Here is a 284,809-nt window from a genome sequence, read left to right on the forward strand (position 1 = left end):
AGGACCATGCCACCCTCCAGTGGATGGCCCTTAACAGGGTCTCGAATCCTTATGTTACCAGGTGGTTTTTGGACCTGCAGCCGTATAAGTTCACCGTCACTTACCGTTGAAGTAATCTCCAGGCCAACCCTGATGCGCTCTTGCGGGTTCACGACTTCTCGGTTCGGGCCACCCGACCCGATGGGTCTGGGCTGAAGGGGGGGTCAACACGCACGAGCGCATGGGGAGCAGCTTAAGGATCCGAGACGCACCACGACAAGTCGTGCCAGGGGATAACGGCAGCGTACTAACTTTTCTCTTCTTATTTTCTTAGCAAGAACGAGGAGTCGCCTGTAATACCGCCCTGGATGATCCAAACAGCCGCAACACTTCCGGGTTCCTTTCTTCCCTCTGGTCCCTGTATGATGACATCAACCACCCATCCAGCACCACGATTTACCCAGCATCCCACTGTTTAATGTCTGGTCCATCCACATAAATTGTCCATCCTCCCATTCTTCTATGTCTTTTTGAGTTTGTAAAAACTAATTGACCTGAGCCTTTTGTTACAGTATACGGGGCTAAAAACCCCAAACCTTCATGCTGTATTTGTCTTACTTCACAATAGATATAATGTAAAAAGGCGATATCCCTCCCATAGTGATACGGCGGTAAGAAATCACATAAGAGAAAATAACTTAGCTTTCTTTAATGATGATTTATGTGGCATTACAGATGAAGGAAGCCAATATGAGAGTCTGCCATTTTCGTCGCTGCACTGGAAGGGTTTTCACATTCGGATGAAGTAATCTTCCATCCGTCCGTCGGCTTCAAGGGTGTGCTGGGCAAAGATCCAAGGCTTTATACCCTTTCTCCATGTGCAGACCCCTACTTAAATAAATCATGCCATTCCAAACAAGGCAAACAGAGGATTCAATTTCATGCACACAGAAACAGTACAATGCCCATTTTCGTAGTTGTCCCTTTCTCTCTTCAAATACTTGCCTAGCAGTTGTAAATGCTGAGCCCCTCTGTGCTAAATTTAGCCTGTACATGTGAGTGGATTTATAACATTTTTTTGTACAGAGCACAGTGACATTAAACTTACAGTCATATGAAAAGGTTTGGGAACCCCTCTCAGCCTGCATAATAATTTACTCTCCTTTCAACCATAAACAGTGGTATGTCTTTCATTTTCTACAAACATCGGAGTACTGGGGTGTTTTCTGAGCAAAGATTTTTAGTGACGCAGTATTTAGTTGTATGAAATTAAATCAAATGTGAAAAACTGGCTGTGCAAAAATATTGGTCCTCTTGTACTTTTGCTGATTTGAATGCCTGTCACTGCTCAATGCTGATTACTTGCAACGCCAAATTGGTTGGATGAGCTCATTAAACCTTAAACTTCATAGACGGGTGTGTCCAATCATGAGAAAAGGCATTTAAGGTGGTCAATTGCAAGTTGTGCTTCCCTTTGACTCTCCTCTGAAGAGTGACAGACAGCATGGGATAAGATTGTTCAGTCTCATGGTTTAGGGCAGGGGTGGGCAATGTCAGTCCTGAAGAGCTGCAGTAGCTGCAGGTTTTTGTTCTAACCTAGTTTCTTAATAAATTAATGAAGCAGTAAGCACTTTGAGCTACATTTTTTTTTTGTATGACAATGTGCTATATAAATAAATGTTGATCGATTGATTGAAGCACTTATTGCTTAGGTGACACTTTGATGCTTCATTTTAGTGTGCTCACTTTCTCATGTTCCCCACCCTTAATTGCTTATTTCAATCCTAAACAGCTGCCTTCACTATTTTAATGGCTACCTATTAGCAATAAGATGTAAATGACAAAGCAGTCAGCAGTTCACCATCTAGCTTGTTTCGATTTACATCTCTGTGTGTTCATCATGTACTTTTTGATTTATTAAAACACTTAATAGAAAATGCGACAGACTGAAAATTATGCATTTTAGGCTTCAAATCATTTCGATGACATCCTTGGAAAGGAAAAAAAAATCTACTATTTAAGAACCTTACATTGAAGACTAACAAGCCATAAAATTAAATAAGGTCTGAGATTGGAAAGGATTGGTTTATAATTAAGCAATTAGGTTAGAATGAAAACCTGTAGCCACTGTGGCTCTCCAGGACCGACATTGCCCACCCCTGGTGTAGGGGAAGGCTACAGAAAGCTATCTCAGAAGTTTAAACTGTCAGTTTCAACTGTAAGGAATGGAATCAGGAAATGGAAGGCCACAGGCACAGTTGCTGTTAAACCCAGCAGGTCTGGCAGGCCACGAAAAATACAGGAGCGGCATATGCACAGGATTGTGACAATGGTAACAGACAACCCAGCAGGTCTGGCAGGCCACGAAAAATACAGGAGCGGCATATGCACAGGATTGTGACAATGGTAACAGACAACCCACAGATCACCTCCAAAGACCTGTGAGAACATCTCACTGCAAATGGTGTATCTGTACATCGTTCTACAATTCAGCGCAATTTGCACAAATAACATCTGTATAGCAGGGTGAGGAGAAAGAAGCCCTTTCTGCACTCACGTCACAAAGAGTCGCTTGTTGTATGCCAATGCTTATTTAGACAAACCAGATTCATTTTGGAACAAAGTGCTTTGGACTGATGAGACAAAAATGGAGTTATTTGGTCATAACAAAAAAGTGGTTTGCATGGCGGAAGAAGAACACCGCAGTCTGCACACCTGCTACCTCCTGTCAAATTTGGTGGCGGTTCCATCATGCTGTGGGGCTGTGTGGTTCGTTCAGGGACTGGGGCCCATGTTAAAGTCGAGGGTCTCATGAATTCAACCCAATATCAACAAATTCTTCAGGATAATGTTCAAGCATCAGTCACAAAGTTGAAGTTACGCAGGGGTTGGACATTCCAACAAGACGATGACCCAAAACACAGTTTGAATTCTACAAAAGCGTTTGTGCAGAGGAAGAAGTACAATGTTCTGGAATGGCCGTCACAGTCCCCTGACTTGAATATCATCGGAAATCTATGGGATGATTTGAAGCAGGCTGTCCATACTCGACAGCCATCAGATTTAACTGAACTGGAGAGATTTGGTATGGAAGAATGGACAGAAATACCTCCATCCAGAGTCCAGACACTCATCAAAGGCTATATAGGAGGACAGCGTCTAGACGCTCTTATATTTGAAAAGGAGGCTCAACTAAGTATTGACGTCATATCTCTGTTGGTGCCCACATTTATGGACCTGTCTAATTTTGTTATGATGCATATTGCATATTTTCTGTTAATCCAATAAACTTAATGTCACTGCTGAAATCCTACTGTCTCCATAAGGAAGGAAGTTGCTACTTTGAAAGCTCAGCCAATGAGAAACAAAAATCCAAAGAATTAAGAGGGGTTACCAAAGTTTTTCATATGACTGTATATTCTTATTACAATCCATAATGGCTAACATGGTACAACACCCTACTACCGTACGAGAGCAAAAAATCCCAGAAGATTGTCTGTAAAAAGACGACATGTCAGAGATAATTATAAGAGAGCGAAAAACAGCAGGAGATTGTTGTTCAAAAACTACGTGTCCAAGGATTATTGTGAGAGAGTGAAAAAGACCAAGAGGTGATCAGTCCAAAAAACAATGTGTCTATGGATTATTATAAGAGAGTGAAAACAACCAAGAGATGGTAGGCCAAAAAATTAAAAAAAAAATGGATCAGGGGATTATTGTGAGAGAACGAAAAAGACGATGACGTCGCTGGTCAAAAAATTAAAAGTGACACCGTCAGATGGTTGGTCAAAAAATCTAAATGTGGTCAGGTGAGCATGGAGTCAAAACCGTGAAATCAGAAAAAGTCAAAAGGGCAAGATATCATTTGGAAGTCAGGAGCAAAACAGAGTTGAAATTAGAAGAAACAAACATGGCTCCAGTGGAACATGGAACATCGCCTCACCTCCATTACATTATATTATGGTGCCTCCAAATAGTGTTGTGTAAATTAAAAATAGGCTTTGGAGAATTACGTTAAAAATTAAAAAATAGCCTACAGAACTGACATTCTCTGTAAAAAAACAAAAAATGCATACAAATATATGTATAGTGTATACTGAGAGTGTCACAGGAAATGCCAGGGCACTGCCACAAGACATCACTCTCCTTTTTATTAGGCTTGACTTCACCTCCTAACTGGTGTCACCCACAATACTCAGCCTCAGGCCCAGCTGATGAATAACATCCTGTAGCTTATGAGTCAGAGTGATGAAGGCTGGCTGAGCAGAAGCAAAATAATAAGCAAAAAAAAAAAAAGTCGACTGAAAAGCCAAAAACAAGGAGAGGAGCCCCAGTCAAATCATGAAAGCTAGTAATTCAAGGAACAAAAAGGCCATCCGAGTCATCACTCAGGGGTGACAAGTTTAGACTGAAATGTATTCACAAAAAAATATGGTGCATTCTAAAGTCAGCCACTGGATGGCAGCACAACACCATAAAAGAAGCCACTGAGATTCAAATGTATCTTTCAGTTTGTGGCAGCCATAAGCTTCAATGGTGAGGCGTAGCATCCAAACTATTTAGAATTAGACAAGAGTGGAGAATGTGAACTGATGGGAGAAGAAGAATATCAGCTTTGGTTTTGGCAATCCCAGTAATTAATTAAATACTCACACTTTATTTTTCTTCCCTTTCTCTGTCAGGAGGGGTTTTCAGCAGTCAGATGTATATCAAGGTAACTGAAGCAACTTGTTTTAAGAAAGAGAATAATAGTTTACTGATGAACACAATAAAATGATAGAAATCTGATAACTACATATACATCGACAAAGAAGACAGAACACAAGAAAGACAAACATTTAACACAAAAGAGGTTGGTTGTTAACTGGCTATTTAGAGTGCTAATTTGTCAAGGCACAGATAAATAGTATAATAATAATAATAATAATAATAATAGGGTGGCACAGTGGTAGCGCTACTGCCTCACAGTAAGGAGACCTGGGTTCGCTTCCCGGGAACCTCCCTATGTGAAGTTTGCAAGTTCTCCCTGTGTCTGCGTGGGTTTCCACCCACAGTCCAAAGACATGCAGGTTTGGTGCATTGGCGATCCTAAATTGTCCCGTGGGGGTGTGTGCCCTGTGGTGGGCTGGTGTCCTGCCTAGGGTTTGTTTCCTGCCTTGTGCCCTGGGATTGGCTCCAGCAGACCCCCGTGACCCTGTAGTTAAGATATAGCAGGTTGGTTGATGGATGGATGGATGTATAATAATAATAGGCTTGAATGATAATGTCCACTGCTGTGTGGAGAAGCGTATCATCCCTTTAAATTCAAGTGGAGGGCTCTTCTTGCATTTGTGTGCACATGTGGTTTTTGTAAAGACAATGGGACATAAATGGTCTCACTGTTACTACTGTAAGCTCCTCTTCTTTATAGCTTTCCCTTCCTGTCATCACTGTAAAATACGTCTGCAGCTTATTCAAAACAGAAAATATTAAAATCGCTGCAGGCCTGGACCTTATTTCCTCTTCCACACTCTAGCACTGCTCAGACTATCCATCTACAGTATTTGCAGACATTTTCAGCCAATTTGTGGCTCTGTGCACTGTTCCTGCCTTTTTGAGACCGCCACTGTCACTAAAAGAGCAGAAATATCAAAGGTCACAAACCTAAATGACTGCTGACCAGGAACTTTAACCTCTGTGGCAATGAAGACCTTTGAATGCCTTACTCAGAATTACCATATATGCTCATGGATAAGTTCTCCCGAGGGGCTTGATTTTATCGTATAATTTCTGGTATTTTATAATGTCGGTCGTATAAGTAGAATGTGGAAAACTCACGCTATTGGTACAAGAGATTACGATATGCTAATGCCCACCTGAGAGGGTAACCACAGAGCACACTGCCTTTTTTTTCTATGTGGGTGCGGCAATGCGCTGTATCAGCGTGCGCTCCTAACCTCTCCCTCTATCTCTCTATTGTGCCTACGTGACCACACTGTAATACCTGAACTATTCCGAAGTGATGTTTGCACTGCTTTTTGTTTTTGGTATCTCACACCCTCATACACCTTCATTGTAAGAGCATCCTTTATCTACGATGGAGCGTTCGATCAGAAGAAAATATGAAGCTGGTTTTAAATTAAAAGTGGCGAAAGAAATTGGTAACTGCGCTGCTACAACAAAATTCAATGTGTCTGAGAAACTGATGCGAGATTGGAGGAGGCAAGAAGATGTAAAAAACGAAAAATTTAAACTGTCGGATTTTTGAACGGGTGTATAAGTCGGGGTCTGATTTTATGATCGATTTTCTGGGTTTCAAGACCTGACTTATACGCGAGTATATATGGTACATCAAGAAAGCTACAGAAGACTTCCTGGACCCATTTCAGTTTACAAACAGAGACAACTGGTCTGTGGATTATGCAGTGAATTTAGGTGTGAGCTTCACTCACCAACACCTTGACAAGCCAGGGTAAAAGTATGTATGGGACTGTCTTGTTTGGAGACTTTAGCTCTGCTTTCAATACAATCATCCCAGAGTGAAACAATGTGAATTTCCCCTTGGGATTAATAAAGTATCTATCTATCTATCTATTATAGAGTGTCTTTAACATCTATCTATCTATTATATAGTGCCTTTAACATCTATCTATCTATCTATCTATCTATCTATCTATCTATCTATCTATCTATCTATCTATCTATCTATCTATCTATCATATAGTGCCTTTCATATCTATCTATCTATCTATCTATCTATCTATCTATCTATCTATCTATCTATCATATAGTGCCTTTCATATCTATCTATCTATCTATCTATCTATCTATCTATCTATCTATCTATCTATCTATCTATCTATCTATCCTATAGTGCCTTTCATATCTATCTATCTATCTATCTATCTATCTATCTATCTATCTATCTGCAAAACTCTGCCAGTTCAACCTGCAATTGGATCACAGACTTTCTTACAGATAGGAAACAGCAGGTCTAACCTAATAAGCCTTAGTACTGGTGCACTGCACGGCTGTGTCTTGTCCGCACTGCTCTTCTCACTTTATACAAATGACTGTACCTCTGGTGATTTGTCTGTCAAACATCTTAACTTTTTGAAGGATGAAAATGTTTTTCCAAACAAACACAGTTTTCTCAAAAGCACACAAAGCAATGGTTTCACACATAAATCGTCATCAAAACATCTGTTGCTGCATGCTGTGGCCACCAGTTTGCTGTCTCTTGTGGCTTGTGCCAGTCTGGCAGCTGGCAGGCTGTCTTCAGGTGGCAGTGGTGGTCATGGTCGCAGTGTAGTGCAGTCTGGTTTGTCCCTCCTGTCATCGTAAGTGGTGGTCCCCTAAGGCAAGTACTGCTGAAGATGCTTCAGCTACATAAGCACATCCAGCACCACAATCAGCTGGAAAGCGATCAGCTGGTGCTGGTACCTCATTTGCTTTTTCAATCTCGACTTACAGATCACGTACATCAAAATCGGAGTCCGACATGTCAGATTCCAATTCAGAGATACTATGCAAAAAATGCCGCCCACAAAGTATTTTGCCTGGGCATTTCCATCGATCTCTCGTCAGATGTCGATGCCATTTTTGAAGTTGTTTGCTCATCACTACTCACACACAAGCGCAGAGAATCTCGGTCAAACCAACAAGGCTAACTTCCCTTTTAGCAAAGTGAGCCAAATTAAACGGTAATGGTAGGTTTTGTCACCATTTACAGTTCATTATCACCCTCATCCCCTCCTGTTGACAAAAGTCAACATCCGCCCTGAAAGAGTTAAATATGCAGATGACATGGAACTGATAGGCCTCATTTCGAGAAGTGATGTGTCCATTGTGGTCCATGGCCGGCTTTGTATCCCAGCCAATACCCCCAGGCCGCCAGAGGGAGCCCTCACAGCGGCATGGAAGGTCTCCGAATTCCATTGTAGTTTTTATGGACAGCCCTGCTGGATACCATGGGGGCCACCAGGAGCCGCTATAGGGAGGCTTGGGGAGTGTTATTTGCTCTATGCCCCGGAAGTACTTCCAAGTCATATGAACGGAAGGAATGATGTACTTCCGGGGTGAGAAAAAAGGACTTTTTTTTCAGGAACTATAAAAGGACCATGGGAACTCCCGGACAATGAGCTGAGCTGGGTGGTAGGAGGGCAACGCGTCTTGGAGTGGAGGATTGATTTATTGTGATTATTGTGATTTATGAATAGTGTGGAGTGAAGGGTGCTTAGTGCACATTATTATAATAAAAGTAATTATTGTAGCACTATTACCTGGTGTTTGGCGTGGTACCTGAGGGTTCAAGGGAGCGATAGTGCCCCCTACTGCTACACCATATACAGACAAGAGGTGAAAAATCTGACTTTGTGGTGTAGCCATAATAATTTGGTGTTTGACATTCAAAAAACCCAGGAGGTGATCAAAGATTTCAGTAAGCAGGCACCTGCTCACCTATCACTTGCTGTAAATGGCTCAGCCATTGAGATGACAGAATCAGTGAAGTTTCTGGACACTGTGGTGTCACAAAACCTCAAGTGGGACAATAACATCACATGAATTATTCGTAAAGCCCATCAGAGAATGTTTTCTTTTTGTGTCTCTTTCAAGCTGGTCCAGTTCTACGCAGTCATCACCGAGTCCATTCTGACCTTCTCTATGATGGTGTGACTTGGTGCTGCCTCTGTTCAGGCTAAGGCCAATCTGCAGCGCATCATCAAAACCTGTGAAAAGATCATAGGGTTTAACTTACTGCACGTTGAGGTCCTATATGAGTGAAGGGGTAAGGAAGAGGACCACAAAGATCATTGTTGATCTGACTCACCCAGGGCATCACTTGTTTCAAAAACTTCCATTCAGTAAACGTCTTTGCACAATGAACACCAAAACAACACGTCACCTAAACAGTGCAGCTATCCTGACTAATCAGATCCGGGCTTCTACTCAGTTTCTATGTACAACTGCACATTTAACTACCTGGACATTTTAAACCTACTATTTTTATATATAACTAGGTGGCTTCGCCTCCACACAACCCTAACCCTAACCCCTCAATCTCCACCAGCACTACGTGCAGTTGTGAAGAAGGGAGGTGAACGCACCCCTAGGAGACGCAGCCGCTCCTCCGAAACTCCTCTTAAATGGATATACAATGGGAAACAAATTGTTTTTTTAACCTCCTCTTTCCTCAATCAGCTGCTGGCTTGCTGCTGCTGCCGTGTCGCGTGATCTGGATCTCGCGCGGCGCTTCGAACGTTTAAAAGCCTGTACAGCAGCTGTCCTTTTGTCTCTATTCTCCGCCAGACATCCTCAAACACTGTTTGATCTCATTTCTCTGTTCCGTTATATCACAGAGTAATATTTTCCATTTGTTCTCGCTAATGCAATCTTTACTATCGGTTTTTGGAGACTTTCGAATTTCCCTACTTCCATTATCTCTAACCTGCTCTGCATGTGTATCGCGCCAATGTTTTTGAATTCTTTATGTTCTGATTTGTCTTTTAAATCTTAAACCTTTGTCTGGTTAAATGTCTTGGCACAAAGTCTAGCCTCGATGATGTGTGTCTGCCTTAAGCATTCCAACAACTGAGAGGTTAGATGGTCTTGTTTGAAAATGGTTGTAAGTAGGGCATGACTTGCAAAAGTCATTGTCTCACGGGACTTGCTTGTAAGTATGACGTGACTTGACCGTCTCACGGGATGTGAAAGTCTCTCTCTGACTCTCTTCAAAAGATCATGTCTCATCGCAGGAAAAAAAGTCGCAACATTTTTTTTAATTATAGAGAGATACGCTACCGTGGTTGTCCGTTTGTCTGTCCAGGATTTTAAATCACCTGTAGCTCGCAAACCGTTTGAACAATTGACCTGAAATTTGGTCCACATATACTACGTGACGTCTACTATCCACCTTTGTGGGTGATGTTTGACCTCCAAGGTAATTCCTCTTTTTGTTATTTTATTTTATTTTATTGTAGAGTCAACTCTCAGCAGCACCCAGCTGGGCTGTCTTACAGCGCATGTGTACGGGCGCCATTCTCATTCCCTACCACCTTCGCCATCACTTCCCCTACCTCTTTATATCTTAAATCATTTTTGAGGCAGATTGAAGACTTAAGTGCCAGCTTAAGTGAAATATTAAGGAAACACAAACACTGACTAAATCAGTTTTAATGTGAAAAGATGTCGATGAAAGAAGAGAAGAAGCAGGCCCTTAGGGTGGAGAGAAGAAGAGCGCATGCACATCAACCTCTGAGCAAACGAATGCTAAATGTACAGAGAAAGAATATCAAGTCAAGTGTTCCTGGTTTCTTTATATTTTTGAATTGTATATTGTATCATATTTTATCTTTTTATATTTATCTTTTGTATTCGGTGTTGTTCTTGTATGTTGCACCAGAACTATCAGACACACTCCTAGTAGACCTTAGTGCTCCTGCCCAATAAAGTGACTTCTAAACTCCTTTGTCCGTGGTGTAGTTTGATGTTGCCTTCCACAGTTTGCTGTGCTCGCTTCAAATTCATAGGGAATTCTTTCTGGGACAAGTGTGGAGTTCCCTTCTTGAAGTCTTCTCAGGCAGCACTCAGTCACTGGCTCAGAGCTTGGCTAGTGTCAAGACCCCATGGAGAGGAACTTTCAGGCCAAACAAAGTCTGTCATCTTTTTGCTTCCCAGAGAGACTGAGTAGCTTCTCACCCAAGCAAGAGTGAATCATCCAGTGAGTGGATCAAGGTCTTCCGAGTTGCAGATCCTGTGCCTGCTTTTAGGTGTGCTATGTACTCCATCACATCCAGACAGAGTTCAGTTTGCTCATAGGAGCCTTAAAGTGAATGTCAGTTTGGATGCCTTTATTTATATCTGAAGGAGTCTTTATAAAGTTGTCAACTCAACTCTGATTTACTCCATTGTTATTAGATGAAGGATGAAGCTGACCAAAGGGTTGGTAGAGCTGCAGTTCAGCTGGAGGTGCTTCTCCATCATTACAACATTAAACTCATCTCAGCGAGAGACAACACAGTGGTACAAACTGAAAGCTTGCTGTTTTCTCTGTAAAAGGCTGATTATTTGAGTGGAGTGGAGCATTCATTCCTAAAAGTGGGAATATTGTCATTTTAGCAGGGTTCCAAAAGCACACCCTGACTGTGACTATCTAGTAACAGCGATAATGTGAATCCTATTGGGGGCCCAGGATCAGCAGCAATGTAGAGGTCCCCATTAAGGATCAGCTGGCTTTCTGCATCCTTGTTAAATCTGCTGTTGTATCAGACCTTGTCTCTCACCAAACTCTAGTAAAATGGGCAATGCCCACTTGGTCCTACAACTAGAATGAATGTATCAAATCACAGCTGAGGTCCTCAAACTCAGCCTTGATCAAAATCCTACTGCTACTTAAAGGGACGATTCAACCGAGGCTTACATGTCAAGGTAAGGTAGGAGTACTCAGTGATCATGGCATCAGAGAGTGGCATCAGGTTGTATGTTGATAAGGACACGAAAGTAAGAATTTCACTGTACTCTGGACATGTGACAATACTGAAGATATCTACTCTCTATATACAGTATATAAAATCCTAAGCCTAAAAGTGCAACGATTTTATGTGACTTTTCATGTGACGTTATTTGTCACGCTTTAAATTGAGCTTATTTTAAAACCTACATATATATGTTTAGTATCGTTCTCTTCACAATTTATGATGTTGTTAGATTTTCAGATTCTTACTCCGTTTTTAAATTATAGACTGAAAAATATCAAGAACTCGCATCCCATGAGACGAGACATAACCAAGAGTGCCAAGAGATTTAATGATGCCCGGGGCTGGAAATAAAAGACGAAGAGTAGGAGAGCTACTGTACAGGCTTTTAAATGTTCGAAGTGCCATGTGAGATGCAAATCACATGGCACGGCAGCAGCCAGCAGCTGATCAAGCAAAGAGGAGGTAAAAAAAATAACTGTATTTGTTTCTGATTGTATCACCGTTTAAGAGGGGGTTTTGGAGGGCCGACCATGTCTCCTTGGGGTGTGTTCAGTCCCCCTCTTCACAACGCGAGCGGCAGACCTGCTGCAACTGGGGGTTGGGCAGCCAAAGGCACCAGGAGGACTTGCCCCCCTAGTTCTAATATATAAAGCTCAATGTAGGGTTACCATACGTCCAGGTTACCCCAGATATTATGTCTGTTTTTTAGGCACCTGCCCAAGACACCCGGGACCGAGAGATTTTTATAAAAACTGTCAGGGTGTCCAGGTTTTTTCAGCCTGTGGCCCATCGTGCCCCACCTAGTTGACTTTTTCAATTTTTTTTTTTTTTTTAAGGTCCTACCTACCGTATAACTCTTAACAAACATCAGGTGAACCTGCAAAGGTGACGCCTTAGATCAGTGGTTCTCAAAAAGTGTGAAATGGCACATTAAAGAAGTCAGTAAGTAAATACCGACACCCAGGCATCCAATAGCCCACCCAAACAACGTCCCTAAACTTACAGAGGGAAACTCCAATATATATATGGAGAAAGTCTTTTTGAGGTGCGTTTGCATATAACGTGAAGAGCACCTATTGCGATAGCTTATGTCTGTCTGTCTGTCTGTCTGTCTGTCTGTCTGCATGCAACAATTCGACTCTTCATGGACAACTTTTGTTGGGATGTGGTATACTTATTCTTCAAAGAAATTTATCATAACAGTTCAATATTTATTTGTTTCCAAATTTCACAACTTCCCTTTGAAAAGCTTTGACAAATCTACATACATGTCCATCCTAAAATGGAGAAAAGCTCTGTTTGACTTAAACAACAAATGTTTGCTGTTCCAATTAGACCCTGAGAGCAGGTGGTCTGAACTGTTTGTATATTTTGTATTTTTGTCCTCTTTTACTCATCTGACAGGCATTCGGATTCATAATGCAAGTCATTTTAACAGCGGGCAGAGCGCGGGCACCCACACAGCTCACACAGCAGTGCCCATCTCCTGCTGCTTTAGGTTAGGTTAACTAATAAGAGTGCAAAAAAATGGAAAGGGAAAGCAATTATGTAAGCATGTATAAGACTGAATTGATTGAAAAATGTTATCTGTAGATTATTAGTGTAAAGAGCCAATATTATCGACCTACAACTAAATGATGATTAAAGTAATTAATAACATAGGAAAGGCATGGCTGCCCTAACCTGATATAAATACAGGACAGGTTGAGAAATGGACAGTGGCCTCAGGAGGTAGGAGGCTGCATTGGCTTAAACCCCTGATCTCTGACGCCAAGCCCCTGTTCTTTCAGTCCCAGATACACACGAGGCCCTGTTGTGTTTGATTTGTATTCCTGTTATACTGTACAATAAATCACTTACTTCCCAGGTTCTTACTTATTTATATAATTTTAATAAATGAACACCTAGATCACAAACTTATTTCAGTTTTAATGGACTCTAAGGGGCAGGTCTGGTGTAGTTTAACCATTGGCTAAGAAATCATATCCCAAATTTTCATCTCTAATATTATGAATAGCCAGTTGGTGTTCAAATAAGGTGAACTCATCAGCCTCCATACCATCAAATACACATGTCAGAAGATAGATAGATAGATAGATAGATAGATAGATAGATAGATAGATAGATAGATAGATGTGAAAGGCACTGATAGATAGATATTTAGATAGATAGTCTGGAAGATAGATGGCGCTATAACGCGCTAACCTGACACCAACAGATGCTAGAGGCAAAAGTCCAAAAAGCACATGTGAATTTTATTTACAGTGTCCCAACAGCCCAAACACACACCTTCCTTACTCTTTATCTTTCCCCTCCACTCCTCCTCAACAAGCTGCTTCAACCTCATCCTCCTCCTCCTCATCATCTTCCTCATCCTCCTCCTCATCATCGTACTCCTCCTCCTCATCATCATCATCCTCATCATCCTACTCCTCCTCCTCCTCATCATCATCCTCCTTCTCCTTCTCCTCCTTTTGGAATACTGCTTGCTGGCCCCTTATATCGTCACCCAGAAGTGCTCCAGGAGCTCGTTGACCATCTTCTGGCAGCACTTTTGGCTGTGGTGGGAGAGCTGCTCTCCAGGGCTCAGCACCACCTGTCTCAGCTGCAGCACTTCCTGGCGGCACCCATGGATCCCAACAGGGCAGCACCAAACTCCCATTCCTATGAAGCCCTGCGGGAGTCCGAGGTGCTACTGCAACCAAGTGGGGCTGCAATCTAGCGTGTCGGGGGAGTTAACATTCTGGCCATGCTTGCTCCCCCAGTCCTTCCAGCATGGAGGTTTCCCAGTCAGGCAAGGGCCCTGGCTGTCCTCCACAAAAGATAGATAGATAAATAGATAGATAGATAGATGAGGTGGTCTACTCTGGATCTCAGGCAGTTTGTTTTTGTCTCTACACTTTGCTCTTGCCGTCACTCTGATGAGGTTCATCTTTGTCTCATCTGTCCACAAGACCTTTACCCAGAACTCTGCAGGCTCTTTTAAGTCCTTTATACCAAACTGTAATCTGGCCATCCTGTGTTTGTAGTTTGCATCTTGCAGTGTGTCGTCTGTGTTTCTGTTCATGAAGTCTTCTGCTGATAGTCGTCTCTGACACACACACACACACACACACATCAGCCCCCTGAGGACTGTCTCTGATCTGTCAGACAGGCGTTTAGTGCTATACATTAATGTATCCACTCAGTTGTACACCAGCTTCAATACTGAATAAGTGTGTATTTCCATCTTCGGTGTTTGGTTTAGTACTTTCACACCTCTGGTCATTTCTAAGGGATCCCACTTGTGTCTGTTGACAGAGTCAACTGCATTTTTTAAATCTACATGGCGGGTATCTGGTACTCCAGGTCTTCTTCAACTATTCTGCAAATGGTTAGGTTCTGAGCCAACTGCAACTAAATAACAGCTATAATTAACAACAGTTTAAGAAACACGTGGTCGGCACATGGAGTGAGGCAACAAGCCCACATCCATCCAGCCATTCATTATCCAACCCACTATATCCTAACACAGGGTCACAGGGGTCTGCTGGAGCCAATGCCAGCCAGAACAGGGCACAAGGCAGGAACAAATCCCAGACAGGGTGCCAGCCCACTGCAGGGCACGCACACCAAGCACACACAGCCCAAATTAGATATAGATATAAATATATATTGTTTAGTTGTGTAAATATAACAAATATCATCCCCCTAAATACATACACAAGAACTTGGCTACCAATAAGAGGCTGTTAATATCCAATAACAGGCTTGTAGGTGGGAGAAAGATGGAAGACAGCCTCCATTATGAAATCGGTGCCAAATCCAAACAAATGGGGGGTGTTGGTGTCATGAAAGGCACCCGGCCATAAAAACACGCCTATAAAACATCTACTGCACATAGCAGTGGAAGAAGAAGAAGAAGAAGAAGAAGAAGAAGGTGAGATTAAGATGGATTAGACTGTGGCGAGATGTGCCCAATTGTGCCACAGCTTTATTTGAAGGTTTTGGACCCGGCAGGTCAGTTTTGAGACCAGCGGCATTGCATACTGTAAAGGCCACCATAATCCTGCTGTCCTGAATAATAACCTACTGTGGCGGACAGATGGGACCCTTACCCAGCCAGGAAGGATTGGGGGTGGGAGCTTTTTCAGAACCAGTAGAGAGCAGCCCCGTTGACTTGCAGCAGGGCCATGGATTTGGAGTATGGAAGCTCAATCCTGCTGGGGCCCGTGACCACCACCAGGGGGCACTTGAACCTTTACTGAGCCCTGTTTGGCAGCAAGCATTTTGCCATACCCTGAAGTGCTGCCAGAAGAAGGTTGCTGGATACCCGTAGTCCTATAAAAGGGGCCAACTGCCACTACTCAAGAGCCAGATTCGGGAGGAAGAAGGGCGAAGCTGTGAGGAGGAGTGGAGGTGAAAGGATTGGCAGGAGGAAGGAAAGAAAGTGTCTATTATGGTGCTCTGTTGTGCTGTGTAGTGGGGAGCAAATGAGAAAGCGCTCCCCCACTTAAAATAAACATGTAATGTGTGGCAAGACTGGGCTCTGTGTCTGGTGTGTCCGGGTTTGGGGAGCTGTACGCCCCCCTGGTGGTCCAGACTACACATTGCTGTTAAACTACACCACTCTCTAAATCTTGCAGTCTGCTGCCATCAAGTCATATTCCCAAAAGGCCCCTACACCTCTCTGTTGCCATAACCCAGAATACTGGCCTTCACTCCATTAGACTACGCACATAATATACCATTACACTGTCAGGTTACACTGCTGGTTTTAGCTGCAAGTCAGTTTTGTTTTGTTTTTTTCTTGTAGGATTCAAGAAGAAAACAGAAAGGATTTTGGTGGGACTTTAGCATGGGAGCTCCTCAAAACAATAGCTGCATTGTGCGAGCAGTGAAGTACAAGCAGACAAAGAGCGCTTTTGACCTTCTGCTCCATCGGCCTCCCTGAAGCTCGCCTCAGGTTATCTGTGTTACAGTGCGACGGGGCTACCACTCCAGTCAAACTCTGTCTCTGCGGCGAGATGAACCGCACCCAAGGGACTTTAGGCACGTGACACTTGAGGTGAGAACCCAGCTAGAAAGGGGAGACGCAAAGCCGATTGATCAGAATTTGGCAAAAATTGCATGAAGTGATTTTGGCACTAAATGGATGGCACTATTATTGTCACACAAATCGGTGGGGCCGCCACTACTGTTGCTTAATTTTTGTATTTTTAAATTATTAGACTGACCTACCCCAACCACAAATACTAACCTTAAAATTAGTGGGGGATGAAGCATAGTTGCCTATCGGTCCCTAATTTTAACATACCCTTTGGGTGCCTGATCTTAAAAAACAAAAATCCGATTTGCGTCATGATAATAGAAAAGGGTACTAGCCGTCCGTGCCGTACACAAGTACCATGATTTTTTTTTTTTTTTGCGGATTGCTTTGTTCTGAAGTGTGCCATTCTAAGGGGCGGTCCGTACAATGGATGGTACAAAATGATGAAAACTGCAAGATTGAAAGTGATACGGCTGGCTCTACAGCGTCAATCTGTTGTTATCACATTGTGGCTCATCATCATATAATAAAATTGTTACTGTTAGAAATTCTAATTTTTGGCTTTCAAAATAGTTCCAAATTGCTGAAGAGGCTACAGTTACCGTGTCAAAGCACTGGAGAGGGCAGGCTTCACAGGGTTAACATTGAAATGGCGCCGATTCAGCTTGCTGTGTCCACAAATGGAACATGACGCATACAGTTTGTCACCATTCCTTCCAGTGTCATGTGGTTTAGGTCACCACATTATTATAACTGCAGGTTCATCAGAGTGTCGGTGACTGAATTAACCCTTTCTACTTCCAAGTTTTCGAATAATAAACATTAATTAACAGATGATGTAATGTCACCCTAAGCCTAACCCTAACAGTCTGGTCAGGAAGAATATCTCACCTGTGAGTCTGCTGAGGAATTGCTCAGGCTTTGGACGGATGTTGTGTTCCAGCATATTTAGAGATACTGTATATATTTTATCGTTTTTTAGTGGATTCATTATTGTCCTTCCCCTCCCCGTATCCCTAACCTTAAGGTCATTGGGGTAGGGCCCTGAAGTTAATAATCACCTCGGGGGTGCAAGATTTAACCCCCTATGGGGACAATTAGAGTACATAGATGGTCCTACCCCTTTTCATACCCCTAACCCTGATTTAAAAGTTTGTTTCCCTGGTGCCAAATATTATTTATCTCTCATATAACAGCCAAACTGTGGCAACCGTTTTGATTGAGAATACCAGAAAAAGAGCCCCAGACCATCACACTTCCCCCTCCATGTTTGACAGATGGTGTCACATACTGAGGAACAAGCCTTTCACCAACTCGACGGCCCGATAAACTGAAGATTTTAAATTTGGATTCATCTCCCCATTAGACTTTCTTCCAGTCTGCGGTAGTCCACTGCCGGTATTTCCAGGCCTACTTTGTCCTTTTCGCCCTGTCAAACCTGCAGCATAAAGTCTCCTCGTCACAGTAGATACCAAGATGTGTTTTCTTACGACCTGCACTGTTAAGCTGTGCCTAAAGCTGTTGTGCTGTGAAGCGTCCGTCATGCAAGCTGGTGACCCTCAGAATCTTGTCTTCTGATTGGGTTGTGACGTTGGGTCTGCCGGATCTCTTCCTATCAGAGTTTCTTCCACTTTCCAATCGCCTTTGGATCGTGTCGGACACTACTGGACTCACTGACAATTTGATTTATTTTTTTTTGCAGTTTCCATAAATGAAAGGCCTACACTTCTAAGGGTAATAGCGATCTGTTTGATTTCGTTTGTTAGTTGCCGTTTCCTTGCTATTATCACTTGAATTTACAAGTTCCTACAGTGTAATATTGTCCAACTCTGCTTTAAGACAGACAGACAGACAAGAGGGTTTTGAAGTAATCAGCAGAAGTCAGGACACCGCAGTTCACTTCCCAGGTCCTCCCTACATGGAGTTTGCATGTTCTCCCCGTGTCTGTGTGGGTTTCCTCCCACAGTCCTAAGACATGCTGGTTAGGTGCATTGGCGATCCTAAATTGTGCTTTGTGTGTGCCCTGCAGTGGGCTGGCACCCTGCCCGGGGTTTATTTCCTGCCTTGTGCCCTGTGTTGGCTGGGATTGGCTCCAGCAGACCCCTGTGACCATGTAGTTTGGATATAGCGGGTTGCATAATTCGGCAATTACAAGGCTCAATTTAGATTTAATTGCTGAAAGTCAGTAGCTTGTAACCTTTTAGTCGCTCCCTGATGAAGGCCCACTTGTAATATTCTTAAATTTTCAGCGTTTGCTGGCGCAAACTTTAAATTTAAATCTCTGGCAGTTTCCTGCTTACTTTTTCTCATTTTAGGTCATTCATAACATTTCAACTGATTAAATTTACTTAACAAAGTACATCAACATCAACTCTCAAACTCAAAAATCAAAATCAGAAAGTAAAATGAAATTTATCTTCTCCCGTCTTTCTTCTTCTTTTCTTTATCTTCGGTGGTTTATTCTTGTTTTTGTTTTGTTTTTTCTTTCTATTTCCATGTTTCTTTTGTTTTCCTTGAATCCAATTAGTGTATCAGATATGTTTTCATTTGTTTCATTGAGTAGTATGTCGGTGTATCGCTCTGAATAGAAACACAGGACTTAACAGGCACATAGAGCCGTACAGAGTAAACTGATCAGCCAGCACTTTCCATAACAGATGCTCGTTGACTCCCTAATTACCATTTTTCAAAATTTTCCAGCCAGTCACTCGAGAGTTAAAAAATATCCGGCGACTGCGCACAATGTGGAACACATTATTAAGGATCGTGAGACACATTATTCCAGTTTTCAATTTATTCCAATGTATTGGGCCATTCCCGGTTGTTCAGTCGTATATTTGCTATAACAATAACTTAATACATGAATGAATGGCTCGTATTCATTTATGAATGAATTTATCTCAGCCGGGAGTAAAACCCCGAGGTGGCGATTCTCACCTTATGTCGCCTTGTCGTTACTGGGAGGGGCTCTTATTTTGAAGCGCCTCTTAGACACTTGCGAACAGGAAGCCCCGTCTTTTATTGTTTTAATAAATATAACTGCCTTCGCACGCCGCCTGCAGCCTGCGGGGCCATCGGGATTCAAGAAGGAGGGAGGGAGCATCACAAAAGCGCGTGGATTCTCCTCCGCAGAGACAATGGCACTGGAGGTTTCTTTGAGGCGGGACGGGAGCCCGTTGTGACTGATCATTGGATGCACGGACATCGCGCACCTGTATGAAGGTGAGAATGCCATTATAACTGATGTAAATCTCGTGATGAATTTGGCAGCTGGATGTGCCAGTAATAAAGGTGCTGATCTGTATATGTACCCTGCGCTATGTGCAGTTAGGCACTGAGGAGACACGATCCGGGTGTCTTTTTGTGTCGAGCTCGCCTCTCTGACTCTCGTGCCGGTTCGCCCCACACATCACAATGATAACGCACTTTGGGAAGTGAGGCATAATAACCTGAGACCCGCCATGCAGTTCGCGATCGATCGAACACTGGACGCCTTGATGCCGGTGTCGCATGCTGTCCAGCATCCCAGTGGCAGGGCAGCGCCGCACCTGCTCTTCCAGACGGGGATGCTGTGCGGCTTATTGTCTGGGGCGATGCCGCTATTTAGAGAGCACCTCATGCTTGTGAGTAGATGATGCATTAATGATCACAATTTTAAAAATGTGTGCTAATGCTTAATAAGACGAACAGTCGCTGGGTCACTTCCGGCAACGGCAACTGTGACAGCTATAGAGGGAGACAGAAAGAGATTAACCTAAGATTAACGGCCGTCCTCGTGTTTTTACTGAAAACTGGGCCATATGGAGTTGCTTTTTTCCGCTATATGCCAATTAGCATTTGCTTATAATTCATGCATGTAAAAAATAATTCAGGAATGTTCTCCAGGATTTGTTTAGCTTAATTATGGGCACAGTTCTGGTAAGAGGCGGAGTTGGATTGAAAAAGAGGAACTGGGCAGGTTAGATGAGGAAAGCCGCAGAAAAGCCAAACACGTGCACTGCTTTGATCTTTTATGCATCGGCTGAAATCGTCAGCGCAGTTGGATTAATTGATACAATCAAGCGCTGAAGCCAAAATTATTTTTTTCAATGAGAGGAGGGTGACATGCAGTCAAGTGTCTCTTAAAAGTGGCGCTGTGAGTACTCTTTCTATTTATGAGATTGTGTGGAGACTGAGTCAAATATCACTACTATGCATATTTCATTATTTTCTGTGTTGCCGTTGGTTATCATTCGTTTACTATCCTCCATATTTATTTCACTTTGAGAGCTAAATGCAAGTAAGAATCCCAGTGTATTCATTGTATAACAGCATCAGAGGCCTCTGGGCAAAGTAGTGCTCTGGGGCCCCCGTTTTGATAGCAAAACAGAAACATACATAGGCATCAGAAACATCGTGGGCCCCTATGCTCCTGAGGTCCCCCTGGTCAGTGTCCATTGCCCAATTCTGTATAAAAACACTTGCACTTGTGTCTCAGTCCTAATGCTTTCGCCTCCTCAATAGATATTCCAACTTCCTGGGGCATGGCTGGTGGGCACAAATGGTCTGCTCCTGGGCCACCACCAGGCAATGGTCAATGCCCATTGTGCACTCACGTTAAGACAGCTCTGAAGTCTGTATACAAAGACTTGAACTTGTGTTTCAGTCCCTAGACTTTTATCTTCTCAACATATATACCAACTTCTGGCACATGGCTGGGCACAAACGGTCTGCTCCCTCAACCTATGCTCCTGGGGCCCCCCTGGTCAGTGCTCGTTGTGTCCCCATGTTAAGACGGCTCTAAAGTCTGTATAAAAAGACTCAAACTTGTGTTTCAGTCCTAAGGCTTTCATCTCCTCAACAAATATGCCAACTTTCTGGGACATGGCTGGGCACAAACTGTCTGCTCCTGGGGCCCCCCTGGTCAGTGCCTATTGTGCCCGCACATTAAGATGGGTCTGAAATCTGTATGAAAAGATATGAACTTGTGTTTCAGTCCTTAGGCCTTCATCTCCTCAACAGATATGCCAACTTCCTGGGACATGGCTGGTGGGCACAAATGGTCTGCTCCTGGGGCCCCCCCCTGGTCAGTGCCCATTGTGTACTCACGTTAAGATGGCTCTGAAGTCTGTATAAAAAGTCTTAAACTTGTGTTTCATGTTAAGGCTTTCATCTCCTCAACAGATATGCCAACATCATGGGACATGGCGTGGCACAAACTGTCTGCTCCTGGGCCCCCCACCTGGTCAGTGCCCATTGTGCCCTCACATTAAGACAGGTCTGAAATCTGTATAAAAAAACATGAACTTGTGTTGTAGTCCTTAGGCTTTCATCTCCTCAGCAGATATGCCAACTTCCTGGCACATGGCCTGGCATGAACAGTCTGCTCCCTCACCCTATACTCCTGGGCCCTCCCTGGTCAGTACATATTGTGCCCCCACGTTAAGACAGCTGTGAAGTCTGTTAAAAGAGACTTGAACTTGTGTTTCAGTCCTATGGCTTTCATCTCCTCAGCAGATGTGCCAACTTCCTGGCACATGGCTGGGCACGGACAGTCTGCTCACTCTTAACTGTGTATGTGGGGCTAACCTCACTTTAACTAACCGACCCTCAGTATGAATATAAAAACCCCTTCACGATACCACAATAAACACCCACCACCAAAGCTGTCTAGAAATCAGTCATTCACATCTGGCAGTCTGATGTCTTTGGGACTTTTTCAAATAACAGTTAATTATTTTTTTCCCCACATTAGTTAAAGGCAATGAAATGATGCCACATGCTGCACATAATGAGGATCAAGGGCTCTTTGGGCCACATTTTCTCATTAGAACATAACACATTTAACAAGCGACAGAAGATCATTCAGTCCAGTGAGCTCTCTCTTGGTTGTTAAGGACAGAATCGTGGCCTTCCTGATGGTACCCCTCTTAGGCTTTGGGCACACGGCTACATTTTTGTTTAAAATGCAGACATTAGTTTCCATTTACACCTTGTTAATCCCTGAAAAGTGAGACTTTTGAAAATGCTCTCCAGCGCCATCTACTGCTGAAAATGCAGAGTCACATAACATAGACTTTTAAAACTACAGACTCGAATCACGTGCTTATTATTACGTGGCCCTTCTCGTATTGGATCTTGCAATGCTTTATCCTCTGATTGCCCCCCCTTTCACAGATAGAAGAATACCATATTTGCCCACGGAGCGGACACGGAGGAGTTTCTTTCCATGGCGCTTGTTGTGTTGCTTACCTGTATGCGTCGAAATTGTCTCTTTTACAGTTTCAATGCCGCATATGTTTCACAAAAGGCAAAAGTTTTTGGATTACGGTAAATCATGTGGCTTGGCAACTTTACCATCCTTTCGAAGATCTTTCCGCCGATGTGCGTGTGCCCAGTGTAGGTGAACGGCTATGGTGTAAGCATTTTCGGTTGTGTCGTGTGGAACGAGATATTTTTGTTAAGAAATGTGAAAACTCCAATGTGGACGGAGGTTGTTTTCATTTGTTAAAGCCCTAGAGACAAAAGCAAGGACCTGGGGACACCCCTCTGTTCATCAGCAGGTGGCAGCTCCCACTTTGAGGAGAAACTCTCGACCACTAAAGCATTAAAACTAAATGATCACTAAAACTCCGATTAGACCGTCCCCCTCACTTTTGAATTCAAATCCCCTTGTGTTTATGTCCTCTGTGGGTGTTCAGTTCATGCTGTTCATCCACAATGAACTTAGCAGGACCTTAAGGTGGTTCACGTCCTCCGCGTAACTTAAAGTAATGCTCAACTCAAAAATGATATTTGTTTTATATCTTACTTGCTGTATTAAGTATATATGTTTAATATGTCAGTGTGCTCTGTACAAATCTTTTAATATATAAAGCAGAGTCGATGTATGTGTGTATGTATGTTTGTTTGTCCTCCATACAAATCTGCACCGATTGTCCGATCGCCACCAAACTGGGCATGGGGCTCCTTTGTGACCAGGAGAAGGTCATAGGGTATGTTTGGTTTGGAAAAATGTTCCTGGTGAACCGCAGGGCACCTTTTCACCGACACAACGTTCAGCACACGTTCCCGTACTTAAGATGGCCGCACGTTGCAACAGAACTTCAGCGCGGCACTGTCTAGTGGCAGCTTTGGTCCCTGTGCGTCACTCTTTACCCATGTTTCTTTAAATTGCCAAGAGCACGTTTGAACAGAGACTCACCTTAGAGAGACAGCATCCTTCCCCCACCATTTTCCACACACACAGCAGCGGTCGTACGTCACTTCTCTCTGTAGTTACCATCGTCAACGTCCGTTAGATAGCAGCACAGTTCAACACAGACGCTCCTTACTGTGTAATACCACTCGCCTTTGTGTCAAGACTCTCTATCCAAATATTATTGAAGCAACTATCATGACATGTTGCGCAAGACGTTAAGATGTTTTCATACCAAGAATTACCACTCTATCACTAAGGGAGGAGTATCGCCTTTTTATATTATCTCTCTATTATAAAAAAAAATCTTGGAAGGCTTGGAAGGAGACGAGACGTGATTTTCTCGGAGATACTTCAGCGTCCCGTGAGGCGCCCCTGGGGGGAATAACTCATTCACTACAGCTTTATTACTGGCAAATATCAAGAAATAAAAAAAATGAATGAAATGAAAATAACAATCTCTTTAAATTGTATATCCTGTTAACCAAACCCGGGGGGTGGGTGAGCGAAGCGAGCAGGGGGCGGAGCCCCCTAGTATCTATTTAGATTTGGGTTATGTAACATACCGCAATTACAAAAGAACTCATTCCAACAAGGGAGCCAGCACCCCCTGCTGGATACACTTACCCTGTGTGGTATGTAGTGATTGTAAAACAACAGACAGTGTCTGACAGAATAAGAGGCTTTGGTGACCAACAGCAAAACAAAATATCAAAAACGTCCATGAAAAAAAAATCAGCTTACAACATGTCGAGTCATCCAGTTGCGTACTTATAACGTTCAAAAACTCGTGCAGTTTTTATAGCTAAAGTACTGGATATTGTCAAGTGAAAGTAGTCCACAAACAGGAGGTCCCTTCTCATGAGATGACGCTTTTACAACTGTCGATCCGCCTCTACCGTTCATTCATTGGTCGTATTTTCAATTCGAAAGCTTGTTCTCGATTTAACACACTTCACTAAAAAGCAGGTGGTGTAAGTAACATAAATATCATTTTTAGGTGGAGTATTCCTGCCACATCCTCGGTGTTAATCCCAAGTCTGACTTGGACTCGGAGTTCTAGATGTTTACCGTTAAGACTGATTGATAACTCGGGGTGATGTGTGATGATCCCCTTTTACAGTGTTAAGCCCAGATAACACTTGGGACAGTATGCTACTGCCATCTAGTGGATAAATAACCTGGTGCTAAAAAATAATCAGAACTTTCTATGCATTATGCCACTCTTGACTCATCAGTATTCATGAGTAGGGCAGAGTTCTGCCACTCTTTAAGGTAACTTGTCAATATTCATGAGTGGGGAAGAGCCTTTAAAGCACAATGGCATGTAAATGAAAAGATGTAAAGCCATTTACAGAATGAACTGAAACTGAACCATTAGTCTAACCAAGAGACAGTGACGACAGAGTGAGTTGGTCATCAGATGTTGATGTGGATAGTGAAACTGACGCATACGGCACTGCATGACTAAAATACTCGATGATAGGCCAAATGAATTCAGTCAACTGAAGGTTCACCGTGGAAGTAGGTGCATGACAAAAAGATTGCGATCAAGTTGTGACACGTGAGTCACTGTCTTGCACCCCAAAACATGAGGCTGAGTCTCAGTACTTTAGCAAAACTTGAAACAGGAACAGCAGGGTTATTTATTGCAACCGGAGCTACCACTCTCCTATACAGGGACACAGCAAACGGGCAGGGTCGGGCCAGGTTGGTGGCCAAGTTATGCTGTACCCTGCATTTATAATGTTCCGTACATCACCCATTGGTGACAAGCACTTATAGTGCAACCGCAATTGGCTCGTAGTTGTTTCTGCAGTGCTATGCTGCTGTGCTTCGAACCTGCAGTTGCCTCGGCGACAGACAAGCAGACCTCTACAGAAGTGGCAATCGTTCTTTGGGGTGGGGGACCCAAAAGAGTTCAGAAACCTCACCATATAAAAGGACGAGAAAGACATTAAACCCCTAGCACAGTTCTAAATGCAGTAACTGTCATCCGTGTCAGGGGAAATGTGGAAGTCACTGAGTCTTGCTTATGGTAGTCTTCAGTAGCATAAGAGTGGCACCCATCATGCTGATCAAGTGCTGGCATTTTACCATCTCATGTGCAGGAAACACAGAAAAATATCAGAGAAGCGTGCAAAGAAACACGCTTCTGCTGTTCAGATTGCTGTGCATTGGTGACGGTCTCAAGACACCAAGGACGAGGACTAAATCTGCCTTAGTACAAAAAAGCAGATGGACACTCAACTCACCTTTATTACTGTATTTATGCTAATTTTTTGATGTTAACTAGGGGGCTCTGCCCCCTGCTCGCTTCGCTCCCACCCCCGGGTTTGGTTTACCGGATATACAATTTATATAGAGAGTTATTTTCATGTGAATTGTTACATATGCATTATTTTCACTTTTACTTTAAAATGTTTGTAAAAACAATACTTGTCCTTTATTTCCTGCCCCGGGCGTGGTTACATGTCTTTCTCGCGGGACATATAACGCTGCTCGCATTGTGAAAGGGGGCTGAACACACACTAAGGAGATGCGGTCACATCAGCTGCTCTCTTTCTGCTGCTGCTGGCGAACTGCGTGTTCTGCTTGTCTCGTTTTGTGTCGATCATTTAAAAGCCTGTACAGCAGCTGTCCTTTTGCCATATCGCGTCCCTGCCGCTCACAGTGTGGGTTCTGAACGTAAGCTAAGGAGATGTGGATGGATCAGCTGCTGCTACCGAGGCGTGTCGATCATTTAAAAGCTTGCGAAATTAGTCAGCCCCCTGTATTGGTGCCAGTTAACACTTTATTCCTATGTTTGGAAAGACCATGAAGTTGGATTGGTATGAACAAATGCAGCAATCAAAATATGAGAAAGATTTTGAGGGGTTTCACGTTGTGTGATGTCATATAAAACAAATAGATGAGTGCGATAGTTGAGGTCATGTCACATTTTCAATGGCAGACGTCATTTATGTAATCTGTGGGAGTTTGATGGCAGTTGGCAGCACACTTCTATGACCTTCAGTCGCGTAGTCTGACGTACCCACTGACTCAATCCGACTAGTTTGCGACTAGTTTAGACAGGTTTGATTTTTGTCTTTAGTTTTAGAGGTGGGCCCTGTGAGTGTAAGAGCTGACAACCAATGAATATGCATCAAGAACTACAATGCCTGTAATGCAGCGGTGAAGAATAAGGAAACGCGGGTGTTTAGGACCACACAAAGAGAAGAGAAACCCATGAGCTTGATGTCTCATATTGTACGTACCTCGACACAAAAGAGCTGAAGTCGCAGTGCATGTTAACCCTTTGTACAGCATGGGCTCTGTCATGCAACCTGCTTTTGCTTGTCAGAAAAAAGGGGCGAGCAACTGTGCTTCAAAGCTGTCCCACAATCGTTAAATTGGACATTTCCAGCAATTTTCGACCATTTAAACTGACAGATCAGCACCTCACTCTGCAAGTCTGATGTACCCTATGAGTAGCATCGTGAAATGTGACATTGGGTTTAGCGAGCAGACAACAAAGAGTCCCATCATCTATTCAAGTGGTGCTCAGAAGTGTGCTTACCGTCAATTGCGCTATGCAGTGCATCCGGAAAGTATTCACAGCGCATCACTTTTTCCACATTTTGTTATGTTACAGCCTTATTCCAAAATGGATTAAATTCATTTTTTCCTCAGAATTCTACACACAACACCCCATAATGACAATGCAAAAAAAGTTTACTTGAGGTTTTTGCAAATTTATTTAAAATAACAAAACTGAGAAATCACATGTACATAAGTATTCACAGCCTTTGCTCAATACTTTGTCGATGCACCTTTGGCAGCAATTACAGCCTCAAGTCTTTTTGAATATGATGCCACAAGCTTGGCACACCTATCCTTGGCCAGTTTCGCCCATTCCTCTTTGCAGCACCTCTCAAGCTCCATCAGGTTGGATGGGAAGCGTCGGTGCACAGCCATTTTAAGATCTCTCCAGAGATGTTCAATCAGATTCAAGTCTTGGCTTTGGCTGGGCCACTCAAGGACATTCACAGAGTTGTCCTGAAGCCACTCCTTTGATATCTTGGCTGTGTGCTTAGGGTCGTTGTCCTGCTGAAAGATGAACCGTCGCCCCAGTCTGAGGTCAGGAGCACTCTGGAGCAGGTTTTCATCCACGATGTCTCTGTATATTGCTGCAGTCATCTTTCCCTTTATCCTGACTAGTCTCCCAGTTCCTGCCACTGAAAAACATCCCACAGCATGATGCTGCCACCACCATGCTTCACTGTAGGGATGGTATTGGCCTGGTGATGAGCAGTGCCTGGTTTCCTCCAAACGTGACGCCTGGCATTCACACCAAAGAGTTCAATCTTTGTCTCATCAGACCAGAGAATTTTGTTTCTCATGGTCTGAGAGTCCTTCAGGTGCCTTTTGGCAAACTCCAGGCGGGCTGCCATGTGCCTTTTACTAAGGAGTGGCTTCCGTCTGGTCACTCTACCATACAGGCCTGATTGGTGGATTGCTGCAGAGATGGTTGTCCTTCTGGAAGGTTCTCCTCTCTCCACAGAGGACCTCTGAAGGTCTAACAGAGTGACCATCGGGTTCTTGGTCACCTCCCTGACTAAGGCCCTTCTCCCCAGATCGCTCAGTTTAGATGGCCAGCCAGCTCTAGGAAGTGTCCTGGTGGTTTTGAACTTCTTCCACTTACGGATGACGGAGGCTACTGTGCTCATTGGGACCTCCAAAGCAGCAGAATTTTTTTGTAACCTTCCCCAGATTTGTGCCTAGAGACAATCCTGTCTCAGAGGTCTACAGACAATTCCTTTGACTTCATGCTTGGTTTGTGCTCTGACATGAACTGTCAACTGTGGACCTTCTATAGACAGGTGTGTGCCTTTCCAAATCATGTCCAGTCAACTGAATTTAACACAGGTGGACTCCAATGAAGCTGCAGAAACATCTCAAGGATGATCAGGGGAAACAGGATGCACCTGAGCTCAATTTGGAGCTTCATGGCAAAGACTGTGAATACTTATGTACATGTGCTTTCTTCGTTTTTTTATTTTTAATAAATTTGCAAAAACCTCAAGTAAACTTTTTTCACGTTGTCATTATGGGGTGTTGTGTGTAGAATTCTGAGATGAATAAAAAATTAATTTAATCCATTTTGGAATAAGGCTGTAACATAACAAAATGTGGAAAAAGTGATGCGCTGTGAATACTTTCCAGATACACTGTATGACATTGGCAAACTGTAAGAGATAACAACATCTCTGTTTAAATTATCTGTGGTGAAACGCTACTAGATTACGCCAGGCGGTGAACTTGATGGCAAAGAATTCTTCTCCCTACCCACCTCTTCCCATTGTGGATGACCGTGAGCCTGTCAATAAGAATGTGCCGAGTGGCCTGTGAGCCTCAGATCCAGGTAGAAATGATAATATTTAGTATTTAAGTATCCATCCATTGACCAAACCTGCTATATCCTGAGAAGAGTTGCGGCCAGTCAACAGAAATGTCAATAAGAAAACTGGAGTCTCAGAGTATTTGATTATTATTATAACATAAACCTAGAGGCACACACCCAGTCATAGTTAAGCCCAAAAACTGGTGTGTTTATTTAACAATGAGAAATCATCCGTCCATACCTCGGCAAGTCTGACATCCTTAACTCCAATTTCATGCTGCTGACTGCCACAGGAAACACCTTTCAAAATAAGAAACACAAACTCTTCTTAACGGCCCACATCACTCAATGCATCAGCTTAAGAAGTTGTCAAAATTGTGGTGAGTCCCACCACTGCTGAGAACTAGTTCTAATTCTGTATAAACAGTTTGTCCAATCTCATCCCACAGGATTGAAATGAAGTCCTTATCCATTAAGCTTAATTCACTCACAGGTTCCTGGGACCATTCCAGGTTTGTGGTATGTATGGAGCAACATCTTCCCAAAGAACAAACACGAAGAAGACATCTGATCAGCAGCGGTGTTCAGATAGCCTGTGGTTTTACTCATACTTGGAGTATGAGGTGTGTGACACAGACTGCACCACATACCACCCATCATCCAGGATCCATTGACTCACCAACTTTTTGATACACCCTGGCCCTCCCATCAGTGTGAATCAGCAGAACATGTTTTTCTAGTCTTCCATTATGCAGTATTTGTGTTAATTAGCCTACTGTAACTGTTTTATTTTTAGCTGATAGAAGTGGAACTCATTTGGGTTTTTGGGTGTGACCAACTGCCACAACATGCACTCTATTGCCAAAAGTATTGGCACGCCTGCCTTTACACACACATGAATTTTAATGACGTCCCATTCTTAATACATAGGCTTTAATATGGAGTTGGCCCACCCTTTGCAGCTCTAACAGCTTCAACTCTTCTTGGAAGGCTTTCCACGAGGTGTTGGGAGTGTGTTGATGGGAATTTGTAACCAGGAGGACATTTGTGAGGTCGGGTACTGATGTTGGATGAGAAGACCTGGCTTGCTCGCTGTCTCCACTCTAATTCATCCCAAAAGTGTTCTGTTGGGTTGAGGTCAGGCTCTGTTCAGGCCAGTCAAGTTCCTCCACACCAAACTCGCTCATCCATTTCTTTAAAGACCTTGCTTTGTGCACTGGTGTGTGCGCACTCATGTTGCCATCCCAAACTGTTCCCACAAAGTTGGGAGCATGAAATTGTCCAAAATGGCTTTGTATGCTGAAGCATTAAGAGTTCCTTTCACTGGAACTAAGGGGCCAAGCCCAACCCCACACCATAATCCCCCCTCCACCACTTGGCACAATGCATTCAGGTGAGTACCACAAAACCCAGACTCGTCCTTTGGATTGCGTGATTTGTCACTCCAGTGGACACGTCTGCACTGCTCTAGAGTCTGGTGGCGGTGGGCTTTACACCACTGCATCCAACGCTTTGCATTACACTTGGTGATATGTCGGGCTTAGTTGCAGCTGCTCAGCCATGGAGACCCATTCATTCCATGAAACTCTCTCTACGCTGCACTGTTCTTGAGCTTTTGGAGGTCTGTAGCTATTGACTCTGCAGAAACTTGGAGACTTCTGCACACCTCAGCATGCACTGTCCCCCGCTCTGTGATTTTTCGGGGCCTACCACTTCATGCCTGAGTTGCTGTTGTTCCCAATTACTTCCACTTTGTTATAACACCACTGACAGTGGACCGTGGAATATTTAGTAGCGAGGACATTTCACGAATGGACCTATTGCACAGGTGGCATTCTATCACCGTACCTCACTTGAATTCACTTAGCTCCTGAGAGCGACCCGTTCTGTCACAAATGTCTGTAGAAGCTGTCTGCAGGCCTAGGGGCCTTAGAAGTGATTGGAACACCTGAATTCAATGGTTTAGATGGGTGTCCTGATACTTTTGGCAATATAGTGTAGATGGATGGATGGATGGATAATGTGAAGGCCAAGGTGCGTACAGTCACCCTTACCCGACACAGAGAGGCAGGGCGCATGTTTCACCACACATTTATTTTCAGTCAGAGAAGCGTTTCTTCTTCATTTCCCCAAAGTGTAGCACAGTACATACAGCACTACAGTCCCTTCTCTTCGCTTGTCCTCCCGCCTCTGCACCTCGTCATGAGCTTTGTTCACTTCCTCCCAACTCAGGCCATTCAGTGGTGGTGATGGCTCCTTTAATAGGTCCTTGGAGTGTTCTAAGTCGCTCATTAAGATTACCTGGAATCACTCCCAGTTGTGGTAGAAGTTCATTATAGGGCTCTGCAGCTCTCTCTGGCAGCCCCCACGGAACCCAGCAGGGCTTTACCAAACTCCAGCTCCCAGAGTGTCATCAGGGAATCTGTGGTGCCACAGCTGCCCGGAAAGACTGCTTTGTAGCGTCCCAGGGGTGATACTGTCTCATTGATTTTCTTTTCCCCAGTCCTTTCATTCTGTTGGTGTCTCGGGCCAGGTAATGACCCTGGCCGCCCGTCACAGTAGATAGATAGATAGATAGATGGATGGATGGATGTGAAATGCACTAAGATGGATGGATGGATGGATGGATGTGAAAGGCACTATATAACAGAGATAGATAGATAGATAGATAGATAGATAGATAGATAGATAGATAGATAGATAGATAGAAATTTATTGGTACTCCACAAAAAAAGAGCTCACAATTGTCTCTGAAATAACTTGGAACTGACATAAGTTATTGGCACCCATCATTGTTTATCCTGCACTTAACAAAAATCAGACTTGCTTTTGAGTTTTGATTCAACAGAATATTTCAATACAAATGACAATGGCAGGGGTCAAAATGTTGGGACCCTACTACCTTTAGAGGCAAATCACTGCCAACAAGTGATTCCTGCTGCTGTTCACAGGTAGTTTGTCCCACTCGTCCTGAGAAAACTGCTCCAGCTGTGTCAGATTTGAAGGGGTCTTCTCCAGATTGCAAGTTTCCAGTTCTTTCTATAGACGTTTGATGGGATTCAAATCAGGGCTCATAGAAGGTCACTTCCGAATAGTCCAGTGTTTTGTTCTTAATCATTCTTGGGTGCTTTTAGTTGTGTGTTTGGCTCCTTATTCTGTGACCTGTGACTGAGACAGAGCTTTCTGACACTGAGGGCCCAAGCAGCGGGACCAGGCTAAGGGGTTGCCCACATAACACCTGGCTGCAGCAGATAGAGGGTAATTTCTGGAGGGGGGTTGCCAACCGGGATATTGAGTTGTTTCGTCGTGTAGTGGGTGTGACAACGCACTGTACCAGTTCATGCTCCCCAACTTGACTTGACTTAACTTCTTCACCTGTGGGCAACGTCTTCCCCATTTCCCACAGGCACAACACAGTCCCAATAATCACAATGACTACACACAATACTTTCTCTTCTTTCTTCTCCTCCACTCCTCCCAACTCTGGCTCCCCAAGTAGTCTCGGCTGACCCCTTATACAAGTCACCCGGAAGTGCCCCAGAAGAACCGCACACATGGGCTCAGGAACAGTGGCAGAGCCCCCCTGGCGGCACCTTCTGGATCCCAACAGGGCTGTATCCAACTCCAACTCCCATGAAGCCCTGCAGGAGTTCAAGGAACCGCTGCCACCCAGGGGAGCTGCCATCTAACCTTCCGGAGGAGGTAATACTCTGTCCATGCTTGTTTCCCCAGATTATTACAAGGAAGAGACATCCTGGTTGGGCAAGGACCCCGGCCATCCACTACAATAGATAGACAACACGAAACTGAGATTCCGTAAAAGTCATGTTGCCCTCCATTGGAGTTGGTTTTTTACAGAAACTTCATTGTCTGGAGTTGTTCTGACAGACTGTCCTTTTTGAAATGCCTATGTCATCTGTGGGCTCCCACTATCAAACTGGGTTCAGAGTCATTTAGATCTTTGGCTTTACCCCCTTAATTTTGCCTACACGCTTTTAAAATCAGTGCCTTCACATTTTGAGGCTGCAGTTAATTGATTAGTTCAAGTGCATACAAAGGATAGTTGGACCTAATAAACTGACCAGTCATTGTATACTGTGGGTGGCCAAATGGGGGGATACATCCAGCCAGCTGACAGGGGCGACACATGGCACCATCATCCAGCCAGCTGACAGGGGGGACACATGGCCCTGGGAGACAGTTACCCTCTTTCAGTCACTCTGTTATACCTGACTACGAAAGGGAACAGCAACCTTCTTAGCTGGGATGCCCATCCATTAAAGCAGTCCATCCAGCTAGGAAAATGAACACCGGCCACCTCAGGTGGTCACCCCACTGGATGGGATGCCAGAACACCTGCACCACCTGTCACAACAGTTATCTGTGGGTTGGCATTAACCTGTTAGTTTTAGCCTCACTTTGACCTTTTTTGGAGGAAGTCGTTATAAGACATCTACTACCAACGCTATGGGGGGAGTTTTTTGCCAGCTTTGATGCAACCTGAGGCAATGTCAGACAGCTAACGCTGATGAAGCCGTTGCAGTCTGATGGTGGCCACTCTTCCTACGCAACGACAGAGATGGGCCTCCTCCTTCAAGTAACGAAACAAAAAACACTTGTTCAGAAATTGAACTGCACACTCCTGTGGAGAGGATATTGTCACAGAGTTCATCTGTGGTTTACGTGACTAAAGAGAGGCCCTAACGAGCTTAGTGACTCAAAATAAATAGCAGGCTTGCATGTGGCAGAGTTCTTTGCGCTCGTTGCTGACTCTGTGGGTTACACCTCGACAGTTGTGCTATTTAAAAAAAATATATGAAATAAAAAAGAAGACATTTGGTAAAAGTAGACAAAAAATCATTTTCAATGTATATACTAAATGCAGCAATTAAAAAGGAGCGAAAAAAATGTACGGTGCCCACCATAATGTGTGGGACAAAGACACACATTATTCCTTGTTTTTCTCCCTCTGCACCACAGTTTAAATTTACAGATCAGACAATTCAGACATCATGATGAAAGTGCACATTGCAGACTTTCATTTCAGGGGATCTGCACACTTTTTAGTCACTGCATGTAGAGATGGCAGCAACTTCTCTACACGGCTCCATAATGTTTGAACACAGCAATGGCAGGTATGTTAAAGCCATCGTATTTAAGACTCTTGTCGCTTATCCCTCACATGCAATGACTGCTTGAAGTCTACGATTCATAGACATCACCAGGGGCCTCATGTGTAAATGGTGCATACACACAAAAAGGTTTGCGTAAGCCTGTTTCCACGTTCAAATCGTGATTTATAAAACCTAAACTTGGCATAAAGCCACACACATTTCCACGGTAGCTCATATCCTGGCATACACAAATTCTGCACTCGGTTTTGCAGACTGGAGGCACCCAGCGTCAAAGCAGTGCTACTGTTCCAGTGTGGTTACCCTTTCTGTTTTAGATCCACATCCCTGACGCGGCTTTATAAATTCACCGAAATTAACCGCATACTGTTTATTAGTTTAAAGCATCTGATTGTCATTAACCTGTAACAATATAATGGTCCACAGAATGGTCAAACTATTCTAAATACCATAGCTGCTTTAGCGTTGTTACTCTCACTGCACCTTCTTCTTCTTCTCTCAGCTGCTCCTGTAGCAAAGGACCACTTTATCTTTAGTATGTTCAGGACTTACACTCACCTAAAGGATTATTAGGAACACCATACTAATATGGTGTTTGACCCCCTTTCGCCTTCAGAACTGCCTTAATTCTACGTGGCATTGATTCAACAAGGTGCTGAAAGCATTCTTTAGAAATGTTGGCCCATATTGATAGGATAGCATCTTGCAGTTGATGGAGATTTGTGGGATGCACATCCAGGGCACGAAGCTCCCGTTCCACCACATCCCAAAGATGCTGTATTGGGTTGAGATCTGGTGACTGTGGGGGCCATTTTAGTACAGTGAACTCATTGTCATGTTCAAGAAACCAATTTGAAATGATTCGAGCTTTGTGACATGGTGCATTATCCTGCTGGAAGTAGCCATCAGAGGATGGGTACATGGTGGTCATGAAGGGATGGACAGGTAGCCCATGGCTTTTAAATGATGCCCAATTGGCACTAAGGGGCCTAAAGTGTGCCAAGAAAACATCCCCCACACCATTACACCACCACCACCACCAGCCTGCACAGTGGTAACAAGACATGATGGATCCATGTTCTCATTCTGTTTACGCCAAATTCTGACTCTACCATTTGAATGTCTCAGCAGAAATCGAGACTCATCAGACCAGGCAACATTTTTTCAGTCTTCAACTGTCCAATTTTGGTGAGCTTGTGCAAATTGTAGCCTCTTTTTCCTATTTGTAGAGGAGATGAGTGGTACCCGGTGGGGTCTTCTGCTGTTGTAGCCCATCCGCCTCAAGGTTGTGCGTGTTGTGGCTTCACAAATGCTTTGCTGCATACCTCGGTTGTAACGAGTGGTTATTTCAGTCAAAGTTGCTCTTCTATCAGCTTGAATCAGTCGGCCCATTCTCCTCTGACCTCTAGCATCAACAAGGCATTTTCGCCCACAGGACTGCCGCATACTGGATGTTTTTCCCTTTTCACACCATTCTTTGTAAACCCTAGAAATGGTTGTGCGTGAAAATCCCAGTAACTGAGCAGATTGTGAAATACTCAGACCGGCCTGTCTGGCACCAACAACCATGCCACGCTCAAAATTGCTTCAATCACCTTTCTTTCCCATTCTGACATTCAGTTTGGAGTTCAGGAGATTGTCTTGACCAGGACCACACCTAAATGCATTGAAGCAACTGCCATGTGATTGGTTGATTAGATAATTGCATTAATGAGAAATTGAACAGGTGTTCCTAATAATCCTTTAGGTGAGTGTATAGTGTTCACTCCGGAGTGTCGATCAGGACACTGGCAAATGATGCAGAGAATTCCACACAGCAGCTTAGATTGAAATTGAACTCATTTATTTGAAGATATACACCTGTATTCGAATAGGTATAGGTGTATTTGTATGTGTGGTCTACAATAAAAAAGAATACACAAAAACTTATTGATAAAGTACCCAAAGTCCACTAGATGGCATTATTACCGATCTTAAGCACTAGCTTAACGGCAGTATAGAATCTAAATCAATAACGTAATCAGTACATTTAAACGACTTTACATCTTAACATATAAAAACATAAAATACAAGTAAAATGCAAACGAACCCACCTCTGGTCATCAACGCACACTTATCTTAACTCGGTACACTGCTGATTCTTACTTATAACAAACAAATGCTTCTCTATGCGGAATTGACTATTGCGGCACTCGTGCACCTTCTTCGCTTTTTTAACATCCCATTATAGACACTCTCGTGCATGCTGGGATGTGCACCTTTAAATGTGATCCGTGTCTCTTTATAATTGATATCTCTCTAACAGCTCCCGTTAGGGGTTGCCACAGCGGATCATCTTTTTCCATATTAATCTCACTGCACCACTCGGAGGAGCTGATCGGAAAGAGAATTATCAGTATACAGCATCAAGCTTACGCTGCCTCAGCCATGCTGTCTATTGAACTGCTCTCACATGGCTCTGTACGGACCTCGCGGTTCAGAAACAGTTTCATCCCAAGAACTATAAATGCACTCAATCAGTCAATCAAGTGCTCATTGTAGAACTGTTTGTATTTATTTATTAGTACAGTTACCTCACTGTAAACTTGCACTAGTTATAATATTGCACAACCTGAGCCACTTTATAAAGCGCATATTTACATATGATGACGATATCATCATATCGCGCTGTGTGCTTGCTGGGACTGGCATGACACTGGAAGGATAGAATAATTAAACATGTACTACGAAGATATTTCAGTGTTCCTTAAAAGTTTTGAAGAATCATCGTTCTAAGCTTATAGATGACTTAACGTCTATTACAGAGCTGATTGTGTGGCGATTGGATATTTGGAGAAAGAAAAGTAAGGACTGGAATTGGGAGTTAATACATTTGAAAGAGACACAGTACTGCTGCAATAAAGTATTTCATCGAAGGTTGCGCACAAATCACTGTGCCACCGTGTTCTCATGTTTAATAACATGCTTTAACTCCTATCATCATGAAAATGATATAAAGCATACATCTCAGTATTTTTGTTATTCAGAGAGCTGTAATATCACGAATGTAATGGATTCTGTGTTCTGTCGGAGGAAGAGAGCCGGTTTAAGAAGCAAGTAGTGATTCACACACACAGAGCACATAGAAGATCAAATACAAAACAAAGCATTTAACGTGCTACTTTAATTACGATGTGATTTGAGAAACTAGTAAATTAAACGATTTTAAGATGAAGTTTATGATGTTCTACTTTAATGACAAAATAAACTACGTGATTAAAGTGGAAATTTCGAGATTTAAGTCTACATTTCGTGCTTTTTTTCCCACTGTGTGCCTATTTTTTTCTCTGTACCCTGATAAGCTTTCATATGACACTCAGACGGTGGGCTACGACTCGCCTTTTCACGACAACTTTGATATCTGACAACTTATTTTTAATTTCGGCCGCTGTGTCACTATGTAAATTTGAGCTTTCAAGTTTCTCCGACACTCTGTCACTCGATCAGCTTCCTTTTGTTGATTATATCACTGTTTAAACCAACAAATAGTATGTTTTTCCTTGCCTCCACTTGGTATTCGATGTCCCCCACATGTGCTTTTGTCATTGTTTTTTCACAGAACGCCGAGTTTAAGGGCTATTTATATTGATTTGCATATTCAAAAAGGTGTAATTATGGGAGGAGACAGGGCGGGACAGCAGGCACATGCGTTACTTTCCACGCTGACCGGGATTTATGTATTGGAAGAACGTGGAAGTGGGCGAATGCACAGATTTATGCTTCTAGATTTTTTTGTGCATAAACACATTTCCGCTTTTGTGCTTATGCCATGTTATAGTGTGAGTTCAATGCATGCCGTTATGCATGAGGCCCCTGGTGCTGAGGGTCTTCTCTGGCGATGAAGCCTCTAATGCAGCCATCTTCAGCTCCTGCTTGTTTTGGTGGTCTTGTCCCCTTAAGTTTTCTCTTCAGCATATGGGAGGCCTGCCCAGTTGGATTTAAATAGGGTGATTGACTTGACCATTCAAGAATTTTTCATTTTTACTTTTTCATATGGGCAGCACAGTGGCACAGTGGTAGCGCTGCTGCCTCGCAGTGAGGAGTCCTGGGTTTGCTTCCCGGGTCCTCCCTGTTTCCTCCGGGTACTCCAGTTTCCTCCCACAGTCCAAAAACACGCAGATTATGTGCATTGGTGATCCTGAATTGTCCCTAGTATGTGCTTGGTGCGTTTGTGTGTGTGTGCCCTGCGGTGGGCTGGCGCCCTGCCCGGGATTTGTTTCTGCCTTGTACCCTGTGCTGGCTGGGATTGGCTTCAGCAGACCAGTGTTAAGATATGGCAGGTTGGAGAATGACTGACTGACTTTTTCATGTACGAAGTATTGTAATCTTCCAAAAATTCAATGTCAAGATTTTGATGAATCTCAACGTTTTAGACCTCCCTTACTCCGAAAATACTATTTTTGGAATTATGTCTGTGTGTGTGTATGTGTATGTAAACACGATAACTTGAGTATGTTTGCACTTAGTAAATTTTGCATACAAGTTACAGGTACAAAACGTATATTTCTATCAACTTTTGAGCTATTTCCACTAACCAGAAGTGATACTTTACCTGAAATGTTTCCCCAAAAATATTAAAAATCTGATAATTTCACATCATTTTATGGTAAAGCACCACATTCTAAGGATTTTTGTCTGCATATTTTCAGAAAATGACCGATTTTTGAAATAATCGCAATTTTCTCTTTGACTTTCAAATGGTAATACATACATATTTGAAAACGTTTTTACTTTATATAAATAGTTTTTTTTTTGTACAAGTATTACATTACACACATTACTAAAGTTTTGACCCACTTCCGCTTACTGTACTGGAAGTGGCAATTTACCTAAATTGTTTACCAAAATAAAATTATCATGGCAAATTTTCAATGTAGGTATTATGGTAAAGCAAATCATCTTGGGCATTTTTTTAACTCGTTACATTTTTTCAGAAAGCATACAGTTTTCTAGATAATTTCAATTTTCAATATTAAAACGTGCATACGAGCAGTGAAACATGTTGCGTACTGCCCGTTAAAAAATACTACATTTGCATAAATAGCAGGTGTTTACTGTAGTAATAAAGTATCTATCTATCTATCTATCTATCTATCTATCTATCTATCTATCTATCTATCTATCTATCTATCTATCTATCTATCTATCTATCTATCTATCTATCTATCATATAGTGCCTTTTCTATCTATCTATCTATCTATCTATCTATCTATCTATCTATCTATCAAGTAGGTCCTACTACAGTGAATAGGTATGGCAAATTGATGCCATTAGAAAGGTGCTTCAGTTAATGTTGATAATAAGGAATTTATACAAAATTTATTTGCATCCATTTCCAATCTGAACACTCATAAAGTTATAATGGCTGGGGACTTTAATTGTGTTCTAAATCCACTTTTAGATAGGACTTCTTCCACAGGGGGAACGGCATCTAACACCGCAAAGATAATTACAAAGTTTATAACTGATCACAACTTATCAGACCCCTGGAGGTTTTTAAACCCAAATTCAAGAACATATTCTTTCTACTCACCAGTACATCATTGCTACTCAAGGATTGATTACTTCTTTATAGACAATAACTTCTTGCCTATGATTAAATCTTGTAAATACGATGCTATTGTTATTTCTGACCATGCACCTATGATCTTGGAGCTAAAATTACTAAGCCCCATACACTCACCCCAGATGGCACCTCAACCCGCTTCTATTAGCTAACGAGAATTGTACGGAATTTATATCCAAACAAATCAAATTCTTTCTAGAGACAAATACATCAACCGAGATCTCTGCAGGAATACTCTGGGAAACTCTTAAGGCCTTCTTAAGAGGACAGATTATCTCATATCTTTCCCACAGAAATAAATCCGAAGCCAAGAAAGCAGCAGAGATAAAAAGCAAAATTACTAAAATAGATGAAGAACACGCCAGACTACCAAGCGAGACTCTACATAGGAGGAGGCATCTACATTCAGAATTAAACCTCTTGACAACTAAAGAAACTGAACAACTAATCTACAAATCCAGACATTATTATTATGAACATGGAGAGAAAGCTAATAAGTTTTTAGCTCAACAAATTCACAAGCAGGAAGTGCGCAATGCAATCTCGGTAATCACTAACACAAACGGAGATAAAATCGTCGAACACAAAAATATAATGCACACTTTCAGAGACTATTATAAATCCCTATATACTACGGAGTTTAAAGAAGACAATACACAATCTAATGCATTTCTGGATACATTACAGATACCACAAATAGACGCTTTTAGTGCGGAGGAACTTGATAAACCTCTGCCGTTATCAGAATTGCTAGATGCTATAAAGTCACTCCAAGGCGGGAAAGCAGCAGGCCCTGATGGCTACCCTGCAGAATTTTACAAGAAATTCTCTGCTCAGCTAGCTCCCCTGTTATTAGCAACATTTACAGAAGCCAGAGATAACCAATTTCTTCCACAAACCTTTCGCCAAGCACTACTTACTGTCTTTCCAAAACAAAATAAGGACTTATTACAATGTGCATCATACAGACCAATTTCACTTCTGAATAACGACGTTAAAATACTCTATAAAATCATAGCCAGAAGGATGGAGTAAGTGCTCCCCTCGGTAATATCATAAGACCAAACTGGATTTATTAGGGTCCGACACTTATCTTCAAATCTTCGACACCTGTTTAATGTAATATACTCACCAACTAAATCAAACACCCCAGAAATATTATTATCATCCTTTTCAACAAAAACAAGAAAGGTACTTCAGATAGATAGATAGAACATTTACATTTTAAATATTATGCTAACAAAGAACCCTTCAAAATAATAACGTAAATAATAATATGACCTTTTTTTCAGTTTACCCATATGAATGACTCATCTCTATTTCTGAGTATACGAGAAAGTCGAGGGGAGGCCACTCACGATTTTTTAGCTTTGAAAAAATTCTGTGTGACCTTAGCAATATGTTTGTGGTCATTATCGTCTTCTCTGGTGATGCTCTGGTGGTGTCTGTCAGCGTAGAGAGTGTCAACCGCGTCAAGAGGTTTACTTACCTCAGCAGTGACATTCATGTCTCAGGTGACTCATCCTATGAAGTCCATAGACGAATTAAGAGAGTATTGGGGGGTCATGAGGTCGCTGAAAAAGGGTGTGTGGCGCTCCAGATATCTCTGTAAAAGGACAAAGGTTCAAGTCTTTAGAGTCAGATATCTCTGCAAAAGTATGAAGGGCCAAATCTTTAGAGTCCTGGTGCTTCCTGTCTTGCTATATGGTTGCGAGACATGGACACTATCCAGTAACCTGAGACGAAGACTGGACTCCTTTGGTACTTTGTCTCCTTGGAGAATCCTTGGGTACCACTGGTTTGAATTTGTGTGGAATGAGCGGTTGCTCGAGGAGTCCCGAATGAGGCACGTTTCCTGCATTGTGAGGGAGCATCAGTTTCGTCACTACGGTCACGTGGGTACAATTCCCTGAGGGTGATCTAGCTCACAGTATCCTCATTTTTGAGGACCCAAGTGGCTGGACCGGGCCAAGGAGACACCCACGTAACATCTGGCTGCAGCAGATAGATGTTCATTTTCTGGGTGGTGGGACTGGACCGCCTGTCTGCCAGTCGGGATCCCGAGCTATTTCATGGTGTGGTGGTTGCGGCAGTGTGTTGTACCAGTGAATTCTCCCCGACCTGACCTGACCTGATTAGCTAATACAAAGCTATCAAACTGTGCCTTAGATGATGCAATGGCCACAGGAAGTGACACATACAAACCTTTTCATCCTGTTCCCCAATGGTTCCTGTCCTCCCCACCATTCTTTAGTTCAAGTAACCCTCCTCTCCCCATTTACCTGCTTTCTCCAATGTTCAGATATCTTCTTCTGATCTTTCTAAATTGTTTGCATTTAAAAGTAGTTTACACGCCCACCAGGTTATTTCATATTATAAGAAACCTTCACGTCAAGTATGCTCCTCATCCAGTTGCAGAGAAATGTTAAAATAGAAGGCAAACATTTTTAGCGTTATGACCACAAACCAATTAGCACTTTCAGTATGACACTATGAATGGATGTAGAGAAGTACCTAGACAATATGTGGAGGTCAAAAAAGATGTCGTTGTGGTCATGTTCCGAGTTCAGCAGCAGCAGTAAAAGAGGACTTCTGACTGTAATTGAAGCTGACCGGTATTCACAATGACTGAATGTGAAATGGGCTTCATCTGGCAAAGCAGGAAGTGATGATTGTGATCTGACAAAGCTGAAGAGTAACTAAGAGCATTCAGGCAACATTTTCAGCCACAAACACCTCCAGTAATTAGTCAAGGATTGTTGCTTGTAAAGTCTGAAAAGATGAATATCTTGTGTATCACCAGGCCCCAATTCAGCTTTAAGAGCGGATGTGTGAGGTTTCCAAAATTACAACATTAGAAGAACTGAACAGTTTTGAGGAGAACTAAACATTCATCTCAACAAGCTTGCCAATGCAATTGATGTAATTTCTCCAAAATATCAAGTCTAGTTTTGAAAATCCCTAAACTCACTTTGTAACTTACACCATGGCTATGTGTATCGCTCTCTGTGTGGAAAAGAAAAAAAAATCTAATTTTTGTGAAATCTGCTTATAGCAAATCTCCATCTGACATTTGTGCCCCTCATTTTCTCTCGTAGTCATCCTGGTTGGTTGCACACTTTAAGTGTGAATTACTGCAATGAATAACCGAATAATCCCTAATTAATTGATGCTACCCAGTTTAAGTACAAAATGAAGAATTTGACTGCACTTAGCACTTTTTAAAAAGCTTTAATTAGTTTTAACAAAATTTGTTTTATTGGTTGAAAAATCGACTATTAAGTTGATAGCATTCACTTTGTACCTGAAACACTAAACTGAAAAATAACCATCCGTCCAACCAGCTATATCCTAACTACAGGGTCACAGGGGTCTGCTGGAGCCATTTCCAGCTAACAGCCAATTCCAGCTAACACAGGGCACAAGGCAGGAAACAAACCACTGCAGGGCACACACACCAAGCACACACCAGGGACAATTTAGAATCGCCAATGCACCTAATCTGCATGTCTTTGGACTGTGGGAGGAAACTGGAGTACCCCCACCCAGACACGGGGAGAACATGCAAAATCCACGCAGGAAAGCGAACCTGGGTCTCCTAACTGCAAGGCAACAGCGCTACCCACTGCGCCACCATGCCACCTGAAAAATAACCTGCACAGGGGATCTTTGGAAATGCCTTCAATAATACTATGATACAATGGTTTGGTATTATCAGAAAATCAAAAATGAATCAAAAGCATGTACTTCAATTTGTGAATGTCTGCGTTTACTGTTTTATGAAATGAAATACACTAAGATTGAATTGTTGACAAATTGAAAATTGATGGCTTGACCTTTAATAATTAGATTAGATAAACCTTGTTAATCCCATGTGGAAATGCAGATGCATACAGCAGCAGAAAAATAAAAAAAAAAAAACAAGAAAACAGACTCACAGGACAGGTGATACAGCCAATCAATCAATCAATCAATCAATCACAGGACAGGTGATACAGTCAATCAATCAATAATCTCTCTCTCTATATACAGTATATATATATATAAAATCCAACACCTGTCTGTCTGTGTTTCAAGAGAGAACTACTTGACGGATTTAGATTGGGTTTTTTTTTCTATAATTTGCTTGAACATTCTGGTTGATTTATTCGACTTCTTTCATGGGTTCTTTTTTCTATAATTTGCTTGAACATTCTGGTCGATTTTTTCGACTTCTCTCATCTCGCTAACTCGTGGTACCAATTTATTTGTATAAATCTGAGAGAGAGGCTGTGGGCCGAGGGGAGGGGGAAGTGGGACCTCAGGGGTAGGGAGCCTGGCGGGGCCCTCCTCATTCAAGTGCCAGCCTCCGTTCGAGTCGCTCTACCTCTCGCCACGTGTTGGAGCGCACTTTGCCCCCACTTAGCTAGTGATGCCTTTTTGTTCAGCAGACATTATCATCTAGAGATTGTTAATGAGTAACGTGTGGCGTTTTTTAGAGAGAGATCAGAGATACGTGTGTTTTAGAGGGTAGCGGCTGAATGGCAGGGATATCACAGCCATGGGCTCTTCTCTCCACACAGGGGAGACGCTCTCTCGTCAGAGCTGCACACGATCAGATACAGTGCCCACGTTTGACGTCGGAGTGTACCGACCTTCTGCTTGGCCAGAGATACCTTGACATCTTTTTACATTTTTGGCAAAGAGATCACAGCTACATTCTCACCCCTGATAGCAAAACCAAAAATTGTATATGAAGAGGCCCTCAGATATGAAAGCTATCAATATACATTCTTCTCAATACAAATTACTACATTTTTTTAATTGATTTTTAAGGTATTTCCTGTTTCACTACTACGCAGCCGGAGCCATGGGAGACAGCTAGTAAATAAATAAAAAAAAAATTCACCAGTATGTTAGCTTTGAATTGCCTGATAGCAATGGGCAGAAAAGACCCCCAGAAATGCTTCTTAGGCCACCATGGTGGAATGAGCCTATGGGTAAAAATGCTCCAAAAGAGACAGACTCCTGGAGGGGATTTTTCATGATGCCACCATCCTCTTTTCCATAACAGCTTCCAGGGTTTGCCCCATGGTGGAGCTGGCTTTCCTGGTGAGTTTGCTCATCTTTTCTCACATTGCTTCCCTAGGAGACTATGGAGTAGAACACCACACTGGCCATTATGGACTGATAGAACATTTCCAGCAGTTCACTGCACACATCAAAAGCCCAGAGTTTCCTTATGAAGGACAGTCTGCTCTGCCCGTTTTGTCCAGTGCTACTGTGTTGTCAGACCAGTCCAGTTAGTTGCTCATGTGAACCCCCAAAATACTTGTAGCTCTGCACCACTTCTACATCCTACCCCTTGAATGGTGACTGGTCTCAGAGACTACTTGGCATGTCTGAAGACCACCACCAGTTCTTTTGTTTTTGCTGATGTTGAATTTCTGGTGGTTGTCCTTGCATCACAAGACAAAGTCCTCCACAACGTTCCTGTACTCCATTATTAATGCAGCCTGTGATGAGCGAGTTGGAGGAGTCCTCTGAAACTTTCTGTAGATGGCAAGCAATGGTAATGTGATTAGAGGTCTGTTGTGTAGAAGGTGAACAGGAAGGGAGACAGGACATTTCCCTGAGGTGCTCCCGTATTCCACACCACCTTTTCTGACACGCAGTCCCTCATCCTCACAAACTGCTGTCTGTTGGTCAGGTGGTCCATCATCCAGGAGCATCAAAATTCCAAGCCTTGATCTTTTTCCCCAGGCATCGAGGTAGAAGTTCAAAGCACTGGAAAAGTCAAAGAACATCCTGTGGGTGCTGGCTTTGTCCAAGTGAGAGTAGGCTCTGTGGACCATGTCGATGAGAGTGTCCTCTACACTTATATGTGCCTGACAGGTGAACTGTAGAGGATCTAGATGTTCTGAGACCAGGTGTTGTAGCTGTTTTAGGACCAGCCTCTCTCAAGGGTCTTCATGATGAATTAAAGTAGGAGCAACTGGTCTGAAGTCCTTGGGTCACTGAATTGTCATTCTTTGGCACTGGGACCACACAGAATGTTTTCCACAGCTGGGCAACCTTCTGCAAATTCAGGGAAAGGGGGTGCAGGTGCTAAAAGACCCCTCAGAGCTGGCTGGCACATGTTTTCAGCACCCTGGGGCTGATTCCAGTTGGCCCTGAAGCCTTGCTTTTTCCTAGCTGTCTTCTCACTTGATCAGCAGACCACAGGTGTGATGTCACTGCAGGGACAGACATGCAGGGTGCAGATGGCAGCAGGGATTCCGGAACTTCCTCAGCAGGGTGCAGATGGCAGCAGGGATTCCGGAACTTCCTCAGCTCGCAGTGCTGGGGGAGAGCTGGCCTGACAAGAATGAGTCAAACCTGTTGAAGAGCTGCTCTGGTCCCGCCCCCATCCTCTGCATGTTTTACAGTCTGCTTATAGCCGGTGATAGTCCTCATCCCGGTCCACACTTCCTCACGGAATGCTTCTTCAGTTCTTTTTTTTAATTTTTTTTATTTTTACTGAATTTATTAAAAACATATAACATTCCATAAAATCAAGTCCAACTTAACTAAACTTAAATTCAAATCAATCCCCAACCATGAGAAAGAGAGGAAGGCCAACAACCGGAGCAAAACTGTTAAGAGTGGTAAAGAGAGAAAGTAGTCTCCCCAATTTAAATGCTTATTCTAAAATGTTATTGATGAGATCCTGCCAGGTTTTAAAAAAGTTTTGCACAGGTCCTCTAAGTGAGAATTTGATTTTTTTCCAATACCAAGTAGTATAAAACATCAGTTACCCTCTGACTTAAGAGTGAGGGGGTGGGATTCTTCCAGTCAATCAAGACAAGTCTACATGCTAGTGAAATAAAGGCGATTCCAGTTTGTTTGTCCTTCTCCACTTTAGGCCCACCTGGGAGTCCACCAAACACAGCTATTAATGGGTCACGAATGATTGTGACACCAAAGCTGTCTGATAGGCATTTCAAAATATTCGTCCAGAATGATGTTAGTATGGTGCACATCCAGCACATGCGGGCGGCCCAGTGAAGCTGGAGCTCGATTGCAATGTTCGCAGATTGGAAACATCTTGGACAATTTCAAACGAGATAAATGTGCTCGATAAAAGATGTTAAGTTCAATAATTGAATGTTTTGCACATATGGGAACATTTTGGACAATTTCAAACGAGATAAATGTGCTCGATAAAAGATGTTAAGTTCAATAATTGAATGTTTTGCACATATGGTGCTCGAGTGATTTCTGTGTGTGGCTGCCTTCCACTCCATATCTAAAATGTTGAGTAACAGATCCTTTTCCCCCGTACTCTGGAATCTTTAAAAGTAAGGGACTTTAAAATGTTTATTATAAAAAAAAAAAATCTTGGAAGGAGACGTGATTTTCTCGGAGAGACACTTACACATCCCACAAGAGAGAGCAGGAAGTATGAAAATTCGAAAGTCTCAAAAAAAGAATAGTAAAGATCGTATTAGCGCAAACAAACGGAAATGATTCAGTCAGTCAGTCAGCCATTGTCCAACCTGCTATATCCTAACTACAGGGTCACGGGGGTCTGCTGGAGCCAATCCCAGCCAACACAGGCCGCAAGGCAGGAACAAATCCCGGGCAGGGCACCAGCCCACCACAGGGTAATGGAAATTATTACTCGGCAAAATAACGGAACAGCGAAAAGAGATCGAATATATTGTTCAGATTTAAACTTTAAGTCGGACACTTGTAGATCGTCTAATTTGTGTTCCCAGCGAGAATTTACAGATTCCAAAAACATTGGCGCGGTATGAAGTCCCGTGAGACGGAGACTTTTGCAATGAGATTTTTTCAAGTTACGCACAACTTACAACTATTTTCAAACAAGATCACGGTCATCTAACCTCAGTCGTGTGAATGCTTTTGTCAGACACACTTCCTGATAAGAGCTCTCAGCTCTTATAATTTTATCAGGACAATAATTTTATACGTTCTAGATGACACGTCAATGACTAAGCAAAGAAGAAGGAGCATGGACAAACATTCAAAAAATTTGTTTTATTTATTAGATAGAAACAATATTCACTCACAGGCAGTTATACGTTGCATTGTCACGATGTAAGTTCAAGCACAGAATCAAAATTCAATGCGATCTTGAAGAGAAGTTAATTCCAAATATTGTTTATACTAAAGTTTTAACGTAAAAGTGAAAATAATGCATATGTAACAATTCCCATGAAAATAACAATCTCTTTAAATTGTACATCCGGTTAACCAAACCCCCCGGGGGTGGGCGAGTGAAGCTTTTATATATTATAGAAATGCTGTCTGAGTCCCCCAGACTGATCAATATCTCTTCTGCAATAGAAATAGGTGGGAGGTGAGGAAAGCTGGGCAGATTTTGTTCAGCAAAATTTCTAATTTGGAGAAAGTGGAAAATTTGTGTTGATGGGAGATTAAATTTGAAGTGTAATTGTTCATAGGATGCAAAGGCATTATTTATTTATAAATCTCTATATATGATTTAATCGCATATGTTTTCCAAACATTAAAAAGTGTGTAAGGTCGAGAGGGTGGGAAAAAAGGTGGTCATCATGTAGAAGTGGCACAGATAAAATATTCTCTTAACTTGTAATGCTTCCTTTATTGGTTCCATATTCTGAGTGAATGAAGGACAATTGGGTTGTTAGTATATTGGCAATATCTTGTATTTACTGGGGTACAAAGCAAAGAATATAAAGAAGTACTGCAAGATTTTATTTCTATTACAGACCAAGCCTCTGTATGTTCATCTATTTGTGTCCATGTCCAGGTTTTTATAGCTCGTATGTTTACAGCCCAGTAATAAAATTGAAAATCAGGTAGAGCCAATGCCGCCTTCTGATTTAGGTTGTTATAGGGTCGCCTTTTGAATGTGTGGCTTTTTCAAATTCCAAGCAAATGAGGTTATGATTGAATCTAGTTTCTTAAAAAAAAGATGTGTTAATATATATGGGGATGTTTTGAACTAGGAACAGAGGCTTAGGGAGGATATTCATCTTCACAAAGCTTTTTCATTCACAAAGCTTCTTCAGTTGTGACTGCAAGTGAAAACAAAATTGAAAATGGTAAACATTTAAGTGGTTTAAATTCAAGTGTCTTCAGCGGCTTCACCATATAAGCCAGCGAAATGCTTCAACAGATTACTTAATCACAGACGTGATTTATACATGTACTTCAGATAACAGATAGTGTATAGTTAGTCATTGTTTTGACGCACTTGGAGTTACAATTCTGTACTGTTATTCTTGATATGGTAATGAATTATTTTTTATCACAATGTTATTTTGGTTATTATTTTCATTACGAGTCCTGTCATTTTCTGCCAAGAATTTTTATGGGTGCAACCGAATTTCTCGGGCCAACTACGCTTCACTGCCAGTCACGTGTGGACACTGACGTGATGTGTGATGTAATCATTCCTATGCTATTTAGTACTAGGATGTTGTACCGTGTTAGCCATTATGAATGTAGAGAAAAGCCAAGCAAAATGACACCTTTTATTGGCTAACTAATAGGAGAGCAGCATACACAAGTGTGTTCTGACACATTACTGAGGCACCTTTATAAGTCTATCTATCTATCTATCTATCTATCTATCTATCTATCTATCTATCTATCTATCTATCTATCTATCTATCTATTATATAGTGCCTTTCATATCTATCTATCTCTGTATTAATTATATCTATCTATTATATAGTGCCTTTCACATCTATCTATCTATCTATCTATCTATCTATCTATCTATCTATCTATCTATCTATCTATCTATCTATCTATTATATAGTGCCTTTCATATCTATCTATCTCTGTATTAATTATATCTATCTATTATATAGTGCCTTTCACATCTATCTATCTATCTATCTATCTATCTATCTATCTGTCTGTCTGTCTGTCGTTTGATGTGTGGGCCACAGACTTGCAGAAGTGAGAAGGACGAGAGTCCAGATTCCCAATAAGCTTTTACTGTAACAGGAGTTGTCACTCAAACGCACGCAGCATGTAAGTAGGGATCATGACGTCATCCTGCAATCGCTCCCTTCTCAGATCCAAACAATAGACAACCTTCCTGCACAAGCGAGGAGACAGAGAGTGAGCACACAGCTAGTTTTAATTGTTCCCTGCATCTACCAGCAGGTGACAGATCACACACAAGAAGCCTGCGAACTTGCAGTTGTACCAGCAGCGGACAACCAGTCCCTGCCTGCATTAACCAAGTGTAAGTTCACAGCGCAGTTGGGGGGTTGTCGGGGTCTCAAAAATCTGTCTATTGTGACGCGTGAGTCACTGCTCTGCACCCGAAAAACGAGGCTCGGATTTAGGCTTCAGAACGACAAGCTTTATTAGTCAACTTCAAACAGAAACAAAACGGGAGCCGCCACTCCACGACACACAGGCACAGCAAACAAGCGGTGACTTCATTAATCATTCCGCCTCGGCTTCCTCCTTCAGTTCAGGCACTGATAAATCTTCCTCGTCGTGTTGGTCCCGCGCGACTGGGATTGGATCGTCCTGGAGGAAAGGGGACAAAGAGAAAGTGGGCCAGATCATTGGCCAAATTAAAGTACCCCGTGGGTCGGCGATTGGTCCCGGACCAACGTACGCGTTGCGCGGCAGGGCTGCGAGCGAACTTGTCGCAGTAATGAGCTTTCAGTGGTCGATGGACGCGCTTCGCAACGGGCTGCGAAGTCAACGTTGAAACATTAGGTGTTGCGCGGCGAGGCAGCGTGCATCTACATCTATCTATCTATCTATCTATCTATCTATCTATCTATCTATCTATCTATCTATCTATCTATCTATCTATCTATCTATCATATAGTGCCTTTCACATCTATCTATCTATCTATCTATCTATCTATCTATCTATCTATCTATCTATCTATCTATCTATCTATCTATCTATCTTATATATAAAGCTTAGTGTGTGTGTTTTTTTTTTTTGTTATTTATACAATTCCACACTGTTGGTCTGACCACAACACAATATTACACACATATCCCACTTTGTTAGGACTTTGTTACTTCCGTCCCCAAAATTTTCATCCTAGGGGTTCCTTTCAGTTTCCTCTTTTACTGCAGTGACTTTTAAAGATAAAATGCCTTTTCCTGAAATTTTCCCCAGAAATTAGTTTTAATTTATTTCAGGGCAATGAGAAGGACTGCCATTTTCAAAGTGTCCTCTGTTGCCAAACAGAAGTTAGATAGTTGTGCTATAAAATGACTTATACGTGGGCACCATGGGTATCTATTAGTCTATCTCAATCTTTTATAACATACCTAGACATGAAAGTTGTTACATTATGCCTTTCACGTCTGTCTGTCTCTATCCTTTATAGCTCTTTTTATGTCTGTAAAGTTTGCCTTTAGCAGAGTGAAGTGAATGATTTCAGGCTTGCTGTGGTCTTTCCTTGTAGAGAGAGGGCCCATATAGCAGTGTTTTAAAATGCCACTGTTTTGCTCTTTCTGTGACCTTAGTGTTGTTGTTAACACTGAGGACTGAGAGAGCAGATGTGATGAGAGGCGCCGCAGTGTTCCCTCGGATGTCTAGCAGCAGGTCTGCCCTCATCTGGCTCCTCTGTGTTTTCCAGAGGCCTCCCACTGAAAGCCTTGGCTTGTTTTTCTCCGTCCTGCTCACACTCTGCACCTACGCCTTGTTTGTATGGCTGATGCAATGTGATGCTGGCCAAGGAATGTTAGTTCCGCAATAGTTCAATTATTTTCCTTTAGCCCTTCCAACTTGAAAGCCATAATCCTGTGCCTGTGCCACATTTTTTTTTTTTTATTTTGGCGTATGTCTTTAACTCAGTTTTGCACAGGCGGATTATTTCAGGCTATGTCATCACTTCCAGCCTCCCGTAGATGGTGTATTATGGTGGAAGGAAGTCAATCCCCCTATATAGCTTGTATCAAAGGCACTTTCTTAGATAGTTACAACTTGTGTTATTAGTCAGTCAGGTCTGTCATTATGGCCGGCCCTTCATTTTCTTGAGGGATTGGTTTCAGGACCCCATAATGGATACCCAAATCAGAAGATACATCTCTATATCATATGTACTAGCGTATAAGTCGGTTCTTGAAACCCAAAAAATCGATCATAAAATCAGATCCCGACTTATACGCCCATTCAAAAATGTGACACTTAAGTTTGTTTTTTTTACATCTTCTTGCCTCCTTTCTCCAATCTCACATCAGTTTTTCAGACACATCGGATTTTGTTGCAACAGTGCAGTTACCAATTTCTTTCGCTACTTCAATGACGTTTAATTTTAAACCAGCTTCATATTTTCTTCTGATCAAACGCTCCATCATACAGTTGTGCTTGAAAGTTTGTGACCCCTTTAGAATTTTCTATATTTCTGCAAAAATATGACCTAAAACATCATCAGATTTTCACTCAAGTCATAAAAGTAGATAAAGAGAAACCAGTTAAACAAATGAGACAAAAATATTATACTTGGTTATTTATTTATTGAGGAAAATGATCAAATATTACATATCTGTGAGTGGCAAAAGTATGTGAACCTTTGCTTTCAATACAATACAATACAATACATTTATTTATATAGCACATTTTCATACAAAAATGTAGCTCAAAGTGCTTTACATAATAAAAAAAATAAATTAAAAACATAGTAGGAAATTAAAATAAGTCAACATTAAATAACAGAGAATAAAAGTAAGGTCCGATGGCCAGGGAGGACAGAAAAAACAAAAAAAAAACTCCAGACGGCTGGAGAGAAAAATAAAATCTGTAGGGATTCCAGCACGCCCAGTCCCCTCTGGGCATTCTACCTGACATAAATGAAACAGTCCTCTTTGTATTTAGGGTTCTCACGGAAGGACTTGATGATTGTCATGCAGACTTCTGGTTTTTAGTCCATCAATGTTGGAACATCATGATGCTTTAAGTAGGAGGCAGGCCACCACCACAGAGAAACCGGAAAAAGATACAGAAGAGAGAGTAGGGGTCAGTACGGATTTTAGAGCCACCATGAATAGTTATTATAATGAATTGAACATGCAGAATATCAGGATTAAATTAAAGTGAAGTTATGAGAAGGCCATGTTAAAGTAATGTGTTTTCAGCAGTTTTTTGATGTGCTCTACTGTATTAGCCTGGCGAATTCCTATTGGCAGGCTATTCCAGATTTTAGGTGCATAGCAGCAGAAGGCTGCCTCACCACTTCTTTTAAGTTTTGTTCTTGGAATTTTAAGCAGACACTCATTTGATGATCTAAGGTTTCAGTATCTGGTGTAGACCCCGCCCATTTGCAGCAATAGCTGCAACTAAACGTTTCCGGTAACTTTTGATCATTCCAGCACACCATCTTGGAGGAATTTGAGCCCATTCCTCCGTACAGAACAGCTTCAACTCTAGGATGCTGGTCGGTTTCCTCACATGAACTGCTCGCTTCAGGTCCTTCCACGACATTTCGATTGGATTAAGGTCAGGACTTTGACTCGGCCATTCCTAAACATTAACTTTATTCTTCTTTAACCATTCTTTGGTAGAACAACTTGTGTGCTTAGGGTCGTTGTCTTGCTGCATGACCCACCTTCTCTTGAGATTTAGTTCATAGACAGATGTCCTGACATTTTCCTTTAGAATTCTCTGATATAATTAAGAATTCATTGTTCCATCAATGAAGGCAAGCTGTCCTGGCCCAGATGCAGCAAAACAGGCCCAAACCATGATACTACCACCACCATGTTTCACAGATGGGATGAGGTTCTTATGCTGGACTGCAGTGTTTTCCTTTCTCCAAACATAACGCTTTTCATTTAAACCATCTATTTTGGTCTCATCCGTCCACAAAATATTCTTTCAATAGCCTTCTGGTTTGTCCACGTGATCTTTAGCAAACTGCAGATGAGCAGCAATGTTTTTTTGGAGAGCAGTGGCTTTCTCCTTGCAACCCTGCCATGCACACCATTGTTGTTCAGTGTTCTCCTGATGGTGGACTCATGAACATGAACATTAGCCAATGTGAGAGAGGCCTTCTGTTGCTTAGAAGTTACCCTGGGGTCCTTTGTGACCTCGCTGACTATTACACGCCTTGCTCTTGGAGTGATCTTTGTTGGTCGACCACTCCTGGGGTGGGTAATAATGGTCTTGAATTTCCTCCATTTGTACACAATCTGTCTGACTGTGGATTGGTGGAGTCCAAACTCTTTAGAGATGGTTTTGTAACCTTTTACAGCCTGATGAGCATCAACAACTCTTTTTGTGAGGTCCTCAGACATCTCCTTTGTTTGTGCCATGATACACTTCCACAAACGTGTTGTGAAGATCAGACTTTGATAGATCCTGTTCTTTAAATAACACAGGGTGCCCACTCACACCTGATTGGCATCCCATTGATTGAAAACACCTGACTCAATTTCACCTTCAAACTAACTGCTAATCCTAGAGGTTCACATATTTTGCCACTCACAAATATGTAATATTCGATCATTTTCCTCAATAAATAAATGACCAAATATAATATTTTTGTCTCATTTGTTTAACTGGTTTCTCTTTATCTACTTTTAGGACTTGAGTGAAAATCTGATGATGTTTTAGGTCGTATTTACGCAGAAATATAGAAAATTCTAAAGGGTTCACAAACTTTCAAGCACAACTGTAGATAAGGGATGCTCTTACGATAAAGGCGTATGAGGGTGTGAGATACAAAAAACACAAATTAGTGCAAATGTTGCTTTGGAATAGATCAGGTATTACCTTGTGGTCACGTAGGCACAATACATAGAGAATACAAAGGCCATGTGCTCCGTGGTTACTCTCGCAGGTGGGCATTAGCATATCGTAATCTCTTGGACCAATAGTGTGAGTTTTCTGCATTCGACTTATATGACCGACATTATAAAATACCAGAAATTATACAGTAAAATCAAGTCCCGACTTATCCGGAGGAGAACTTATCCGCGAGTATATACGGTATATTTAAAATCGAACATCTGTCTGTATGTTCACTTTTCACGAGAGAACTACTTAACCGATTTAGATTGGGTTTTTTCTATAATTTGCTTAAACATCCATCCATTCATTATCCAACATTCCGGTTGATTTTGCACTAAGTATTATAGTTTAATTGAGGCACCGATTTATTCACGCGAATCCGAGGGACAGGCTATGGACCGAGGGGAGGGGGAGGTGAAGAGATCACAGCTACATTCTTGCCCCTGATAGCAAAACCAAAATATTTTATATCAAGAGGCTCTCGGATACAAAAGCTATCAATATAAATTCTCCTCAATACAAATTATTACAATTTATAAAATTTTTAAAGTTTGTCCTGTTTCATTAATATGCAGATGGACCTGCGTGGGACTGCAAGTAAGAAATACAAAAAATGTAGTAAATGGAGGACCATTCAGTCCATTAAGCTGTCCCAAAAGCTCCTCCAGATTCTTCCCTTAGTATATAAAATGGCGTGGTATTTGCTTATAACCATTGCACATGCTCTTGTATACTTTAAACCCTCTCTAGACAACTTATAATACCTAATACAATGTAAATATTATATAGATAGTTGTTGTACTGTATTGTTTCGAGAATAATGACTTTGGAAGGCGACACGTCACTTTTCAAAAAGCCTGGAAGGGATTGCTTTGTCGACTTCAATTCTTTTTAGTAGCACACAATGAGATGCCAAGGTCATCACAACGCCTTACAGTCGAGATTGCTGAGTGAACGGCTTTTGTTTAAAGAAATACCTGGGCAGCTCTTGCCGTTGTGCCCACATGCATCCCTGTCAATAGCAACGGTTTCGTCAGTTGCAACTGTATTATTTATTTTACAGCGTACTGATTACCTACAGGCCGTCTGCGTGTGTCCAAGCCGTTTTTTAACCTGCACAGCTTTTTGCATTGTCCCGCACGTATAGAAGTGTTACCTGAGTTATAGCCAGCGACCTGGCCAGGTGTCTGCAGGGTGATGGGCACACTTGCTTTGATTAGCTTGGGTGGTAGAAATGGTTAAAGGAAGTGCAATTTCAGCTTAACTCTTTGGTAGTGACTGTTTAGTCTTCCTTAATTGAGTGTCTTTATTATCCAAATATGTGTATGTTTTTTATTTGTTTTAAGAGCTGCAGGAAGTCTAAAGCCATTTCCCACCTTACCAATTGGTAGTGCTCAGAAGCCCGAGGTAGGATGGGTGGAGAAGAAAGAGCTTTCCTTTAATAAAGGTGGTGATTGCCAGAGAGCAGGGACAACTGACTTGCCGAGTAGAGGAACAGTGCCAATGCTTCATGAGAGCAGAGCTCGCCAACTGAGGAGCAGTGTAGTGTGCCCTTCATACTGTTTGAGACAAAGACATATTATTCCTTGATTTACTCGTCTGCTCCACAGTTTAAAATTACAAATCAAATACTTCCTTCAGGATTATAGTGCACATTGCAGTCTGAATAAGCCACTGATCCACAGTTGAACAATTCAGACATCGTGATTAAAGTGCACACTGCAGACCTTCATTTAAGGGGATTTGCATACGTTTCGGTCACACCACTTTTTCTACATGGTCCTCCCATTTCAGGGCACCATAATGTTTGGCACGCAGCAATGGCAGGCCTATTAAAGCCGTTGTCATATTTAGGACTTTGTCGCATATCCCTCATATGCAATGACATCTTGAAATCTGTGATTCATTTACATCAGCCAGTGCTGAGGGATCTTCTCTAGTGATGAAGACTCTAATGCAGCCACTTTCAGTTCCTGCTTGTTTTGGGGGCTTGTCCCCTTAAGTCCTCTGTTCAACATATGGGAGGCCTGCCCAGTTGGATTTAAATCAGGTGACTGGCTTGGCCATTCTAGAATTTTCCAATTTTTAGCTTTGATAAACTCTTGCCTCAGCATTGTGTTTCGCTCATTATCTTATTGTAGAATGAAAAGCCATCAAGTGAGTTTGGAGGCCTTTACTGAAACTTGAGCAGATCAAATGTTTCTATACACTTTGTGCCACTGCCGTCAGCAATTCCATCATCCATGAAGAGAAGTGTCCCAGGACCTGTGGCAGCCATACATGTGCAAGCCATAACACCCCCAGCACCACCATGTTTAACAAATGAGGTGGTTTGGATCTCGGGCAGTTCCTATTTGTCTCCACCCTTTGCTCTTGCCATCACTCTGATGAGGTTCATCTTTGTCTCGTCTCTCCACAAGACCTTTTTCCCAGGAGTCTGCAGGCTCTTTGAGGTCCTTTTTCACAAACTGTAATCTGGCCATCCTGTGTTTGTGGTTTTCATCCTGCAGTGTGTCCTCTGTGTTTCTTTTCATGAAGTCTTGTACAGATAGTCATCTCTGACACACACACAACGGCCCCCTGAAGACTGTTGCTGATCTGTCAGACAGGTGTTGGGGGCTCTTTCTTTACCACAGTGAGGATTCTTCTGTCTTCAGCAGTGGAGGTCGTCCTTGGTCTACCAGTCCTTTTGTGATTACTGAGCCCACCAGTGTGTTCTTTCTTCTTCATGATATTCCAGATAGTTGATTTTGGTCATCCTAAGTTTTTCTTGATGTCTCCAACGGTCTTATTCTTGTTTTTCAGCCTCATAATGGCTTCTTCAGCTCTTGTCCTTATGTTGAATAACAGTAACTACAGACTCCAAAGTGTAGAAGCAAGCTGAGGTATCTTATGAAGCCATGAAACCCACCTGAGGAATCACAAACACCACTGGCGCCAATTGTCCCAAATTTTATGGTGTCCTGAAATGGAAGAGCAGTGTATAAAAAGTGTTGTCATTTCTACATGGTGTGTAGAAGCAAGCTGAAGTATCTTATGAAGCCATGAAACCCACCTGAGGAATCACAAACACCTGGGACAGCAATTGTACCAAACATTATGGAAGCCTAGAAATGGGGGGACCACGTAGTTGTCATTTGAACCCGGTGTGGCTGAAAAGTCTGTAAATCCCTTAAATGAAAGTCCGCAAAGTGCACTTTAATCACATGTGAATCGTTTGATTTGTAATTTTAAACTGTGGAGCAGAGGGGGAAATCAAAGAATAAAAAATGTGTCTTTGTCCCAAACGTTATGGGGGGCACTGTAGGAGCTGTAAATTTATTCCTGTTGTCTTGAGTCTCCTATGGCTGCAGGCTACAGCAGGGTATACTTATAGATTTCTATATTCATGTGGATTCAGCATAGTGCTCGAAGTGCAGTGAATAATAGTTTTGCATTTTGGCAATTTGTGGATTTTTACTCTTTGGAATATATTAAATTTGCAGTTGGTTGAACCTGCGGGTACGGCAGGCTGACCGTATTTAATTTTTCCCCATACGTTTTTGTCCTTGAGATGAGGGAGGTCAGGTCACTCTTCTTCTTTCTTCTGTAGTACTTGTACCGTGTTAGCTATTATAAATGTAGTGAGAAATCAAGCAAAATGACACCTTTTCTTGACTGACTAAAAAGATTACAATAGGCGAGCTTTCAAGGCAACTCAGGCCCCTTCCTCAGGCGAGATGGAATACAGAAACTGGAGTTCCCTGTGTTTATATACACACCAGGACAGGTAACAACATTGGTAAATCTTTAAGTGAGACATCTTAAATGTAAAAAAATAATAGACTTATAGAGAAGAATAATGTATGGTCAAGATCTTTGGATTAGATAACTGTCGAACAAAGTCTTTTGAAGTTTCTGGTGAGTTTTTCAATGCAATGTGGATCTGTAGTCAAGTTGTCTGTGTCAGTCTGAGAGATGCATATAATCCTCATGAATTCTTTCTCTCTATTATAAAAAAAAATCTTGAGGAGACGAGGGAGACGAGATGTGATCTTTTCGGAAGACACGTTGACGTCACGCGAAACAACACAGTGAGAAAAAAGGACAGCTGCTGTACAGGCTTTTAAATGATTGACGCGCAGCGCAACAAGCAGAACATGCAGCTCACCAGCAGCAGCAAGCCAGCAGATGATCTGACCACTTCTCCCTAGCATGCGTTCGCCCCCAAAAGTGAGCGGCAGAGACGCGAAGTGGCGAAAAGACAGCTGCTGTACAGACTTTTAAACGATCGACAGCGCATTGTGACAAGCAGAACAAGCAGCTCGCCAGCAGCAGCAGCAAAAAGACAGCAGTTGGTCCGACGGCATCTCCTTCGTGTGCGTTCAACACCCCCCTTTACAACGCGAGCAGCATTATAGTCCCGCGAGAGAGAGAGAGAGAGAGAGATTTAATAACGCCTGGATAAAGGACAAATATTGTTTTTACAAAAGTTTTAAAGTAAAAGTGGAAATAATGCATATGTAACAATTCCCATGAAAATAGCAATCTCTTTAAATTGTATATCCGGTAAACCAAACCCGGGGGTGGGTGAGCAAAGCGAGCAGGGGGCGGAGCCCCCTAGTCTTCTATATAAAGTGAGCCACTGTAATGATTGTATTTATAGTGATCTTTAGAGGAAAATCTCACCCAAAATTATTTTCCTTATAACTTGTCTGCATACCCCATGTAATTTGCAGTGAAGACCAAGAAAAATGTTTAATTTCATGTTTTCATGCAGAACGGAAAGAAAAAGGTATAAAATTGAATACAAGCTAATGGTGATCAGAGCAGGAAACAATATGAAAAATGTCCATGAGGGGAAAAAAATCTCACATCAGTCGTGCCACATAATCCACACGCCAGTTATTCAGTCGTCTGTTTATGACATGCAAAACATACGCAGGTATTGCTAAAATATTGGTAAACAGGTCTACTGGCATCATAAACAGGAAAACACGTTCAGTTAAGACTGGGCTTTTGAACTGAAGACTGGATTCTTGGCCAACTAGTCGCTGATAGTTGGATGCGCCACTTAGGTATTTCTACCTAAGTAGTATTTTCTAAATGAAGGGTGCAGCTGAAAATTGCTGGAAAGATCGCATAATGTGACGTGGCCTCTCCTTAGGACAATTTGCACTCCGAAACGTTGAGTGTCGTCCTTCCCATCATCACTGCGGGTTGGTCCACATAACTGATAATGGAACAATGAAGCTGCTTCCGTCTCAGATCATGGGTGGGCAGAGTAATCAGACATGAGGCAGATCTAAAGGGCTGCTGTGTTTGAAGAGGGACGGGTACAGAGTGACTCACAGCCTCACAACTCCAGGGGTGAATGTTCAGTGCCCAGCCCCGTGTCCACATTTCATTTTTAGTTTAGTCTAATATTTACCTGCTGTGAGTGTGATCTAATGCCCTCCCCGGATTTTTAGACTTCTTTCACCTGATGTGTTTTTTGAATACGTTACAGCAACTTTTGGATTAAGCAGGCATGGAAGGTTTGATTGGTGGAGATTGAGTGTTTACCTCTTTATGGTTCAAGCAAATACTATATGGGTTGACATTTGCACTGCCGAGTTGTACTGAAAGCTGATACAGTGCAGGCTTTGGCGTAGATACCAACAGCAAATCGTTGGAACTTTTTAAAAGTTTTTTCCTCGGAATGTAGCGGAGTACTTCTTGTCCATAGTCATCTGGGCCTTGAAGCCTACAGTACTGAGCTAATAAGGGACAGATGTCAGAGAATCCAGGATCAATTGAAGAGGAAATGAAACACTCGAGAACACTGTTTGCATAAAGATTTTCCAAAATCATCACTCCGTTGGCATGCACTTCAGCACTGACATTTCTCCACACTTTTGGCCTTGGCTGAGCACTGCCTTTGCAACATTTCCCATTCCTGTGTATTTTGGAAAATAGTCATCTATATTGAAATCCGTTTAACGTTTGATTGAAAACTCTTAGTACTTCCAGTCACCAAGGCCATCATGGAATCAATCTCTTGATCACCATTTGTTGTTACCAGTTTACTTATGGAAAACTAGAACACCTAGAGCAGGGGTGTCCAACTCTGGTCCTGGTGGGCTGCAGTGGCAGCAGGTTCTTCTTAATTAGTGAGCCATTTTTGCTGGTGATTAACTTGTTTTCCCTTTGTTTTAATTGATGTGACTCAGAACCCTTAGTTGTTTCTTTTTCCTTAATGAACAGCCAAACAATGAGACACAAAATAAGCCTCCCAAACGACCAGCTAACCAAAAAATAAGGAATGGTGAAGGTCTCAGTCAGGTTGGTTTACTCAGGTCACCCAAACATCTTGACGGTGGTCTTAGAAAAAACAGAAAATCAACAGTCTGCTGTGGTAGAATGAGAGCAGCAACAAGTCCTGATATTCAATAACGGCTTTAATTAACAGCAAGAATTGGCTTTTCATTAAGAAACTGGTTGGAGTGAAATTGGCTGGAGTTTGACATTCCAGTGTTGGCTCGTTTCACATCTCATTTTTGTTTGGCTGCCATTTAATGAAGAAACAAATCAAATCAGAGGAATGATTCCTTAAAAACAGGGCTACTAAGTCCTCTAAACCTTGAAACAGCTTAACATAGATAATGGAAGATTCAGTTTAACCCCGTGTAATAACCCCCTGTAAGTTATAGAAAATGGAGTGTTCATAATCTTAACTCTGTGTGACAGTTGAATTGCCCGTAGATTCAAGTTAGACAGCTAGAAAGAAATATGAATAGTCACATAGATATTAATGGCCGATTGTTGTCTGATCATCTGCTGCGTAGAACAACCCCTTTGGAATTAATAAAGCTATCTACCCACCTACCCACCTACCCACCTACCTGACACTACTTTACTGTGGATATCGATACTTATCTACATGTGTCTTCCAGCATCTTCACAGGGTCCTTTGCTGTTCTGGTATTGATTTGCACTTTTCATACCAAACTCTGTTCTTCTCCAGGAGACACAATTGCGCCTCCTTCCTGAGCGGTGTGACGGCCGGGTGGGGCCCATGGTGTTTATATTTGAGTATTATTGCTTGTACTGATGAACGTGGAACCTTCAGGCATTTGGAAATTGTTCCCAAGGATGAACCTGATTCGTGGAGGTCCACCGTTTCTTTTTTTGGGAGGTCTTGGCTGATTTTGTTTGATTTTCCCATTACGACAAGCCAAGAGACAGTGAGTTTGATGGTTGGCCTTAACAGACATCCACATGTTGACTCCAGTTAGGCTACTTGGCTGTCAGAAGCTAATTGTCTAATTGCCTAAAGGCTTGACATCATGTTCTGGAATTTTCCAAGCTGTTTAAATACACAGTTAAAAAGTGTATGTAAACTTGTGACCCACTGGAATTGTGATGTGAAATAATCAGTGAAAATTGTTGGAAGAAATGACTTGTGCCCAGCACAAAGTAGATATCTTAAACAATATGCCAAATTCATAGTTTTTTATTATAAAATCTGTGGAGGGTTATAAAGTGAGTTTTAAAGAATTCACCCTAAGTGTACGTAATCTTCTGACTTCAACTGTACATCTGGATTGGAAATATCAGCCACCTCTGAGCTCCACGGTCCTTCTCTGTTCAGGTTATTTCCATTTTTTTTATCAACTTCTTGCTCTTTTTCTGTAAATCTTGTTTTTGCCTCATATTTATGTTTAAAAATTTTGTTAAATCTGGAGAACATTTTCAGTAGTTTGCTGAACACATCAAAAGACCCGAGTCTCCTTAGCAGGTCCAGTCTGCTCTCGTCCAGCACCACTGTGTTGTCAGATCCTAACCAGTTTGTTGTTTATGTGAACCCCCAGTTACCTGTAGCTTTGCACCACTTTAACGTCCTCCCGCGAATGGGTGACGACTGGTCTTAGAGACCCCTTGGCACACCTAAAGTCCACCAGCAGCTCTTTTGTTTTGCTGGTGCTGAGTTGCAGTTTGTTGCCCCTGTGCCACAAGATGAAGTCCTGTACTCCTCTCCATTATTAATGCAACCTGGGATGGAGGAGTCACCTGACAATTTCTGTAGATGGCAAGTGCTGGTTTTGTACTGGAAGGGAGAAAAGACAGTTCCCTGAGGTGCTCCAGTATTCCACACCACCATTTCTGGCACCCAGTTCCTCATCCTCACAAACTGCTCTCTTTTAGTGAAGTAGCCCACGATCTGAGAGATTGTGGGAGCCAAAGGATACAAAGCCTTGAGCTTTTTCCCCAGTCAGTGAGGCCGATTACAGTTAAATGCACTGGAAAAGTCCAAGAACTTCATCCTGACTGAGGTGCCAGCTTTGACCAGGCTGGAGTAGGCGCTGTGCAGCACGTACAGTAAGGCCCGTAAGTATTTGGATGGTGACACCATTTTCATAATTTTGGCTCTGTGCGTCACCACAATGGATTCAAAATGAAGCAATCATTATGTGACTGAAGTGTAGACTTTCAGGTTTAATTTAAGGGGTTTACTAAAAATATTGTATTGTGACGCATCTTGCACCCAAATGACCAACTTTATTAATCAACTTAAAATAAGAATAGCGAGCGTATTTCTTGAAGGCGGGAGCTATCACTCCATGGCACACTGGCACAGCACACAAGGAGTGACGACTTCATTAGTCATTCTGCCTCGGCTCCCTCCTGCAGTTCAAGTACTGCTTATCCTCCTCGTCAGGGTGGTCATGTGGCTGTGGATCCGTGACTGGGATCAGATTGTCCAGGAGGAAAGGGGACAAAGAGAAAGTAGGCCGGGTCATTGGCCAAATTAAAGTACCCCATAGAACGTCAATCGGTCTATGGCCGACGGGAGTGTTGCACGGGGGCTGCGAACTTGTTTTTGAGGCAGTGAGTCTTCTATGGCTGATTGACGCATTGTGTGGTGGGATGATGCAGACTCATCATTGAGGCAGTGAGTCTTCTATGGCCAATGGACGCATTGCGTGGCAGGGCTGTTGGTTCGTCATTGAGGCAGTGAGCCTGAGCCTGCCCCTGTCTGGCGGGTGCGTCACAGTATGAGCTGTTTAGGAATGACAGCCATTTATCAGCATAGCCCTCCCATTTTCAATTGGGTTGAGGTCAGTTGAATCAAATAATGGTTGCTTCATTTCCAATCCATTGTGGTGGCGTACAGAATCAAAATTATGAAAATTGTGTCACTGTTCAAATACTTATGGACCTGAATTTAGATGAAAGCATCCTCCACACCTATATGCCTGTGATAGACAAACTGGAGAAGATCCAGATGTTCTGAGACCAGGGGTCATAGCAGCTTTAGGAGAGCCTCTCAAAGGTCTTCATGATGTTTGCAGTAAGAGCAACTGGTCTGAAGTCCTTTGGATTACTATAATGTCATTGTTTTGGCATTGGGACCAAATAAAATATTTTCCACAGCTAGGCAACTGTCTGTAAATTCAGGGAAAGGGAGTGCAGGTGCTGAAGGACCCCACAGAGCTGGCTAGAACATGTTTTCAGCTCCTGGGGCTGATTCCATCTGGCCCTGAAGCCTCGTTTATGCAGAATATTCCCAGCTCACTCCTTTCTTGATCAGCAGAGACACACAGTCCAGAGAGTGGAGGGGGCTGGAGACCACAGGTGTGATGTCATTGTAGGGAAGGTCTTGCAAGGGTGCAGATTGTGGTTGAGATTCTAGAACCTTCTCAGCTTGCACACAGAGGCTAGTAGTGTTGGGGATGACTGGGACTGACATGAATGAGTCAAACCTGTTGAAGAGCTATTTCAAATCATAAGCTCTGTTTCTGTTCTCCTCCTCTGAATGTTTTACAGCCTACTTGTAGCCGCTGATCCTCCTCATCCCGTTCCACACTTCCTTCTTGTTGTTTTGTTGTAATTTGTGCCATGTTTGTCTCATTAGTGGACTGTCCCCTCGCAGTGCTGCTTCTTCTTTTCTGACTGCACCCACCTGATGCCATCCCAGATCTCCAGACAAATTATCATTGCGCTCAGAGTTCCAGTTTTGGAGCACACATTGGCCGTGGCACAAAGCACGACGTGGGACTGGCTCATTCCACTATTTGAAGTTGCTGCTCTGGGCACAGCTGTAACGACTTTTTTGTTTCCAATCTATCTCTGTTGATAGTTTACGCTTTTTTCTTCCTTCAAGAAGTTGGAAACACCTTGTAAATAGTAATAAATTATTATTATTATTTCACAGAATGTCCTTTTAGGGCTTGTTTAAGGACAGAACATAGCTAATTATACACGCTGATAAGCCAGTGCACAGAGATCAGTATCAATATGCGGTGGCAGTACTCTTAATATTCTCTTTATAGTCGGCTAAAGCACACGTCAAATAAAAATGCTACAAGCTTTTTTTTTTTTTTTAAATGCACATGGATAGGGTTGTGTTGTTACGCATCAGGCAGTGATCTTGCAGTAATGTTCTGCACATGTCAGCTACACTTCTGTGATGTTACGCTGGCCTTGTAAAGCAATGAGGGGGGCACTTGGAAAGAAATGTTTGTCTTAAGTCATTGGCACAATAAATTTCCAGAGACATATTTGACGAACAAGGTCACCGGCGAACACAGCGTATTCGATGTAAAAAACGCTTTGCTGAATTTCACCGAACAACAGTTGTGATAACGCCCAGTTCAGCAGGCCTTGTAAAGCAATCAGGGGGGCAACTTGGAACGAAATGTTTGTCTTAAGTCATTGGCACAATGAATTTCCAGGGACATACTTAACGAGCAAGGTCACTGGCGAACACAGCGTTTTCGATGTAAAAAACGCTTTGCTGAATTTCACCGAACAACAGTTGTGATAACGCCCAGTTCAGCAACACAGAGCAACCCAAACTAAATGAACCTCATCTGGTTCAATTGATTCCAAGATTAAAGATTTAAGGTGGTTATAAATGTACGGGTTATATTTATTTAAGTTATACAATGGACTACAAAATGTAAATGTGGCATATCGCTTGTTGAATTATATCACCTTTATGTTATCTATAGATAAAGATGCTTAGATTTGCATTGGGTGTGATGAGGATGGACAGGATTAGAAATGAGGACATTAGAGAGTCGGCTCAGGTTGGACGATTGGGAGACAAAGTCAGAGAGGCGTTGGTTTGGACATGTGCAGAAGAGAGATGCTGGGTATAATGAGAGAAGGGTGCTAAGGATAGAGCTGCCAGGGAAGAGGAAAAGAGGAAGGCCTAAGAGAAGGTTTATAGACGTGGTGAGAGAGGACATGCAGGTGATTGGTGTATCAGAACAAGATGTAAAGGACAGAAAGATATGGAAAAAGATTGGTGTATCAGAACAAGATGTAAAGGACAGAAAGATATGGAAAAAGATGACCCGCTGTGGCAACCCCTAACAGGAGCAGCAAGAAAAAGAAGAAGAAGAAGATCTATGTCCACACATACAGTATATTAAAAAGGCAACAATGAACAATGACTGCAACATGGAATAGAGTAAAGTAAGGTAACCCTGAATTCTGATGACATAGGCCTCGGGATATTAACAATTTAATGTTCTTTGATTGTTGGGTGTAAATTGCACAATCTTTTCTAATGATACATTTCATTTAAATGGCCTTCCTGCATTGCAATGCCTGATAAAACTATGCTTTGAGACATGTTGTTCATTTAAATAGACACATGGGGGCAGTGTTCACAATACAGTAGATCATTTTACATTTGGAGGCCGACTAGACGCTTTCAGATAAAATTAAATGAACTGTTTTTTTTTTTTTGCATCGGAGTGAACGGCTGATGGAGTTTGCTATGACACTTGTGCTGATACACAAAAGCAGCATGGCTTTAATGCAATTCAAATGGATGAAGGAAGATTGCTGCAAACTGTGTGAAACTTTTCTCACATCTGCAATACACTCCAGGCATCGAGAAGGACTGTGTTAACAGCTGAGAATTACATCACAATAACATGACACAACATAGATGAAGACTGACTGATGAAACTGATGCTACTAGAGGCACACAATATTCCGGTGGGACACACAGCTTGACAGCTTTGCCGAGAAGCCATCTTGCAGTTTTGGAAACTCGCAGGCAAAAAAGTGTTTGAATGTGTCCATTGTAATGCACAAATCTGGTTATCTTTAACCGAGATGAGAAGCTACCTGAGCACATGAACTGTCAGCGTGGGTGCTCGGAAAATCCATCCTGAAAGTTCATCTTGATGGATTGCTAACCCAATGTGTGCAGCTAAAGTCAAGGATGGTTGCCTATTATATAATAAAACACTAAGGCCTGTGTGTCCAGGGCCTCAGAGCAATCTTTTTTGGTCAGTATGGTTTTGGTGTGATTGGTCAGTTTTGTTCTAGTGACGCGATCGAAAGAGGAAGTGAGAGTGTGAGATACACGAGGAAATGAGAGGCATCTTCAAAGACAGCAAGGAGGCGAGAAAGGAGCCTTGAAAATAAAGACAAGTCTGAGAAGCAGGCTTTACAGACATGCAGATACAATGGAGAGGCGCTGAAGGTACACATAAGGCAAGAGATGGCAAACATTTTAAAATGATTCTATTAACTGTTTTCGACAGGAAGGGTGACTAGTACTTACTATAATGCGCTTGTGAGGTCGCTTTAAACTTAAGGCAAACTTTAGTAAACACAGATGACAATTCCCTTCGTTGTCATGGAAACAGAGAAAAACATTTGCTCCTGTTTGTTCCAGAGGACTGCGTGATGCTTATGATTACTGTCAGCAATGGTAGTTGAAATGGTGTCGGTCCTAGTCTCTCTTGCAGTCCCCCTTCTATCTTCTTCACTTTCTTGGCGCCTTTGGAGGTTTCAGTTTATGTGGCATTGTCTCATTTTAAAGCGGACGTTACTGCCAGCATAGCAGTAGATAGAGCAGTGATAGAGAATCAGCCAAACATCTGCGTTTAATCACAATAATAGATAGAGATTCCGTAACTGAAAGCGATCAAAATAAGAGTTTCACAAATATTTTCAACTATTGGAATTTGGATGTGAAAGAAGAAAAGCACACACCAGATCGTTAGAAAGTGGTGAGGTGTGTACAACTTTGAACTGCAAAGATCAAGAGGAGCCCTCTTCAGCTCAATTGGACTGAAATTGAGTGACTGGCTTGGCCATTTTTTAGCTTTGTCAAACTCCTGTGTTGTCACAGCAGTGTGTTTGGGGGCCTTAACTGGAACTCCAGCAGATCAGGTGTTTCTCTACACCTCAGAATTCATTGTGCCGCTGGCATCAGCAGTTCCCTCATCAATAATGAGAAGTGTGCCAGGAGCTGTGGCAGTCATACATGCCCAAGCCATAACACCACCAGGACCACCATGTTTAATAGACGAGGTGGTCTGCTTTGGATCTTGGGCAGTTCCTACTCTTCTCCACACTTTGCTCTTGCCATCACTCTGATGAGGTTCATCTTTGTCTCTTCTGTCCACAAGACCTTTTCTCAGAATTCTCCAGGCTCTTTGAAGTCCTTTTTCACAAACATTAATCTGCCCATCCTGTTCATGTGGTGTTCATCTTGCATTGTGTCCTCTGTATTTCTGTTCTTGAAGTCTTCTGCTGATAGTCGTCTCTGACACACACACATCAGCCCCCTGAAGACTGTTTCTGGTCTGTCAGACAGGCGTTTGGGGCTTTTTCTTGACCATAGTGAGGATTCATAGTGGAGGTCTTCCTTGGCCTACCAGTTCCTTTGTGATTACCGAGCCCACCAGTGTGTTCTTTCTTCTTCATGATATTTCAGATAGTTGATTTTGGTCATCCTAAGGTTTAACCAATGTCTCCAATGGTTTTATTCTTGTGTTTCAGCCTCATGGCTTTTTTGACTTTCACTGGCACAGCTCTTGTCCTCATGTTGAAAAATGCCAACTACAGACTCCAAAGGGTAGAAGCAAGCTGAGGTATCTTATGAAGCCACGACACCCACCTGAGGAATCACAAACACCACTGACACCAATCGTCCCTAGCATTATGGTGCCCTGAGATGGGACAGCAGTGTATAAAAAGTGTTGTCATTTCTACATGGTGTGAGGAAAATATGTGCCAATCCCCTTAAATGAAGGTCTGCCATGTGCACTTTAATCACGATGTCTGAATTGTTTAAAATGTGCAGCAAAGGGGTAAACCAAGGAAAAAATATGTCTTTGTCCCAAACATTATGGAGGGAGGGCACTGTAGACCCCCAAAGCCTTGTAAATTCATTGAATTGGCATCCCTGAGTATTGTCTGTGATGGTTTTATGCCCCATCCAGGGGTTGCTCTTGCCTGCTGCCCGATGCTCTGGGGGCAACCTCTAGGCTAACACAACCCAGTCCTGGAATACGCATGTTTGGAAAATGAAAAAAATGTGAGGAAACATGCCATTACAGTCACAACCTGCAAACATTTCTTTCAGGGGTGGGCTTTGGACTGCAAGCAGACAAGCCAGCCAGATTGACATGGACCTTTAATCCTGCCCTGAGGAAAGTGATCAATTACCTTCTAGGCTGCTGATTTCATGCCAGTCCATTGTGAATGGGGGGGTCTTTGGTGTGAGGAGATGGAAAAGAGGTCAGGGGCAGCATGGCCACCCTACTCAAGCTGCAGCTCCAGGGAGAGAAGGTGCGGTGGACGGGGGGGGTCCCATTAGCCTTTCAGGCACACTTAGGAATTGTTTCCTTCAACGAAACTTTTTTTTTTTTCTTATTAATGACGTCACATTGCGTGCCGCACTCCAAACAAAAGCTGTGACCATAGCATTTTAAAACCATAACAGATAAAGAGAAGAAAAAGAAAAGAAAAAAAATACGTTATGTGCATTTCAAGGTGAGGCAGGTGTCAAAGTGTTGATTTTCAGGACATCTCCGGAAAAGCCGGCTTTCTTTGGCACAAAGCGTTGCGTGTCCTGTTTATGATGTTGTTTTTATTTTTTCAAGTGGCTTTCTCTTTGGGCTGTGGTTTTATATTTTTTAACACCTCCTAATTGGTACCGCCAGGGTTATTTGCATGCGTTTTATTGTACGTGTGGGTTTTTATGTGGGGTACTTACACTATGGCAGGGCTGTGACAGCTGATGAACTGTTATGAAGCAGCCTCTAGTCTGACGCCTTATTTAAAGAGAAGTTGTATTATGTAATGAGGATCATCTTTGGGAGAAGGGCAGCACGGTGGCACAGCGGTAGTGCTGCTGTCTCGCAGTTAGGAGACCTGGGATCCTCCCTGCGTGGAGTTTGCATGTTCACCCCGTGTCTGCGTGGGTTTCTTCCAACAGTCCAAAGACATGCAGGTTAGGTGCAATGGCGATCCTAAATTGTCCCTAATGTGTGCTTGGTGTGTGGGTGTGTGTGTGTGCGTGCCCTGCGGTGGGCTGGCGCTCTGCCCAGGGTTTGTTTCCTGCCTTGCGCCCTATGTTGGCTGAGATTGGCTCCAGCAGACCCCCGTGACCCTGTAGTTAGGATGTAGCAGGTTGGATAATGGATGGATGGATCTTTGGAAGAAAAATCACATCCATGCAGATGAAAGGGTTAAGCTGTGGGAATGAATTCCCAGGTGCCCGTAGATGAAACTATTAAGGCACAGCACCAAATACTCTACATCTGGTCACTAGGGCCTAAAGCAAGAAAAAGTCTAAAGGGTCTAAACCCAAACCAGGGCCATTTTCTTCATTTTGGATAAGGTCATGGCTGTTTGTCAATCCGACGATGGATGCTGGCCATCCACTCGTCTATCTCTGACACATGGAAGGATGAACCTGTGAAAAATAGGCGTCGACACTGGTGGTAGTGAGGGTGCTCAATCCTCAAGCACACCTCTTCCCTTCCTGTCGGGACTCCATGTGCAGGTCCACGAGGAACATCAGGAAGTTGTTCCACTTGGCGGGTAGGTTGTTCAAGTCAGCCTTAGTCAGGACTTCACTTAAGATCTTACTGCCATTGGCGAACCTACCAGGAGTGCACAACTCTTAGTGGTGTCACTCAGGAGGTTGTTGACCATGCAGTCTGCTCCGCCATGGTAGGGTGCTGACTCATTGGGAGGGGGCTTGCATAAGGAGGCAGTCTTTTCATGGCCCCTGTGTAGTGTAGATTCGGGAATTATACAGACCCCTTCACTGGTTTCATATTTTGTTAATCATGCCTTGCGCTAGAGAGAGAGAGAGAGAGATTGGGAACCTGAGCTGATAGCGTGTCGCTACACCAACCACCACACGACATACCAGCTGGAGTGCAGCTGGTGACACCTTAGCATCACTCTGAAACTGGAGTTGTTCTCATCAAGCAACATTCAAAACAAATGTACCTCTTCTCTCTCTCTCTCTATATATATATATATATATACAGTGGTGTGAAAAACTATTTGCCCCCTTCCTGATTTCTTATTCTTTTGCAGGTTTGTCACACAAAATGTTTCTGATCATCAAACACATTTAACCATTAGTGAAATATAACACAAGTAAACACAAAATGCAGTTTTTAAATGATGGTTTTTATTATTTAGGGAGAAAACAAAATCCAAAGCTACATGGCCCTGTGTGAAAAAGTAATTGCCCCCTTGTTAAAAGATAACCTAACTGTGGTGTATCCTGATTACTGCCACACCTGTTTCAATCAAGAAATCACTTAAATAGGAGCTGCCTGACACAGAGAAGTAGACCAAAAGCACCTCAAAAGCTAGACATCATGCCAAGATCCAAAGAAATTCAGGAACAAATGAGAACAAAAGTAATTGAGATCTATCAGTCTGGTAAAGGTTATAAAGCCATTTCTAAAGCTTTGGGACTCCAGCGAACCACAGTGAGAGCCATTATCCACAAATGGCAAAAACATGGAACAGTGGTGAACCTTCCCAGGAGTGGCCGGCCGACCAAAATTACCCCAAAAGCGCAGAGACGACTCATCCGAGAGGTTACAAAAGACCCCAGGACAACGTCTAAAGAACTGCAGACCTCACTTGCCTCAATTAAGGTCAGTGTTCACGACTCCACCATAAGAAAGAGACTGGGCGAAAACGGCCTGCATGGCAGATTTCCAAGACACAAACCACTGTTAAGCAAAAAGAACATTAGGGCTCGTCTCAATTTTGCTAAGAAACATCTCAATGATTGCCAAGACTTTTGGGAAAATACCTTGTGGACTGATGAGACAAAAGTTGAACTTTTTGGAAGGCAAATGTCCCGTTACATCTGGCGTAAAAGGAACACAGCATTTCAGAAAAAGAACATCATACCAAAATATGGTGGTGGTAGTGTGATGGTCTGGGGTTGTTTTGCTGCTTCAGGACCTGGAAGGCTTGCTGTGATAGATGGAACCATGAATTCTACTGTCTACCAAAAATCCTGAAAGAGAATGTCTGGCCATCTGTTCGTCAACTCAAGCTGAAGCGATCTTGGGTGCTGCAACAGGACAATGACCCAAAACACACCAGCAAATCCACCTCTGAATGGCTGAAGAAAAACAAAATGAAGACTTTGGAGTGGCCTAGTCAAAGTCCTGACCTGAATCCAATTGAGATGCTATGGCATGACCTTAAAAAGGCGGTTCATGCTAGAAAACCCTCAAATAAAGCTGAATTACAACAATTCTGCAAAGATGAGTGGGCCAAAATTCCTCCAGAGCGCTGTAAAAGACTCATTGCAAGTTATCGCAAACGCTTGATTGCAGTTATTGCTGCTAAGGGTGGCCCAACCAGTTATTAGGTTCAGAGGGCAATTACCTTTTCACACAGGGCCATGTAGGTTTGGATTTTTTTCTCCCTAAATAATAAAAACCATCATTTAAAAACTGCATTTTGTGTTTACTTGTGTTATATTTGACTAATGGTTAAATGTGTTTGATGATCAGAAACATTTTGTGTGACAAACATGCAAAAGAATAAGAAATCAGGAAGGGGGCAAATAGTTTTTCACACCACTGTATATATATATAATCCAATATCTGTCTGCCTGTTTGTATGGATGTTGTAAAATGAATAGACTCGACACACTTAAAAAGGTTTGGGGCAGCCACCCTTATATTATTCCTGGCTGCAAAAAGGCTCTTAAATAGTATAGAGATGCTCTCAGTACGGAGTCCAAAACAGAACTTCCGAGGGTTTACAAAGATGGCGGCTTTAAGGGATCAAACAGGAAGTGATGCAAGGGAACCAGAAGTGATGTTCTTCTGTTGTCAGATTGTGTGCCGGAAGTGATATTCTTCTGGGCGCTGGAACCGGAAGTGACATCATCCGCTCTGAATCAGGCCGGTTTTCCCACAGCTAGTCTCCAGAGATAACAGGAGAAGGTTTAGTGCAACCCCGCCACTCCTTTGGCCTGGCGTGGAATTACCTTTGCTTGGTCCATACAGCATCCTCCTATTCGCACGTGTGTGACTATGTCTGTTGGCTTTTCACTAGAGAACTACTTAATGGATTTAGATTGGGCTGTTTTCTATAATTTGCTTGAATATTCCAGTTGATTTTCTGCGGTGGGCTGGCGCCTTGCCTGGGGTCTGTTTCCTACCTTGCACCCTGTGTTGGCTGGGATTGGCTCCTGCAGTCCCTCATGACCTTGTAAATAGGATATGGCGGGTTGGATAATGGATGGATGGATGGATTTTGCAACTTCTCTCATTGTGCCAAGTATCACAGTTTGCTTGAGGGAACCGATTTATTTGAACGATGGGGCCCTCCTCACTCACGAGCCAGCTTCTGTTCGAGTCAGTTGTATGTGTGGATTACTTGGGTTGTTGCCAGCATCTGGTGAAAATTTCACGTCAGTAGCCCCATTAGAAATATATTTACTGAGATAAACGTTGATGCGTTCAATACTTAGCATCCCTAGTGGTACGGCGGCAAGAAGTCATGAAGGAGAAATGACTTGGCCTTGTTTACTGTCGATAGCACAAGGACGAATGAAGCAAGATGCAAGACTCGGTCCTTGAGTGGGGGTCCGAGTCTGTCAGAGTCGTCAATGTCGATATGGAAGGCCCTCCATCCATTCGTTGGCTTCAAAGGTGTGCCAAGGCTTTATACTGTTTCTTCATGTCTAGGTCCCCCTCAGACGAACATGCAATTCCAAACAAGGCAACCATTCTCTCCAACTCTGTGCTGACTTAACAGATAAAAACAGTACATGCTTACAGCTTCCCACCGTCTGGCTGCACATGGTGTCCATTTGTCCTAGTCTGTCTTTTTGTCAAATTGCTTGCTTCTGTCCTTAATCTGGGCTATGTGAGTAAAAATCAGGTTTTATAAGATATGTTTGCACGGAGAACAGTGACATAATAAACTTGTGCTTACAGGTGGGCTCCAGCTTCATCCTGGATGAGCGAATTTGCAAATGGATGGATGGCTGGATGAATGGGTTATTCATAATCATATCATTCCATTCTGTTCCCGTTCTGTTTTCTAAATATTCACACATTCCTGGGATTATTCTAAAGTATTAGCAAACAATTGTGCATATACATTGGTGGCAGAGTCCTGCATATACATTGGTGGCAGAGTCCAGTTACTCAGTGTGGTAAATAATCAAGGATTGACACAGCAAAGAGGTTTGGGGAAGCCTCCAGTATACCTGAGAATTGACTGCAAATGCAAAAAGGTTGAGAGAAATGGTCTTTACAGACAAGAGTCCTAAAACAGAACTGGTTTAGAAAAACACAGTGGATGTGAAGTTGAAAAGCAGGAAGAGGAGGGATCTTGGGACTGGAACTGTAATTGAGGTCATATGGGGTTCTTCTGTTGGTATGGAAGTGACGGTACGGAATAACTACACAATAATCAATCCTCCACTCCCAGCAGCTCCGTCCTCTACCACCCAACTCCGGCTCGACCTTCTGGGGTTTCCCAGAGTCCTTTTAAAGTCTCTGATCCGGAAGTATTTCTTCTCCGGGTCACCAATACATCTTGCTGGAAGTACTGCGGGCTTTCGTCCTCATCACCCTGAACTACTTCCGGGTTGACGTCCTCATAATATCCCCCTGGATCTTGGTGAGCTCCCCCTGCACCCACGGTACCCAACAGGGCTGAGGATATGGACTCCATGTCCCATGCTGCCCTGCGGGAATCCGAGGAGCTATTTCCATCCAGGGGAGCTGCCATCTAGCGTTCCGGGGGATGTAGTGTCTTGAAAAGGCTGTTTTCTTCCCTGTAGTGATGTCCTGACCAGACTGAAATGTCGGCCATTCACCACAACATATAATCACAAAAACTGTAGTCAAAGAAGTTGATTTTTTGTTTTTTAGTGCATAAAAGTAAACCAAATTGTTTAACTTATTAATTTTTTATATATTTTATTTATTTAGCCATCTCAAAGGCAGCATGCAGATCCAATAACCTTAGGTAGACATTTTTATCGTTATCTCGAAATATTTCAGTCCCGGAGCACTGGAGGTGCAGAGAGTGCAGATGCGATCCTGTGTTTGCTCTGGAAGCTGCCCGCTCTTCTTCTAATTTCCCTTATAAGTGTGTCCTTGATACATTTTGTTTACAAATTCTTTCAAAAATTCCAGGGAATTGATAGGAAAAAGTGATGTTTACCAGAGTGTGGCTTCCAAAAAATCAAACTCATAGGTAGCGCGTATCTCAAAATAACAAATTAGTTTTGTTAAATAATCTCACATATAGTGTAGCGTTTCAGGATGTGATCAGCAATTTTTAGGAAAAGTCCGAAACCGCAGCATCTCCAAATGACTAATGATTTTGGATCCAAACCTGAATAAATACACACTAGTGGGAAAACTGATACCTAAATAGAATGTGCTTTGTTAAAAAATTTCATTTCTTAAAGCCACTTGGAAAATAATGGTAGCTAAATTATTCCAGCAGAATCTTGGATCGGGCGTCAGTTTATCTCAAGGGACACTCGTCCACTCGCATAGATTTACTCATAATTAGCCACTTTTGAAAATAGTAAACCAAATACGCCTGTCTTTGAGTTAAACCTCTGGACCATTCTTTGGAAAATACAGTGCCCCCTCAATAATGTTTGGGACAAAGACATATTTTTCCTTTATTTACTCCTCTGCTCCACGGTTTAAAATTACAACTCAAACCATTCAGATATTGTGATTAAAGTGCACATTACTGACTTTAAATTAAGAGGATTTACAGACATTTCAGTCACACACTTTCTCCGTTTCAGGGCACCATAATGTTTGGACACAGCAATGGCAGGGTCTGTTAAAGCCTTTGTCATATTTAGAACTTTGTCACATATCCATCACATGCAATCTGTGATTCATGGACACCAGCAGGTGCTGAGGGTCTTCTGTGGTGATGTTCTGCCAAGACTCTCATGCAGCCATCTTCAGCTCCTGCTTGTTTTGGGGGCTTGTGCCATGTTGGTCAGTTGTATTTGTTTTAAAGGTTGATGCCTTGTGTTATGGAGATGCAGTTGGTTAGTGTGCCTATCTCCCATACCCCAGTAACCCAGTCACTGTTTGTGTGAATTTTTCATATCCTCTCCATATTTGTGCATATTTCCTCCCTATAGTTCAATTGGTGACACTGTGTGGGCATGGGTATGATTGGCACCCCTGTTTCTTGCAGGGCTGGTTTATACTTTACACTTTAAAGCTGGTATACTCTCTGGCCCCCACAACAATGAGTTGAGGTAAGTGGGTTTGAGAATTTTTCTCCCGTCTGAGGGTTGAGTGAGGGGGCACTAACGATTATTATTTTTTGATTGGTGAATCATCCGTAGCGGTGACTTGAATCCTCGGCCATCAAGGGCTACATTTACTGCAGACTGCTGATGAATTCAGAGCTTCCTGAATTAAAGTACAGTAATTACCGCAGTAATTCTGGGCAACCTTTTCTTTCACACATACCCACCATAGCCGCGCACAGTAACAACTTGACTGACGATTCACCAATCAAAATGAATACTTGCTAGGGCCCACCCTCTTCACTTTAAATGGGTGAAAAAAACTGAAAATGACGATTTGCATTTTAAACTGTATTTCATGTTGTGGGAAGTGTCACTGAAAAAAATTTGGTAATTTGTCGTTATCTGCAGGTGTTGTGTTTTTGAAAAAACATGGTGGAAATGGAAAACTTGGATACTGAAGCCCTGATTCTATAGGAAAAATGGGGATAAGTTCCAGGAGACCCTGTTCACTATATACTTTTGCTACCCTTTAGCATCCACCTTAATGAAAAAATAAGTATCTGTGTGTCCGTCTGGTTGCTATGTCTCTTGTCATTTCAAAAGATGATGCAACGCAAACATTTTTAGTAATGAAATACATTGCATTTGTCATTCCAACAGATGACACATCACAAACTTTAACATTGCTTTTATGAATCCCATAACAAATATCATATAACAGAGACAGATATATTGCATGTGTCATTCCAACAGATGTTGTCAGAAACATTAACACTACTTTTACAAATCCAATACCAAATGGCATATAACAGAGATATGCATTGCATGTGTTACTCCAACAGATGTTGTCACTATACACTTTCGCTACCCTTTAGCATCCACCTTAATGAAAAAATAAGTATCTGTGTGTCCGTCTGGTTGCTATGTCTCTTTTCATTTCAAAAGATGATGCAACGCAAACATTTTTAGTAATGAAATACATTGCATTTGTCATTCCAACAGATGACACATCACAAACTTTAACATTGCTTTTATGAATCCCATAACAAATATCATATAACAGAGACAGACACATTGCATGTGTCATTCCAACAGATGTTGTCAGAAACATTAACACTACTTTTACAAATCTAATACCAAATGGCATATAACAGAGATATGCATTGCATTTGTTACTCCAACAGATGGCGCATCACAAATTTTAACACTGCTTTTACGAATCCCATACAGAATGGCATATAAAAGAGACATATGCATTGCATGTGTCATTCCAACAGGTGGCACATCCCAAACGTTAACACTGCTTTTACGAATCCCATAGCAAATGACATATAACAGAGACATATGGAATGCATGGTGCAATGCAAATGTTAATGAGATCTGCTTTGACTATTTAGATTTCAACCCATTTTAGATGGGTAGCACAATGAATAAACACATAATTGAATGTGCCATAAAGGTGACCACAATGCATTTGTGTTTAGGAGTATTTCGCAAAAGACTCTTGTTAGTACTATGCATCGCTGCCATTGTTAAAATTAGTAAGTTTATCTGAAGAACAACATAAAACACAAGAATATGACCCGAACAAGGAGACTTGTTAACAGAACATAAGCCTCGAGGACAAGACCGCAGCATCCCATGGTTAAGCTCCAGTCACTGCGGGGCAATAGGCCTCTCCCTGAGTTTTTTTTTTCAACATATCCTAAAACAGAATGAAAGAAAGAAAAGGTCAAGACTGTGACTGCATGCAAAACAAAATGAGAGCCAAAAATGTAATCGTTATCAAAGGAAAAAAAGTAAACACCAGAAAAGTTACCAGGACACCAGTCCTTCCACTAACACCACCAAAGAATATTGTAGGGGTCTTTTCTAAAGAGAGAGAGAGATCGAAAACGCTGATACCAGGAGCTGTGCATCAGTTTCTTTTGTTAGTGGGGCACGATGACACAAGTTGACTTCTGTGTTACGTGTGACTGGCATCGGGCATACGTATTATAGAGAATATAGTTATGGTCATTCAGGAATAGCTGCAAATTGGCAGCAAAGCATCCATCAAATAGAACACAAAATGGTGTCATGAGAAGATTGATGAAATAACAAAAAAATGTCAAATGTACTCAAAGTCCAAAAAATGTTCAAAATCATGATTACAGCATTATATACTGTGGCCGCCATGGAGCACTGCAGTTCCCCAGACACCTAACCCAAACAGGCTTGGACACAGTCAGTGGAAAACTCTTCCCTCAACAAGTGTTTCTCACAATACAACCACAGGTACAGTTTAATGTACCAAGCACTCTGCAACTTCTCCTCCTCCTCCCGACTCTGGCTCCCTGATTGTCAGGCCGCTCCTTTTACGTATACCCCAGAAGCACTTCAGGTGTCCCGAAGCTGTGGCTCAGGAGTGCTTCCAAGTATGCCTGGAGCACTAAAAGATAGGGCTCACATATCCCCCTCAGAACTTCCCAACAGGGACTGACCCAAAGCACAGTAGCTCCCATGATGCTCTGTGGGCACTTGTAGCAGTGCCATTACCCAGGTGGGGCTGCCTCTTGGTGTATTGGAGAAGAGGTTGCCCTGAATGACCAGTCTTTCCCTGTCTTTCCATTATTATGGTCGACCGGCTGGATAAGGGTCAATGTTCGGTCCCAGCCGGGATTGTTCATCCACGTGGGCCATCCTTCACAATACAGTAAGGTGCGCAAGTAAACTGAATATGTTTGTTAACAACATTGGTTTGTTGAGCAGTTGGGTATCCATATGACAGTTGACGCTGTTGATCAGCAAGATTTGCATACAATATATTCACAAAGCACCACAGGGTCCCTGACAAAATAACCTTCTTATGAAAATGCCTGAAGGACGGGAGTCAGTTCAAACTTGTAGTTTATATTCATAAATACATACAATTGAAAGGTGTGGAGAAGCATTTCTGAGGGAACTTCTGGAGAATTCTGCCCAGGGCATTTTTACTTTCACTTCAAAGCTACTAACAATGGAAAGACCCTGATCGGTAAGCACCTGTGGAAATGAATCAAAGGATTACTAACATAAATGGTGACTGCAGTGGCTCCACTTAGGACAGCGTTCTGATTAGAGGTGGAAGCTTTGAGTTTCCCATCCCCTATGGATCTGCTCTTGAGGTGTTTTCACAGTCCTAGTTCATTTACTTTACTTAATCAGGAGATGATTAGTTAGTTAGTTTGGTTACATTTCACACAGCAAACTTTCAAGCAAACCAGAAGAAACATGCTCCTTATGTCTAAAATGTCATGTAAATAAACCCTTAATCTGGTTAGAGAAACCGTGTTAATGGTTTCAGAGAAACCTGCTTAACAAATGTAGATTTCTCTGCAATGTAACCCTAACCCTAACCTTAACTTAACTAGGATTCTGTAGACTGGGCCTGTCCATTGGAATCTGTCTACCAGCACACATGTTAGCTTCACACATGCAGTCACAGCCATTACTAATTGTAACTATTATTATTATTATTATTATTATTATTGTACTAACCACATTATTCTGGTGGCCACTGTATTTTACTTTTTAACGCGATTGAGTGTATTTTGTTTATTTCGTTAAGTAAACGGGAACAAACCAGGTTGTCGCCCTAAAATTTATTCCTGTTTGAACCTGTCAGTCCCTCGGGTGACCACACTCTTTATAATGAATTTTATTAGCGTCCAAAGGAGAACTCGCATGTCAGAATACAGATTTTTTTAGAAACCAGGTTTCTACATTAGCTGGGTGACTCACCTGTCCGAGTTACGTGTGTGCAGGTCAACATATTGAGTGTCAATCACGAACTTCATTTATTGAGCAGAAACGGAAAAATCTACGTGAAGATTCGACGAGCTGTCCTTGTACAACAGCACAATTGTGATGTTTTTCGACCAGAATTGAAAAAAACTGTTTCAACAAGAGTGTGCGTGAGGTGAGGTGTCATCAGAATTTAATGGGTGTTCCAGGCAATTCACAACACAGTGAAGCCGAACCTGATCTCACCATGATAATATCTCGCACTGCCACCTGGTGGATTCCTCCAGATTTACGTAAAGTATTGACGCAGGTATAAACAGTACAACGCTTGCGTAGCTGGAGCGTTCGTTGTAGCATGCATCGCATCGCGTGAAGTATAACCCTGGCCTAAATGTGCTACACCTAGCTGCGAAATTCGCAATTAAGTCGAGATTGTGCAGCAGGTTATTTTTGAGTACCCTCTCATATGAGATTTGATTACCAATCAGAGTCCTGTGAGGTGAATATCATTCATCTGATAACTAGAAGGGAACATGAAATTGCGTTCTTTTGCAAGCGACAGAAAGGACAAATTTCATCTGAGGAACTCTTTGCAAAGCTCGGATGGGGGCACACAGTGACGTGCCTCAATTTCATTTAGACAGTTGACGAGTCGGATCGATTTCGTTTGACTGTGTGACGTTGCGTGTTTACAGCCAACGAATCGTTTAGCAGAAACGTGTCAGTGCCAAGTCATATGATTTCTTCTTTTTTTTATTTATTCTCTTCCTTATTAGTCATTCTGGTGCGTGTTCAAACCATAACCTTAGATTTTAAATCTCTATTTGTTCTGTTTTCTCATCAGTTTCTTAGTCTTTAATATTGTGTAAGGCCTCCTTGGATTTGAGAAAGGCTCTATATACAAAGACGATTGTGTTCATAAAAATTTCTTACAAACACTTTGAAATCCCTTCAGTTGTTTTTGTCCGAGGCCTCCTGACCCTCCAATACAAGAACACTCCCCACACATATGGCATATCGTTTGACTTGTCTTGATGTCTCGTGAAGGTTCCCCCTATTTTTGGCCTTCTAGACCATGAATATTTCAACTTTTTAGGCCATTTTTGACCATATTTTGTGCAGGTAACTACACGCTTATGATAAAGAATAAACTGACAAGGTGTCTTCAGCAAAAATGATGAGAAGGGCTATTGAAGACCCCTAATAGGATACAAGGGGTCAACGTTACTCCTTTTTCACAAAACTTTAAAAACATGGGTATCGATAATAATGGCACATCAACAACAACATTTATTTATACAGCACATTTTCATACAAATGATGTAGCTCAAAGTGCTTTACATGATGAAGAAAGAGAAAAAAGACAAAATTAATAAAAATTAGAATAAGGGAACACTAATTAACAGAGAATAAAAGTAAGGTCCGATGGCCAAGGAGGACAGAAAAAACAAAAAAAAAACTTCAGATGGCTGGAGAAAAAAATTAAATCGGCAGGGGTCCCAGGCCACGAGACCACCCAGTGCCCTCTAGGCATTCTACCTAACATAAATGTCCTCAATTAGTCCTCATGGTATTCAGGGTTCATATGGAAGAATTTGATGATGACGGTCACATGGACTTCTGGCCTTTAATCCATCATTGTAAGGACATCACGGTGCTTTGATTAGGTGGTGGTGGTGCAGATTACCAACACAGAAAACTGAAAAAAGAACAAAAGAGAAAGTATGGGTTAGTACGGATTATGGAGCTACCAGGAATAATAATGATAATTAATTGAATATACAGAGCATCAGGATTAAACTAAGCTGAAGCTATGAGAAAGCCATGTTAAAGTAACGTGTTTTCAGCAGTGTTTTAAAGTGCTCCACTGTATTAGCCTGGCGAATTCCTATTGGTCAAGTATTCCAGATTTTAGGTGCATAACAGCAGAAGGCTGCCCGCCTCACCGCTTCTTTTAAGTTTAGGTCTTGGAATTCTAAGTAGACACTCATTTGAGGATCTAAGGTTACGATTTGGAGTGTAAGGTGTAAGACATTCTGATATTTAAGGCTTTGTAAACCATAAGCAGTATTTTAAAGTCAATTCTGAGTGACACAGGTAACCAGTGTAGTGACATCAAAACTGGGGTGATGTGCTCAGATTTTCTTTTCCTAGTTAAGATTCTGGCAGCTGCATTCTGCACTCGTTGCAATCAATTGATGTCTTTTTTGGGTGGTCCTAAGAGGAGAGCATTACAGTAATCTAGCTGACTGAAAACAAAAGCGTCAACTAATTTCTCAGCATCTTTCAATGATATAAGAGGTCTAACTTTTGCTCTATTTCTTAAGTGAAAAAATGCTGTCCTAGTAATCTGATTAATATGTGATTTAGAATTCCGGTCAGAGTCAATAGTTACCCCTAAATTCTTCACCTCTGTCTTAACTTTTAACCTTAATGCATCAAGTTTATTTCTAATAACCTCATTATATCCATTATTGCCAGTCACTAAAATTTCTGTTTTCTCTTTATTTAGTTTCAGAAAATTGCTACTCATCCATTTGGAAACACAAGTAAGATATTGCGTCAGTGAATCAAGAGAGTCGAGGTCATCAGGCGCTATTGATAAATACAGTTGTGTGTCATCAGCATAGCTGTGGTACCTTACATTATGCCTTGAGATAATCTGTCCTAATGGAAGCATGTAGATCGAAAAGAGCAGCGGACCCAGGATAGAGCCTTGTGGAACATCATATATTATATCATGTGTCTTTGAGGTATAATTACCACAACTAACAAAGAATTTTTCTACCTGCCAGGTAGGATTCAAACCAATTTAAGACACTGGCAGAGAGGCCCACCCATTGACTAAGGCGATTTCTAAGAATGTTGTGATCAATGGTATCGAATGTGGCACTCAGGCCTAGGAGGATGAGAACAGATAAACGGCCTCCGTCTGCATTTACCCGCAAGTCATTTAATACTATAACAAGTGCAGTTTCTGTACTGTGATTTATTCCGAAACCCAACTGAAACTTATCAAGAATAGCAGGTTTATTGAGGTGATCTTTAAGCTGCATAATGACAGCCTTCTCTAGAATTTTACTTAAGAAAGGCAGGTTAGAAATGGGTCTAAAATTATCAAAAGCAGAGGAATCCAGATTATTTTTCTTCAGCAGGGGTTTAACTACAGTGGTCTGTAGTGTCTGAAGTGTCATTTTATGCTACTTTGAGTTCTCTGATCATAAATATTATAATATTTTTGACACTGGGGGTCCTACCCGTTTAAGAGCCACTAGCAGAAGGCCAAAAATGATAAATTTCAAACAAGTTAGTGATTACGAGTATGACGTTATTTTTGGTCCTTTACTAGATACCGTATCTAGCCCTCTATGGCCCCTTATCAAAGTTATGAAAAAATTACACATTTCTGTTTCAGTTGAGGCTATTTAGATTTTAAATATCATGAAGTGAATCATTGCATTTCTTATGAACACTCTGAATTAGGACGGCCTAGGCTAATTTAGATTTGTTTTTTATTAATATTACTATACTGATGAGAGTGGATGTACAGAAGGGTCTCCCGCCTCATTCAGCTTGACTTGCTGTGGTTTCAGTCCAGGACTTTCACTTGGGGACATTTTCACAGCAGACGTCTGGCCCACTTAGATGTCTAGAGCCCCGGGGGCGCTGCCATTTGTCTTTACAAATCCCAGCAGGAGGGCTATTGTGTTTTGTGTAATTGGCTGCACGCCTCACGCTGACCCCTTTGCCCTGCGGCTCTCTCTGACAGTAACACAAATCGAGTCCTTTCCAGTGGAGCAAATGAGCATCATCCGATGCCCAACGGATGAAGCTGTAGCGTAGTTTGTGCCTTTCACTGCTCCCTCTCAACAGCTACTGCAGCAGTGAAAATGTTGTCTCTGTTTACAGGTGCCAATTCAAGAGAAGCCCCTTGGCAACCAGATAAGCAAAGTGGAATGAGGAAATGAGGGCAGAGCAGCCAGAGGAATATTGTCAGCTACTCTGTTGCTTCGAGGGAAGGTAAAGGCTTTCTGACTTTTTCAATGCTGGGGTTAACTCAACATTTTCCTGATGGATCTGTACATTAACCCTTCACATCATGTGTTCCATGTGGTCTTCTTGTTCATTTTTTTTCTGGGAGTTACTATTAAATGATCCAATATTCTTCATTCATTTTCATTTTGATGCCCTATGGGCACCTTGGTGTGCTGCCAGAGAGATCAGTGGAAAAAAACAAACAAATATGTGCATCAGCTCCGAGCAGGTAAGATGCAAGTCTTTGTGATGTATGAAGAACTGTCATGGAATTGTTGCTTTTTCAAATAAAATGTACTTACAGGAACTTTAATTCATATTTTTTGATAGTAAGTGATAACTGTCCTCTTACAGATTGGTAAATATTTTCTATTTCATCATTTTTTCTTTGCCTGAGCCCACCCTGTCAGCATTAAGAGGTCATACTCCTCATTGGGAAGCACAGCTTATTCCTCACTGGTCCTCAGGCCTGTATAGTTCTTGCCATGTCTTCATTCTTTTTCCTCTTGGCACTCCTATTTCTCCCCTAGTTGCCAAATAATAATTAACTGGGTGCATAGAAGTCCCTGGCACCACATCCAGGACTGGTTCCCTACTTCTCTAATCTGAATAGGCCTATTACTGAATCCATCCATCGATTTTCTATGCTTATCTGGTCCAAGTCGTGTAGGTAGCTGTCTAAACAAAGATGCCCAGGAATCCATTTTTCCCCACCACCTCTTCCAGCTCCTCCAAGGGGATACCGAGACGTTCCCAGGCAGACTGAGAGATACTGTATAATCTCTCCAGCGTGTTCTCAGTCAGCCCCAAGGTCTCGTCCCAGATTGAGATGCCTGAAACACCCCTGTAGGGAGACATCCTAATCAGATGCCTGAACCGCCTCAGCTGGCGCCTTTTGATGCAGAGGAGTGGCGGCTCTACCTGGAGCTCCTCCTGAATGTCTCCGCTCCTCACCTTGTCTTTGAGGCTGAGCCCAGACATCTTGTGAAGGAGGCTCATTTCTTTCAGTTCTATCTAGTTCTTTTAGTCACTATCCAAAGCTCATCACCATAGGGGAAGAGAGGAATGCAGATCGACCAGTAAGTAAAGAGCTTTGTCTTTCTGCTTAGCTGTCTTCTCCATGACTGATTGGTACAACGTTCTTACTTGCTGACGCTACTCAAATCCGTCTCTCCCTCACTTCTTCCATCACTGGTGGACGAGACCCTGAGGTACTTAAACTCTACCACTTGATGTAGCACCTCCAACCATAACTAGTGAGGGCGTTCCACCCTCTTCTGGCTGAAAACCACGACCTCAGACTTGGAGGGACCAATCATCACAACCACTTCACACTCGGCCGCTGATCGCACAAGTGCACAGCTGAGGTCATCACTCGATGATGTCAACGGTACCACGTCATCTGAATTGGAAAGCTTCGTGCTGTCCAATTTAATTGTTTTAGGTGTGTAGTAAGTTGCATTTGATTTGTCTCCGTATGTGTGTATGAGGGCACTGGAGGTGCTGATGCCCAGGGGCACCACAGAATCTTAATCTGGTCCTGCCTTTACCTTTACCCTTACCCTGGAGGAGAGTTTTGCCATTTTCTTTTAAGAATCTTCTACATGAAAACAGTTGAGAGTAACAACATCTGCAGTGCCCTCCATAATGTTTGGGAGAACGACAGATTTTCCTTTATCTATTTTAAATCCCTTCCTAGAATCTTAAGCATCTGTGTCCTTCTTTATGGGGGTCTTTCAATCTGTGCATGGCAATAAGCAACAATGAGCGAAGCAAACTAAATGTCTGGTCCATCTGTGAAGTATTAAGTATATGACTGAGGGTAGTCAGAACAAGCCTCTGCTCTACAGTTCAGACACAATTCAGACATTGTGATTAAGGTGCACACTGCAGACCTTCATTTAATGGGATTTGCATACACTTCGGTTACACCATGTAGAAATGACAACACTTTTTCTACACAGCCCCCCATTTTAACAACAACATTTATTTATATACCACATTTTCATACAAATGAATTTCTGGGTACAGTAATCTTGGGGCAACTGGCATCACAGGTGTTTGGGATTCCTAAGGTGGGTGTCATGGCTTCACAAGATACCTCGGGTTACACACTGGTGGGCTCAGTAATCACAAAGGGATTGGTTGGCCAAAGAAGACCACCACTGCTGATGACAGAAGAATCCTCACTATGGTAAAGAAGAAGCTCCAAACACCTGTCCAACAGCTCAGAAACAGTCTTCAGGGGGGCGAAGTGTGTGTGTGTCAGAGATGACTATTAGCAGAAGACTCCATGAACAGAAACACAGAGGACACACTGTAAGAAGAACACCACACAAACAGGATGGCCAGATTACAGTTTGTGAAAAAGGACCTTAAAGACCCTGCAGAATTCTGGAAACAGGTCTTGTGGACAGACGAGACAAGGATGAACCTCATCAGAGTGATGACAACAACAAAGTGTGGAGACGAAAAGGAACTGCCTGAGATCAAAAGCAGACCACCTCATCTGTTAAACATGACAGTGCTGGGGGTGTTATGGCGTGGGCATGTATGGCACACTTCTTTTCATTGATGATGTGACTGCTGACATCACAATGAATTCTGAGGTGTAAAGAAACATTTGATCTGCTCAAGTTCCAGTAAAGGCCTCCAAATTCACTGGACGGCGCTTTATCTTACAACAAGATGATGAGCCAAACAGACTGCTGAGGCAACACAGGAATTAATCAAACCCTAAAAATCAGGAGTGGTCTCCCCTCGACTTTCTCGTACACTCAGATATGGGGATGGATATTTGAGGAGTAAGCCGTAAGACAGTGATTATATTTTGTTTCCTGCCTTGCACCCTGTGTTGGCTGGGATTGAGCCCAACAGACCCCCGTGACCCTGTAGTTAGGATATAGCAGGTTGGATAATGGATGGATTATGTACATTAAAGAACCATCAACAACAAATCTAATTAATAATATATTGAACAATTATTATAAAAGTAAAGTTGAATAAATCAGACTTTGCAGCTGTGTGAATAAAAGGTGAAGTACCACTTCCGGTTAGCAAGGATAGCTCAAAAGTTAATAGAAATCTACATTTTTCACCTAATTGTGAATTTCCCCTTGGGATTAATAAAGTGTCTCTATCTATCTATCATCTATCCATCCATCCATCCATCCATCCATCCATCCATCCATCCATCCATCCATCCATCCATCTATCTATCTATCTATCTAATCTATCTATCTATCTATCTATCTATCTATCTATCTATCTATCCTAACCTAACCTAACCTAATCTAACCTAACTACATACCTAACCTACCTCTATTACTTGTACGCAAAATTTGGTTAACCGAAGTGAAACCGGACTCAAGTTGTCGTGTTTACACACACAGACAGACATAATTCCAAAAATGGTGTTTTCAGACTCAGGGAGGTCTAAAATGTCGAGATTCATCAAAATCTCGAAATTGAATTTTTGGACGATTACAATGCTTTCCCTATACTTCATATACATGAAAGTAAAAATGGAAAATTCTGGAATGGCCAAGCCAGTCACCTGATTTCTGTTCAACTAAGCAGGCCTTCCATATGTTGAAGAGAAAACATAAGGGGACAAGCCCCCCGAAACAAGAAGGACTTGAAGATTACATTAGAGGCTTCATCACCAGAGAAGACCCTCAGCACCTGCTGACTTCTGTGAATCGCAGAGTTCAATCAGTCATTGCAAGTGAGGGATATCAAAAGTCCTAAGTATGGTGGCTTTAATTAACCTGTCATTGCTGTGTCCCAAATATTATGGTGCCCTGAAATGGGGGGACCATGTAGAAAAAGTGTTGCAATTTCTCCATGATAATAATAATAATAATAATACATTTAATTTATATAGCACCTTTCCCATGCTCAGGGTGCTTTACAGAGTTTAAGAAAGAACTGGAGGGTATACAGTATATAGCATTTTACTAAACCAGAAAAATAAATAAAGAAGAGTAAGATAGTAAATTCAGAGAAAAACCTAACAGACAACATAATTGATGGTCCAGCACACACACACAGGTTACATGAAGATCTTGAAAGAGAGGCAGACTGAGAGAAGGGTAATGAAGTCAAGTTGAGCTAAATGCCTTCCTGAACAGATGAGTTTTGAGTTGTCTTTTAAAAGAATTCATGGAGTCAGCTGACCTGATTAATTTCGGTAGGTCATTGCAGAGTCTGGGCACTCGCTATGCAGCTGAAGGCCCTGCTGTCACCCGTGGAGTGTAGATTAGTGTGGGGCACAACAAGATTGCCAGAATCAGAGGAACTTAGTGATGATGTGACCGAAGTGTATTCAAATCCCCTTAAATGAAGGTCAGCAGTGTGCACTTTAATCACGATGTCTGAATTGTTCGATGTGTAACTTTTTAAACTGTAGAGTGGGTGGGTCAGTCAAGGAGAGATGGGTCTTTGTCCCAAACATTATGGAAGGCACTGTATGTGTGTATTTGTTTTGAAACACATTTTAATTTACAGAGCCATTCGTTAATTACCTGTGAGGAGACCTGCCATGTCCTTCCAACCTTGTCTTGCATTTGCCTCCTCATTTTCCTGCACAGTGCAGACGTCTGGATATCATTCATTTCTTTCATGTGAGGAGCACTAATGTGCATTTTATTATCTACAGTAAAGATTTTAATAATGGAGCGTGGATGTTCTGCCAATGAGAGCAATAAATTATGGAGGAAGCTGTGTGACCCCAAAACAGCATTTTGTATAGCTTATTAAAAAATAAAATTGTTGAAAGTAATAAAGTAAATTTAACGTTTAAAAAATGTTAACAAACACACATGCTGCACAGATTATTGTGAATTGCCTTCTGGACAATGAGTCAGCTTTATTCCAGTGATGTCACTTTTTGCATTATTTTATAATTGATGTTTACTTGTGTTCCCTACAAATGCAGTTTGACTCCCAAAATGTGGCCATGGCAACCATAACAGGGTAAAAGAGACAAGTTCTATGAAATGTTTTATGCTTTCTTATAAAATACATAATGGCCTTGAACTGGTTCAGGGACTGAGTTAGGTAGTGGAGCCATGCGCCTTAGACCTGCTTTATGACTGCCATCTTGGAAATAATGAGGGGGGCTCATATTTTTTGAAATGTCACCAATTGAGGCGAAGCACACTGAAGAACGTCATTTCTGCTGAAAGTCACTTGCTGACTTTTCTTGGTGCCTGCATTTACTGTGCCAAAGTTGCACTAGGACAGGGGGTCTGAGGTCTGCTTTAAGAAAGCTTGGGTACCCTCAAGCTGAGGCTCGAAATGTGCTTAACACTACTTGCAACTGAAAATGTTGGGAATTATAAAAGATAAAACTTGACGGGGGAACATGCGAATATTTACAGCAACCCTTGTCTTTTGCATATACAGCATTCCGGAAGAAACTGGGAAATGGCGACACCCTTGATCAAAGTAGGGAAATGCAGAAAAAGTGAAATGACAATTCATATCACTGAGCCGTTATCACAATATGTGTTGATGTGACAGACACAATACATCTCAAAAACGATGGCTACGTTGCACAGACTGTATTTTAGACCCCTTATAAAATGGCCACTAAAGAACCTTTTTTGTCATCTTTTGTCAGTTTACATTGGCCAACAGGTCAGGAATAACTCTGCTAAGCTTCACTCCACCATGCCTGCTGCGCCAGAAGCCATTAACCGACCGGCATAGCGCTACATCATATGGTATAGGTGCTCATACATTAAACGTGACATGTTTCTGCCAACATCACAAGGCAACTTGCAGCACAGTCCAGTTCTCCCGACGTAATCGGAGTACTTTACTGCACTCATATTGCAATAAGGGCACCCAGCGAGAATGAAGCTGCTTTTCTTCACCGTGACATTACATTAATGTACAAGTCATCTGAGATGTTACTGGCAAATATCGTGTCTCAATGGCCTGGGTCAACCCGTCATTCATTTATTTTGAGAAAAAGTAGCTTTGGCAGACATGACGGTGTTGTACGTGACAGCTGCCTTGATGGTAAGGTAAACTGGCTGAGCCCTCAGTGTTTCACACGGCTCATATAATTCATTGTAATAGCAGTCACGTCATTACACGTGCCAGATAATAGCGACTACCCGCTCAGATAATGGCAACTTAACACCTTTCCCAGACCACCTGCCCACCAGAATGCAGAGGATGGGTGCTACAATGCTACGCATGATCTTGTGCTCTCAGTTGTGGACATAATCTGGAATGCAGGTGGCGGAGTCTCGAGGTGTCAGCCAATAAAGTTCTGCAACATCGTGATTGCATATGTATGAGGTTGATTAGCATGCTCCATATATGGATGTGCCTCGCAGTTAGGAGACCTGGTGTTCGCGTCCCGGGTCCTCCCTGTGTGGAGTTTGCATGTTCTCCCCGTGTCTGCATGGGTTTCCTCACACAGTCCAAAGACATGTAGGTTAGGTGCATTGGCGATTCTAAATTGTCGCTAGTGTGTGCTTGGTGGGTGTGTGTGTGCCTTGCCTTGCGCCCTGTGTTGGCTGGGATTGGCTCCAGAAGACCCCCGTGACCCTGTAGTTAGGATATAGCAGGTTGGGTAATGGATGGATGGATAATTAATAAAGTATCTATCTATCTATCTATCTATCTATCTATCTATCTATCTATCTATCTATCTATCTATCTATCTATCTATCTATCTAATGGATGGATGGATATATGGATGTTTTCAGGGTTGCATATGAGGCGTGCTCATGTGTGCACATCTATAATGTCATTGTGATACGATTTTTTTTTTTTTTTTTACTAGGGGGTTCCACTCCCTGCTCCTTTCGCTCACCCATCCTCAGGTTTGGTTAACCGGATACACAATTTTAAGAGGTTGTTATTTTTATGGGACTTGTTACATATGCATTATTTTCACTTTTACTTTAAAACTTTAGTAAAAACAATATTTGGAATTAACTTTTCTTCAACATCGCATTGAACTTTGATTCCGTGTTTGGACTTACATCGCGACAACGCAACGTATAACTGCCTGTGAGTGAATATCGTTTCTTTCTCTCTAATAAATAAAACTACTTTTTTCGAATGTTTGTCCATGCTCTTTCTTCTTAGTCATTGACGTGTCATCTAGAACGTATAAAATTAGTGTCCTGATTAAACTGTGTGAAGGCCGGCCTCGACCACAAACAGACACCAAGACACTAGACACACATTTATTGCTGTTTTCACCTCCCAACACAGTACAATGCACAAGTCCCTCACAGTCCTCCGCTACAATCTTCTTTTTCCTGCTACCTCCCAACTCCGGCTTCTGGAATGGAGTGAGGTGGCCCCTTTCATCCAGTGCTTCCTGACGAGCTTCCTGCAGCACTTCCAGGAGTGGCGAAAGTGCTGCATGAGTACCTGGAAGCACACCGGGTGTAGTTGCCTTTGGGCTTAGCAGTCCATGTTCCCTGAAACGTTTGGGCGTGCCCTGGCAGTGGCCTGTGGTATAGTGGGTCCACAGCTCGTTTAGCAAAGTCCATTTTAAATAAATCACTGCTCTTGCGGCGGCTTAGCGAGGGGGCGTTGGGCCATAGCAAGCCGCGGGGCAATCTGTGGTGTGGGGGTTTCTCACCGAGTGCACAGGTGAGGAACTGTCCACATCCGTGATTGCTCCCATGGCTAATATGCTACAGCTGCTATGGCCTCTCACATTATAAAAAAGAAGCACGAGTTGGTTAGGGGGAAGAAAAAGAACGAAAGAAAAGAGAAGGAAAGAGGATGGAGGTTACTGGGAGCGAACGAGGAAGCAGGACAGTGCGAGAGAGAGAGAGAGAGACACGTAGCATGTGGGTGAGCCAGCGAATGAGCGCTCGTGGGCAGCTGCATGGAAACCTGGGTGTTAGGCCTACACCCAGGAGTTGAAGTAGAAGTCGCTCCTGCTGAGCGATCAAGTAGTGGGAGTGACCAGAGGATGGCGACGAGCCGCATAAGGCCGGAAAGGCAGCGGAAGTCGGGAGGCTTGGTGGTGGAGTCCCCAACGTTGGTGGAAATCAAGTCTCGGAGACTGGGATGAGTGCCAGACCGAAGCCAGGGATCGGGAGGTCTCCAGTTTCGTTTAAATATGTAATGGGAAAAGGGCAGCTGCAGAGAGAGTCTCGCCTGCTGCTAAGCCCAAGCGGGATAAGCAGGTGAGACGCTAGCACAGAAGAAGCACCGGGCTTGTTGTTGTTGATTTTAAAAGACTGCTTCCAAAGAAACATTTTAACCTCTGGTTTTAAGGATTGTTTTTTCTATTTATTGATTTTACCTCCACGTTCCTTTTTATGGATTATTTATTTATTTATGGAATTATGAAAGCACTTTATTTATTGAACACTGTTTTTGTTGACTGTTTTAATAAAAGCACTGTTTCACTTTTTACCATCCCCTTGCTCAATTGTTTATTGCCTTCACTGACTAGCTCATCGGTAACATTACCGACGGTGTTGGATTGAAGGGCTCCAGAATAGCAATGGGAGTGTGGAGCCAGAACCTACATCGTCACATGTCCACGTGCCCCAACTGGGTGGAGCCTCCCGGCTCCGATCTTGTGGCTCTTCTGCACCCCAGGGCAGTCGCCCTCTCGTGTCCCGGGGGAGGTATTGGCGCTCTCCCAGTCCTTCCACGTCCCAGGCATCCCGACTGTGCAGCCGTCTATCACAATTGATAAGAGCCGAGAGTGCAGGAAGTGTGTCTGACAAAAGCATTCACACGACTGAGGTTAGATGACTGTGGTCTTGTTTGAAAATAGTTGTAAGTCGGGCGTGACTTGAAAGAATCTCATGTTAAAAGTCTCTGTCTCACGAGACTTCATACCACGTCAATGTTTTTTGAATTTTTAATTCTCACTGGCAACACAAATTAGATGACCTACAAGTTTCCGACTTAAAGTTTAAATCCAAACAACATATTCGGTTTCAGTTACTTCACCAAGGAATGATTTACGTCTTTTTTTTGCGCTAATGCGCTCTTTCCTATCCTTTTTACTAAACTTTAAAATTTTCATACTTATATTATCTCTAGCCTTCTGTGCATGTGTACCGCGCCAACATTTTTGAATTCTTTACGATGTTCTACTTTGTCATCTACTCTTTGTCCTTTATTTTCAGCCCCGGGTGTGGACTCGTCTCGCGGGACGTATAAGTGTCTCTCTGAGAAAATCACGTCTCATCTCCTTCTAAGATTTTTTTTTATAATAGAGAGCTATGCATTTTTCCAGTTTTTTTTTTGTTTTTTTTTGGTGTGGACGTATTTTCACACTCAGATCCATGCAAAGTTTTATAAATGAGGCCCCAGGATTCCTGTTGCTCATATTTCTAGTCTCATCCTTCCTCCTGGCTGGGAGGCCAGGAGAAGTATTTGGCAGGACACTTCCTGGTTGGCATGAGGACCCAACAATTTCAAGAGTTTGTTGGCATCTTCATTGGGGTATGGGCAGATAAGAGACCCTTACCCGGCCAGGAGGACAACATAGTGGAGTGATCATGGAGGACTCCATTTGCTACATGGTAGCAGTACTCTAATGGGCACCTACTAGGCATGCTGGGTACTGTAGTAATGTGAAGCAGCCCTGTTGGCTTCCATGGGTGCTGCCAGGGGGTACTGCAGGTATCCCTGCTTTTGGGTACTTCCTCTTGACCTGCAAGAAATTCAAATGGGATATGCCCTAGCACTAGAAGTACTCCTGTGTCTTAGATAAAAGGAACTGCTCTGCCTCACCCAGGCTGGTTGGAGTCGGGTGGAACAAGGACAAATCTCATCTGGGAGAAGTGGAGAAAGAAATGAGAGAGAAAGAGAAGAGAGAAAAGAATACTTGTGTTTCTACACCGTGTGAGAAGCCTTTTGTTAGGTATCATTGTTAATAAACCCTGTGCTCAAATCTGTGACTTGTGGCCATGCAGTAGTGTCTTGTGTTGCTGTTGTGCCCCCCACTCTGAAACTGAAATGCAGAGTCGGCGGTTTTGTTTTGCGGATGTGCTCGCCCCCCCTTGTCTATTAACGGCTAAGCGAGTTTCTCTCTTGTTTGTCTTTCCTCGGCAGTTTCACTTTGGCTTTCTTTCACCTTCATGCAGTAGCCTCGCACTTCCAGGGTGGACAGACAGACACACACACACTTCCACGCGTAGACGTTTATATAATAATGATATTTCTCTCTATATAAAATCTAACGCCAGTCTATCTGTCTGTATGTCTGTCCACTTTCACGAGAGAACTACTTAACGGATTTAGATCAGGTTTTTTTCCTATAATTTCTTTGAACATTCCGGTTGATTTTGCGACTTCTCTCGTTACTTTAAGTATTATAGTTCGGTTGAGGCACCGATTTATTTGTGTGAATCCAAGAGAGATAGACTGTGGGCCGAGGAGAGGGGAAGGCAGGATCTCAGGAGTGGGGAGCCAGGCAGGGGCCCTCCTCACTCACGCACCAGCCTCCATTCGAGTCGGTCTACCTCTCGCCACATGTGGGAGCGCACCTTGTCTCCGCTTATGTAACAATACCAGTTTGTTCAGCACATATTATCATCTAGAGATTGTGAAGGAGTGACGTTTGACATTTTTAAGAGAGAGATCAGAGCTCTGTGTGTTTTAGAAGGTAGCTGCTCATTGGTAGAGATAGCACGGCCATGTGCTCTTCTCCCCACGCGGGGGACGCTCTCCCGTCAGAGCTGAACACGATCAGATACAGTAGCAGTGTTCTGACGTTGGAGCGTACCTAGCTTCCGCTTGGCCAGTAATACCTTGCCAACTTTTTACATTTTTGGCAAAGAGATCACAGATGCATTCTTGCCCCTGATAACAAAACCAAAAATATTTTATATCAAGTAGCCTTCTGATATGAAAGCTATCAAAATAAATTCTTCTAAATACAAATTATTACATTTTTTTAAGTAAAGCTTGCCCAGTTTCACTACTACACGGGTAGAGCCGCAGGAGACAGCTAGTCATATATGTATATACTGTATATCATGATCCCTCTTTGTGTCTTGTTCTGTCTTTTCCTCGACTTCCCGTGTGACTCTTTGCCTACCTTTGTTCTACCTTGTGAAAATGTCCTGATAATTCCTGGAAAACAGAGGCCTTGGAGGTGCTCTCATACCTTCTAAAAACTTTTTAAACAATAGCATTGCCGTTCTTATTTGTTATTTTGATTCTTAAAACAATTGGGTGCTTTTCATCGGTTGTGAAGTTTGTTTGCTCGGAGTTAGGAATCCTAAATAAAAATAAAGGAGCAACCAAGAGGAAGTCCTCTCAGGTACAGCCGTACTCACAAGTCCAAAAAGCAACAAAGCCACCGCAGCCTCCCGCTACGGCAGACATGTGGGTCCAGTTTTGACAAATTGCTATTGAATAAACACACAGCGTTTAATGTCTTCACTAAAAGCCGGCCGTGTTTTGATTAGAGGCTTTTCTCATCCCAAGCTTTTCAGACTATAAAAGGCTTCAGCTTCTCTTAAGTTTTCTTTTAATTGCTTGATGATTTATTTTGATTTGTATACGTTTACATTATATTCACTTGGTGGTTAATTTGTTACAGTTGTAAATAAGATATACAGCCGAAATCATTTAGCAGCGAACAAAACAAAACATGTTGACAAAATGATGAGACTAAATTTTATTGGCACAAAATTTTTTGCATTGCACTTAACTCTTAAAAATTTGGAAATTTCTAAGAATATTAGCATGTGGTCGAGGGAAGTGCTGCAAGCTCCACAGATAAATGTCGGGGCGCCAGCCCCGTCTCCCTCATTTGATTCAGTCCAATAAATGGGCAGCTATGTACGGCAATACAATTATCAAAAGAATAATTAAAATAAGACAGTCGTCTGGCTACGTAAATTGTCGATTTCTGGTCAGGATGGAAGGAGCTCCAACCTGTGATGCAGTCTGTTCCAAAACTGAACGCCTCCTTAATTATGGGTGACAGGACAACAAGGGGGCGGAGTCAGTTGCTTTAAATGGGTGTCATCTCGGCGGAGGGAATAAAAGAGGAAAAGGTTAAGGTGAGCACCGTCCCTCAACCTACCACGGGATGAGCGTGGCGTGCGATCCACAAACATGCATGCGTGACAAAACATAAATGGGTGATGATCAAAACGCTTCGGGCCTGACCTATCAAGAGACATAATCCAGTAACTCTAGGAATAGTAATGTACTTGTGATAAAGTTCATGACATTTTCTGTATCACCTACATAAAATATCATGCTCATGTAACCCCTCTTCTGAGGTGGACTTGATGTTTTTACATCATTGGCCTAGCGAGTCCCACAGAAGGGGATGGTAGTCACTTGACATCAGGTCCACAGAATAAGCTGCCTATTTACATCTACACTTGTAATCTTTGCAGCACTTTGCAGTGGAGAGTGAGGCAATGCCCGGAAACAGACGGCAATGGCTGACATGTCACCGCCTTCACTCCGTTTTTCCCGCTAGACTGTCACAAATACCGAAGCAAGTCACTGTAATGTTGATTCATGATGTGGTCACCATCATGGAAAACTAGACACGTGATCTTGGACCTTGAATGTCTTTAGTGTTGCCTGAGCACCCAACACGCACGGATGTTGCTCGCATTTAATTGATTCAACTGGCAAAACGTTACTCCCTAATGTGTCTGCTGTCTCGCCCACTGTTACTCTTCTGTTCTTCTTTGATTCTCCATCAGGATAAACTCCATGGTGTCAACTGCCATCAGCATCAGGGGTTTCCAACTCCATTCCTGAAGGCTGCAGTGGCTGCAGGTTTTCATTCTAACCCTTTTCTTAATTAGTGACCTGTTTTTGTTGCTAGTTAACTTCTTTTAATTACTGTATATACTTGCATAATAGTCGAGCCTTGAAACCCAAAAAATCGATTATAAAATCAAACTCTGTTGAAAAATACAACACTTCATTTTTTTTTTTTTACATCTTCTTGCCTCCTCCAATCTCGCACCAGTTTCTCAGACACATCAAATTTTGTTGTAGCAGCACAGTTACCAATTTCTTTCGCCACTTCAATGACTATTAATTTAAAACCAGCTTCACATTTTCTTCTGATCGAACGCTCCATCGTAGATAAGGGATGCTCTTACGATAAAGATGTATGAGAATGTGAGATACATAAAACACAAATCAGTGCAACCGTCACTTTGGAATAGTTCGGGTATTACCGTGTGGTCACGTGGGCACAATACATAGAAAAAAAAAGGCTGTGTGCTCCGTGGTTACTGTCTCAGGTGGGTCTTAGCATATCATAATCTCTTGGACCAATAGCGTGAGTTTTCTGCATTCAACTTAAAGACCGACATTATAAAATACCGGAAATTATACAATCAAATCAAGTCCTGACTTATCCATGGGCGAGTGTATACGGTAATTTGCTTCCCTGAATTTCTTCATCGTTCCTCTCAATTGCTTCATTTCTTTCCTTAAATGGCACCCAAACAGAAATGAAATGTGAAGTGAGTGAGCCAACAGAAGACCAACTAAGTCAGGGCCTCAAACTCCAGCCAATTTCACTCCAACCAGTTGCTTATTTAGGTGCTGATTCTCATTATTAATTAAACTGTTCTTTAATTCCATGGCTTGTTGCTGCTCTCATTGTGCAATGGCAGACATTTCTGAAATTGTTGATTCTCTCTTTTCTAAGAGCACCATTAAAATGTTTTGTGGACCTGAGCAGATCAGCATTCCTGAGACCTTCACCTTTCTTTATTTTCTGGTATTGTATGATGGGTATAGTTGGCTGGTCATGTTTTGGATCATTTTGTATCTCATTATTGTTTGGCAGCTAATTAAGGAAACTCGTGTCCTGTCGTACCCCATGGCATTCTGGTATAATGAGCGAACAGATGGATCAAGCTGCAGATTCCCTAAGGATGCAGGTTGGCTAACATTATAATTAATTAATTACATTTATATAGCGGTTTTCTTGCTACTCAAAGAGGTTTACATAGACAGATGGAAACCACTTCAGCCACTTCCAATGTGTAGCACTCACCTAGATGATGCAACGGCAGCCATTATTGCACCAGTACGTTTCCCACACAACAGCTATTAGGTGGTAAAGGGGTGAGAGAGAGGGGCAGCCATTATACACTCACTGGTTAACTGCTTGTTAACGCAAAAATCTAATCAGCCAAACATATAATCCAGACGACCGGCTAATATAATATAATATAATATAATATAATATAATATAATATAATATAATATAATATAATATAATATAATATAATATAATATACAATCACTGGCCACTTTATTAGGTACACCTGTTCAACTGCTTGTTAACGCAAATATCTAATCAGCCAAATATCTAATCAAGACAACCTGCCAATATAATATAATATAATATAATATAATATAATATAATATAATATACAATCACTGGCCACTTTATTAGGTACACCTGTTCAACTACTTGTTAACATAAGTATCTAATCAGCCAATCACAAGGCATCAGCTCAATGCATTTCAGCGTGTAGACTTTGTCAAGACGACCTGCTGAAGTTCAAACTGTGCATCACAGTGGGGAAGAAAGGGGACTGAAGTGACTCTGAATGTGCCATGGTTGTTGGTGCCAGATGGGCTGGTCTGAGTATTTCAGAAACTGGTGATCTACTGGGATTTTTCTCCACAACCAGCTCTAAGGTTTACAATGGTCTGAGAAAGGGAAGACACCCAGTGAGTGGCAGTCGTCTGGATGAGAATGCCTTGCTGATGCCAGAGGTCAGAGGAGAATGGCCAGACTGATACAAGCTAATAGAAAGGCAACAGCATCTCAAATAAGCACTCGTTACAACCGAGGTGTGCAGAAGAGCATCTCTGAGCACACAGCACGTCAAACCTTGCAGCAGATTGGCTACAGCAGCAGGAGACCACACTGAGTGCCACTCCTGTCAGCTAAGAACAGGCATCTGAGGCTACAGCTCACACAGGCTCACCAAAATTGGACAATGGAAGATCAGAAAGACGTTGCCTGTTATGATGAGTCTTGATATCTACTGCAACATTTGGATGGTAGGTTCAGAATTTGGCGTCAACAACATGAAAGCATGGATCAGTCGTGCCATGTATCAACAGTCCAGGCTGGTGGTGATGGTAGTGTGTAATGGTGTGGGGCATATTGGCACACTTTGGGTCCCTTAGTACCAACTGAGTATTGTTTAAATGCCACAGCCTACATGAGTATTGTTGCTGACCATGTTCATCCCTTTATGACCACAGTGTCCTTATCTTCCTGTGGCTCATTTCAGCAGGATAACAAACCAGAGCACAAAGTTCAAATCATCTCAAACTGGTTTCTTGAACATGACAAGGAGTTCATTGGACTCAAATAGCCTCCACAGTCACCAGATCTCAATCCAACAGAGCACCTTTGGAATGTGGTAGAACGAAATATTCGCATCGTGGATGTGCAGCCGGCAGATCTGCAGAAACTGCGTGATGCTATCATGTCAACATGGACCAAAACCTCTGAGGAATGTTTCCAGTGCAGTTCTGAAGGCAAGAGGGGGTCCAACCCGGTACTAGCATGGTGTACCTAATAAAGTGGCCGGTGAGTGTATAAAATGAGGACTGTGCTGCCTCTGGTAGTTGTGAGACAGTTTGATTATTTCATATCAAGGTAAATCAATGGAAGATACTGGATACTCATGCCATTTAGGACATCTGGTGTCCCAGATTTGGTGTACGTGTGTCACTCAGTGGTATCCCGTCTATGGCTGGTTCTTGCTTTGTACTGTAAGCAGCTGGGATGCTATATCAGAGCCCATAAAACTGGAATCCTACCTCTGGCAGAATTTCTCACATATGTTATGAAGTGTGCAGTCCAAGTGTCTTGCACGAAAGGAAACTCAACATCTGCATTTTAGAAGTAACGGCACTATAAAGCCCAACCAGGTCCCGTGCTTATCGAATTTTTCATGCCATCAGCAATCAAAAGCTGCCAAAGGAGACTCAACTGTTAATAAAACTGAGCGGAAAATTCTTGAGATAAAAAGGAAGTCGGTTATTACGGAGGACTACTATGCTAACGAGCCTACGATGGGCGCCATTAATGACCTGGTCATAGATCTAAAAGCCCAAAACGTTTTTTGACTCCTTTATTACTTTAGGTTTTAATGTATTGTGTATAAGCTGCACTTAAAGCCTGAAGCAATTAGCTTCTCTCTCTTTCTTTTTTAAAGTCGAAGGGCCTCATGTCCCGGAAAGAACAATTTTCCAATGTGACTCATCGTGCAATCCACTTGCTTCACTTAAGACTTTATGAATAAGGCCCTGGCAAAACAATCTTAGAAATAAACACTTTTTGCTGTATCTAATTTGGAATAATGTCATCTAATATTGACTCATTCAACCTGAGTGAACTTTTCAGGGAATGATTAATGAAGTCTTTTTTTTTTTTTGTATTAAGGCTAACTATTCAGGCTCAGTTCGGACAAAATTTTTCATAATAAGCAAACAGGCCATTATAATGCATGGCAGCAACACGTATTTTATTTTGTGTTTGCGGTTATGTTGAGAGACGTGTGCCATTTGCGTGAATGATACCTCCAGGTGTGCGTCAAATCAGGTGACTCCATGATGGGCCAGTGAGAGCACATGAGTGCACCGGGGCACCGCAAACACGTCAACACCATCTTATACTGAAACAGCAGAGGCACAGCCTGTGCATTTAGAGACGCCAAGACGCCGGAATGGTGAACCTCTTCATGCTATGGACGGCCATACTGCTGAGCCTTACAGATGTCTCACTTCCTTATACTGGACGCTTTGAGGTCAGTCATGGTGGCTCAAGTGAAAGCACACTGGCAGCACTACCAAACTGCCTGGACGAGGCCTACTTTACAAACCACAGAGTATGGAATCTTCAGAGGGACCACAAGAGCGATGATTATATTATAAAATGATTTTAGGGAAAATGTTGTCCAAAAACAACCATTGTCCCTGTAGGAGTAGTTGTGTTAGTAGTAATACATTATTGTCACGTGCATAAAAATACTAAGGATGGATGTGAAGACGCTATGATAAATAGTGTGGACACATTCTGTAATGCCTGAGAGATATTTAAAGCACCATTTCGAGCTACCCCATTGAATTCTTAGCACAAAAGAAACAAAACCAAAAGCGAGCGGCTCTAGTAGGGAGCTTAAACTGATTTATCACCAGGGAGAACTAGTAGAACAACTCAGCCTAGTCAGCAGGAACTTCGTTTCAGTTGGCATGGAATTCCAAACAATCACAATCTTTTGGGGACCACCTGTTTTTATCATGCCCTTACTGGAAGGGGCAGGGCTATCTTGGGACACAGGGGAGGAGGCTAAGTACCCTCATGAAGCCATCTCTCAGAAATACAGATGAAAAAGAAGACAGTGTTAGCGACAACGAAACCTTCAAACCAGTCACAGAGTGGTAGAATTTACATTCATAAAGTCAAATAAAGCAACACCCTAGTGTGCGTGTATGACAATAGACAGACAGTCAGACAGATAGATAGGTGAGTGGCACTATATATTATATAGATATTGTAAGTGAAAGACACTATAAAATAGAAATGTGAAAGACAGACAGACAGAAAGGCAGACTGATAGATTGATTTGAAAGACACTATAACATATATAGATACTGTAGGTACCGTAACAGTGCTGACAGATTGCGTCAACTTAAGGATGTTTTCATTGTTAAACCAGCAGCATTATGAGTTGGCATTCCATCATTTGAAGGGGAACCTCATTTAAAAGATTTATACCACAGTTACGCAATCTCCAACTAGTGTGGGCTAAGCAAGCTCTCTTTCCAAGGACAGCAAGCTATCTAAAAGAATGATATAAATAACAAGAATTGACTAGATCAGTGCTGGCAGGCACCATATAGAGCTGCAATAAGAAAGATACTATTTGATGGCCACAGTGCCTTCAGAAAGCATTCACACCCCTTCACAGATAGATAGATAGATAGATAGATAGATAGATAGATAGATAGATAGATAGGACACTATATGATAGATAGATAGATAGATAGATAGATAGATAGATAGATAGATAGATAGATAGATAGATAGATAGATAGGACACTATATGATAGATAGATAGGACACTATATGATAGATAGATAGATAGATAGATAGATAGATAGATAGATAGATAGATAGATAGATAGATAGATAGATAGATAGATAGATAGATAGATAGATAGATAGATAGATAGATAGATAGATAGATAGATGTGAAGCCATACATTAATGTATCCACTCAGGATTAAAAAACATTCTTTTATTTACCCAGCTTCTTGCATGTTCTTTCTGTTCAACATCTGCATGTAAATGACATAACAGATCAAAAAACACGGTACCATGCGCTGGGAGAAAAAACTCGAAAATTGTGCCTTGATATCAGCCATGTCAAGTGGCATATGGCCTGCTTTATGCTGACGTTCTCTAGTCCTTCTACACTCAAACCTTCTTTAGAGCTCTCTTTCTCCTTCCTCCATTCCCCTCAGCCACAGACATGCTATCTATCACTAGCTGAAAAATCTGACCAGGCCAAGCCTTGGTGCTCCAGGCGTAGCTCTGCCGACTGGCACTCCAGAAGCTTTAATTAGATTTATTTGCATTAGTAAAGACGCAATGAGCCATCGTACACATTGTATAAAAAATGTGCTACTGTATATAAATTAGTGTTCCTGTTGTTGTTAAATCTGCTGTGTCTTCAGACCTCCATTCACCTCATGCTGTCTTTAGAATAGAAAGAGGATAAACTGGGAAGGCCGTGTGGAAATAAGGAAGAGACTTATAAATTTCATAATCTATATAATAAACACTCAGGTTTGTGGGTCAAATCCCTTAGAGCAATCTGATTGGTCAGTTTGGCTTTGGTGATGCAATGAAAGAGGAAGTGCGAGCATGAGACACACAAGGAGGAGTATAGGCGCATGCTGAGAGAATCACCTTCAGAGACAGAGAATATAAAAGCAAACAGAAGGCGAGAAGGGTGCCTTGAAAAGCAGGCTTTACAGGAATGCGCTCCAAAAAAGGGTGTGCCGGTGAAGAGACGATTAGACACATGTGAATACAGAGGAAAGGCGCTGAAGGTATATGTAGGGTAAGAGATAGTATTATTTTTTATTTTTTATTTTACCTGTTTTTGACAGTTACAGTGGCTAGTATAATATCTGTATATATATATATATATATACACTGCTCACAGAAATTAAAGGAACACTTTAAAGAAACACATTAGATACATCAGATCTCAATATGAAGTTGGATATCTATACAAATAACGACAGGGCAATGTCTTAGGAACAAAAGGATGCCAAGTCTTTTAATGGAAATAAAAGTTTTCTGCCTACAGACAGCTCAATTGTGTAGACACCCTAAAATCAGAGTGAAATGAAGATGTGGCAGGCTAGTCCATTTTTTCAAAAACTTAATTTCTGCTACTCAAAATGCTTTTCGGTATCTTGTGTGGCCCCCACGAGCTGGTATATATATATATGAAATCCAATGTCTGTCTGTCTGTATGTCTGTCTGCTTTTCACGAGAGAACTACTTAATGAATTTAGATGGTTTTTTTCTATAATTTTGACATTCCGGTTGATTTTGAAACTTCTCTCAGAGTTCACTTGTGGTACCAATTTATTTGCACAGATCTGAGAGAGACACAGCGGGCCGAGGGGAGGGGGCCCTCCTCACTCACTTGCTAGCCTCGAAGCGTATCTTATCTTTGCTTAGCTAGCAAACGAGAGAACTACCTAACGATTTAGATCAGGCTTTTTTCTAGAATTTGCTTGAAGATTCTGGTTGATTTTGCGACATCTCTCATCACGCTAAGAATCATAGTTCGCTTGCAGGAGCGATTTATTCACGTTAATCTGAGGCAGAGGCTGCGAGCCGAGGAGAGGGGGAAGCGCGACATAAGGAGTGGGGAGCCTGGCAGAGCCCTGCTCGCTGTACTGTTTCACTACTACGTGGGCGGAGCTATGGGGGATGGCTAGTGTACTATATAATTAAATGTTACTCTGTGTGTGTGTGTCCAATCCTTTTGAGCAATCTGATTAGTCAGTTTGGTTTTGATCTAATTGGTCAGTTTTGCTTTGGTTGCTCAGTTACAGAGGAAAGAAAAGTTGAGGCACGCAAGGATACCGAAGAAAGGCGTAGAAGAAATGTTGACAGGAAGTATTGGCAAGAATATGAATAATGTTTTCACAGCAGGTAATGGGGGCCCATCTACCAATGGTGGTGGTCAAAAAGCAGATAGGAGCCAAGCAAGATGCCTCAAAATGACAGAGCTGGGGAATGTGATTTAAAGAGGAAGCGCAGGGCACTCAAGAAAACCAATGAAAGACGTAGGACAAAAACTGGGGGCATATGTAAGGCAAGAGATATGAAACATCAACTGTTTTTAAAATTTATTCTCTTACCTATCTTTGACAGGTAACATAATGTAAGAGAAAGGCAAGGGCACAATAAAGAGTTGGGGTACCATCCTGGTAACCCTGTATAATTAATTGCAGAGACATCATCACGGGCGCGAGTTTACAGCATAATTTCCTCAGGAAGGTGGATCTTCCAGTCTTAAGTCCTCCTGGCAGAAAAATGAAGGTCCAGATGAACGGACACTGAAAATGATGTCAGTGGTGTTACAACCATCGATCTTCTGCTCTGCAGAAGAACGAAGGGAAAAGACATTAGGACACCATGGAACAACATGTGCACCCGGGCATGACAATAGTTAATAGAATAGAGCAGAATTATCAGACTTTCATTGTTATGATGCCAGGATCTGGTACAAAGTAAAAACAAGCCAAGGACAGGGTGTTGGCCCACTGTAAGTGACAACCAGGTACATGTCCACACTATTTGGCCATTCTACATTCTTTGAGACGTGGGAGAGAAATAGGAGCACCTGGAAAAAGTCCTATGGCAGAAAGAGCAAAAAACCTTACAGACAACGATTCTGTATTTCTTGTATAGCCCACAGTCTCACAAGGAATGCCTCAAAGGCCCCGTTTTTTGACATCTCCTCAGCCTTGACTGTCAAAGAAGACAAGAAAAAGCTGCCAAAAAACCCTTGTAGGGAAAGGCAATTCAGAGAAACCCCCTTCCTCTATGGGCGTATAAGGGGTGTTAAAAATGGGGTAAATACAACACACAAAAGACAACACAAGTCATCCTCTTCACAGAACAATCCATCATGGCCACCTCAGAATTACAATCCAACAGTACGAACTACGCTGTTCTTGCACAGTTTTCCTCAACACGTATAGATGCTTGGTTCACTGCAACAACTCTCAAGGCAAAATAGATGATACCACTTACTAAACACCCAACTATCGCATATAAAGATACATATTTGCTTAAATACATCAAAGGCAAATGGGGAAGTAATTAACATAAATGAAAAACAACAACATCTGTCCATCAGCTAATTGTAGAACCACAGCCAGACTGTAGAAAAGGAGTCAGACACATTCAGAGTCCTGGAGACTGCAGCCAACAATAAGCCTCCCCGTATTGGCCAATCTACAGATGAGTCAGCCAATCTGATGAAAGGACCCCTCTACCCGATGAGTCCAGTGCTCCTTTATCTGAGATGACTTTTCCATAGGTAGACAAACAACTTGGCAGTAACACCAAGTGAGAAGAGAAAACAGAAGAGCAGAGGTGTTAATAACAGTTTATAAATATCTTATCACTTATATTTCTGTACAAATAGCTAACACACAGAGATGCAGTATACACAGCTAATCAGCAGCTCTAGTCAGGGTATGCCAGACTAAAGCCGAGACTAAATGAGCATCTCTTTTAGTAGCAGGCAGACCATTCTTGAGCTTCAGGGCCCTTTAACTAAAAGTTCAACCTCCCACCGATATTTTATTAATCCTTGGCATCATAAGCAGACCGGCATCTTGAGACCCTAATATGTGCTCTCGGTTGTATGTAATGATCACTGCAGATTAGTAAGCAGTACCCATGATGAGAGTTGAACTCCAGACACTGAAATTACAAGACTTAACAAATATGCTGCCCCACATCAAGAGTGCCATCCATTCTCTAGCCCACTTATCTAGTTTAGGGTTCTGGGTATCTGGTGTCTATTCTGGCCTCCCTTTTTGATGCGTGTGTGTGTTTTTGTTGGTATTGTTTCATTGCTGCTATCCGCTGTCCCAAGGAGACATGCAAATAAGAGCTTCTTTATACTGTGGAGACCCAACAGTAACCTTGCACTTGAACACTGGGTGGGTGATAGGGAGATTTTTCCGTTGGCACTGCGGGACTAGGAGCATCTGGCTTCTTAACTTTAAAATCGTGTGGCTCTAACGTAGTATCACTGCTTGAACGTTCCCATTTTTATTGTACTAATGTAAAGCTTTTAAACGGCAAATGGTTAATATTAATGAAGACCATCTTCAAATGAATATTTAACCAGTTATAGATTTTCTTAAGTACGCTGGTCAGAAAGTGGCAAATCTTAAAATTTATGTTTTCGGAACTCAGCCAACCATCATGACTGAATAATGTTGCCGGTGATATTGTTTGCACTTCACCTTTCACCTTTTTTTATTCCCCCATCATTTTTCAGAAGTGGATTCACATCCCATCCAGGTGTGGTTCTTGTTGTGTTGCCCCGTGCTGACTAAATAGACTGCACCTCAATGTGAGCCAATAAAAGAATAAGTTAGCGCTGAAAGAGGTCAGACAGATGAATGGCTGGTTGGATGCACAGTACGTGCAGTACAGAGCGTCTTTCTACCTAATACTCCTCTTGTTTTGATCTTTTTTGTAATTTTATTGATTTATGGTTGGGCCTTGTCCGTTTCGGATGATGGATGTCTAAGATGGAATTTCGTTAGCAGCGGTGTTATTTTTTCCTTTTTTTTAATCATCCCAAGTTATCCTGTATTTACTCAGCCCAAGGGGCTTCAATATATACATATACAGGGTATCGCAGGGAAATGGGAAATTTTGAGACTAAGGGTTGGCGACCCTGGGGCGTCGGCAGTTGTTTGAGACCAATGGACCTTATCATCTACTGTTAAATTCTGCTCCGTACTTCTAAAATTTTTATTATTATGCTGTATTGTGTTCTGTTCTGTGTATTGTGTTGTATTGACCCCCTTCTTTTTGACACCCACTGCACGCCCATCCTACCTGGAAAGGGGTCTCTCTTTGAACTGCCTTTCTCAAGGTTTCTTCCATTTTCCCTACAAGGTTTTTTGGGAGTCTTCTCAGAGAGTCAAGGCTGGGGGGCTGTCAAGCATTGCGGCACTTCCTGTGTGATTTTGGGCTATACAAAAATAAACTGTATTGTATTGTATTGTAACCTCGTTTAGAACCCCTTGCCATCAGTTATAATGGAGCAACGGAGTGGTGCACAACGAGCGTTCACCGTGAAAGCCTTTTATAAGAATGGTGATAGGGTGACTTCTACACAAAGGGAATTTCAGCTTCATTACCAGTTGGGATGTCAGGATCAGTGTCCCGTCTGCTCATATGATTACAACACGGGTGCGTAATTTCGAAGAAACGGATTTAGTCTTAAAAAAGAAGTCCCCAAGTGGAGCCACTTCGCATACTGCCTGACAGTCAATGGCAAGTATTCGACGATTGTTTGAAAGGCGTTCAACGGTGACATTCCATGACCTCCGAGATCCGCAGATGATTTTTTTTTTCTGTGGGGACATCTTTAAAGCCAAGCGTACCGCACACGTCCTGCAACCACTGCTTAACTAAAAAGGGGAATTGAAGGGGGAATCACTGGCGTTCCTCTTGACATGTGACGTCGAGCAATGCAGAATTTCCACAACAGGCTGTCAGAATGTGTACGGAGAAATGGACAACACCGTCATGATGTTTTCTTCAAAATAGAAAATGAATATTGATTACCATCATTAATTGCATATCCTGTATGACACACTCCATCATTAAGTGTATTTTGTAATGTGTTTATCTTGCATTGAACATCAATTGAAAATTTCCCATTTCCCTGTACCACCCTGTATACAGTAAGCATGAGTGGCAGAAAAAATGATCAGAAAGAAATGGAAAAGAAAGCGAAAGCTTCATCCTCGCCTAAATAGACCTCAAGTTCAAGCTCAAGGTACGGCCTGCCAGAGTCTTACCTGGAACAGATAGGGGAAAGTACAGATCTCCCGGGACCTGACGCTGCTGTATTGTCTCCAGCCAAGAGCAAAAGTGGGAGTGAATGTGTCAGGAGTACTCGCCGACTCCAGAAGGTTCATTGAAACTGGAAATGGTCTTACCTTCTGTGAAGCCAACTAAACCCTGCAAGCCAGCATCACTGACTCCAACTGGGTTTGCTACTCCATGGAGAAGACCAAAATGACCTGTCTTGAGTTGAAGGTAAAGATCACCTCAATGTTCACCGCTCTCGAGGAAGATATAAAGGAGCTAAAGAATAATATAAAAAAGGTTACAAATGGTATAAGGGAAGATATACAGGACATACGCAAGACAAACGAGAAGCTGCTTCAGGATATTAAAGACCAGGAGAAACGTTTAAGTAATCTTTGTGAGGCAACCTTTAAAGCTGTGCTAGATTTATGGGAGATACTTCCCAGTATCTTTGGCTTCTTTTGAGCCTACTGGGACTAATGACAATGAGGAAGCATATGACATCCATTCTGCGTATTTGATCAATGAACAGCAAGTGGAAAGAGAAGCTGTAAACGAGGGTCCCACTGTATTTAGTTAAATACTTCAAAGCTGTCTACACATTTCTTTGATGCTCATTTTAGTTATGGATTCCCACTGACGACGGACATAAAATCAAATGGGATGATGGAAGAGGAGGAATGTCTCAAGGGACAATTAGCAGGAGTCAGGTTGGGTTTCCAACTGCACTTTTTGTGAGCCAGTTCTGTCATCTTGATTGGTTGTACTTAGCCAAGCAGTCCTTTTTATTGACAATTACTAAACTGCTGTTAAAGCGCGGCTTAAGCAATACGATGAATTTTTGCTGTGGTCCAGATTTAACTTTCCTGATGCAGTTGAATAAACGTGACTTAGATTGTGACCAGCAGGGGGCATAACAGCACCTGTCCAAACAGAACCTCACAGACACAGTCCCAAGTTGAAACATGTACTTTTATTTTGCAAAGGGCCTTTAACAGGTTTCTTTGTTCACAGCACAGCAAATCAAACCCGTTCTCTTCTGTCTCCTGTGCTGACTTCCCTGATGGAGATGAGGGACTACTTCAATGCACGTTATGATCACTTCTGGGTCAAGCACAAGCCCCCAAGATAGAAACATCACTACACTGCAGCTCCCCCTGGATACCCCAACAGGACTAGCCATTCGGACTACAACTCCCAGCATGCCCTTCGGGTGTACCAATGCTACCATCCAGTGTATCGGGGAAATCTGTTACTCTGGGAGGTAGACACCCTCTCTCGTTCTACTATTGCCTTCCAACCGGGACAGGAATCAACAATCAACCTGGCTGAAATACCCATCCATCCATCCATTCTGGACAAGGAATTCCCATCCATTCAAGTCAGAAAGTGAGTTCATTCATTATGGTACTCCCAATATAAATAATTATTTATAAAATATTAAATGATTAATGTATGCGATTAATTTCAAATAATGCATTATTTTTTCTTAATATCAACTAGCGCATTAATTGTTCCATACTCCTTTCTGTCGATAGTCAATTAACAATGGATGCGAAAGATGAAGCTTATGACAGTTGCCTTCAGTTTAAAACTTTCCCATATTGTTCACACTGTTGATCTTTGTAAATTCTGTGCTGGCAAAAATAAATATCGCAGAAGTAAAACGTCTTTACTCTATCTATTTAGAGAAATCAACGCTGCTGTTAAATACAAACAAACAGCAAAATCCATGCAAGACCGCAGTTCATGATACTGGATCCATGTCTATGAATGAAAAATTATCAGAAGCTTTAACTTCAGCCATTGAAAAATGGAGTGCAACAGACTGCAGCCCTCTAAAAATTCAGTAGTCGAAGATAATGAGGCTGAGAGGCATCATTCCGACAGGGAGTTCTGACTCACAGCTCTTACATGTCACATATCGGTGATTTATAAGTAATAATAATTCTTTGTATTTAAATAGCGCTTTTCTCACTACTCAAGGCACTCAGCAATTGCAGGTTAAGGGCCTTGCTCAAGGGCCCAACAGAGCAGAGTCCCTTTAGGCATTTACAGGATTCGAACCGGCAACCTTCCGATTGCCAGTGCAGATCCCTAGCCTCAGAGCCACCACTCCACCCAGTCCATTATCACGCCCAAACCTATATATTAACACTCATTTTTTTTAAAAAGCTCACTCCACAAGTCCTCATCGTTTGAGCAGCCAAGAATTTTTTAAGGCAGTGACATTCACAAGTGACTACTGGAGCCACCTCAGTTAAACGTGCGACTAATCGAGACTGACTGAATAACGTGTCACAATTGATCGCTACTGAAAAATTTGACAACCCTAACAATACAGTACATCCCCAAAATTCGTGGGGGTTACGTTCTTAGAGCACCCGCGAATTGTGAAAATCCGCAAATTTTGGATGTGGTTAAGAAAATGCCTATTTTCATAGTTTTAACCCTAAATATGCCCCCTAAACACTTTAATTTCAAACTCAGCTTAATACATTACCAAAAAATAAAGAATGTAAAGGTAAAACTGATTACTGTACTGCTATGTCTCCTGCAGTGCTAGAATGTAAAATACCAATGTTACCGCTATATGTACCGTAATTCATGCAGGCGCGTTTTCATTGCCAGAAGCCTTAGACCGTGCAGCTCGTTTCCACACCACATACTTTGGGTTAATGCATCCCTGGACACCAAATACTTTTTGCTACACTTTGAGTAAACGTCACAATTAAAGAAAAGTGAAATTTTAATGTAACACATTTTTTTCATGCAAAGAACATTACAATTACTGCAACACTGATCATTTTTCACACTGCTAATGAACTGTAAAAACTACTGGAACAATATGTATAAAGTGCAACTGAATCCATGGATGTAAATCACTGAGCCAACTGCGCTTAAACTGGCTGCATGCAAGCAGACAGAGGGAAGCACAGATGCTTGCAGGCTAATCTTAGTGCAGTTTGAACTTCATTCAAACACTTCAAACAAACATGTCTCAAGCAATTAGAATTTGATTAAACAATAGACAAACATCATCGGGGAGCACACACAAAACAGGAGGAGAGAATGTCTGGGGGAGGAGAGAGAAACAAAGCAATCAGCCAAAAAGGACACATGCTGTTCAGGCTTTTAAGTAAGAGTAGCGTCTCACGAGAAGCCGCAATTGAGAAGACGATGATTTATTTATTTTTATGGTGAAGATTCAAAGGACGCACCCAGCCTTGAGAGGCAAAAACAAAGCAAACCGGTAATCAAACAGCAAATAAAGAATGCAATGAAAACAAATGAAATAAGAAAACAATGATACCACCCCTGTTCCCCTTACGGCGATTTCACATTAAATACAACAAAGCACAAACAAAACACACAGCAAATCATGAAAAACAGCAACTGATGAAATGTAATGATGAAAATAGATAGTCAAGAGATTCGAACATTGAATGAGAATGTACAGATAGTCCTACCTGTAGTTGCTGAAATGGTGAAGACGGGTGGACAGGTTCAGTCCTCATGTACACAGGCAGACGGCAGACAATCCAGACGCACGAAATGATCTAGGACAAAATGAATGAGTACAGGTAACCCAACAGAAGGCAGACAGACAAGACAGGTACTTGGAACACTGATTAAAAAAAACACCTCCTTTCCTTTTGGTCACCAGCCCCCTTTTTCAAAGACGCACTGACATCCTTTGACACCTTCAGCAGAAGACCAATCATAGCCACTGCAGGGACTGCTGGGAGTTGCAGTTTCAAATTCTATTGGCTACTTTCACCATCCCAAGTCATGGTTTTCTCTACAGCTGCTTCCTGATCTCTCTACTGTACAGTATTGCCATGAAAAAAGCGATAAAAATTGTGGAGGATATTTGCAGTTTCGCTAACAATTATTAGTTAGGTTCTAAGGAAAAATCCACGAATGACTGAGGCTGCGAACTCTAAACCGCGACTTCGCGGGGGTCTACTGTATTTATTTGTTTATAACACATTTTCATAAGGAAGATGGAGCTCAAAAGTGCTTTATAACATGTTTAAAAAGTAGTAATATACAAAGAAAAACAAATTAAAATTAGATAAGAATAATAATGCAGAAGTAGCATACAAAAACATTACATAATTAAGAGAAGTAGAGGTCTTAAATGTGCTTTTTTTAAGTCTCTAAATGATGGTACAATCTATAAATAATGTATACTCGTTGTGGTCGAATGGTAGTAAGAATCAGGTGCAAAGCAATGTTGGGACACTGATCGTCCCGTTTAATGCAACAAACAAACTGAAACAAAAACAAATGCACAGTGGTGCCAAATAACAGAAATACAGACTAGAGGAGCTCTATCATTTTCTGACCCGGCTTGAAGCAAAGAGAGACGCCTCTTACTGCTCCCGTTTTGAGTTGAATAAAACTGGTTTTCCTGAAGTCCTTAGACACAGCCTTGTCGTTTGGGTGCAAATTAGTGACTCATTCATTACTATAGGATAAGTGTGCCAGCGCCATGGTCCTTTTAATCTCCTCTAACCTAACCTAGTTAAACCCTAACCTATATATATATATATATATATATATATATATATATATATATATATATATATTGTCAGGGATGCCAGGGGCAATGACCCAGCCGGGACACCGTGAGGGACCAGAAGACGGTCAAAGCCCACCCTGGATCTTGTGGGGGCCGCCTTCCTGGTTGCTCTGGGGGCCACGGGTACAGGGCATGGAAGCGCCACCCTGTAGGGGCCTGTGGTCACCGCCAGGAGGCGCCCCAATGCCTTGGGGACCTGTTGCCCCAGCACTCCGCCACACCAGGAAGTGCTGGGGGGAAGACTTAGGACGGCACCTGGAGAACTGCTGGGAGGACAGCCGGCACTTCCGCCACGCTGGGGCGTGGCCGAGGGAGGAATGCCTGGAACACCTGGGGCTCATCCAGGGACTGTATAAAAGGGGCCGTCTCCATTCATTCAGGGCTGGAGTCGGGAGGCGGAAGGACAAAGCACAGGAGAGGTGTGGAGGCGGCCCGAAGAGAGGCATTTGTGGCCAGGACTGAGAGTGGTTGGCGTTTTGTGCACTAATGGACTGGGTCTGAGTGACCATAACTGTAAATAGTTTGTGTAAATAAAACGTGTGGTGGTGAAAAACAACATGTCTGCCTGTCTGTGTCCGGGTTAGCTCCACAATATATATATATATATATATATATAAAAATTAGGGTTAGTTGAGGTTAGGTTAGAGGAGATTAAAAGTCCAAAGGACCATGGCACAGGCACACTCATCCTGTAAAAAAAAATCTTAACTATTCTGCATGTACCCATATTTCTATTATCACCCCAAACTTATTTAGTAACACTATTTTTTTAAAAATTCACTCCTGCATAAAACTGATAAAATATCTTTTCTATAAATGTTAGGATAAATTTAAAAGGGTCTGCTATAGAAATTTAAAATAAGTATATTTAAAATTACAATTAATAACAGAACCCTCTATTTTTCTGCAGTGGGCTGGCACCCTGCCCTGGATTTGTTCCTGCCTTGTGCCCTGTGCTGGCTGGGATTGGCTCCAGCAGACCCCTGTGACCCTGTGTTAGGATATAGCGTGTTGGATAATGACTGACTGTCTGACTGACCTAGTATTTTTATATAAAATTCCCATTTTTAAATTAAAGGATAACACCAGTTAAAATGCATAAAGGAGTACTTAAACAACTTAACTATGTTTAATCAAATAATTTACAAAATAATTTAAATCGGGAAATCAGTACAAGGGTATTTGAATACAAGGGTATACGGTGTCTTTAGCCGGCTCCCTTTTAAAGATCCTGCCAGCTCTTCTTGTCCCCAGCAGCCCCTGCGCCCGTCACAGGCATCCAATCACGGCAATACTCTCGGGACAGGCTGGGAAATGGAGTCTATTAATACATTACACTGCTACAATAACACAAAATAAATAATCAGGACAATATTGATGGTGCCACATATGTGTGTTGCAACGTGGCAGGTATCATCATTGCAGACGTGGGCACACAATCACAAGTAAACCTATGGGTGCCATTGTTAGAGGCACACTTTGTATTCTGGTAACATCTCATTTTTTTTTTTATTCACCAAAGGTTGGGATGAAGAAGAACAAGAGGACTTGAAAAGGAAAAATATAAAAACCAAAAGACATGTGTTACTTCTGGTTGAGCAGAACCTTTTGCTTTTGACTTCTTTGGTACAAAACACGGCCTTCTTGTTTTTGTTATGTTTTAGATTTAGGGACCCAGGACTCCGGATTGAGTAGTCATTCCAGAATCTTTTCATTTCTCTCTCAGCCAGGCTATCTGAAGTTGATAAGAAGCTGTCACAAGTGCTTGTGCAAATACTCACTCCTCGTATTAATTAAACAGAAGTCGTGTTCATTTAAAAATAGTTTGTTGCATCCTTTGTATAGCCATCTCATCCGCCTTCACTTATTTTTTTTTTAATTGAAGAAAAAAAAAATTAATACAAGCATATGAGTGTCCTCTTACTATCCTGATCCAGTCCATCCCATCCAGAAGCCAATCTGTCATGGCCGTTACCTGTAAAGTTGATAAGAAGCTGTCACAAGTGCTTGTGCAAATACTTACTCCTCGTATTAATTAAACAGAAGTCGTGTTCATTTAAAAATAGTTTGTTACATCCTTTGTATAGCCATCTCATCCGCCTTCACTTATTTTTTTTTAATTGAAGAAAAAAAAAATGAATACAAGCATATGAGTGTCCTCTTGCTATCCTGATCAGTCCATCCCATCCAGAAGCCAATCTGTCATGGCCGTTACCTCCAGTCACCCTAAATGACCTTAGTGCTCCTTTTGAAGTGTTGATCAACAATGTACAAAGCACAAACGCTTTGTGATCTTTTCAAACGGACCTCCAGACACAACAGTGCACACCCCAAACATGTCATCCAGCTGTCTCGGAACTTCTTTGAACTTCATTGTGGACAATGTTCTCGTTTTATAATTGAGATTTTTTTTTTCATCCTTATCTTGGACAGATTTCTTTTTTATTTTTAGTCTTTTAAGTGAAATCCGATTCCCATGTTTCATTCAAAACTTCACCCATGAGCTCATATGCCCTTTGTAGTGGCCACTTTTCTCTACTGTAAACTCCTCTGTCGATTTTAGAAAGCAGACATTTAGTATATTTTCTTTTTACTTTTTTAATATATTTGGAGAGGAGATGCTGGGTATATTTGGAGAAGGGATGTTAAGGATAGAGCTGTCAGGTAAGAGGAAAAGAAGGCCTACGAGAAGGTTTATGGATGTGGTGAGAGAGGACATGCAGGTGATGGGTGTAACAGAACAAGATGTAGAGGACAGGAAGATATGGAAGAAGATAATCTGCTGTGGCAACCCCTAATGGGAGCAGCTGAAAGAAGACGAAGAAGATTACTCAGTTTGAACATAATACATGAGCAAAAATGCAGATCACGTGTCATCAGTGTACCTAAGCAGTATAGAAACTGAAGGAAAAGTACAAAACCTTGCAAGCGTCCATCAAATTAGTGTCATGGTGGGGAACAAGACCAGACGAGGCACCATTCCATTGAAGGGCACACACATTCACACACAATCTGCAGTAGTTTACATTTACAAGTAATCTAATATCCATCCATCCATCCATCCTCTTCTGCTTATCCGAGGTCGGGTCGCGGGGGCAACAGTTTAAGCAAAGAGGCCCAGACTTCCCTCTCCCCGGCCACTTCTTCCAGCTCTTCCGGGAGAATCCCAAGGCGTTCCCAGTCCAGCCGGGAGACATAGTCCCTCCAGCGTGTCCTGGGTCTTCCCCGGGGCCTCCTCCCGGTTGGACGTGCCCGAACACCTCACCAGGGAGGCGCCCAGGAGGCAACCTGATCAGATGCCCGCGCCACCTCATCTGACTCCTCTCGACGCGGAGGAGCAGCGGTTCTACTCTGAGCCCCTCCCGGATGACTGAGCTTCTCACCCTATCTTTAAGGGAAAGTCCAGACACCCTGCAGAGGAAACTCATTTCAGCCGCTTGTATTCGCGATCTCGTCCTTTAAGTCACTACCCATAGCTCATGACCATAGGTGAGGGTAGGAGTGTAGATCGACTGGTAAATTGAGAGCTTTGCCTTACGGCTTGGCTCCTTTTTCACCACGACAGACCGATGCAGAGCCCGCATCACTGCGGATGCCGCACCGATCTGCCTGTCGATCTCACGCTCCATTCTTCCCTCACTCGTGAACAAGACCCCGAGATACTTGTCTGTAGCCGAGGATCAGACCGCCAAGGTCCCCGCCTTCGGCCACCACCCAACTCATACTGCACCCAACCTCCTTGGCCCCTCCTATAGGTGGTGAGCCCATGGAGAGGAGGACCCACGTTACCTCTTCGGGCTGTGCCCGGCCGAGCCCCATGGGTGCAGGTCCGGCCACCAGACGCTCGCCATCGAGCCCCACCTCCAGGCCTGGCTCCAGGGCAAGGGAAAACGTCGTCCAAGGTTTTTATTCTTCATCAGAGGTTTATTGAACCGCTCTTTGTCTCATCCCTCACCTAGGACCAGTTTGCCTTGGGTGGCCCTACCAGGGGCATAAAGCCCCGGACAACATAGCTCCTAGGATCATTGGGACACGTAAACCCCTCCACCACGATAAGGTGACGGTTCAAGGAGGAGAGTAATCTAATATGCGTTTTTTATTTGAAATGTGGGTAGTGCCCCAGAGTACCCCAAAAAAAACCCACACAACCCTGAGAAGGTAGATAGAGATGAGGAATCAAAACCTGTCAATATACCTTGGCAGATATCCTCATGCCTCGGACAGATACCTCTGGGTTTAGGATAAACCCGGTTCCTTAGGCGATGTCAGGTTGATAAAAGGACGTGCCATACTTGCATGTGTCAGTGAGCGGGCCTTTTGCCTAACTCTTTTGTGGTTGGATGTGGTAATGACTCAAAAAGTGACAAGTTTTGGGATACCAACCAACTCATCCCCTTTTTTTCATTCAAGGATGAGGAAGAAATAAGGAAGATCTGAACGTAAATGGCACATCTTGGCGCTTGTCCTGTCGCACAGGTTCTAAAGGGTTGTAAGGCGGTCTGGCTTTGACAGAGCTCCATCCTGCAGCTTGCTCTGGCGAAAAGAGATGCCTCCTTCTGGAATACCTGGAATTTATCGTGGTAGGACCGGAAGGAGATATATTGTCAAGCTTGGGTCACAAAGTTGCACAGGAGAGAACAGGAGGTTTTCCAACGAGTAGAAACTTTATTACTCTCAGATACAAACTCAAATCTCTTTCAGAAGCGATCTGGCCACCCAAGGAACAGCTGTCAAACTAGATGCTTCGACCCCCTGACGACTGTTTCTGATCTGTCAGGCAGGCATTTGGGGCTTTTTTCTTAACTGCAGTGAGGATTCTTTTGTCCTCAGCAGTGGAGGCCTTCCTTGTCCTACCAGTTAATCTGTGATTACTGAGCCCACCAGTGCGTTCTTCTTTCATAATGATATTCCAGACGTTGATTTAGGCCATTCTAAGGTTTCATCAATGTCTCTGATGGTTTTATTCTTGTTTTTCAGCCTCCTAATGGCTTCTTTAACATTCATTGGCACAGCTCTTGTCCTCATGTTGAACAATGGCAACTACAGACTCCAAAGGGTAGAAGTAAGCCATGAAACCCACCTGAGGAATCAAAATTTTACCAGGCATTATGGGGGCCTAGAAATGGGGTGTCCACATACAGTTGCTATCATTTGTACACGGTGTGACTGAAATGTTTGCAAATCCCCTTAACTGTTTATTCAGCTGCCGGCTGCTCGAGTTGTCAGCACGTAGATGATGCCTGAGCTCAGAGCTAAAGGCAGATTTGGTGAGAGAACGAAGTGAAGGTGCAAAGCAATATACTCCGTAGACAATGTTTTTGCGTATTATTGCTTAATCGGACTCCGATTTTATTGCAAGCAATCTGGAGATCGAAAAGTAAAGTCATGTCCCCCGTTGACTGAACTGCCGAACGTGTTTGTGTAGTGGCCGGCAGCTACATGAAGACACTCCTACATGTCGTTAATATGATATGTCGACATCCGTGTTAAATGAAAGTCTGCAATGTGCACTTTAATCACGATGTCTGAATTGTTTGATTAACATAATTTTAAACTCTGGAGCAGAGGAGGAAATCAAGGAAATATATTATGGAAGGCAGTGTCATTCATACACATTTAGTATAGTTGTTTAAAATATTTTTAAAAAGTTTAGTAAATTGCTTGTCAGCTGCATGAAATGAATTGCAATTGATGACAAACGAATGAAAATACCAGCAAGGTCTGCGGTTTAGTCCATCATCAGCGACGGCACCAACTCTAAGTTCTGGTGCAGCCTGGCAGACATTCACACGGACTGAGGAAGAACCGATTGCCATGACAACCTGACAGGAAGTTCCTCCTATTGGATAAGACGTAGAGTACATTGTTAATCAGTCACATCTGAGATCTTTGCCAGCCCATCGTGCCACCATGCAGCGCTCAACACTTTTACTAGACTTTGATTTGTAAAGCTTGCTTGAATTATTTATGGTTTGTTATACAAAGAAGAGGCAGGGGCAGTATGGAGAAGGCAGGCAGTCTAAATGTGACGTAACTTCACTTTTTCAACCATGTTTAATCAGATTCAGGGCCACGGGGGGCACACTTGAGTGCGAGGCGTGAGACCGCCCTTGACATACCGAGAAGTTGCCTAACATGTAAATTGTTGAGAGGGATAGCAGTTTTTACAAATGGAGGTTTTATCATTTAATACCACACGTCAGACGCAGAGCTATTTGTGGCTGGCTGTGAGAGTGACATTGCTTCCCCTTCTCTCTTAAATAAGCACTTCTCTGTGTGTGGAGGTGGGCTGTGATGCACACACAGCCATTTTCAAGATCAGTTACTATCTTTAAGAATTTTTTTCTAATGTAAAAGACTGAGTCTTGACTTGCTGTTGGAGTAGGAGCTTATTATGGACACTGGGGAGGTAAGTTAATGGGTATTATGAAGACCGGACCTGTATTGATTCTCTGGGGTCACGAGAAAATGCATCTTCACATTATTAACAGCTTAGAGACAAAAAACAACATTTAGTGGAAGTTCTGGGAGCAACAAGCAATGCACGACCTGAGATTTCAGGCAGAACTTGGTCACTGTGGCAGCTGAGAGTGATATCAATGATACCAAGCTGGATTTGTCTGAGTTTAGATTGTCATAGCAGGAAAAGCTTAGACTGGGACATTTGAACAGGCACCAGATCTCAAGGTACAGTGTGGTGTCACCTGGAACCAGTCTTAGATATTTGAAAGGGTATAAGGCTTAGGGTGAGGTGTTTGAACTGGCATCAGAGAATTAGCCAAAGTATCTGAGCTAACAGCAGAGCTCATGGCAAGACATTAGAAGTGGCACCATTGTTTAGGCAGTGGTATTCAGCCTGATACCACATCTTAAGTGTGAATATTTGAACTGGCATTAAGGCTTAGATTGAGGCATTTGAAAGGGGCATAAGGCTTAGGGTGAATGATTTGAACTGGCACCTGACCATTAGCCAAAGTATCTGAGCTAGCAGTAGAGCTCATGGCAAAACATTAGATGTGGCACCATTGTTAGGCAGTGGCATTTAGCCTGACATCAGAACTTAAATGAGCATATTTGAATTGGCATTAAGACTTAGACCAAGGTATTTGAAAAGGGGTATAATGCTTAGGGTGTGGCATTTGAACTGGCATCAGAGCTTTAGCCAAAATGTCTGAACTATCAGCAGAGCTCATGAGATATTAGAAGTGGAACCAGTGTTTAGGCAGTAGCGTTTAGACTGATGTCAGAACTTAAATGTATTTGAACTGGCATTAAGGCTTAAAGTGAGGCATTTGAAAGGAGTATAAGGCTTAAGATGAGGCATTTGCACTGGCACTGCAACTTACAACAAGTTCTCAGGGTTTAGGCAGTGACATTTAAATTTGACATGAAGTCTTAGGCCGTGGCATTTGAACTGGTACCAGGGCTTAAGCCAAAGTGTCTGAACTGGCAGCAGAGCTTATGGTAAGACATTTGAAATGGCACCAGTATTTAGGCAGTGGCATTTGGACTGATATCAGAACTTAACGGGATATTTGAACTGGGCTTAGGATGGCGCACCAAACCTTAATTCAAACAATTTAAACTGGTATCACAGGTTAGCCCAAAGCATTTGATCTGGTACCAGAGCTTAGGTGGTGACTTTTTCCTTGTACTGAATCATTTGAGCTGGCAGCAAGCTTGCATTTGAATTTGCATCAAGGTAAAGGTGGTGACATGTGGCAAGACTCTAGGGTGTAATATCAGAACAGCCTGCAGATCCCTCTGGAGTGGCAGAAGACTTCGACTGAAGCCTTTGTGGGGTAAAATCCATAGGGTCAGGCATTGAACTGGCACCAGCTCCAAAGCTCTAGCATTAAAACTGGCATTGGGTTTAGGTGGTGACATTTAAATTGGTGTCAGTGCTTAGGCTGAGGTATCAGAATTGGCATTACAGTTTAGAGGGTCATTACTGTTAGAGAGGGACATTCTTACTTGGATGTGCTAATCAACACTCTCGGACACCATGACTAGGAGGCACTTGAACTGGTACCAGGATTTGGGCAATGATGTTTGAATTGTCTAGGATGTAGACTGAGGCTTTTGAGTGTAGTTGGAAGTGCCATCAGGGCATAGGCTGAGGTGAGGTGTTTGACTCTGCACCAGATCTTAAAGCACACCATGATATTCCAACATGACACCAGCAGTTAGGCCAGGGGTGGGCAAAGTCAGTCAGTGGCTGCAGGTTTTGTGACTCTGCACCAGATCTTAAAGCACAGTATGGTATGCACACTGGCACCAACAGTTAGGCCAGGCGTGGGCGAAATCAGTCAGTGGCTGCAGGTTTTAGTTCCACTCCATTTGCTTAATAAGTAGCATTTGTTGCTCAAGTAACATTTCTGCATTATTTTAGTTGTCTCGCTCATTTAGATCTTGAACCCTTATTGGTTAATTTAGTCTTAAACAGCCATATTCTCGTTTTTTAATTGCTCCGTATTATCAATAAGATGCAAATGACAAAAGAAAATAATAGTTTGTTTCTATTTACACCTGTGCGTATATATTGCGCCATATTTGGTTTAATTAAATACTTGTGAGGAAAGTGAAGAAAAAAAAGTGAAGGACTGAGAAGTACTTGCCCTGTCTTAGACTTCAAATCATTTGGATGATATCCTTAGAAAGGAAAAAAAAATCCAAGATATGAGAATGACCTGATGTGGCACTAGCAAGCCAAGAAATGAAATCAATTGACAAGGATTGTTTTCTAATCAAGCAACTAGGCTGGAACAAAAATCTACCCCCCAGGACCGACTGTGCCCACCCCTGGGTTAGGCTGAAGCACTAACAATTGCACCAAGGGTTTTGGGTTGTCACTAAGGTTTAGGAAGAGGCATTTTAGCTGACACCCCCAGTGAATGCATTATGTCTTTGGGTAGCTTTTAATTCTTTTAGGGCTAATGTCGACTTTTGTTAACACTAAGGGGTCGAGGGTGGATGTCTACTAAAGCTGACGTTCAGGGGCAGAGGGCAAGAAGTAGACCGTTAGACTGGCTGGCTTGACGTTGTATCCCTGCATGTGCATGAGTAGCATACAGTAAACAACATCTAGAATGGCATCGACATCGGGTGAAAGGGCGAAGCGAATGCACAAAGCAAAATACGCTGCATATTATGTAGTTATTTATTTGCCGTTATATCACTAAATCAGCTTATTGAACTCAGGTGACTGCATCAGCTAATTGCTTCAATTCACTTTCACCAAACAACAAATCTTTTAATTCTCGCGGATATGCGTCTTCATTGGGAAGAAACACTACTTTTCCCTGATGGCAACACGAAATAGACGATCTACAAGTCTCTGACTTAAAGTTTAAATCTGAATGATATATTTGATCTCTTTTTTCTGTTCCGTTATTTCATCGAGTAATAATTTCAATCTTTTTTTGCTAATGCGATCTTTACTATCATTTTCATTATCTCTAACCTGCTCTGCATGTGTATCACACCAATGTTTTTGAATTCTTTACGACGTTCTACTTTGTCATCTACTCTTTGTCTTTTATCTCCGGCCCCGGGCATGGTTAAATCTCTTGGCACAAAGTCTCATCACACGGGACGTGAAAGAATCTCTCTGAAAAAGTCACGTCTCATCCCAGGCTGAAAAGTCTTGACACGTCCCAGAATCTTTTTAATTATATTGTATTATATATTTATTATTTTCCTGCCACCCGTACCTGACACAGACAGATGCAGATACACGTTCAGAAGCACACACTTTTGATTTTTTCTTCTTTTCTTTTTCCCTGTTTCCCACCTGCACAGCACAGTTTATGCTTCACGCAATTCGACGTGAAACGTGCTCCAGCGGACACTACTGCTACGCAAGCGTGGTGCTGTTTATACTTGCACGCATTCTTTATGTAAATCTGGAAGGTTCCACCAGGTGGCAGTGCAATATATCATCACGGTGAAAACAGGTTCGGCTTCGTTGTGTTGTGAATTGCCTGAAACACCCATTAAATTCCCAGAGCGCCTTGCCACAAAATCTCCATAAAGGATGGCTGTTTAATGATAACATCCCTAAATCCAGGGATGTGCCCACTTCAGCAAGCATCGGGCACGAGGCAGAAGGGGCAGCAGCACATCGCAAGGTGATTACAAGCACACACACATACACTGGCGTCATTTTAGTGTCACCAAATCCCCAAACCTGCAGGTCTTTGGAAGGAAACCTGGAGCACACTGTGGAAACCCACCGGGAAAACATGCAAACTGCAGGCAGGGGACACCAGGGACGTGACTCCCTATTGCGAGGCAGCAGCCCTACCGCTCCGCCACCGTGTATAATTATTAACAGTATTCATTATTTAAATCAGCAGTTGTCAAACTGTGGGATGCGCCCCCCCACTGTACAAGGGGGGTGTCGAATAACTGAAGACAACAAAATGAATTTTTTACATTTTTATTTCAAATTTAAATTTGCAAGCTTATAATCAGAACAAACTGATTATAACTAAGGCATAGATCTAATGACTAATATGTGCCTGCTTTAAAGTACACAGCTCGTCCAGGTTTGGTTTTTATATTCGAGATACGACACTCTGAGCTCCTTTTCTATTTGAAGTCTGTTTCTGTGACGAGTGGCACCACTGCTGCTACTTTTATAGTCGCGTATTTTCAATCCCGACACTTCGAGACGTATCGGTATCTGTCGCGAACAGTAGATCAGGTGATAATGCGGCACGACTGCATCACATTGGCAGCGTAGCCAATATTGCCAAATTGAGTTAAATCATTTACTGCGTATTGGGTTATTTTCATGATACAACTAACTAAGCGCGGTATAATATTTGTCGGACGAAAATACGTTCGTCTCGTGCAGATTGACTTCATGGGTGTCCTCGTTTACGAGATTTTTAAAAATTAAAACATATTTAATTGTTTCTTTACATAAAAAAAATAATTAAATAAGAATAAATAATTTATTGTTTGTTTTTGTGATTAGAATTACTACCAAAAACCACACAAGGCATTTTAACAGTTATTAAAGCACTTTAAAAAAAATTAATTGCAAATAGTTCATCTAAGTTAGCCGAACTCATGCAAGTCTTATGGAAGTAAAAATGATACTGCGACACCGCACGAGTATCATACCTTTATTAGTTGTATCAGGTGTTGTTCTCATCTATCTTATATTATGCAGGGGACGCAGAATTATTCCTGGTAGAAAAGGGGGGGGGGGCGGAAATAAAATACGAAATGAAGTTAACGATTTATCTGTAAAATGTAACATGCATACTTTAATGCATTTCATCATGAAAGTGATATCAGGTATAAATCTAAGGACTCTAAATGTGCAGAGAGCTGGAGTGTCAGAAATGTAACGTGTTCTGTGTGGCGATTGCTGCCTGCTGCTGCTGTCAGAAGCAGGTAGAGATTAACAACTGGGTCGGTTTAAAGATGACGTTTATGACGGTCTACTTTAATGATAAAATAATCTACGACGTTAAAGTGGACATTTTGAGATTAAAGCCGAAATTTACATCTTGCCTGAAGAATGGGGCCCGGGTTGCGTCGAAAGCTATATATTGTAATTTAGTTAGCAATAAAAGGTACCATTGTGCTTAACTTCTCACTACATTCATGGCTAACGCGGTACAACGCCCTCGTACTACTTTAATCACAAAACAGACCTTTTCACTGTGTCCTTAATTTTTTTTCTCAGTGGCTCAAATACGCCGCTGTATATTCTGATGATGTTGTGAAGGTGCAAAAAAGAAAGACGACACAGAAGATGGTATGTGAGACTTTTTAAAATATATCATGTCATTACGATGGGGAATATGCGACGCTTGAATATAAAAGCACCACGAATGCATTTGTATGTTGGCATTTTGCTTCACCACATCGAACCATTCATCAAACATCGAAGCGCGCACATCGATCCCATAGGATCCTCAAAGTGGTTTTCTGCCACATGTAGATAGTAAACAGAGACTCTGACGTCACGTTCCGACTTGAATACACTGCACCCCCCGACTTTTTTGCTGGTACTGCAACTCACGCACGTGTCGCATTCATTTCTGATGACCTGCTCAGATCAGTCAAATGAACTCTGGGAACACGTGGCAGCCATGATTCGTATGCGTACGTGTTCTGAGCGTGAGGTATAAAGGTGCCCTAAAGTTCAAGCACACAGTTAAGGCACACATCTTTCTCTTTCTTCTCTTTCCTCATGGCAAGCTTCGTTATTCCACCTTCCGACTCTCGCTCGTGGACTAGCTGGCTTCCTTTGTAGGACCCCCGGAAGTGCTCCAGGTGCTTGGTGACCTTTTTCCTACTGCACTCCCTTGAAAGGCTCAGCAGCTCTCCAGGCAAACCCCTGATGGCGTGCCACGGACCCCAACAGAATTGAGCTTCCATACTCCAAACCTGTGGTACTGCTGCAAGCCCTCTAGGGGAGGTAATGCCCAGGATAAGCTCTCCCTCTCCCCAAGTCCTTCCACCGTAGAGGCGTCACCAGCTGGGCAAGGGCCGTATGTCACATTTCAGTGCCCACTATGAAAGGCATTACGTGAATTCATTCTGCTTCAGCAGTTATGTACAGCCCTGTGACAGACTGGCACACCTACATTCTGTGGCCAGTTGCTTTGGAAAATACAGAAGGGACTAACAGAGTTTGGAAAATGAGCAAATTGCAAATGACTTCATGTACGACGCCTTTAATGAGAGAAAGTGGGCAACAGATGAAAGCTGGGAGGCGCTGTGCCCAATGCCAAGCTTGGTAGGACCACCTAGCTAATGAGGGCGTAATGAAGGAGGGCTGGAAGATCTTCAGAGTCAGCTGAACACTTGGAGGTTTTTAGACCTCTTATTTAATTTGATTATTAGTGAACATGGCTGTTTTCAAACAAACGTTTATATAGCGCCTTTCTGTTACGAACGCCCTTCACACGCTTCTTATAGTAACACATCTTTAGTTTATTTCCCATAAGGGGCATAAGAAAGTGAGGAACCTAAGTAGGGGATCATACAGGGAGCCAGCGATAAGAACTGAAGCAGCGTGCTTGTGGTTTGTAGCCCAGCGTTGTTGCTACTTGGCTGCACTTCCGAATCTGCTGATTGTTAACCAGGGACATTCCCTGCCACAGTGAAATGTAACTAAAGCCAAAAATGCAGGCTCTGCTCTTCATAATACAGCTGCGTGTCGAGCGAGAGCGAAAGCAAAACGAGCTCAGAGTTATTCACTGCCACTTATGGAGGACCCCCGTTCACCACAGCGCAGGAGGACAGGCAGATGTGGCGAATACATGTTGGGTTTATGTACGTACTGGAAAACAGCTGCCTGCTATGGAGGGGGAGCCAAAATGGTGAATCACGTGAAAATGACAGCTCACGACGCAACTAAGTTGGATAAGCAGATGAGAAAATGGATGGATGGATAAAATAATCTGTTAAAAAAACAACTTGTCTAGAAATCCCAGACTTCCAACCCAGACAATTCTGTATATGACATTCACGTGTTTACAGGTGCACTGCACTGAAAATCCAAAGCTCTCTCCGACCAGAATGACTAAAGGTGAAAAAAAAAAAAAGCCAAAGGCTGTTTTCATTTTCATGATTGTAATTGTTTCCCATGGTAAAATAAAGCAGGGAGTGTTCATTGAGAATGGGATGGACTCTGATAAGTAACTCTCCACCCAGCCGCTTAAATGTCATGCAAAGACATGAAATCCCTGTGTGCAGACAGCCAGCCGTCACTGCTCAACACGCGTGTCCACGGAGCAGAGGAATACGGGATACTGTGTGTGTGTGTGAGTGTGTGTGGAGCTGTGGCGGGGACCACCTGACGCTCTCCAGCTGTTTGAACACCGGCGGACGCAGACAGGGAGGGTGAGTCCAAGGAAAAGACCCGGAGCTGAAAAACAGCTGGCAGGTTATGTGAGGAGTGATGTGTGGAAAAGCGTCCATTATATCTACTACAAGTGAGTGTGTGAGTGTGCTTTATATATTCAACTGCTGTGCATATGTTCAGTTGTGTATAGTATTTAACTCACACTTTAATCTTAGGACACTTCTGCAGTAATCTGATGAATGTGTGTTAATGCTAAATGTGTTATAGGAGGGCTCATTTGTTGTTCATTGATATTAATGGTTTTGTAATTAAATTAATTAAATTCCATGCCACTCGCATTGATATGGCTATGATGTAAAGAATCTGTTTCAGTATTATGTGTACGTGTGCATGTTATATATTAAAATATTAGAATGAAAGTTTTAGATTGGAGTCTGTCTAGGTGTGTGAATTAGCAGATATCTTGTGCTAAATAGCAATTAGTGACTAACAAACCACAAAGGCAACTGTTCTTAAGTGCTATCTGCATATACTGTACTTATGTGTGTGTGTGTGTTTATATGTATGTAGTACACCGGATAAAGATAGATAAGACAGACAGACAGACAGACAGACAGACAGATAGATAGATAGATAGATAGATATGAAAGACACTATATAATAGATAGATAGATAGATGTGAAAGGCACTATATGATAGATAGATAGATAGATAGATAGATAGATAGATAGATAGATAGATAGATAGATAGATAGATAGATAGATAGATGTGAAAGGCACTATATAATAGATAGATAGATAGATGTGAAAGGCACTATATAATTGATAGATAGATAGATAGATAGATAGATAGATAGATGTGAAAGGCACTATATAATTAATAGATCCGAAAGGCACTATATAATAGAGAGATAGATGTGAAAGGCACTATATAATTAAAAGATGCGAAAGGCACCATAGATAGATAGATAGATAGATAGATAGATAGATAGGTGAATGTCACTATATATAAAATAGATACAGACAGACACTATATACTAAACAGAACTGTGAAAGGCAATATATACTTGATAGATAAATAGAGGCATTATACAGGCGTATTGCCATTTGGTGTAACGGAGCCCCCATAGTGTTTCTTGACACACTCATGCTGAACAATTTGTTGGCTGCAATTTGTTGTTGTTCTTTGCAAAGATAAGAGAGAGAAAATATCACAAGGTTTTGGGACACTGTGGGCCACCCTGCTTACTGTCTTTAATATATTATTCTGTAATTTTTCGTAAGGGTGGCTGATAAAAATATTTTAAACTGATGTTTGCATGGAGATTGTAAAACTCCTGATACAATGAACTTCAGTGGCAGCTTTTTCAAATCCCATACCAAATGGCATATAACAGACTTGTGCATTGCATGTATCATTTCAACACATGGCACATCCCAAACTTTAATACTGTTTTTACGAATCCCACACCAAAGCACATATAACAGAGACGTTCAAAGTTCCTGGTGCACTGTAAACCTTAACGCTGAGGTCCACATTAACTACTTAGATTTTGCAGCACAGCTAGTTAATGGAGAGGTGTTCGTGTCTGTCTTGTGTGTCCATCTGTGCCTCTGTCACTCCAAAAGAGGTCACATCACAAACATTTTTAGTAACCAAATGCATTGCATTTGTTTTTCCAAAAGATGACATGTCACAAATATTTGTAGCTGTGCATTTTATCACCAAATGCATTACAAGATACTTTCTGATGGATGGTGTACTGCTGTGGTCTGCGTTGATTAGGTTTCATGCCGTCTTAGACAACAGTGTCCTGTGGTCAGGATTGCTGAGTTAACCCCGCTGAATTTGTTTCAAATGTGCAGGAACGTCGCCAAACTCAGCGAAATGCATTGAAGTCAATAGAGGAACTGAAGCAGTGTTGAGTGGATTATAATGGTGCAGTGATGTACCTGAGGGCTAGAAAAGCATCTGCTGACTTAGCTGGACCCGTCATTGTGCCAAAAAAATGTAATCTGAACTGTGAGGCAGCAGTGCTAACCTCTGTACCACCATGCCTCCCAGAGATAGCCTTCAATTAAATAGAAAAACATTTAAACAGGAAGTATTAATTCACTAAGACTTTGAACTATTGACCTCAAATTTGGTACATATATACTTTGGGGTGATGATTGACCTCCAAGGTTATTCCTTTTTTTATTTTATTGTAGAACAGACTGTCAGCATCGGTCAGCAGAGCGGCTTTGCGGTGCATGCGTAAGGGTGCCATTCTCGTTCCCTACCAGCTTTGCCATCACTTCCCCTACCTCCTTAATATCTTAAGTCAGGGGTGTCGAACTCCAGGCCTGGTGGGCCGCTGTGGCTGCAGGTTTTCATTCTAACCCTTTTCCTAATCAGTGAGCAGTTTTCACTGCTATTTCACTCCTTAATTTTAATAGTCATGTTTTGGAGGATTCAGTCCTCTGAATTGATTTCTTTTTTCATTAAATGACAGCCAAACAGAAATGAGATGTGAAACGAGCCAACAGATGACCAACTAAACTGGGATTTCAAACTCCAACCAATCTCTTAATGAGAAGCTGATTCTTACTATTAATTAAACCCGTTATTTAATTCCATGGCTTGTTGCTGCTCTCATTCTGCCACAGCAGACATTTCCAAAACTGCAGATTTTTCTGTTTTTTCTAAAGACACCGTCAAGATATTTTGTTGACCTGAAGAGATCAACCTTACCGAGACCTTCACCTTCCTTTATTTTTAGATATTGTGTGACAGGCACAGGTGAGCTGGTCATGTGGCGGCTCGTTTTGTGTCTCATTATTGTTTGGCTGCTAATTAAGGAAAAAAGAGACAACTAAGGGGCCTGAGTCAAGTTAAATCAAACTAAGGCAAAAGAAGTTAATTAGCAGCCAAAACTGGTCACTAATGAAGAAGATGGTTAGAATGAAATCCAGGACTGGAGTTCGACACCCGTGTCTTTAAGCCATTCTTGAGTCAGATTGAAGACATGAGTGCCTGCTTAAGTGAAAAATTAAAGAAAATGTACCAAGTAATTGCAACACAAACACTGACTTGATTGGTTTTAACGCGAAAAGATGCCAACGAAAGAAGAGAAGAAGCGGGCCGCTAGGGTGGAGAAAAGAAGAGCTGCTCAGGAAGAAGCAAGAGCATCAACCTCTGAGCAAATGAATGGCAAACGTACAGAGAAAGAGGATGAAAAGTATGAACGCTCAAGTCAAGTGTATCGTGTAGTGCGCCGTTACTGTGCTTAATAATTCCCACCATTAATTTTCCTGTGATTCACGTTAAGCTTACTGGCCTATAGTTTGTTGAATCTGCCTGGTTAATTATAATTAATAATTTTTTTTTTTTTTACTAAATCTTATTTTCAATGTTTCTTTGTTGAAGAATCTATAGGTAACAGGACATATAGTGCGCACGCCAAAATGACTGAAGTAACAACTAGCGAAGTGGCATTTTTGATGATCATTTTAACAAAACTACCTGAATAAATTATTTAAGAGCAAGGCTTCACGTATCGCGTGAAAGTAGATTGGTACATTTATTTTAAAATGTCTTTGTACAGAGGTTTGGGTGTCAGGTAATGAATTATTAATTATAATTATTACTATTATTTTCTTGGTAAATCTTATTTTCCATGTTTTTTTCATTGTTGAAGAATCTGTTGGTCACCGAATATATAGCGCGCACGCGAAAACGACTGAAGTAACAGCTAGCGAAGTGGCATTTTTGATAACCATTTTAATAAAGTTTACTGTCCGCCGTCAGTCACAGAGCTGCCCGGTAAAGCGACAGTAACACACCTTCAGCCTTAGAACGCAGACTTGATGACAGCGCAGTGCGTTACGAAACAGCGGGCAGGGCAGGCGACTGCTCGTACACGTTTAAATCAAAAGAGAAACGGCACGCAAAGATGCGCGAACTTGAGGAGATCGGTGACGATCACACTTCAGTCTGCCTGCGCCAGTTCAGAAGGGACAACTGAATTTCACGCGGCACAGATACGAGGGTGAGTCAAAAATGACCCGCACTCCGCTTATATTGAAAATTGTGTTGGCGGCGACAGCAGCAGCGCTTTTTTTCCATGCGAGGTCTTGTCTCCCCAGTCAGGTGTGAACGTCTTACGCCAGATCACATCATTTGTAAAACGTCAGATCATTTGTAACTGCGGCGATTGTTTTTTTTTTTTTGTTTGTTTTTTTTGCTCTGAGGGTGTGTCTGGTGCCGATATTTATGGAAGACTTTGTGCACAGTATGGAGAAAGTGTTTTATGGTGAAGAAGTGTGCATGAATGGATAGAGAAGTCCAAGGAAAGTCGCACAAGTGTCTGCCATGAAGAAGGAGCCCAGGACGCCCTTCCACATCCACTCTGATGACAACACTGAGCATGCGCGTGAAATGATTCTGTTGATGAGACGAGTGACAGTAGATGACAGGGCAAATCATTTGCAAATCAGCCAAGGCTCTGCCAATGCAAATAACCCACGACAAGCTTGGCTTTCGAAAGAAGCCCTACGATACGATGATTCACGTCTGATGATCTGCATTCTGCCTCCTATAGTGGCTTCAGAGACTCCAAACGTGCTTGCAGGAATGTCACCTGCACACTTTGGTGAAAGTCTGGAATTAATACTGTCCTGCACTGAACTTTTAGCGAAACGCACCCCACCACTCCCCCTCTATCCATCTGTATTGAGCCCTGACCACCAGACACAACTCTGCCGAACACAATTTCAAAGGTAAAATAAAACATTTTTATATTCGTACCTCAACAGAGTAAAACGCAGTCCAACAAAATATAAATGGAAAAACAAGCACTGATGTCTCCTTTCACTTCAACCTCAGCGAGCCTCACCCACCCATCCACCTCCTCATGATTCTTTCCCCAAGGACACTCTCTGACCAAGGAGTTGCTATGACATCGCCTAAAGGAAGCACTTCCAGGTCATATGGAAGTCCCCCATAATAAAGATATCCGGTTTGCACAGCAGCCCCCCAAACACACACCTTGCAGCACCCAGAGACCCCAACAGGGTTGAAGTCCCAGGCAACCCTCCAGTCTGGGCCCCTATGAGAGGGGCACTGCCACCTCTCACATTGGGGGACAAGCTGCTCATAAAATCCCTTTGTCCATCCAATATTAGTTCCTCCCGACTGGGACTGAAAATAGTGATCCTGCCAGCCAGGTTGTGCCCCCACACTGTACAAAATGTTAGTGTCCTGTCCAGGACTGCATTCTACTGTGTACCCTAAATTAGGCTTTAGCATCTCATGACCCTGACTAGGACTGCGCACACAATTGAAAAAGCTATATTGTGTTATATATGGACATTCATTTGTAAAAGTACTTTGGATTTAGAGGAAACACTAGAGGCGGTTACACTGGAGGTGTGCAAATCGTTAGGTGCCCTTTTGGTGGCTTCCACTGGAGGACAAGACCTGTGCCACTCCAGAGAGACGATGTCTCTGCAGTGCCCCTAGAATGTCTGGGAATTTGCCCACGAGATTCTAAAAGAAGTAGAGGAAACATGGCATTAATACAGTGTGGCACAGCGGTAAAGGCTTTGGACTTCAAACACTGAGATTGTGGTTTCAAATATGCCTCAGCTCCCTGTCACTACTGGATCAAACTGGTTTGATAATGAATAGATATACATCTTTATAGATGGTGATTCAGTGGTTAATGCAGCGCCTATAAGCTCCAAAGACATGGGTTCAAATCCATGTGGATTTAACAAAAATGTACTTGCGTTGATTGTTGACTTGGAATCAGTTTGGCGAGAGTGATTGTGTTCGGTGATGCACTGGCACCCCATCCAGAGCTGGTGCCTGCTTTCTACCAAATGCTGCTAGAACAGGTTCCGACATTATAGAACTTAAAACATCATAAAATATTCCTGGGAATTTTTCAAAAAGATTAGGGTGTTTCCCAATGGCCTGGAAAAATGGGCAATTACAACCAGGTCTGTTTATGCCCCCTAATCATTCCCTGCTTCTTATTGGCGAACTGTCTCTCTCACCCTTTCAGCACCTAATAGCTAATGTGTGGTGAGCATACAGGTGCAAGAATGGTTGCCAGGTGAGTGTGGCACACAGGTTGGGGTTGAAGTGGCTCCCCACTGTCCATGTAAAGGCCTATCTATCTATCTATCTATCTATCTATCTATCTATCTATCTATCTATCTATCTATCTATCTATCTATCTGTCTATCTGTCTGTCTGTCTAATGCCATTCCTATCTATCTATCCATCTTATATAGTGCCTTTCATCTATCTATCTATCTATCTATCTATCTATCTATCTATCTATATCTATCTATCTATCTATCTATCTATCTGTCTATCTATCTATCTATCTTATTTATCTGCCATATCTATCTATCTATCTGTCTGTCTGTCTATCTATCTATCTTTCAAATCTATCTATCTATCTAATTTCTGTCTGTCTTATATAGCCTTTTCATATCTATCTATCTATTATATCTATCTATCAAATCTAATCTATCTATCTATCTTATCATATAGTGCCTTTGATATATATCTATCTTATATAGTGCCTATCTATCTATCTATCTATCTTACATAGTCTTCATCTATCTATCTATCTATCTATCTATCTGTCTATCTATCTATCTATCTATCTGTCTGTCTGTCTGTCTGTCTTATTTAATGCCATTCATATCTATATATCCATCTTATTTAGTGCCTTTCAAATCTATCTATGTATTTGTCTGTCTGTCTGTCTTATATAGTGTTTTTCACATCTATCTATCTATCTATCTATCTTATATAGTGCCTTTGATATATATCCGTCTTATATAGTGCCTTTCATATCTATCTATCTATCTATCTATCTATCTATCTATCTATCTATCTATCTATCTATCTGTTTGTCTGTCTGTCTGTCTATCTATCTATCTATCTATCTATCTATCTATCTATCTATCTATCCTCATGTATGTGTAAGGTGCACTTTGCTGTAGTTCATTCACCTTTTTTGTCATATGAATCTATGATTTTCAGACGATTTTGCACATCAATTATCATGTCTATCAATTATCCAGCTGGTTCGACGAGTTCCTAGCGCCTCGAGTGCTGAACTTGTCTTTGCTCCTGCTGAGAGCTGTAAGCAGCAGTCTAAAACTTTATTGCCCTTGTCCTTGTAATTCCTTCAAGACTCCCCAAATGATTAAGGAGAATAAGAAATGAAGTTCAGACCAGTTTAGTAATCAGGGGAATGCTGCTTTCACAACAACAGATAGCCTCCATTAGAGGAGCCGCCTTCACGACAAAAAGATGTGTCTTTCACTTTTATTTTTTACGACTTGCCGGCCTCTGAATGGACTTCAGTTAAACAGTGCAGTTCACTCATTGCTCTCTCTCATTTGCCTTTTCTTTTCTGTCCGCAGCATGAAGACTAAAGGATCACCTGCTAGACATCGAGGACCCAGGCAGACTTTAAGAGTTCATCACCAGTTTGGACGTCTTCCATGAAGCGTTTATAGAGCCGCTCTACCCGTTTTTACACGTAGTCAGGATCAAACAAAGGCAGCCTCCTAGTTTGTCGAATCACAGATCTGAGGATGCGGGAGAACACTTTATCCACAGATGCCTCATTTAGTTCCAAGCAGGGGCTGCTGGACATTGGTGAGGGTTCAGATGGGTTTTCCTTGGTGACCCCCAGCCCAGTGGAAGCAGATGGTAGCTGCAAATTCAGTGATGGAGTCAGCGCGGGTTCCGTTGACATTCTGTCATCTGAGACTACAGGAGACAACACCTCCCCAGATTTTAACAAAATTGGGCTTGTTCCCCAAAAGACAGATGACTTGTGCGGATGGGGAGGCTTCCGTCCTAAATTCATCCAATGGTTTAACACCCCAAAGTGGGTGCTCTTCTTTTTGTGTGTTGCTTCTTTTTTACAAGGGATGATCGTCAATGGATTCATCAACACAGTCATTACCTCAATAGAACGAAGGTTTGACCTGCGGAGCTACCATAGCGGGCTCATCGCCAGCTCGTATGACATCGCCGCTTGCGTGTGTTTGACTTTCGTCAGCTATTTTGGTGGGACGGGGCATAAGCCCAAGTGGCTGGGTTGGGGCGTCCTAGTAATGGCAGTGGGCTCACTGGTTTTTGCCCTGCCTCACTTTGTCACCGACAGCTACAAAGTAAGCTCTCCCGAGCACACTGACCTCTGTTTCGACGTTCAGAATGACACGTGCAACCAGAGCCCCTCCAGCCTGTCCAACTACAGGTACATGTTCATGTTGGGACAGTTTCTCCATGGATTTGGAGCTACGCCGCTCTACACCCTGGGAGTGACCTACCTAGACGAGAATGTGAAGTCCAATTACGCTCCTGTTTACATTGGTGAGTACTGCACTCTCTTTTTGTAGCCGGCTGTGGGTCAGAGTTGGGTGTATTGTGGTACTGAAATCCAATGAACATTTCTCAGTGATGATAAAAGTCTTCTGGTCACATTAGAGCTACTGACTTAACTAGAATTGTTTTAGTTGTGTTGCACTTTCTTAAAACAAATCCAGCAATGTGTAAATGTTGTGAATGCCTCATTCCTTTAATGAGATGGGTATGGCTACCTCATCTGCTTCCCCTGGCCGATTTGCACTACACTTGAAGACATAATGTAAAGTAAATTGAATTTCACAATGTTGTCAGATCTTTACTGGATGTGTGGATTGTTGTGGCTTTGTTTTACTTCACAATTGTATTTAGGTCCATTTAAGCCCAGTTCGGACGGGATTAGTTTATACCAGGAGGTGACGTCAAGAAATTACTGGAGGACCTCTGTAATTTTCAGAGCAGACTGAATCCTTCGTGCCTGTAATGTTTTACGGACTTTGCGCTAATGTCTGTGTAAGCCTGGGGTCCATACAAAATAACCCAGAGTTAAACTTAACATGTCAGTAAAAATATGTCATTTACAGTGAAAATGGGGATTATAAGCACACACGCATGTACGTCTGCAATACTTTAAGGTAAGTTCATACTTGGTAAGCTAGACACGACTGCTAACATCGCCCAGTGTGTACGCCATGGCTGCTAGCTGTTAAGATTTACACGTCTTGATTTTGGATTTAAAATTGAATCATAATGTTACTTACCCAGTAATGGCATCCATTTCTCGAAGTAAGGACCCTTGAAAAGGTCCACGGTGCTTCATTTTTTTTGGGGAGGCTTAATGCAGTCCCTGTAGTTTTGTTTGAGGTATTCGATATTGTGACGTGTGAGTCTTTGTCTTGCACCCCAAGTACTTTAGCAAAACCAGCTTTATTCCACTTGAAACAGGAACAGCACAGTTATTATAGCGGGATCTATCACTCTCCTGTACACAGACACAGCAGTCAGGCAGGATCGTGGCCAGGTTAGTTCCCTGCATATATAATGTTCCTTGCATCAATCAACGTCAGGCCCTTATTTCACAATCGCAATCTTTTCGGATTTGTTTTCGTGCTGATCTGCTACAGCACTGGGAGCCTGCGGTTGCCCTGGCAACTGATAGGCTGTCTTCCACAGACGCAGTGATCGCGTTTCAGGATGCTGTTCGGCGTGTTGTCCCATTGGGGGGAGCCCCAGAAAAGTTTAGAAACCTTACAATACTTTCTCGACATTTTGTTCAATCTCTCAATGACTCCTTGACAGAAGGACATGTCCCGCACAACTCTTTAAAAATGTCCCCCCAAACCAAATCATTACGCACCGTAGACCATAAACTGGGTTTGGTAGCGCCGGTCACCCCAAACTAAGATGAGGCATAGAGTTTCAGCCGTGCTCCAGTTGTGGCCCTTGCTTTGTCACGGGTTCAGCCAGCATTTTCCCCCTTGGTGGTGTTTAATTTTATCCCATTTATTCATGTTCATTTTTAATTTCTTTATTATATATGTTTTTCTGTGTATGGGTTGGAAAAGGGGAATGGCCTTTGTTATGTTCCTTGTGTTTTGTGGGTGGCTTCCCCAAGGGGCGGGGCCACCTGCCAATCTCTGCCAGGAATGCCCCTCCACCCTATTTAAAGGAGGGTCTCCCATGGTTCCTGGTGGTTCATTGAACGTGCTGGAGTGAAGAGGTCTTATGAGTATCTGGCTTTGCTCATGCCTTTTGATTTCCTGGATATTGATCCTGTGTTGTGTATCTCGACTTCGCCTTTGGATTTGTGTATTGGAGCCGCTACCCCATCTTGACTACGATTTTTTAGCTACTGTATTGGGACTGTGTTTTCTGTGTTTACTCTTGCCTTTCAGGCAAATCTTTGTGATCTTCGGAGTCTGAATATTTTCTGAATCCACTGTATTAATCATTGTTATATATTGTGTTGGCTGGCCCGGACACAGACAGGTGGACACCGATTGTTCACCCAACACACGTTTATTATACATAATTCTCTATTTACAAGTGCCACACAACCCCAAACTCGCCCAAAGTCCAGGCCTCAATGCCTTTCTTTCTTTCTTTCTTTCTTTCTTTCTTTCTTTCTTTCTTTCTTTCTTTCTTTCTTTCTCGGTCCGCCTCCAACTCCTCTCCTCCAGGGCTCTGTTTTTCTTCTTCCCGACTCAAGCCATTGAATGGAGGGAGGCGGCCCCTTTTATACACACCAAGATGTGCTCCAGGTGCCTCCCAATTAGTTTCCGCCGGCACTACCCAGTGTGGCGGAAGTACCAGCTGTGCACCCGGAAGCACTCCGAGTGTCCCTGGTCATCTTCCCCCCAGCACTTCTGGGTGTGGCAGAAGTGCTGAGGATCAGGGCTCTCCAGGCATCTGGGCATCCCCTGGCGGTGACCACGGGCTCCTATAGGATTGAGCTTCCAAGCTCAGTTCCCTTGGTCCCCAAAGACACCAGGGTGGTCACCCCTTTGTGGTCTGGAGGAGGCGTAAGCCCTCCTCTGGTCCTCCTGGGTGTCCCGGCTGGGTGCCACAATATATAAAATCTAATGTCTATCTGTCTGTCTGTCTGTCCACTTTTCACTACTTAGATATTTATTTTTTCTATAATTTTCTTGAACATTCTGGTTGATTTTGCAACCTCTTCTCTCATTGTGCTATGTATTGTAGTTCTCTTGCAGTGCTGATTTAGATAGATAGATAGATAGATAGATAGATAGATAGATAGATAGATAGATAGATAGATAGATAGATAGATAGATAGATAGATAGATAGATAGATAGATAGATAGATAGATAGATAGATAGATAGATACTTTATTTGCGTGAATCTGAGAGACATGTAGCAGGCCGAGGGGAGGGGGGCGGGCCCTCCACACTCACGTGCCAGCCTCGGGGCGTATCTTACCTTTGCTTAGCTAGCGAATAAGAGAACTACTTAACGGGTTTAGATCAGATTTTTTAATGGAATCACTTGAACATTCTGGTTGATTTTGCGACTTCTCTCAACTCGCTAAGAACCATAGTTCGCTTGCAGGAGTGATATCTTCGCACTAATCCAAGACAGAGGCTACGGGCCGAGGGGAGGGGGAAGCGTGACGTCAGGAGTAGGGAGCCGGGAAGAGCCCTCCTCACCGTGGGGTATGGCTAGTATATTTTGTTTGGATCGTATGTTGTTGACATATCCTTAGGGATGTCCTCCATAACCTGTCAATTTTCCATTCAACTTCAATAATAGTAAGAATTTTCCATCCAATTCAATCTTCAATGTGTGGCTTGTGCCCCGTCTGAGGTTGATTCCTGCCTTGCACCTTTTGCTGCTGGGACTTCCTCCATTTCTCTGTGCCACCCTAGGTTGGATAAACAGGTTTGGAAATCAGAAGAGCTGATGGATGATTGAGTGTGAGTGGTACCCTGGCACAGGGGATTAGTGCTGTATCTGCATGGCCTTACTGCCTTTGGTTCAAATCCTGGCCTGTATGGACTTTGCATGTTCTCTCCATTACTTTGTGGGATTTCTGTGGGTAAGGTCAACATTTATGTGACGTGATGCAGACTGATGTCCCACTTAGCGTAGGTTCCTGGACATTTTGCTTGATATAACTTCGGGCAGTCTTCTTTACCCGTTGCCACTGTAAGGTAATTTAGCAGGTTCGGGAAGTGGATGGATGGACATTAATCAGCTAATCAGATATTACTTATCAGTAGCTGACTATTCTGTTGGCAGCACACATGTTTCTTCTGTTTTGTTCTTTTATAATCAAACAGTATCTACAGCAGTTTTTTTCCCTTTTATTCAGAATGTTCGTGTTTAAATCTCATCTTGTACCAGCCAAAATAAGCATGCTTTGTCATTTATTACTAGAACAAAACCGTGAGTGTTTCCAAAATAAAAATCAGTCATCCAATGCCAACCGGTGCCAGCATTCAGCATTGAACAAACCATTAATCCGTCTTTTTTGTTTTGTTCATTTCAGGCTCACTGGGCTTAGACGGTTTGTGGTTGAGGTAGGAACTAACCCTGGTTGGTGTGCCAGGTCATCTCTTTCACTCACATGGTGGGCATGCTGCCTAGTCACCAGCTAACCTACACTATGTTTCTGGACACATGACCATCATATCTACATGAGCTTCTTGAACATCCCATTTCAAAGCCATCAGAATTGAAAAATGAGCTGCCTCCTCCATGACAGCCTCCACTCCACAAGATTTTGTGCCCATTCAACCAAAAGATCACCTGTGAGGTCAAGTCCTGATGATGGATGAGAAGACCTGGCTCACAATTGGCGGTTCAGCTCATCCCAACAGTGATTAATAGGGTTGATCTCTGGGTTTTGTGTGAGACAGTCAAGTTCCTCCATGTCTTTATGGATCTGGCTTTGTGCACAGTCATGCTACAACAGAAGAAGGGCATTGTATAAACTATGGCCCCAGAGTTGGAAGTGCACAGTTGTTTAAATTGTCTTTGTATGCTGTAGCATTAGAATCACCCTTCACTTGAACTAAGGGGCCGAGCTCAAACCCTAACAAACCACCCCAGACCATTCCCCTTCTCCACCAAACCATACAGTAGGCACCATGCAGTTGAGACAGCAGTGTTCTCCTGATGAATCCCAGATTCATCTAACAGACTGCTAGATGGTGAAGTGTGGTTCATCACTCCAGAGAACATGTTTTCACTGCTCCTGACACCAATGATGATGGACTTTACACCATTTCAGTTGACGCTTGGCATTGCATGTAGTGATCTTAGGTTTTTGTGAAGCTGATCGGCCATTGAAACCCATTTCATGAAGCTCTCGACATAACAATTCCAGAGGCAGCTTAGAATTGTATTGTGAGTGATGCCACAAATTCTACCGGTTGCATTCTAGATTACAAACGAGTAACGTACCTGAGGTATGAGCCAGCAGATGAGGACTCAACACACATACAACTGTGCTCCAGTACTTTCATTTAAATCCAACAAAACAGAACGGTGTTCAAAAGTGCAGTGCATCGAAATTTCCATAGATAATCCAATAAAAAGAAATGATCATGGAGGTTAAAATTATTCAATTAAACTATTCCATTAAAACTGAGGTTACAACTCCCCAAGTCAGGAATCCATCCAGTACATGCTTCCTGGTGATACTGGTGTCTTGCAGGAGGAGAAGACACCTAACCGACAGTCGCCACAATCCTTCCACGGGTCCGGGTCCCTGCTACCCCATCACTGTCAGTATAACTCCCCAATCCGAACCCAGGCTCGGGTCCCCATTGTCCATGGCTCCCATAAGACTCCCAATCCGAATTTTGTCCATTCCCGCCGCCTCCCTGGAGTCGCCTACACTAATTGAACACTCCATCTCCCTGAATCGTTCAGGCAGAGCGATCACCTTCACTAGCCCCTCCTAAGGGGCTCTCTTCCTGACTGTATGCCAACTCTTTTCCTCTCCCTCACTTACTCACACAGCGTCTTTCTCTCTTCTCTCCATCCCGACTTTTAACCTCCAGCTCCTTGAGGTATCACCCATTGTATGGTTGCACTCGGGTCCTAATCTGGATCCTGAGTTGGTTTGTCATATGGTGGGTGCAACAATGAGCTGTATCAGCGCATGCTCCTGACCTCCTCCTCCTCCTTATTGTCTTTCCTTCTGACACTCTGTTTTTTGATTCTTCCCATGCCAGCTCCTCCTTATATGTCTCTGTGGGCGCAGAGTCCCAATTGTGCACTGCAGGAAGCCGATAAAGCCATTAAGACAGACAACACCCTCACGTGCAGAGGTGCATCTTTCCCCAATTACCCCACTAGCCCCCTGCAGCTGCGTGAGCACGCACGCCCACAGGGATCAAGCCAGTCAATTAAATATTTATTTATTAAAACAGCCCCTGATTGTTAAGCCGCAGCACTGCTACACTACATTCACGCTTTAGTACTCGGTGGCCCTGCTCGGTGAGTATGCGTGGTCCACAACTTTGTGCTTGAACTGTCATTACTGGGAAGATCTAACAGAGCAGAAATTTCACATGCTGACTTGTGGCAAAGGTGGCATCCTATTAGAGTTTAACGTCACTGAGCTTTTTAGTGTGACCCAATGTTTGTCAATGGAGATTACACGACTATGTGCTTGAGTTTATGCACAAAACATTTCCAGCAGTTAGCCGCACACATCGAAAGACCCGAGTCTCTTCAGGAAGTCCAGTCTGCTCTGGCCCTTCATATACAGCGCCATTGTGTTATCAGACCAGTCCAGTTTGCTGTATATGTGGACCCCCAGATACTCGTAACTCTGCACCATCTCAACTTCCTCTTCCTGGTTGGTGACTAGTCTCAGGGGGTTCGTTGACATGCTAGAAGTCCACCATTAACTCTTTTGGCTTGCTGATATTGAGCTGCTGTTGGTTTTCCCTGCACCACAATTCAAACTCCTCCAGCATCCTCCTATACTCTGTCTGACTCGTCTCTAATATTACTGTAACCAAAGATAGAGGAGTCATCAGAGAACTTCTGAAGATAGCAAGAGCTAGTATTATATTGGGAGTCCATTGTGTAGAGCAGGGATCTCAAACTTTAGTCCTGATGGGCTGCAGTGGCTGCAGGTTTTCATTCTAACCCTTTTCCTAAATAGTAAACTGTTTTTGCTGCCAATCAACTTCTTTTGGAATTAATTTTAATTGACTTATTGCTTAAGATTTGTTCGCCAGGATTTCTTCATCGTTCAGATAGATAGATAGATACTTTATTAATCCCAAGGGGAAATTCACATAATCCAGCAGCAGTATACTAATACAAAGAAACAATATTAAATTAAATAGTAATAAAAATGAAAAAAATTAAAATAAAATTAATGTTCGCATTTACTCCCCCGGGTGGAATTGAAGAGTCACATAGTGTAGGGGAGGAACGATCTCCTCAGTCTGTCAGTGGAACAGGACGGTGACAGCAGTCTGTCACTGAAGCTACTCCTCTGTCTGGAGATGATCCTGTCCAGTGGATGCAGTGAATTCTTCATGATTGACAGGAGTTTGCTTAGTGCCCGTCGCTCTGCCACAGATGTTAAACTGTCCAACTTTAATCCTACAATAGAGCCTGCCTTCTTAACAAGTTTGTCCAGGCGTGAGGCGTCTTTCATCTTTATGCTGCCATCCCAGCACACCACCGCGTAGAAGAGGGCACTCGCCACAACCGTCTGGTAGAACATCTGCAGCATCTTACTGCAGATGTTGAAGGATGCCAACCTTCTCAGAAAGTATAGTCTGCTTTGACCTTTCTTACATAGAGCATCAGTATTGGCAGTCCAGTCCAATTTGTCATCCAGCTGCACTCCCAGATATTTAAAGGTCTGTACCCTCTGCACAGTCACCTCTGATGATCACGGGGTCCATGAGGGGCCTAGGCCTCCTAAAATCCACCACCAGCTCCTTGGTCTTGCTGGTGTTAAGGTGTAAGTGGTTTGAGTCACACCATTTAACAAAGTCTTTGATTAACTTTCTGTACTCCTCCTCCTTCCCACTCCTGATGCAGGCCACAATAGCAGTGTCGTCAGCAAACTTTTGCACGTGGCAGGACTCCGAGTCATATTGGAAGTCTGATGTATATAGATTGAACAGGACCGGAGATAGTCCAGTCCCCTGCGGCGCCCTTGTATTGCTGCACACAATGTCAGACCTGCAGTTCCCAAGACGCACATATTGAGGTCTGTCTGTAAGATAGTCCACAATCCATGCCACCAGGTGTGAATCTACTCCCATCTCAGTCAGCTTATCTCTAAGGAGCAGAGGTTGGATGGTGTTGAAGGCGCTAGAATGAATTGCTCCATTTCTTTCCTAAAACAGAAATGAAATGTGAAGTGCGTGAGCCAACAGAAGACCAACTAAGTCAGGGCCTCAAACTCCAACCAATTTCACTCCAACTAGTTGCTCAATTAGGCGCTGAGTCTTGTTGTTAATTAAGCCCGCTCTTTAATTCCATGGCTTGTTACTGCTCTCATTGTGCAATATCATAATTTTTTAAAATTGTTGATTTTTTCATTACTTTTCTAAGAGCACCGTTACCATGTTTTGTGGACCTGAGCAGATCAACATTCCTGAGACCTCCACCCTTTTTATTTTCAGATATTGTATGATGGTCACAGTTTTGGTTCATTTTTGTATCTCATTATTGTTTGGCTGCTAATTAAGGAAAAAGAAACAATGATTGGGTCAGAGTCTTCAAGAACAAGTCAATTACAATTAATTCAAAAGAAGTTAATTACCAGAAAAAATAGATCACTGATTTCTTAAGAAAGGGGTTAGAATGAAAACCTGCAGCCACTGCAGCTCTTTGGGACTGGAGTTTGAGATCCTTGGTGTAAAGGGTAAAACAGAAAGGGAGGGAGGACGGTTCCCTGAGATGCCCTAGTACTACACAGACAGCCATCTCTGACACACAGTCCAGGGGCCTCACAGACTGCCATCTGTTGGTCAGGTAATCCAAAATCTGTTGGTCAGGTGATCAAAGATCAAAACAGGGGGGGCATTGATATGAATAACCTTTAGCTATTCCCTAGTTGGTGAGGCAGGATGGTGTTGAAGATGCTGGAGAAATTCATGAACTTAATCCTGACTATACTATGATGGGAGTAGGCCTGTGGAGCATGTCAGATCAGAGCACTCTCCACACCTATGTGTGCCTTATAGGCCAACTGCAGAGGATCAAGATATTCTGAAATCAGACATCTGAGCTGTTTCAGGACCAGTCTCTCAAAGGACTTCATAATGTATGAAGTTGGAGCAACTGGTCTGGAGTCCCTGGGGGCTCTGGAGTGCCCCTTCTTTGTCCTTGGGGCCACCTAAGAAGTTTTCCACAGTAGGGGGAAACCTGCAGAAGGGTGAACAGGTACTTAACATGTGAAAATTGGGTCTGGTTCCGTCAGGCCCTCCAACCTTGTCCATGCAGAGTTTCTCCAGCTCTGTCTTCACCTGAGTTAGCAAAGCCAGACAATTTGGGAAGTTGGAAAGGGTTAGGGTTAGGTTTAGAGTCAGACAGGGTTAATTCTGAATTTAGAGCAACTGGTCTGGAGCCCCAGGGGGCTCTGGAGCGCCCTCTTCTTTGTCCTTGGGACCACATAAGATGTTTTCCACTGTTGGGGGAAACCTGCAGAAGGGTGAACAGGTACTTAACATGTGAACATTGGGTCTGGTTACGTCAGGCCCTCCAGCCTCATCCATGCAGAGTTTCCCCAGCTCTGTCTTCACCTGAGTTAGCAAAAGCCGGACTAGACAGTCTGGGAAGAAGGAAAGGGTTAGGGCTAGGTTTGGAGTTAGACGGGGTTAATTCTGAATTTAGAGCAACATTCTGGAGTCCCTAGGAGACCACATAAGATGTTTTTCACAGTAGGGGGAAACCTCTGGCAAAAGGGAGAACAGGTACTTAAAGACCCCATATTGCTGGCTGGCACATGTTTTCAGAACATTGGGCCTGGTTCCATCAGGTCCTCCAACCTTGTCCATGCAGAGTTTCCCCCCAGCTGTGTCTTCACCTGAGTTAGCAAAGACCGACAGTTTGGGAAGTGGGAAATGGTTAAAGTTAGGGGTAGAGGTGATAGTATCAAGCTCAAAACCTTCTCAAACTGGCACAAACAGGGGCTTGGAGGCGTTGGAAGACAGCTAGACTGGCAAGTGTAAGCCATACCTGTTAATAATACAGTGCAGTTCAGTTCATCCCACCCGTCCTTGCTCCCTTCTTCTGCAGATTTTGCAGCCTGCTTGTAGCCAGTGATGGTCCTCATCCCGTTCCACACTTCCTCTGCTGTAGCCCGTGCTATAGCTAATGTGGACTTTCCCCTTACAAAGCTGCTTAGTTTTCGATGTAGTACTCAGTTCTTTGACTACGATTTGTGCTACACATTCTGAGGTTTGTTTATTTAATTACACTCTTCCAGTCATGACCCCCATCTCAATTCCAACATCTCTGTGTCATCTTCTGATTCTGTTCCCTCTCAAACCGGCTGTACAATACACAAGATTTAGGATATTTCAAAGAGGACTTCATACAGAACCCATCGGTTACTTTTGGTTAGGTATTTAATTTGGCAACCTTTGGAATGCGACTCCTGCTTCTGCTTTTTGTTATTTGTACTTATTCAGACGACAGATCGTTAGCTAATGTCTGTTCATCTTTCAAACTCGATTAGGCCAGCTGCATTTCATTTGTTTCATATCTTGCTCTTTAATTACCCACTTCCAAGTAAATGCATATTCATCTTCAAGGTGTACATAACAATTTGGATGAGATATAATGTAAATGTACACACAGACAAAAATGTCATTATATTGGGCACTATTACAAAACACAGCGATTTAAATCAAAATGTAATAAATTTGATTGTCAAAGAAGGTTAAGAAAATGACTAGGCCAAGTCAGCCTGACCACTCATGAGTTCACCTACGCAATTGTTAAGAACTTTCTATTTAAGGAGGACACATCACAGGCCCCTGATCACTTCTCATTTTCACTTCAATGCCTGCCAGCCTCCACACCGTCATGGTGTCAGGAAAAGAGACTTGTTTGTTAGGAAATGACCTGCCCAGTGATGTTCACAGCCAGATTGCCAATGACCGGTGTTCTTTAGAGTGATGATCAGAGAGACAGAGAGAGCGGCAAAATATTGCATAAGCTCGACATCCGGAAATGTATTAATAGTCTATATTAAAATACAAAATAGTTAGTCTAGACATAACAATAAACCACAAGGAGGAAGTTAGAGGCTCTGTTTTGGAGACGCCCATATTGAAGTCCCATTGTAAGTGCGGCCTGTCTGTTTCCACCTTTTTGGCTATGGAGGCTGTTAGCTGGCTATCTGGTGTAAGAGGAGAATGGGTATCCCGACTGGAGAAGAAGAGGATCCATTACCCAGACGGGAGGCCAGAGAAGAAACAAAGATGAACTGACCGGCTAGACAAGAAAAGAACTTTTTGTTACCTGGCTGCTATAAATTAATGGACAGACCAACAATACCTGGGATGAGGGAGCAGTTCCATTCCCCATACACCAGGTGGCAGTGCTCCTCACATGGCAACCCTGCAGGGGTGCTTGGGATATGGAGTCTAGAAATGCAGCCCTGTCAGAGTTCCTAGATGCCAATAGGGGGCTCTACTTTACTTATGTCCTGGAAGTGTTTCTCGAGTCTGTGATAAAAGAGAGCCCGTTGCCCCATGTCAGTGAGTCAGAGTTGGGAGGCAGTGGACAACACTCAGGGAAGAACAGAAGGAGGAAGATTTGTGTGATTTATTGTAGCTTATTTTGGAGAGGTGATTGAATAGTACCTTGTGTGAATTAAAATTCCTTTATGATATTCATATCTTGTGTGCTGTGTTACTGTGTGTAACTGCTCTCTGGCACCCCATTGTGGTCAAGTTGCATAGATTTCCTAATTGTCGTTTAATGAATTACTTCATTTGTGTTTTGTATTGTGCATAAATTATTGGAAAAAAGGTTCAACAAATTCAAATTATTACAGTACAATGCTGTACAGCGTAAAATTGGTATAGCACTCTTCACCGAGGTCAGGCACAGAGCGCTGTGAGCAATTCTCAGTTAAAATACAAGTGTGGATTACACTAATTACTGAATACAGACTGTGGTGGGCTGGCGCCCTCCCCGGGGTTTGTTCCTGCCTTGCGCCCTCTGCTGGCTGGGATTGGCTCCAGCAGGCCCCTGTGTTAGGATAATAGCGGGTTGGAAAATGACTGACTGACTGACTAAATACAGAACGCATAGAAATGCAGATTTGTTTAAACACGTAAAAAGTGGAAACCAAGAATCTCTCTCCTTTATTTTATTGATGAACTATGGCCAATTCACAAACAGTATACTGAGTTTAAAGTTGTAAAAGAAAAAGTCAAAAATAATGTCACAGTCCACCTTGGCTTCCTGCCCACTCCTGGGTTTTCTATAGTGAAGTCTGTGCTGGCCGTCTAATCTGATGAGAGATTCTTTCCATCCGATGATTCCAATGCTCCTTTGCATGACTTTTATATGCCCAGGAGAGCAGCCTGGCAGTAGATCATTGGCACCAAGTGCCACATCCAGATACCAAGAAGAGAAACAGACTAGAGGAGGGTTAATAATGGCTTATAAATATTTCATTACTTACATTTCTGTACAAACAGAAATGCAGTATGCACAGCTAATCAGCAGCTCTAGTCAGGGTATGCCAGACCAAAGCAGTAAGTCTTCAGCTGGGATTTAACAGTTAAGACTGAAGGGGCATCTCTTATACTTGTATTAGCAGGCAGATCATTCCACGCTTTTGTGGCCCTGTAACTAAACCTTTCAACCTCTCACTGCTGTTTTATTAATCCTTAGAAGTAAGCCGACAACTTGAGATCTCAATGCTTATTTCTGGTTTGTAAGTAATGATAAGTTCAAATAAGTAAGCAGTGCAATTTAAGGGGGCGTCACGGTGGCGCAGTGGTAGCGCTGCTGCCTCGCAGTTAGGAGACCCGGGTTCGCTTCCCGGGTCCTCCCTGCGTGGAGTTTGCATGTTATCCCCGTGTCTGCGTGGGTTTCCTCCCACAATCCAAAGACATGCAGGTTAGGTGGATTGGCGATTCTGAATTGGCCCTAGTGTGTGATTGGTGTGTGGGTGTGTTTGTGTGTGTCCTGCGGTGGGTTGGCACCCTGCCCAGGATTGGTTCCTGCCTTGTGCCCTGTGTTGGCTGGGATTGGCTCCGGCAGACCCCCGTGACCCTGTATTTGGATTCAGCGGGTTAGAAAATGGATGGATGGATGCAATTTAAGGCTTTTTAAGCTTGAAATCTGACCCTGAACTTAACTGGAAGTCAGGACTTGAGAACTGCAGTGGTGTTTTCGTGCTTTCTGGCTTAATTAATAATTTGTGCAGCAGCAACATTTTGAATTAACTGAAAGCTACATAAACAGCCAGTGAATAATACATTGCATAGTCAATCCTACTAGAAATAAATGCATGAATTAATCTCTCAGTACCTTGAAAAGTTAGAAAAGTCTTAATCTTCCAACATTTGTTAGATGTAAAAACATGATTTAAATGACATGCTAGTGTCAAAATAATGTCTGTCGATTGCGTGCTAATCCAATAAAACCAATGGGGATTCCAGCTGAGTTAAAGAGTGACCGAATGTCGTTACGGTCAGCATCATTTCCTGTAATAATTAACATTTCTGTATTGTGAGACAAGCAGTTCTCATTCATCTACTCCTTAAATTCAAGAACACATCTAATTATTGATAACACCAGAGAAACATCATTTGGCCTAAGAAGAAAGGTATAACTATGTGTCATCTGCATTTGAGTGAAAATGAATGTTAACTTTTCTAATGATAGTTCACAGTGGAAGCATGTAAAGTAAAAAACATTAACAGGTCCCAGTACTGAGCCCTGCGGGACACCATATTTAGCTTGTGTGTATAATGATAGAGGGCTGTCAGCACATTTCTCAACATACTTGTAATGATTTGATAAATATGAACTAAACCAGGCAACCCGTGAGCCTCTAATAAAATAGAATGGTCACTGGCAGGGTAAATGCTGTAACGACATGACTGCTGTGGAATTTCCTTAATCCGAGTATATCAGAATGTTATTTACAACATGGGTTAGTGCTGTTTCTGTGCTGTGACTGGTGCAGAAGCCAGAATGGAATTTTATTACAACAGATTCTCAATAGCAACGTTTACAGAGCAAGTCCTGTCCCATCATAATGAAAATGGTTGCATTTTGCCTTCATTTTAATCACATTATTATCTAAAATGTGATGATTCTAAATAGGCGTAGTGTGAGTTAGTTTGTGCCCAGGGAGGCCAGGGACAGATTCCAGCCCCCAAACTGTGACCCTGAATTGGATGGGCATCTGCAGAAAGCTGGTGAATAGATAAATTAACCTTGGTCGCATATTAGCAAGTTGTGATAAAGAAGGCCCAAAAACAATAAATATTTGACTTAATGAAACCTACTGGGCTTCTTTCGTATTACCTGTGAGAAATACACTTGAAACCAAGGAACTGTATCCAGTCTTCTTTGCCCCGTATTGACTTACCTATCCATCCATTATCCAACCCGCTATATCCTAACTACAGGGTCATGGGGGTCTGCCGGAGCCAACCCCAGCCAACACAGGGTGCAAGGCAGGAAACAAACACCGGACAGGGCGTACACACACACACACACACACCAAGCACACACTAGGATCGTCAATGCACCTAACCTGCATGTCTTTGGACTGTGGGAGGAAACCCACACAGACACGGGGAGAACATGCAAACTCCATGCAGGGAGGACCCGGGAAGTGAACCCAGGTCTCCTAAATGCGAGGCAGCAGCGATACCCACTGCACCACCGTGCCACCCTTGACTTATCTAGTTTTACAAAACAAGTCTGAAATGGATTGGGAGGCATTGTGTGATTAGATGGGGACCCTGCGAGAGCACTTGACCCCCCATACTAGGTAAGAAAAATGTCAACACAAAAGAACAGATGCACTTTTGGGGGAATGCAAAACAGAAAGTTGGCGTTCCTTTTCACTTGCCCAAGAGTAGTACCCTACTAAAGTGACTCCCTCCTCATCTCCTTTCTTCTTTATGTTTCTCTCTTTCTGTTGCACGGCCACATCTGACAGACAAATTCATAATACGCAGTGTCCAACAGTTGAAGAGTAACTCAGTGCTGTGCCTAGCACTAACAGAGGTGAACAGAATGAATAGAAAAGACCCAGGGCCTCATTTATAAAGCTTGCATACGCACCGAAAGAGGCTCGAAAGGGGCGTACGTAACCTCCCACACAACAGCATCAATAAATGAAAACTTGACAGATTAACATGAATATATTTACGACAAGTCTGACCCCATGCATAAGCAACGTTTTGGAGAAACTGGGAAATGAGGACACCCTTGATGAGGTCGAAAAATGCAGCCAAACCAGCTAAATGACGACTTGCATGCATTATTATATGATATTACTAGCCATTCATGTTTTGGGTCCCTTGGCTCTGAAAAACACCCCCAAAGCAAAATGTTTCCACCCCCATGCTTGACGGTGGGACGGTGTTTTGGGGGTCATAGGCAGCATTTTTCTTCCTCCAAACACAGCGATATTAGTGACCACAAAAGGACAGTGAGGAGGTCTCTGTTCTAGGATTCTTTTTCACCTTTCCGGCTCCCCACTCCTGACATCACGCTTCCTGCTCCCCTAGGCCTGCAGCCTCGGTCTCGGATTAGCGCGAATATATCACTCCTGCAAGCGAATTATGATTCTTGAAATAAACCTACCGATGAGAGAAGTCATTGGACAAAATCAACCGGATTGTTCAAGCAAATTCTAGAAAAACACAATCTAAATAAGCAACGTTTTAAGTAGTTCTGCAGCCAAACCAGCTAAATGACGACTCTGTTGGACAGATTCACCCTTGGCTCTGCCCGACCTGAGACATTCTGAGGCCCCTAGGCCTGCAGCCTCGGGGATTAGCGTCCCTGTCAGTCGCAAAATCATCTCTTTGACTCCACCCACTTTCCATGAGCCACTCCCCTGTTTTGCTGGGGTACTGATGCATATATTACATGCACCTCTTAGTTCCTGCTCTCAAAGCAGTGGACTCGGTAGTTTGGAAGCCTGTTTATCTCCGCATTTATTAAACTCCTAAACTATTGAGGTCTTTTTTATTGGTTATATACTGTACTAGCAGTCCCCCGCAGCTCCGCCAGCGTAGTAGTGAAACAGGACAAACTTTAAAAATCAATAAACAAAAGAGTATTGCAGCCTAAGCGGAGACAAGTTACACTCCGAAACGCAGAGGTCCACCGACTCCCCACTCCTGATGTCGCGCTAAAGCCCACAGCCTCGGTCTCGGATTAGCGCAAATATATCACTCCTGTAAGCGAATTATGATTCTTAACAGGATGAGAGAAGTCGCAAAATCAACCAGAATGTTCAAGCAAATTCTAGAATAAAACACGATCTAAATCCGTTAAGTAGTTCTCTCGTTCTCTAGCTTAGTGGAGGCAAGGAACGTCCTGAGACTGGCGCATGAGTGAGGAGGGCCCCACCCCCCATGCCCGCCCCTTAATAGATATCTTCCTCTTCTTCCGCTCCCCCTTGGTGAGTTTCGCCCACTGTGAGATGGTGGGCTCGTTCTCAAGTTAGACCCTGGAATGTTTCCAGTGTCACTGCATGACAAGAGCACTTCCAGGTCACATGAAAACCAGCGTTGTCCTCTTCCAGCATCGCTCTCCTGTGCCACCCATGGACCCCAAAATGGCTGCACTTCTGCACTCTGATTCCCATGCCACCCTGCAAATATCTTGATTGGAATCAGCCTATAGTAACACTGCCTCCTTCTGTGTGGGGGTATGAATGACTCCCAGTATCCACGCTCACCTAGTTCATTCATTATTCCTTGATCACAGCCGGGTCAAAGTTTTCTAGTGTTCCAGCCGGGTTTTGTCCCCACTCCTGTAGTCCCCAATGGCACTTATATAATAAAAACTGAAAACATCCAAGGGGTGATTACTTTTTATAAGCAGTGTATATTGTTAGAGCCATCATCAGAACACAAGTATCACCTCCTCCTAATGGTGGGTGGCATGACCATGTCACAAATCCTTCTGGCTTCAGATCTCAGAATTTTCATGTCCTTCTTTTCCATGTCTTGTGTGATTTTTTTCCTCACTTATCCTCAAGACATGTATGTCAGGTCAACTGTAGGTTCCAAATTCTTCCATGTGTGAATGTGGGTGGTTTGTGTGAGTGGGCCCTGTAATGGACAAGGCTGTTTCCTGAAATTGTGTCCATTTACATTTACTGATTTGGCCGACACTTTTATCCAAAGCGACCTGCAACATTTGTGATGCGATTGGTTACATTTTCCAATTGGCGTGCGGGCAGGTGAAGTCACACAGTGTCACTGGTGGGATATGAACCCTCAATCCAAAGCGACTTACAACATTTGAGATGGGCTGGCACCCTGCCCGGGGTTTGCTTCCTGCCTTGCGCCCTGTGTTGGCTGGGATTGGCTCCAGCAGACCCCCATGACCCTGTAGTCAGGGTATAGAGGGTTGGATAATGGATGGAGATGCGATTGGTTGCATTTTCCAATTGGAGCACAGGCAGGTGAAGTGACTTACTCGAGTCACACTGTGTCAGTGGTGGGATTTGAACCCACAATCTCAGACTTTGAAGCGCAAAGCCTTAACCACAGTGCCACACGTGCCAGGATCGACTTGAATGTCTCACATACCTGAATTAGATTGAGCTGCTGTGAGAAGGTTATATGATGTTGAATACAAGGATCTCGTCAGTCTGGTTTCTTTTTATAAATCACTTGTAGTTTCCTGCATCAGTGACTTTAATTACCTGCATTGCTCAGAGGGTTTCAACAGAGTTTATGAATTAAATTGGTATTGCTAAATTGGTTCTAGGGTGAGCGTGTGTGTGTGTGTGTGGGTGGGTGTGTTCACCCTGATGCTTGCTGGGATAGACTCGAGCTTCCTGCAACTCTGCTCCGGATGACTGAGTTTGAAAATGGATGGATGAGTTGCCCACATGTGGTTTGTGCTTCACACTGTGATGCTGCCAGCACTGGCTCCCTCCGTGACTCTGTATTTTAAGTGGGTGATGTAATAAAGGCTACACCTTTGGTAAGACCCCCCCCCAAATGAATTAGATTGGCACGCCCATATGTGATACCATTGGCAATGTGGCATATTTCTCTGGTGTTAGAAGTCCTTGAGGATATTAACACTTTGGCACTGTTACACAAATACAAAATGCCAACTATGCCCTTTTAATGAAGTCTTTCGCTTGCCACATCATGACTGGTAAATCTGAATAACCTGCAAGTTAGTAGAACAGACAACTAACCCAATGTTAATAAGGCCGAAAAGACCCCCAAAGAACAGACTTGTGATATCAGAAACTAATAAAAGTGCAAGCAGCCTCTCGCCAGCAGGTGTTGGCACCAATGACAAGGAACTTTCAGGGCAGGATATGTGTTAACTGCAATATGAAGATGGTTACAAAAGTAAAGTAAATAGAATTTTTAAGACGCTCAGAACAGATGAAAGCCCCAAGCAGGAATGTCGCTCGCTCACATAAACATTTTTCTCTCTTGTGGTGTTTTGCCAGTTTCTTTTCTCATTTTTTTGTAAACTTTTATCCAACGATGTATGAGTCATTTGGGAAAGTGAAATCTTCCTCCTTGTGCCAGGACCCGGATAGCAAGTTGAAAATGACACAAGTGAGGTGAGGAATATGAATCATTGAAGCAGCGTGGAAATAAGGTGAAGCGTGAAAGCCAAAGTTGCGGTGATAGCACAAAGTGGGAATGGTGGGAAGACCTTTTAGAGAACCGTAAGGGGGTTCACGGTGGGTGACTGCATCAGCTGAAATTGAATTGTCTTGTCATTGCTCTCTTGACTTGAATGAACTGTAATTTCAAGACCATTTCTAGGTGGTTACATTTATTAAGTTCTCTTCTAGAGACTCAATGCGATTTAAATAAATGGTAGGGGAGCCACTTCAGCCACCACCAGTGTGCAGTACTGTATATACCTGGATGATGTGACGGCAGCCATTCTTCTGACATCACACATCAGCAATTAAGTGGGGTAGGCTGTGAGACTGATAAGCGATGGGGAGGATTAGGGGGACCAGAATGGTGGTGGGCAATTTAGCCAGGATATTAGGGTACACCCTACTCTTTTCAAAGGATGCCTTTTATAACCACAAAGAGTCAGGACATCGGTTTTATGTCTCCTCTGAAGGATGGCACCATTTTGTCAGCACAGTGTCACCATCACTGAACTGGGGTATTGTGATCCACACACAGACCAAAGGGTATTCGCCCCCTGATGGCTTCACTAACACATCTTCCTGCAGGAAGCCAAGCTTTCATGGTTGGTTTTCCATCCAAGTACTGTGCAGGCTCAACCATGGTTAGCTTCAGATGGATTGCTATCTAGTCTGAAGTCCAGGTGGTATGGCTGCTGGCTATTTATGTTCAGAATAGTAGCAATGTTGTCAAGTTCACTGGACCCCATCTGTCAGATTCTGAGGCCCCTGCCGGATTGAAGCTGCTCCATGATAAAATGTTATTGTCAGCTTTGCTAATTATATTGGATTGTGAGTGACATTACCAATTGGAAAGCCACGACCAAAGTAATAATTTGACAAGGAAGAGGAGGTTGAACTAGTTTGGTTGTCTCAATATCTCCATACCTCCATAGGTAACATTTATTGCACCCCTTCCCTCTCCAAGAAGAAAGCACGGGGCTTGAATTGGGGCCGAGTCGGGCTGAAGCAGGCTTGAGTCGGATTATTCCATTGGTCCAGAGGGGTACATCAAGGAAGCTTGACAAATGTAAAGATGTGGAGAAGCGAAACTCTCTCTCGACTGCCATATTCAGTGAGGTCATACTGTCTGTTTATGCCACTCCATCCATCTGCGATGCTGGACAAAGCAGGAGCTTGACAGCCACCTGGTAACCTGTACAAGATGAACTAATAAATACTCAGGTTGTACTAATGTTTTTTCCAACACACATTTTTATTTTATTATTTTGGGCATATTAGACATATATAAACGAAAGACCCGCGTGTGTGTGTGTGTGTGTGGAGCATTCCACTCTGCTCACGCTCAACCACAGCCACTAGATGGCACATGCGTGCACTTTTTAATTTTTTCGGCACTTGCATGCACCTCACTTCTCACTGCAAACACCACCACACAATGACAACATCGTGCTAAAGACAGAGATGAAGAGACACAACGTCGAAACAAAGCAAACGCCGCGGCTCAACACTGTGTAAGCGTACCACCTCAGCAATGGAGGGCAAGGCTTGAAGTTTTCACTACAAACCTTGACTATCTGGAGGTATTTTCTAGAGACAAAGATTAATAGGACTCATATGGCAGCGATACGGCTATGATATGGTGTCGTCAGTGTCTTCTTACGAAAGCCATTGGGGTAGCAAGCACAAGGTGGGTCCATGTCATCTGCACTGTGTCATTCTTAAGAGTTAGCTGATGTCACTCCAAGTTCACGAATATAATAAAACTGCTAGGGAGTCTTTGGGTTGTTTTTTGTCCCAAAGACCCATACACAGCTAGTTATCCATTATACATGATGAATAAATGTGTAACAGTATCCCCTGCCTGGTCTGGTATTCTTTCTAATTACCTGCAGTTAAATATGTAAAAGAAAGTAGGAGATATTTAACTGCAGTGCCTGACAGTGTGATATTTGTACTAGCCATCCATCCGCACAGTATTAGTGAAACAGGACAGTGAGGAGGGCCGGGCCCAGCTCTCTACTCCTGACGTCACTCTTCCTACTCCCTTGTCGTGTCGGATTAGCACGAATATATATCCCTCCTGCAAGCGAACAATGATTCTTGGCACAATATGAGAAGTTGCAAAAATCAACCAGAATGTTCAAGCAAATTCTAGAAAAAAAAAGATCAAAATCTGTTAAGTAGTTCTCTCGTTCGCTAGCTAAGCTGAGTTAAGGTTACGCCCCAAGGCAGACACGTGAGTGAGGAGGGCCACGTCCCCCATCCCCGCAGCCCGATGAGTCTCTTTTGGATTTGCGCTAATAAATCGGTACCACAAGTGAACTATGATACTTAGCGCGATGAGAAAGTCGCAAAATCAATGGAATGTTCAAACAAATTATAGAAAATAACCCAATCTAAATCCGTGAAGTAGTTCTCTCATGAAATGTGGACAGACATACAAACGGGTCTAAAAAACTATAAGAAATTTCACGCTTGGACCACGAAATTTCTTAGCGAGCACCCATGGGCCATGGGTAACCTGCATTCCAGATGTCAAGTCCAAAGTCCTCAGGGTTCGGGAAACTTTGTGATGAGTGAGTCAAAGGTATTTGGCTTTTATATATATACTGCTCAAAAGAATTAAAGGAACACTTTTTAATCAGAGTATAGCATGAAGTCAATGAAACTTATGGGATATTAATCTGGTCAGTTAAGTAGCAGAGGGGGTTGTTAATCAGTTTCAGCTGCTGTGCTGTTAATGAAATTAACAACAGATGCACTAGAGGGGCAACAATGAGATGCCCCCAAAACAGGAATGGTTTAACAGGTGGAGGCCACTGACATTTTTCCCTCCTCATCTTTTCTGACTGTTTCTTCACTAGTTTTGCATTTGGCTACAGTCAGTGTCACTACTGGTAGCATGAGGCGATACCTGGACCCTACAGAGGTTGCACAGGTAGTCCAACTTCTCCAGGATGGCACATCAATACGTGTCATTGCCAGAAGGTTTGCTGTGTCTCCCTGCACAGTCTCAAGGGCATGGAGGAGATTCTAGGAGTCAAGCAGTTACTCTAGGAGAGCTGGAGAAGGCCATAGAAGTTCCAAAACCCATCAGCAGGACCAGTATCTCCTCCTTTGGGCAAGGAGGAACAGGATGAGCACTGCCAGAGCCCTACACAATGACCTCCAGCAGGCCACTGGTGTGAATGTCTCTGACCAAACAACCAGAAAGACTTCATGAGGGTGACCCAAGGGCCCCATGTCCTCTAATGGGCCCTGAGCTCACTGCCCAGCAGCATGCAGCTCGATTGGCATTCGCCATAGAATACCAGAATTGGCAGATGCACCACTGGTGCCCCGTGCTTTTTACAGATGAGAGCAGGTTCACCCTGAGCACGTGACAGAAGTGAAAGGGTCTGGAGAAGCCATGGAGAACATTATGCTGCCTGTAACATCATTCAGCATGAGCAGTTTGGTGGTGGGTTAATGATTGTCTGGGAAGGCATATCCATGGAAGGTCACACAGACCGCTACAGGCTTGACAAAGGCACCTTGGCTGCCATTAGGTATCAGGATGAAATCCTTGGACCCATTGTCAGACCCTATGCTGGTACAGTGGCTCCTGGTGCACGACAATTCCTGGCCTCATGTGGTGAGAGTATGCAGGCAGTTCCTGGAGGATGAAGGAATTGATACCATTGACTGGCCACCACACTTTCCTGACCTAAATCCAATAGAACACCTCTGGGACATTATGTTTTGGTCCATCCAATGCCACCAGGTTGCACCTTAGACTGTCCAGGAGCTCAGTGATGCCCTGGTCCAGATCTGGGAGGAGATCCACCACACCACCATCTGTCATCTCATTAGAAGCATGCACCGATGTTGTCAGGCATGTATACAAGAACACAGGGGCCATACAAAGTGCTGCGTACAATTTTGAGTTGCTGCAATTAAATTTTGGCAAAATGGACAAGCCTGCCACATAATTTTTTCACTCTGATTTTTGGGGCGTCTTTGAATTCAGGGCTCTGTAGGTTGATCTTTTTCATTTCCTTCAAACGATGTGGCATCCTTTCGTTCCTAACACATTACCCAGTCTATATCAGTATAGATATCCAGGAGGATTTCTTTTTCCCATTGAGATCTGATGTGTTTTCAAAGTGTTCCTTTAATTTTTTTGAGCAGTTTATATTGTGGACATGACCCGGACACAGACAGGCGGACATGTTGTTAATCCTCACCACACGTTTATTTACAATATTTACAATAATAATAATGGTCACTCAGACCCAGTCAGTGCACAACACCCCAAATACTCAGTCCTGGCTACACAAATGCCTCTCTTCGGGCCGCCTCCACACCTCTCCTATGCTTTGTCCTTCCTCCTCCCGACTCCAGCCCTGAATGAATGGAGATGGCCCCTTTTATCCAGTTCCCGGATGAGCACCAGGTGATCCCGGCATTCCTCCCTTGGCCACGCCCCAGCGTGGTGGAAGTGCCGGCTGTCCTCCCGGCAGCCGGCTGGATGTCGTCCTAAATCTTCCCCCCAGCACTTCCTGGTGTGGCGGAAGTGCTGGGGCAACAGGTCCCCAAGGCATTGGGGCGCCTCCTGGCGGTGACCATGGGCCCCTACAGGGTGGAGCTTCCATGCCCTGAACCCGTGGCCCCCAAAGCAACCAGGAAGTCAGCCCCCACGTGATCCCAGATGGGCGCACGCCCACTTCCGGTCTTCCAAGGCGTCCCGGCCGGGTTAACCCCCCCTGGCATCCATGACAATATATATAAAAATATATATATAGACAGTGATGCAGTAGTAGCGCTGCTGCCATACAGTTAGGAAACCTGGGTTCACTTCCTGGGTCCTCCCTGCGTGGAGTTTGCATGTTCTCCCCATGTCTGCGTTGGTTTCAGTTTTCTCCCACAGTCCAAAGACATGCAGGTTAGGTGCATTGGCAATTCTAAATTGTCCCTAGTGTGTGCTTGGTGTGTGTGTGTGTGTGTGTGTGCACACCCTGTGGTGGGCTGGCGCCCTGCACAGGGCTTGTTTCCTGCTTTGCACCCTGTGTTGGCTGGGATTGGCTCCAGCAGACCCCCGTGACCCTGTAGTTAGGATATAACGGGTTGGATAATGGATTGATGGATATATATAGATTGGATTTGAGGCCTTTTGTTAAGGTCTTGCATAATAAAGAGCATGAAGGGTAAAAGGGTCGCTCTAGAGCCCTACCACGAGACAACACACATCATGGTAGCAGAATTCATGATACATCTACAGAATTCAAAATTCAGACATGTCCCTTTGTGGATGTGAATGTCAATATGGACTTTCTTCCAATGACGAATTCTAAATTGGCTTAGTGTCAGTGTGGATTGGGACTCCATCTTTGGTACTGCTGGTTACATCGCCCCGTAATCTTAATTCACAGCTTTGTCTTTCAAGCCTCAGACTTGAAATTTGGCACATGGGTACTTTTCACCATACGTCAGCATTTTGACTTGTCATTTCGGCTTTACACCACTCGTGGTCTGGTGTGGTAGCTCAGTGACGGAGCGTGTGGCACAGTAGATAGATACCACCAGTGAAGTTGGCATGGGGCTGTGATAGTTTGAATGCTGCATTTCAAGCAGGGAACTCAGGTTCGATTCATTAGTAGATTGGAACAATCTAGACGAGAACAGGCCATTCGACCCAACAAAGCTCGCCAGTCCTAGCCACTTAATTCTGCCAAAATAATATCAAGTTCAGTTTTAATTGTCCCTCCTGTCAACCACACTACTTGGTAGCTTATCCCACGTATCTGTGTTTTTTGTGTGAAGAAAATTTGCTATTGCTTGTGTGAAATTTACCCTTAACAAGTTTCCAACTGTGTTCTTGATGAGTTACGACGAGTTTCCACTGGACTAATTCCCTTCATTATTTTAAACACTCCAGTCATGTCTCTTCCTAATGTGCTTTTGCTTAAACTGAGAAGGCTCAGCTCTTTTAATCTTATCTCATAATTCATCCCCTGTAGCTCTGGAAGCAGCCTTGTCGCTCTACTATGGACTTTTTCCAGTGCTGTTATGTCTTTTTTGTAGCCTGCAGAACAAACTGCACCGAGTACTCCAGATGAGAGCGTTATAAAGCTTGAGCAGAACCTCCTATGATTTGTACTCCACACATCAGGGCGCTACATAACCTGCCATTACTGTTAGCCTTCTTAATGGCTTCTCAACACTGTCTGGCAGGTGATGGTGTCGAGTCCACTATGACTCCTAAATCCTTCTCATAAGATGGACTTCCAATTTTCAGACCTTCATTGTGTATTCCAGTGGTCTCTAACTCCTGTCCTGGACAGTGCCATTTTGTTTTCTGTGGGTGCTGTCATTTTGGGCTTAGTTTTTGTACCGTTGCTAGCTACTAATTTGACATCGAGACCTGTGATGTCATGGGTTAGAGCAGGAGGGCCGCAGTGGCTGCAGGTTTTCATTCTAACCCATTTCTTAATTATTGCTGCTAATTAACTTCTTTTGAATTAAGTTTAATTTGACTTGCTCTTGCAGACTCCTCAGACCCCTTAATTGTTTCTTTTTCCTTAAATAGCAGTCAAACAATAATAAGATACAAAATGAGCCAACATGTGACCAGCAAACTGTGACCATCAGACAATATCTGAAAATAAAGAAAGGTGAAGGACTCAGGAATGTTGATCTGCTCAGGTCCCCATTGCTCTTAGAAAAGAGAAAATCAATCATTTCAGAAATGTCTGCTATTGCACAACGAGAGCAGCAACAAGCCATGGAATTAAAGAACGGGTTTAGTTACACTGTAACAACAAGAATTGGCGCCTAGTTAAGCAACTGGTTGGTGTTTGAGGGACCTGACTTAGTTGGTCTTCTGTTGGCTCACTCACTTCACGTTTCACTTCTCTTTGGGTGCCATATAAGTAAAGAAATTAAACAATTCAGAGGAACGATGTGTGGTGTAGCGGATCCACAGCTCAGATTGAAAAGGCCAGTTTTCTTTTAAATAGATAATCGCGGCTTAAAGAGGGGCCAGAGTAGTGTGGCCGGAGTGGTTCCTGGGCTGTTCGTGATGCGGGTAGTCCTCGCTTAAGTGCACAGGTGAGGAGTCGTCCTCATCAGTAATTGATGCCGGGAGCTGCTCATCGCCATACCTGATCTACGTTCCCAATATATGTAATAGGAGCCGAGTGAGGTGGAGAGAACGGTAAAAAACTGGAGAGCGAGAAACCAGAATTGGAGGTAGTGCAAGATAATGGACGAACCAGCTAGCTGAGGAAAAGGAAGGTTAGCACGTTCGGGGGTCCCAGATAGAGCGAGTGATCGGCGTTCAAGGGACGGATTGTGCCCACTGAATGGGAGAGTGGGTACGATCAAAGAGGAGTCTGCCCTGGGAATCTGAGGGATGACCGCGTGTGTGAGAAGGAAGACTGGAGGACACCTGACCCCAAGTGGTCTATCAGACACCGGTGGAGGCAGCTATGACGGTGGTCGGTAGAGAGAGGACCGCCGAGTCGACTGAAATGTTGTCGGCTGAGCAAACCTTAAGTCAGCTGAAGAGGCTGGGAAGGAGCTGAGTCTGGCTGGTGTAGCCCCAATGACTACTGCAGGTTTTAATTCTCATGTTTTAGCCTTGTTTTAACCTTTTGGGATTTTTACCTTTAAAATGGATTATTTATTTAATGATCATTTGACTGCACTGCACTAATTTTTTGGGCACTTTTTTGCACCATCCCCTTGCTTCGTTGTTTCTTCACTGTCCAGCTCATCTGGTGACATTACCGACGATGTCGGGTTCAAGAGCTCCCAAACTGGAGACGGGAGCCTGGAGCAGAACCACATCATCACACAGTGAAGAAATTCAGAGGAACAAATCTTAAAAAAAAAAACAGTTCAATTAAAATGAAAGGAAAAGGAGTTAATTAGCAGCAAAAAGTGGTCACCAATTAAAAAAAGGGTTAGAATGACAACCTGCAGCCACTGCGGCCCTCCAGGACCAGAGTTTGAGACCACTGGAGAATTCAAACCTTACATTTTTCATTTCTACACGAAATACTTGACATTTTACTTTAACTAAATTTCATCTTCCACAAATCTGGACCGCACAAGCCTGTATGCTGTCCATTCTCCTATCTATCTATCTATCTATCTATCTATCTATCTATCTATCTATCTATCTATCTATCATATAGTGCCTTTCATATCTATCTATCTATCTATCTATCTAATGATTCAATTCGAGATTATCTTTCAATCCGCCTATCTTGGTTAAAGTTTACCATCTTGTTACTTGCATTCCTATCCAAATCATTTATATTTATTAAAATTAGCAGTGGCCCCCAGAACTTACCCCTGAGGGACACCACTGTTAATGTCAGCCAGTTCTACTGAGGTCCCTCTGCCTCCTGTGTCTGAGCCACCCATCTACATCAACGCCCCAAACTGCCACTTCTTTCAGTTTAATTCCCAACCTCTCATCTTATCCAATACATTTCTGAAAGTCAAGATAAATAATATCGTATGCTCCACTTTGATCGTACCCTTTTGTTGCTCCCTCATTAAAATAAAGCCTGCAAGAGCAGAAGTGCAGACATTCCCTGTGGTCTCAGCAGCTTATAAGGAAAATTGAGAAAAGACCCAGAGGTGACTCCTGGAGTCACATTTCTTACTCAGTGACTCACATGGCTGGCAGGGTGAAAGAGATGACAAGTTTTTATTTTTGGGGATTTTTTTTCGAGTATTTATCTGTACAATTCCTTTGAAAAGCTTGTTCCTCTGTTAGGCCGACCATCTAATGTGTAATCCAGTGTCTATTGTTTTGTGTGTTATTGCCTTGACGCTCTCCTGATCACTGTCAACTTTGAATACAAAAAAAATTAAGGGCGGCTCTCGTGACCCTGATGTGGCACCAATCATGCAAGGAAGCAAAGGTGAAAGTGGCTCCATTGTGGGTTGGCCAGGGCCGTGTCGCCTTGTTCTTTGTAGAGTGCAGTGGAGACGGCACCACTCGCACACTGTATGCGCTAATGTGTGGGCGTTTTATTATTTATTTTCCTTTTGTGCTTTTATGTTCTACTAACTGCTGCCAAAAAGGCATGCTACTTCTTGCTTAACCAGCTCCAGATTGCCAGGGGCAGAATTACATAATTAGTAACGTTTTGATCATTTAACTTTGAGATTTTTTTTCCGGATATTTTTCCTAATGAATTTATTTGTTCTGCTTCTGAGTAGTTTTAATGGAGTTTGCAGTTCCTTTTATATTTTATACAGTGTGTACATTTTTAAAGCACTTGCTTGCTCTTATCCTAATCTGGTAAGTGTGACCCGCATCTGCAAACCCAGACTTGGCATTGATTAAGAGGCACTTAAAACTGAAAAGCCACTGGTTTTCATAAAACAACGTAGGGTAATATGAGACCCAGCGAGGAAGCAGCTTAATCACCTTATTTCCCTGACCTCGTGTCACGTTTTTCACAGCTCTTTACCTTCTTCATTCTCCGTCCCCCTTCTTACCCTGCTCTGCTTTAGTATCAAACGGCCAGAATTGTAATGTAATTCCAGTTCAGTTCTTGGAGGAGTGGAATTAGCCAGTTTATGGTGACTGCTGGTGAGTGGCTCTATAAAAGACCTCTTCCACCACAGTGCCCAGGTCTTCTGTAGCTCCACGTGCTCCCATCTGCTTGGTCCCCTTTGTTCATTCATACACGTCACCCAGCTCCACCACATTTCACTCCCATATGCCCACAAGTCCCCCTGGCTCTGTGAGCTGAACCAAGGCCAAGATCTACATCCAAGGCTCGCCAGCAGTCATAAATGCAGGACCAAGGGCTTTAGCAAACCAGGATGCACATGTGAGTGCTCTGTCTGCTTTATGGCAAGCCTCTCCAGGTATTCCCACACACTATCTGAGGATCATGTCTCTGTCTGGTCCAGGTGCACTAACTACGTTGTTTTACATCTTACCTTATTTTCCACCGGGTTGGGTCACGGGAGCAGGTCTTAGCCCCGAGGCTCATACGTCATTTTCCCCAGCCACACTTGTAAACCCATACTGTGGGATTCAAAGGCGGTCCCAGTCCATCTGGAAGATATCTTTCTCCCAGAAGGCTCTGTGATCTACTTCCAGCTGGTCTTGCCTGTAAAAAAAAAATCAGCAGGTAGGCATCTGGGGTGCATCTGTATAAGATGCCCAGACCAACTCAGTTGGCTCATCCTGATATGGAGGGTCAGCAGCTCTAAATCCAAGCCTCTCCTGGGTGTCTGTGCTTCTCACTCAATCATTAAAGTAGAACCCAGTGGAGAAAGCTTGTTTCATGCTCTTATACCCGCAATCTCATCCTTATGGTCATTACCCTAAGCTCATGGCTGTAGGTAAGGGTAGCAGCATAGATCTATTGGTAAATCAAGAGCTTTGTCTTCTGTCTCAGTTCCTTCTTCACCACAACAGATTGATATAGCGACCTTATAACTGTGCTTGTGTTGTAGTGTGAAATTTTGCATATAAGTTGATAAACTATTTTGTATGTCTTTATTTGTATGGTTAAGTACCCCATCTCCGCTAGGACTAAGTCAGGATAGGGAATTTTACAACAGGGTTGAGGGAAGTGCCTCAAACAACCTGCGCAGGGCTCTCTCAGTCATTCCCCACATGGAGGCCAACTAGCTAATTGGCAAGCTTTACCTTAACAAATAGTTTTGGGGAAGGCAGGTGTGAGGGTATTCTGTGCCCCATTGGTCTGAAATATGGCTTGTATCAGAAGCTTTTAAGTACCACAACACCCTATTGGCTGTAGGGTTTGGACAGAAAATCTATAAATTTGCTTGCTTTAACCCTCCCTCTCTCTCTTACCAACTGATGAAAGACCATCACACACACCATGAACTGAAAAGGACAACACAATGAAGAGCACAGCTCAGCAGCCATATTGAGACAGGCATGCGGCCTGTTCTGAAGAAGGCTGTCCAAAAATGATGCCTTAACTAGGGACGTTTTAAGCAACTAACATGTCTGTGTGCCGCCTGAAACTACATGTCAGCATTTATCAGGTTTTATGGTTGCCAAAAGTTAAAGGTACTTTGCTTATTGTTATTATTTATGAATATTATCAATAATACACTATTTAAAGTGTAAATTAACTCCTCCTTGTCTTTTACTACACCTAATTGCCTGAGGTTATAAATGTAGAAGGGAAGGTGCAGGGAGATGCACTACCCTAATAAATGGGACTTCTGTATTCTGTTCTGTAGTACCCTTGGGTCCTTAATACAAGGGACCACACTCCTTTATCCAGTTGAGTCGGAGCTGGGAGGTTGTGGAGCAACACTCCATTGGAGGAGGGCAGTACGGCGGTGAGAAGAATTGGGAGAAGAGAGAGAACCTGTGCTTACTAGTGCTTTTGTTACTTTTGGAGGGGAATTGTGGAATAAACCTTCCACTATTTGAGTCGGAACTCTTTGTGTGGTCGTGTTTTGGGGTTTGGGGTTCACTGACAGCCAGGTTCTATTACAATTTGTATATATTCTGCATTTTAAAATCTCTAGTGTTAAATGGAAAAATCACGGGAGGTTCACTGTGTAACGTTCGGGGTTGGCATCGAAATCCTTCCATTCTGCCTGTGGAGAAAACAGAGTGTGACAGTGAGGCTCTTGTCCACCTCTTCAACCCCTCAGGTACCACTCCAGACACCGGATAAAGACTTTTTATTAATTAACAATAACGTGCACAAAGCACCCTCCACGCTACTCATAAATTAAATAAACAACAATGATACTCTCTCCTCCTCGCCCAGACACTTCGCCCTCTACCTCCCAGCTAAGCTCAGTCTCAGGGCTTCCCCACAATCCTTTTATAGCCCCTGACCCGGAGGTGTTCCTGCCCAATCAGTCCACAGTTCCTTATTCCTTCCGGGTCAGGGTAAACAGTCCTTTTCTTCAATCTGGGAGCACGTCGTTCCTTCCTGTCACGTGACCGTGACGTACTCCCAGGTTATAGGGCACATAAGAGCCCACGAGCCCCCCTACAGCGACTCCCGGTGGCCCCCAAGGTATCCAGCAGGGCTGTGTATAAACACTACATAGTCCATGAGGCCCTGCTGGAACTCGGGTCACGATCCTACTGTCGAGAGAGCTCCTCCTGGCGGCCTGGGGGTGAGGGCGAAGCCGGCAGTCCTCCACAAGAGTTATGTGCTTGATGGTGTATTTTAGTGTGTCTTCATGTTGAAAATATTTAAAAAGTAGGGGGCTTTACCCCCTGTTTGCTTCACTTGCCATAACCCCTCCAACAATGCTACCCAAGGAGATGCAGTCGCTCCTCCGAAACCCCTCTTAAACGGTGGTACAATGGGGAAACAAATATATATTTTTTTACCTCCTCTTTGCTCGATCAGCTGCGGGTTGCTGCTGCTGCCGTGCTGTGTGATCTGCATTTTGTGTGGCACTAAGAAACGTTTAAAAGCCTGTACAGCAGCTGTCCTTTTGTCTCACTGCCTTGTCTCTCTTCTCTCCCAGACATCCTCAAACACCATTTGATCTCTTTTCACTGTTCCATTATTTCACCGAGTAATATTTTCCGTTTGTTTGCGCTAAGGCGATCTTTACTATCATTTTTTTGAGACTTTCAAATTTTCCTACTTCCATTATCTCTAACCTGTTCTGCATGTGGACTGCGGCAATATTTTTGGAATCTTTCAATTCTCGCAGATATGCCTCTTCATTGGGAAGAAACACTACTTCATTTTCCCCTGATAGCAACACGAATTAGACGATCTACAAGTCTCCGACTTGAAAGTTTAAATCCGGACAATATACTTGATCTCTTTTCACTGTTCCGTAATTTCACCAAGTAATATTTTACGTTGTTTGCGCTAATCCGATCTTTACTATCATTTTTTTGAGACTTTCGAATTTTCCTACTTGCATTACCTCTAACCTGCTCTGCATGTGTATTGCGCCAACGTTTTTGAATTCTTCATGCCGTTCTACGTTATAAAATGTTTAAGCGCTGAGAGCACAGAAGTGTGTCTGCCAAAAGCATTCCAACAACTGAGAGGTTAGAAAATGGTTGTAAGTAGGGCTTGACTTGCAAAAGTCACTGTCTCACGGGACTTGCTTCCAAAGGTTGTAAGTATGACGTGACTTGACTGTCTCGCGGGATGTGAAAGTGTCTCTGTCTCTCTTCAAAAGATCACGTATCGTCCCAAGATTTTTTTTTTATAATAGAGAGATGTATTGCACTCCTCCACAATAATGTGAATGATTAATAGAATTGATTTTACTGGTGTGGTGCGGATGATGTACTTTCATGTAGCTTCAGAAGTGTGACTGAGGCTTTAGGAAGCAGTATTTCCGGTTTCCTACCCCCCAAAACAACTTTAAACCTCCCAAAAGCTTTTCAGTGAGTTTCACGCTTTGCAATGGCAAAATCACCTGTGAAATATGTTTTAGCATTTATTTTTAAGTTCTTTGTACTGTGTGATAGATGGCTACACAGTCAGGATGCCTGGGATGTGGAAGGACCGGAAGAACGGCAATACCTCCCCCGGGACACAAGTGGGCTACCGCCCTGGGGTGCAGGGGAGCCACAAAATCGGAGCTGGGAGGCTCCACCCTTTTGAAACATGTGGCCACCACCAGGGGACGCCCAAACATTTTAGGCAACATGGACTTCAGCACTTCCACCACAATAGGAAGTGCTGTTAAGCCCAAAGGCAGATAGATACACCCGGTGTGCTTCCGGGTGCTTGTGCAGCACTTCCACCACACCCGGAAGTGCTGCAGGAAGCTCGTGAGGAAGCACTTGGAGTATATCCAGATACTGGATAAAAGGGGCCGCCTCACACCATTCCGGTAGGTGGCAGGTAGCATGATGAAGCTTCACGAGGGAGGAATGGAGGCAGCAGGAGAAGAAAATAAGAAGGTCTGTGAGTGATTTGTGCTGTACTGGAAGGAGAAAACACAATAAAAGAGTGTGTTTTGGACATAGCTGTATGGTGTCTGTCAATGGGCGAGGCAGGTCTACTTGTACTGCTTGTATTGCTCCTTAGTGGTCATTCTTGGTGTCACACCGCCAAGGCAACTTGCCTTTGCCAATGTGTGTTTTTTCTAGACTGGCCTTGCCCCTGTCCCATACCAAATCAAGTTGTAATGTCAGACCCCACTATGGCACCCTTGTGAGAGTTACAAGTCAATCTAACAAAATGTCATAGAACAGTGGGAGGAAGACCCATAAAACACTGGGAGGAGGAAACTCAAAGTTGTTGTCCAAGCATTGTGTTGGAGTAGTGATGCCCTCTTGGGCTAGGGGCAGATCCAAAATGAAAAGCAATAACCACGTCGGAGATCAGCGCTCATCTCCATCAACAGCGTTTCAGTCGACAGCAGCAGAACTGAAATGAAACCTTAAAAAGTGTCTGGTGAGCTCACTGATGCTTTACAGGCCCAGTCTGAGCTGGGTGTCAGTTCCAAAATGACTTGACTGTGCACTGTTGACGTGCCAGACCCTCAGGTGGAGTGTTAGCACCATCTACTGAATGGCTGCTGTTGAATAAGGAATGAGTCAGGATTTCAAAAACTGATAATCTGTCAAACCACAATTCAAGAAGTAATTACGTGTCACATTTTTTTGAAGTGTGTCACATCGAGTAAGTGGTTGTCTGGAGCTTAAGAACCCCTTTAGCTGAGCCAGTGCAAGAGCTGAACTTGCTGGGAGGAAGAAAGGCCAGAGAAGAGGAGCATTTTGGAGTATTTGTCGGTGGTGCTAATGTATGTGACACTCAACCAGACATGTGAGCGGTGTAACTCCTGTATGGTTACTTTTAGGTTTAGAGAGGGGTTTGTGAGCGCCCCCTACTGTTCACACTGCTGGGTACAAAACCTTGAAATAATCATTTTAGATACGCAGTTAAACATGGGGTTAACAAATATGAAATAATGTCTTTGGGAGCGAGGGCAATGTCACCATCCAAGCCTCAAGCTGGACCTGCTCTTTTAGTACTGGACACTTGCCTAGGGGGGCTGGCTGGTTGGCCTTTTGACAGTGGGGAAGAAATCCATCCCTTGAGGTCTGATGTCCCGCCAGTGTGTTTTTTTAGTTTGATTTATTATTGCATAGAACTCCCATATCAGGATCAACAAGTGGGTGGGGATAGAGGAGACCTTGACAGAACAGCAAAACAAAAGAATCCCTGGACACTCGCTAAGGGAACCATGGAAAGTCAAACACGCCACCTGTACAGACCAGCGGGCCAACATCTATGATTTCATCTCAGCCTTTGTTCTGTGTTGTGTTGTGTAACAGTGTAACACTTGAAACATCATCTGTTCAATTTCTGCCTTCAATGGCAGGAGCCAGTCCTGGACAGGAGGCCAAACTAACTACTGCAGTGCCCATTTATGCAGGTCAGGTTGGAAAAGAACATGCACTGGTACAGCGTGTTGTCACACCCACCACACGATAAAACCACCACCACACATTGGCAACCCCCTAGGCAGACACGTGGTCCAGTCCCACCCTCCAGAAATGACCATCTGCCGCAGCCAGGTGTTATGTGGGCGTCCCCTTGGCCTAGTCCAGCCCCTCGGGTCCTCAACAATGAGCACCCTGCAAGCCAGATCACCCTCGGGGAGTCACGCCACATGGCCATAGTGCCGTAACTGATGCTCCCTCACAATTCAGGTACTCCATGAGCAACACAAAGTTAAACCAGCGGTACCCAAGGATTTTCCAGAGAGACGCAGTAGTGAAGGAGTCCAGTCTTTGTCTCAGGTCAATGGATAGCGTCCATGTCTCACAACCATATAGCAAGACAGGAAGCACCAGGACTGTAAACACTTGGACCTTCGTCCTTTTGCATATATCGGGAGCGCCACACACCACTTTCCAGCAACCTCATGACCATCCATGTTCTCCCAATCCGTCTACTGATTAAATAGGAATTGTCACCAGAGACCTGAATGTCACTGCTGAGGTAAGTAAGCCTCTCGACGAGGTTGACGCTCTCTCCACAGATAGACTCACTGTTGACGGCTGTGCCCATGAGGTCATTAAAGGTCATCAAGGACCACTTCTGCACACACCCACATTTGCACTCACCACAGGCCAAACATGGAATTGCCGGCTATTTTAATAGGCACATATTTAGGGAAGGAGGAGGAAAACTGCGCTACTCACAATAAGTCTCACTGGGAGAACAGTTTATGCAAACTGTAGTCCATGGGTGCCCATCTCCAGTCCTGGTGGGCCGCAGTGGCTGCAGGTTTTCATTCTGATCATCTTCTTAATCAGTGAGCTGTTTTTGCTGCTGATTAACTTCTTTTGCCTTCGTTTTAATTGACGCGACTCAGACCCCCGAGTTTTTTCCACATGACCAGCTAACCAGAAAATAAAGAAAAGCGAAGGCCTCAGTCATGTTGGTCTGCTCAGGTCACCAAACCATCTTGATGGTGGAAAATCAACAGTCCGCTGTGGCAGAATGAGAGCAACAACAAGTCAGGATATTCAATTAACAGCAAGAATTGGCTTTTCATAAAGAAACTGGCTGGAGTGAAATTGGTTGGAGTTTGACATTCCAGTTTAGCTGGTCATCTGTTGGCTCGTTTTATGTCTCATTTCTGTTTGGCTGCCATTTAATGAAGACACAAATCAAATCTTAGGACTGAATCCTTAGAAACAGGGCTATTAAAATGAAGGGAAAAGGAGTTAATTAGCAGTGAAAACTGATCACTGAGTAGGAAAAGGGTTAGTTAGAATGAAAACCTTCAGGCACTGCGGCCCTCCAGGACCAGAGCTGGACACCCCTGTTGTAGTCAGTAGGGGGCAAAATGGCAATTACACCATACATTGCTGTTTTCTAAACGTGCTTAATCCTGAGTAGGATAATGGGGGCTGGAGCCTATCCCAGCAAGCATAGGCCACAAGGCAGGAAAATCCCTTCTTATATATAAACGTCATGGAAGTGTGTGTGTGTCTGTCTGTCTGTCTGTCTGTCCAGCCTGGAAGTGAGAGGTGATGGAGTCGAGGTGAAGGCTCCACCTCTGAGGCTATTAGCTGCTAATACAGAAGCGAGGCGAGCACATCGGCAAGACGTAACCTCCGAAGCTCGCTTATCCGCTAATGCACAAATGACGCGAGGACGTCAGCAAAATGAATCCTCCTAGGAGAGAGATGCCCAGAGTAGTCCCTTTCAATTATCTGACGTCTCTACATTTCAATATTTTTTCTGACAATTTCAATAGTTTATAGGACCGCGGGCTTGCTTACACAGCTAGTAGATTATAAGCATTTCCTGCACTTAATTTAACAAACCCAGGGTGGTAGGAAGCCAAAGCCTATCCGGGTAACACTGGACACAAGTCATGCTCAATTTGCAAACGTTGGCCTGTATGTCAATCCATAGTGGTGATCCTTCAACTAACACTTAACACTCGACAAGTTACGGATTTTACCAGTTGATTTAACCTGACAGTCTTTGGGATGTGAGTGGAAACTAAAGTACTCAAAGACGCTCCACGCTGATGGTGCCCAGGCTGGAATTTGAACCCAAGTTGCCTAAATAGTTTTATTCTATTCTATACTTTATGTCCTTGAGTTGAGAAGGTGGTGTACCAGGATGTGATGCAGCCGGTGAGGATGGACACTACACTGCAAGTTCATGAGAACAGATGGAGAAATAAATGTGAGCTGTCCTTTGACATCTGAGGAAGTTGAGGGTCTTGTGGGCCTTTTTAATTAACAAGAGTTGAAATGTGTTGTGCCCACTTCAGGTCATCGGGTAATGGTCCCTCTCAGCAGTTTAAAGCTGCTCACTCTTTCAAGAGCGTCCCGGACCTCTGATGTCGATGACAGTATGGTGGCCCGCCTTCTGATTTGTAAACTCTGACCAGCTCCATTAAGGGTGAATTGGCAGATAGGCCTCATGTCTGGTGGTGATCAGGCCTATGATGGCGTTGTCTTTAGCAACTTTAATGATGGAGTTGGCCGCACAGTCAGAGGTGAACAAGCAGTACAGAAGGGGGCTCGGCCCACTATCCTGGGAAGTGCCTGTGTTGAGGGTCAGCATGGAGGATGTAGTCTTGCCAATCCACACGTGCTGAGGTCTGCTGGTTAGGAAGTCCAAAATGAAGTCCCAGTGCATGGTAGGCAAGTCTTATATTGAGGAGTTTAGTGGTCCACTTTACTTTACATTTTTACCAGCATAGCAGTTTGAATGATCCAGATGTGCCAGGATGGCATGAAGTACAAGGGGCCTGGATATATCTGTGGAGCAGTTACGATGATAGGCAAACTGGAGTTGATCAGGACAATCTGGAATATTCTGTTTAACGCGTCTCAGCATCAGCCTGTCAAAGCATTTTATGATGACTGTAGTGAGTGCCACCGGTCTGTAGTCATTCACACGGTCCACTCCTTTTGAAAATTCATCTGCGAGAAATATGAAAGATGTTCTTCTGGAGACCATTGATCTGCAGCCAGCAGCTTTAAGATGAGGCCCGTCTGTTGATAAGGCACTCAGCCAGTTTAAGGAGGGAATTGCTGGCCTGGTCAGTCCTCCATGTTATTATGATGTAGCGGGCCTTAGGGGTGGGGGGGGCGGGCATGCTGGAAGTGATCGAGTGCTGCACTCATTTGTTTCTTGGTTTCCCCCATGAGGAAGAGGTGAGCTGAGGTGAGGCTCATCTCAGAAGAGGAAAATTGAAATTCCTCTTTCGGTCTCCATTTGTTTCCAGCCTCTATGTTTCCCTTTTTTGTATTTAGCCACCGCTCTCCTGCGCTCTTTTATTTCCATCTTCTCTCTTGGAGGTGAAATGGGTTCTTGGCAGCTGTTTGTTTCTGTGTGTTATATAATTTTGAGCTTTGCTCTCCTGCACTCTTCACAATAACACAGAGCTGACGCCATTACCAAGAAGAAACTGCAGCTCTGGGTGGGATGCTAAGTGTACACATAGGGTGGTCACAATGCCAGTGTTCACTTTAAACAGTGATCACTTGAAGAGCCTGCTTGGTCTATTGCCGGGTCTTGCACTGGCAGGATATTGAGAACCAACCTTGGATGTGATGCCAACCAAACAGAGGTTATGTTTAAACTTTTGCAGGTGGCAGTACTGCATACAGTGCCACCATGCCACCCTAAGTGAAATCAGTTACACCTCACACAATTTCTGATCTACGTGGGCCATTGTACGGCTTTGGAGTAGTGCCAGAACTACTGGAATAAAGCAGGAACGACCCTGACGTGGTGAAGGGGTCTGAGTTGCCACAAAAGCTTGCATATCGTAATCTTTCTAGTTAGCCAATAAAAGGTGTCATTTTGCTTAACGTCTCACTACATCCATAATGGCTAACACGGTACAACACCCTCATACTAAAAGGTTTAGAGAAAATTCAAAGCAAACAGTTCACACCAAAAAAATGAGAAAACAGTTATTACACATGCAGAATAAAAAGGCAAAGAAGGAAACAATGCTTCTTGTTTAAACTTAACCTTTTCTTGTTAAACTTCATTGTTTTCTATATTTTAAGATGAGTTATTTCTCTGTGCTTTACTTAACATTCAGTACATTCTACACGTCTGCGGTGGGCTGGCGCCCTGCCTGGGGTTTGTTGCCTGCCTTGCGCTCTGTGTTGGCTGGGATTGGCTCCAGCAGACCCCCGTGACCCTGCAGTTAGGATATAGCGGGTTGAATAATGGATGGACATTCTACACTTATGGCGCTGCACTTTTAATACAGCGCGCTACGTTCCATACAGCTGGACCCCCATGCTTTACATATGGCAAGGCAGATCACTGACGGAGTCTAATCTGTAGCCAGAGGGACAAGAAATGGTTGTGGGGGTTATAATAGGACCTCCCCTAGACTATGCACTAATGTACAGGCAAACATTCAACATAACTCAGAAATATTTCTATCAACGTAACCTAAATAACCAGCAAATGGCTCTTACAGGTGCCTTGAAAATAACGACAGATAAGCAGGCTTTAGAAGAATGCATTCGAGAGAGGGAGCACCGATGAAGACACACACAAATACGAAGGAAGGTCATTGACGTTTCACATGGGGCAAGAGTTAGCAAATATTTTAGAATGAATTACTCCATGACGTGTCTTCAGCAGGTAGTGTGGCTGGCTCAACGTAAAATGCAAGCTATAGGGGGGCTCAAGGCTTGGCTGCTAGTTAAAAGTCAACCCGTTCTGTTTTGTTCTGTGTAATAGAGCCTTTTTTTTCTATGGAAATAATTAACAAGAAATATTATATGTTATCTGGCAAAGCTGTTAGATTGCTGGATTTACAACATTCTGGCTCCTAGTTCTGTTCCTGGCTTAGAAAGCCCGTCTTGGCCATTCTGTCATGTTCATAGGCTGTTTGAGATTCCTGTCACTTTAGCTGCCCTCTTGGTAAAAGATGCTATATAGAAATGTATGGACTTTTTCTGGGAACTTCCCAGCCCAGAGTGGTAACTGGTGATTTATAAAATAATTCTACGTGATTCTTCTGACAGACTGTCTAGTGAGGATGCGTCCCTGCTGTATTGCTAATTGCACTCTGAACAAAACTCGTATTTTTGACTGGCAGGTTTGTAATCATCAGAAATCTCTCCAGTTTTAGACATTAATTGGCGTTTTATTATAGAAGAGTCTTTGAACATCAGTTGGAAGTGGAAGTTTCCATGTTGCCAGGTTATTCTGTGTTGATTTTTGGCAATGTTTACGTTCATCGTTTCTACTTTACTCCTAAATGGAACTTTGGTTTCTGTTATAGAGTTTTGATCAGTAGTTTATTATGTTTGGGCATCAAAATAACAATGAATATGCCCGTTTAGGGGTTTTGGAACTCAAGAATTCTGAAAATAGCATCAGTTTTTAGTTTATTGATGATTTGAAAAAGTTAAATATGTAACACCATCGTAGTTTTGCCAGGGGCGCCGTCATTTCAGAGCAAATAGATAGATAGATAGATAGATAGATAGATAGATAGATAGATAGATAGATAGATAGATAGATAGATAGATTTCCCAGAATGCACAACTGTTTTATTGTGGAAAGGGTGAGCCTATTGTCACTCTCAGACTCTTTTTACAGAGAGGCCTGAACAGAATGTGCCAGATCTCTACTCTAACCCCCATATTTACACTTAACAGCCTGTCACGGACTGAAACAAGCAGGAGAGAAGTCTTATATTTTTATTATTGCATTATAGACTAACACTAACTTAACATTCCTAATATGCCCGAAACAGAAGCAAATAATGAATGTGACAGATCACATCCAAATACAGTCTTCTTCCAACTTGCATCTCCATTTGGCACTGGTCAAATGTTGGTCACAAAGTGTACAGGCCATTGCAACTGAGACTTTGGGGGTCTGGTGTGGGTCACTGGTATGCATGCTTTAACTGCCAGTACGTAGCATAAACCAATCTTCTCTTCTTGGGAGACACATGCTGGGTCCATATAAGGCAGTGTTTCTCAGCCACTGGATCGCACCACCGATGGGTCATGGGATGGCATCGCTGGTTTGTGAGTGTGTCACCTAAGTCATTGTTTTTCAGCCACTGGGTCACGACCCAGGTTGCACCAGAGGTTTGTGGTTTGCTGTTGTTGGTTTACAAGTAAGTTGCATGTTGCCGTCATTGGTTCACAAGTAGGTTGCAAGATGCCATCAGTGGTTAGTGAGTGGGCCATAGTGGATTGCCTAAGTGATTGACAGTGCTGTGTGATATGTTTCTCCATTTCTAAGTAAATTTGTTTCACCAAGGGGGACCTCCGATCGCACTCATTTCACCAAGAGGATGGGTTGCAATTGCTACTAGTGGATCGTCGTTGAATTTAAAAAGGCAAAACTGTGGTGCGGGACCACAAAGGTTGTGCAGGCTGAATGCACAAAAATTAGCCATGTGGAACAGCACCAATCAAAACAAACCTTAAACAGTTAGAACTAACTTAAACAGTTAGAAAACATATGGCACGGTGGTGCAGTGGGTAGCACTGCTGCCTCGCAGTTAGGAGACCCAGGTTCTCTTCCCAGGTTCTCCCTGTGTGGAGTTTGCATGTTCTCCCCGTGTCTACGTGAGTTTCCTCCGGGTGCTCCGGTTTCCTCCCACAGTCAAAAGACATGCAAGTTAGGTGCACTGGTGATCTTAAATTGCCCCTAGTGTGTGTGCTGGGTGTTTGTGTATGTGCCCTGTTTTGGGCTGGCACCCTGCCTGGGATTTATTCCTGCCTTGCGCCCTATTCTGGCTGAGATTGACTCCAGCAGCCCCCCATGATCCTGTGTTAGGAAATGACTGACTGAGAAAACATATGAAGCCCTGTGAAACAGTAATAGCAACAACAAAAATATTTCTTTTGCATCTGGTTTTGGCAATTTCTAGAACGTTATTACCTTATTGTTTTGTCATTCCTCTGACCTCCCTCTCATTCACACACATGTATTATGTCTTGTTTCTACTGATCTTCATTCATCTCCTCTCTAGAGCATATCTCCACCTTTCCAGGGTCTCGTCAACCTGCTCCCCACTGTCCTTAACAGATGTTAATATCACCTGCAAACATCAAAGTCCACAGGGACTCCAGTCTAATCTCGTCTGTCAACCTGTCCATCACCATTGCAAATAAGAAAGGGCTCAGAGCCGATCCCTGATGTAATCTCACCTCTACCTTGAATTCATTTGTCACTCCTACCGCAGACCTTACCACTGTCACACTTCCCTCGTACATATCCTGTACCACTCTTACATACTTCTCTACCACTCCCGACTTCCTCATTCAATACCACAACTCCTCTCTGGGCACTCTGTCATATGCTTTCTCTAAGTCCACAACAACACAATGCAACTCCTTCTGGCCTTCTCTGTCCTTCTCCATCAACACCCTCAGAGCAAACATCACATCTGTGGTGCTCTTTGCCAACATGAAACCATACTGGTGCTCCCTGATCATCACCTCCCTCCTTAACCGAGCTTCCACTACTCTCTCCCATAATAACTTCATGCTGTGGCTCATCAATTTTACTCCACTAGGTTATACTTTTTCTTCGCCATAGCCATATTGATTAAGGACAAAGTATCGTTGTTTGGTCACATGAAGTACAGACGGTGTAAGCATATTATCATGATTTTGATGGTAATTTAAGATGGTGTCCCCCGTTTGCAACATCCAACTAAAAAAATGGACATTTTTGCCTAGAAGACTTTGCTGTGGAAAGGTATTTTTTGAATTTGATTTTCACCAAATCCTTTTTGGTTGTAACAATCGCGTTTTCTGATAATCTTACCGTATCCTAACCCACAGCTGCTCCCTGAACTCACATCTGCCTCCTCGTGAAAAGACTTTTTTAATATCCTGATCTTTATCTCAGGTCTTTTTGTAACCTGTGGATGATGGTATTGTGAAAGCCTAAATGTTTAGCTGACTTCAGAGAGAGAGGCGCGGCACAGCCCAAGTATAAAAGTTAATTTTATAATTAATAGGAACTTTGGGAGACATCAGAGCCTAGCTCTCCACCATCAGCAACAAGCAGAAACTATGTGGGTGTAAAAGTCATTTCCACATTACAATAAATTACGTCGGGCAGAGTTTAAGTGCCTGTCTACAGCAGATAATATAGACAGCAACTCATACTGAGTCATAATTGGGCTACACGCCTGCTAAGCTAAACCCTTTTTAAACAAAATCACAGTCCTGGTCCAGTAATAAAAAGTAATGATACCTGTTAAATTTCCTTTACAGCCACTGCATTGTTGTTTAGACGGCAGTCATCTAAATCAGGGAATAATCAACATCATAATCAGGAACTTGTGAAGCTCAGAACTTACACAAATTATAATAAATGAGTTGGCAAGTGTGAGAGCAAATCAGTAAATCTGTACCGCCAAGCTGAAAAGAGGGGCAGTTTGTAAAAATGAAACAAAAGTCAGAGTCTAACTGTAGTGGCGACGCTGAGAAAGGAAGGTGGGCATTAGATAAACATCAGATGATGTCACAAGGAAGTACAGGGTGGGCCATTTATATTGATACACCTTAATAAAATGGGAATGCTTGGTGATATTTACTTTCTGTTTGTGGCACATTAGTATATGTGAGGGGGGAAACTTTTCAAGATGGGTGGTGACCATGGTGGCCATTTTGGATCCAACTTTTGTTTTTTCAATAGGAAGAGGGTCATGTGACACATCAAACTTATTGGGAATTTCACAAGAAAAACAATGGTGTGCTTGGTTTTAATGTAACTTTATTCTTTCATGAGTTATTTACAAGTTTCTCTTTGTTTACAGCCATTGACATGTCGCAGAGGTTAACATGTGAGGAGCGGATAGAAATTGTGTTGATGTCTGGTGAACGCAGTAACCGGGTCATTGCAGCAGATTTCAATGCAAGACACCCTACGAGACCACCCATCTCCCATGCTACAGTTAGCAAACTGCTTGCTAAGTTTCGTGAAACTGGTTCAGTGTTGGATTTGCCAAAATGTGGACGCATGAAAACTGTCACTAATGAAGAAACATCAGTGGCTGTCCTAGCTTCATTCAGCAAGAGCCCACAGCGTAGCCCTCGCCGCATGTCACTGGAGAGTGGCATTAGTCGAACATCCCTTCGGCGGATATTAGCTACTCACAAATGGCACCCTTACAAACTCCAGCTACTGCAGCATCTCAACGAGGATGACCCAGATCGACGCACTGAATTTGCAGAATGGGCAAAACAAAAATTGGAACAGGACCCTCAGTTTACGCAGAAGATTTTGTTCAGTGATGAGGCAAACTTTTATGTGAATGGTGAAGTTAACAAACAAAACCACCGCTATTGGTCTGACACTAACCCACATTGGATAGATCCCTCCAAGACTGTTGGAACAAAAAATTGATGGTATGGTGTGGTATATGGGGTACAAAGATAGTGGGGCCATTCTTCATCAATGGAAACCTCAAGGCCACTGGATATGCGAAATTGCTACATGATGATGTGTTTCCCTCTTTATGCACTGAAGCTGGCACGTTCCCGAGTTTTTCCAGCAAGATGGTGCACCACCACATTATGGGTGTCAGGTCCGAGCATTCCTAGATGAACAGTTTCCTGGAAAGTGGATTGGTCGTCGTGGGCCAGTTGAATGGCCCCCAAGGTCTCCCGATCTGACCCCCTTAGACTTTTATCTTTGGGGTCATCTGAAGGCAATTGTCTATGCTGTGAAGATACGAGATGTGCAGCACCTGAAACTATGGATACTGGAAGCCTGTGCTAGCATTTCTCCCTGTGTTGCTATCAGTGTGTGAAGAGTGGGAGAAGAGGGTTGCATTGACAATCCAACACAATGGGCAGCACATTGAACACATTTTATAAGTGGTCAGAAACTTGTAAATAACTCATGAAAGAATAAAGTTATGTTAAAACCAAGCACACCATTGTTTTTCGTGTGAAATTTCCAATAAGTTTGATGTGTCACATGACCCTCTTCCTATTGAAAAACAAAAGTTGGATCCAAAATGGCCGACTTCAAAATGGCCAGCATGGTCACCACCCCTCTTGAAAAGTTTCCCCCCTCACATATACTAATGTGACACAAACAGGAAGTTAATATCACCAACCATTCCCATTTTATTAAGGTGTATCCATATAAATGGCCCACCCTGTACATCACTCACAGTGGTCAGAGACGGTGGATTAAGGTCTCCATTTAGGTCAAATTGCTCGCCTCGGAGCCAGAAAACATGGGTTCACTGCTGGCCACCGACAGTTGACCAAAGTACAAATCTTCAAACTGAGGTGCTTCAAGTTGGCAGTCCACAGCAGTTTGATTGGCGACAAAGGCAGGATTTGCACTGTGGAAGGGTGGAGTGTAGTGGAATCTCCTCACAACTCTGACACAAAGAGATCAGCCGATATCACCACCAATCACAGTGTTCAGAGGTGGGCTCAGCACGGCTGGCGAGATGGAGCTGTCTATTTACTTCACGCCACAAACCGCTCACCTCTGACCCAGCGGACACATGTCCACGGCTCTCCGCCGGCAGCTCGCCACTGTGCAAACCTTTGAATTGAGATGCTTTGTGGTGTGAGTCCACAGCAATTCAAGTGTAGTGATGATGCTGTGTGGGATGAAGTGGAGGTTGACACAGAGGGAGATCAGCTGACGTCACCAGGATGTGCAACTCATAGTGTTCAGAGGTGGGCTCGGCGCAGCTGGCAAGATGGAGATCTCTATTTATTTCGCACCACAAACTGCTCACCTCTGACCCAGCGGACACGTGTTCATCGCTCTCCGCCGGTAGCTCCCCACAGGACAAATCTTTGAACTGTGATGCTTCGTAATCGAGTCCACAGCAATTCAAGCATTGTGGCAGTGCTGCACAGAAAAAGGTGGGGACTGACACAGAGGGAAATCGGCTGACGTTACCCAGAGTTAAGAGGCTGACTCTGCACGCCTGATGGATGAAGGTCTCCATTTAGCGCAAAGTGCTCACCTCTGAGTCAGAGAACACGGGTTCGCAGCTGGCCACCAAAAGCTCAGCATAGTGCAAATCTTTGAACTTCTTCATGGTGCGAGTTCACAGCAATTTAAGTGTTGGGATGACGCTGAGCAGAAAAACGTGGGGGTTTGACACAGAGAGAGATCAGCTAATATCACCAGGAGGCGCACCGCTCAGAGTGTTCAGTGGCAGGCTCACTAGGTGTAGCTCTCCATTTTACTCAGTCCTCTCGTCTTTAAACCAGAGAATGTGAGTTGGCTGCTCACCGACTGTTCACCACAATGCCAATCTCCGAAATGAGTCCACAGCAGTTCACTAGCCAGGTTCAGAGCCCGAGGGTCAAACTTATCATTCCTCAAGCCCAAAAACCAAACTCAAAAATCTTTATCAAAATCGTAACCAAGAGTCTCACATAGCAGAGTTAATAGTTCCTGTCCACAAACTTCATATAACCCAATAATGCAGGACGTTGAACTTCATGCAGTCACGTTAACGTTACCCGTGTGACTCCATGCGTCACATCGTGTGACTCCAGTGTGTGACTCTATGCGTCACACACTCCTCGCAATCCACAAAATAGCTGGACCCATAGATGCAAGAAGTGGACACTTACAAAACATGAAGGCTGAAATGAAGGTTACATTTTCCAGTTTCAGCACTCATGTGAAAAAGTAAAAACGTTTACATAAATTTTCACGTGTGTTAACTGGTCCATAATTTCTGCAGGTGACATAAAGTATTGTTGAAAAATTAGTTGCTGAGGGATCATTAGTCAATGAGAATATGCTTCAGAATTTCCCAGAATTAATGAACTGATTGATTGATTGAGCCTGCTTTGCCTTCCTGCTTTGAATTGTTAATAGACAGTGTGATAAGAACGACACGGATACATCAAAAAGGTTTGGGACAGCCACCCATATATTGTGCCCTGGCTGCAAAAGGTTGATTTTTAGTTTAGTCGTGTTCAGGTTGAAGTCCAAAACAGAACTGATTTTTGTTTGACAGGATGGCGGATTTAAAGGCCATGGCAGGAAGTGATGTCATTGAGGTCAGAACACAAAGTGACGTCCTTAGACCGGAAATTACGTCATCAATGGCTCTGATACCGGAAGTGACGTCATCAAAAGAACCGGCACCTAGTGGGATTTCCTGAGGATAGTCTGCAGAGGACGGAGAGAGAGACAGTTACTGCAGCTCGCCATGCCCTGGTTTGGTGTGGTATTACTATTATTTAAGCCCTGTAGCTGCTTCCCATTCGCACGTGGGTGACAACAGATAATATTGTTTAAAAAATATCATCATTTCTAGGATCCTTTTTTTAAGGAGAATCTTGTATGGCATTCATTCTCTTCACTCGAACAGAACAAATAGCTGAATTTCTGATTTCTTTGAAATTAGAATCAGTTAATTTCTTCATGATTGAGGTATTGTCATTATTCTTAGTGATTTTAGCCATCATTTTCTATTCTTATGCATTCTGGGGGATATTTGATCCATTTTGAAGGATGTTTGATGTTTCTGATTGTTGTGTTTTATTAAGTGTTTAGTTAGAGGGAGAAGTTGGGGGAATGTGCTGATAGCACGTTGCCGCACCCACCACCCGAAGAACCACCCGAGTGCAGCGGGTGACACCTCAGCACCACACCAGAACAGTGTAACATTTTTTAACTGTGGCTGGGGTGCCAATCCAGCCACTAACCCACAAGCCGGTGTTTATTATTTATTTTGCATTCTCCCATGACTGTATCTTCTTTCCATTGGTCAATGCTGTTTGGAGTTGTTTTGTTTGGCAGATGCTGTACAGTTGCTAGTGGCAACATTTGGGGTCACAAACAAAGTGACATCAGGGGTCATTCAGGGGATACATCCAAGTTTTGTGGATTGCTATAAGAATAAAATAAAATCTGTTCATGTTCTTGTTCAAGCTTTTGGTTCTTCAACTCCCTTTAGTTCTTCCTTCACCTTTAAGTTTGGTTTACATTTAGGCTTTGACATTCAGTACTTGTTTTCCCTATTTTGACGTCTGCTTTGTTATTCTGACTCCTATTCATCTCCCAGTCCTTTCATTTCCTGGAGGCACAACAGAAATATTATATAGGATTAGGTTTAGGGATTCCCCCATAACCTTGCTTTACCAAACAGAAAGTAAATAATCCTACATGTTCACGCAAGGTGAGCAGCTTTTCTTTCATACTGAAGCAGTTGCTGGACAGTCTGCACGTGTGCCTTTTTAACTGCTCCTCAAATGTGTTTTTATGTCATCTGCAGCATGCAGAATTTATTGCCCTCAACCTCACAGCATTAAAAGACTGGCACATTTTCTTATGTCAGCATGTGAGAGGCAGACCAATCTGTTTCTTTTTTTACTTCTGTTGGAAATGTGCAGTTTTTTTTGTGATTTGTACAATCTCATTCTGTCTCTTCAGTATTCTCCACTTATTAAATTGGTTCTGGATGAGCAAAACTGTGTGCTTTTTGATTGTTTCTTGATTTTAATCTGTACTGAAGTTGATACCTGAGTGTAATACTTCATATATACTAAGACAGAGGTCCTCATGTTCCATCCTTGAGAGCTGCAGTGGCTACAGGTTTGGGTTCCAATTCCATTTTTCACCCAAAAGTGAGTCCTTGCTGATAATACAACTGATTACATTGTATGTCTTTCATTCCGCCACCTTGGGTCTTTGTTATATAACAGATTTGTTTTTTTTACTATTAACCAAATTATTTGTGGAGTAGAGCAGTTTAATATTGAAATATAAAAATAGATACAATGAGTACATAGATAAATAGATAGGCAGACAGACAGAGAGAGATTGATTTTAGTATAGCTGGCAAGACAGTCATTTCCGAGCAAATAGATAGATAGATAGATAGATAGATAGATAGATAGATAGATAGATATGAAATGCACTATAGATAGATAGATAGATAGATAGATAGATAATAAAAGGCACTATATAACAGAGATAGATGGATAGATAGACAAACAGATAGATAGATTTCCGAGCAAAAAGATAGATGGATAGATAGACAGACAGATAGATAGATAGATAGATAGATAGATAGATAGATATTAAATTTAGTATAGTAGGCAGGATAGAAGAGGAAGGCCTATGGCAGGGGTCCTCAATCCCAGTCCTGGAGGGCCGCAGTGGCTGCAGGTTTTTGTTCTGACCTGGTTGCTTAATTAGAAAGCCATTCTTGCCAATAAAGCACTAACAAGCTATGAAATTAAATTAACTCTGCTATGTCAGCTCATTCTCATATCCTAGATTTTCTTTCCCTTTCTATCATGCAAATGATTTGAAGGCTAAAATGGACGAGTAATTCTCAGTCCTTCACTTTTTTCTCTTCAATTTTCTTTCAAGTATTTAATTAAACCCAATAGTGCAGATAAATACACACAGGTGTAAATGTAAAGAAGCTAAATGGAGAAATGCTGCTCTCTCTTGTCATGTTATTGATCATAAGGAGCAATTAAAATAGCTGTTTAAGACAAAATTAAGCAATAAGGGCTCAAAATCACTAAAGTGAAGCAGAAGTGTTACTTTAGCAATAAGTGCTTTTTATTAAGCAACTGGGTTGGAGCAAAAACCTGCAGCCACTGCAGCTCTCCAGGACCGTGATTGAGGACCCCTGACCTAAGGGAAGGTTTATGAATGTGGTGAGAAAGGACATGCAGGTGGTGGGTGTAACAGAACAAGATGCAGAGGAGAGAAAGATATGGAAGAAGATGATCCGCTGTGGTGACCCCTAACAGGAGCAGCCAGAAGAAAAAGAAGGCAGGATAGACAGATAGACAGAGAGAGAGAGAGAGAGAGAGAGAGAGAGAGATACTAATTTTAGTATAGTAGGCTGGATAGATCGATATACTGTATACTTAAATGATGAGGTGACTTATGGCTTCTGTTTCTTTCCACAGGTATTTTCTATGCAGCAGCTATTGTTGGGCCAGCTGCTGGCTACCTCTTGGGTGGAGTTTTCCTCAATATATACTCTGAAATCAATGAAGTGTAAGTACTACTGCCTTACTGTATTCTGTAAATAGTTCCTCCATGCCGTGATCTAGCTTTTGCTTTTAATTTGTTTGCAGCTATTCCTTGGTCACTTAAAAGTGTTTTAAATATCTGATGCCAAGAAATCCAGTGGTTAATTTTTGTAATTACATTAAACATGATCTGCATTTTGTCTTTTATGTGTCTTATGTGGGCACCACCATTTTAAAACAGTTAATGATTGCTATGCTGTTGCAAGGCAAGATCAACCAGAGGTGTGCCATACGTGACATCATGACATTGAAAATATAATGGTCAACATCTTGCACTTTTTGGTTGTCCGCGTTTATGGATATGGCCTGTAAAAGTAGACGCAATAACAAAGTGAAAGGTTTGGGGATCCACCCTGTATAAAAGGAAAAAAAGGCTGTTTGTAGTATGTCATTGCAGACCTGAGCTCAAAGCAGAAGTGGGTGGCATATATAACTAGTAAACAAGAAATGATGTAATAAGTTGGTGGAGTTCTGGGACCGGAAATGACATCAGATGGCGGTGGAATCTTGAGGCCCGAAAGAGGAAGCTACGTTGGCTGTCTTCTGAGGACCAGAAGTGTCTTTAGGCTGAAGGTTCGTCGGCTGGTCTGCAGGGGAAGAGGTGAAATGGTTTGAGGGCAGCGCCATCCCTGGTCTGGTCGGGAACATGCAGGTTTTTGATCCCATAAATCAAGCGCATGTGTGTGACAGACCATGAAACCTAGTATTATTTGTGAGTGTAATCATTACTCTGGCTTTGACTTTGTTTCTGTTCTTTGATTATGATTTGCATCCTTCAGTTTGATTCTGATTATATGTGTTGTGATTATGTTTTTATCATTTTTTGGAGGCATATTTTTGAGAGATTTTTATGTAATTTTTTGGGATACTAAACCAATTCTGATATTAGTTTTTTTGTTTTACTTTCATTTTGATGTTAGAATTAACATGAAAATTGAATGATTTCTTTATCTTTGGTTATATTCCTGAATAAAAGCGCACTTGTTTTATTATACTTGTACCTTTTCTGAAAGTGTTTATTTGATATTTGGACCTCAGGCTTCACACGTTATACACTTCACGTCAGTATTTTTTCAATTATTACTATAACATGAAAAAAGTTTTTGTTTTAGTTATGTGTTCAACATTTCTTGCCTTGCATTTCCTGTCATCCTACATTTACCCAGATCGTGGTAGACAAAGAACACAAATGAAATGTATGTATTCCAAATAACGATATATTATTTACCCTGTACAACTCCAGGCACCTCACACCCAAATAAATACACTTGAGCTGGGAGAATTTTGAGTTGTTGGAGGACAGGATAGCAGGCTGCTTCTGCTGATTGACACATTTGCAAAACAAAGATGCTGATGAAGAGGTGCGAGGGAATTTAAGGTGGCCCAGAATTACGACTTTTTTCATAGGCTTCAGGGATTCTAGTGTTAAAGTACATCTTTTTCTGACTCAATTTTGTCTTTTCTCCTGGGCACCGCCATTTTGTGGATTCTGTTGCTGTGATGTGTGCTCCGTTTGCTGGATATGTGTTCACTGAGGTCGTGACCCTGTCTTCATTAGGTCAAAAGTTTAGAGGTTGGTTCAAGAAGCCATGTTTTATTTGATTTTGATGGATAATCCCCTGCAACACTTGCTTTCTGTTTTTCCAATTAATTTTCGTGGTATTGAAACCTTTGGCCAACGTTATTTTGACTGTGATTTAGAGTTTTGTTCTGTTTTGGTTTGATGAAACACCAACTTGATTTCCTGGGTTAAAAACTTTATCAATTTCCTGATTTGTGCTTCTGGTCCTCTATTTAAATGATTTCTGCTATATGATGTATTTTGGTTATCAACTCACGCACAGTTTTTTGAATGTTCTGAATGTTGTTTATTATATCTTTTATATTTTATATGACAACACAAGATGAGATTTTTGTGGCTGATGAAGAAACTAGGAACAACTTTTTGGGCTATTTCACAATGAAAGAGGAGGTGGAAGATCTTGACGAGGCACTTTAGTAGGATAAGTTGGGATAGGTTAACTCAGACCCTACTCGCTATCACAAAGGTTACGTTCACACTGCAACTCCATTCTGATTTTTTTCACTCATGTGTGGCACAGATCTGACCCCTTTATAGATGCATTGGAACAGCAAAGAAATAATGGAATCATTACCCTTATGTTTCATTCGTATGTGGTATAGATATAGAGTTATGTGACACATAGTTGCACTTGAGTTGGAGTTGTCTGGAAATTTATAAACCTCAGCTCCACTCTTTATGCAACTGTCTTCATATATCTGCATTGAAAATCAGAATGGTTGACAATTTCAAGTCAGCCTACTATTTTAAAAGAAAGTGAGGGGGCAGACTTACCGTATATATACTCACATATAAGTCGGGTCTTGAAACCCGCAAAACCGACCATAAAATCAGACCCCGACTTATTCACCCGTTCAAAAATGCAACACTTAATTTTTTTTTTTTTACATCTTCTTACCTCCTCTAATCTCGCACCAGTTTCTCAGACACATCGAATTTCGTTGCAGGAGCGCAGTTACCAATTTCTTTCACTACTTCAGAGATGTTCAATTTAAAACCAGCTTCATATTTTCTTCTGATTGAACACTCCATCGTAGATAAAGGATGCTCTTACGATAAAGGTGCATGAGGGTGTGAGATGCAAAAAACACAAATCAGTGCAAACGTTGCTTCGGAGTAGTTCGCTTCGGAATAGATATTACCGTGTGGTCACCTAGGCACAATACATAGAAACAAAAGGGATTGTGCTCCGTGGTTACTCTCTCAGGTGAGCGTTAGCATATCGTAATCTCTTGGATCAATCATAGCGTGAGTTTTCCGCATTCGACTTATACGACCGACATTATAAAATACCAGAAATGACAGTAAAATCAAGTCCCGACTTAAATGCAGGAGAACTTATCCGCGAGTATATACGGTAATAAGAACGTGAGGATACTGCTACCAACCAGTAGCCTAGTTGCTTTACTTTTTCTGATGGAAATGCCCCAGTATTTTGAGAGTCCTGTACACAGACACATCCATGAGTAATCGAATATCCCCTTTGACATCCTGATATTGCCAAACCACTGTTTTGTATCAAACCTCTACTCATCCAACACCACTGCTCTCTTGTGTGCGCAGTCTTCTATGTTCAGGTATAGAGGTGATAATGCACTCCAAGCTTTGATTTTTTTTGTTTTCAATTTCTTAATTTAAAGACGCCATGCACTGAATACAATATTAAATAATCATGATGCTCCAACAATGATGGACTGAAAGCCAGAAGTCTACGTGACCATCATCATCAGGTCCTTCCATGAAAATATGATGATTTATGTTAGGTAGAATGCCCAGAGGGACTGGGCGGTCTCTTGGTCTGGAACCCCTAGCCGTCTGGAGTTTTTTGTTTTTCTGTCCACCCTGGCCATCGGACCTTACTCTTATTCTATGTTAATTAATGTTGACTTATGTTTATTTTTATTGTGTCTTCTATTTTTCTATTTATTTTGTAAAGCACTTTGAGCTACATTTTTTGTATGAATATGTGCTATATAAATAAATGTTGATTGATTGATTGATTGATCCAACAGCCAGCATTCTGTTGGTATTTGTGGAGGTCTTTTATGTTATATCTGTTGAATGAATTTGTTTTTATTAACTTTGTGTATGCGGTGCACATTCAGGATAGATGTCTGTATGCAGCCATATCAGATTTGGATCCCTTGTAAAATTAATTTGTGAAGTCAGAAACAAAAACATCAGGTTTGTGCCAAAAATTGGAACAAAGTCACTTTTTCCTGCAGTGTGAATGTAGCCAAGCAGTCTTGTTTAAACATTTTTAACTGGTAAGGCGTATTCATCTTAAAAAGCAAGAGTAAACTCCAGTTCAAAGATCTGTACAGTACCAACAAATGAATTGATTATGTTGACGGAGCAACGGATCTTTCATTTAAATAAATGTCGTACCTGAAGACAACAGTGGAAATTAAGGGGAGGTGCATCTCAAACTGACGCCAGGTAGCACAAAGAGTTTGCAGACTCTGGAACAAGTTGCAGTCCCCTCCGCAATTTTTGAACCCATGGGATAGATGAGTAAAAGGGATTAAAAAATTGCCTTTGATGAATTATCTAAATCTCACTCTGAAAAAATGAGGGAAATACAACCTTTCACTAAAATAAATTTCATAATTATTTTGAACACAACCAGACATGCTATAATTATCGGCACTCCCTACATTTAATACTTTGTACAATCTCCCTTTCCCAATAAAACAGCACTAAGTCTTTTCCTATAACTTAGATAGATAGATACTTTATTAATACCCAAGGAGAAATTCACAGCTCCAGCAGCATACTGATAAAAACAGTATTAATTAAATAGTGATAAAAATGCAGTGCAAGTTAAAAAATGCAGGTACAACAGACAATATCATTGTATAATGTTAACGTTTACCCCCCAGGGTGGAATTGAAGAGTAGCATAGTGTGGGGTCTCCTCAGTCTGTCAGTGGAGCAGGACGGTGACAGCAGTCTGTTGCTGAAGCTGCTCCTCTGTCTGGAGATGATCCTGTTCAGTGGATGCAGTGGATTCTCCATGATTGACAGGAGCCTGCTCAGCCTGCGCCTGCCACGGATGTCAAAATGTCCAGCTCTGTGCCTACAATAGAGCCTGCCTTCCTCACCAGTTTGTCCAGGCGTGAGGCGTCCTTCTTCTTTATGCTGCCTCCCCAGCACACCACTGCGTAGAAGAGGGCGCTCGCCACAACTGTCTGATAGAACATCTGCAGCATCTTATTGCAGGTGTTGAAGGACGCCAGCCTTCTAAGGAAGTATAGTCGGCTCTTTCCTCTCTTGCACAGAGCATCAGTATTGGCAGTCCAGTCCAATTTATCATCCAGCTGCATTCCCAGATATTTATAGGTCTGTACCCTCTGCACAGTCACCTCTGATGATCACGGGGTCCATGACTGGCCTGGGCCTCCTAAAATCCACCACCAGCTCCTTGGTTTTACTGGCGTTCAGTTGTAGGTGGATTGAGTCGCACCATTTAACAATCTTATAAGGTTGGAGAATATGGAGCAGGGAACCTGTGATCATTGCTCTTTACAGAGTCTCTCCAGATCATTCAGGGTCCTCTCTTGCGCTCTCTCCTTTTCAGCTCACCCCACAGGTTTTCAGTTGGCTTTAAGTCCAGAGATTGACGTAGCCACCATGGCTGATGCTTGATTTTGTGTCCCGTTTATGTGTTGATTTGGCCAAATGTTTTGGATCATTGTCCTGCTGGATGAACCATTGACAACCCTTGGCAGAAGTGGCCAGATTTAACTTTATAATCTCAAGGTATTTCATGCTGTCCATGACTCCATGTTCCCTTAACAAGGTTCCAGGGCTTTTAGAGGAAAAAAACAGCCCCATAGCATCACAGAACGTCCAGCATACTTGACACTGGGATCTGCTTCTTTTCAGTGTAGCCGTCCTTTTTTATGCCAAACCCACCTTGAGTGTTTGTTGCCAAAAAGCCTCATTTTCATTTCCTCTGACTATAGAACACAGTTCCAGTCAAAGTTCCGGGAGCGTGTAGTAAGCTACCAGCCGGAGATGTTTGTGGTCTGGCAGGCTTTCCAAATTATCTTTTGGCATGGAGGTGGTGTCTGATAGACTCTGAGATGCTATTTATTTAAATTTGTCTAACAAAGATCCTTCTACATTTTTTTTAATATATCTTACATTCATGCAAACTGTGTGTGGAGGCAAATTAACTTGGGTCCTCTTCCAGGGAAGCTGGTAACAGTTCTAGTTGGTTTGAACATTTTAATTATTACCCTGACTGTAGATAAGGGCATTTTCAGGTTTTCAGGCGTGTAGCAGTGTTTTATACTCACTCCCTGACTTATGAATGTCACAACACATGTTTACCTCATTTGAATAGTGTGTTGCCTTATCTTTCCCATGTTGATGAATGAATAAGGGAAGTTGGCCTCTGTGCCACTTCATGTTTATACCCCGGAGCCTCAGGAGGTCATGAATTACTGTTTGAAACTTCCTGTACACTCTGATCACCTTAAATAAGAAAGATACAAGGGATGTTCAAAAAGATTCCGCACTTTTATATTTTCATTGAAAATGGTGAAGACAGGAGGAGTAGTAATTGGTCATGTCTGAGAATGTCGTGTGACTAGTTCTGTCTGGCAAGCCGGCTGCCCTTGCGGTTTATTATAAGAGTGTCACCCTGTGGTGACAATGGCTGCGAAACATTTAAATTGCACCCAAAGGGGAACGGCATTCTGCTTTTTGTGGGCAGAAGGTGTGCTGGGAGCACAAATTCATCTCCGCCTGTGTGCTCAGTCAGGGGATAAAGTTCTCTCTCGTAGAGTCATCTATGAGTGGATTGAAATGTCCAAAAATGGCTGTGCTAGTGTGACAGATGCAGTGCACTCTGGGGGTCCAGCTTTAAAGGGAAGATGATTTTCATGTGATGATGATGTGAAAGCAGCAGTGCATCAGTGGCTACGTGCTCACCCAAAAACACTTTTTGCTGATGGTATTAAAAAGTTAGTACGACGCTGGGAGAACTGCATTGCAAAAGAAGGTGACCATGTAGAAAAGTGATGTCATTTGTTTTTGAAATTCTTACTAGAGTTAAGAAAGGGTGGAAACTTTTTGAACATCCCTCATTCATTTTTTCATTCATTCATTTTCCACTGCTTATCCGAGGTCTGAGGCCTACATGTCTGTCAACTCATACTCTGGGATCCCAAGGCATTCCCAGGCATTCTGGGAGATGTAATCCTCCCAGCAAGCCCTGGGTCTTTCCTGGGGTCTCCTCCCATCCGGTTGTGTCCTTAAAACCTCCACAAGAAGGGGTCTGTTTAAGACGCCTGAACCACCTCAGTTGGCTCCTCTTGCTGTGGAGGGTCAGCTGCTGTACTCTGAGCCTTTCCCAGTTGTCTGTGCTTCTCACTGTATCTCTAAGAGAGAGCCCAGCCACCCTGCAGAGAAAGGTCATTTTGGCCACCTGTACCTGTGATTTCGTTCTTTCAGTCATTTGCCCAAAGCTCATGACCATAGGTGGGATTAGGGACTTAGATTGACTGGTAAAGAGAGAGCTTTGACTTTTGGCTTAGCTCCTTCTTCACCACTATGGATCAGTTTAGTGACTGCATAATTGCACTTGCCACCCCAATCCATCCCTCAATCTCGCCATCCCATAACTCGTGAACAAGACCCCAAGGTACTTAAACTCCCCCACTGCAAGCCCTAACTGACCTCCCACTTGGAGAGGACAACCCACCTTTTTCCTACTGTAGGGAAAAAAAGGGTGAGATACAGGAGGTCCTCGGGTTACAACATAGTTCCGTTCCTACAACAGTGATGAAACCCAAATTTTGGTGTAAGTCGAAACGTACCCTAGCCTAAGTCACTTACCTATCCTAACACATTTGCAAAATCAAAATCTAGAACATACAAACAAAACTAAGCCAAAGGAAAAGGGCATAAATATATTGTACTGCACACTGTACTGTAGTAACAGAAAAAATGACAATAAATGAGTGTAAAAAAATTCCTTTCTTTATTCCTCCTGATCTCTTTACAATGTAAAGATTTAATTAAATTGTAAATTAAAGATGTAATTGTAAAATTTACAATTTTCACTTCCATCATGATGGCTTTCCTCTGCTTCGAAGCACTACCATCTGAAAACTCTGACTTTCGTTTAGGAGCCATGATTAGGGCCAAAAAGTCGCCAAACAAAGCAACCCAAATGGAACATTTCTTCCGCGCGCAACCAAACTAGTTCGCCAACTCCCTTACTCATACGATGCGTTACTGCGTATTCTTCTGCTTCTTCTTCGCCCAAGTAGTCTGTAAATATGCTAATGGCGTAAGTCGAAACACTCACGTCTCAATTTCTTTACGTTTTTATGGGGGTGAGTGTTGTAAACTCGAAACGTCATATGTGGAGACGTCGTAACCCGAGAACCCCCTGTATAGATAAAAAAAAAATACTTCAGTCATGGTTTCTTTATATTAATTTCTAGGGGTGCCAATAATCGCAACACATGCAGTTTTAGTAAAAACAACTATTTCTTGATGAACTTTATTTTTAAAGGTTATCTTAAAGGTTGGATTTTTTTCATTTCTTACTTTCTTGTATATGAAGTATAGGGAAGGTATTATAATTGTTCAAAAATTTGATTTCGAGATTTTAATTAACCTCGATGTTTTAGATCTCCCTGAGTCTGAAAATACCATTTTTGGAATTATGTCTGTCTCTGTGTGTGTGTGTGTGTGTGTGAACACGATAACTTGAGTATATTTTCCTTTAGGTCAACCAAATGTTGCATTTGTATTAGGTACAAAACATAGATTTCTATCAACTTTTCAGCTATTTCCGCTAACCAGAAGTGGTACTTTTTTATTCATGCAGCTGGAGAGTCCGATTTATTCAACTTTTATAATAATTGTGCAGTGTATTATTAATTTGATTTGATTTGTTGTTGATGGTTTTTTAATGTACATAATAATAAATATCCATCCCCATATCTGAGTATAAGAGAAAGTCTAGGGGAGACCACTTTTTTTCAGTATGAGTTTGAGTAATTCACCAAAAGGTAACTTTTTTTTAGAACTCTTTTTACTCATCTTTCCAAGGGATATTAGCAATTTTGTGTATGGTCTACAAAGAAACTTTGACAACTTTTTAAAAAGTATCTGGATGAGATATTGAGACAATATAGCTGACCAGCGGTGCATGATAGAGTGGACGCTGCTCTCTTCTTATTTGTCTTAATGCACACTCTCAGTAAAAACAATTCTCGACTCTTGCTGTTTCTTGCAAACAGGACAGAACTGACTCCAGAAGATCCTCTGTGGGTGGGTGCCTGGTGGATTGGCTTCCTGGGTGGTGCAGCAGCTTCTATGCTCGTCTCCATCCCAATCCTTGGTTACCCTCGACAGCTACCAGGTATGTGAACTTGATTTTCTTTAAGACAGGCCGACTTTGCTGCTGTAGTGTTCAGATGTTAGAAAGATTTTATTTAATGTATCTAGTCTGGTGATAGAATACAGTAGGTAGAAATGGCACCTCACAGATTCAGCATGAAGGATATGATTCCTGCCTTTAGAAGGTGTCTATATGGAGTTTGCATTGTTCTCCCCATATATGAGTGGATTTTTCTCTGGGTTCTCCAGTTTTCCTTTCACATCCACAGAGATTTGCAGGTTAGGTTAAATGGCATTGGACTGGTCGCCTCTTCAGGGGTGTTTCTTGCTGCTGGGATAGGCTGTGGACCCCACAGTCCTAGATTACATTAGTTGGTTATGAGGATAAAATGAGACCCTGTATCATTCCTCACAAACCTGAATTGTATTATGGGAGTTTGACAATGGTATGGTCTCTGACACACTAACTCTAAGTACATTCAACTGACGAATTACTCAGCAAAACTGGGGCTCCTTCATACCAACAGCAATACGCCTTCATGAGTCCTCACTGGGACTGGGTCATTCCAGTGTGTGGCCAGACCATAGTGTCTGCGTGTATCTATTTCTTTATCTCTGTATCCATTAATGCATTTATTTATTTAAACAGCTTCTGTAACAAGCCAAATTTCCCCCAGGGACAAAAATGTCCTATCTATCTATCTATCTATCTATCTATCTATCTATCTATCTATCTATCTATCTATCTATCTATCTATCTATCTTTTATCTATCTATCTATCTATCTATCTATCTATCTATCTATCTGTGTCTGTCTGTCTGTCTATCTATCTTATCACTCAGGATGTTACAAAATAAAATCAGTAGGACACCTGCTTGAATCTCCTACTCCTATTACTCATGGGGTTACAAGACAAACATCTGAGGACACCTGCTTGAACCTCTGGCAATGGGGGCTCCTTCATACCAAATGGCAATAGGCCTGCATAATTCTCACTGGGTCTGTGGCAGCCAAGTCAGAAGTTTTCTTTTCTTCATTTTTAGGCATTCTAGTGTGTGCTCAGACCATAATATGTGTGTAAATATATTCATTTATCAATTCATGCATTTACTTATTTAAAGACCTTATCTATCTATCTATCTATCTATCTATCTATCTATCTATCTATCTATCTATCTATCTTATTTTTGATCAATGACGTCGTTCTCTTTTGCTTGTTTGATTCAGGCTCCCAGCGTTATGTTGCAATGAGAGTGTCAGAAGCTCATCAGATGAAGGATGGAAGCCATCACGAGGCATTGGATCCTCAGTTTGGGAAAACTATCAAAGACTTGCCAAGGTATCATTTGTCATTTCAGAGTTCATTGGATTTTTAACAAAACGGCTTTTATAAAGAAGTGTCCACCCTGATGTGATACAACATGATGCCATTATGAAAACAGTATGTCGGCACAGTTTTTTTATGTTGGGTGTTGTGCTAATAATTACAAGGCAGTGCCTCTTTATTATTTACAGTGCCCTTCACCAATATTGGTACCATTGGTAAATAATCACAAAATGGGCTGTGCATCAAATGGATTTACATTTATCCTCTTGATCTTCAATGCAAAAAAATTTACAAAAATCATATTTTTAATTGAACTAAAGTAATTGAAAGGAAAAAATATATTACTATAAAGGATGTCTTTCAATTACTTTAATTCAATTAACGATTAGATTTTTGTTAGTTTGCATATTATATATTTATCTACACTTTACCACCTGGTAAACCTCCTTGGAGTTTGGTTTGCAGCCCACTGTTGTGATTTGAGTTCACAGCCACTCTTAGCGTTTGGTTACATGAGATGGCCGGCAGCAGTTGTTCTCTGTGGTGGCTTTGCTTACGACTGCTGCCATCACCTGGACTTCATGCAAGTGTCACAAATTTCTGTTTGGCCATCAGAAATATTATCATATTCACGATCAGCAGATTTGAAATAGCCTAAAACGACACTTCACATACCTAAATTACGCCAAAAAGGCAGGCTCTAAAGATGGCTGCAGTTGAGGCTTAGCAGATCATTGCCAGAGACAAGACCCTCAGCACCTGCTGATGTCTATGAATTTCAGACTTCAAGCAATCATTGCAAGTAAGAGATATGCGACAAAGTTCTAAATATGACAATGGCTTTAATAAACCTGCCATTGCTGTGTCCAAACATTATGGTGCCATAAAATGGGTAGAACCATGCAGAAAAAGTGTTGTGTGACCAAAATGTCTGCAAATCCCTTTAAATGAAAGTCTGCAATGCGCACTTCAATCATGTTGTCTTAATGGTTTGATTTGTAATGTTAAACTGTGGAGCAGAGAAGGAAATCAAGGAAAAATGTGAGTTTGTGCCCAACATTATGGATGGAGGGCATTGTCTCAGATTAATTACGTACATTTTAATAAGGCTCCTTTACCTCCTTGTCATTACTCCATATTTTATAATCAAACTCTTTTCATTATCTTTTTCCAAGCCATGCTGCTTGAGATAATGTAAGAAGGTAACACACATGACAGGTAGCGAGTGCTGTGAGGATGACTGAGACTGCGATTCCAGCCTCACCCCAGATACCCAGCCCCGCACGCACCATTCCATAGACCAGGGATTCCCAAACTCGTTCCTTGGGACCCCCTGTGCCTGCAGGGTTTTTGTTCCAAGCAGCTTTTATTTTTTATTGGACTCCTAGGCTAATGAAGTAAACTGTTATTTTCCATATTCTCTGTTTTGGGAACAATTTACAAATTAGAAAACTAAGTTTGGTTAAATATATATATATATAATTGGGGGCTTTGCCCCCTTGCTCACTTCGCTCACCAACCCTCGGGCCTGTGGTACGCGCTAACCTCTTTGTGGTTCTGCCGCTCACGTATGGGGATGCGGATGTACAATTTAAACAGATTTTTATTTTCATGGGAATTGTTGCATATGCATAATAGAACTATTTTACATTACAGCAAGTAATTAACCGTAGTAAAAAACAGTAAAACGTAATCATTTGAAAGTAAATTATGTTTCATGTTGCATTAGAATTATTCATTGCGTAATATGATTTTGGTCTGCTTGGCTTTGAAATTAACACGCAAATACTTTTTAAACAGTTTAAACTTTTTAGAATAAAATTTTTGTCAATATCGCATTGAATTTTGATTTTGTGTTTGGACTTTCATTGCGACAATCCAAAGTATAACTTCCCGTAAGTGAATTTTGTTTCTTTCTCTCTATTAAATGAAATGACCTTTTCAAATGTTTGGCTCTGAGATTTGTTAATTGTCTTTGCAAAAGCTATTCTAATGGGAAACTCTTAACATTTTAATACGAATGGCACATCAAGATCTCCTTTGTTGTCTAATGTTATCCCCTAAAGATGTACTACATTACCTTTCTTGGATGCATCCTTCTTTCTGCAGTAATTCGTGTGTTGGAAGACTGGACGGTGTTAATGGTTGTAGATATTCTATGGGATATTGTAAGTTGATGTTTTCATGTTCCGTACGATCACCACCAACTGTTTCAGCATAGTCTATTGATACACATTTAACCAATCTGCCTTGTAACCAATCAACATTTTTGCCATTAGTTCATTTGACTTCATCATTTCTCGGTGCTAGGATTGCCCGTGTACTAATTTTTTCTGTTGAAAACCCTTCGTGATGAAATTCTTCAATAAGATTTGGACATAATACGTCCTCTTTAATTATTTGATTGTGAACTTAAAGTGAGGAAAACGTTATAATTTATAACAGCTGAGAGAGCAGAAGTAGTCACACGAATGAGAGGTGAGAGGACCGTTTGCATGGGTAAATATGGTTGAAAGGAGGGCGTGACTTAAAAAAATCTCATGGCCAAAGTCTCATCTTAAAGGACTTGAAAAAATCTCTTGAAAAAAGTCTCGTCTCGTCTCGTTGCAGGATGTTTTTATATAATATCTCTCTGTTATAAAAAAAAATCCTGGTAAGGAGAAGCAGAGCGACAAGACGTGATCTTCTCAGAAGTTCTTGGAAGACACTTAAAAGACCCGCGAGACACAAACAATATCAAATAAAAGCACGGCCAGCAAAACACTCAGTCGTGTAAAGGCACGTAGCACACGCAGACCCTGTGCTCTCAGCAGATATAAAGCGTATAAGGACAATACGTTCTAGATGAAACGTCAACGAAAGAAGAAGAAATAGCAATGTGGAGAAAAGAGACCCAAAAGCATTGGAGAGAAAAAAAGCAGATAAGAGATTTTGAAAGCAGTGGAATTGGAAAGGCTCAAACAATGGCACGATACACATGCAGTGAAAGGTAAAGAATATGAAAGTAGTAAAATTCAAAAGTATTGTAGCGTTCCAGCCAGGTTGAGGCTTTTTTTGTTTTAAGTGACTGTTAGGTCTGATTGAGGGAGGGCGGAGTACGGCATGGAAGACTGATAGCAGCGCAACAGCAGCAGAAAGACATCAGATGATCCGACTTCACCTCCTTAGCATGCATTCAGCCGCAAACCTTGACAAGAGCCGCATTATACGTCCTGAGAAAGAGATTTAACCACGCCCGGGGCCGTAAATAAAGGACAAGTATTGTTTTTACAATGTCATGTGAGACAAGGCAGTGAGCCATCATTTAAGACAAGTCCATGGACATCTAACCTAGCAGTTGTTGGATTGCTGTTGGCAGACACGCTTCATGTGCTCCCAGCTCTTAAAAAAATGACAAGAGACAAGCAAAACATGCAGCTCGCCAGCAGCAAAAATCCTGCAGATGATCCAACCGCTTCTCCTTAGCATGTGTTCAGCCACCCTAACCTCCCCGCCCCTTTACAACACGAGTGGTGGAGACATGAAGTGGCAAAAGGACAGCTGCTGTACAGGCTTTGAAATGATCGAGCAGCGAGACAAGCAGAACAGGCAGCTCGCCAGCAGCAGAAAGACAGCAGATGATCCAACGGCATCTCCTTAGCGTGCGTTCAGCCAACCCTTCACAACGCGAGCAGCGTTATATGTCCTGTGAGAAAGAGAAGTAACCATGCCCCAGGGCCTGAAATAAAGGACAAGTATTGTTTTTACAATATCACGCGAGACAAGGCAGTGAGCCATCATTTAAAACAAGTCCACGGATATCTAACCTAGCACTTGTTGGATTGCTGTTGGCAGACACGCTTCATGTACTCCCAGCTCTTAAAACAATGACATGCAACAAGCAAAACACGCAGCTCGCCAGCAGCAAAAAACCTGCAAATGATCAGACTGCTTCTCCTTAGCGTGCATTCAGCCAACTTAACCCTTGCTCCCCCCTCCACTCCCTTCACAACGCGCGCAACAGAGATTCGAAGAGGCAAAAAGACAGCTGCTGTACAGGCTTTGAGATGATCGAGCAGCGAGACAAGCAGAACAGGCAGCTCGCCAGTAGCAGAAAGACAGCAGATGATCCAACGGCATCTCCTTAGCGTGCATTCAGCCGCACGCCCTTCACAATGCGAGCAGAGTTATACGTCCTATGAGAAAGAGATGTAACCACACCTGGGGCCGGAAATAAAGTATTGTTTTTACAAAAGTTTTAAAATAAAAGTGGAAATAATGCATATTTAACAATTCCCATGAAACTAACAATCTCTTTAAATTGTATATCCAGTAAACCAAACCTGGGGGTGGGCGAGCAAAGCCCCCTAGTATATATATATTAAAATGTACTAAGACTGTTGTGGTAATATCTATGGAAATGATGGGCTTTAATCGCAAGTGTTTCAAAATCGTCTCAGACTCGGAATTTGTAACTGTGATAATGATAAAATGAAAACGGGTATTAACAAATCTTCACATACCCAGCTTTTCATAAAGTAGTTATCTGTAATTTGGGGGAAGCCTGTGTGTATTCTTTTTTATTACTCAGTTTCAAAAACAGCGTAGACTTTATTATAAGATGACGACAGACCAATACAATTTAAAAAACAGTCCAAACGCAAGTCTGTTCGCTTTATATAACAATCACATGCTGTACTTGTTGACTTTCTCAGAAAGAAGAACTACTTCTCTTATTGGCAGTGTTCATGCTGTTTTTTATTGCCTAACTCTTATTTTATATAGCACCAGTCCTGTAAATGAGGCTTATCACGATTATTATGGAATTTTGCCTCTGGCTGGAGCAAACACTTTTTCAGCTCCGTCCGAGGGGGAAAAAAAAAAGCAACACCTTTTAATTTTGGGTATGAATTCCAGATGGCTGCTTTCTGGTCCTAAGGAAGAAAAAAAAAAGACAAAGCCAAACATTTCAAAGTTCGGGGCAGAGAAAGGAAATCTCCAGTAAGTGACCTGACATGACTTCTGCTGCAATGGACGGTTTTCCTCTTTTTATTGGGGCTTTTCCCAGGAAGTGGAGGTTGCCAGGTTCTGGCCTGGAGTCTGGTGTGACACCTGGGATAAGACTGTCACTAAGTGTGCCAATCCTTGTTATGAGAGACTCAGAGGAGTGGATGGTGGAATCCCCAGAGCATGATGAAGAAACGCTTTATATCCCGTTCTTATTTTGTTAATTTGGAGCTTGGATTGACAGAGAGGTGAGATTATTAACAATCCACTGGAAAAGCAGAAGTGAACTTGGAGGATGCAGGGTTTAGCTGTCAATCAGGGGTACAGCGTGCCCAAGGATGACCTTGAAGGCCAGTGGATGGCCTCCATCCTTTGATACTATAACACTACAGGGTATAAAGAGCCTAGGTAAGATAGAGGCGCAGTCCTGGAAGATGTGAGGAGAGTCGCATCTCGGGGAGTAACAAAAGCAGTTGTCACGAGAGGTGGATTTAGTGCCAGCTGTTCCAACTCTTTGCTGGCTCAAGTAGGCACATTAGGTGCCTGCCATCTTTAGAAGCTTACTGTTCCTGCCCATTTGCAATAACAAATTAACAATCTGCTGGAATAAATGCTAAACAACATCACAGGAGACCTGGATCAAGTGCCAAAATGCACTCAGACCAGGCCTGTTGACACCTCCTTCGTGCTTCATTTCTCTGAACATTTCCAAAATTTAATCACCCTCAAAATACTCTCCCTGAGACACAATACACTTGCCCCAATTCTTTTTCTACTATTGAAAACTGTTCTGAAACTCTTGCAAAGTAATGGCCTTCAGTGCCTCCGTTGTTTGCTTCTTGACCTCCTCTACATGCTGAAAACACTTTCGTTTAAGGTCCCTCTTCATTCTTGGAAATAAGAAAAAAATCTCAGGTTGCAAGGTTCGGGGAGTGGTGGGGGGCACCATTGTCATCCCGTTTTTCATGAGAAACTGCTGCACACTCAATGCTGTGTGTCCTGATGCAGAAGACCACTCGCCTGATCGCCACAATTTGGGTTGATTTCTCTGCACTGCATCACACAATCGTTCAAGCGCCTTAAGGTAAAAACCCTTGTGTGGCTCAAAGGTTCTTCTTTGAAAGCCTCTCGAAGCATTGTGACAGCTTCTGCTGTTGTTTTCCCCAAAAGGAAACAGAACTTGATGCTAACATGTTATTCTTTTAAGTCTGCAATCACAAAATCGACGTTGATGGTAACAGCGGCTCAAGAAAAAAATTACACTGACCTTACGGACCTTTTCCCCAAGGATGCCGCTTGGTCAAATGATACGGAGGGCTGTCTAGCAGTCTAGTACACACACCTACTGGGGCAAACGTTGGGATTGCTTATCCTTAGTGTGCTTTCAGCCAACCTAATCCTCTCTCCCCCTTCCACCCCCTTCCCCTTCACAACGCAAGTGACAGCCTCCAGAAAAAAAAAATTCTCGTTATTTTTGGGCAAGTAAATAGTATATTCCTTTTGGTCCGAATCGCAATCTGATTATTTGGGTGGTTACCTACCAGGTAACACTTGTGGTTCATTGGCCAGTCAGCAATCATCCGCCACATCGTCTCAGTTGCAAGAAGCAGATCATAGGTATGTATACAATAATAAAAATAATAATACAATGGTAATAATAGAGATTTGAAAACCCTTCGTGATGAAATTCTTCAATAAGATTTGGACATAATACGTCTTCTTTAATTATTTTATTGTGAACTTAAAGTGAGGAAAACGTTATAATTTATAACAGCTGAGAGAGCAGAAGTAGTCACACGAATGAGAGGTGAGAGGACCGTTTGCATAGGTAAATATGGTTGAAAGGAGGGCGTGACTTAAAAAAATCTCATGGCCAAAGTCTCATCTTAAAGGACTTGAAAAAATCTCTTGAAAAAAGTCTCGTCTCGTTGCAGGATTTTTTTATATAATATCTCTCTATTATAAAAAAAAATCCTGGTAAGGAAAAGCAGGGCAACAAGACGTGATCTTCTCAGAAGTTCTTGGAAGACACTTAAAAGACCCGCGAGACGCAAACAATATCAAATAAAAGCACGGCCAGCAAAACACTCAGTCGTGTGCTCTCAGCAGATATAAAGCGTATAAGGACAATACATTCTAGATGAAACGTCAACGAAAGAAGAAGAAATAGCAATGCGGAGAAAAGCATTGGAGAGAAAAAAAGCAGATAAGAGATTTTGAAAGCAGTGGAATTGGAAAGGCTCAAACACTGGCACGATACACATGCAGTGAAAGGTAAAGAATATGAAAGTAGTAAAATTCAAAAGTATTGTAGCGTCCCAGCCAGGTTGAAGCTTTTTTTGTTTTAAGTGACTGTTAGGGTCTGATTGAGGGAGGGCGGAGTACGGCATGGAAGACTGATAGCAGCGCAACAGCAGCAGAAAGACATCAGATGATCCGACTTCACCTCCTTAGCATGCATTCAGCCGCAAACCTTGACGAGAGCCGCATTATACGTCCTGAGAAAGAGATTTAACCACGCCCGGGGCCGTAAATAAAGGACAAGTATTGTTTTTACAATGTCATGCGAGACAAGGCAGTGAGCCATCATTTAAAACAAGTCCACGGACATCTAACCTAGCAGTTGTTGGATTGCTGTTGGCAGACACGCTTCATGTGCTCCCAGCTCTTAAAACAATGACAAGAGACAAGCAAAACATGCAGCACACCAGCAGCAATGATATAATGATATATATTGATCTTGGGAATACAACAAAATTCGAATCTGGTAACTGCCACACAGTCTACCAAGGCTCATGTGATCGTTCTCGTCTTGGTCATGTCAGCCATCCCATTCAGTTATCCACTAAGTGTGAGTGTAGCGCAGCGTTGCCAGACGTATTATTTTAGAAAAATAAAATTTTATTTTACAGGTTACAGTACATCCCCAATATTCGCAGGGGTTACGTTCCTAGAGCACCCACGAATTGTGAAAATCCACAAATTTTGAATGTGGTTAAAAAAATGCCTATTTTCATAGCTTTAACCCTAAATATGCCCCCAAAACACTTTCATTTAATTTCAAACTCAGCTTAATACATTACCTAAAAATAAAGAATGTAAAGGTAAAACTGAAAACTACCACATACTTGGGGGTTAATGCATCCCTGGACTCCAAATCCTTTTTTTGCTACACTTTGAGTAAACATCACAATTAAAGAAAAAGTGAGATTTTAATGGAATACATTTTTTTAATGCAAAGAGCATCACAATTACTGCAACACTGATCATTTTACCTACTGCTAATGAACTGTAAAAACTATTTAAAAACCTACTGGAACAATATGTACAAAGTGCAACTGACGCCATGGATGTAAATCACTGAGCCAACTGCGCTTAAACTGGCTGCATGCAAGCAGACAGAGGGAAGCACAGATGCTTGCAGGCTAGTCTTAGAGCAGACTGAACTTTATTCAACTCATGCAGTTAGTTATCGATTAAACAATAGACAAACATCATCGGGGAGCACACACAAAACAGGAACACAGAATGTCTGGGGGAGGAGAGAGAAACAAAGCAAACAGCCAAAAAGGACACGTGCTGCTCAGGCTTTTAAGTAAGCGTAGTGTAGCAAGAGAGAAGCCGGTGATTTATTTGTTTTTATGGTGAAAATTCCAAGGACGCACCCAGGCTTGAGAGACAAAAAACAAAGCAAACCGGTAATCAAACAGCAAATAAAGAATGCAATGAAAACAAATGAAATAAGAAAACAACGATACCACTCCTGTTCCCCTTACGGCGATTACACATTAAATACAACAAAGCACAAACAAAACACACACAGTAAATTATGAAAAACAGCAACTGATGAAATGTAATGATGAAAATAGATAGTCCAGAGTTCTGTACGTTGAATGGGAATGTACAGATAGTCCTACTGGTAGTTCCTGAAATGGTGAAGACAGGTGGACGGGTTCAGTCCTCATGTACACAGGCAGACAATCCAGACGCACAAAACGATCCAGGACAAAATGAATAAGTACAAGTAACCCAACAGAAGGCAGACAGACAAGAACTTTGAACACCGATTACATAAAACACCTCCTTTCCTTTTGGTCGCCGGCCTCCTTTTTAAAAAGACGCGCTGACATCCTTTGACCAGCACCCTCGGCAGAAGACCAATCAGAGCCACTTCAGGGACCCCTGGGAGTTGCAGTTTCAAATGCTATTGGCTACTTTCACCATCCCAAGTCGCAGTTTTCTCTACAGCCTGCTTTCTGTTCTGGCGATCTGTTTACAGTACAGTATTGCCACGAAAAAAGCCATAAAAATTGTGGTTTCCACTAACAATTATTAGTTAGGTTCTAAGGAAAAATCTGTGAATGACTAAGGCTGCGAACTCTGAACCGCGACTTCGCGGGGGTCTTCTGTATTATTGTTTATATTTTGAATTAGAAATATATGGGGCACTAAAATCTTTTAAGTGATTAGGGTCTCTGTAGGTCTTCTTCCGGCATCTAAATGTGGCAGGAGGACCATGGAGGGAAAATGCAGTCTATACACAGAAGGTAAATGGGACACAAATCAAACCACAGTTCCATCGATTTGCAAGATGATAGCACTAACTGCACACTTACCTAAACAATTCTGATTGGTCGATATTGTTCCAGTCTCTGGCATTCCGAAGTCAATTAGCAAAGCTAATGAAAAAAAAAAACTGGTTTGAATAACAATGGAAGAGACGGTTTCGAGTGAATCTGTCTCTGGTTTCTCTCAACAGGTCTGTGCTGCTGCTACTAAAAAACCCCACGTTCATCTTCCTGTGCTTCGCTGGAGCGACAGAAGCCACACTAATTGCTGGAATGTCGACATTTGGTCCCAAATTTCTGGAATCCCAGTTTAACCTAAGTGCCTCTGAAGCTGCTACAATGTTCGGTAAGGATCTTCACAACATCATTCAGGTGTCAGTGGGCTGACTGGGGTGTAGGGTGGTACCACGGCTAACATTGCCAACATCCAGATGTCAAGTGCCAGGTATGTTTCGACTCACTTACAGTTTATAACGTATGATTTCCCAATTACAAAATGTGAAACTCATTTCTTATTTTTTGAAATTTGGAAGGGTTTTGTTTATGGCGGAAAACAAGGAATTGTACTGGTTTGAAAACTGGACCGGTCTGACAACACTGTGGCGCTGCACAAGAAGGGTCAGAGCAGACTGAAGAACCCCCTGAGGAGGCACAGATGGCCATCCATAGTAGCCATCGTGTTGTTTTATGCTATGATGCCCTGTGGAAGCAACTTGGGTAAAAAAAGATGGACACTGCCTGAATAAACTGATCAGGAAAACCTGCTCCATCACATAGATAATGACGGCTGCCAGTGGCGTTTCCTATAAAAAACAAGATCCCATGTTCAAATAAACCAGAATCTACGCAGAAAACCCCAGATAGCAAAAACCTCATGTGGACTCTAGAGGGCACTGTCGCTCCTCAAACGCAACACAAAAAGACACAGGGCACAAAGCAGCTTATTTATTTTTAGGAAAACTCCTCCCAAAGTGCTCCCTGCCACCTCTGGCACAGGTAAATAATTGGCACCACGCACAATTCTTCTTTCTCTTCTCTTTCTCCTCCACTCTGCCCAGCAAGCTTTGTTCACCTACCACCCTACTCTGGCTCATTTCTCTGACGTCAGTCCCATCCTCTTAAATTGGCCAACCCAGAAGTGCTTCCGGTGTCAGGTGGAAATGTGATGGCATATGTCTCTACCACAGCACCCCCTGGCTGCACCCATGATACCCAACAGGGCTGCAATATCAAACTCCATGAATCTGGGGCACCGCTGTAAATCAGGGGAGCTGCCCCCTCCTATCCTTCCATCTTTTGTGTTGGGCTGAAATATTGTCCCAGCCAGTTAAATTGTATGTATTAAGTTTAAAGATACGACATGAATGACACGTAATTTCACAACTATAAAGAAAACTGTTTTTATACTTGCCAAACTCTGACTGTGTGAACGTTTATGGTGAGTAACAGAAAAATAATAAAATGTAGGAAAAACTAAAAGTTAATTGCTGAAAAATAAAAATATTGTCAACCACATTTTCTGAATATAATTTCAGAGCTGGGCAGCACGATGGCGCAGTGGCAGCGCTGCTGCCTTGCAGTTAGGAGACCCGGGTTCGCTTCCCGGGTCCTCCCTGCATGGAGTTTGCATGTTCTCCTGGGTCTCCTGTTACTTCCCACAGTCCAAAGACATGCAGGTTAGGTGCTTTGGCGATCCTAAATTGTTCCTACTGTGTGGTGGGTGTGAGTGATGTGCCCTGCGGTGGGCTGGTGCCCTGCCCAGGATTTGTTTCCTGCCTTGCGCCCTGTGTTGGCTGGGATTGGCTCCAGCAGGCCCCCCCCGTGTCCCTCTAGTTAGGATATAGCGGGATGGATAATGGATGGATGGATCGCCAGAGTTGCGACAACATTGCAATTTAAAGTGCAGCAGTTTAGAAAAAGTCAGAGAAAGACATGAGTGTGACATGCACATTGATTAAATAATTAAAGATTAAAAAAAAAACATTGTCGGCCATGATGCTTCAAGTGACAAGGTACATGCTTCGGAGTTTAGAAAGTTTATTTCTTTGGTGTATATCACCATGAGCATGCTGTGGTAAAAAGCTCTATAATAAAGCGGCTGTATACGTTCTCACACCTCATTAGTCTGGACCAGTTGTTTTTTTTTTTAACTTTCCTTTCCTTTTGGTCACCGGCCCCCTTTTTAAAAGACGCGCTGACATCCTTTGACCAGCACCCTCAGAAGAAGACCAATCAGAACCACTGCAGGGACTCCTGGGAGTTGCAGTTTCAAATTCTATTGGCTACTTTCACCATCCCAAGTTGCGGTTTTCTCTACGGTTGCTTCCTGTTCTATTTACAGTACAGCATTGCCACGAAAAAAGCCATAAAAATTGCGGTTTCCGCCAACAATTATTAGTTAGGTTCTAAGGAAAAATCCGCGAATGACTGAGGCCGCGAACTCTGAACCGCGACTTTGCGGGGGTCTACTGTATTATTGTTTATATTTTGAATTAGAAATATATGGGGCACCAAAATCTTTTAAGTGCTTAGGGTCTCTGTAGGTCTTCTTCCGGCACCTAAATGTGGCAGGAGGACCATGGAGGGAAAATGCAGGCTGTACACAGAAGGTGAATGGGACACAAATCAAACCACAGTTCCATCGATTTGCAAGATGATAACACTAACTGCACATTCACCTAAACAATTCTGATTGATTCTGACAGTTTGTTTTTTTTTAACTTTTTTAAAGTTGTGTTCACTCAGGCAGATGTGAACATGCCATTCAGACTCGGGTGCGGAACAGAACAACTGTTCCAAGACTCTTTGGAAAGGGTGATCTCGGTGTGGTACCAAGCAAAATCTGGAGTGGTTTGCATGATGTGTGCCAAGTAGACCCTGAAGCGGTTTGCATTAGGCCTGAATGTGATCCGGCATGGGACTGATTTACTGTAACTTCATGAAATGCCGTGCAATATGCGTCCTGTGGTAGTCATGCTGATTGTCTGCTATCGGTAATGGAGAATCTCATTCATAGCATAACGAGTCATGGATTATTAATATGAAGCATTGAAAATAAAGTCTTAATAAAAAAAGTAAAATAAATATACACAAAGTTCAGCATGATTGGATAAGTGAATGGGACGGCCGACATGACCAAGACAATAATGATCGCATGAGCCCCAGTGCACCACGTGCCAGTTACCAGATTTGAATTTTGGTGTATTCTAATGATTATAATATATCATTAACCTCTATTATTGCTATTTTATTATTGTCATTTCACCCTACTTTCTCCTGTATTTTATTATTATTATTGTATATTTACAGTATGTATGTGATTTTTTCATTTAACATGGGAGCTCCTTCTTGTGGAACCCGGTTCAGTTGCATCATTTGCAGGTTTCCACCATACCATCCACAGTAAATCCAGCAATGGAAAATTTCTGTGGACTCCCCACTCCCCTTGATGCCCTAAGCACCTGCTTATTTTGCTTAATGGTTAATTGAGCCCAGCTTCTAATGCTGAGAGTGTCCAAAGGGTGGTCATCTTGTTATCAGGTTTAGGATTTAATACCAATTAAAGCAAATATTTAAAAATGTTTCAGAAAAGTTCAGCCTCCAAACTTTGATCTTTCCTTTTTGCTTTTTTTTGCCCATTTAGGTTACCTTCTTGTCCCTGCAGGAGGAGGATGTACGTTTCTGGGAGGATACATAGTGAAAAAATTAAAACTGCGGTGTGGAGGAATAATTAAATTCTGCCTTTTCTGTGTGATCGTCAGCCTGATCGCGATCTTCATATTTATGATTCACTGTCCCAATGTGCCGGCTGCTGGAGTCACAGCTTCTTACTTTGACAGGTAAAACGGAGGCACCTCCATTGATGTTAAATCTATGTTAAATCAGCCCTTCATTAAAGGGTTAAATTAATAAAATACGTACTTCAAGCTTTAAGGTTCTTCTTAAATCCAAATAAAGACACACCTCTTTGGATTTTTCAGTTTTGTTTTGTTTCCATCCATATACGTTCTGCTTCTTTCATTATGCTTACATTTTATGCTTGGCTTTACAAGTTTAGAGAGTAATCTCAAGTTTAACTCTGGATGTGATGTTGCACTTCATTTAACAAACTACTCCACACAAGTGTTGTACTGAAAGTAATGAGGATATTGATGGCTGTTAGGAGTTAATGAACATATGACTGCTATTGGCTGGCACCCTGTCCAAGGTTTGTTCCATCCTTGCTCCCTACGCTAGCTGGGATAGGCTCCAGCGACCCCTCCGCGACTCCGGCCTGATTAGAAAATGACATGACATGAACATATGAGTCGGACATTACCACATCTCAGTGAAATCTTAAAGTCGTCGTTTTACTTCCTACTGAAATGTCAGTTGCAGTCGATACATTTATGCCACTGTTCTAGATGTTTCACGTCCACTGCGTCCACTGTTACAGAAAGTGGGCCACAATGATACCAATTAAACACAAGTTCAAAGGTTTACTAAATTGTACCAGTCCTGTACCTGAAGTGGGCTGGTACTCATTACATTTTGCTGTTTGGAGTATCAGGAATTTTTCATGCATGCCGGCAAGTACCCAGTATGCAATACTTTTACTTGTTCTCTTTGAATATGGGCGAACTTCTTTGTACTCTAATGCAACATATATTAACCACCAGAAATTTCCTGCAATTGTATTGAGAAGGAATCGACTCCTACTAGGATGATGGCTTCCTCTCTGATCTCCTACCTAAAATCACTTGTGTCTTCTATTTCATATATTTTCAAGGGGGAACCCCCCAAAACACCTGGAGTAGCATCTGTTCTTCTCTTTTTTTCCATTTCAATCAAAGCACCAAGCACCGTATGGACTGCTATATCTTTAGCCGCAGCATCTTTAACTCCCTTTTTACCCCTTCCTATTGGTCCCCCTTTCCTCTGTGAGCCTGATCCCACTGGCAAAGTTTATCCCATGTCAAAGGGTGGAGTTGCTCTTCTATCGGCAACTGAATCAGAACTCCCATGACCCTCTTCCAGTTCTCCCTTTTATCCTGACATGCTGAGTTCTACACAGGGAAGATCCTGAGTCGAGTGGTGTCTTTAACTTACCTGGGTATTGACTGTTTTGGGAGACGTCTGATCCTCATTTATGTAAAAGAGAAAATACAGTATGAGAGATCTGGAAACTTTCTAATTCTCCCTAGGGTTCTCCGGACATTATAGCGAGATGGAATAAGCTGTGGCTGACCACCACCTTACAGCAGAGCTCCATTTCACCTGGCCACTACTGCCTGGATAGCCTCAGTTCTGTTCATTCTCTCAGTTGGGTGCATCCATTTTTTTGCTGCTGTGTGCAGAGGCGGTTGACAGTCAACCACTAAAACTTTGATTATCAAAGTCTGTGTGCTGTTGTTTATTTACAAGGGATATTAATGAGCCTTTCAAGGAAAACAGAATTTTTGGACCACCAGAAAGCACATTTATTAATGATTTTTTCAGGTGCTTATTCCAAAACATAAAGCATAAAATCCTCCTCGGCCAATTTGTCCAACTCCACATTCACAGCTTCAGTGAGCTCCTCACGAGTTTAGAAAACTTTCCCATGTTGTAGGTTCTTTGATTTTTGAAAACAACCCAAAATCACAGGGTGTACCAAGTCAGTGAAATACGGAGGGGGTCCCACCAACTGAACACCAGACTTTCGAAATGGTGGCTGTGATCACCTTGGCCAGTGTGACCTGGCGTGTTGTCATGGTGGAGGAAAGACATGGAAAGGGGCAACCTCTCCTCATTCCATGGAAACCTTTGGGCAAGTTGTCTTCTGAGTACCACTTGGCTGTCACTTCAGTGGTGCTGAGGTGACGAGAACTTTCAAAGACTCGTCTAGCTTTGACTAGGACCTTCAAGCCCTTGGGTAACCCCACTTTCGGGCATAGACCTTCTGGAAAGTTTGTAAAAAAGACTCGACAGAAGCTGTTCTTCTGTTAGAAGGTGTGGCACCCAATACTCAGAAAGCTTGGAAAAATTCACCTCCATGACTTTCTGTGAAGAAGAAACGTTTTCTTTTAAACTCACACCATGAAAATTGATGTGAACACCAGGAAAGCTTGAGGAAGACTAATGGCTTGTGACTTTCTGAACGCCCCTTTGAAGTGCTTTACTCGTGTTCTGACACTGCTAGTAAACATGCGGTCATAGAAATATACATCCTAATATAATTCATCTATATCAGCTGGTGGGAGTTTTTACTCGTAATTGAATCACTGCGCTTTATTGAAACAATATGTCCTTAACTGTGATGTCCTCACACTAAATTATGAGCTTGTATTGTACATTTCCTTTTGGGCATGAGACGACTGATGAACTCTATGCTACACTTACCATGCTGCATGTCTCAATATGGTCATTCATAATTCCTTCAGAACTTCAATGTGCTCGTTACTTCTGGTACAACCCTTGTAATAGAGTTACCAGTGAAAGGCTCTATAAACTGGTTTCAAAGCCTTTTCTCCCTAACTTCTATAAACCAGAAATGTGTTTTGTGATTTTGTCTAATTGTATCCATATTTTTAACAGCTTTAATCAAACTATAAAACTCACATCCTCCTGCAATTCAGACTGCAACTGCATCCGGGAGTTTTACAACCCTGTCTGTGGAGAAGACAAAGTCATGTACTATTCACCCTGTCATGCTGGATGCAACATCATAAACAAAACTCTGTCTGGAAATGGCAAAAAGGTAACTCTAGTGTTTCAGATGTCTCCGTCAGTGGGCTGAGTGTCAATGTGAGGAAATACAGTAGAAGAATAGCTTTAAAAAAGTTTTATTTTTTGTATTAAACCACTTTTGTAATTTTGTATGTGTTCTAATCTATGCCCCAGTGTGACTAATTGGCATACATCCCCACTGCCACTGATGGTTTTCATTTCTCCTTCTCTGAGGGGGCATACTGGGTCTTCTTGTTATTCGGCAGCAACATTTTCTCCACTAGGCAAGACTTCACTAAAATATTTATAAATAACACTGTACTCTATTTTATGTACTTCTTCTTCTTCCTCTTCCATCATTTCTAACTTCTATGTGGGGTTCATACTACAGACAGACAGACAGATTGATACTGTAGATAGAGAAGGTCTTTAAATAAGTAAATGCATTAATGGATAAATAAATATATTTACACACACATTATGGTCTGAGCACACACTAGAATGCCTAAAAATGAAGAAAAGAAAACTTCTGACTTGGTTGCTGCAGACCCAGTGAGGATTATGCAGGCCTATTGCCATTTGGTATGTAGGAGCCCCCATTGCGGTTCTTGGTGCACTTCTGAATGATTTGTTGGCTGAAAGTACTCAGTGTGATTGTGGCAAAGAGTGGATGTGCAGCAGGGTTCATAATGTCACTCAGTTTTGCTTTAATTCTCTCCTTCACTACGACCTCCAACAGTCCAGTGTGTCCTATAGAGTTACAGAAGATATGAAGGATGTCATTACCCACATTAAAGGAGCACAGTCTCCTAAGGAAGAAGAGTCTGCTCTGCCCTTTTTTCTATAGTTCTTCAGTGTTCTGAGACCAGTCCAATGTGCCACTGATGTGGACCCCCATAAATTAGTTGGAGTGCGCCACCACCACATCCACTCCCTGGATAGTGACTGGACATAGAGTTGAAAGTCAATCACCAATTTTTTCTGATGTTAAGATGCTGACAATTTTCTTTGTACCAAGAAACAAAAGTTCTCCACCTGACTCCTCTCCTCCTAACATTACACCCTGTAAGTGCAGAATTATCTGAGAATTTCTGCAAGTCACATAACCTGCTGTGATATTTACAGTCAGAGGAGTAAAAGTGACAGGCCTGTCCCTTGTGCTGCTCCAGTGTTGTTCACACAGTCCTTGAGTCTCACAGACTGTTGTCTGCCCGACCGATAGTTGATTATCGGGACCCCACAGGCTCATCCACCTGCAGATCTATGAATTTACCCCTTAACAGGGATGCCTGGAGGAATATGAAAAATATAATCCTCATAGTGCGGCCAGCTTTGTCAGAGAGAGAGAGATGAAAGGCACTATATGATAGATGGGTGGATGGATGAGAGGCATTTATGATAGATAGATAGATAGATAGATAGATAGATAGATAGATAGATAGATAGATAGATAGATAGATAGATTATTAATCCCAAGGGGAAATTCACATACTCCAGCAGCAGCATACTGATAAAAAAAAACAATATTAATTTAAAGAGTGATAAACAGGCAGGTATAACAGACAATAACTTTGTATAATGTTAACGTTTACCCATGGGTGGAATTGAAGAGTCATATAGTGTGGTGGAGGAACGATCTCCTCAGTCTGTCAGTGGAGCAGGATGGTGACAGCAGTTTGTCTCTGAAGCTGCTCCTCCTCTGTCTGGAGATGATCCTGTTCAGTGGATGCAGTGGATTCACCATGATTGACAGAAGCCTCCTCAGCGCCCGTCACTCCGCCACAGATGTCAAACTGTCCAGCTCTTTGCCTACAATAGAGCCTGCCTTCCTCACCAGTTTGTCCAGGCGTGAGGCGTCCTTCTTCTTTATGCTGCCTCCCCAGCACACAACCGTGTAGAAGTGGACGCTCACCACAACTGTCTGATAGAACATCTGCAGCATCTTATTGCAGATGTTGAAGGACACCAGCCTTCTAAGGAAGTATAGTCGGCTCTGTCCTTTCTTGCACAGGTCATCAGTATTGGCAGTCCAGTCCAATTTATCATCCAGCAGCACTCCCAGGTATTTATAGCTCTGCACCCTCTGCACAGTCACCTCTGATGATCACGGGGTCCATGAGATGCCTGGGTCTCCTAAAATCCACCACCAGCTCCTTAGTTTTGCTGGTGTTCAGATGTAGGTGGTTTGAGTCACACCATTTAACAAAGTCCTTGATTAGGTTCCTATACTCCTCCTCCTGCCCACTCCTGATGCAGCCCACGACAGCAGTGTCGTCAGCGAACTTTTGCACATGGCAGGACTCCGAGTTGTATTGGATGTCCGATGTATATAGGCTGAATAACATAGAACATTAGAACGCTCCAGACGAGAACAGGCCATTCAGCCCAACAAAGCTCGCCAGTCCTAGCCACTTATTTCTTCCAAAAAAACATCAATTCAAGTTTTGAAAGTCTCTAACATCTTACTGTCTACAACACTACTTGGTCACTTATTCCAAGTGTCTATCGTTCTTTTTGTAAAGTAAAAGCTTCCTAATGTTTGTGCAAAATTTACCCTTAAAAAGTTTCCAACTGTGTCCCCGTGTTCTTGATAAATTTATTTTAAAATACAAGTCTCAATCCACTGGACTAATTCCCTTCATAATTTTAAACACTTCAATCATGTCTCCTCATAATCTTCTTTTGTTTAAACTGCAAAGGCTCAGCTCTTTTAATCTTTCCTCATCACTCACCGCTGTAGCCCTGGAATCAGCCTTGTCGCTCTTCTCTGGACTTACTCCTCTGCTGTTATGTCCTTTTTGTGGCCTGGAGACCCAAATTGCACACAGGACTCCAGTTGAGGCCTCACCAGTGTGTTATAAAGCTTGAGCAGAACCTCCTGTGACTTGTACTCCACACATCAGGGCGCTATATAACCTGACATTCTGTTAGCCTTCTTAATGGCTTTTGAACACTGTCGGGGATAGCCGACAGACAGACAGACAGACAGACAGAACTTTATTTGTCCCAAGGGCATAGGCGTTCAGTGTCACAGAGAGTATCCTTTAGATATGTAAACCAGAACGTGGCCCAGCAGCCATAACACAAGTGTTAACCTTTACTGTGCTATCTTTCTTCAGCAGTTTAATCCTATCCCTTATTTTTTTCAATGTCATAAGGTGTATTATTATAGGAAATTCTCTTTATGTTTCAGTAATACTAATTAATAAATAAGGTGCTCTTTGTCTTTACAGCTCCTTCACGGGTCCTTCATATAAAATGTGGTTCTTGATGACCACCTAAGCCGCTGAGCTCCAAGCACTTGCGTATTTAGTTCTAAGCGCCGCACTGAGCTGTGTAGTAAAATGCACACTGCAGCCATCACACTTAGCAGCATTAAGGGCTTCACACTCAACACACTGGGCTCAATGTGCGTCCTGTGCTGTTTAAAATGTCAGAATAAATACTAGTTTCTTCCAGATATGTGTCAGGGTGTTAAGAATAAAAGGACCAGCCTTCTGTTTCAGGATATTTTATAACATATAAATTAAACATGAAAGATCAGACTTGTAGAAAAGAATTTTTTTGGCTCATGTGCCGTCTCCATGATTTGAGATTTTGTCTTTCTTCCAGCATAAATAGAATTTTTCATGAACTGTCACCCTTTGAGCCACTTTGCGATCTTCCTAATGGCTTGCAGCTGTGCACCGAGGTGCGACTTGTGATTTCTTACCCTTCTGGCTGCAGCGCTGAGTGAATCCTGGCTTCTTCTGTCTCTCATCAGGTGTACAGCAATTGCAGTTGCATTGTGGCAAATCTCTCCTCCGACTACGGGACGGCGTATTCCGAGAAGTGTGCCTCTTCCTGCCCCTATATGAGCCTGTTCCTCATCGCCCTCTTTGTCGTCATTTCCTTCACGTTTCTGTGCAGCATACCGGCCCTCACTGCCACCCTGAGGTACGTCATCACGGGCAGCTGGTTTTGTTTTTTTGAGTGTTGACTGCACTGTACGGTTAATCCAAGTGGCCTGAACGGTGTTGTCTCTGACACGGCTCTGCTGCAGCTGCTTGGCACACTGCGCTCCTGAATGCTAATATTGCTGTAGTGGTGCCTTGGCTGTCTTGGCCAATCGGCCTTCCCAGACCATTTGATCATCTGCTATATTCTTGAAATTGCTTTTTATGATGAAATCTGCGTTAGCATTGCAAAGAAGTGTTAAGTAAGGATGAAGTGAAGTGAACTGAATATGCCTTGTGAAGTCTGGCAGTCAGGCAGATGGGCCTCGCTCAGGGCACTGGTGCTCCAGCATTCCCATAACCCCCCATTCCTGGCATTATTATGTCCTTTCTCTGTTTATTGTACTGTGTGTACAACTGTAAGTGATATATGAGATTTCATTTGAGTTTCTTTGCTTTGCAGATGTGTTCCCGATAGCCAGAGGTCATTTAGCCTGGGGATTCAGTGGATTCTTGTACGCACACTTGGTATGAGCCCAGATGCACTTTATATACTTTTTCTTCAGCGATTGTCAGGTTTTAGATGATGCGTGGCTTCGCTGACTCTAAACCTAACCTCGGGGTAATTACTTTTTTGGCTGACGCCTTTCTCCAAGGCAATTAATTACGCCATCTGAGAGACACAATTGGCCGCATTTCTTTTGTTTTTCCAATTGGAGTACAGACTGGCCAAGTGACTTGCTCGTGGTCACCCCGTGGCAGTATCAGGATCTGAATGTACAACGTCACCGCCCTAACCGCTGCGCCACACTGCCTGCCTCTTGTTCGTCCTGCCTTGAGCCTGATACTGCTGGGAGGGCCTGCAGCTCCCTGCAAGCCAGGTACTGGCCAGAAAACAGATTGATGGTTTGACCAGTAGGGGGCATTGCAGCAACCCCAACCTAATAGACACCACCACACAAACACAAATCCCAGGTTCAAATGTGAGGTTTATTATTATTATCAGTTACCTTACTGAAGGCTTCTCTAATACACACCAACACAAATCCACACTCTTTCTCTTTCTTCCTCTCTTGCTTCTTCTCCTCCGCTCCTACCAGGCGAACTTTGTCCACTTCCACCCAACTCCAACTTACCTGGGGTAAAGTTGAGCAGCTTCTTTTATTTTCTTCTAGTGCCAGAGTATAGCCCAATGGAAGTGCCATCAGGTCAATCAGCCAAAGGAGCACAGCTCCCAGTAGCACACCAAAAGGGCTGCTCTACAGCACTACAACTCCCAGCATGCTCTGTGGGAGTCCTCTGGTGTACCGGACTCTTTTGAATTGCTGCCACCTATCAGTTCAGGGGAAGCATGTAGCTCCATCTAATCATGCTGGGTGCCAGTGTACCCACTCTTCAGGTGGCATCCTATGTGTTGGAGTCAAGGAATCTCCTGCCCCGTTTTTGTGCCTGTTTGCCACCTGGGCCTCACCCTGGCCAGGTCCAGGAAGGGAGTCCATTCTGGTAGGGACATTACAATGGATATCTTTTTGAAATGTTTGAAGACTTTCTTTGACACATTTTCAGAACTGTCCGCAATTTCTCAAGTCTGTAAGTAAATGAGCAATTTTAAACTTCTAGAAATGGGAACATTTCAGTGGATGCAAACTGTCCTGAAAACTTGTTTCAATTGAGGTTATCGAGTGAAGACTGATGGTCCAAAATGGCAAACATGTCCATTTAAAATGAAGCCTACAACACAGTAAAGTCGTGCAGAAAGTGAAGGAGCCTGAAGACTTTCTGAAAATACTGAACACTACTGGGGAACAATTTTAGAACACCTCAGTTATTTTGGTTTTTATGCAAATGCGCGCAGTTAAATGTCTTAATGTTTCATGAAATCAAGGCATAGAACAAATAAATAATGGAAAAAAAAAAAAGTCAAGGAATTATTAAGTATACAAAATTGGATTCAAATTGTTCATTCATCAAAGTAGCCTGCACCTTCTGCTGATATAACAGCCCAACTGTGGCAACCCTTGTGACTCACAATGCCAGTTGCCAGTTCATGAACCCCGGAATCTTCACGCTTCCTCCTCCACGTTTGATAGCTGGTGTCACGCACTGAGGGTCCATCCCTTCACCAACTTGATGGCGTACACGCACCCTGCCCGATGAACCAAAGATTTTAAATTTGAATTTGTCAGCCCGTTAGACTTTCTTCTAGTCTGCGGTAGTCCACTGCTGGCATTTCCTGGCCTACTTTGTCCTTTAAGGAAGGGCTTTCATGCAAAGACATGCAGATTTGGTGCTTTAGTTTGCCTAAATTGTCCCTAGTGTGTGCATGGTGTGTGTGTGCCCTGTGGTGGGGTGGTGCCCTGCCCGGGTATTTGTTCCTGCCTTGTGCCCTGTGCTGGCTGGGATTGGCTCCAGCAGACCTCCGTGACCCTGTGTTAGGTTATAGCAGGTTGGGAAATGACTGACTGACTGACTTTCGTGCTGCCTGTCAAACCTGCACAGTGTTACAACCTGCAGTGTTAAGCGGTGTCTGAAGCTGTGAGGTGCCCGAGCTGTGGGCATTGACCAAACAAACGAGGCCACAAGTACAAGCAACTGAAATAGGAAACACAGGATGGCTCAGCTGACACTCAGAGTGAGGAGTTCAGTGATTTGGGTGAGCCTCAGAGTAGAGCCGCTGCTTGTCAACATCAAGAGGAGCCAGTTGAGGGAGTTTGGTCATTCCCACGGGGAGGCTCTCCCTCGAGCTGCTCCAGGCACGTCCATTTGGGTGGAGACCCAAAAACATTCTGGAGGGTTTATATCTCTCGACCTGTGAATTCCCCAGGAAGAGCTGGAAACTGTAACAGGGCTGACATACTCGGCCTGCTGCTACCACAAGATGAGATGAGACATTTTTGTAATTCAGATTAGAAAACTCAGCATTGAATTGTGGTAATTTTCTCAAAATCTCACCACAGGTTGGCTTGGTAAAATCTCAAACCTTGGGTTATATATGGGTTAATGGCTGCCTGTACAGTGACACTGTGTTTATTTTCCCAATAGGCTCAATTCCAGGCCCAATTGCATTTGGGTCATTTATTGATATTTCCTGTTTGCTGTGGCAAGAGCAATGTGGAGTACAAGGTTCCTGCTACCTCTACGAGAACAAAGCCATGAGCCAGTACACCTTGATCGTTGGCCTCATATATAAGGTACGCTGACCAGGCTATAATAGCAAAAATGGTTTTATATTTACTTAAATAAAACTAAGAAATCCTCACTTTATGGTGTGAACAGTAGGGAGCGCTACAGAGCCCCAAAACCCCAGACACACACGACCCAACAAAACCTGTGAAAATGTTAGGATTTTTAATCCAGACAGCACAATTACAATTACAGCCAATATTCAGCCTGTTAAGTTCTCACACCTCTTCTCCAAGAGCATGGCCCACTTCCTCCAGACTTTGACTTGCCCATACGTTGCAGTGGGCTCCATTTTATGTTGACCCTGGGAGCACTTCCACTGATGTGACGTGGCCAGGTCATAAGAAAGCCATGGAGGCTCCTAACCCTAACCCTAACCCTAACCGTCTATCTTCAAAAACAGAACATAGAAAGGCTAAAGGCAGCTGTGGGGTTGCTGCACTTAGAGAGATGACTAGGAACCTCCTCGCACTTGTCTATAATGGCAGCCACTGCTATGGGTACTGCCAGGACCCTCTCACGACTGACCTTAATCTCTCAAGGCAGAGGCCCTAATGTTAATAATTTAACCCTTAAAGGTAAAAACCCTAATCTTACAATATAACCCTGATGTTAATAAACGAACCCTAAGACTAAACCTAATAAATAATGATTTTAGCAGAAGCTTTTAAGGCATAAGCTTTTTAAATTAGCCTGTAATGGAAGGATAAAAAACAAAAGCCAATTAAAAAATAATTTAGATTTAAAACATAAACCGAAAACAACAGTAGAAACCAATAATAGAGAGCTGAATATAGAAAAAAACCCAGGTTAGGAGACCCCAGAAGGCATTCTACCCCTTCGTGATGTGGGTCAGATATATGGCGCGATGTAACTAAAGGAGTACATTTTAAGTTGATTTACAATAACCCAGACAGGTATTTTAACAATAGATTCAACTAAATAATCATAAAACAGAAAATATATAAATAATGGATGGACAACAAATACTCAAAGGATCTAAAATTAAATTTGATTTTCAAAGAATTAAAATAAACTACTAATTTAAACAGGTATAAAATAACCTTGACAAGGAATTTTAAAGGAAGGAGAGCGAGCCCATGCGCCCACTAATCGGTCTGGGTGATTCGGCTTGGTGCAGAGTGCACAAACGTCCCAACTAGTTTGGGTTCGTGGGAGGAAGTTTAAGTGGGGTTTGTCCCCTGTCCTCACCTAAGTATAAACATAACTCTCTGTCGTCTGCCAGGGACCCCTACAGGTCTGCACTTCCAGACTCCAACTCCCATGTAGCCCTGTAACAAACTAGGACTCTCTATGAGTGTCACCGCCACCTATTACAGTGGGGACCACCCTCTTTTGCTAATTCCCCTAGCCTTCAGGCGTCCCACTCAGGATGGGAATCATAAGATCTACCGGCCGTGTATTGCCTGCTCTTACTCCATCTTTCCATTATGGCATACCGTTTCCAAACTGGGTGGGGGCGCTCATTAACCCTCATCAACATCTGCAGTGGTCTTTTAAATACACACAGGCAGTATTGGTCAAGAAATGTACAATCTGAAACTAAACATTGCTGTTTTCTACCCTGGCAGGCTTTAGGAACCTTGTTCTTCTTCTTGGCAATGGTGGTCTACACTCCTCCGGCGGAATCGCCGCAGAACAGCTCGGAAACCAATCTGAAAAACGGCAAGAGTGATCTGCCAGTGAAGGATGTTCCACAGGAGTTACACCAATCAGTAAATACCGCATTGTAATCCAAGATGTCTTGTCCTCCATCCCCTGTTGTCAGCCCTCATCGTCACTGTTCTCTGTTCACTGGCTGTGATGTCACACCACTCCAGGGAGATGAAGCCACTTGAGGCTTACTGTGACATTTCAAGTTGGTATTCTTTGGTGGGCTCGGCCTGACAAAAGTGTCACAACAAACAACTGAATGGATTTTACTTAAATAATTTCCCAGAGACTTTACTGATAGGTTGATTGGAACGAAATCGTGAATGGTTGCAAAATGTTTGTTCTGGTGTTTCCACTATACAGCACCGAGACCTGTTTTTAAAATGAAATTTTTAAAAATCATATATTTAATTATATACAAAGCAACCCTTATTCTGTTTAATTTTTTTTTTTTTTTAATAGTGAATTACGCTCACATCTGTTGATCAAAGAGTGTTTCTCAGCCATTAGCCCCTTGCACTTTGTGTTGTACTGTATATGTTCTGTCATACAAAGCTGAGAAGAAACACTTATGGTTGATGCCTCTCGTGTGCCTCTCAAGTCATCTTCACAGAGCAAATGAATGACCACTGACGCAGCCTTTACACTAGGCAGGTACTGGAGGTCATTAGAATTTAGTTCGAGAAATTAGCAGGCATGTCGTTTATTACCATGTGTCGGCAGTTTATTTTACAAAGTGCAAAAAAATTAATATTTATAAAAAATGTATTAAAATGTATTTATAATAAAAAAAATTCTATATAGTTTAACTCACTCTCTTTCTCAAATAGATGATTTTATTTGTCGCATATAAACACGCAGGGATATACAGTGAAGCACAACGCTTTGAGCAGCATGCAATAAATTTAAATATGCATTGTGACCATCTGAGTGAAGGAAGGTCGACAACTCGGGAATATTTTGGGGTTCCAACACGGCCCACCCTGTTTACTAACCATGTCCAATCAAATCAAGGCCCGACGGCGTAAGAAAACAACAAAAAATGTAGTCGCCATGTAGTGAGTCGTCTGACTCAGAGCTCCTTTGGTCAGGTCGTCTCTGCCATAGACATACTGTATGTATGTAGACGCCGCATTCACTGTGTTGCCCAGTCGACACGCTACGCATCCGCCATATTGCGAGTGGCAAAAGTGCCATTTAAACTAACACAGGTAGACGTGGAAACCGGGTTTTTTGATGAAAAAACAATAATGTTTAAAACAGTATCATTTACATACAACAGATTTTGGTGAATCGTTTTAAATGCAATTATTTCTATCCATTTATACACTCATAATGGCAATTATTGAGACAAAAACTTGACCAATGTCTGAAAGTCAAAATAGTAAGACCGCAACTAGCAGTCTGGTCTTTCGTTTACCAGTGAAACATACAGTCAATGACAAAAATAAACAATTTTATTGTACAGTATACAGGTTGGCTTAATAATTTCTGAAAACATTTCACTCATTCCTCTCTCAATCTCTCTCTCTCTCTCAAACACACACAATGTGGTTACTTAAATATATACAGGATAGGATCTAAAATCCATGAAACAGAACTGTCTTCCATAGCTTTTTCCGTGTGTTGCCACTCTGTAATTTAAGAATATTCAGCCTGGCAATATGGTGCAGCCTTAGTTTGTGGAAGACAGACACAACTAAAGACATGAGCATAAAATAATGGCTGTCAATTTCAAACTGTGTTTCCTCGATGTGCTCGTTCATCTCAACCAATCTCAGCCAAACCAATTGATCAAAGATACACTGACAGCTTGCCCTAATGTCGACTGTCGGATAACACGCTCAGCTACTTTGACCACCTTGACTGGACCCTCAGAAGGAATCATCAAACCTCCTTTGTTTTTTAATGTGAGCGAGTGGTAGCTTTGATCATATGATGCCGGTACAGCATCTGTTACCAAACTAGCATGGCACATATCACAGGACAACTTTCTCAAAATCCCGTAAAATGGCTACCTCCCACTGCTTCCTGAGGTGGATTTCTTTGGGAAACCTTCAAAGTTTGAGAAATGTTAACAGCTAACAACAATCTACATAGTGACTAAATACGTTTAGCCAAAATGTTGTTTGGAGGCTCACTTGAGCACATAAATGCACAGCTTTGCTAGCTTAGCCTGCCTTAGCTAAAGTTAAGATTATAAAACAGGATTTTCTAATGGTCAAATATAACCAAAACAATTGTCCAGCCTTACCTATGAAATGTAATCCCCTGTGATCTGGTTTGGAGTGTACAGCAGTTTGTACAATCCCAAGCAGCACATGCGTTAGGCATTCTTATCTATTCCTTCACTCCACAGCAGTGCCACTCGCAATATGGCAGCGACGTTGACGTACGATGCTGCTGGTCATGCGGCGTCTAGTAATTCTATATCTATGGTCTCTGCGATAAATGAGCTTCCTTTCAGGCAGTCATCCTTTTGAAGCTCCAGAACCGGAAGGGGCAGGGTCAGTAGACCTCCCTGGCACCCTCTCTTCGCCCAGGGGTAGAATCACATACCAAGGAAGAGCTTGGATGGTGATCCTCAAGACATGCATGAGTGACAGCATTAAAAATAAATATGAAATATTAAAAGGTGCCCATTAAAAATGCATAAGTAATTGCATAACCCATATAAACAATAGGGTATAATAGCTGTAAAATAACCATTAAATAATAAAAACAGTTATACATAAAAAAGATGGATTATTTTGACAGTTCTAAAGAATGCCTGACAAGATGACCATTTGCTGTTTTCATCGCCTGGGAAATGAAGCTCTTTCTCAGTCTTTCTCATCTTGCTTTGAGGCAACACAGGCACCGGTCAGGTCTTAGCCATTTTAACAGGCTGTAGAAAGGGTGAGACGTGTCCTTCGTGATCGGGGCTACCTTTGTAGAGCACCTTTTATGTAAATTGGTCCTGTAGGGATGATAGTGAAATCGCCATGATACACTCAGCTGAGCACACAACTCTCTGCAGCGCTGTGTGGTCCTTTCTTTGAGCCACTTCTATACCAGGCAGTGAGCTAATGTACTTACATGATGAGCCGGAAGTGACTTGTAGTCAATAACATATTTTGTGTACACTGACTTGGACATTATATTTCTTAAGTGTTGCAGAAATACGATGCTTTTATTATTCAGTTTTGCTCAGAAGAAGACATGCTTGGTGTTGGTGTCAGATGATAAGGAAAGTAATGGCAGTTAAATCAGTGATAATGATGATATATATATCCTGTGTGTGTATGTGGATATACATATGTGTGTATATATATATATATATATATATATATATATATATATATATATATATATATATATATATATATATATATATATAATATATTTTATATGTGTACTAGTGGATTCCCTCCTGCTCACTTTTTAACTCCTCTTTGCTCGATCAGCTTCTGGCTTGCTGCTGCTGCCCTTGCTGTGTGATCTGCATCTCACACGGTGCTTCAAACATTTAAAATCCTGTACAGCAGCTGTCCTACTCTTTGTCTTTTATTTCCGGCCGCAGGCATGGTTAAATCTCTTAGCACAAAGTCTTGTCTCGCGGGACGTGAGTTCTTGATATTTTTTAGTTTATAATTTAAAAACGGAATAAGAATCTGAAAATCTAACAACATCACGTTAAAGTTGACAAAAAACGTGATATTAAAAAGGTCACATAAAATAGGCTTAGGATTTTATATATAGAGAGTAGATTTATAGTAACCACCAGGGGATCCACCAGAACCCCATAAACCAGACACCACCCCACCAAACACAATTTCACATAAAATAAAAGGAACTTTAGTATATAATAATTTCTTAACGAGGTTCAATCATTCCAGCACAAGAAATAACGCACAATTAGTCCTCTTCCATCTCCTTCCACCACTCCTCCACGAGTGTCATGCACTGCCTACCGACTCTGACTCCCTGGTGTAAATGAGTTTTATGCCAGACCCAGAAGTACTTTTTTCAGCCTCTCTGGACTACAGCTCCCAATATGCCCTGCAGGGTTACAAATAGGAGTTTGGTCAGAGAGATGCTGCCATCCTGTGTACAAGGGGAACACTTGGACCAGGAAAGCAGCCTCCCTCTGTCCTTTCCATTATGGCCTCCCGACCGAGTAAGTACCAGCAACCAACCTGGCTGGGATGCCTGTCCATCCACTCTGACACTTACAATATACAGAGATATATTTTATTATTCCATTTTTGCTTTGCACCCTCTCCCACTATAACCTATCATCTATGGGAGAGAAGCAAAAGCTTTAGATTTGTCAAAAATTTCGATCTCTTATTTTTGATGGATCTCAACATTTTAAGGTCCCCTGATACAAAAACATTGAAATCTTGATGATGGGTCTGTGTGTCATAGTTTCTAGAGCTAAAACGGCTGGAGGGAAAAATACCAGAATCGAAACTTGTGCCTGTTGTGAGATGACGATGTGCTGATTAGTTTTTGAGCCAAATTGTGCAAGAGAAAGAGGCCACTAGAGGAACCCTCAAATACAGTAACTCTGTAATTAATTATGAAATGTTCTCGTCATTTAATATCGTAATGACCTATTTTATGATCAGAAAGATTAGCATCAGAGCAATAAATGATTACTGAAATGTTAGATAATAGTTCGGGTAACTTGGTTCCCAGAGCTTCCCTACTGGCGCTCTGAATTTGTTTGACTTTTTTTTTGGATAAAAATAAAGTTATGTTTTCTTTCATAAAGCACACACAATAGACATTATCATCTTCACCCTCCAAAAATATTTTGAAATTGTGAAATTGACTCGGGCTCATCCTGCTCTTTACTCTACCTTGGCACTTTCAGTCTCTGTCGTGCCCTTCTTAACTAAGCACACCCGACTTGCCAACTTAAGAGGCATTTCACAGACATTTTACATGTGACTGGCACCTTAATAGCATTCTAGTAATTAGCAAATTATTTACAAAATCTCAAAATCATTGTACTGTATAAGCAATGCAAACTGCGAAAATCAAAGCACACACCAATATCGACGTCATTTCAAAATACGGATGCACTGTTTACATTTTTGGTAGCTCGCAGTGTGGCGAAGGTATGCAAACTGTAAATTAGAAATTTGAAAATCTGAAAATGAAATATATATTAGATTATGAATCTAGTACTGTATATAAATAAGGAACCGGATGTATATGTAATTCTTAGGGCTTTTTATTATAAACTCTGATGTTTTGCATTATTTTGTAAATGTTGTAATGCCGCCTTGACCGAAGTGCTGCCTGAAGTGATCGACTTATCATCTCACCCCATGCGCTGGCCCAAAATCAAATGTAATTTGTCCACAAGCATTTAAAGCCCAACCTGTGTGAAGATTTCCCCTCATTTTAAGTGAGCCGCCATAACCTTTAAACGTAAGGCGGCCTTCAGTGTTGGCCTTAAAATGTATTTTCAATCAGATCGACTGTCAGCTATTTACAGTGAAGTATAAAATAAAACACCCTGGAGTTTGTATCGGGTTTCTGAGTGAGATTTGTGCTTTGCATATTTACCAGAAATGATGAATAAAATTTAAAAAAAAAATTGACAGTATAGCCAAAGCATGACATCATTTAGAGCTAGAGCTAGATCTGCTTTCTGCTTGGCCACTTCATTCTCTGCTGTGTGTAAACACAAGATTAGTTTTTGGACGTTCACATTTCCAGCAATTTGAAACCCTCTATGTTGATTGGGATGATCTGGCATTAAATTATTAATTTTTTTCTGATCATAAACAGATTTCAGATTGGTGTATTGAAATAAGGAAATTCAAAATATCAAAAGCACACACTTGTGGCATACTGCAGGTAAACATTTCTGAAATCACGTGGTGTGGACAAAACCATCATGTTGAGTTATGAGGGGAGAGTAAAAGAGCTGAGCCTTTACAGTTTAAGCAAAAGAAGATTTAAAGGAGACCTGACTGAAGTGTTTAAAATTATGAAGGGAATTAGTCCAGTGAATCGAGACGGTTATTATAAAATGAGTTCATCAACAACACGGGGACACAGTTGGAAACTTGTTAAGGGTAAATTTTGCACAAACATTAGGACGTTTTTCTTTACACAGAGAACCACAGACTAAGCTACCGAGTAGTGTGATAGACAGTAGGACTTTAGGGGCTTTTAAAACTTGACCTGATGTTATTTTAGAAGATTTAAGTGGATAGCACTGGTGCACTTTGTTAGACTGAATGGTCTGTTCTCATCCAGATTGTATTAATTACTGTTCTTGATAAATACTGGCGTACACATGCTCATTTATCAGGTATAATAAGTAAGCCTCTCTGGGCTCACCGGTGATGAGACAGTTGCTCTGTCTGTTGGTCACAGCGAACAAATGAGAAGAAGAAACGTGATACGGTAGAAATGTCCATTCTGAGCATCCTCCTCAACTCCAGAGTTCAGTATGAAATGTGCTGATGAAGGTCAGCTCTTTCTCTCTTTCTTTCTCTTAATTTTAACTAGGGGGCTTTGCCCCCTGCTCGCTTTGCTCGCCAACCTCCCTGACTACACCACGCGCCAGCACCTTCGCGTCTCTACCGCTCGCGTTTGTGGATTTCACTTTCACCAAACAACAAATCAGTTAATTCTCGTGGATGGGCTTCTTCATTGGGAACAAACACTACTTTTCCCTGATGCAGCAGTTCTCAACCTGCGGGGGGCGTGAAGTAACAAAAAAGGGGGCGCAAAGATGTAAAAAAAAGAAAACAATCGAAAATATGAAAAATACATCTATTGAAACCAAAACAAATTAACTTAAACTACATTCTGATATTAGAAAAATAAATATAGAGTTAGATAAATGTCGATAAAAGTTAAGTAGGTATAATAAAACTTTTAGCGGTGTATCAGCAGCAAAAAATATAGGAATACATTTTATTAGGCTTTCAAAAAAACGTTAAGGGGGCGCGATTAAGTTATAAAAACTCGGGTCGCAAATACCTAAAGGTTGAGAAATGCTGCCCTGATGGCAACACGAATTAGATGATCTACAAGTCTCTGACTTAAAGATTTAATCCAAACAATATATTCGATCTCTTTTCGCTGTTCCGTTATTTCACCGAGTAATAATTTCCGTTTGTTTGCACTAATGCGATCTTTACTATAGTTTTTTAAAGACTTTTGAATTTTAGTACTTTCGTTATCTCTAACCTGCTCTGCATGTGTATCACGCCAACGTTTTTGAACCTGTTTATGACGTTTGACTTTGTCATCTACTCTTTGTCTTTTATTTCCAGCCCCAGGTGTGGTTAAATCTCTTGGCACCAAATCTCATCTCGCGGGACTTGAAAGTATCTCTCTGAAAAAGTCTTGTCTTATCCCAGGCTAAAAAGTTTCACCTCATCCCAGGCTAAAAAGTTTCACCTCATTCCAGGCTAAAAAGTCTCGTCTCATCCCAGGCTAAAAAGTTTCACCTCATTCCAGGCTAAAAAGTCTCGTCTCATCCCAGGCTAAAAAGTCTCGTCTCATCCCAGGCTAAAAAGTCTAGTCTCATCCCATTGCCTCATCCCAGGCTAAAAAGTTTCGCCTCATCCCAGGATTTTGTTTTATTATAACAGAGAGATATCCATGTTGTTGTCCAGGATCACATGTCCTAGGTGGCCACTGAGCTTTAAACTTGAGAGACATTATGGTACAATTTTAGTCACTACTAACTTTGTTACTATACACCATTCTTTGAACTGCTTTTGCCTTTTCTAACTCGTTTTTCCTTTCTCTCTTTTCTTCTGCCTTCCCGGATGCAGTGTTGAAGAGATGGTGTGACACTGGATTTTCCTAGGATATCGGCAGGGATGTGTCATCCTCTGTCCCCTCTTCTTTTTGGTTTTATTTCTGAGACATTGATTTTTTGCTTCAAAAACCATGATGACTGGATTTCTAAAAACAAAACAAAACAAAAGAACAAAATAACTTTGTTTTTACTAATTGCAGTTGAATTTACACAAATGTGGATTAGTCATTTTCAAATATATACCTTCCACGCCCAGGGTATTCTGAGGAGCTGAGCAGTTCCAGTGTGGACACAATTGACTTCTTTTTTCCTTGGCAGAGTGACATACCTCATGTCAGGTCTTATTTCAGAGCTTGTGCTGACAGTTTGGGTGTTCCTCAGTAAAAATGTTTATAGTTGTGTGGGTGTGTGCCATGAAGTGGATGTGTGTTTTTATGTTATTTTATAAATGAATGCTGTCTGTAAAGATTTTTACATTGAAACAATGACATTTTGTAATGAAAAGTTTAGAAAATGCTGCTTTACTGTCAGTCAGCAAATTAATGTGATATTCACACTTAAACGGGTTTGAAATTAAGTTAACTTGAAGTTCGGCAGAATGTCTTGATAGCAACCCGTAAAGATGAATTGACGAAGAGGAAAGTCACAAAATGAGGAGTGCGCCCAACCAGTTCACCAGCCCTCCTCTGGTATTTTTGCCGTTCCTCCAAGCATCTCACTCAGATTAGTGTTGTCTCGAGCTCAAATGACTAAACTTCTCGGTTTTTCCAAAGTACGGCCCAATGAATCACCAGAAAAAAATATTAGAATGTCCCAAGTGTTACTAAAACATGTCCTTGGTGTCACATTTTTTAAACACCTATACTGCTACACCGTTCCCAGAATCATCAGGACGGCAATCCTCTCTCGACTCGACAAACAAAACATCGACCTAACATCATGGTACGGAAATCCATTGAGACGTAACTTCCAAACAACTTTCGCCACATTTCACAGGTATGGTTATTGTGTTCAGTGTAACTTCATACAGTTACGCATGGCGTGTTACTCTGAACAATGAGTGAAAACAAAATACAGAGGATACTAAATTTGTTATTTGCTAAAATAATCAGACCACATAGAAAGAATTGAGGTGGGCCGAAATAATCGGACCACATAGACAGCTGAGGTGGGCTAAAATTATCAGACCATATAGAAAGAGTTGAGGTGGGCCGAAATAATCAGACCGCATAGAAAGAGTTGAGGTGGGCTAAAATAATAAGGCCACATAGACAGAGTTGAGGTGGGCTAAAATAATCAGACCACATAGACAGAGTTGAGGGGGGCTAAAATAATCAGACCACATAGAGAGAATTGAGGTGGGCTAAATAATCAGACCACATAGAGTTGAGGTGGGCCGAAATAATCATACCACATAGACAGAGTTGAAGTGGGCTAAAATAATCAGACCACATAGAGAGAATTGAGATGGGCTAAAATAATAAGACCACATAGACAGAGTTGAGGGGGGCCGAAATAATCAGACCACATAGACAGAGTTGAGGTGGGCTGAAATAATCAGACCACATAGAGCTGAGGTGAACCGAAATAATCGGAGCACTCCTGACCTCTTTGGCTTTCTGACTGAACGCTGGTGGTGCTGCTGCTGCTAATGCTGCTATATAAATCAATGCACTCAAAGAGAAAGCACAGTTTCCTATGTCTAGACAAGAGAAACAATTTTTAATAGGTCCCGTAAATTTTAGTTCAACTTTGCAAAGTTGAGAAACTCATTTCTTATAACTCATTTCTAGCTTGGACTGAATGCCCCATTACTTCACCTCTTGGCTTTTGGACAGACGTGTATGGTTCTACCTCTTCTTTCTGCACTGTTTATTTGTGACTAAAAACTGGGGTACAGTAGCGAATGCTGGTGGGGTTAAAGGTGATATGATGTTTATCCAAACTGGAAGAGTAAATCATAACTTAAAGTAGTACTGAGCCAGCGACCTTGCTTAAAATTGAATTTGTATGTTTCGCTGTACACAAAATTTGTTTTGTGATTAGCGAAATCTGTGCCGTGGATTTGGGAAGAAGGATGTTTACTCCCTGTCTGGAAACATTTTCCTGCAGTACTTATGCATGTGTCTCCTTGTCATTTATTGTTTAAATAAAATTCTCTAGTAGAAAAAGAAGAAAAAAAAAAAAAAGAAATCATAGGACTCATATCATGTGTGACATTTTGTTGAGCCGTAAGATGTGTGCTGTGGTTGGTTGTTCTGGTAGTGTGATGCCCACTTTTCCAATTTTAATAGCTCTTGGAAATCATATTTGGAAACAGAAACAATATTCGGTACATTCACTTCTGACCATCTGAATGAATCAAGGAACAGGAAAGGGTGATTTTTTATGTACAGTAAGTACAAGGGGAGGACCTGTGGACAAACACAGTAATGTGAAGAGTGGTGTGGAAAATATGCAGTATAATTAATTGTTATAAAGCGCATGGGGCTTCTCCACAGTGCTGTGAATATAACCGATTTCACTCGTCTACTACTGAGTACACAGATGTACAACAAAACACAGAGGTATGAATGCTTAAGAAGTCATAGTTTTTTACTCCCAAAAATCTTCATCAACCCTAGAAATGTTGTTTTAAGTTAGTTTCATGATTGAAATCCCGTGTGAAATGGATTTTAATATCAATTTTCACATTTGTATGTTATGTGGCTCATCAATATTTCTTATTATCTTTATGGGACAATCATTAGGAATAATGGTCATATGCTATTGGAAAAAGTAAAAAAAGAAATGAAATGCATGTGGAGAGGTGGAAGTTTGGACCCCATAATAAAAAATTTCAGACTTTAAAATTCCCACATCATAAATTTAATAATCTTATTTCTTCCTTGATGTTTAAAAGGGGAGGAAACAAAAGTCTGAAGACAATGGGGATACACAAGCACACTACTCGAAAGCTAAAACACTTAATAAGACAGACATTACTGAATTATGTGAACAAAATGGTGGCACCTGTGATCAAGAACAAAATACAAAATGGTGGCCTGATAATATTAGTAATATCTCGCTGCCGGTTTAGTGTCCATTTTCTAAATTCACTTAGGTTGGCCATTGGTCCTCACAAAATATGTTAGATAGAGATAGATAAATACTTTATTAATCCCAAGGCGAAATTCACATACTCCAGCAGCAGCATACTGATAAAAAACAATATTAAATTAAAGAGTGATAACAATGAAGGTATAACAGACAATAACTTTGTGTAATGTTAACGTTTACCCCCCCAGGTGGAATTGAAGAGTCGCATAGTGTGGGGTCTCCTCAGTCTGTCAGTGGAGCAGGATGGTGACAGCAGTCTGTCGCTGAAGCTGCTCCTCTGTCTGGAGATGATCCTGTTCAGTGGATTCTCCATGATTGACAGAAGTCTGCTCAGCGCCCGTCGCTCTGCCACGGATGTCCAACTGTCCAGCTCCATGCCTACAATAGAGCCTGCCTTCCTCACCAGTTTGTCCAGGCGTGAGGCGTCCCTCTTCTTCATGCTACCTCCCCAGCACACCTCTGCGTAGAAGAAGGCGCTGGCCACAACCATCAGAACATCTGCAGCATCTTATTGAAGTTGCTGAAGGATGCCAGTCTTCTAAGGAAGTATAGTTGGCTCTGTCGTCTCTTGCACAGAGCATCAGTATTGGCAGTCCAATCCAATTCATCATCCAGCTGCACTCCCAGGTATTTATAGGTCTGCACCCTCTGCACAGTCACCTCTGATGATCACAGGGTCCATGAGAGGCCTGGGTCTCCTAAAATCCACCACCAGCTCCTTGGTTTTGTTGGTGTTCAGGTGTAAGTGGTTTGAGTCACACCATTTAACAAAGTCCTTGATTAGGTTCCTATACTCCTCCTCCTGCCCACTCCTGATGCAGCGCACGTCAGCAGTGTTGCCAGGGAACTTTTGCACGTGGCAGGACTCTGAGTTGTATCAGAAGTACGATGTATGTTGGCTGAACAGGACCGGAGAAAGTACAGTCCCCTGCGGCGCTCCTATGCTGCTGACCACAATGTCAGACCTGCAACCTGTGTTGTAGGGGCAGATATATTTATGACCTTCCTTCTTTAGCCAGAGTGGTGGTGACCTCATTATAAGCCCAGGTCACAGTGGTAGATAATATTACTAATATAACAATACTCCAGAGTCACAGTCATTCACTTTGTAAGAAAGAAGGTAGCCCTTTAAGATAATTATGGAGTTTAGGGGTACAAGGAAACCAGGGCGCTATGCCATGACACCACCCTTGTGATATTTTCTGTCCTCTTTCTCTGGAACATTTCATAATTAATTTTTTTTGTTATGACAAAGAACTCATTTTATTTTTTTTTAGTTGCGGCTTTGTTTTAACATATTTTTGTTCTCTTGTGACGCAGTCTTGCTTTGAACTCTGCACCGCCATTTTCGTCTGGTATTTTGTTTGTGGTTCCTACCAGGTTGCTATGCAGTGATGTCTGGAAGAGTGCAATGTGTGACGTCACTGTAAGGGTCAGCATCATGCATGTCCCAGTTGTCCAAGATTAAGGATTTTTAATTCAAACTTCTTGCAAGCTTCTTTTCTGGTTCTTGATTTTGTGCGGTTTAGTTTTGTGTTTTGACTTTGATGTCTTGAGTTATAGAATTCCCAGAAATTAACCTTAGCCTGTTTCCTAGGCTGCGTTTCATCTCCTGATACCTTTTCCTTTCTTCTTCTTCTTTTGCCTGCTCCCGTTAGGGGTCGCCACAGTGGATCATCTCCTTCCATATCTTTCTGTCTTCTTCATCTTGTTCTCTTATACCCATCACCTGCTTGTCCTCTCTCACCACATCCATAAACCTTCTCTTAGGCCATCCTCTTCTTCTCTTCCCTGGCAGCTCTATCCTTAGCATCCTTCTCCCAATATACCCATCATGTCTCCTCTGCACATGTCCAAACCAATGTAATCTCGCCACTCTAGCTTTGTTACCAGACCGTCCAAATTGAGCTGACCCTGTAATGTCCTCGTTCCTAATCCTGTCCATCCTCGTCACACCCAATGCAAATCTTAGCATCTTTAACTCTGCCACCTCCAGCTCTGCCTCCTGCTTTCTGGCCAGTGCCACCGTCTCCAACCCATATAACATAGCTGGTCTCACTACCATCCTGTAGACCTTCCCTTTCACTTTTGCTGATACCCGTGTGTTACAAATCACTCCTGTCACTCTTCTCCACCCATTCCACCCTACCTGCACTCCCTTCTTCACCTCTCTTCCACAATCCCCATTACTCTGTACTGTTGATCTCAAGTATTTAAACTCCTCCACCTTCGCCAACTCTACTCCCTGCATCCTCACCATTCCACTGACCTCCCTCTCATTCGCACACATGTATTCTGTCTTGGTGGTCCTACTGACCTTCATTCCTCTCCTACCTAGAGCAGATCCCCACCTCTCCAGGGTCTCCTCAACCTGCTACCTACTCTCGCTGCAGATCACAATGTCATCAGCAAACATCTTTTCCTTTAAATTCCCATATCTCTTCTTTAAAGTGTGCTTTGCAGATTTTACCATGGCTCATTAAGTCTAGCGTCAGGAGATGAGTGTAGACAAAGACTCACTGGCAGGGAGAGTGAGAATCCAGGGCCGTCTTAATGCATAGGCACGCTGGGCAGTTGCCCCATGTTAATCTATGTATGTTGTGACATGCTGAGTGGTTGTGTAGGTAGGGCCCAGTGCACTGCTTTGCCCAGGGGCCTATAATGCTGTTAAGATGGCCCTGTGAGAGTCCACAAGTTTTGGAGAGAGAGAGAGATGCAAGTTGAATATGACTATCACGGTATGGTGTGACAGCCTTTGCAGACAGGCTCGTAGGACTGCATGATTTTCCGTTTGTAATCTAGTCAACTTATTCCGTCACCCCTTTCTTTCTTTAAGTTTAATAAAACCTTATCTTTTACAGTTTTGGAGCTTCAGTTGTTGAAGTTGTGCAGAAGAGACCAACCAAGTGCATCCAAAACTTAAGAACATGTCCTACTTGGACTCGATCAGAGAGTTAAACATGTTTAGTCTCGAACAGAGGAGACAGCATAGGCAACAAGTCCAGGTCTTCAAAAGGCGTTCATTAAGCAGAATTCCTTCATCTAAATGGTGAATCGCATACTCGAGGACACCATTGGGAAATTGACGGGAAGTGCATTTAGGACTGAAGCGCAAAAGGTTGTGGGAATCTGGAACAAACTACATAACCGTGTAATTGAAGCAGAAACCTCAACAACCTTTAAGAAGAATCTGGATGAGATATTGGCTGCCATTAGCTAAACAAACGAGCTTCGTTCACCAAACGGTCTCCTCGTTTCTCAAATTTCTAATGTTCTTATGTTCTGATGTACATTATTTTTGACATGGGAAGGTAACTTGTGCCAGATTTATTTTTCATGTGGGTTGTGAACTGCGGGCTGGTATAGGTTGTGACCACTAGGGGGCGCCTCAGAGCCTGGAACACCAGGCACAACTCCCTCGGACACATTTCCAGTTCCTTAATTTATCATATAGCAGTACTCTTAACGGGTTTTTCCTCAGTCCAAACTAGGACCAAGATGGAAGAACTTTGGCACCTCTTAAATTGGATGATGAATTCCACCAGTTTGTCCAGGCGTGAGGCGTCCCTCTTCTTAATGCTACCTCCCCAGCACACCTCTGCGTAGAAGAAGGCGCTGGCCACAACCATCAGAACATCTGCAGCATCTTATTGAAGTTGCTGAAGGATGCCAGTCTTCTAAGGAAGTATAGTTGGCTCTGTCGTCTCTTGCACAGAGCATCAGTATTGGCAGTCCAATCCAATTCATCATCCAGCTGCACTCCCAGGTATTTATAGGTCTGCACCCTCTGCACAGTCACCTCTGATGATCACAGGGTCCATGAGAGGCCTGGGTCTCCTAAAATCCACCACCAGCTCCTTGGTTTTGTTGGTGTTCAGGTGTAGGTGGTTTGAGTCACACCATTTAACAAAGTCCTTGATTAGGTTCCTATACTCCTCCTCCTGCCCACTCCTGATGCAGCGCACGTCAGCAGTGTTGCCAGGGAACTTTTGCACGTGGCAGGACTCTGAGTTGTATCAGAAGTACGATGTATGTTGGCTGAACAGGACCGGAGAAAGTACAGTCCCTCGGGCTCCTATGCTGCTGACCACAATGTCAGACCTGCAACCTGTGTTGTAGGGGCAGATATATTTATGACCTTCCTTCTTTAGCCAGAGTGGTGGTGACCTCATTATAAGCCCAGGTCACAGTGGTAGATAATATTACTAATATAACAATACTCCAGAGTCACAGTCATTCACTTTGTAAGAAAGAAGGTAGCCCTTTAAGATAATTATGGAGTTTAGGGTACAAGGAAACCAGGGCCGCTATGCCATGACACCACCCTTGTGATATTTTCTGTCCTCTTTCTCTGGAACATTTCATAATTAATTTTTTTTGTTATGACAAAGAACTCATTTTATTTTTTTTTAGTTGCGGCTTTGTTTTAACATATTTTTGTTCTCTTGTGACGCAGTCTTGCTTTGAACTCTGCACCGCCATTTTCGTCTGGTATTTTGTTTGTGGTTCCTACCAGGTTGCTATGCAGTGATGTCTGGAAGAGTGCAATGTGTGACGTCACTGTAAGGGTCAGCATCATGCATGTCCCAGTTGTCCAAGATTAAGGATTTTTAATTCAAACTTCTTGCAAGCTTCTTTTCTGGTTCTTGATTTTGTGCGGTTTAGTTTTGTGTTTTGACTTTGATGTCTTGAGTTATAGAATTCCCAGAAATTAACCTTAGCCTGTTTCCTAGGCTGCGTTTCATCTCCTGATACCTTTTCCTTTCTTCTTCTTCTTTTGCCTGCTCCCGTTAGGGGTCGCCACAGTGGATCATCTCCTTCCATATCTTTCTGTCTTCTTCATCTTGTTCTCTTATACCCCATCACCTGCTTGTCCTCTCTCACCACATCCATAAACCTTCTCTTAGGCCATCCTCTTCTTCTCTTCCCTGGCAGCTCTATCCTTAGCATCCTTCTCCCAATATACCCATCATGTCTCCTCTGCACATGTCCAAACCAATGTAATCTCGCCACTCTAGCTTTGTTACCAGACCGTCCAAATTGAGCTGACCCTGTAATGTCCTCGTTCCTAATCCTGTCCATCCTCGTCACACCCAATGCAAATCTTAGCATCTTTAACTCTGCCACCTCCAGCTCTGTCTCCTGCTTTCTGGTCAGTGCCACCGTCTCCAACCCATATAACATAGCTGGTCTCACTACCATCCTGTAGACCTTCCCTTTCACTTTTGCTGATACCCGTGTGTTACAAATCACTCCTGTCACTCTTCTCCACCCATTCCACCCTACCTGCACTCTCTTCTTCACCTCTCTTCCACAATCCCCATTACTCTGTACTGTTGATCTCAAGTATTTAAACTCCTCCACCTTCGCCAACTCTACTCCCTGCATCCTCACCATTCCACTGACCTCCCTCTCATTCGCACACATGTATTCTGTCTTGGTGGTCCTACTGACCTTCATTCCTCTCCTACCTAGAGCAGATCCCCACCTCTCCAGGGTCTCCTCAACCTGCTACCTACTCTCGCTGCAGATCACAATGTCATCAGCAAACATCTTTTCCTTTAAATTCCCATATCTCTTCATTAAAGTGTGCTTTGCAGATTTTACCATGGCTCATTAAGTCTAGCGTCAGGAGATGAGTGTAGACAAAGACTCACTGGCAGGGAGAGTGAGAATCCAGGGCGTCTTAATGCATAGGCACGCTGGGCAGTTGCCCCATGTTAATCTATGTATGTTGTGACATGCTGAGTGGTTGTGTAGGTAGGGCCCAGTGCACTGCTTTGCCCAGGGGCCTATAATGCTGTTAAGATGGCCCTGTGAGAGTCCACAAGTTTTGGAGAGAGAGAGATGCAAGTTGAATATGACTATCATGGTATGGTGTGACAGCCTTTGCAGACAGGCTCGTAGGACTGCATGATTTTCCGTTTGTAATCTAGTCAACTTATTCCGTCACCCCTTTCTTTCTTTAAGTTTAATAAAACCTTATCTTTTACAGTTTTGGAGCTTCAGTTGTTGAAGTTGTGCAGAAGAGACCAACCAAGTGCATCCAAAACTTAAGAACATGTCCTACTTGGACTCGATCAGAGAGTTAAACATGTTTAGTCTCGAACAGAGGAGACAGCATAGGCAACAAGTCCAGGTCTTCAAAAGGCGTTCATTAAGCAGAATTCCTTCATCTAAATGGTGAATCGCATACTCGAGGACACCATTGGGAATTGACGGGAAGTGCATTTAGGACTGAAGCGCAAAAGGTTGTGGGAATCTGGAACAAACTACAGAACCGTGTAATTGAAGCAGAAACCTCAACAACCTTTAAGAAGAATCTGGATGAGATATTGGCTGCCATTAGCTAAACAAACGAGCTTCGTTCACCAAACGGTCTCCTCTCGTTTCTCAAATTTCTAATGTTCTTATGTTCTGATGTACATTATTTTTGACATGGGAAGGTAACTTGTGCCAGATTTATTTTTCATGTGGGTTGTGAACTGCGGGCTGGTATAGGTTGTGACCACTAGGGGGCGCCTCAGAGCCTGGAACACCAGGCACAACTCCCTCGGACACATTTCCAGTTCCTTAATTTATCATATAGCAGTACTCTTAACGGGTTTTTCCTCAGTCCAAACTAGGACCAAGATGGAAGAACTTTGGCACCTCTTCAATTGGATGATGAATTCCACCAGTTTGTCCAGGCGTGAGGCGTCCCTCTTCTTAATGCTACCTCCCCAGCACACCTCTGCGTAGAAGAAGGCGCTGGCCACAACCATCAGAACATCTGCAGCATCTTATTGAAGTTGCTGAAGGATGCCAGTCTTCTAAGGAAGTATAGTTGGCTCTGTCGTCTCTTGCACAGAGCATCAGTATTGGCAGTCCAATCCAATTCATCATCCAGCTGCACTCCCAGGTATTTATAGGTCTGCACCCTCTGCACAGTCACCTCTGATGATCACAGGGTCCATGAGAGGCCTGGGTCTCCTAAAATCCACCACCAGCTCCTTGGTTTTGTTGGTGTTCAGGTGTAGGTGGTTTGAGTCACACCATTTAACAAAGTCCTTGATTAGGTTCCTATACTCCTCCTCCTGCCCACTCCTGATGCAGCCCACGTCAGCAGTGTTGCCAGGGAACTTTTGCACGTGGCAGGACTCTGAGTTGTATCAGAAGTACGATGTATGTTGGCTGAACAGGACCGGAGAAAGTACAGTCCCCTCTGGGCTCCTATGCTGCTGACCACAATGTCAGACCTGCAACCTGTGTTGTAGGGGCAGATATATTTATGACCTTCCTTCTTTAGCCAGAGTGGTGGTGACCTCATTATAAGCCCAGGTCACAGTGGTAGATAATATTACTAATATAACAATACTCCAGAGTCACAGTCATTCACTTTGTAAGAAAGAAGGTAGCCCTTTAAGATAATTATGGAGTTTAGGGGTACAAGGAAACCAGGGCCGCTATGCCATGACACCACCCTTGTGATATTTTCTGTCCTCTTTCTCTGGAACATTTCATAATTAATTTTTTTTGTTATGACAAAGAACTCATTTTATTTTTTTAGTTGCGGCTTTGTTTTAACATATTTTTGTTCTCTTGTGACGCAGTCTTGCTTTGAACTCTGCACCGCCATTTTCGTCTGGTATTTTGTTTGTGGTTCCTACCAGGTTGCTATGCAGTGATGTCTGGAAGAGTGCAATGTGTGACGTCACTGTAAGGGTCAGCATCATGCATGTCCCAGTTGTTCAAGATTAAGGATTTTTAATTCAAACTTCTTGCAAGCTTCTTTTCTGGTTCTTGATTTTGTGCGGTTTAGTTTTGTGTTTTGACTTTGATGTCTTGAGTTATAGAATTCCCAGAAATTAACCTTAGCCTGTTTCCTAGGCTGCGTTTCATCTCCTGATACCTTTTCCTTTCTTCTTCTTCTTTTGCCTGCTCCCGTTAGGGGTCGCCACAGTGGATCATCTCCTTCCATATCTTTCTGTCTTCTTCATCTTGTTCTCTTATACCCATCACCTGCTTGTCCTCTCTCACCACATCCATAAACCTTCTCTTAGGCCATCCTCTTCTTCTCTTCCCTGGCAGCTCTATCCTTAGCATCCTTCTCCCAATATACCCATCATGTCTCCTCTGCACATGTCCAAACCAATGTAATCTCGCCACTCTAGCTTTGTTACCAGACCGTCCAAATTGAGCTGACCCTGTAATGTCCTCGTTCCTAATCCTGTCCATCCTCGTCACACCCAATGCAAATCTTAGCATCTTTAACTCTGCCACCTCCAGCTCTGTCTCCTGCTTTCTGGTCAGTGCCACCGTCTCCAACCCATATAACATAGCTGGTCTCACTACCATCCTGTAGACCTTCCCTTTCACTTTTGCTGATACCCGTGTGTTACAAATCACTCCTGTCACTCTTCTCCACCCATTCCACCCTACCTGCACTCCCTTCTTCACCTCTCTTCCACAATCCCCATTACTCTGTACTGTTGATCTCAAGTATTTAAACTCCTCCACCTTCGCCAACTCTACTCCCTGCATCCTCACCATTCCACTGACCTCCCTCTCATTCGCACACATGTATTCTGTCTTGGTGGTCCTACTGACCTTCATTCCTCTCCTACCTAGAGCAGATCCCCACCTCTCCAGGGTCTCCTCAACCTGCTACCTACTCTCGCTGCAGATCACAATGTCATCAGCAAACATCTTTTCCTTTAAATTCCCATATCTCTTCATTAAAGTGTGCTTTGCAGATTTTACCATGGCTCATTAAGTCTAGCGTCAGGAGATGAGTGTAGACAAAGACTCACTGGCAGGGAGAGTGAGAATCCAGGGCCGTCTTAATGCATGGGCACGCTGGGCAGTTGCCCCATGTTAATCTATGTATGTTGTGACATGCTGAGTGGTTGTGTAGGTAGGGCCCAGTGCACTGCTTTGCCCAGGGGCCTATAATGCTGTTAAGATGGCCCTGTGAGAGTCCACAAGTTTTGGAGAGAGAGAGATGCAAGTTGAATATGACTATCATGGTATGGTGTGACAGCCTTTGCAGACAGGCTCGTAGGACTGCATGATTTTCCGTTTGTAATCTAGTCAACTTATTCCGTCACCCCTTTCTTTCTTTAAGTTTAATAAAACCTTATCTTTTACAGTTTTGGAGCTTCAGTTGTTGAAGTTGTGCAGAAGAGACCAACCAAGTGCATCCAAAACTTAAGAACATGTCCTACTTGGACTCGATCAGAGAGTTAAACATGTTTAGTCTCGAACAGAGGAGACAGCATAGGCAACAAGTCCAGGTCTTCAAAAGGCGTTCATTAAGCAGAATTCCTTCATCTAAATGGTGAATCGCATACCGAGGACACCATTGGGAATTGACGGGAAGTGCATTTAGGACTGAAGCGCAAAAGGTTGTGGGAATCTGGAACAAACTACAGAACCGTGTAATTGAAGCAGAAACCTCAACAACCTTTAAGAAGAATCTGGATGAGATATTGGCTGCCATTAGCTAAACAAACGAGCTTCGTTCACCAAACGGTCTCCTCTCGTTTCTCAAATTTCTAATGTTCTTATGTTCTGATGTACATTATTTTTGACATGGGAAGGTAACTTGTGCCAGATTTATTTTTCATGTGGGTTGTGAACTGCGGGCTGGTATAGGTTGTGACCACTAGGGCGCCTCAGAGCCTGGAACACCAGGCACAACTCCCTCGGACACATTTCCAGTTCCTTAATTTATCATATAGCAGTACTCTTAACGGGTTTTTCCTCAGTCCAAACTAGGACCAAGATGGAAGAACTTTGGCACCTCTTAAATTGGATGATGAATTCCACCAGTTTGTCCAGGCGTGAGGCGTCCCTCTTCTTAATGCTACCTCCCCAGCACACCTCTGCGTAGAAGAAGGGCTGGCCACAACCATCAGAACATCTGCAGCATCTTATTGAAGTTGCTGAAGGATGCCAGTCTTCTAAGGAAGTATAGTTGGCTCTGTCGTCTCTTGCACAGAGCATCAGTATTGGCAGTCCAATCCAATTCATCATCCAGCTGCACTCCCAGGTATTTATAGGTCTGCACCCTCTGCACAGTCACCTCTGATGATCACAGGGTCCATGAGAGGCCTGGGTCTCCTAAAATCCACCACCAGCTCCTTGGTTTTGTTGGTGTTCAGGTGTAGGTGGTTTGAGTCACACCATTTAACAAAGTCCTTGATTAGGTTCCTATACTCCTCCTCCTGCCCACTCCTGATGCAGCGCACGTCAGCAGTGTTGCCAGGGAACTTTTGCACGTGGCAGGACTCTGAGTTGTATCAGAAGTACGATGTATGTTGGCTGAACAGGACCGGAGAAAGTACAGTCCCCTGCGGCGCTCCTATGCTGCTGACCACAATGTCAGACCTGCAACCTGTGTTGTAGGGGCAGATATATTTATGACCTTCCTTCTTTAGCCAGAGTGGTGGTGACCTCATTATAAGCCCAGGTCACAGTGGTAGATAATATTACTAATATAACAATACTCCAGAGTCACAGTCATTCACTTTGTAAGAAAGAAGGTAGCCCTTTAAGATAATTATGGAGTTTAGGGGTACAAGGAAACCAGGGCCGCTATGCCATGACACCACCCTTGTGATATTTTCTGTCCTCTTTCTCTGGAACATTTCATAATTAATTTTTTTTGTTATGACAAAGAACTCATTTTATTTTTTTTTAGTTGCGGCTTTGTTTTAACATATTTTTGTTCTCTTGTGACGCAGTCTTGCTTTGAACTCTGCACCGCCATTTTCGTCTGGTATTTTGTTTGTGGTTCCTACCAGGTTGCTATGCAGTGATGTCTGGAAGAGTGCAATGTGTGACGTCACTGTAAGGGTCAGCATCATGCATGTCCCAGTTGTCCAAGATTAAGGATTTTTAATTCAAACTTCTTGCAAGCTTCTTTTCTGGTTCTTGATTTTGTGCGGTTTAGTTTTGTGTTTTGACTTTGATGTCTTGAGTTATAGAATTCCCAGAAATTAACCTTAGCCTGTTTCCTAGGCTGCGTTTCATCTCCTGATACCTTTTCCTTTCTTCTTCTTCTTTTGCCTGCTCCCGTTAGGGGTCGCCACAGTGGATCATCTCCTTCCATATCTTTCTGTCTTCTTCATCTTGTTCTCTTATACCCCATCACCTGCTTGTCCTCTCTCACCACATCCATAAACCTTCTCTTAGGCCTTCCTCTCCTTCTCTTCCCTGGCAGCTCTATCCTTAGCATCCTTCTCCCAATATACCCATCATGTCTCCTCTGCACATGTCCAAACCAATGTAATCTCGCCACTCTAGCTTTGTTACCAGACCGTCCAAATTGAGCTGACCCTGTAATGTCCTCGTTCCTAATCCTGTCCATCCTCGTCACACCCAATGCAAATCTTAGCATCTTTAACTCTGCCACCTCCAGCTCTGTCTCCTGCTTTCTGGTCAGTGCCACCGTCTCCAACCCATATAACATAGCTGGTCTCACTACCATCCTGTAGACCTTCCCTTTCACTTTTGCTGATACCCGTGTGTTACAAATCACTCCTGTCACTCTTCTCCACCCATTCCACCCTACCTGCACTCCCTTCTTCACCTCTCTTCCACAATCCCCATTACTCTGTACTGTTGATCTCAAGTATTTAAACTCCTCCACCTTCGCCAACTCTACTCCCTGCATCCTCACCATTCCACTGACCTCCCTCTCATTCGCACACATGTATTCTGTCTTGGTGGTCCTACTGACCTTCATTCCTCTCCTACCTAGAGCAGATCCCCACCTCTCCAGGGTCTCCTCAACCTGCTACCTACTCTCGCTGCAGATCACAATGTCATCAGCAAACATCTTTTCCTTTAAATTCCCATATCTCTTCATTAAAGTGTGCTTTGCAGATTTTACCATGGCTCATTAAGTCTAGCGTCAGGAGATGAGTGTAGACAAAGACTCACTGGCAGGGAGAGTGAGAATCCAGGGCCGTCTTAATGCATAGGCACGCTGGGCAGTTGCCCCATGTTAATCTATGTATGTTGTGACATGCTGAGTGGTTGTGTAGGTAGGGCCCAGTGCACTGCTTTGCCCAGGGGCCTATAATGCTGTTAAGATGGCCCTGTGAGAGTCCACAAGTTTTGGAGAGAGAGAGAGATGCAAGTTGAATATGACTATCACGGTATGGTGTGACAGCCTTTGCAGACAGGCTCGTAGGACTGCATGATTTTCCGTTTGTAATCTAGTCAACTTATTCCGTCACCCCTTTCTTTCTTTAAGTTTAATAAAACCTTATCTTTTACAGTTTTGGAGCTTCAGTTGTTGAAGTTGTGCAGAAGAGACCAACCAAGTGCATCCAAAACTTAAGAACATGTCCTACTTGGACTCGATCAGAGAGTTAAACATGTTTAGTCTCGAACAGAGGAGACAGCATAGGCAACAAGTCCAGGTCTTCAAAAGGCGTTCATTAAGCAGAATTCCTTCATCTAAATGGTGAATCGCATACTCGAGGACACCATTGGGAATTGACGGGAAGTGCATTTAGGACTGAAGCGCAAAAGGTTGTGGGAATCTGGAACAAACTACAGAACCGTGTAATTGAAGCAGAAACCTCAACAACCTTTAAGAAGAATCTGGATGAGATATTGGCTGCCATTAGCTAAACAAACGAGCTTCGTTCACCAAACGGTCTCCTCTCGTTTCTCAAATTTCTAATGTTCTTATGTTCTGATGTACATTATTTTTGACATGGGAAGGTAACTTGTGCCAGATTTATTTTTCATGTGGGTTGTGAACTGCGGGCTGGTATAGGTTGTGACCACTAGGGGGCGCCTCAGAGCCTGGAACACCAGGCACAACTCCCTCGGACACATTTCCAGTTCCTTAATTTATCATATAGCAGTACTCTTAACGGGTTTTTCCTCAGTCCAAACTAGGACCAAGATGGAAGAACTTTGGCACCTCTTCAATTGGATGATGAATTCCACCAGTTTGTCCAGGCGTGAGGCGTCCCTCTTCTTCATGCTACCTCCCCAGCACACCTCTGCGTAGAAGAAGGCGCTGGCCACAACCATCAGAACATCTGCAGCATCTTATTGAAGTTGCTGAAGGATGCCAGTCTTCTAAGGAAGTATAGTTGGCTCTGTCGTCTCTTGCACAGAGCATCAGTATTGGCAGTCCAATCCAATTCATCATCCAGCTGCACTCCCAGGTATTTATAGGTCTGCACCCTCTGCACAGTCACCTCTGATGATCACAGGGTCCATGAGAGGCCTGGGTCTCCTAAAATCCACCACCAGCTCCTTGGTTTTGTTGGTGTTCAGGTGTAGGTGGTTTGAGTCACACCATTTAACAAAGTCCTTGATTAGGTTCCTATACTCCTCCTCCTGCCCACTCCTGATGCAGCCCACGTCAGCAGTGTTGCCAGGGAACTTTTGCACGTGGCAGGAATCTGAGTTGTATCAGAAGTACGATGTATGGTGCCAGATTTATTTTTCATGTGGGTTGTGAACTGCGGGCTGGTATAGGTTGTGACCACTAGGGGGCGCCTCAGAGCCTGGAACACCAGACACAACTCCCTCGGACACATTTCCAGTTCCTTAATTTATCATATAGCAGTACTCTTAACGGGTTTTTCCTCAGTCCAAACTAGGACCAAGATGGAAGAACTTTGGCACCTCTTCAATTGGATGATGAATTGTTTCTTGACAGAGTGCCTAACCCAGTTCATCCATTGTCTTTTTTAACCCGACTGAGATAAAAGTAGATGGTGAGCTGCCTCTCCATCCATGTTGTATTTCCATTCCAGTCTCCCAGCCAGGGTACAAAGAATCAGCCTTCCTCTCAGTTGGGACGCCACTCCATCCGTTATGGCATTCACCAGGTGAAGTTACACACTGCGTTTGTAAGTGAGAAGTGCACACTGTGTGTACCCTGATGCTTGGAGAATGCTGTTTATAGAGTCATTATTGTTGTGTGTTAACTCTTCCTTGTTAATCAATATTCAACATGCTACCCTTTCCAGCACCATGATGAGTGAGTATAACTACTCTACTTCAAAATAGCTTTTCATTTTCTAAAATAACAACCTTCCTTTGGAAATTCCACCTTCCTGACCTGAGATTTATAAGATTAGTATTGTCGCGTGGCCAGAGTAGTTACATTTTAGCTTCACATGACCCTATAACAGGAACTCATGATATTCGTGTAAGAGTGTCCAGTGATGATCTGGTGCTACATCTGCAATCCATCTGTCTCCCTACCCTGTAATATGTTCAGCTTATTCCCATAGACCTCTGTTTGTCCATTCAAAAATTCAAAGGTGGATTAGTGAACTTCAGTAGTGGCCAGCAGGTGGCACTGTTTCACCGTGATGCACACATTGGGTTCTATGAAACTGCAGAAAAGGGTCATTCATAGCTGCAGTCTACTCTTCACGTGTAACACTTACTCCGTAATGACATTTTTCTGTTACTTTATTTCTTTTCTTTCTCTCTTATTTCCTGTGTTTATGAAGCTCCTATGTGTCATTGAAGTATATGCAGTGTATACATCAGGTGCTTCACTTCTCTGAGACTATTTCCAAAGGTCCAAAGCCTGCCCTTCAGTGAACTCTTGGCCTCGGGTCATCAATGCACGCAGTCACTTTGGTACACACTGTGTCTCTCATTTAGGGCTGCCCACCACACATCAGGAAAGACCTCTCAGCTGATTTTTTAGCCTGTTAATTACAACTATTCAAGCTTCCATCTCAATTTTTGAGAGCACAGCCCCTCTCAGTTGCCGCATCATTAACAATGGGGGCCACATGGATTTCATCTATTTAGAGAGCTGGGTCATTCATTAAAGTAGAGTAGACCCAAACCACTAAGTGACACCAATATTCAGCCCTTTTAGTGAGATCTTCACTCAAAGTTGACTGGACAGATCACAAGGATCAAGTGTGCACAGACCAGCCCGGTGTCTGCTGCTCATTGACCACCTGTATTAAGAAAGGAGGTGTCCGCTCCAGCCATCCACCTTAATAACAATACAAGTGTTGGTGTATCTGTGTGTCCATCCGGTTGCTATGTCTTTGTCATTCCAACAGACTGCACATCACCAAAATGTGTAGTACAATAATGCATTGCATTTGACATTCCAACAGATGGCACATCAAAAATATTTATAATAGTGCGTTTTTTAGCACAATTCCAGCAGATAGCACATCACAAACATTAACACTGCTTTTAGGAATCCCATACCAAATGGCATATAACAGAGCCATATGCATTGTACTTTTGATTCCAACAGATGGTGCATCAAAAAATATTTCTTGTAGTACATTTTATTAGTACAATTCCAGCAGATGGCGCATCACAAACATTAACACTGCTTTTAGGAATCCCATACCAAATGACATATAACAGAGCATTATGCATTGTATTTGTCATTTCAACAGATGTTGAATCAAAACATTTGTAGTACTACATTTTATTAGTATAATTCCAACAGAGGGTGCTTCACAAACATTAACACTGTTTTTAGGAATCCCATACCAAATGGCATATAACAGAAACATACTGTATGCATTATATTTGTCAATCCAACAGATGGCGCATTAGAAACGTGTAGCACTACATTTTATTACTACAGTTACATCAGATGGTGCATCACAAACATTTGTTGAAATTTATTTTATTACTACAACAATTCCAACAGATGGCACATCTCAAACATTAACACTGCTTTTATGAAACCCATACCAAATGGCATCTAACAGACATACACATTACTTTTGTAATTCCAACAGATGGCACATCACAAACATTTGTAGTAAAGAATTTTATTTCTACAATTCGAACAGAGCATGCATTGTTAATATTTGTAGTAATGCAATTTATTCTAACAGATGCCATATCACAAACATTTACTGATTGCATTTTATTACTACAAATGTTTCTGATGCGCCATCTATTGGAATGACAAATGCAACGCATTTCATTGCTACATGCATTACAAAATACAGTTTAACAGATGGTGCAATACAAACATTAGCTTTACGCTGAGGTCTGCATTGATTATTTGGGTTTCAAGCCATCTTGGACGACAAGCACAAAGTCACTCCATTTCCAGAAGACTGTCAGCTCCAGACGGCCTAATAACAACAACAATATTTATTTACAGTATATAGCACATTTTCATACAAAAAGTAGCTCAAAGTGCGAATAATGAATTAATTAATGGCCTAATGCACTCTCTACAGGTTTTGTTACAGCATTTGAGGTGGAAGATCTTCTGAATTTCCCTGTTTGCCTGCTGACCTTGGCTATCAGGACTGACAATGGGTCCCAGTTCGTGCCACTTGACTTTTCTTCTGGTGCACCTGCAGCCAGCCTTACATTCAGACAGCCCACTGCCTACCCCAGGGAAATGGGGGAATGAAGAGACTGAACCAACAGTAGGGCTCATTTGACTGTTCCCGACAGCTCGTCTCCATCTTCTCTTCTACTACAGACCAATCTTAGGGCTCGCATGTCCATTCTCTGCTGTTCTTCTTCATACTCTCCTCCATTACAAAGCCACACTGCACTACACTACCAGCAGCTCTCCTGTATGTCTTATGTTAGGATGTGAACTTCAACTGTAAGATTTAAGAATGCAGGTGGAGACTTTTAGAGGAGAGAATAAACAGCATCCCTGGCGTTTGGTGAGAGAACATTGCAGTGGGAAAGATGACAGCAGTTCTACACGATGGAGGACAAAGCTTGAGCACCTGCATCCAACGTAAAGTGTGCATTTATTATTTTAGGACAGTGGGTCTCAAACTGTGGGGCAGGCCCCCCTAGGGAGGCACAAAGTAACAACAAGGGGGCGCGAAGATGTGAAAAAAGAAAACAAGAATTGAAAATATGAAAAATCCATCTATCGAAACCAAAACAAATTAACTTAAACTACATTCTGATAGTAGAAAAATAAATATAGAGTTAGATAAATGTCGATAAAAGTTAAATAGGTATAATAAAATATGCATCTATGATATATCATTGATTAAAAAAGAATAAATTGGTGTTAGTGAGCTCCTTTCAAAAAAACGTTAGGGGGGGCGCAATTAAAAATATTATGAAAACTCGGGTCACAAATACGTAAAGGTTGAGAAACACTGATTTTAGGAGTTGATTCACGTGGAAGTTAACAACACGTAAATTCTGCTCTGGATGTCACACTTTCTGAGGTTTCAACAGATGATTCATCAGTGTGAAGTTGTTGGGCTTAACTTCATCTCAGTGTTGTTCTCTCAGTCTTTCCATTTTTTGGATATCAACTGGGTAGCTCAATGTAACAACTTTTGAGGAGGTTCTCACTACGGTACAAATGTAAAAATAACAACCCAGGGGATGTGAGAAATGGAGGAATGAACTTTACACTTAGAGCAATGCTGGTAGGAGTAAACCCTGAAATGGACCATCAAACCCACTACCTCCTCCATCAGCTGCTCCTCTACGCCATGCAGGTCTTTAGGAGATCCACACGTTCTTGGCTACTTCATTCCCGTGACTGTGCACGTATACCACCAGCTTCACTCCACTCCGCTCACATGGGGGCAGAGGCAACCTCTCTGCCACACTATACCCCAAAGACCAGGGTCCAACTCAAGGCTTGCTGGTGAACATTGTGGACTAAGCCCCGGACACAGACAGGTAGACATGTTATTAATCACCGCCACACGTTTATTTATAACTATGTACAATTAATAAAGTGCCACACAATCCCCAAGACTCCCCAAAGTTCAGGCCTCAAACTGCCTCTTTGCTTCTTCAGGCCGCCTCCACTCCTCTCCTCCAAGACCTTGTCTCCTTCTCTCCTGACTCCAGCCCTCATATGGAGGGAGGCAGCCCCTTTATAGCCACCCGAATGTGATCCAGGTGTCCTCCAGTAACCTTCCGCGTGTCGGAAGCACCGGCTGTCCCCTATCCTCTTCCCCCCAGCACTTCTGGGTGTGGCAGAAGTGCTGAGGTCCAGGGCTCTCTAGGCATTGGGGCGCCCCCTAGCAGTGACCACGGGCCCCTACAGGGTTGAGCTTCCAAGCTCTCTACCCGTGGTCCCCAAAACAGCCTCGTAGGCTCTCCTCCAGTCCTCCTGGGTGTCCCAGCTGGGTAGCAGCCCCAGACACTCGCCACAACATGCATCCAGACTGATGGATTTTAGCAGCTGGGAGATGAATTTGAAGTTCTTCTCTTAAGTGTTCTATGGATGGATGGATCATCAAAAGATCAATAAGCTGGTGGATAGATGTCTTAAGTCCAAGGACAAGTGAATACATGAATACATGATATGGAAGATGGACAGAAGGGCTCTGTAAAAAGAATGTTAGCTTGATATTCAGTAATTCAGTAAATTGAATGATGGATGAATTCACTGGATGGACTGGATCAGTACAAAAGAAACAGAGTGAAGGTGGATGGTTGGATGGATGGATTGAGTAAAATGGATGGATTCACTGGGTGTACTGGTTTAGTAAAGGTGAATTTAGAAGTTCGGTAAATTGACGGACTCCGTAAATGGAAGGAAGTTTTTATTCCTGATGAGAGGATGATGGGGAGGATGGATCAGCAGACCAAATCTTGTAGGAGAAACCCCCTTCAATTCATCTTGTGTTGTATTAAATTTGGGTCCCCTCCATTCCCTGCACTCCATGAGGATGTGAAGTCTGTTCCGTCTACATGTCAAAACACAGTGCCTGTTTAACAAAAAAAAAGCCATCAATATTTCAGAATTTCTAATGTTTCATAATAAGTCATCAATATTTCAGAATTTTTTTAATGGTGATTGTAAATATGGTGAGGGGAAGGTGAGAAAAACAAGTGAAAAAAGAGAGAAGATAACATCTGCTCTACAGGTTAATAAAGATGCTGGACAAACTCCTTAGACTTTCCATATCTTGACGTTACTACAGAGTTACAAGAGGTGATTTCAGTTAATAATTTATTGTAATACGATTCTTCTATTTTACCTGTAATGTTACATACATATTTGAACGCATAGCATAAAGCAAGATTCTGGAAAGTTAAAGCAGTGCGTGTCACTAGAGGGCAGTGCCGCCTAACTTTACTTCGCTCAAGAACTGAGCGTCCTGGTGGGCCCTCGTGTGCTGAACAGCAAACAAAATGACTCAAAACGTTCACGTGAGGCCTCAGAGGAGTAGTGTGCTGTGTTAACTGCAGGAGACTAATGGGAAAATGTCTAAATAGGGAGCAGGATTCATCCCCCAGCTATCTTAACTGGGAACACACAGGATTGAACATCAGTGGCCTCTCATAAGGGAATATTAGGGGTCCTGTAAGCTCAACACAGAGTGAGTCCCAGCTGAGAGCAGTGGCTTTCCTAAAGGAAAATCTGTCTATCCATCCATCCATTATCCAACCTGCTATATCCTGACTGTACGGTTACGGGGGTCTGCTGGAGCCAATCCCAGCCAACACAGGGCACAAGGGACGAAACAAGAGTGGTGTTCGTGTGACCAATCTCGCTAATATATACAGTATGTCGAAATCCACCATCTCAACAATTTTACAAAGAAAAGATTTGTATAAGGAAGCTCCTTCCAAACAATAAACACCTTCCATTTCATTCTCCTCCTCCTTCCTCCCTTCCTGCAAACCAAAGATGTCAACTTAAATGGTGAGTACAGTATGAAATTGTTGTTTCTGGTAGGCTAGGCACTTTTTATAACTTTTTTGGTTAGTACATTAGAAAAAATTATTGGTGTTTTTGGTAAATTATGAACATTATACAACCTTTTTTTATTATGAAAAGGTTAAGTAAGTGTTGCTGTGGGAGGTTTGGAACACATTATGGGTATTTCTATTATTTCTTATGGGAAAAATAGTCTTGACTAACAACCAACTTGAGTTACAACCAGCCCTCGTGAACAAATTGAGTTCATAAGTCAAGGGTCCACTGTATACGTGTGTGTCTGTGTGTGTGTGTGTGTGTGTGTAGGTATAGTCATACATGCACACTTGTTATCCACCAGGATGGCTCAGGAAGCTGAGTAATACCACTGCCAGGCAGCAGGGGGCACTATCGCCAACCGTTTCGCTTGATTTCTCCACTGCACGGAATCATCGCAATGAAATGTGACCAGGGAGCCTAGGAATGAATGGCTTCTTTTTTGACCAAAAACAGCAGCGGAGACAGAGTGCTCTTAGGCTGAAACTTATTACCACATGCAAGTACCCTGAACTTGTCTTGTTATTAGTCTGGTTTTGTTGACACATATATATAGTAAAAGAGTAACTGGTGACCCAGCTTTAATGGTTCGAGGTCCCTTCCCTGGCCAAAGCAATGCTGGGACAGGAACAAAGGCAGGTCATTCAAGAGATGGGCAGAAGGTGCTAATGATGCAGCGTAGATGGCTGATGTCCTGGTAGCCATCAGTTGAGGACCCTGGCCCAGCTGAGAAGCCATTATGCCAGAAGAAAGAGAGAGATAAAATACACAAACTATCTGCTCTCCCAAGACATGAGTTGGCAGCATCCCTAGTCTATGGCATGCATAACGGGCACCCGCAGGACATGCTGGGATTTGTAGTCCAGAAGGGTGGCCCTGTTGTGTTCCATGTATACCGCCAGGGAGTATTGCAGGGTTGTGTGAACCTTACTTAGTGGGACTTCTGCATGACCTTGAAGGGACCGTGTCCTAACACCAGAACTACACCTGAGTCCTCGATAAAAGAGTGATCACTGAAGTGGATGGCACAACACAGAAGAGCTACCTCGTCAGGCCAGGACTCCGCACTCTATTTACATCTACAGGACAGTGGTCACTCTTTCAGTGATGAAGATGTGCACATCCTGGACAGGGTGGAACGCTGGTTTCAGCGAGGAGTCAAGGAGGTCATTTACGTGAAAAAGGAACGACCATCTCTGAACCGAGGAGGGGGCCTAAGGGTACATCTTTCACCATCTTACAATGCTGTGATTGCAGCCATTCCCCAACTCTCTGTGAACGGTACTCATGGCCATTGATCAATGGACAATTTGCATATACGAGGTGTGGCAGAAAAGTAATGAGACTGATTTTTTATTTACCAAAGTTTTTATTTTTTTCAAACGTCAATGTTATCCCTTCAAAGTAGTTCCCTTGGGCAGCTACACACCGATGGAGACGTTGTTCCCACTGTTGGTAGCAGCGCTGGAAGTCTTCAACCGGTATGGTCTTCAGCATGTCCGTTACACTCTTTTGGATGTTTTCTAAAGTCCCGAAATGACGTCCTTAATAAGGAATAAGGGGGCTGGGGAACCTTCTGTTATGGAGAGGGCAGTGTGACATGGGGCGTTGTCATGATGGAGCATCCATTTGTCTGCAATGTCTGGTCTCACGCAAATGACCCTTTTTCTGAGCCTTTCAAGGACGTCTCTATGAAAAACTTGGTCACACTTGCCGATTCTCCAAGCTTAACACAAAATTTAATGGCACAACGTTGCTCCAAATTCCACTGTTCCATTTGACGTGACGCACAACCAAAAACACAACTTCGCTAATAGCAGTCACAAAAATCACGTAGTTAACGGAAGGAGTTGAAACTCGCACTGAGCTATGGGAGGGTACTGATACACGTGCTCTATTAAGGACAACAGCGCAGCGTTGCCAGATCGCTTGCAGTGTTGCCAGTCTCATTACTTTTCTGCCACACCTCGTATATATTGATCACACGGCCCATTGTTAGTCAATGGTGCTTGTTCGGTCATTGGGCGAAGGCAATGTTTGTAAGGTTGGAGAAACCTGCAGTCAACTGAGACTGAGGAAGTCACTTGAATGAGTGATGTAACATATCTCCCTCAGAAAAAAAAAAAAAAAAAACTATGTCCATATGAACAGAATTAACTTTCTAGAATTTCCTTACCTGGATTATTGAGCATGCATCGAGACATTTTTTTTTCCATAATTTGTTTGAACAATCCGGTTGATTTTGTGACTTCTCTCATCGTGCTAAGTATCATAGTTCGCTTGCGGTTCCGATTTATTTGTGCGAATCCGAGAGAGCGTCTGCAGGCCGAAGGGGATGGCGAGGGCGGGGCCCTCCTCACTCACATGCCAGCCTCCGTTCAAGTCGCTCTACCCCTCGCCACGATTTGGAGCGTACCTTGCCTCCACTAAGCTAGCGATACCAGTTTGTTCAGCAGACATTATCATTTACAGATTGTTAAGGAGTAACGTTTGACGTTTTTGAGAGAGAGGTCAGAACTACGTGTGTTTTATCACAGCCACGTGCTTTTCTCTCAATGCGGTGGGCGCTCTCAAATCAGAGCTGAACACAATCAGATACAGTGCCAACGTTTGACATTAGAGCATCCCTACTTTCCGTTTGACCCCAACATCGTCAAGTGGGCTATTTTGACCTGTCATGGCCCACTTGTAGTTTACTGGTTACAGAGACCCTACGTCCAGATTTTGCCTCCTTCTTCCAAATGGTGGTATTCCAAATAAGAGAATCTTTTAAAATGTGAACAGCGTGCTTATAAATCATTTTTGTTTCCAGATATTTGCTTCTCCACATTGCTAAAATGAATGTTACAATCATTCACATTTGCCATTTGATTAGCATGCGGCAGTTTAAAGCACATTAATCATTTTCCTTATGCTGCTCCTCACTTGGTTTCTGCATGATTCATACTAAATATTTTACAAGAAACCAGTCAAAAATTATTATAGTGATTAAAACAGTAATGATTTTATCTGACAAGTGGTGTCTCTTTTCATTATGCTAATATCTGAAGCTTAAATAAATACACTTGAACGTCCTTGAGCCTGTTGTACTGTTGAGCTGATGTTTTTGTCTCTTATGTTTTTGTTAATTGTGACCGGCCACAGACACATTGACTTTGGTCAAAAACCCTTTGAGTGACAATGCGGTGAGTCCAGGTGAGCTGTCTTGGTGCAAAATGCAATAGTCTGTTTATGGGGAAACTATTTATTAAGAACTCTGACAATGCAGAAACGCACGATAATTGTTGTCTTGATATCTGATACAACCTGACCTAAAAAATCACATACACGACTGTACACTGTGTGCACAATTATTAGGCAAGTGAGTATTTTGACCATATCATCATTTTTAATGCGTATATTCCAACTCCAAGCTGTATTAACTTGAATGCTTATTGGATTTAAGCACGTCAGGTGATGTGTATTTGTGTAATGAGGGAGGGTGTGGCCTAAGGAGATCAACACCCTATATCAAGGTGTGCAGAATTATTAGGCAGCTAGTTTTCCTCAGGCAAAATGGGCCAAAAAAGAGATTTAACTGACTCTGAAAAGTCAAAAATTGTAAAAAGTCTTTCAGAGGGATGCAGCACTTTTGGAATTGCTAAGATATTGGTGTGTGATCACAGAACCATCAAACATTTTGTTGCAAATAGTCAACAGGGTCGCAAGAAACGTGTTGAGAACAAAAGACGCAAATTAGCTGCCAAAGATTTGAGAAGAATCAAACGTGAAGCTACCAGGAACCCATTATCCTCCAGTACTTTCATATTCCAGAGCTGCAACCTACCTGGAGTGCCCAGAAGTACAAGGTGTTCAGTGCTCAAAGACATGGCCAAGGTAAGGAGGGCTGAAACCCAACCACCACTGAACAAGAAACATAAGTTGAAACGTCAAAACCGGGCCAAGAAATATCTGAAGACAGATTTTTTTCAAAGGTTTTATGGACCGATGAGATGAGAGTGACTATTGATGGACCAGATGGATGGACCTGTGGATCAGTAATGGGCACAGAGCTCCACTCCAACGTGGAGGTGGGGTACTGGTATGAGCTGGTATTTTTAAAGATGAGCTAGTTGGACCTTTTGCATTGAAGATGAACTCAAAATCAACTCCCAAACCTACTGCCAGTTTTTCAAGACACTTTCTTCAAACAGTGATACAGGAAAAAGACCATGATTTTTATGCAGGCCAATGCTCCATCACTTGCATCGAAGTTCTCCACTGCGTGGCCAGCCAGTAAAGGCCTTAAAGATGAAGGAATAATGACATGGCCCCCCTTCCTCATCTGACCTAAACCCTATCGAGAACTTGTGGGCACTTCTTAAACGCTAGATTTACGGGGAGAAAAACAATACACCTCTCTGAAGAGTGTCTGGGAGGCTGTAGTCACTGCTCCACAAAAAGCTGATCGTCAACAGATCAAGAAACTGACAGACTCCATGAATGGAAAGGCTTATGACTGTTATTGGAAACAAGGGTGGCTATATCGGTCACTGATTGATTGATTTATTTTTTTTTAAATGTCAGAGATGTTTATTTGTAAATTTTGAGGTGTTTGTTTATTATTCTCACTATAACAGATGAAAATAAACAAGTGGGATTGGAAAATTTCCATTTTTCCTTTAGTTGCATAATAAATCTGCACACTAATAGTTGCCTAATAATTGTGCGCACATATGTATTCCCCTGATGATGTTCACACTCACATTTCCGTTGTGAAACATTCAGGTTTCAGGTTTATTAACATTTTGGATTGACTGATAGCACTGTGTTTGTTCCATATTAAAATTAATCCTCAAAAATACAACTTGCCTAATAATTCTGCACTCCCTGTAGAATAAATGTCAGAAATCTCAATCAACTCAGCCCAGTGCCACTTGGCAGACTAATTAACAAGACTTAAGGTATACGACACCTAGTGGCATAGTCTGTAAATACACCCTAGTAGTGTGCTATTGACCAATTTTGGAAATTTTAGTGTCCCGTTTTTATACCCGCCTCCTGTTAACAATTTAAAAGGCGTGAACAAATTTGTTAATATCCCTCCAGAAAAAAAGAAGAACCCAAAATCATTTCTGAAATTACTTGAACGTGACAAGAGTAATTGGCACCCATCGTTGTTTATTCCATATTTAACAAAAATCCGACTTTGATTTAGAGCAGTAGTTCCCAAATTCGGTTCTTGCGCGGGTCTGGGGAAGTCGCCTCACTTGCCACCCCCAAATGTCTTAGCCTAATTAATAATAATAATAATAATATTATTACATTTTATTTATTTGTAGGCGCCTTTATAAACACTCAAGGACACCGAACAATAGACAAAACACACATTAAAAACAAAAGTAAAATACAGAAGTTAAAATCAGACAGAGCAATTGTTATCAAAGAGAAAAAGCAGTCTTGAACAAATGAGTTTTAAGTTTAGATTTGAAAAGTGAGAATGATTCGATATTTCTAAGTTCAGATGGTAGTGAGTTCCAAAGCTGGGGATCAGAGCGACTGAATGCTCTGCGGCCCATAGTGGTAAGACAGACGAAGGGGACAGTCAAGTGAATGGAAGAAGAGGATCTGAGGATGCGGGAGGGAATGGCAACATGGAGGAGGTCAGACAGATATGGAGGGGCGAGATTGTGGAGAGCCTTAAAAGTTAGTAGGAGAATTTTGAATTGAATTCGGAACTGAACTGGAAGCCAGTGAAGCTGCTGCAAAACGGGCGTGATATGGTGAATGGAGGGGATTCTAGTAATGATGCGGGCAGCTGAATTCTGGACCAGTTGAAGCTTATAAAGAGATTTGTGAGAAAGACCAAAGTAAAGGAAATTGCAATAATCCAGACGAGAAGTGACAAGGCTATGAACAAGGATAGCAGTGGTGTGGGGAGTGAGGGAGGGGCGAATACGATTAATGTTATGCTGGTGGAAATATGCAGACCGGGAGATGTTATTGATGTGGGACTGAAAGGATAAAGTACTGTCAAGGATGACACCCAGACTCAACCTGTGGGGAAGGGGAGACAGAGGAATTATCAATACCAAATGAAAAATGATCAGTTTTGGATCAGATGTTGATTTTGTACCAATGAGGAGAACCTCAGTTTTATCACTTATTATTTAATTTAAGAAAATTTGAAGAAAACCAGGATTTGATTTCTGCTATGCAATCAGTAAGGAGGGTGGAAAGGTAGCAGTCGGTTTGCTAGTGAGGTAGAGCTGGGGGTCATCAGCATAACAGTAGAAGCTAATGTTATATGTACAAAAGATACAGCCAAGGGGAAGGAGATAAATAATGAAAAGGAGGGGCCCCAGGACAGAGCCCACCTGAAGTAACAGCGGTGGGTTGGGATGTGAAAGTTTTAAGCTGAACAAACTGAGTGTGGCCTGAGAGGTAGGATCTGAATTAATCTAGTGGAGTGTGGGTAATGCCAATCGAAGATAATCTATTGAGAAGAGTAGCGTGACAAATAATGTCAAAGGCTGCACTCAAGAAGATCAAGAAGGATGAGAATAGGAATTAAACCAGAATCAGCTGTCATAAGGAGGTCATTAGCCATTTTTATAAGTGCCGTTTCTGTACTGTGGAGGGGACGAAAACCAGACTGGAACTGTTCATACAGATTATTTTGAGATAAATGAGAAAGAAGTTGACTAGCCACTATTTTTTTCAAGAATTTTGGAAATGAAGGGTAGATTAGAAATAGGACAAAAATTGCTGAAATTAGTCGAATTGGCACCAGGTTTTTTTAGTATTGGGGTTAATGCAGCAGTTTTAAAAGATGAAGGAACAGTACCAGTATTGAGAGAAGAGTGGATTATAGCAGAGATAAGAGGGACCAGAGAGGAGAGGCAGGCTTTGACCAGAACTGTAGGGAGGGGGTCCAGTTGACAGGTGGATGGCTTAGACTTACAGACAAGATCTAACCTGCCTGAATGACTATTGGCCAGTAGCACTCACCCCGGTGTCGATGAAGTGTTTTGAGAGACTGGTCCGGAGTCATATCATGTCCTTCATCCCTCCCACCTTTGATGCACACCAATTTGCTTACAGGGCTAACAGGTCTACTGAGGACACGGTTGCTGCTGCTCTCCATTCTACCCTGTCCCATCTGGAGCACCAGGGGAGCTACGCACGTCTTCTCTTTATTGATTTTAGCTCTGCTTTTAACACCATCCTCCCTCACAGATTGGTGTGCAAGCTGCTAGCCCTGGGACTCCCATATTCCACCTGTACCAGGAGGACCTCGGTTCACGACCATAATTCGTTCCAAAACTCTGGTCATAAACCGATTTGGTCATGAACCGAAGCAACTCCCCTCACAGGACTGTATGTAAATACAATCAATCTGTTCCAGACCATACAAACTGCATGTAAATATATATATTTGTTAAGTTTTTAAGCACAATTATAATTAATTAAACCATAGAATGCACAGCATAATAGTAAACTAAATGTAAAAACATTGAATAACACTGAGAAAACCTTGAACAACAGAGAAAACTAACACTGCAATAGTTTGCGCTATAGCGCTACCAACCGCCGCCTACAAGCACTTTTTAAATGAGTTTTAAGCACAGGGAAAAAAATGAACATTTGAAAAAATCTGTAATTTAATAAACCACCAAGAAAAATAACATTGCAACAATGCACGCTACGAACAGATCGCTGGAAACAGAAGTGAAAACAAAATCAAGCCCAGTGCATTCTTTAACTGCCTTCCTACCTTAATGCGTCCAACTCTCTCTCGCGCTGCTTGTGTGCCTGCATCTCGGGCTGCCTCTGTGTGTGTGTGTGTGTGTGTGTGTGCGCCTCTCTGCGCTGCCTCTGTGTGTGTGTGTGTGTATGTGTGTGCGCCTCTCTCGCGTTGCCTTTGTGCGCCTCTCTCGCGTTGCCTGTGTGTGTGTGTGTCTCGCTCTCTCTCTTGCTCACTGCACAGGGAATGCACAGGGAGAGACTGAACATGTACAAACCGAAAGGGAAACTGGCTTGTTCGTATACCGAGTGTGTGGTCGTGAACCGAGGCAAAAGTTTGGTGAACTTTTTGGTCGTAAACTGAGTTGTACGTGTACCGGGACGTTCGTTAACCGAGGTTCCACTGTATATGGATTAAAGACTTCCTGACAGACCGCACACAAAGGGTTGGGGTGGGCCCTCACATCTCCTCGGCCATCAGCATCAGCACCGGCTCTCCTTTAGGGCTGTGTGCTGAGCCCCCTGCCGCTTCATGCTGTACACACATTGACTGCGCCCCCGCCCACCAAAGCAACACCATCGTCAAATCTGCAGACGTCACCATTGTGGTGGGGCTTATCTCTGGGGAGGATGAGTCCGCCTGCAGGGACGAAGTGGAGCAGCTAACAGCGTGGCGCACTGACGACAACCTGCTCCCGAACACAATTAAGACCAAGGAGCTCGTTGTGGACTTCAAGAAAAAGAAAACGGACATCAAACCACTCTACATTAGAGGGGACTGTGTGGAGAGGGTGTCCGACGTCTGCTTCCTGGGAGTCCACATCATGGAAGACCTGTCCTGGGGTGTGAACACAACTGAGCTGGCCAGAAAGACTCAGCAGAGACTTATTTATTTCCTGAGAGACCACCAAAAACTGCTGGTGTCCTTCTATCGCTGCTCTATTGAGGGTATCCTGTGCTAACTGCCTCTGCCAGGGGTTTTCCAGCTGCACAACAGCGCAGAGGAAAACACTTCAGTGGATCGTAAAGATGGCCCAGCAGATCATTGGCTGTACTTTACCCTCTCTGGATGAACTGCACAGCTCTCGCTGCCTCAGGAAAGCAGGAAACATCTTAAAAGACTCCTCACACCCCGCTCATGAAATGTTCCAAATGTTGCCATCAGGCAAATGATATCCATCCATCCCGCTATATCCTAACACAGAGTCACAAGGGTCTGCTGGAGCCAATCCCAGCCAACACAGGGTGCAAGGCAGCAAACAAACCCCAGACAGGGTGCCAGCTCACCGCAGGGCACACACACCCACACTAGGGACAATTTAGGATTGCCAATGTACCTAACCTGCATGTCTTTGGACTGTGGGAGGAAACCCACACAGACACAGGGAGAACATGTAAACTCCATGCAGGGAGGACCTGGGAAGCGAACCCGGGTCTCCTTACTGGGAGGTAGCAACGCTACCACTGCGCCACCGTGCCACCCAGGCAAAAGATTTAGGAACATCAAAACCAAGACTAAAAGACTGAATAGCAGTTTCTACCCTGTTACTATTATGTGATGAAGACCATGGAGCGGCTGCTGCTTCACCACCTGAGGCCACAGGTCCGCCACTCCCTCGACCCTCTGCAGTTCACATACCAGGAGAAGGCGGGAGCGGAGGATGCCATCATCTATATGCTACACTGATCCCTCACCCACTTGGACAGTGGCAGTGGTGCTGTAAGAATTATGTTTTTGGACTTCTCTAGCGCCTTCAACACCATCCAACCTCTGCTCCTTAGAGACAAGATGACTGAGATGGGAGTAGATTCATACCTGGTGGCATGGATCGTGGACTATCTTACAGACAGATCTCAGTATGTGCGTCTTGGGAACTGCAGGTCTGACATTGTGGTCAGCAACACAGGAGCGCCGCAGGGGACTGTACTTTCTCCGGTCCTGTTCAGCCAACATTCATTGGACTTCTAATACAACTCGGAGTCCTGCCACGTGCAAAAGTTTGCTGATGACAATGCCATTGTGGGCTGCATCACGAGTGGGCAGGAGGAGGAGTACAAACCACCTACACCTGAACACCAACAAGACCAAGGAGCTGGTGGTGGATTTTAGGAGGCCCAGGCCTCTCACGGACCCCGTGATCATCAGAGGAGACTGTGCAGAGGGTGCAGACCTATAAATACCTGGGAGTGCAGCTGGATGACAAATTGGACTGGACTGCCAATACTGATGCTCTGTGTAAGAAAGGTCAGAGCCAACTATACTTCCTTAGAAGGTTGGTGTCCTTCAACATCTGCAATAAGATGCTGCAGATGTTCTCCCAGACGGCTGTGGTGAGCACCCTCTTCTACGTGGTGGTGTGCTGGGGAGGCAGCCTAAAGATCAAGGACGCCTCACGCCTGGACAAACTGGTGAGGAAGGCAGGCTCTATTCTAGGAATAAAGCTGGACAGTTTAACATCTGTGGCAGAGCGACGGGCATTAAGCAAACTCCTGTCAATCATGAAGAATCCACTGCATCCACTGAACAGGATCATCTCTAGACAGAGGAGCAGCTTCAGCGACAGACTTTTGTCACCGTCCTGCTTCACTGACAGACCGAGGAGACCCCACACTATGCGACTCTTCAATTCCACCCGGAGGGTAAACGTTAACATTATACAAAGTTATTGTCTGTTATACCTGCATTGTTATCACTCTTTAATTTAATATCGTTTTTTATCAGTATGCTGCTGCTGGAGTAGGTGAATTTCCCCTTGGGATTAATAAAGTATCTATCTATCTATCTATCTATCTATCTATCTATCTATCTTGGCACTGAATGCCACCTCATCACCTCCAATGCAGCAGTGCAATAGATGACATCTTGTGTAATAGTGTTTCATGTGCAATAAGGTCTTATGTTGAATGTTTGTGTTCTACCTCATTTCTTCTTATCCTTTCCTATCCTTTTGTAATCATATTTATTTATATTTTGACAGCACAGGGACTGCACCTAATTTCATTGTATTTGTTACAATGACAATAAAGATATTCTGATATTCAATGTAGAAATTACAAACAAGTATTACAAGTAATAACTAAGTAGTAACTAATAAATAGTTATATGGGGAATATGTAGTTTTGTTTAAGTCGTTAACAGTATTTTCAACCTAATTTTCATTCTGTTTTTCTAGGTTTTCTGGTTATTTGATTATTTCCTAATTAACGGATCTGACACTGAAGTCTTTGCAGCTTTCATCATCCTGGGTGTCTGCTACGCTGCTTGTTAATTTTCACTATTAGGGTTACATAAAGGGAGCAAACTACACAGGAAAAGGGAAAAATAATAGGAAAATAACAAAAGAGTGATAGAAACATTTCTAAATGTCTTATAAATGTAAAAACCATACTGTTGTGATTTTCTGAATGCAGATTTTTTTTTATGTATTATCAGTATATTAAGTTTTAGTTTATGTGGCATCAGTAACACAGTGCGTCTTCAAAAGGTTTTTTTTCAGGGATACAATGCACTATATAAAATAACAGTTCCACAGTAAAAGGAATTGTTTATATTTTGAAATGTATAGAACTGATTAAGATCTTTTTTTTTTTAATTTTATTCATTTTATTGCTATCATTCCATACAAATCAATGAATTTTTACAAAAAGTAAAATTAAGAACAAGTCGACCCCCACCCCTGAGAGAGAGAGAGAGCAAGGCAAACGGCATAAAATTCAAGGCTTATAGACATACCTAAATTAATAAGTTTGATGAGCCAATAGAGAAGAATGCAGAAGACAAAGAAATACAGAAATAATTACTTCCTCGGTGCTTTAAGAGCTTATTTTAAAATATTACTGATTAGATCCTGCCATGTTTTGAAAAAAGTCTGTACGGATCCTCTGAGTATTTGATTTTTTTCAATTTTAAATAATATAACACATCAGTTTCCCACTGACTTAAAAGAGGAGAGTTTGGGTTCTTCCAGTTTATCAGAATAAGTCTGCGTGCCAACAGTGTAGTGAATGCCATCACAATTTGTTTGTCTTTCTCTACTTTAAGCCCCTCTGGAAGAACACCAAACACGGCTGTTAATGGGTTAGGAGGGATTGTGAGTCCAAGGCTATCTGAAAGGTAAGTAAAAATGATTGTCCAGAATAATGTTAATTTGGTGCAGGCCCAGAACATGTGACCTAGTGAGGCTGGGACTTGGTTGCAGCGTTCGCAGGTTGGATCATGCCCTGGAAACATTTTGGAGAGTTTTAGTCGAGACAGATGTGCTCGATATATAATTTTGAGTTGTATAATTGTATGCTTTGCGCATATGGAGCTCGAGTGAATTCTCTGCATTGCTACTTTCCACTCCTTTTCTGATATATGAATGCAGAATTAAGAGAAGAGTAAAAAAGACCAGCTAATTAAATGAGGTCAGTTGTTATCGATTATCATCACCGATTGTGAATCTGGTTGGAACAAAAATTTGCATCCACAGTTCAGTTGGGTGCCCAGGACCGAGTTTGGGAACCACTGCTTTAGAGTTTTGATTCAATAGAATATTTCAAATTATACCTTAAATGACATGGTCAAAAATGATGGGACCCTTCACCTCATATTTGGTTGCCCAACCTTCAGAGTTTGCAATCACTGCTAACCTGTGATTCCTGGAGCTCCTTCATGAGACTTCTGCCCCCATCCACAGGTCATTTGGCCCACTTGTCCTGAGCAAACTGCTCCAGCTGGGTCAGTTTTAAAGGGTTTCATAAATGTTTGATGGGATTCAGAACAGGGCTCCAGGAAGGCCATTTCAGAAGAGTCCAGTGTTTTGTTCTTAGCCATTCTTGGGTGTTTTTAGCTGTGTATTTCGGCTCCTTATCCTGTTGGAGGGTCCATGACCTGTGGCTGAGACAGAGCTTTCTAAAATGTCCTGAAATCTTCTCTATAATGTTTCAGTGTTCCTTGCACAGACATAGCAAAGCAGCCCCAAAACATCACCCGGCCTCCTCCATGTTTCACAGTAGGTCAGGTGATTAGTGTCAGTGCCCTCTCTTGAGCTGGGGTGGTATTACTTGCCTTGTCAGGAAAGTGGTTCTTAGATACACATGCATGACAAGACATAATTTTTATCTGCATCTATGAGGCATTTTAACTCTTTCAGGGCTGATGTCGACTTTTGTTGAAATTCAAGGGTAGAGGACGGTAATCAGCTGTAAACTACAAAAAAAAACTTGTTGCTATGTTATAGTTTGACTTACCTTTGCTAGAAGGAAAGTTAGCTTCGCTGATTTGACCTCGATTCCCTGTGCATGCATGAGTAGTGAAGAGCAAACAACGCCTAAAATGGCATTGACACCTAACGAGCAACCAAAGTGAATGCGCAAATGAACATAATCCGTGGACAACGTTTTGCATGTTATCGCTGAATCGGACTCTGGCTTGTCGGACTCCAAAATTGATGGAGATGGAGATCAAAAACGAAAGTGAGGTACCAGCATCAGCTGATTGTGGTGCTGAACACGTTTGTGTCGCTGATGTCCTACAGCAATGTTCACCTGGGAGGACCGCCACTAATGATGACAAGCGGTACAAACCAGATTGCTTCACACCGCGACTGCCACCACCACACACCTGCTCCGCAAAGACAGCCAGCCCGCCATGCATTCCTGCCTGCCATTGAGCCGCCCCCACGCAGCTCCTGTTGCCAGAGACACAGACATCTTATGTTAATTTATATGTGAAAACATTGCTTTGGGTGCTTTTCAGAAAATTACATTTTTTGGTTAAAATATTTAGCCCTTAAAAACTTAAAAAAGAAAATTGGTAGCATTCCAAATAAAAGCTCATCTGTTTTACGAGTAAGTCTGTTTTTTTTTTTTTTTGTTTGAAATTAAGAGAGAGTTTTGTGATTTCTATGTTATTTTTTTATTGTGCTTATATTAATTATCCCTAATAAGCCTTTGGTGCAATTTAAAAGCCATTAAAATGCAACTGCATCTTTAAATCGGCTTGAGCCTTAAATTCCCTTTTTTCATGTGAGCTGAAACATGTTGCTCAGCTGGCAAAAGGCTTCCTAGGGTAAAGTGGGCATCAGGTGTGTAGTAAAACATGAAGATATGGGCCGCATTCACAGGGCTCAGCAAGCCTCTCCTGAAACCATCATGTCTGAAATGTTGCCATTAACTTTTAACTCTTTAATGTATGAAAAGATTCACAGAGGATTCAGTAAAGTGGGCAACAAAATTTCTGAACAGTTTTGCTGTCAATATGAACCTGTAATTTGCAAATGGGTTGCTTCTTAAACTAAGCAGAAAAATATGGAACTGAAGTATAGGCTGGCACCAGAAGAATGAAGGTTTCACTTGGGCAGCCCCTAAGCAGGGCCGTCTTAACAGCATTATAGGCCGCCGGGCAAAGCAGTGCACAACCTACACAACCACTCCCAGGATTGAAAATGTAAATGGTCTTTAAAATTAAACATATATTTATTTTATTGGTACATCCAACATAATCAGTGTTTAAACATTAAAAAAAATGCTGTATAGCATATAAAACATTTGAACAATATAAAATGAGCCTTGAAAAACGCAAAAAATTCAACATATAAATGATACTCAATTGGGAAGCCATACAGACAGTAATTACTATGAATTATTTATTATTAATCAAGTGTTCAACACAAACATTTGCGAAATTTCCTTGCAGAGAATTGAGTTGCAGTGAGGTGAACATATACACTTTTACGTTATGTAGCGTGTGAGATCCGTACACAGACATGCACGTGAGGTTGCAGAGGTGACCATGATACTAAATCAGAGGCGAATGCCAATGTCCACTTGTAACACAATAACAAATATTTATAGTCTAGCATAGTATACTATTTATTTATTAACAGCATGTCACAACATACATAAATTAGCACGTATAGTCATGAGGCCCCCAGACAACTGCCCAGCATTCCCATGCATTAAGACGGCCCTACCCCTAAGAAAATAAGACATCTGATGAACAAGAGGAGACCATTCAGTCCACCAGGCTCATTTGTTCAGCTAACAGCCAAGCTGTCCCAACATCTCATCCAGACTCTTCTTAAAGGTTGTCAATGTTTCTGCTTTAACTCCATGTCTCGGTAGTTTGTTCCAGATTCCCACAACAACTCTTTGCATAAAGAAGTGCTTCATGGCTTCAGTCATAAATTCTCTTCCCCTTAATTTCCACTGGTGTTCTTGAGTACATGATTCACCATTAAGCAGAAATAATTCTGCTGGATCTGCTTTATCGATACCTTTGAGGATTTTATAGACCAGGAGGAGGTCCCCATGCAGTCTCTGCTCGAGACTAAACTGGTTTAGTTCACTGAGTCTGTCAGAGTACGACATGATCGCCAATGTCTGCATTTTAGATCGACAGAGAGAGTCCTTCAGTATGTGAGGCTACATTGGTAGCTCTCTAGCTTCAGGATTGGCGCTGGCAACTGGAAGGTTGCTGGTTTTAGTTTTGCCAGTACCAGAAGGAATGCTACTCCATTGGACCCTTGAGCAAGGCCTGCAATTGCACCAAACAAATAGCTGACCCTGCACTCTGACACCAAGTCTCTCTCTCTCTCTGTGTCTCTGGAAAATAAGTTGCATTATGCGAGAAATAACCTGCAAAACTGGAGCTCTAGCTGGCTAACCAGCAGGAGACAAAGAATACAGATAAGAGGAGATTGCATGGAGTCTCTCTGAGTGCTGTCCTTGGGCCATTACTTTTTCCAATTTATATTAATGACATGGACTCATGTATAGTTCGTACACTTGTGAAACTTGATACTAGAACTGGAGGGATGGCAGACACCGAGGAGGCCACAAAAAGAATTCAAAAAGACCTGGAGGAGCTTCAGATCTGGGTGAACATGAATGGAGAAAAGTGCAAAGTGGGCAAAAGAGACATCAATTATAAATACAAGATGGGAGACCCTGCCTACAGGAAGCAACCTCTGGAAAGGATTTAGGGGTTTATGTTGACACAACGTTTTCATCGACTAAGCAACGTACAGGAGCAATTCAAATGGCAAATAAAATGTTAGGTTGTCACATAAAAACTGTTGCATTTAGGTCAAGGAATGTTACGCTTGTAGCGGGGCCATATAGGGGGTTTTATTTTTCTGTAAGTATGTCCTGTTGAGTGATTGTTAAATGTGAATAACAACAGTGGTTGCAGCAATTCCTGTTTGTGAATTGGGGTCGATGTCTTTAAACAGGTTTGCACTGATGCCGAGGGGCTTGTGGAATTTGTAGTTTGTACGCTCTTTACCAATAAAACCGAAAGAGAAGGATGGGGTGGGACATTTTGATTGTGCCATTTTCCAATCTACATCATCCATAGCAGCTCCTAAACCTTTCAGTTACTAGATATTCGTAGCAGGGAAGGATGGCCTCTGGATGTAAGGACGGCAGTGGGTTGTTTTTTCCTCCCAATCCAGTCGTTTGATGCTCTTGGAGAAGAGGGGCGCCTCCAAAGACTATTCTTCTGGACTCCGGTGGTAGGACAGTATTTCACTATCCATGTTCTTTCCACTTCTTTCCATCATGTAATCATAGTTTCCATTTCCAGAATCACTTTCATCACTTACTGTACAGTAAGGACATTTTTCAGGACTGTAAATATTGTCGTATAGGGGTTTGTTCGCGGGGTTTGTTGAATACTTTTTGTGTTTGTAAGTAGTTATTTTAGAAAATAAGGAGCATTTTATATATTTGCGTATTTGGTGTGCTTAATCTTTATGGGCATTTTCCTGGGTGTTGTTAATATTTGTGTGGCATGGTGGAAATACAGTAGGGCTTAGGTGTTGGCCTGAGCGGCTTCCTTGCTTCGTAAATCTGGTGGCAACCTCCACACTCGCTAGAAGTTATATAATGCTCTTGTAAGACCACATATGGAGTATTGTGTGCAGTTATGGTCACCATGGTACAAGCAACACTTCAAGCTGTGCAGAGGAGAGCAGCCAGGTGCATCATGGGATTTAAGGACATGTTCTACACTGACAGACTCAAAAAATTAAACCTGCTTAGTCGTAAGCAGAGGATACTACATGGGGACCCAATCCAGGTCTTCAAAATCCTCAAAGGCAAAATCCAGAAATTGAACATAAACCAAAACTACCCAGATAGCAAATCAGTAATGGCCCAGTGCTGTTGAATACTCATCAAGGCCCACATACCACCATGGAATGATGGCGATGAATTCATTCATATCTGGCTCTAAGAGCAAAGCCAACAATCATCCTTTATTAAACTCTATCTCAAGTATGCTATGGGCCAGAACTGGACTACAGCACAGCCACAACTGAGACTGGATCAGAGCACAGCTAAAGCTCAACCATTATGAGACCATATCTGAAGCAGGATTTGGACTGAAGCACAGACAAAACAAACATCCTGAAAAAAACACTAGATTAAAATTTTTAAAAAGAAGACCAAGGACTGGATGTAAACATCTGTTAAACAAATGAATTCATCTCAACATTTTAATCCTGCTCCAAGGAAAAATATCCACTGGTGCTCATCTTGTACCAGGAAGGTCCCAAGCACATACCTTAGCAGACAGGTGTTACTCTAGGTGTGCTTTCCAAGCTCTTCTGCAGAAGCACAAACTGGGAAAGGCTCAAGACAGGAAACAGCAGTCAGCTATGTTTTGTGGCAGATGATCAATACTGCCCTTTGAAATCAGAAGATGTTCAGACTGACTGTATATTATATATGACATGTCCTTGGTTCTATATGGGCCACATTTGGCCCAGCATGCACTGACACGAATGCTCCTAAATGTGAATGGTTACAATTGGCCCATAAGTGTAACTCCAGACATACTTGACATGTGAGTGATTGTTTCTGGGCCGTGTTTGGTCTCCAAAACCATAAAACATGAAACTTGTTAATGGTGGCTGGTTATATATGGGCCATTTCTGAACCATAATACATTTGTCAGCGCCATAACTGAAGCTAAAGTGCCTGAAGTCAATTGCATTTGGCCCAGAATAGTCTGCCATCTGGGTAAGAAGTTGACCAAAAAAAAAACAGAATATCTCAACAGTACTTACAGTGTGATAAATGAAGCAAACTCCATAACTATCAAAGAAGTTCTGTGGGAACATCTCCTAAATCTGAATATATAGGCTAAAGGCAGGTCCCCCCCAGCAGTGACATCATGATGGCCTCACGTCTTGGGGTTCCAGCCACAAAACAAAAGGAATATAACCCAGAGAGACAGAAATACATGGTATAACTACTAAATCATATTTAAATAAAACAATAAGAATACAGTGTACAAAATGACAAAAAAACATGAAAAATAATAATGTAAAATCCATAGAAATGACAATAGAAGACAGAAGTGCAGAAGCCAGGATAACAAGCACTCAGTGAGACACCATCTGAACAGCATCAACATCGCTGATGTTTGTATGAGACATAAAGAAAAGAACAGAACAAAATACAAGGCTTAAATACCTGCTGTGGAGCACCTGCTCAGTCCAGGGTTTCAGCCCTTGCACTAATTATTAAAAAGTACTGTAAAACAAAAAAAAAAACTGTATTTTTTTTCTACTTCTTTTTTGAACATATAACATCTGATACTTCTTTTTTGAACATATAACATCTGCAAATGTGCCATGTTTTTAGCCTAGATTTATAACATGGCATCTAAAAGATCATAAACAAGGGGGCATGTACATATAAGCTTGGCAAAACAATGAGGATCATATCAGCATCAAGGCACAACCAAAGTAAAAGGTAAAAACCCAAAGGCCCAACAAACAACAAAAAGGAATAACAATGAGTCAAACGTCTCCAAGGACTTTACACTCCAATAAGAATCTCTGCGCTTCCAATGCAAGTGCAACACGGCCTGAAATGAAATAATTGAAAGTGAGCACAGTCCCAGCTTAATACTCTTCATGATGTAGAAAAATGAAGCAAATTAAAAGTTTAGGTCCCGTAACATATGGGTTTGCATGCAAATGAAGGCAAGGAGAAAATTACATTTTCCAACTCCAGAAGTAAGTCCCATGGAGAATCTTACCCAAATGTACACATTCATCTGCCATAAATAGTAAGGAACTTATGGACCCTGAGGCAACCTTTAAAACATCATGACTACTTCAGAATGTGTCACTTCTACTTGTTAATTGTAGACTCAGTTACGTTCCCTAAAAGTTTATTAGTTAATAAACCAAGCCAAATAAGGGAAAAGCAAAGGGGAATGAGTCATCCTTTAGCAAAGTGCCATCCTCTTACATGACTGGATGGTTAAATTAAGAAGAGAACATGATCTCCTTATCTGCCATTAACATAAACTTGTCATTTGTCACATAATGCACTTTCATCTCTAAAATATGGAGTGAATAGCCTCAGTTCAAGCCGCCAAGCACTGCTACAATTCTGAGCATTCAGAGCCAACCTGTTCTGTACATACAGTATAAGCAAATTCAGAGATTAATCAGAGTGGTCCCAGGGCAAGGGAACTAATATAAGGGACCTATCGGGAACTTGACGGCAAAGCACATCATCCCACTAAGCTCTGTCTCTAATCACATTGTATGTCAACACCTGAGAGTTGGGTCGATCCCCACCCAGACCACCCACTTCCAACTCTATGGCACTGGTAACAATTCTGATCAGTGGGATGAGAGACAGACAGAACCCCCAAAAAAGGCTCAATCTTAGAATACATTGCCTCAGACAGTAGCGCTCCTCACCTTTCCATTTCAGTGGCATCAGGAAAATGCGGCATCTCAACACTAAACCACCTATTGGACAGATCCTACCATGTGTCCTGGTGAAGATCAATGGCAAAGCTGCTTCAAGCAAGCACAATGGTGTCCCTAGGATTGGTCTTTAGGCCCTATCATTCTGTCCTATGGTTTCTATTATCAGTGCTATGTACCTACCATTCCCTCTAAAGGACTACATGGTATCAGCTAGAATCTCTGTATGTCTCAGTGATATTGCAACCTGGATGAAGGAGCACCATCTCCAACTCAACCTGGCAAAGATGGACCTTCTTCTTTTCCCAGCTCATCTACCTATTGGGCACCCCATCTCTGTTCAACTCGGCTTATTATCGCTAACACCCACTAAGTCTGTATGCAACCCTGGAGTGGTGATTGATGACCAGCTGTCAATTCACTGACCATGTTGCAACTGGTTCTCAGTCTTGTAACTCCATACAACATCTGAAAGATCATATTGTGACTTACAGAGTATGGAGCACAACTCATGGTTTGGGCTTTGATCTTGTCACATCTGGTCTATTGAAACTTTCTGCTGGCAAGAGTGCCAACATGTGCCATCAAGCTACTGCAGATGATTCAAAATGCAATGGTATGTCTGGTGGTCAATCTGCAAATGTGAGCATGTCATACTCTTTTCAGATCACTACATGGACTCACTGAAGCAGCACTCATTAGGTTCAAATTCTTGATGCTTGCCTACAGAGTAGTCAACAGGTCAGCCCCTGAGTATATGGAGATACTTGTGAGGTCCTGTGTTCCTTCTCATTCACTCAGGTCTGCTGGTGAACAGTATCAGACATGGTAAAATCTCAGTTCAGACTCTTTCATGTGCTGCTTTTATCTGGTGGAACAAGCTGCCCACCTCTGTTTGAAGCTTTTACTCCCTCAATGTGTTTAAGAAGCGTTTGAAGACTCTTTGCTTCTGTGAATTTCTGTCTAATTGATATTAGCTGTTAAGTTCATGTAAGTAGGGAATCAAACTCGCTTGCATTTTGTTCTGTGCTCTTCACTTGTGATGTTCTACTTTGTACACTTTTCCGGTAACACCTGTTCCCAAAACAGCCCCCCAGACTAATGTTTACTTGATTATGTCAACATCTTTTGTAAGTTGCTTTGGATATTAAGTGTAAGTGTAAACTGTTAAAAATAACAACTATGCAATATCATGACGCAAAAAAGTCTTAAGGGCCTGGCTACAATATCCATACAGCATGAACTGGCACATGACAGTGCAGTCACAGTAAAAGCCTTTGCGGCCAAGAACATCTGGCATGAACACTTATGAAATGTTAGCTTACTTAATGTAACAATATTTGCTACTCTAATGATAATCTTTTTCATTGTTAAGTGTATAGGGGATATTTTATCGATGATAGATAGATAGATAGATAGATAGATAGATAGATAGATAGATAGATAGATAGATACTTTATTAATCCCAAGGGCAAATTCACATACTCCAGCAGCAGCATACTGATAAAAAACAATATTAAATTAAAGAGTGATAACAATGCAGGTATAACAGACAATAACTTTGTATAATGTTAACGTTTACCCCCCCGGGTGGAATTGAAGAGTCACATAGTGTGGGGGATGAACGATCTTGTCAGTCTGTCAGTGGAACAGGACGGTGACAGCAGTCTGTCGCTAAAGCTGCTCCTCTGTCTGGAGATGACACTGTTCAGTGAATGCATGATTGACAGAAGCCTGCTCAGTGCCCGTCGCTCTGCCACGAAAGTTATACTCTCCAGCTCTATGCCTACAATACAGCCTGCCTTCCTCACCAGTTTGTCCAGGTGTGAGGCATCCCTCTTCTTTATGCTGCCTCCCCAGCACACCACCACGTAGAAGAGGGTGCTCACCACAACCGTCTGATAGAACATCTGCAGCATCTTATTGCAGATGTTGAAAGACACCAGCCTTCTAAGGAAGTATAGTCGGCTCTGTCCTCTTTTGCACAGAGCATCAGTATTGGCAGTCCAGTCCAATTTATTATCCATATTGGCAGTCCAGTCCAATTTATCACCCAATTCAGGTAATGGATGTCAAGTGAGGTCTTTGTCAGTTTTTAATCAAGCTAAACAGGAGTGCTGTGTATCCTGAGAATGCTAAACACAAAGTTATTTAGATTGTGTCGCTTTTTATTCCCATGGGGAAAATAACCTTGAGCTAGTATAATAATGATTCTGCAACATTTTTTGAAATGTGTTTTAAAGAAACTGTAATATGTCAGGGCACTGTATGTGTAATCGCAAGATGTGGATCTATACTCGACAACTGTCTTGGCTTGAGAAATGGACACACTTGGTAAGTTTTAAATTTTTAGTTTTCTGGTAGTTTTGTTTTCATTCATTCCAATGTAATATTTTTTTAATCTATAGAAACTGCGGGACTTTTGAACACAATTTGTATGTATAGCATGTGAAGAAAATAACTTTGACTTGATAAATACTGAACCTATCCTTTAACCACATTTTGTGAGGATATGCTGAACATCTAGATAAGTAAGAGCCATAATACAACAGGCCACTGCAGTAGTAAAGGTGGGCGATCTCTGGGATCTTCTTCTTCTTCTTCTTCTTCATATTTCTCCACTTCCATATGAGGTTGATATACAGTACCTGATCAATCTTTTCCATGAAGCTGAGGCCTGCACCTCCTTCTCTGTCAGACCCTTTTCCTTCAGATCTTCTTTCACTTTATCCATCCACCTCCACGTTGGCATCCCTCTCTTTCTCCTCCCCTACACTTTTATTCTCATCATTCATTTGCCCACATATTCATTGTCTCATCTCATGACATGTCCATACCACTTCAGTCTACTTCTCTGTACTTTCTTAGCTATCTCCTACTTTTGTTGTACCTCTGATTGTCTTGTTTCTTATTCTGTAATGCCACACATCTATCTCCACATTCTCTGCCACGTCTAACTTCTTCTCTTGTACGTCCTTTGCTGCCAATGCCTCAGCTCCATGCATATTGCTGGTCTTACTTCTCTCTTAAAACGTTTCCTTTAACATTCTCCTTAATTATCTGCTCACTCAGTACTCCTGATACCTTCTTCCCTTTGTTCCATCCACACTGCACTCTATGGCATATCTCTCCAACTAATTCTCTTGGCACTATTTTGAAGGGTCCACTACAATCAAATAGTAAAAGAAAATCTCACTACTGGTACATCACGTTTCTTTCTGCACAGCTGCTGTCCGGTACATCATTGCAAAAATTAAATATATTACGATGAAGCTACTTGATTTAAATGTTGCTGTTAGGAACTGGGAGCATTTCAATGGTTTATTTTTGCATGGTATTAATAAAGCTATTAATTCATACTTGTTCTTTGTGTTATTTGGTCCTTTTTGTGACACTGGTAGCGTCCTTGCAAAGAGAAAGCTTGAGCAGCCAATTTTTAAACGCAAAAACCACATATTTAAAGTTTTGGTCTCAAAGGGAAGGCTAAATGCAGCTGAAAGAAATTAAAACTAAAGCACTTAAGTCAACAGTAGTAATGGCTTTGGCTTATAGAAATTAATCTGGTTGGGACCTTTACAAGTGTTCAACCACAAGCTAATTCCGCATGGTGTGATGCCCTGCGTCTGCCACTTAAATGCTGTCACACTTTGAGAATCAGTCTGTTAAGTCTCGACAAGTGGAAAGAGATTAGCAAACTTTAAACGTGCGTCAACATGAGCCTCGGTGTATTCAGTGTTTGGTTTTAACTTTAAAATGTGTCAGCATTAGTTCGTTTGTTTCTAAAAATTCCTGTATTATTCATTAAATGAATTTACATTTGAATTGTCCTTCCTGTTCAGGTTGACATGCATTTATCCTTGCAGAATTGAGTACAAGGTGGGACCCAACCCTTGACAACATGGCCGTCCACCAGAGAACTCACACACACACATCTGCTCTGTCATTCACACGGGCCCAACTGAGTGTCATGATGCTGCCACCACCATACTTCACCATTAGGCAGATGATGAGCAGTGACTGGAATTCTGCCCAAAGACTTCAGACCAAAGGATCTTCTTCCTCATGCTCTCCGAGTTCTTTAAATGCCAATGGTCAAACTCTAAACTGGTTGTCATATTCCTCTAACTCAAGAGGGCTGCTATCATGGTCGACACTTTGTCCCATCTCAGCAGAGGACTTCTGAATCTCTCTTACAGTGACCACTTCCCTTACTTAGTTCCTAAGTATTTATATTTATTCAATATTTCTACCTGCTCCCTCAAAACAACAATGGGTGAACATACAGATTTCTTTCTCTTGAAATCAAATATCTTTTCTTTCAGGTTCAGGTCAAGGACAGAATTATTCCAACAAATCAAGAGGGGTGCAGATTTACAAGCTCGAACTACTTCATGCAAATGAAGAAAGGAGACAAGATAAGCAGGCCCTGACTTATGTATAGTGAAAACAAGGACTGTGTAATGTCTGCGTGTTGCCCCATGTTTGGAATCCAAGAAACGAATACTCAGCTCAGCGGGGATGGGTTCAATAACTGGAAAAATCTTTCAACCCACTTGAGACAAGAGAGAGACGACAGAAGACCTTAAAAAACTTTTATCAGAGAACCTGCTGGGAAAACCAAGGCAAATGATGACAGCCAATGAGAAATCTTCAGTGTGAATAAACAAAGTACATATTGTTTATGAAAGAAAGATTTTACAGTAGGAGCATTGGTTCAGAATCAGATTTACTGGCCAGGTATGCACGCATACAAGGAATTTGACTCCGGTTTTGGTGGCTCTCCAGTTATAACTTACATAATCAACATACACACAACAGTTAATCACATACCTGCTAGAAAAAAAAGACAGAGAATGTAAATATATATATATATATATATATATATATATATATATATATATATATATATATATTGTCACAGGATGCTGGGGGACAGACCCACCCGGGATGCCTGGAAAGACTGGGAGGTGGCATATACTTCCTCCGGGCCACAATGGGGCAACCGCCCTGGATCTGGAGAGGACCACGGGAGAGGAGGAGGGAGGTTCAAGCCCATTGGGACCCGTGGCCACCACCAGGGGCCGCCCCAACCCTCTGAGAGCCCGGGAAACATTCACTTCCGCCACACCCTGGAAGATGGAAGAAGAGCCTTCTAGGGAAGCCCAGAGTGCTTCCGGGTGCAAGAGCACCACTTCCGCCACACCAGGAAGTGCTGCCGGAAAAGTGTCATCAGGCACCTGGAGCACATCCGGGTGGGAATAAAAGGGACCGCCTACCTACAATCAGGGAGCTAGAGTCGGGAGTGGGACCAGGACGAAGCTCCCGTGAAGAGAGGAAAGGAGGCCCACGGACTGAGAGAGAAAGGTCTGTATTAGGGGTGTTTAGTGCTGGGAAGCACTGTGTGCTGTGTGGGACTGTGTTAAGAGAAATAAACGAGTGCCTTTTTATAAAGATGTGGCCTCAGTCTGATGGTGTCCGGGCGTATCTAACAATATATATACTAGCCGTTCCCGTGTAAAAGTGAAACAGGACAGTAGGGAGGGCCCTGCCCGGCTCCCGACTCCTGACATCACGCTTCCCCCTTCCCTCGGCCCACAGCCTCTCTCTTGGATTAGTGTGAATATATCGCTCCTGCAAGTGAACTATGATTCATAGTACATTGAGAGAAGTCACAAAATCCACCGGAATGTTCAAGCAAATTCTAGAAAAAAGCTTGATCTAGTTTGCTAGTTAAGCGGCTGGCGCGTGAGTGAAGAGAGCCCCATCCCTCTCCCCTCAGCCCGCTGTGTCTCTCTCAGATTTGTGCAAATAAATCGGTACCGCAAGCGAACGATGAAACTTAGCATGTTGAGAGAAGTCGCAACATCAACAGGAATGTTCAACCAAATTATAGGAAAAAGCCCGATCTAAATCCATTAAGTAGTTATCTCGTGAAAAGCGGACGGACAGACATTGGATTTTATTATATATATATATATGCATACAAAATGCAAAGTGTAACTCTGCTGAAATAAACAGTGGAAACAAACAAAAAAAAAACTGAATATGATTTGTGTTTTGTTACAAATGCAATTCCAGGTATCATCAAGTTACGAATTGTTTTTTCTTGAATAAATAACGACTGAAAGAGGAGGATTACAAGGTTTGCCTGTGTTTGCTGTATGCCTCAAAATGACTAAATCCGCCCCGTCTTATATACAAGCATATATTTAAAAAGCACATTTCAAGTCATCAGTTCCTCTTTCTTTCGTGTCTGGACACTCTGGTGACTTCGTAATGCTTATTTTGCCTTATTTAAATCGTCTCGTAGACTGGGTACAATTCATTATGCAAATCTGCACAACTCATCAATGCGATGAGCAATTTAGATCTTACCCACGCGCATTTACATTTGCAAGACGCGCCTTTCAAATTAAACCCTTAAAAAGCTGCACATCATCTGCCAGCCGAGCTCTTCAATATTTATCAAGTCTGCTCATTTCTTTCTAATGTCCCTATGTGTTTTGAACGGTTACTTGAGTCCTTTTCATACTTTTTAAAATTACCTCCAGCTATTGATTTCCTAGAGCTCATTACTGAATTTCGACTTATTTCTGCTCTCACCTGTTTGAAACGGCTGTTTATCGCATTTGCTGCACATTTGCTTGCCTTTTTATTTATGATTGGTGAGCCTTAAAAGATCTTACTTGCCGTATTATTTCAGATTTGCTGTTTTCTTTTTGCTGAATTGTGATATTCAGTCAGTTCTCATTACACACTTTAGTTGAAGTCCTTAGGCCTATAAGGTAATGCAGGCTGGCACAGAGAGGAAGACTAGTGACAGTAAAAGTGAGCACACTCATAGATTTGTCTTTACAATCCTTCATTTATTAATTATTTACATTTACATTCATTCACTTAGTAGACACTTCTATAAAAAACAACTTAAAAAGACATTAATATAATCAAGCACCAGTCTGAGGATGATTTTGAAACAAGTGTTACAGAACAATGAGACACCACAAGTAAAGCGATGTAAAGCAAACAGAACAACACAAGACTTTCTTATTGTTCTTAGCTACAAAGAACCTCACCACAACATCACTCACTGAACAAGATTTCTATATATTGTGATGGATGTCCGGCAAGAGTTGCCGGCCCTCACCCCCAGGCTGCCAGGAGGAGCTCTCCCAACAGCATGGACGTGCCCCGAGTTCCAGCAGGGCCTCATGGACTTTGTAGTTTTTATACATAGCCCTGCTGGATACCTTGGGGACCACAAGGAGCCGCTGTAGCGAGGCTCGTAGACTCTTATGTGCCCTATAACCGGGAAGTGCGTCCTGGTCACGTGAACGGGAGGAATGACATACTTCCAGGTTGAAGAGAAAGACTTTTACCCTGACCCGGAAGTGGTAAGGACTTGTGGACTGTGGGGCAGGAACAGCTCCGGGTCAGGGGGTATTAAAGGACTCTGGGAAAGCCCAGACACTGAGTTGAGTTGGGAGGCAGGGTGGCTAAGCGTCTGGGAGTGGAGGATTGTTATTATTGTTGTTATTGAAGAATTGTGGAGAGGAGCGTGCTTTGTGCACTTTATTATTATAATAAATATTATTATTGGACTTTTATCTGGTGTCTGACGTGTGGTCTGAGGGTACAAGGGTGCGAGAAAACCATAATCTGTCACAATATATAATAATTCAACTCCATGAAGATATTATTAAGGGGCATGAGGGTGCGAGAGTCCATACTGTTTCCCCCCCAGATCATTAAACCTGGCTTCAGATCCCTCACCTAACCTGCATGGAGCTTTCATGTTCAGCCCATATCTAAGTTTCTTCTCCCAGTTCCTCACAGATCACTCACCAGTTGAGAACATGTGAAATCCAACAAATGATAGGAGACCACCAATTTCTTTTGTTCAGCTAATGGCTAAACTGTCCCAATATCTCTTCAGATTTCTTCTTAAAGGTTGTCAACAATTCTGCTTCAACTCCATGTCTTGGTAGTTTGTTCCAGAGTTCTTTCCATTTCTTGTAGATAGTCAGAGGTGCTAAATCTACTGTGAAGACCAACCTAGAAAAAATGAAAAGTGTCTTTACTTTACATGCTATGAGAATTTGTCCAAAACTTTTCTAAAAAGTTCAGTAATATTATTTAAGATTATGCAGGCCGGGCCTGTGATTAACTCTCTTATCCTATTAATATCTATTAAAATACATATAATGTCATGCATGTCACCTTTCTGAGCTCATCAGAGGTATTTCACACCACCCTAGGACAAGTGGGGGCACTGACACTAACACTATCATCTCCTTTTCCCTCTACAAGTACCAAGAAAATGCCCGCTGAGGGCAACTGACCCTGCCAGTTCCAGTCTGTACCCTATAAATCCTGGGTGTCTTATTTGTAATTGAGCAGACCACAAAATTGGGATCCTCGCAAGACAGACCCCATCAACTGAGCTACTATGGGCATGGCAGAAAGGCTATACCCTTTTGCTCATTTGGATATTCTGCCCCATCACGTGCCTGTTTTGTTTGATAAACCAATTTGAATTAAACAAGATGACCTGGTTGGCATCTCAACATTTTTTAGGACCATTTTTTAAAAATCAATAAAAAAAGGAAGGTAGGTACGCTCCAATGTCAAACGTTGGCACTGTATCTAATTGTGTTCAGCTCTGACGGGAGAGCATCCACCGCATGGGGAGAAAAGCACGTGGCCATGATGTCTCTAGCAATCATCAGCTACCCTCTAAAACACACGGTCTCTCCCTCTGAGAAACATCAAATATTACTCATCATCATCTACAGATTGTTAAGGTCTGCTGAACAAACAGGTATCGCTAGCTAAGCAGAGGCAAGATGCACTGCAACACATGGCGAGTGGTAGAGTGACTCAAGGGGAGGCTGGCGTGTGAGTGAGGAGGGTCCCGCCCGGCTCCCTACCCCTGAGGTCCCGCCCGGTTCCCTCTCCCTTCGGCCTACTGCATGTCTCTTGGATTTGCGCAAATAAATTGCACAAACAAACTATGATACTTAGCACGATAAGAGAAGTTGCAAAATCAACTGGAATGTTGTTTTTTATAAAAAAAAGTAGTTCTATCGTGGAAAGTGGACAGACATACAGACAGACACACGTTGGATTTTATATATAAATATATACAATATATATATGATCATTACTCAGCCATTATATGTACAGGGTGGTCCAGATCTAATTATGCAGATCCAGATTGTCTGGATGACTTTGATTTATGCAGGGACGATTCCGGTTCGGCGCAAAGACGATTCTTCATGTCGCCAGTTTGCACACTCCTCGATGATCCAGAATTTTTCGGGTGATTTTCAATGTAATAAACTTAATAAGTTATAGCGTAATGAAAATTGCATAATTAAATCTGGACCACCTTATCCATTAAGGTGGAGTGGTGGCTCTCAGGCTATGGATCTGCACTGGCAATCAGAAGGTTGTTGGTTCGAATCCCGTAAACACCAGAAGTGACTCTACTCCATTGAGCACTTGAGCAAGGCCCTTAACCTGCAATTGCTCCGTCTTGATATGATGGAGTCCTGCAACTTGCAGGGAAAACTTTGGGGTTGGTGGCAGGATTGGCACTCCAGCCACTGTAAAAAAAACCAAAAAACCTCCCACTTTTCCATATGTGGTACTGAGGTGTCACCCATTGCATGGCTATACAATCCCAATCTGGGTGGATCATCATGTGGCGGGTGCGGCAATGCGCTGTAATCAGCACATACTAGTTTCTTCAATAAAATAAAACCATTTCAGGTGACTACCTGTTGAAGCTCATCGAGAGAATGCCAAGAGTGTGCAAAGCAGTAATCAGAGCAAAGGGTGGCTATTTTGAAGAAACTAAAATATAAAACATGTTTTCAATTATTTCACCCTTTTTTGTTAAGTACATAACTCCACATGTGTTCATTCATAGTTTTGATGCCTTCAGTGAGAATCTACCAATGTAAATGGTCATGAAAATAAAGAAAACTTTTTTATGTCCAAACTTTTGGCCTGTACTTTATATATATATATCAACTTCTCCAGCGCCGCATCCGAGTGGCAACCTTTCCAGCAGCTCCATATATGACTTTATCTTTTTACCTTTTTATCTCTATTTTTCTCTATCTCACTGATCACTTCTACCACTTTCTTTTATGTGAAATTGCTCCCTGGACACTTTTACACATTTTACTATTTTACTATTTGACATGGATTTTACACTCCGAGAATCGCCTATTCAAGTAGTCAGCTTAAAGCACTGAGAAGAAATGCTTATGCGGTGTGGTTCCTTATTTACCTGACGAGGTAAGAAGACGATATCGGGCAGCCGAGCCGGCGCAAAGATAAAAAATAAGATTAAATCGAGAAAATGGCGTTATAAACCGTCGGTGCCTTCTGTGATCCTGGGAAATGTAAACTCACTACCAAATAAGATCGACGAACTGGCTGTGCTGGTGAAAAATGTCAGAACCTACAGAGAATGCAGCTTGCTGTGTTTTAGTGAAACATGGCTAACGTCTATCATCCCAGATGCTAACGTGGAGCTACCCGGGTTTAGCACAGTTAGAGCGGACAGAGACGCAAGTACCTGTGGAAAGAAAAAGGAGGAGGACTCGCTCTCTATGTCAATACAAAGTGGTGCAACTCAGGACATGTAAACGTTAAAATCTCCACTTGCTGCAGGGACATCGAACTGTTGGCCGTAAGTCTGCGCCCTATTACTTGCCCAGAGAGTTTGGACACGTGATTGCTGTTATTGTTTACATCCCCTCAAGCGAACGCGAGATGGCGAGTGACATCATCCATTCCGCAGTTGCTAAGTTACAAACGCAGCACCCTGAGGCACTTGTGCTAATCGCTGGAGACTTTAACCATGTAACGCTGGACAAAACATTACCTGCCTTCTCCCAGTATGTGGATTGTAACACTCGGGGAAACAGGACTATCGACCTACTGTATGCAAACGTTAAAGACGCATACAGCGCCACCCCACTGCCTGCGCTTGGGAAAGCAGATCATAACCTGGTTCTGCTTCAGCCTCAATACAAACCAAGAGTGAGGGCGCTACCTACAACTACACGCTCATTCAGGAAGTGGTCCCCTGAGGCAGAGCAGGCTCTGAGAGACTGCTTTGGAACTACAGACTGGGATATATTGCTGGGTCACATAGTGAGAACATTGAAGAGGCTGTTGAATGCACAACTGATTACATCAACTTCTGTATGGACATTGTAGTTCCAGTAAGAACAGTATGCTGCTATGCTAACAACAAGCCATGGATTACAAGTGACATCAAGGGCCTTTTGAACCAGAAGAAAAGGGCTTTTAAAGGTGGTGATCAGCATGAGCTCAAACGCGTGCAGAAGGAACTCCGAGTCCAGCTCAGGGCAGCGAAAGAGCAGTACAGGAGAAAGCTGGAGCAGAAGTTGCAGAACAACAGCATGAAGGAAGTGTGGGATGGGATGAAGATTATCACTGGCTGCAGCTCGAAGTGGGGCCATCGAGACAGACGTGGAGAGAGCAAACCAAATGAACAACTTCTTTAATAGGTTTGATCACAGTAACCCACTCTCACCTCGAGTACTGCATCCTCCAACCATCCTTCTGCTGATACCAGCATAGGTGAGACATCCCCACCCACAATTACAGCAGCCCAGGTGAGCAGAGAGCTGAAAAGACTTTGTGCCAGCAAAGCAGCGGGTCCAGATGGTGTATCGCCACGATTGCTGAAGGCCTGTGCGTTGGAACTGGGGAGTCCTCTACAGCGCATCTTCAACCTGAGCCTGGAACAGGGAGAGTCCCAGGCTTTGGAAAACATCTTGTATCACTCCTGTCCCAAAGGTATCACGTCCTAGTGAGCTGAATGACTTCCGGCCTGTTGCTCTGACGTCACATCTGATGAAGACCATGGAGCGGCTGCTGCTTCACCACCTGAGGCCACAGGTCCGTCACGCCCTCGACCCTCTGCAGTTGCATACCAGGAGAAGGTGGGAGCGGAGGATGCCATCATCTATATGCTTCATCGATCCCTCTCCCACCTGGACAGAGGCAGTGGGGCTGTAAGAATTATGTTTTGGACTTCTCTAGCGCCTTCAACACCATCCAACCTCTGCTCCTTAGGGATAAGCTGACTGAGATGGGAGTAGATTCACACCTGTGGCATGGATTGTGGACTATCTTACAGACAGACCTCAATATGTGCGTCTTGGGAACTGCAGGTCTGACATTGTGTGCAGCAATACAGGGCGCGCGAGGGGACTGTACTTTCTCCGGTCCTGTTCAATCTATATACATCAGACTTCCAATATGACTCGAGTCCTGCCACGTGCAAAAGTTCGCTGATGACACTGCTATTGTGGGCTGCATCAGGAGTGGGCAGGAGGAGGAGTACAGAAAGTTAATCAAAGACTTTGTTAAATGGTGCGACTCAAACCACTTACACCTTAACACCAGCAAGACCAAGGAGCTGGTGGTGGATTTTAGGAGGCCCAGGCCCCTCATGGACCCTGTGATCATCAGAGGTGACTGTGTGCAGAGGGTGCAGACCTATAAATATCTGGGAGTGCAGCTGGATGACAAATTGGACTGGACTGCCAATACTGATGCTCTATGTAAGAAAGGTCAGAGCAGACTATACTTTCTGAGAAGGTTGGCATCCTTCAACATCTGCAGTAAGATGCTGCAGATGTTCTACCAGACGGTTGTGGCGAGTGCCCTCTTCTACGCGGTGGTGTGCTGGGGTGGCAGCATAAAGATGAAAGACGCCTCACGCCTGGACAAACTTGTTAAGAAGGCAGGCTCTATTGTAGGATTAAAGTTGGACAGTTTAACATCTGTGGCAGAGCGACGGGCACTAAGCAAACTCCTGTCAATCATGAAGAATCCACTGCATCCACTGAACAGTGTCATCTCCAGACAGAGGAGTAGCTTCAGTGACAGACTTTTGTCACTGTCCTGCTCCACTGACAGACTGAGGAGATCGTTCCTCCCCCACACTATGCGACTCTTCAATTCCACCCGGGGAGTAAATGCTAACATTAATTTTATTTTAATTCTTTTCATTTTATTACTATTTAATTTAATATTGTTTCTTTGTATCAGTATACTGCTGCTGGATTATGTGAATTTCCCCTTGGGATTAATAAAGTATCTATCTATCTATCATATATCTTTCTATCTATCTATCTATACTATACTAAAGTATCTATCTATCTATCTATCTATCTATATGGGGTTGGGTAAAAGTATGTTTGCAGTCGCTTGCATTGAAAAAGACATGCAGGTTATGATTATTACAATAGCTTTATTAACTCAATAGATGTATTAACTTTATTAACTCTAAAGAATGTCTCAGTGGCACAGTGCACTTAGGTCCAATCTCGTAAGTGCTAAGTACTCACAGCTGTACACCTACTTTTTCTCATTGTTTTTCCTCACTTATCTCTATTTTATGTAATTCATGTGCATGTTTTGATTAAAACTTTCCCATGATTTAGTTAATGGTTGCGTCTGCACTCTGCAAAGCCCTGCTACACTTGATGCTGTATTCGGACAGCCTAATGGACAGAGACACCATGACAAGGCTACTTTTTGATTTAGGAATGTTATGTCAGCATTGATTTTGCCTTATGGGGCATCACTCTGAGTAAATGGCAGCTGCAAAGGAGGCCCCATGGGCTCTACGCATGATGATGGACCAACCCTGAAGAATTTACTTACTTTACTGCTGATCAGTTGCAAAGTGCTTAAAGACTGTAAATCTTTTACTGGATGTACACAAAATGTGCACAAAGTACATAAATCAAGGGAAAAAAACTAAACCGTGGGCACAGATTAACTAAGTCATTTTTTCTACTCTTGTCCTGTCCAGTCTGTCTCAGCTTCCTTCTCTCATTAAATTTCTGAACTACAATAATACATAACATAACATTTTTAAACTGGTTTAATCCAATTTGTGGTTGCTGGGGCAGAACCCATCTCAGACAACATCGAGTGCAAGACACAACCAGTCATGGAGAGGTGCCAGCCAATTACAGAGGTATTATAATGTAAATTAAAATACACATAAATCAATAGTTATTATTGGAATGTCTTAATTGGATGTTTAATTCCAAGTGCTTTCATTTTTAAATTACTAGAGGGCTCTGCCCCCTGCTCACTTTGCTCACCAATTCATGGGAATTGTTATATATATATATACTAGCAAAATACCCGCGCTTCGCAGCGGAGAAGTAGTGTGTTAAAGAAGCAATGAAAAAGAAAAGGAAACATTTTGAAAATAACGTAACATGATTGTCAATGTAATTGTTTTGTCACTGTTGTGAGTGATGAGTGATGAGTTGTTGTCATATATATATATTTACACACACACATAAACATATATATATACATATCTATACATATACACATATATACATACACACACACATATATAAACATATATATACATATACATACATATCTACATATATACACACACAGCTATTTCGTATCAGTGCAATACGCTGCTTGTTAAAACGGATAACTCCCGCTCTTATGTGCAAGTCTGCGTGGATATTATGAACTATCGTATTTGTTCAAGTTCTATTTAAATTTTAAATAGAAGGAATTTTTATTTAGTCGACAGAAATATCTTTGGTAGGAATGGTAAAAACAGACAGGAATATTATTCCTGAATAAATCAACTCAAACCTTAAACAACTTATAATATTTTGCTCTCCATAAAAATATATCCTGTCTAAATTATACAAGTTAGAAATAAAGTAAACATTAAAAGAACAAACATTCAAATTTCTTTACTCTTATGTAATTTTATATAAAAAATAAACTTAGATTTTAAATATCCCAAAAGATTTTGCTCTCCATAAAAATATATCCTGTCAAAATTATACAAATTCAAATATGAACATGCTGCATAACAAAACCTGGAAATATAAATAAAATGTGTTCCTTTCAGCAATAACAAATCAAATCATTCAGTTGTCTTTGCTCATATGTCATTTTAGAGCTGGACGCCTGGCATCTTTTTTTGGCCACAGGTTCGTTTCTGTTTGCTGTGAGGTTCTGTGTTGTGGAGATTCTCAGGATGGATTGCAGGTGCTCATCAGTGAGGCGACTCCTGTGTGCTGTTTTGTTAGTCTTTATCACTGAGAAGAGCTTCTCACACAGATATGTGCTACCAAACATGCACAAGGTTCGAGCCGCATGTAGACGGACTTATTTTGTTCTTCAAAGTCACCAAAGCGCCGTGCAAACTCAGTGCGCTCAGTTTATCAGCAAAGTGCGTATTTGGGAACACCGTAGTGACGACTTGGTTTAACATTACTTGGCAACAGGGAAAGAGGGAAAGTTGCACTGGTGCATTTGTGTCTCTCATAAAAGCAGCTTCACTTGAAATCACTTTGTGATTGTGCACGGTAAAACGTCCGCTGAAGTGTCAGATTCTTATTTAATTATTCTGCTTTCTGTATCTTCTGCATTGCATTCAGGTTACCCTGATGTTTTGTCTCATAGTGCCGTCTTAGATTAAATTCTGTAATTACAGCCACATTAGCTCCACAAATGAGACACACGGGTTCAGTAAACATATACTCAGCCTCCCATCGGTTTTTAAAGGCTCTATTTTCAGAATGAACTTTTCTCTTCAGCATCGTGTGGGCTAGCTTCGCAATAAGTGTTCGGCAAGGCAGCTGAAGCGCTGCATTATGGGATCTGTAGTTTATTGTGTTACCAGCGCTTCATATACCTGGGCCATTAATAACAATAATACAGTATATAAAATGATCTCGCGGGCCGGATATAATTACACGCCGTGCGGATGTGGCCCGTGGCCCTTGAGTTTGACAAATATGGACTAAATAGAACTTGAAAAGATATATTTTTGAA

At 42.5% G+C, this 284,809-nt stretch overlaps 1 protein-coding gene across 8 annotated transcripts; it reads left to right on the plus strand.

Annotated features, from left to right (window-relative positions):
• The first annotated feature begins 19,312 nt into the window (after positions 1-19,312).
• slco4a1 (solute carrier organic anion transporter family, member 4A1) lies at positions 19,313-229,869 on the plus strand. 8 transcript variants are annotated; one of them, XR_005635447.1, is made up of 14 exons: positions 126,248-126,543; positions 133,845-134,805; positions 183,490-183,580; positions 192,462-192,583; positions 193,790-193,901; positions 203,635-203,789; positions 207,087-207,282; positions 209,999-210,161; positions 213,894-214,066; positions 214,529-214,593; positions 217,108-217,256; positions 218,841-218,984; positions 226,719-228,063; positions 228,173-229,869. XR_005635447.1 is itself a non-coding variant. In XM_039767844.1 (13 exons), the coding sequence occupies exons 3-13, from the start codon at positions 134,019-134,021 to the stop codon at positions 219,000-219,002; spliced, it is 2,175 nt and encodes a 724-aa protein (XP_039623778.1). In that variant the 5' UTR covers positions 19,313-19,686; positions 83,721-83,831; positions 133,845-134,018; the 3' UTR covers positions 219,003-219,731. The 8 variants fall into 8 exon arrangements, 7 of the variants coding, with proteins under 7 accessions (XP_039623778.1, XP_039623781.1, XP_039623782.1 ...); XM_039767844.1 differs by lacking the exons at positions 126,248-126,543; positions 226,719-228,063; positions 228,173-229,869 and adding exons at positions 19,313-19,686; positions 83,721-83,831 and having other exon boundaries at positions 218,841-219,731; XM_039767849.1 differs by having other exon boundaries at positions 226,719-229,690.
• Positions 229,870-284,809: the final 54,940 nt, after the last annotated feature.

The sequence above is a fragment of the Polypterus senegalus genome, chromosome 10 (assembly GCF_016835505.1).
Source record: "Polypterus senegalus isolate Bchr_013 chromosome 10, ASM1683550v1, whole genome shotgun sequence".
Taxonomy (NCBI): Eukaryota; Metazoa; Chordata; class Cladistia; order Polypteriformes; family Polypteridae; genus Polypterus; species Polypterus senegalus.

Bases quoted from the DNA above. Each gene is read 5' to 3' on its own strand.
- slco4a1 (XM_039767844.1), top strand. From the start codon at position 134,019: ATGCGGGAGAACACTTTATCCACAGATGCCTCATTTAGTTCCAAGCAG. The intron at 207,283-209,998 runs GTAAAACGGAGG...TATTTTTAACAG, and splicing joins ACAGCTTCTTACTTTGACAG to CTTTAATCAAACTATAAAAC. The intron at 214,067-214,528 runs GTACGTCATCAC...TTTGCTTTGCAG, and splicing joins GCCCTCACTGCCACCCTGAG to ATGTGTTCCCGATAGCCAGA.